Source organism: Mustela nigripes, chromosome 4, assembly GCF_022355385.1.
Source record: "Mustela nigripes isolate SB6536 chromosome 4, MUSNIG.SB6536, whole genome shotgun sequence".
Lineage (NCBI taxonomy): Eukaryota > Metazoa > Chordata > Mammalia > Carnivora > Mustelidae > Mustela > Mustela nigripes.
In genome coordinates this window covers 129,037,820-129,326,177 of record NC_081560.1, presented here as the reverse complement: position 1 = coordinate 129,326,177, position 288,358 = coordinate 129,037,820, and the positions used below count along the sequence as shown (strand labels likewise).

The following is a 288,358-nucleotide window of genomic DNA, read 5'->3' as shown; positions in this document are numbered from 1 at the left end:
ATTCATTTTACCATATCAGTCCTTTATGGCAGACAGAGCCAGTAAGTCAGCTCTGTTTTATAGGTATGTTATTTCTGTTTTATAAGTGAAAAAACAGACTCACAGATCAGATAGAACTTGTCTAGCTAGTAAGTAAAATTATATGGCTCACTGTTTTTCTATTTCCTCACAGACATACTGCTAGACTAGATCTGGAAGACAAAATTAGACTTTTTCCTATCTCCGTACCCACTCTGAATAAGTTTTGAAAGTAAGAAGTATCTCTGAAATGAGGTTGTGAGCCTGAAGCCACAGTTTCTACCTCTAGGCAATGGTATAGATATGTGTTGAATCTTTAGCATTTAAATGTAAGAGGGAAGTTATAGTGGAACCCCACTGTTACTGTAGCCAGGGTATCTGTATTTTCGACAAGAAAGTCTGATGACAAGGGTGTAATTCCAGAAAAGCAGTTAACAGTGTTTACATGGCCCAGCTGAATTGACCTTTTTTCAGTTGACTCATTTTTCCTTGTGGTAATAAAAGCTGATGGCCTGGTGACTGATACAATTTGGTAGTCAATCAGCTCCATTATTAAGATGACTGAAATCACCATACTTAGAAATCCCAGTGGTGGTTTCACAATTGACCATTACAATTTCACAGGAAAATGATTAATCTAGTAATTTGTATAGACTTGACCTTCGACTTGGGGACAACATGGGCTGTATTTGACCCTGAGGACTGATGACATAAATTGTCATTGTGCGTGACTTTTGTCTCAAGTACAAAAGAGGATTTTTAAGATTACACCATGAAATAAGGGTTGGGTTGAGAAGGTTAATAGAATTTAGTCGCTGATCTCAAAGACTGAACTGATACCAAGGTGTTCCATTCTCTAGTGTTGTGATGTTGCTATCTTCATTTTTCTCTGGGCTGATTCCTGCTCTCTCTCTGTAGCAGCACTCCTGTTGGCAGTTCCTACCCCCACTTCGGGTTTCCCTTGAACCCTTCCATTCACCTGAAAACTGTTTTTTTTTTTCTAATTTTTTTATAAACATATAATATATTTTTATCCCCAGGGGTACAGGTCTGTGAATCGCCAGGTTTACACACGTCACAGCACTCACCATAGCAAATACCCTCCCCAATGTCCATAATCCCACCTCCCTTCTCCCAACCCCTCCTCCCCCCAGCAACCCTCAGTTTGTTTTGTGATATTAAGAGTCACTTTTGGTTTGTCTCCCTCCCAATCCCATCTTGTTTCATTTATTCTTCTCCTACCCCCTTAACCCCCCATGTTGCATCACAACTTCCTCATATCAGGGAGATCCTATGACAGTTGTCTTTCTCCGATTGACTTATTTCACTAAGCATGATACCCTCTAGTTCCATCCACATTGTCGCAAATGGCAAGATTTCATTTCTTTTGATGGCTGCATAGTATTCCATTGTGTATATATACCACATCTTCTTTATCTATTCATCTGTTTGGACATCTAGGTTCTTTCCATAGTTTGGCTATTATATAGACATTGCTGCTATAAACATTCGGGTGCACGTGCCCCTTCGGATCACTACGTTTGTGTTCAAAATGTTGAAAATAGAACTACCCTATGACCCAGCAATTGCACTACTGGGTATTTACCTTGAAAACTGTTCTTTAGCGGCAAACACCCTGGTTTCCTTATTTAAATATGACTATTTCTATCAAGAATTCTATTTGTTTCTTCTGTAAGCCTGGATGCTGTGTAGTTATATCTTCTATTAAAGTCATTTTTACTTATTTTTTTTTACTTATTATTTTTTACTTATTTTTTTTCTCAACTTAGCCAATGATTCAGATTTATGGAGAAGTTGAAACAATACTAGAGGGACACTCATGCCACCTGGATTCAGCAGTTTCTCTTGCTGTCCAGTTTGCTTTATCTCTAGGTGTTCTTCTTGGGGGGAATTGAAGCTCTTTGTATTTTGTTTTTTATTTGTTTTATGATGATATAGCTTACATAAAATAAAATTTACCAGTTGTAAGTGTACAATTTGGTAACTTCGACAAATAATATATGGTTGTGTAATCATTACTACACGCTTTGAATTATAGGTTTTTTTAATCATTTCTGTGAGAACATTTAAGTTCTATTCTCTTCACAAATTTCACTTATACAGTAGTCATCAACAATAGTCACTTTCAGACCTTATTTGTCTTATAGCTGTCAGCCTATAAAGCCTCTTACCTACATTTTTTGCTGACCCATTTGAATATGTCTCCAACATTGACACTTCATCCCTGAATATTTCAATATGCAACTATAAAAAATAGGAAACTCTAAAATGAAAGTGTGTGAGTGTGTTTGTGTGTATAAATGAAATTACAGTACCATTATCACAGCTAGCCAAATGAACAGTAATTATCTTACATCATCTAATAACCCAGCCCATATTCACATTTCCCCATTTTCCCTAAGATGTCCTTTTAAAAGCTTTTGCTTTCAATCTAGGAATGTTCAAGGATTATGCATTCTTAAACTGTAAATTAGGTCTAGAGGCTTGATTAGATTCATTCTAAACACTATTTACAAGCATGTTTCATGCATGATGACAAATACTTTATAGGGCATTCTGTTCAGAGGCACATGATGTCAGGTTGTCTCATTATTGCCAGTGTCACATTTAATGACTTGGTTAAGGTGGTGCCCCTAACTCTCTCCAGCATAAAGGTAAGTTTTCCTCTTTACTATTAGCAGGTAGTCAGTGAGGTGATAGTTTGGCACTGTGTGAATATCTTTGTTGTCCAATAGTCTTTCACATAATGGTTTTAGTAACCTGATTGCCCTTGTCTGAATTGCTTATTACACTGGAGATTGCATATGTTATTTTCATAATATCCCTCATTCTACACGTGTTAGCTGGCATTCTTTTGTAAAGAAGGACTTTTTTTCATCAAGTAGGAATGAATCCCAGTCCCTCCTGAAAAGGCAGGATGAAAGCTTACTTTTAATTACCAATTTTCAGAGTAAGGAGTTGGTATTACATACTGGTCTTATACTGATATTGGCAGTAGGTATTAGAGCAGTATTACTCCCTCCAGAAGAAGCAAATGAGTGTTGTGTCTGTTATGTTCTTCCCGTATTAATGATAAACTCATAGATTTTCATTTATTCAATGTTTTAAATTACTTGGTTTTTAAATATAAGGTAGATGTTTTCATTTTTTGGCTTACTTTGGAAATTTCTAAGGATACATGTATTAGTATATTCTCAAATAAACAAGATCTTTGATAAATGCCAACTTGGTATTTTCTGATCTGTAGAGCTGGTAAGCACCAAATAAAACTTAAAGAATAGTGGTTTTGTTTCAGTTTTTAGTATATTTTTGATCTTGGGTCTCTAAGATCTTTTTATGCTTAATAATGTTAAATATTAAAGAACAAATCAGAATTTTTTTTATTTTGGTTGGCTTCTCTCATGATTTAGAAAATAATAATTTTGTTTAATGCCACTTTAAAAATTATGTAAAAATATAAATTTGGCAGTTGCTAAGGTATATAAATAATAGTTTCTTATTTTGATCACAGGATCTGTTTTCTAACTATAATTTTTATTCTTCTAAATAGCATTTCCTATAAAGCTAAGTCAGTTTATTAATTTTCATAGGGAGCCATCTGTGGAAAGAGTCACATTAAGGAAAGAAAAGCCTAAGCTATTTCCCTCCCCTTTCAATCCAAATTTGAAAGGATGGTTTACTTCAAAGTGATTGCTTCAACTTCAAAAAAACTTCCCTATTAATGTTCTTGAGCAAAACATTCCCAATCAGGGGTATTTAACAGAGCCACTATAGAATCTTCTATACATTGCAGAAAACATTTTATTAGCTAAAGTTTTATCCATTGCCAGTGGGGTGGGGAGTGGGATGGAAAAGTAGTGTGGGTTTTTGCGATCAAAAGTCTTTTCTTGCTTTAAATACTATATATCACTTTAATAACTAGTAAAAGTTATGCTAAACAAATCAGTATCACTACTTGGTGTTGTAAACTTTTGTTAAATTGTCTTGAAACTGCTTTTAGCCATTATGTTTGTCATGGACCCTAGCAAGCAAGATTATTATGAAGCACAGGGGATTTTTTTTCTGATTATGTTAGTCCTTTAATGTCCCAGTCCTACCAATGATTTAGATTGTCCTTCATTAAATACAGAAAAAATAATTATTTAAACAAGTCTTTTCCTTTAGGAGTTTACATCTGATTATTAATAGACATAAATTGAAAAGAATTATGTCGCACTAATACTAATCCTTCCTAAAGCTTGGTTTAATTTATGGTTATGGTTTATGTATTTCAAACATTTCTTGCAATATATTGTGAAGGTATACTTTCTTTGTCATTAGAGTATATATAAGGTATAAAGCTAGTTTTTGGCCAGCAAAATTTTGTTTTCATGCCTGATTAACAAAACTTTAGACCAACCACCTTTCAAATAACACATTTATTCTTACAGCATGTTTATGAGGAAACTGTGAGTTAAATAGTGCTATCTCTGCCTTATAGGTAGGAAAGCAGGTGCTTAGTTTTTTGTACTTGTATTTTATTTTCAATTTTTGAGGGGAAAAATTCAAAGATAATCTATATAGAGAAGGGTAGAAATAAACCTCTTTCTGCCCTCACACATTGCCCCCACCATAGAATTATTTTGAAGCAAATCCTGGAGACTATATGATTTTACTTGTAAATTTAACAATTATACTTTAGAAAAATATATAGTCATATATATAGTTTTTCAATATATCATCAAGAATTCAGTGTTTAGATTTCCCAGTCTTGTAATTTTTAGATTAGTTTTTGAATCAGGATTTTGAAATAAGGGTTTATATTGCAGTTAATTGATTTGGTCTCTTAAATCTCTAAATCTGTTAGAGTGCTCTAGCATCCTCATGTTCTCTCTCGCTCTCTCTCTGTCATACACACACACATACACACACACTCTCTCTTTCTCTCTTTTTCACACACAATTTGTTGAAGAAATTGGGTCATTTATCCTACAGAGTTTTCCATAGTCTGGATTTTGTTATCTGCATCTTTGAGTTGTCTTTTTCCTTTTTCCTTTCTGTTTTTGGTTGGTTGGTTGGTGGTTGGTTGGTTAGTAACAATATGTCTTAGGAAATATTGTGTACTTTGTTGGGAGGCATTTAAAGATTTTTTTTTTTTTTTTTGAGAGAGAGAGAGAGGGAGAGAGAGTCTGAAGCAGACTCTGCACTGAGTGTGGAGCCTGACATGGGGCTGATCTCACAACCACAAGATCATAACCTGAGCCCATACCGAGAGTTTGATGCTTAACCAGCAGAACCAGCCAGACACCCCATATTGGGAAACATTTAATATGTCTGAGTCTTCTAGTCAGATTAACATCCACAGATGAGCATTGTTTAGATCCTTTATTTCATTAGGGATTGCAAACTGGTGATATTTTAATATTCTTCATTTATTAGCTGGGAAATTTCAACTGTGTCACCTATTGGGTTGAAGTACAATTCTTATAGGGAACACAGAATAAAGACTTTAAATAGTTACCAAAATAGTGAGGTGGTTCCCTTAGCATCCTTCAAAAGTGACAAGTGAGTTCATTTTAAATATTATTCTGAATTAATAGATTTAAAGACTTCATAGTCTTCAAATTCATGTAGACTTCATGCATCAATCCATTATCATTGTTATTGATGTTCAGATGGTCCCATCTTTGGCTACTGAAAGCCTCTTCAGTTTGACTCTTTAGACCTTTTGATACAACCCTAGTAATCTTTGATTTCTGTTGGGAGAATATGTTCTGGGATTATCTCATACATTTCCTTGCCCAGGCTGAAATCAGCCATCTCTGTAAAGATCTCTGATTCCTTTTAGCAGTAAAGAGTATTTAGAAACCGTAATCTGGGTAATAGTAGACTTTAAAGATCATATAGTCAAAAGGTAAGGTAAGAAATGGTTTATAAATCTAGTTCTGACTTAGTAATTTCCCAGTATCACAGAAATCGACAGGTTGAAGTACAGTTTTAATTAAAAATAATTAACAACCAACCTAAAAGAAACTTTCCTTTGATTTCCGAGTTAGCTGTATTTTGTCATAAAATTGACTTCTTAGATTTATTGACTTCACTTGGCCTTCTCTGAGTACCCACCATCTCATGCAGAGGAAGGCTGCAGTTTCATATATGGTGACTGAAAAAAGAGATCCAGCCAAGGATTAAAATTTCACAGTAAATAGTCTCAAATCTATCCACAAAACAATAAAAGTTGACTGTAAAACCTTCCAAATAAACTAAATGGTTTGGGCAGAAAACTCTGTCTTTGGAGAGAAAACTGATTTCAGAAAATCAGTGTCCTTATCTATAAAGAGTAGGATTAGGATCATCTGTGGGATATGACTCTGTCAACCTGAAATTGTCATTATCTGAGTTGTTTTTCTCCTATCTCATTCATTTATTCTCCAAATATATTTCAAATACAGTGAGTGACAGACAATATTTTAGGCGGTAGAAAGAGTGGGAGCAAAAATACCTAAGCTGCTTGCTTTCATACCCTAAAAGGCACCTTGTGTTTTCTAATCCATTCCTCCCTTGAGAAGTGCAGTTTTAAGCACTCTTATTGGTACTTTGTCCACAACGAAAAACAACTTGCATAGACTTTCTGACATTATCAGAAACTTTATTTGTTTAATGACTTTTTCTTTGACATGCAGTTTTTTGGTTGAAAAAATTCCCATTAGTTAAATTATTTTGGGTGATAAAATATAGTTAGTTAATTCAAATGATCTATTTTGTGTTTCATTTGCACCTTTTAAAAGCTTCTCATGTTTTAAAAATTTAGTGGTATTTATGGTTCTCAGAGCTAATGGAGTGTATAATGTATAGTATTTTTATATTATTGCATTATATTCTCTTAGAAGGATATAAATGATCCAGTTCATCATATTTTCTACATAGCTATTTTCATTTGAAATGATATCTTGGTGTTATTAAAAATATACACATTCATCTATAAAAATCACTTTCCTTATTTAAAAGTTAAATTCATTTTAATCCTGTATACAAAAGGTAGTCAGAAATTTGTATTAAGATAGACTAGGATAGAAGGAAGATTTCAACAACAAGAATACTTCATATTTCATTTTTTTTTTAAATACTAATACCAATAGAGTGTTCTCTTGCCCTCCTCCCCCACTGAGTCAACCTTCAATAAATCTTATTGAGAGCATATTAAAGATTCTTCCTAGAGCTTAAGTCATTCTCTGCTGGTGTAATAAGCTTTCTATTTAAAGAGATGGATTATATGCATTTTCATGCCATTTAGGACACCAGTTTGTTTTTATATTATATAAATAATTACTTAAAAGAGTTCATTCACAAAGTTTATTACCATGGCACAGGATTGTAAAAAGACCCTGTTCTTTCAAATTACAGTGTTGACCATAAGTCCATTATAACCCTCTGAAGACACTCACATTCCCACATTTTAAAATTGACAGGGCAGGCTGTCTCTAAGATGGTTACTAAATCCTCACCTTTTGTGATACTCCAGACTTTCAAAGTTATGTTACCACTTCATGCAGCATACACTTTTTTTCTCTTGTGATTCTTGAATAAGAATTCCTTCCTTCAGGAAAAACTTCTGTAGTACACAGTAGCCCCTTCCTATCTGCAGGGCATATGTTCCAAGACCCCAGTGGATGCTTGATACTGTGGATAGAACTGAACCCTGTCTCTACTGTTTTTTCCTATACATACAGAGCTCTGATAAAGTTTAACTTACCCATTAGGCACAGTAAGAGATTAACAACAGTAACTAAGAGTCGAATAGAATAATGCTAACAATATGCATAATAAAGGTTATGTGAATGTAGTCTTTCAGTCTCTCAGAGTACCTTGTACTGTGCTCACCCTTCTTGTGATGATATGAGATGATTTAATGCCTATGTGCTGAGATGAAGTGAGGGGATTGGCGCAGGCACTGTGATGTGGAGTTAGGCTACTACTGACCTTCGGACCATATGTCAGGAGGAAGATCATCTGCTTCTTCACTGCAGTTGACTGGGGGCAACTGAAACTGCAGAAAGCAGCAAACTGAGGATGGGGGAGCTGGTGTATCAGGGGTTCACCTCCGCCTATTTACCCATTCTTCAGGGAATGTACATTGTTTCTTGTTTAACTCTTTGCTATTCCTGTAATGTCCACATAGACATCATTGTATGTGTATGTTGGTTTTGGGATGTGACTATACATAGAATCTCTCTTCATTCAAGACTGCAAGAAGTGAGGAATTTCTTCTCACTCCTAAACAGCTTTTGAAGCTGCCGGCTAAATATTCTTCTACACGCATTACTGTAGGTTTAAACATATGAGTCTAGAAATGTTCTACCTGGTACAGGAGCCATTAACCACCAGTGCTTTTAACCACCTAAAATGTGCCTGGCCCAAATGTGATGTGCTGTATCAGAGACAGACTAGATTTTGGAGACTTAGTACAAAAAAGAATGTAAAATATCTCAAAAATGTTTTTTGCTCACATGTTAGAATAATATTTTGGATGTGTTGGGTTACATAAAAACACAATTTTAAAATAATGTAATTAATAAATACAAAATGATTTTCACCAGTTTCATTTTACCTTCTTAACATAGTTACTAGAAACTCTTAAAATTACCTATGTGGTTCACATATTTCTAATAGACCGCACTGCTCTAGAACATTATCCGTCATTATCCAAGCAGCCAAATCCTTACTGTTGCATAAATAGATAGTTGTATTTCAGACTTCTTTCCCCAAAACTTGGAGACTGCATGTAGATGCTAGTTGTCATGTGGCGTGGTAGTGCTTGAATGACTTGGGAACAAGACTTTTCTACGTATAGACAGGAGAAGCACCACAGCGTCATACCTAGTACCACACAGAAAAAGTTTAAACTACCAACATGAAGGAAACCATTGCCTTTGTTGCTGATAGTTGCATTCAGCATTTAAAAAAATAATTGGTACCATCAGGAAGGTTATAGTACTTCATGGATCTTTAGCTATGAGCTTTGTAAATGAATGTTACATATGAAATAAATGTTAATGGCGAAAACCTAACTGCTTTGCTGCAGTAAACACTAAGTTATGGTTTTACTGCTTTAAGTGATAACACTGTGTATAATGCCTGAATATTAGAATAACAAACATACTTTACTGATTCTTTTATTTTATTACTGTTGGAAATGTAGTTAACATAATTCACATTACAGTTATGACATGCTGTACTTGTTTTATTGCAAATTTTAAGATGTATATAAAAGACAGCAAACTCCTACTTAAACAGATCAAAACAGGTTACGTTTTAATCTCATGTAATTTAAGTTCTCTATGTAGAATACTTTGAAATGTTACTCAGTATTTTTCATAAAAAGCAATTTTTTATAGGTTTGAGTCTGAATATTGAAAATTCTCAAAATTACATATTTTAAGTGATCAGCAACAAGATTTATAATTGCATCTGTTGTAAGTATAGTAGCGAAGCACTAAAACATTTATTTGAATATTACAAAAATATTCTCTTGTAAAATACCAATTTTGTCCTAATTTTTAGGAAACCAGAATTCGGGCAATGGATAAGGATACCAAGAAAAAAATTCATAATTTCTCTGTCATCAACCCTGTTGCTGGACAGGCTGTAACTCATATCTTTGTAGCAGACAATAGAGAAGATCTTCAGAAATGGATGGAAGCCTTCTGGCAACATTTCTTTGATCTTAGTAAGTTAGTGTTTGGATTTACTAGTAATATATTCATGAAGCGTGAAAGGATGCACCAAGAAATCTAAATATTAAAATTATAATCCTTTGGTTTGGATCAAGATTATTTTTTGAGTGCTCTTGAATAAAATGACAGTATATCATCAGTGCATTGATGCCTTTTTCTCTCGACCTTTTCCCAGGGCTGACTTACTGTAGTTTATTATACCTTTGAACACCTGTTATTTTTAAATTTCTCTGTCCCTAAAACAATTAGGCCACATTTTTTTCAAAATACTGGATTTTAACTGGTTAAGGCAGTGTGTTTGATCAAAGGGATACTACTTTTTGAGTAGTAAAAAACTTCTGTAGGTTAGTGATGATCCTAAAATTTGAAATGTACAGGAGACTCATGTAACCTTCTGTTAACTCCAGATTCATTATATCATCTTGGACATCATCCAAAGATTTATTTTAAAACCATACATATGGTTTTTCAGTTTCAGTAATACAGCCCATGATTATAAAAACAATGTGATAGTAATATAATAGAGTTCTACTATGTAAAATATGTGAGGTTCTAATATTCTCAATTTAAGGAGGAATTTTATCAACAAGAAAATAATGAAGTCATATATTGAAAATGTAGATTATTGATAACAGCTATTTCTAGTCAAACTAAGCCTACTGTTAGATTCAACCAGTATTTTATGTCTTCAGAATGCTTTTTTATAAAGAATTACCAAAGATAGGCATTTTCTAATGATAGAAAGTTGTTTCTGCAACTCCTAGAAGAAATTTTAGGATTTCTTAAGATCTGTTTTGGGAACTTTATAAAAGAGTTAATACCTGCTGTCCTCAGATTAATTTTTATAAGCCTACTGTGGTCTGTGGCCTGGTTAAGTTATTATAGTGATGGTTGGGGTGGGGACAAAGAAGGGAACTAAATGTATTGATTACCTTCCACATACCATATGGCTTCCTTTATTTCTCACAACAGCCCAGCAAGGCAGAAATGATTTCCCTCTCCTCTAAAGTTGAGAAAATTGAGGCCTGAAGAGATTGCTGGTTTACTGCAGGAATCCAGAGGACTCCCTCTATAGCCTTCTGGAATTCTTAGGACTTGTTTTCCTTAAGTACTATCCCTAGGCACTGAATAGATGTTTAAATATTTGTTCCATGCTTATCAGCATGCAGTACATTTTTTTTTTAATTTCAGCTGATCTTAGACATGTAACTTAAAAGACAAAAACTTCCTTTCCTTTGCTGATCACATCTGAAATTTTAACTGCTTTCTCAAATGATCTGCTCTAGAGAGTCTTACAAAGACTATATTATTTTTAGGAGTGATTCTGCTATTTTACACTTTTTATGTGTATAAAAACAGGAATGAGGGGTGAAAGGAGGTAAAAATGCAGACTATTATGGTCTGGATATCAATTCCTAAATGGTCTCGTGTTTTTATTCGCCAGATTAGGTAAAATAATTCATCATGCTAAAATACGGGATTTGGAGGGATACAAATCTTGTGATATTACTGTCAAAATAAGAACGTGATGACAACTAGGTTCTTACATCTGGCTACTTCTTTAGTATTTAGTGATTTGTGGACAAAATTTGCCAATCTATGTGATCTTTAAAGTATAAATTCTATTAGACTTACACTTTAGAATTCATTGCATATGATGATATGAAGCAAAGACGGAAATGTTTATATTCTAAAGACTGACTTATAAGTGGTAAGTGTAGCCTCTTGTAATCTTAGATGAAATCTGACGTGTAGAACAAAGTAGAGCACAGATATTTAGAGCAGAATAAACTAAGAGCAATTTAATATTTAGAGTTAATTTCAATTACTTAACTCTGATTAAGAGTAGAAATCAGGAGAATGAGAAAATTAAAAACCATGAGAAAACATTAATGGCACTAGGTCTGTTCGGCCTGCCGAAGGACAGCCTGAAGAGTGGAGGCTGGAGGCAAGGGGGATGTCATAGCTAATTGTTAATATTTGAGAGCTAACAAACATGTACAAGAGTAATGACACTTGTTTTGGATGATCAGAAAGGTAGAGCTAGCATGGTGGGTCAAAGATAAATTTTTTCAAGTATTTAATAATATAAATATTGAGTTATTGAGCAGCTTAGGATAACAGATCATTTTGACTGGGAACGTTATAGCAAATATTATTGTGGTAAACATCTTTAGGATACAGATTTTATGTGAATACAACATAGCTGTTTAATATTTCATATTGGTTAGCATGTTGAATCAGGTGTAACTGCATACTAATTTAGTCACTGATAAAACAAATGTTCCCATTGTAAAATTCACCAGTGAACATAACACACTTGTACCTCTGACTTCAGTAACGCATGGGATAGTTTGGCTTTATATTCCAGTCTTCAGCATGATTAGTATTCTGCTACCAGTTTAACAATGAAAAGCTTTCATCTATCAATAAAGAGAAAATGCTATACTTTGTAATTTGCCTAAGATTTGATGGAGAAATGTTTTCTAGTTCAAAGTATTTCATTATTTTTCTATTAAGTAAGACCTTATTTTTTTCTGCCCCCAAGAAGGAAAAGCTGGCTTTTATATATTTATCTAAAAAAGGAAGTGGAGGGGAGGAATAAGTTATCAGATCTCAGATCCTACTAGATTTAAATTCTGCAGAGCAACCTTTGAAGCCTCAAACTCAAGATTTCATTCCCTTTATGAGATGCTATGTGGGCTATTTTGAAATTTTTACCATGTTCTATACTTAGCATTGTAATAAAACATACTAAAATGTTTTTTATGTTTCTTAGCTATTTAAGGTGATGGATTTAAAATTTATGCATATTACCATATAAGCATGGCTATATATTAGATTTAAAACAACAAAAATGAATAGATAATTTGACCAAACACGAAATATCTTTTATTTTTAAACTATGGAAAATAACCAAATTGGATATTGAGTATGGAGACTGAGAATATAATAAAAGGAAGAAAAATATACATCATAAATCATTCCCAAAAGGCACATGTGTATTATATTTATTTTTCTACAGATGTAAGACAGAGTATAAGAACAGTGAAGCTCAATAACCTACTTTTATAACATGAATATAGAGACACATAGTCTCTGGCACAGTTGTTATCCAGCATGCAGGCACGCAATAAACATGGAATGGTTGAAGTTTATATCCACTCAGAAGAAATAAGCCTGAGTGTTTTAAGATGAAAATAGTAAAATATAACTAAAAGAAAAATTAATATTGTTCATACTCTTAAATTTTAACTTAAAAATTGAAACAGCTTAAAGAGTATTTTTTATTTGAAATGACTAATGGCTTGATTTAAAGTGTCCTTCCTAAAATAAATTAGATCCAGTTAGAATTTTGACTGATGTGTCTTTATTATAATAGGCTCTTATATACCTTTTACTTGAATGAAGATGCAGCATTTTTCTAGTTATATGAATTTTGAAAGGCATAATCATTAGAAGAAATAATTGTTAAATAAACAATTCTTGTATCTTAATTAGAATTTTCAAAGTTAACGCCATTTTTGAGAAGCACTGTATCCTTCTAGATAACTATTTCAGTTGATTTTTGCCTTTCAACTGTCTTAAGAACTGGGTATTTTTAATATTTAAAAGAAGAGAACTTGTACAAATTTTTGCCATGAATAGAAATTTTAGTTCCTAGACCATTTAGTGAAATAGTGTAGTATTTAATAACCTAAAGATCTTAGCTTTTTATATCTGTGCACAGAACTTTATTTTTCACATAGATTACTCTAGTGCTTAGACTTGGGACTTCAGAATTATGGGTAGTACTAGGTTTTTGTGGTTTCCTTAAGGCAATGCTTTATAGATTCCCTCTTATTTTTCACAGCAAAAAATATGTTGATATCTACTGAAAATGAAGTATATGTCTTCACATTTATGTTTTAAACTAGCCTGCCTTTTTCTGTCTTTCTTAGGCCAATGGAAGCATTGTTGTGAAGAACTTATGAAAATTGAGATTATGTCACCACGGAAACCACCTTTGTTCTTGACAAAAGAGGCGACCTCAGTCTACCACGATATGAGTAAGTGGGGTTTTTCTTTTCTAAGCTGCAGGGTAACAAAAACAACATTGTCCATACTCAAGCAGCTTATTCTATTGACATTAAAATGCTAAAATTTTCAAGGCACAGTCAAAATGAATGAAAAAAGACTATGATTATAGACTAAGGAACTCATGTTTAATAGATGAATTAATACAAAATTAATGAATACACATTTTTCATAGTTTGAATGCTTAAGATCAAACAAAAATGTTAAAGCTTCAAAATGAATAAGGCTGCACTGAAAATAAATATTAGCTGAGTAGTTGATGAAAATTCTGAAAATGTAAACTTGGAGATTCTAAAATATAATCATGTTCTATAATTTTTTCTGTGTTTTATTAAATTTGTTTTAAAGTAATGTTGATAAATGAATATTAATAAATGGAAGCTTTCATCTCAGGTCAAAAAATTGGTTAAGTTTAATACCTTGGAAAATTTTAACTTTATAGACTCATTAATTAATATTCCATTTTCCCACACTTCGAAGGGTATTTATTTCTCTGTGGGATTGCCTGAACGAACAGTGCTGTGAACACACACAGGTCAACAGTAAATTCTACTCTATTTTTGCCACCAATATATACTTTACATACACTTTAAAATGTTAGATTAAAAATGATACAACCAGTGATTCATTTAACAGACGTTTATCTCTGTTCTCTTATTTTTTCCCAAGGAAAAATTCATCCAGCATCCTTATCACCAAACTGGTATCAGGGTTTCACTATGTTTTCTTGGGTTTCTGTTTTTGGAATTTTTCCCTATTAACAGAGACTTTGCTAGTCTAAAGGAAAGGATGTTAATCCAGTTACACTTGTCCAGGTTTACATATCAAGCTTTTATAAAAAGGGGATCTCCTCTTACCTAGAAGTCAGAATAAATTTTAAATCTAAGAAAAGTTATTTAATAAATATTTAACCTATAGAATTGAAAAAGTTATGATGTGTCTACACTCCTTTGAAAACTGGTTTATACTCATTTATTTAGGAATGTATTTATGTGTGTGTGTGTGCGCGCACGCACGCTCTTGTGTGTGCATATGCAGTGCATGGTGAATGATCTTTTTTTTTGGTTCTGTTGGTAGAGTTATTTTTAAACTTAAACCAGTTGCTGATCCATTGTGTTTTTGATGATTATTATAGATACTGATTTAGAAAACAATAACTCAAAGTGTACACAGCTTTTGAATTTTTCCCCCATGTACTTTTTCTCAAAATTATTACAGGCATTGATTCACCTGTAAAACTTGAAAGTTTAACTGATACAATACAAAAAAAACTTGAAGAGACAAATGGACAGTTTCTTATTGGTCAGCATGAAGACTCCTCACCACCTCTTTGGGCCAGCCTCTTTGATGGTAATCATCAAGTGGTTATCCAGAAAAAGGTATTATCTCCTGCAAGTAACCAGCTACATGATGGGAAAGGGAAAAAAAGACGTGCTCCCCTTCCTCCTTCTGATAAAGCTCCATTCAGCTTAAAAACACAGAGTAACCCAGATCAATTGGATAAGGACAACTGGGAAAAAACAAGTGTATCTTGGACCTCGCCTTTGGATACCAAATTATCAACCCTAATGCATCACTTACAGAAACCGATGGCTGCTCCTCGAAAACTCCTTCCTGCCAGGAAAAATAATGTAAATGATGATAGTGAACACATAGACACTAAAACCAATTTTGAAGCCAAGCCAGTGCCAGCTCCAAGGCAGAAATCTATCAAAGACATTTTGGACCCTAGATCATGGTTGCAGGCACAAGTATAGAAAACTATGTATAAAGCATTTAACAAAATCTATACTGTTAGACTTGATTCAGAAGCACTAGAGATATAGTAATATGTAATTATGTTGGTAAATGTGATAGTGACTTACATCAATAATTAATAAGCTATGGGGTCTGAAAAATGCTTTATAATGAAGAATTGGATTTTTCTTTTATTTCTGATCTTTGGAATATAAGTGATTTCCCTGGTAGAGTGCAAGAGGCAGTTTCAGACAATATCCTAATTGTTTGAAGGGTTAATTTATTCCTAAATTAGTGCCAGCAGTGAGCAAGCACTAGGCAGAAGAAGGCATTAAAATTTCTTTGGGGAGAGACTGTCTAGTAATTTAAAATGTGTTAAATATGAGCCATATTCTCATTGTGAGAGTTTTAATACTAATGGAATGTTTCAAAAAGTTTTATTCAAACCACAAATTATAGAATCCACCCAAGAAAATTTCTTCTTAGCATTCTGGAATTCTCATCTAATGGTTCACTGACTCTCATCTATTGTTTAACTCACTAGTTAACTCACTGACCTTTCAAATTCCTGGGATAAATTTTGGAATATTAAATTCTTCATCTTTAAAGGGAATTCATAATGTGTTATTCAAAGTTGTTTCCTTGATGAGCCCTGAAATCCTGTTGACATTAACTCTCATAAGTGAAGCATAACATTTATTAGTTTAGAGAAAAGGTAAATGAAATGTTCTCTATTTCCACTTTTCTGTGCATGGTGCTAATTTCCATTATGACATTGGAATTTGGGGAAGTGAGTAGCTGATTAACACCTTAAAATTCATTTAATACTTATTTAAAAAGCAGATGGCTGATTCAAAAATATCAGAAAAGTTGGCCATGAAAATAATTTTCAGAATTAATCCTTTTAAAACATTTTAATTAAATTTCCTTTTTCTAGTAAGGGTTGATGTCTGCTATTGATGTTATTCATTAAAAGTCATATTCTTACAACAATGACATCGGAATCATTTCCATAGGAGGTAATTTCCATAGCAACTAATCATTGTGACCCAAACAGGATTATGAAATCAAGTGAAGAAATAAATAGCGAGAGGATGAATACCTTAAAGGAACAAAAAAATCCTTTTTTAAAATAATAATGCTTCTTGTAAACAAGAGCTGAACAGTTTTAAAAATCAAATCAGAATTTCCAAATAAAACAGTTTCCATAAGGTGTCAGCAACGGCTCAAAAAATCTGAAATCACACTGAACCCTAAATGTCATTGCAAGAAATAAAAATATAAGAATTAAATTACTGCCCTGTGTATAATCTCTAGAGATCTTTTTAAAGCTCATGAGAACTCTATTTGGATCAGAACTACATTATTACAAAGTAAAATGAACACTTGACAAAAAAGTAACATTAATTTAAATGGAGCCTTTCATTATTTTTAGATAGCAGTCTTTCTTCATTTATATAGAATGATGTAACTGCCAGGTTACTTTTGTGTTTGCCGGGGACTCCTCGGAAGAATTGCAACTCGGGGGAGTAATGATACAAAAGGTCTCTTGTGACCGTCGACACCATGATAGACATAGTATTTGATGAGAAGGAAGCCCCACGTGCCTGCCTTTAGAGGACTGTAGAGACAATCACATGCATGAAAACCTGCAAAGGTACGATTAATTTGTTTTTTTCTAACAAGAAGACTCTCATAAATTCTGTTGTGGTTGCCAGTTCAGTAAATGACAATATTAAAATCTACAGGCTATTATTGTTTGAATTTTTGTTTATTTTTTAAACCTCAACTGCTGTTTTTGACAGCATTTGTGACTGTCATTGCCACTAAATTATTGAGCTAGAAGATGCTGCAGGCAAAATTGTTTCTGAAACTGGCATCTAAGCATTTTTTTTTTTTTTTTTTAGTCGAAGCCTTCCTTCTAACAACCAGTGTTAAAACTTCCAAATTATATTCTTGTCATTTCCTCATGCATATTATATCAAGAAGGATTTAAGGTGTACTGGAAATAGAATTTATTCATAGAGAAACTACCTAGCAGTTGTGCCCTCAGTGGGACACTGGAACAAAGCTGAGGCCCTTCCTCCTAGAAATATTTATGTGAAGCCTGACCAAGGACCACGGTTATTCAGGCTATTTCTGGGGGCCCACCTCCCTGCATGCTACAGAGCCTTTGGGAGCAGGCTGAAGGCTTCAGCTTCACTTCCTTTAACGTGCTGTTCATTAAATGTTAGTTCACTTCCCCCGAAAGGTTTAATACAAAGTCGGAGCTCCCTCCCTTCCTTTTTTCCTTCTTACTCCCTTCCTTCCTTCCTTCCACAGTTAAAAAAAATCTAAAAATACTTACTTAAACACTTTTTCAAGGAGTTCGTCAAAGAAGTATTTGTTTTCTCATTTCCTAAACCGGAAGTTTATGACAGATAAAAATATGTCATGTAATAAAAGACATTTCAGCTTTTTATGAGCTGCCTTCTCACATTCCTGTTTGTCCTTTTAATTTGTTTCCTGATATATGAAGACTATAAACTTGAAAACAAAGAGTTAGCTGTCAGAGCTTGATAAGAATATTATAATTAGAGAAACAGAAAGAATAGTTATTTTATGATATTATGATAATTCTGATGATCTGAAGATAATGTCTTAGAAAATTACATTTACATTTCAAGATCTGGGACATAAATTACTTACAACAGCATTAAGATAGTATTTTTACTTGCTACAAAGTGGTGAGCTTTTTATTTAAACATCTTGCCAAGGACAAAGAAGGCATTTTGTTATTATAAACACACACCTCCTAAGGTAAAGAGTCTTTCAGAATATCAGGCGTGCCAACTCTGGTTGGTGAGTTTGGTTAAATCCTCCTTTAACTGTCTGCAGTGCCCCCTGACTTCTTTAAATGGATGTGCATGTATTTGGAAAACTGATTTCATTTATTCTAAGTGCCTTATCTTTACCCTTTAAGATCTTACTAAGTAAATTTTTCTGGTCCTGTTTATTGAAAATGGAAGCTGCCTTGCATTAGAGAGGATTCATATAAGGTAGGTTAAGCAGTCAAGTATTTCCTTAGGCTTGTGTTCAGCACCTTAGTCACCTACTGAGAAGTTAATTAATTCAGTCCAAAATGAAATTATAGGGCAGTTTGGCGCAATTTATGTTAAATGCCATTTGAATGTAATCACCTGTGTTACCATGAATGAGGAACAACTGAGTCTCTAGAACACTGTACCAGGAACAGAAAGAGCAGTGCTTTGGCAGGGAAATCTCTCTCCCTGTGGTCAGAATTTATCAAAGTCCTTGTCTTCTTAAAGAGTGAATTATTGAATAGTAATTAAACTTTAACTGATGACCATTTATACAGTGTTCTGTTAGTCTTAAACTACAAAGCAGACAGAGTTGACTTTAAGTGCCCTTACATTTCAAAGGCATCACTATTTTCAAATGTTTACATGTGTAATGGAACTGCTTCACTAATAACAGTTCTATGAAAAAATGGTTTATTTTGGGTCATGTGTATTTTTAGTTAGCACTAAAAAGGTGTCATTACCTTTGAATTTTTAAAACACAAGACTTCATTTAAAGATATGCTAGGGGGTGTTATTTTTTTTTAATATGCTTGTATGATTGACATTGTTTCTGATTTTTATTTTTTAATTAAATGTAGGTCAAGCGTCATCTAGATTAAAACATATTCATGGGACGCCTGGGTGGCTCAGGTAGTAAAGTATACAACTCCTGAGTTTGGCTCAGGTCATGATTGCAAAGGTCCTGAGGTAGAGCCCTGTGTCAGGATCCATGCTGGGCAGGGTGTCTGCTTGGGTTTCTCCCTCTCCCTTTGCCCCTCCCCCTGACTCTGCTGGTACTCTCTCTAAAAAAAAAAAAAAAAGTATCCTATTATGGGTATGTATTTTTTTTAAAGTACCAAAGATTGGTAAGGAAGCCAATGTCATGTGATTAAAATTTCTATACATTAAAGGAATTGGTTCATAAAGACATTTGCTGCCTTTTTCTTTAGGTACCCCCTTCTGTGCTAGACTGATAGATGTAAACTGCTGTGAAATCAGCTCAATCAGAAAGACATACCCAAAGCTGGTGTTAGTTATTATAAGACTAATATTTGATAACCTTGCTATAACTAATAATCATTAGAATGTTTACATATAATCTTTCTTACAGTATACTCTTTTAAAAATTCACTGTATAACGTTAGTCTTATGTTATTGATGAAGAATTTGCTCAGAGCTTAAGTCATTCTGATAATAAATTAGAAACCTAGGATACTCAGTTGCTGTTAGTCACAAGGAGACTCCTTATTCTAATGTACCTCCCTCAGTGCTTAATTTATTCCCATGGAGCTCTTCAGGGGAGGGGGAGAGAAATGAACAATCCTGGCTCAATTATATTATTTTAACGTTTTACTTTTGAATCTGAAACATGACCAGAAATATTTAACTTTTTTTTTTAAAAAAAGCTTCCCTTTCTCTGAGATTTATTACATAAATATTTTTGTTTATCTGAATATAGGAAAAATACCATTCCTGACATGTTTGATAATTAGAAAACTAGGCAAAATCATTCCAAATCTTACTGAAAATTGTGTTTTATGTCACAGCAGTTTGCTTTCAGAGATACGGTAATCTCTTTATATATTACTGAAGGAGAAAGAGATTGAAAAGATCTTGTGTATACATAATTATGTCATGTCATAAACATGTTCCAAGATATTGAAATAGAATGTTTCAAACCACAAACAGAATCAGACCTATAAATACAGAAGACAAACTGATGGTTCCCAGTGGGGAGGGGATGGACAAAATGGGGGAAGAGGGGTGGGAGATACAGGCTTCCAGTTATGGAATAAATAAGGCACGGGAATAAAAGGCACAGCACAGGAATTACAGTCAATGGTATTGTCATGGTGTTGTATGAGGACAGATGGTGGCTACCCTTGTGGTGAGCACAGCATAACCTAGAGACGTGTCGAATCACTGTACACCTGAAACTAATTAACATTGTGCGTCAACTATACTCAGAAAAATGTTTTTTTAAATAGATGGTTTTGATGACAATGGATACTTTTCTGAGTGCTATATTTTTGTTTGTCTACTCAAAAAAACATTTTCTTTCTGTCTTTGTGAGTAGATACATTTTTGTTGAATTTAGCCATCTTAGTAAACATCTTTAGTTGTGGCAATTTTCATTTTATATTAAAGAGGACAAAACGTGTTAAGAAGACTTATCTATCCACTTACCTCAACTATTAAAACGTGTTAATATACATAAAATATAAAATTATATAACATATACTCCATCAAGTCTTCAGATTTTCAATTAATCTTAAAAGACTCTAGTAAGTGCTGCCAATGTTGGCAGAACAGAAGTCCAAACCTCTCCACAGCTGACGGAAAGCATCACAGCCCCCTTCCAACCTGCCACGCCCTGCTGGGTGCATTCCTCTTGCTACTCTCAGCGTTTGGACCTTGCCTCAACAAGTTTCTGCTTGCTCATTATTTTCTCATGCTATCCTTTTAGTCTAGAATATCTCTCCTCCCTCTCTTCCCTACCTCCCTCAGCCCACAGCCAGCAAATTTTGTTCATTCTTCAAAATGGTAGCACCTTTAAATTCCTCAAGCTTTCATGCCCTCTTCAACCTCTCCACCAGGGTAATTACACTCCTTTCTTTGTACTTTATTTATATCTCTATAGCCCAAGCCCTTGTTCACAGTTTTGTGTTCCCTTACCTATTAGTTTTGTGAATTTGTCTCCTGCATAATATATTACCATAAACTTACCAAATTTAAACAACGTCCATTCATTATCTCACATTAATTTCGATTGGCATTCTGCGTGGATTCCAGTGGGTTCTCTGCTTTGGATCCCACAAGACCAACATAAAGGTGTCTGCCAGCCTTGGCTCTCTAATCCGGAGCCTCTGGGGAAAATCCACTTCTAGACTTATCTGTTAATTCTGTTGTTGGCAGAATTCAGTTCCTGGTGCTTGTAGATGGACCAGGGATCACTCTCAGCAGCTACAGGTCGTACTCTGGTTTTTACACATGGCTCCCTCTTGAAAGACAGCAACAACTCATTAATCTGGTGGATTAAATCCTCCTCATGGGGGAGTTCACAGATTTATCTGACTTTTCCATCCACCACCAGCTGGGGAAAACTACTTTTTAAGGAGTTATGTAAGTAGATATGGCCCATCGTTAATTCAAGATCCACTGATTAGTAACCTTAATTACATCAGGAAAAAAATCTCTTGCATATAATGTAATCAGGGGCATGATATATTCAAAGGGCAGGACATCTTGGGGTGCCATTTTAGAATTCTGCCTATCACAAATTAGGTTTTTCAGGACAGGGAGCATGTCTTACTAGCTTTTCAATCCTGTCACAGTGAAATGCTGGTGGAGGAAGAGGCTTGGGTAAGTATGTGTAGGGCATTGTGCTAAGCATATGAATTAACTCAGTAGCCCACGAAGTAAACATAGAAGACTTGCCTGGGGTCACATTGCTTTGGTAGTTAGGACTGTGGATTCTGGAATTAGACCTGGATTAACTTCTAACTCTGCGTGACCGGTTGTGTGATTTGGGACTTTTTTTTTTTTAAACATCATCTAAGTTTGGGGTCTTAAGGTTTTTCTATCTTTAAGGTAAAAATAGTATTTACCTCATAGGATAGCCATGATTATTTAATAAGATAAAGCAGGAAACAAACATAAAGCCCAGGGCCTGGTATTTAAATTTTTACCTTATTTCTATAGTGTGATATATAACATTGTAACAAATGTATAAAGAAAGGCATGAGAAGATCTAGCTAACATACACACATGCATATATATATATTCTTAAAAGAATTTTAGGGGTGCCTGGGTGGCTCAGTGGGTTAAGTCTCTGCCTTCGGCTCAGATCATGGTCTCAGGGTCCTGGAATCAAGCCCCGTATTGGGCTCTCTGCTCAACAGGAAGCCTGCTTCCCCCTCTCTCTCTGCCTTCCTCTCTGCCTGCTTGTGATCTCTCTCTCTCTCTCTCTTTCTCTCAAATAAACAAAATTTAAAAAAAAAATTTAACCCAGCTCCACTTTTTTTTTTTTAATGTGAAAATATCAGACTTTAAGAAATATCTAAAATTGTATCCAAATACTTATTGTGTATGAATCCTATGTTAGGCACCATTGCAGTTTGGAAAATTATAAAGAATACTTATTCTTGAAAAGTTCATGTATTTGTAGGATCAACCATATTAGAGAATAGCAAGGTGAATTACTGCTTGAATTTGCATTCTGCATATCTTAAAGTAATGTATTTGTACACAGACATTTAAAGAAATCCCTATCTACCACCAGTGTACCTGAGAAATTAATTGAAAAGATAATACATAAACAAGAGGTGATATAAAAGAGTATTCAGTATATCACAAATATCTAATTTTAAGAGGTATGAGAACTTTTGCAAAACAATTTTTCAACAAGTACAAAATGCCTTGTATATTTTTACTACTCAAGTGAGTTAAGCAACGCAAAATTATATACTATGAGTATCTTGGGACAATGTGAGAACAAGTTGTAATAGGAAGATTTTTCAAATCAAGGAGAAATAAACAAAATAGAAGCCAGTTTATCCAGAAGGTTCCTGGAGGAGTTTAAGGGGGAATGTGGTCATGACAGTTGTGGAAAAGAATGGATTAAGTTAGGCATTGAGCCTATTTTGGGGGTAGGAACCCATAGAACATGGTGAAGATTGGCCTGGCTAAAGTATAGTTGACAGTAGGGGAAAGGTAGGCTATATTGGACCATGTGCAGGACCTTGAATGCCAGTTCAAGAAAATAAGGCAAACTGAAGTAGGAATCGTCTACGTCAGCAATACAGTAGGCAGAGTTTGTAGAAAGAGTATTCAGTTTAAGAGTTGGGGGAATTGGATTCTAGTCGTCGTTTTACCATTAAATAGCCGTGTTGCCTGGGCAAGCTATTTACTCATCTGTTCGACTTTCCTATTAGTAAAACCACTGGAATGGCTGTTGGTATTTGTCTCGAACTAATCTATAGAGGCCTAGGCTCCTGAATTGATAGCTTTTGAGGTCGCAAACAGAGAGAGTGATGCCAAGAGAGTGAGCCTCTGGTTCTCCCTCTCCTAATTCAGCTAGAGTAACTCCAAGTTGATCTCTCTCTCGTTTTATCCCCTCAGGGTAGTATCATAACAATCACCATTTTATGAATGAGCGATTGAAGGCACGGGACAATTAAGTAACTTGCCTAAAGTCTCATGGTGAGTGAGACACTATTTGAACATCATCATTCATGATCCAAAGTGAGTGCTCAACTTCCTCAATGTACTCCCAGACTTTAATAAATGTGAAATAGCAAAAAAAGATTAAGTGTAAGTTTTGCCGGACTAGCTTCCAAACTCTTCTCACAGAACTTTTAATATCTAGAACTGTGGTTCTAAGCCAGGGGTGATTTGTGTTCACTATGGAATATTTGGCAGTATCTGGAGACCATTTGGATCGCCATGCCTCGGGGTTTAGCGTGCTGCTCAGATCTGTTGGGAAAAGACCAGGGATGCTGTTAACTATGAAGTCATGTCGTTTGGGGCCATGCCTATATAGGAAAGGGCATTCTGAGCAGAAAGAACAGAGCAAACGGTAGGGCAGGAGCATTATGGTGGTTTAAAATACATCTACAAATTCTCTGACACTTCTCTTCAAAGGTGGAACCTCATTCCCCTCCCCTTGAATGCAGACTTAGTGATTCACTCCTAGCTAACAGACTGGTGGAGGAGATGCTGTGCGGCAGCTCATGTCGTTCGCTCATTAGAAGGACACTTACCTCCAAGCTTTCTCTCAGATCTTTTACTTTGAGGGAAGCCAGCAGCTACCCTCAAAACAGTCCTAGAAGAGACCCCACTGAAGACGAACTGCACCCTCTTCCCAGCAACAAGCACCACCTTCTGAGTGAGCCACCTCGGGAGCAGATCCCAGGCATGAGCAGCCTGAGAAATTCCAAGCCAGAACCATCCAGTTAAGTGCTTCCGAAATTCTTGACCCACAAAAACTTACAGTAAGATAATAAATGCTTATTGTTTTAACCAGTAACTTTGGGGGGAGGGGTATTTGTTTCCAAAGCAATAGATGGCCTTTAAAAACTTGAAAATATAGGGTATGCCGAGTGCCTAAAATGGTGTAATTGCACATAGCTGGGGGTTAGAGAAATAAAGTGGATGAGAGAGTGAAGACAGATGAACTGCCTTGAAGGTCAGGCTGAAGTGTTTACCTTCCATTTAGTTTCTGAAGAACTCTGCCGTGTGGGCCTAGCGTATCCTGATCACCTGTGACCCACTCTCTGTTAGACCAGCGAGGGCCTGAGTGGCGATGGTTGGTATTGGTATTGCTCCCCCACGCAGAGGAAAAACAAAAGCCTGTATATGTCACCGACTACTTGGGAAGTCCATGGATGGCAGGGGCTAGTTTTGAGTCGGGCTTTATCAATACAAAAGTGCTGGGGGGATCAAGTCTCCCCCGGCTTGATTAAAAAAAAAAAAAAAAAATTAAGGAGAGAAATAACTTCTCCATGTATCCAGGCCACTAATGTGACCACATTGACTAGATTCTTCTTACCTTACTAGACTCTTTGCTAGGATAAGATGACACATTAAATTGCTTCCACCTGCAACATCTGAGCATGACTGAGTTTATCAAATTCTCTTTTCAGTAGGCAAGAGGAAAGGGGAGCTTGAGGGTTGTGAAGAGTGACCCAGAGCCATGAACAGATTGCAGGGTGGAAACAGTCACCGGCCCAGGGCAAACGTCATGCGTCCACACCAAGCCCTTTGAATGGAGTTCATGATTCCTGCTCTCCTCTGGGGGAGATTCAGCTGTACTTTTTTTTTCCCCTTCATAATTTGTGATATCAAAAGTGCATTTTAAATAGTCAGCTCTGAGAGCAACACTGACATCATCCCCAAATGAGTCATTCAAAGTTTCTTCAGGAAATTAGAATAGTGTGCCCAGGATACTTCCACACCTTTGCTATTTCGTGCTGCAAAGCATCCCAAGAAATGAAACTCAATAAAAATGCAGAGATATGATTCCATTTTAGATTGATCTCAACCCAAATCAATTACTAAAATAAAATGCTTAGAGTGGAGAGCCCTGAAAGTGTTGGACTAAATGTACCACAAGCCTGATCAACACCAGCGAAAATACTGTTGTTTTATTTTCTGCAGTGAACTTCATTAGAAGTAGTGGATAATTCGTATTATTAATGTAATTGGGAAAACACGACATGCTTTCAGCCAACACTTTGCTAGTCCCCATCATATGTAGGGCTCTGCCAGCTGCTGGGAAGGGGAAGATGAAGATGAAGGCTAGTCTCTGTTTCTTGGGGATTATAGATTAGTTGGACTGATACATGAGGTTTAGTTCCAGTGCCGGAAAAAAAAAAAAAGTACTTTTCTGATCAGTAACCAGCATTAAAACAATATGTATACAATACTCTGCTTTTGTTTCAGCAGCAGGACCCCATTTCCAAGCAAAATCTTATGTGGGCCTTTTAATAATAAAAGAGGTCACAGTGCAACTACAGTGGAGTGGAAAGGGAGTAGGAGCACGTGGCCTCCCCACGCTGCTTCCTACCTAGGTCCTACCTAGGACCTTGGGGTTTCCCACAGCAATTTGGAAACCATTAGTCTAATGCATTCCCTGAGTCTTAGTGAGGTGCTGCTAGACATTCAATTTATAAACCAATGAGCTTTAGCCTAACTCCTCTTTTCCCGCAATTTGTGGGGGCCTTCTGGAAACTTACATTTGGAATGCTCAGTACTGGATTACTCAGTTTACAAAACAATCTCAATCCAACAGCACACACACACACACACACACACACACACGCATGCAAGTGCACGCGAGGCCAGAGTCTTCAATAAGAAAAAAAGAAACTGTATTAATTCCAGCAGACACATAAGATTTAAACTTAATGGGTTGTATTGTACTCCTGTTTTTTAATTCTATAAGGTGGAGGGAAGGGGGCGCCCAAATCTTCCGTGTTCTCCCAAGGGTTTAAACAAGCCCTGAATGGATTCCTGGAACCAGAAATTAAGGAGAGAACATATCTCATTAAACGACACATGTCCTTTCCTCGTGGGCTGATAGACACATTCCTTGTTGTGCCGACTCGCATTCCAGTAAAGAGACAGAAGGATACCAACAGGATCACTGCTCTGTTCCTCTGTGGCCACAAAGTCCCCACGTCTGTCCCCCTCAGATCAAGAGAATGTTCATCAATCCTGTTTCTAGTAAATCGCTCGCTTACCTCATTATTCTCATTGTTCTAAAGCAAAACTTTACTGAGAATCAGAGAGGAAAACAATTTTTGGAACTTCACAATATCTATATGCGTGAGGTAGAAGCTTCAGCTGAATTATAGATGATTTCCCGAGGTGAGACAAAACAAGGATAAGATACACACGCACATGTCAAGAAGAAGCAAGAATGAGCAACCCTAGAAGGGGAGGCAGGCACGGAAAAGAGAAAGGGAAGGTGTGACGGCCCACCTCCCTCCCGCAGGGAGTTCCACCACACAGTCTCCAGCCAGGCCAACGGCAGTGCTGAAGGCACCCAGTGGAGGGCTGAGGGAGGGGTGCCGCCTTCCCCCACCAGCCTTGGGCCAGTCAGCGTAAATCCACTAAGCCACAGGCTTATCACTACCCTGTAAAAGGGTAATGACAAGACCTTCTTCAGGTCTTTGCAAGGTTTCAGTGAGCAACCACACATAAAGCTATTTGCAAAGTTCCTGGGAAGTAGTCCGTGTCCGATAAATGTTAGCTGCTAAGACTATTCTTATCGTCCCAACGTCCGAAGTTGTTCAAAGCACAAGAAACAGCTGATACACTGCATGGGAGACAACCCACCGTGGGGTGGCTGCAAGGTGGGGAGCCAGCAGTCGTACGCAACAGTGTTAACGTGAATTCTGATGTCCGGCGGACCCACTCATTGCTGTCCCACCAACATTTGAAAGCAAGACAATGGCTTTGCCAGGAGCACTTTTTGAATCAGAGCCAGAGGAACTGTTGCAATCAAACGCTCCTTAGCTTCGGATGAGCACCTAAGTGCCAGTCAACTTGGAGAAGCTGCCAATCAAAAATGTGAGTTTTTATTTTTACTATGGAGGTCTTTTTTAAGAATAATTATAGAAGCGAGGAATGGCAAGCTCAATTATGAGATGAAGCAAGAGTCATCTGAAGTTGGCACTGAAATCAGAAATGTGGGTGGAAAATTAATTAGAACAGGTTGGCAAAAGCAAGGGGAACAATGTTAGCAAGATTTCTGGAGTACTGGGGATGCTGGTGGTGGCGGGGGACCCTGGACTGACCGTTGGCCAGTGAGTGGTTTACCAATTAAATCTGACAGACATGTGGCCCACGAATAGTAGGATTTCTAATGAACTTAAGGCAAAAGAATATCTGGTAAAATCTACACTTTTATTTAACTCTCTTCAGTAATTAGCAACGTCTGTTTTCTCTAGCTCCATCTCTGGTTTGAAATCACTGTTAAATAATTATAAAATATAAATAGAATCTTAGCATCTTGGGTGTATTTGGTTGTTGAGAAATCTTTCTCTAGAGAAAATATCACTCCACAATTGTACTTATTTAGGTTCCTTCAGGCTGCGAAGGAATCTCAAAGGCAATCTACTTCAACTACCTTCCAGAGGCAGGAGCCAGTCCAAGGAGACCATGATATCTGTGAATCTCTGGCCTGTGTTTGACATAAGTTTTGTTTGGGTGTTTTTTTGGTTTTATTTTGTTTTTTTAAATTTTGTTTTGTTTTTTTGTTTTTGTTTTTGTTTTTTTTAAATCTTACGTTGTTTTTAGAACATTCAGCCTGGATTTCTTGTAACTTCTAGTTCTAAGAAAGGTCTTTCATATAAAGAGAGCTCATCTTTCCTGAGACTTGCAACTTTTTCCACTGACGGTACTTTGTGATTCTGCTTGGTGGTGATTTTCTGGGTTTCTCCTTGCCTTTGTGGGACTAAGGGTGCTTTTTTTCAAAATAATAGTCATCAACTACATAATTTGCAGAAACGGATATAGCCGGCACCCTCCGAATTCCTCTTTGCCTAAAATCTCAAATACTTCATTAAAACGGCGATACCAAACTTAAAACACAGTGTGGCATTTCTCTGACAGAATATAAGCTTCATGAGGGAAAAGACATGTGTTTTCTTCTTGTATTCATAGCACCTAATACAGTACCTGACACATGATAATGGCCTTAGAAGAATACTTAAGAGGCACTGAATGAACATTTGTCAGAGCTGTCACTGTTTATTATTTTCCATTCACCGTGTACCAGTAACTTCTTCTAATGATGTCTACTATTTAGACAATCACTTCATTGTTCATTAGTACATGACTTTGGTAAGTACATCTCCTGTGAAGAGAAATAATTTAACAAACTCTTATGGCATTCAACACTGATGTTTCAGTTACTCAACTAATCCACCCACTGATAGAGTGAACTTTGAATTAAATGCTTTGAAGAATAAAGTCAAGTAAATCTTGATAAAAATCAAAGGCTGTGGAAATCTTGTTTGACAGAAGGCATGAACAAAAATGCTAAAATGAATACTGTTTGGGGAGAAACACTCATTCTACGGCAGACAAAATGAAGAGTAATAGTTCAAGAGTATCAAAATGCCTGCGTGATCAAAAGACAGAAACAGCTTCTTTTTATGATGTCTTACTATTCCAGGACTCATGATAACCTGCCTACACGACTCATGATAACCTGCCTACACGAGCACCTGTCTTTGTGGTAACTCAAAGTATTTGAACACCTTATCTCATCCAACCTCAAATTTCCTGTGAGGTAGGTAAATGCTGAGAGCTCTTGGTGCTGTTTTCAAGATGAGGCAAGTGAATGAGAGAGGCTGTTTACACACTCCAAATTTCACAGAGCTCTGAGGAGGAAGTGAAGGTAAGAATTAGCAGTTAATTCCCAGTCATAAAAATCAGTGTCAGAGCTTGAAAGGACATTGTCACGACCCTGGCCCAATGTGGGCTTTTCTGATAAAGATTTATTTGTGAGGACTTGATTCATTTCACCAACCACACAAATTATATGTAATTTTCTAGTTATCAGAGTAATACAGGACACAGTAACACCTACATACATCTGTGTAATACATGGTACAGAAGGGTATTAAATTTAAAAACAGCAGAAACATATATTAGTCTGTCCTTTTATATCCCAGTGCCATTTTTGAAGATTCTCATTACGCAGAAGTAACCACTATTAACTGTTTTTAATGTATGTTTCCAAAAATTTCCTATGTATCTAAAAGTGTGCACATGTATCAATTACATCTTCCACTTCTTATTAAATAACTACACTTGGAGGTTCAATAATCATTCCAAATTTAACATGACCTTCTACTCTTCTCACCCGGTCCCAATCTTCTCAGTTCATCTGGAGAATACCAACTCCATGCCCCTAACTGCAAGGGTCACGAACCTTGAGATCATCCTTGACTTCCCTGGTTCCTCCCTACTCTATGTCCAATTCATCCGTAAATCTTGTCGTCCAGGGATCCAACCACTTATCACCTCTCCATTGTTTCCATCCTCATTCAAGCCACCATCATCTCTTGTCTGAATTATTACAATCGTCTTTTGACTGGTCTGCCTACTTCTATTTAGCTTCCTGTGGTGTGCTCAGTCCAGTAGACAGAGGGATCCCGTGAAAAGACAGTTTCACATACAATGTGTATTTCTTCCCTACTCAGAAACCACCAAGGCTCTCCATTTAATTCAGAGTAAAAGCCAAACTTCTTACAATGACCTACAAGACTCTACATGATCTTTCCTCTCTGATTTTATCACCTCCCACTGTTGGGACCCCTCACTCCTTCTGCTCCAGACAAATCAGCTTTTTTGCTGTCTTGAATATGCAAAGCATATCCTCCTCGGACCTTTGTTCTTGTTTCCTCTGCCTGGAATGTTCTTGCCCCAATTTTCTCTATTTCCTTCAAGTCTTAATGTAAGCCTAACTTTCTCAATGAATCCTGATCGCAACTCCTACGACTTTAGTTCACTTCTACAATTCATTTTCGCTGATTGATCTTTGTTATTGCTCTCAGAGGTAGATTGTTTCCAAAGATGACAACATTAGCTGCCATCCCACATGCTCTTTTCTGAAGTGTCATCGCCACTCCCCCATCAAGAAATGGAGTCTGCTTCCCCTCACCTCTGCACTTCTGCCTTTGATGTCTGGAGTGCTTCCTCTTGGAAGCCAACGGACAAGTAAGAAGATCAACTACCCTCAGACCAGCAAGCCCAAAGGAAGCGCAAGCTAGCCAAATGATGTGAGGTCACACAGGGGTAAGTACCAAGGCTCCAGACATGTAAATGAAGTCTTTTCGACCTTCCTGGCCTATCATAGCCATGAGAAGAATGGAGTCAAGTGAATGACATGGCCGTCACTATATGAAACAGAGCTGCCAGGCTGGGCCCTGAATTCCTCACTCAGCATTCCTGACTCAGGAAATAAAAAGTTGTATTTGAAGATACCATGTTTGGGGACAATTTATTAAACAGCAGTAGATACACAAGGCATTTCCATACTAGAATGTTAAGTTCTGTGACAACAAGGATTTTTATTGGTTTCTGTTGACCGCTGTATCGCCACTGCCTACAACAATGCCTGGAACAAGGTAGCAAGTCTCAGTTTTATCCCTCTGCTAACAGTTCCCTTGGTAGTTGGTCTAGAAAATAATGTGTAGGCACAAGTAAGCCCTTAAGATTCCCCCTATTTTGTTCCTTGCTTTCCCTCTACACAGTATATTAAAGAGGGTTCCCAGAATGTGTCTAAAACATTTAGCTTCCATGTACTGAATATTGTTATAGCTCCGGCCCATTTACTCCTCACAACAATGCAGGGAGGTAGGCAGCATCATTATTCCCATTTTATATGTGAGGAAATTGAGGCTTGAATAGGCGGCATGACTGGTCCAAAGTCAACATTTTGGACATGATAAATTTGAACTCAACTCCCTCCCTCTACTGCCTCTGTTCCACACAGGAAACTCATTATCTTTAAGAGCTACATTCATGTATTTCATTGCAGTGTCAGGCCAGCGATTTTGAAACTATCTTCTATGTATTCTAGGCTTGAGCAAATGATACATATACTGAAGATAATTGGAGTCAGGTTTCTACTGTTGGGTTACAAGTGTGAGAAGGGGAAGAGTAGAATATACCCTTCATCACTGGATCGAAATTGGAAGTATTACGATTAACTCCCTTTTCTTACAAATGTATATCTATATCATTGTTCTATCCTCTGCGAAGGCCTGGATATCATAACATACCAGTATCAGTGAGTATACTTGGTGCCCAGATCTTGCTAAATACCCTTTACACTAAAAGAAACCAAAGTTCCTTGTAGAAATGGCTAACACTATTGCTAGATAGGGACAGCACAAGATGAGTCTGGAACACCTTGTGGCACCAGAAAAAGTGTCCCAACAGCAAAGCTGGAACCACATGAACAACAAAATCAAGTAGTATTAGATTATAATGCAAAGTATAAAATAACTATTCATGAATCTATACCATTATGAACAAATGATTGAATAAATAGCAAGAGAATTCCAATATATCTTCATTTATGTGATATAATATATGTGTGTATATATTTATACAGAAACATATATATGTATATATGTATATGTATACATACAATTTATATATAAAATATATTTACATGTATACATATATGTGTACACACACACACACACACACACACACAATTTATGCAGATACTCCCTTCTCCAGGAGATGGAGCATAACCCTTCACTCCTTAAGTTGAGGCTACAGAGAGTGACTTTCTTCTGGAGAGAAGAGTATGGAGAGGAAGAGAGAGAGTAACTTCACAGTGGTAAGACTTGACAAACTCTACCTCAGCCATGTGAGTGTCTTTTCCTTGGCCCCTGTGTTTCTATGACATACCCCACTGTGTTTTTGTATGAGTGCTTTCTTACTTTCTGGTACCACAGAATTCTCCAGACTATCTGTGTATTTCCTGCTCTAGTCCTAGAATCAGCTGTTTCTTCAAAGAACTTGGGTTTCTTTTACTCATTGTTACTGAGTATTCTTGCTTCTAGATCTCTCTGCTGACAGGGCAAGGAAATGGGAACACGTGAATGTATCCATATCTATAGATATTTCTATCTGTAACCATATATTTATAGCAAGCTCAACATGAGTTTAAACTTGCATATCGAGCTCAGAACAATTACCTCAGAGATCAGTCTAGTCACTTCCCCTTGATTATTTGTAACCTCCCACTCAAATAGGGAGAAACCTGGTTCCCACCTCCACATCGATTTACCTAATTGTTCAATTCCAGTGTATGCATATCGTAGCAGCTGATCTTTTCAATTTTAATCGTTGCAATGAGTAAGTAGTAGTATCTTACTGAGGTTTCAATTTCCATCTTCCTAATGTTAAATATGTTGAGTATCTTTTCATGTGTTCATTTACCATCAATGTTTCTTCTTTGGTGATGTATCTGTTCAAGTGTTTTGCTCCTTTAAAAAACTGAATTGTTTGTTTTCTTCTTATTAGGTTTTGAAAGTTCTTCATATACTCTGGATACAGCCCTTTCCCACCTTTTTGGTTGGCAAGTGTCATCTCCCAGACTGTGTTTTGTTTCTTCATTCTCTGAACAGTGATTTTAATGTTGATGCTGTTGATTTATCAGGTTTCTAAAAAATTTTATGAATCAGATTTTTGGTGTCATATGTACAAAGTCTGCCTAACCCAAGAACATTGAGGTTTTCTCCTACATTTTCTTCTAAACGCTTAATAGTTTTTAGGTTTCACATTTGGTCTCTGATCCATTATAGTTTGTTTTGTATATGGTGTGACATATCAGTCAAAGTTCATTATTTCTATATGCATATCCTGTTTTTCAAGCACCATTTATTGAAACTTTCCACTGAATTGCCTTTGCACATTTGTAGAGAATCAGCCCATGCATTTGTAATTCATTTTTATTTGGATGCTATTTTGTTCCATTGATCTATTCAGTCTTTACACTGATGCCACACTCCAGCTTTGTAATAAGTCTTGAAATCATTGTTAGTCCTACAGCTTTATTCTTTTTCCAAGTTGTTTTGACCTTTTGAGATCCTTTGCAGTTCCAAATGAATTTTAGAATCAGCTTGCTAGTTTCTGCAAAATCCCTGTCAGCATTTTGATTGAGATTCTATTTAATCTATAGATTAATTTGAGACCTCAAACAATGAGTTAGGAAGTATTACATTGTCTTCTCTTTCTGGAGGAAATTGCATTATTTCTTCCTTACATGTTTTATAAAATTCACTAATAAAACCATTTGGGCCTGGATTTCTTTCCTTTGAAAGTTTCTTTGAAAAATTTAATTCTTTTAATAGATTCAAGGCTACTCAGGTTATCTATTTCTTCTTGAGAGAGCTTCTAAAAATTTAATGCATGCAATCTATGTTGTTATAATTTATTAACATAATGTTGTTTGTAATATTCTTTAATTACCTTTTTACAACTGCAGACTCTATTGATGTCACTTCTCTCATTTCTGATATTGATTATTGGTTTCTTCTCTTATTTTTTCCTGATCAGCCTGGCCAGAGCTTTGTTAATTTTATTGATCATGAAAAACCAACTTTTATCTTATTGATTTTTATTTTTAAGACAATTGATTTCCACTTAATTCTCTATTATTTCCCTGCTGCTTACTTAGAGTTTCATTTGCCCTTGATTTTCTGGTTTCTTAGGGTGGGAACTGAGTTCACTAATTTTAGACTGCTTTTATTTTCTTTATAGGCAGTTACTGCATGAATTTCCCTCCAGACCTAGCTTTAGCAGCATCTTACAAATTTTGACATGCATTTTCATTTCATTCAGTTCAAAATACTTTTAAATCTCCTATTTTATGTCTTGATTGATCATAAGTGATTTAGAAAAGTGTGATTTAGTTTCCTAAACATTTGGAGATTTTCTATAACCTTTTGGAATTCGTTTCTAATTAATAACACTGTGTCAAGAAACATACATTGTGTAATTTGAATACTTTTAAATGTATTGAGATTTGCTTTGTGGCCCAGAATGTTGTAGTTCTTGATTAGTGTTTCACATGTGTACATTTGAAAAGAACATCTATTCTTCTGTCATTGAATGGAATGTTCTATACATGTCAGCTAAATCCAGTGGTTGATTGTGTTGTTCAAGTGTTTTATATACCAGTCTTCTACCTTTTATTTACCTTTTTAGTCAATTAGGGAGAGATAGATCTTGAAATCCCTAACTGTAGTTGTGGATTTATTTATTCCTCTTCATATTTTTGTCCATTTTGCTCATATATTTTGAAATTCTGTTAATAGATTCATAAAAGTTTAGTATTTTCATATCCTTCTGATCAACTGATCCCTTTAGCTTTGTGAAATGAACTTCTTTCTCCCTGTCACTATTTTTGCTCTGAAATGTACTTCATTTGATATTAACATAGCCACTCTGACTTTTTTTGTAATTAACGTTAGCATAACACATCTCTTTTTAGTCTTTTACATTCTTGTACATTTAACACCATTTGTTCTTTATACTTAAAATGTGCTTTTTGTAGACATTATATAGTTAAGGTCTTACTTTTTAATCCAGTCTGACAATCTCTGCTTTTTTTTTTTTTTTAAGATTTTATTTATTTGACAGACAGAGATCACAAGTAGGCAGAGAGGCAGGCAGAGAGAGAGAGGAAAGCAGGCTCCCTGCTGAGCAGAGAGCCCAATGTGGGGCTCGATCCCAGGACCCTGGGATCATGACCTGAGCTGAAAGCAGAGGCGTAACACACTGAACCACCCAGGTGCCCCAATCTCTGCTTTTTAATTGGGTTGTTATAGGTAATTTATGTTTAATGTGGTTACACCCATATGATAAAGTTTAAGTCTGTCATCTTGCTATTTGTTTTCTATTAGTTCTATCAGTTCATTGTTCCACTCTTCCTTCTTTTTTGTCCTATTTTAGATTAGTTGAGTATTATAATAACAATTATTATTACATTTTATTATGCTTTTTGATTTATGAGCTGTAACTCTTGTTACTTTTGTAATTCTTGTTTTAGTGATTTTTTTAGAATGAATAGTAAAGACCATCCTTTTAGGTAAGCAATGGGATTTCTCTGCTATATAATGCTTAACATTAAAAAAAATTTTTTTTAATTTACTTATTTGAGAGAAAAAGAGAGATAATGAGAGAGCAGAAACTGGGAGGAGAGGGAGAAGCAGGCACCCTGCCAAGTAGGGAACCTGACAAGGGGCTCAATCCCAGGATCCTGGGATCATGACCTGAGCTGAAGCCAGACACTTAACTGACTGAGCCACACAGGTGCCCCTATAATGCCTATCTCTTGAAACTTTCACAGAAATAACATTTTTGGATATCTCCTATGTACTACATAGTGTCCAACACTTTAAATACATTTATTCATATAATACAACAGAACTGAAAACAGTCCAAAGAATTTCACAGACATTTGCTTACAGTTACACAGCTAGTAAACTAAACCACTGTCCTGAGTCCTGGATCTCTGAATCTTAATAATTCAAATTAGTGATCTTATTTAGTACTATATATGGTAACTGTTTCATTTGAAAATTTAATTTGTTTCATTTTTATTGTTATTATTTCAACTCACAAACCTGTTCTTGGTTGCTTTAGCATCAAAGAGTTCCTTGAATTTTTTTTAATGTTTGTTATAATTATATTTTTATAATGTGTTTTTATTACTTATACAGTTGTTTTTATTTCTATTTTAATTTTATTTTAATTCCAGTATAGTTAATGTACAGTGTTTTATTTGTTTCAGATATATAATATATTGATTCAACAGTTCTGTATATTATTCAATGCTCATCAAGATAAGTGTACCCTTAATCCCCTTTACCTATTTAATCATCCCCCCAGCTTCCCTTTGGTAACTATCTGTTTGTTCTCTATAGTTAAAAGTCTGTTTGTCTCTTTTTTCCCCTTTTTCATTCCTTTTGTTTCTTAAATTCCACATATGAGGGAAATCACATCATATATTTGTCTTTCTCTAACTTATTTTGCTTAGCATTATACTGTCTAGATCTATCCATGTGGTTGCAAATGGCAAGAGTTCATTCTTTTTGATGGCTGAGTAATATTCCATTTTATATATGCCACATCTTCTTTATCCATTCATCTATCAGTGGACACTTGGGCTGCTTCCATAATTTAACTATTGGAAATAATGCTGCAATAAAATCCTTTTGAATTAGTGTTTTTGTATTCTCTGGGTAAATATGCAGTAGTGTAATTGCTGGGCCGTTCAGTAGTCTTATTTTTAATTTTTTTTTAAATTTTACTTATATATTTGACAGACAGAGATCACAAGTAGGCAGAGAGCCAGGCAGAGAGAGAGGAAGGGAAGCAGGCCCCCTGCTGAGCAGAGAGCCCGATGTGGGACTCTATCCCAGGACCCCGAGATCATGACCTGAGCCGAAGGCAGCGGCCTAACCCACTGAGCCACCCAGGCGCCCCTTATTTTTAATTTTTTGAGGAAACTCCATACTCTGCACTCCTTCAAACAGCACATAAGGTTTCATTTTCTCTATATCGTCACCAACACTTGTTTCTTGTGTTTTTTATTTTAGCCATTCTGACAGGTGTGAGGTTATAGCTCATTGTGGTTTTGATTTGCATTTCCCTGCTGATGAGTGATGTTGAGCATCTTTTCCTATGCCTGTTGGCCATCTGGATGTCTACTTTGAATAAATAGCTGTTCATGTCTTCTGGCTATTTTTAAACTGAATTATTTTGTTTTGTTTTGTTTTGTTTGTTTTTTGGGTAGTGAGTTACAGAAGTTCTTTATATATCTTGGGTACTAACCTTTATCTGATATGTCATTTGCAAATATCTTCTCCATTTTGCTGATTTTTTCCTTCTCTGTGCAGAAGCTTTTTATTTTGATAAAATCCTAATAGTTTATTTTTGCTTTTGTTTCCCTTACCTCAGGAAACAGATCTAGAAAAATGTATGTCTGGCTGACATTAGAGAAATTATTGATGTGCTCTGTTGTAGGTGTTACATTTAGATCCTTAATCCATTTTGAGTTTATTTTTGTATATTGTGTAAGAAAGTGGTTCTTTGCATGCAGCTGTCCAGTTTTCCCAACACCATTTGTTGAAGAGACTTTTTCCCATTGGGTATTTTTTCCTGCTTTGTCAAAGATCAAATGACCATATAATCTGGGGTTTATTTCTGTGCTTTTTATTCTGGTCCTTTGACCTATGTATCTATTTTTGTGCCAGTACCATACTGTTATGGTTACTACAGCTTTGTAGTATAACTTGAAATCAGGAATTGTGATACCTTTAGCTTTGTTTTTCTATTTCAATTTTCTTTAGCTGTGTGGGGTCTTCTGTGATTCTACACAAATTTTAGTATTACTCTAGTTCTATGAAAATGTTGTTGGGATTGTGATAGAGATTGCATTAAATCTACAGATTACAAGGCACCTGGGTAGCTGAGTCAGTTAAGTGTCTGACTTTTGGTTTTGGCTCATGTCATAATATCAGGGTCATGGGATCAAGGCCTGCATCAGGCTTCATGTGCACATGGAGTCTGCTAGATTCTCTGCCTCTTTCTGTCTCTCTGCTCCCCCCCCCCACCAACTTGTGCACATGTATTCTCTTTCTAAAATAAATAAATAACAATCTTTTAAAAAAATCTTTAGAATGTTTTGGGTGGTGTGGACATTTTAACAATATTTTTTTTCTTCCAATCCATAAGCGTAGAATATTTTTCCCTTTGTGTCGTCTTCAATTTCTTTCATCAATGTTTTATAGTTTTCAGAGTACAGCTCTTTCATTTCCTTGATTAAATTCATTTCTAGGCATTTTATTGTTTTGGGTGCAATTATAAATGGGAAGGTTTTTGAATTTCTCTTTCTGCTGCTTCATTATTAATGTATGGAAATGTAATGGATTTCTCTATATTGATTTTGTACCATGTGACCTTACTGAATTCATTTATCAGTTCTAGTAGTTTTTTGATGAAATCTTTAGGGTTTTGTATATATAGTATCATGTCATCTGCAAATAGCAAAAGTTTGACTTCTTCCTTACCAATCTGGGTGCCTTTATTCCTTTTTCCTGTCTGATTGTTGTGGCTAGGACTTCCAACACGTCTTTGAATTTTTAATTTTATTTGATTTGAGAAATTGTCATATCACATGTCTCCATGCATGAACTTCTCAGTTCCTGGAAAGTAATCCATCAAACCGAAATCATGGTATGTATTGTTTTGAATATTATTCTGGATGTTATGTTGAACCCACATCATTTCTGTGGTTTTGATCAACCAGTTTTATCAGTCAAATTCTCCCCAAAATTGATTACTAAAATGTTATAATTTATAATTTTTAAATGTGGTGTTGTACATTTTCTTATTGCTGGGAAAATACTATACCAGAAGACTAAGTTTCTCTTGCTCAATGATTTCAGCTGATATGAAAGTATGTTTAGCAGGTTGGTGTATAGCACTGATTATCTCAGTGTAATCCTCAGATCCCTGGCTATGGAGGTAATGGGGGTATCTCTGAGATCCTTTCAGTAAGATGAAAAAGCAAAATGATTTTTACAATAACACCAAAAAGATAATTTGCCTTCTTCACTATATTGACATTTACATTGATGGTAAAAAAAATAAATAAATAATGGATAAAACTGGCATCTTAGCAGGAACACCAGCTAGAAGTCATTAGAATTTTAACTGCCATATGGAGGGAAAAAGAAGACAATTTTGTGTAATGCCCTTGATGGATCAGTTAAAAATTATTCCTTGCATTAAATATTGGCCCTCGGGGTGCCTGGGTGGTTCAGTGGGTTAAAGCCTCTGCCTTCCACTCAGGTCATGGTCTCAGTGTCCTGGGATTGAGCCCCACATCGGGCTGTCTGCTCAGCAGGGAACCTGCTTCCTCCTCTCTCTCTGCCTGCCTCTGCCTACTTGTGATCTCTGTCTGTCAAATAAGTAAATAAAATCTTTTAAAAAAAAATATTGGCCCTTGATTACATGTATTTTTAAATATTCTGTCTGATGAAATAAGAAGTATGTATAGAGCACTGTATATCAAAGTATGATGGTTGTCTTCAGGAGTGTAGTTGCTTGAGTTGTGAGCCCAACTAGCCTCTCTCTCTTTTTTTAATGGAACATTTTTACTTAAAAGAATAACTGACAGACAAATTATGGTTATTTAGACTTGGTTATTTGGCAGACATTTTCTCAAAAATGAATGAAGTCAGCTTGTCACCACAGTCATGCAATTGACAGTACCTTTTGCCAATGCTAAAATTTAAGCTTTCAAGTGAAAATTAGAATTTTAGAAAACTTGTATCTGTCACCATGAATGTGACAGTTTCTCGATACTTAAAATTCTTCAGATGAGATTGTTAGTGATATCTCCCAGCTCACATTGAGCCTGCCTCTCTGATGACTGCCCTTTCCTCTGTCCATGGGGTTTGATCATTTACCAAGGCTGTGATCCCTCCCCTGCTCCCCATCAGTGTACTGGGGGAGAGAAAGGTTGAGAAGTGGAGTACTGAGTAGATACCCATCTTATTCTCTTATGTTCAAGTGGGGCCTAAAAAGTGCTGCTGTCTTTCTAACGCCTGATCCTGTAATACATGTCTGTTACCGCATTGGGCCCAACTTTCCATCTAGAGGAGGGAGGTACTGGTTTGCAGACCAAGAAGAGAATGAAACAGATAAAGAGAATAGAGATGGGAGGCAGAGAGAAAATATACATTCCCAGGGTTTTCCCACAAACCTCCTGCCCTTGGTTCATTTGTGCCTGAGCACAGGCATGGGTTCTATAGAAGAGCCAATGTCAGAGTAAATAAAGAATATCTTTTCCTGTGGCTAGCTTGAGTGGGTGGGTGTTTCTTAACTTGAAATCACATGAATCATTTATAGCTAATAAAGTAGGACATATGTGATCTGTTATCAAACTTTGCAAAGTTTATGATGTGCTCTACATTTTTGAACATGAGTAGACTAGAAATAAAAAGCCAAGGTTTCCCGGAAATGCAACGATACTATTTCTATATTGAAGTTAAGAAGAGGAATTACCATAGGCTACACATGGATTAATTACTATCTTCAAAGAATTAGAACTCTATCAAACATCTTACCACAAAATTATGCTGAACAAAATTTAATCATTCTATGACTGTTCAGAAGAATTTAGAATCTTTTAATGCTCCAGGGATATTACCATTTTATAAATTGCACACAAAAAATTCTCATTATTTCAGCTTTCTGGTAGTTTGGATTCAGAATAAATGGGAATTTACTGTAATACTTTGAATTATTAAGTTCTGGGGAGCTCAAAGTACTTAAAATATACATGAATTATATCACTTATCTTTCTCAATGGTAGAATGAAATTTACAAATGGAAACAGCAATGGTTGGATTCAGGATACAAAGTCATGTCTCTCAATGTTCTAGTGAATAATCCTATATGGCTATTCTGAACTGATACTAGTTTCCTTTTTCATTTAAAAATATATATATTTTTTTTCAGCTAAAGATCAAATAGGACTAAGGCCAGCAGCAAAGAATGTGGACTATAATTTTATTTTATTATTAAGTACATAGTGATTTGATTATAGGTTTCAGCTCATAAATTTTCAGATGGACCTGGGTCCTGTAGTTTCCTTTAACGAAAGAGAAAAACTCAAACATAGTGGGAAAAAAATTAAATACATTTACACATAATCCTGGCATTTGTCAGAACTAAAAATACGCTTTAAAATGTATGGGAAGTAAATTAAATATTTAATTAAAATTTTTTTTACTCTAGTATTTAGACTAGAGCTCCGTATCCTATCATTTGACTTTCTATTTATGGATTTTCTGTGACCAAATATATTTAAAGTCAAAACTACCCTCTTGCCATTAAACTGCCTTCTGAACATGTCTCTCCCTTAAAATGTAATTAGTTTCTTTCTGCTACTAAAAAATTTAATGCTCTCTGAAGCCAAAGCTTATTTCTGTATCACCTGCTGTTTTGGAGTATCTGTACCTTTCCTGCTGCCAGTTAGCATGGATAATCAAAAGTGAACTGTAAGGAGAAATCTTCCATTTAGGAAACATCACTTTGTACTAAGTCTAATCTAAAAGATTAATATAGAGCATGTGGTACATTCAATAGAAAGATGGCACTTAAATATTAATACTAGATAAATACACTCTTGCTGCTATCTTTGATAATTTATAAGTCATACACTTCTGAAAGGAAGTAAATCACTTTTTTCCTTTATGCTGTTGCTCAGTAACATTACACAGCAACATGTCAAACAAGGCGCCATTTTCTTAGTCAGATCTGACAAGGGGAAGTGAAATATTGGGGTCCAATTTCAACCTCATTTCCTTACAGCCTGGATTTGTGTCACATGCTTGATCCTCACTGGTGCTTTCCAAATTAAATGTATATTTCTCAAACCAATATCTTAAGTGGTAATGTTCCAACAGTCCAAATGTCGATTACCAAAACAAACATTTGTTTCTCTAGCAAGTGTTTTCACACAAAAGCATTTGATTCACGTACTACAGCAAACAAACATTTGCTTTAGGCAGTTAAGGCAGCCAAAAGTTCTTGCAGAAATATTTCACAGGCTGGCTGGCAGCCCTCCCTGGAGCAGGGCTCACTGAGGTCCGAGAATTGCTGGTGAAGCCAGTTGCTGACCAAGAGAATCCTTGCAAGACATCGAGGCCATGAGGAGGCGCAAGCATCTTCTAAACATGGCTATTAAGAAAATGTGCTTCTAATTACGATGTTTCTATTAGAAAATGTCTTCATGTCTTCACAAAGCTTCATTTGTTAATAGGAATTCAGCCTTTGATGTAATCACAAAACCAAATTTTTATGAAAGTTCACAAAGGCACTTTTCACATAAAAACATTCATATAGTTCAGGAATCATTATTTATGCAACAGCCCATGAGAGTTCATTGCATAAATAGTCCTATTACTACATTAAAGTCTATTTTCTCTCTGAACTAAGATGTGGATTATATGTGTAAATACATTTTCTTAAGCACATGTCTACTTTGCTGTCAAGATGCAGCTTTCACATAAAAATCCTCTTGTTTTCTCTATTATTTAAATGCTTTTGGAATGAATCAATATTTCTGAGAAAGTCATTTACTTAAATATAAGTTCTTTAAAGCATGGGGAAATTGATTCTTAACTTCTGCTCCAAAGACAGTGTTTCCTAGCAACCAGGTCAAGATTGATTCTTGGCTAGCTCTAAACCAAGAATAATTACTTGCTCGCTTACAAGCGAACTCAGAGGAGTTCTTCTTAGATAATTGAATGAATGAATGAATGAATGAATGCACATACACACATGCACACGCACAAAGTGTCACTTAGAAAGTATTTGATAGAACACACGACAATTTGGACCTCTAACTAAGCAACTTACAAGGAGAGCTTCCTGACTGTTTTCCATAGGTTTGATTCAATTGTGGCCTTGATGGGGTGGGGCAAATATGATGCAGATTATGGTAAGCCACCATAATCATTATAGTAACAATCAATTTAAAATGTATTATTGGCTGGTGCATACAGGTGGAATAATTTGAAACCTGGGCAGAAAATGGCAAATCAAGGTCACACCCAGGTCCGTCTTCTACTAAACCCCTATAAACTATACTGCCTTTACATGGGAAGCCCAAAGTATTTCTGGTCTTCCAGAAAATTCCAACCTCGCTGTAAAGAAAATATACCCCAAAGAGTTAAGGTGTCATCTAAGAGAGTAGATGTCAAAGGATTTATAATATTAAAGTAACAAAAGCTTGCACTTATTGAGCCCTTAGTGGGTGTCAGAGGCTGTGTTAAGGACCTGATTCCATGAAGGAGATGGAGCTCAGGCTTGGCCTTCAAACGGGTGGGGACAGGTGGAAGCCAAAAGGGAGGGGCCTTGGAGATAGAGCCCCATAAGCAAAGACATAGGGGAGGTGGTGTTATTTGGTATCTGTCAGGCTTGGGGGTGGCCGGTTGGTGTGCAGGAGTGGCATTGAGTGTGTAGATGGACCCAGACCTTGGAAGGCCTCGCAAACCAGGCTGAGGTGCAGAAACTTGACCCAGGAGGGAAACGTGGATTCGTTCTATGCACTTGAACATTGGAAACCTGATAATTATCCCCTTTAATTACTAGAACAAAGGGAATATGCAATTCCTATTGAAATAGCTGCTGCCAATATTCTCTCTGAAAAGCTTGCCATTTACCGTATTGCCAGTATGCCAACAGGATCTTAGAGTTTTTCATCTGCCATATTTTCAGACATTTTAATATTTGCTAATATTTTTCTTTAAAAATGATATCCCTTTTTTTAAAATTTGCTTTTGATATGATTGTGCATCTATTTACAGGTTTACTAGCTATTTGCATTTATTTTTTTGTGAATTTGCATTTGAATTTTTTTTCTTTCTCCATCCTTATGTGTAGTTTGGGTTTCTTTCCCTTGTTGGTTTATAGAAGCTCTTTATATATTATGGTTTCTGTCTCTTTGTTTATCATATATTTGCAATATTTTCTCAGAGTATAGTTTTTCTTTCCACTTAGATTATAGTGTGTTGTTTTCCATATAGAAGTTTTTACTGTATATTTAGCTAAAAGTACAAATCTTTTTAAAAATAGATACTGTGCTTCATATGCCTAGAAGGAAATGCCAACATTATAAAAAATTCCAATATTTTCTCCTAGAACTTGCATTTTGTGATATATTTACATTTCTATACATTTGACACATTTGGTCCATCTGAAATACAATTTGATTTAGGTGTGAACTGGAAATTTATTTTTATTTTTGCTACTGATTCAAAATACCTAAGTATCATATGTTAATTTTCTATATATGGGTCTGTTCCTGATCTTTATTCTATTTCCTTTTTCTATGATGAAATGGGACCTTATTGGCTTAATTACTATTGTTTTATTCAAAAAAGTCCTGATATAGCATAGTACAATGATTAAGAGCATAAATGCAGTATAAAAACAAGAGCACAAACTCTAGACCCAGTTGGACACTTTGTTACTAACTAATACTGAGACAAGCTGCTTAATCTCCATTCCTCAGTTTCCTCATTTTATTTATTTATTTTTTTTAAAGATTTTATTTATTTATTTTACAGAGAGAGATCACAAGTAGGCAGAGAGAGAGAGAGGAGGAAGCAGGCTCCTGCTGAGCAGAGAGCCCGATGCGGGACTCGATCCCAGGACCCTGAGATCATGACCTGAGCCGAAGGCAGCGGCTTAACCCACTGAGCCACCCAGGCGCCCTCCTCATTTTAGAAATGAGAATAATAACATGATGATTATGAGGATTCCATGATTTATTTATTATTTTTTTTAATTTTTTTTTTTTTTTTTAGAGAGCATGCACACTTATGCGTGAGGTGGGTGGGGCATGGAGGGACTCAGGAAAGGGACAAGAGAGAATTTTAAGCAGGCTCCATGCTCAGTGCAGAGCCCTGGGTCTCGATCTCACAACTCTGAGATCATGACCTGGGTCAAGATCAAGAGGCACTTAACTGACTGAGCTGTTCAGGTGCCTTGGATTTCATGAATTCCTACATGTAAAATATGTTGAGCAGTATCTTGCATATAATTAGCATTTATATAGTTGTTGGCTACTCTTATTTGTTATAACATTTTCCCCCAAATTTTCTTGCTGTCCTGTGCATCCTCTGGATGGCTTTTGTAATCAGTTCCTAAAAGTGTTGTTGAAGAGATTCTCAAAAGGCAGTTCCCTTCCTGCAGTGAATCCGATGTCAGCTATTAAGGTCATTCATTTTTCCACCTGACACATGGTAACCACCAATAAATGGCAGTCATTATTATAGTTGTGGTTCTTAGCAGTGGTGCCAAGTGAATCCATTTTCCTCAGATGTCTTATTCGCCTCTGCCTGGAATGGAATCTATGTAGAGAAGGGAAAAAAAGGAAACTCAGGGGTGAGGGGTTTGGGCAGAGAGCCTGGAAGGAGAAGCTTGTCTTACATTTCTTTGGGGGACTTTGTAATTCAGCCTCTGTTGCCCATCAGAGATTTCTTCTCAGTAGCCCCCAGCTTTAAAGCGTTTTTGCGAGAATTAGGAAAAGCTACCCTTCCTCTGTATCTCCGCCTCTTCCTTCCTGGCAGATACGTCAGTTCATCAGCAATCTGGACAGGGAGGGGGGGTGATGCTCCCAGAAACTGCCCTTGGGGATTAAGACAGGCTGTGAAACGAGGTGCTCTGCTCTTTAGCGAAGGAAGGAGTCAGAGACCAAACTGCCTTTCAGGCAGAGCAAATCAATGGTTGTCATGAACTTGGCCCCAGTTTTTGGACCCCTTATGTACCCCTTATCAGACTGTTAGGTTAACACCTAAATTTTTTAGTCATATGCTTAATGGATATTTCTTAAAAGATAGTTAGTAGAGTACTGTAAAGGGTAACACTTTAAAATAATTTATATCACTCCAAGAGAGTTTAGATCCCATACCAATTTGATAAACACCAACAACCATTCAAAGAATACACAAACAAGTTCTTTAAAGACAAATTTTACTTCCTTTTCCTCCCTGGACTCTTATTTTAATTACTCTTCCCCCACAAAATTTTATTCAACCATAATGTTTGATTTAAAGTGTTTTGTTCATCATACTTCCATGCTTCTCTGCAACATAAATAAAAATACAAATTAAAAGTTAATTTCCTGTTACCATAAGGCCCTAGGTGTTAAAATACTTTTCTTCTGGGAAAATTGATTAAGATAATCTAAATATACTTGTAAATTTTTATGAATCATTATTAAACATAAAATTAAAAATTTTATTTAAAATGCCTACCTGTATGAGATAGATGGGGTGTTATTTCTTCCAATTAGTTCACGTATGCATGGGTGAATATTACCGAGGAAAAGGTAGGGTTCCGCACCAAACCTGTTCCTGTGTTTGGAGTTGACAGATACAAAAACTGAGAAAACTGGTTTACATAAACGAGAAATGGGACTAGAAACTTTCTTGTTATAGCAACATCAACATCGATATTTCAAACTGTCTGATGGTCGTCCGGAGAGTGGTAACACCTGAGGCAATGCACCGTAGTAAGACCTGAGAAGGGCCAAAGGGGTGCATTTCTTTTGCATCGGAGGTTGAGTTCCCTGGAAGCAGATGCTGAGACAGAACGTGGGGAGAGGGTTGTTTTCTCAGGATCCATACATGTGCAAAGGAGGAGGAGGAAACAAGCCTGGATGAGAGGAGATTGGTGAAGGCTCCCCAGGAGGCAGCTTTGAAGAGAATGCTGCCTGTCAGAGCTGTCTAGGAGACAGGTACCCCACACACCCTGTCGCCAGATGTGGGCCAGCCTGGGAAGGCTGTGGCTGCATTCAGGATGGCCCCCTGCAGCGGAGGTCAGCCCTGAAAGGGCCACAGAGAGGAGTAGATTCCTTTTTCTAGGTCTGCCACCAGCATATACCTCAAACTTGGTGGCTTCAAGTCAAAGAAATGTATTCTCTCATAGTTCTGAAGGCCAGAAGTCCGAAATCAAGCTGTCAGCAGAGGTGGGTCCTTCTGGAAGCTCTGGGGAGAATTGTTCCATGCCTGTCTCGCAGCTCCTGCTGGCTCCCAGCACCCCTTGGTGCCTCTCGGCTTGTAGACCCATCCCTCTGCTCTCTGCCTCTGTCTTGACATGGCCTCCCCCTCTGTATCTATGTGGCTGTTTTCTGCTTTTCAGCTTCTCATGAGGACGTCTGTCATTGGATGGACGATCTACTGTAATCCAGGAAATCATAATCTACAAAGACCTTTATTCCATATAAGGTAACATTCTGAGGTTTTATTCAAAGTATGGACATACGTTTTGGGGGTCATCTTTCAAGTCGCCATGGGCAGCAAGTGCTTTGTGGAAAGTATAGCTGGACAGCATTATTCCCACATCTAGTCAGTTTGTGAGGTGGGAGAAGGGTGGTTGTAAAGGGGACCTGAGAGGGAGAGGACAAATGTGAGGGCTCGGAAGGCAAGCCGGTTGCCAAGCAGATCAGCCTTAGAAATGAGAACATACGGGAAGTTGAGTGTCTGGAAATGTGATATTCCTTGGAAAACTTTTGCGTATCCCCAGGGTGACAAGTAACCCAGTTTGAGGATTTAGTTCAAGCTGATTATTCCCTCGAAGAAATACAGGCCTCAGGTGGCCCGATCTCCAATTATTTAAGAGAAAGAAAAAGTCACACTTAAGTGATATCTCCTTCTGTTTAAATGTTGTCAACCAATTCAAAAGAAATAAATTGCGCAGGCCCAAGAAAAATGTTTGTGGGCTGAATATAATCACTGAGGTAGTCTGTGCTCTGTGTTTCTGTCCCTCCTACCACAGCAAGTAAAAGAAATACTAGCACGTCTTCTTTTGATGGCCCCAAATTTATCTATCACCCAGAGAGCTGTATCAGTCAGGGTTCCCCAGAGAAACGAAACCAATGAGATAAATGTGTACTTACATGTGTGTATACTAAGAGATTTATTTTAAGAGATCAGCTTATACAACTGTGGGGGCTAGCAAGTCTGAAGTCCATAGGGCAGTCTGGAAAGATCAAGACTCAGGCAGGAGTTCAAGTTGCAGTCTTGGGACAGAACTTTTGCTTCTCCAGGAAACCACTGGTTTTGCTCTTAAGAGCTTCCAGTCGGTTGGACAAGGCCTGTCCACAGGACTAAGCATAATCTCCTTCACTTCAAGTCACCTGAGTGTGGATGTCAACCACATCTACCAAACACTCTTCACACTAGGATTTGTGGTTAGTTAAATAACTGGATACTAGAGGCTTTCCAAGTTTGCACATAGAAGTAAGCATAGCTGGAGCCATTGATTACCATGTTAACTGAAGAAACTGAAAAAGGGGAGGAATCATTCAGGCTACGGCCCCACAGCTCCTCATGATATAGAGGAGGAAGATGGGACCCAGGAAGGTGACGTGACTTCTCAAAGAGCACACAGCTGGCTGGGGAGAGGACAGCTCAAAGCAGTGTTCTGGCCTTCCAGGGCAATACCCTTTCCATGATCTTACCCTCACACGATTCAATGTTTCAAGACCAAAACTGTGGGATTGAAGAGCATAGAAAGCCCCTTAGGGGTTATATGGGCCAAACCTTTCATTTTATAATGAGATCCAGAGGTATGAAGCTGTAAGAATTTTGATTCCTAGCGAACGGCATTTCCCCCGATACTACATAGCCTTTCATACAAGGCAAAGTTGACGGCACTCAAAGTAAACTCATCTCATTATTTTTTCTGTTTCAGAACGTCGTTTCTAATAGGAACGATGTTTTGGAACTAGTTTTCCTACCACTGACTTCTCATGAGTGTTTAATGGTCAACAAAACAAAACAATCAAAATGGCACCTGTCCAAATAATTGAAAGTTGAATTTGCTGAATGCCAACCAATATTTTTCCTGAAATTTTTGTGGATATTCGCTAGTTATAATTCTAGAACAGCCACATCGAGAATTCAGCAGCTCACTTATGGACAAACGTTTCTGCTACATTACTCACTCTCCCAGAAAACTATAAGAATGTCTCCCTTAATTAGCTCATAACAAAGTGAATTCCAACTCTGATCAATTTATGTCACATTATAACAATTGCTTTGGCTCAATCAGATATCATAAGTCACACTTCTGAATCACCTTTGAAGGCAATCAGGATATCCCCCCCAGCGTGTGCCCCCCAGTATGCCACTTTGGAATGAGGATTATTTTGAGCTGAAGGCACTCGAGACTTGACAAACTCAAGGGGAGGTCTCTGTATTCCATGGCTCTGCCTAAGAACAGAGCATAAAGTTTCCTTCGTGATGACACAGAGATGGGTCTGCTTAAATAACCCTTGTCTGCCATTAGTGTCTCTCACCAATTTACCTTCCCCCTACTTACCTCCCCTAGAAACTGAAACCCCTCTTTCTTAAAACCACAAAAATCTCTTCTGCCTACCTGCCTCTTCCCCACTCCTAATTTAAAAAAAAAAAAAAAGGAAGAAAGGAAAATGAATATAATTTTATATGGAGCTCACTGTCTCTCTAGGCAGCAAGAGGTAGAATGAAGTCTTGTGGGTCCGCACGTTCTCTGAAACAACAGTGAAGGATAAATAATGTACCAAATTCTATTTATTTTCACAGCCAATTCTCTTCCCACAGAATCGAGGTCTAGAATCCTGATATCAAATTTAACAATACCAAATTCTTTATTTTCCAGGATAAAGAGGTTTGGGAAATGGCCATTGGAATTTTCCAGTTCAGTTAGCCACAGTGAGGAGCGTACTTTGTTACACAATCGTGCTGAAGTTTAGTAATGAGCATCACCATGGAAAATTAATAAATTTTCCCATTTATAGCCCAGCCCACTCAAGTCAATTAAAGCTACAATCAATACCAAGGTAATAGCTCATGAACAAGGATAGTTGGGTACTTACTTCATTAATGTCGCAAATCGATGTCGACCATTTGGGAGTAAGTGCAAAGAAATGAGCTCATACACTGGAGGTAATCATATTTGGAGAATTTGCTGGCTAGAACTGGACTTGGGGATCAGAATCAGCAAATAGGCAAATGTCAAGCAATGGCCCAATCTGATTAGTAAAGTGTTCTGGTTCCTAGATGGTTCTTCGATGCTGAAATCTTGTGAAAGGATCTGAGTCGCATTTCTGATACCTAGAGCGCTGATCGGTTTCCTGTTCACCTTGAGTCCATGACAGATTATCCATGTCCTTCTTCTGTTACTAAAAAATGACTATTAAAATATATCTTCCATATTCCTTTGTAGCACCAGGCAACCCTCCCTGAGCTAGGACTGTTTATTCAACAGGTGGACCGTTAAGAAGCTCATGTCTCTAGCATAATCTCTTTAGGGTCTGCATCTGTTGGCACAGTGTCTTTGCCCTACCCGCACCCTGCAGCTCCTCCTTCCCTCTCACTACAATAGCACTTAAAACAAATACATACATAATAGGAAGTTAGAATGTATTCCTAATCCCAAAACAATTATTAAATTATATGCCCAATGGAAGAAGCCTGATCACATGCAGAGTATCCCAAACTATGTATGGTTGTTGACTTTCCAATCTAAGCGAACACAGTACAAATCTAGCGCAATAATTGTACTGATAAATTCCACCACCTCCTCATTGTCATCCAAAGGATTTATTTTCTTGACCTCATTGCCTGAGAATTTATGGGTGTCTTTCTTGCCTCCTATTCATCACCAGAATGTGCAGCCCGTGGTGTCGATGGTTCAGATGTGAGCATCTCACAAAACCCTCGTAACTCTGTGTGAAGAAGAGAGACACGGTGACAGGGCTGGGGCACAGGGGCAGGAGGGGATTTTCATGCCAACCTTGTAGACTGGAGGCTCGACAACGTTCCACCTTCCACAACCCTTGCTGGCTTCTGAGGCATTTCATGAAGCTCCTGTGTTTCAGCCACTTCCACTTGGGACTCGTGGCAAAGCAGATACATGGACCAAGTGGAAATCGTAGGTTAAGACTATGGGAAGCAGCTGCCCTCGGAGCCCTCAATGTGGGAGCATCTCTTTAGTAGAAAAATGGAGAAGAGGGCAGGAACAGGTTGGGAATGAGTGCTTATTGGGCTCCTATTCCTAGTGTCAGACACAGAGCCTGATCCCCCAGGAACATCATCTCATGGAAACAGCTCACAGCAAGGAAGTAGGAGACAAGATTTAGAACCCATCTCGTGTGGCCTTGGAGAAGTCATTTAACCTTCACCGAGCCTCCATTTTCCCATCTGCAAGCGTTATCAGGATCCAGCAAGGTAAGATACACTCACAAAGAGATAAAGCCTTTTCCCTCCTCGATAGCATCAGAGCACAGCACTGGTTATGTCTGCGCACACAGATCTGGGTAGGAAATCCAATGACTTTAAACTGTGTTTACAATCATTCCAAAATGACACCATTTAAAAAAGAGATGTTAATTTCTGTTTTCATTTCACCATGATTTTTTCTTTTCCAAACCAGGCATTCTCCCCCAGGAAGGAGCGATTGGGAGGCTGCACTTGACACCACAGCCGGGGAGGTGTCTGCCCTCGCTAATTCCAGGGCAGCAGTAGACGGGGCCACAAACACACAGCCAGAGCAAACCATTCCTTAACCCGGCACCTCGTATGTCTGCCGTCAGTCAGGGGCACGTTTTTATGGCCCAGGAAATGGGGGGCCCCCATGGAGTCGCCAGCAGGCCCTGGACGACCCCACCGCAAGCTACACACATTTCTGGGAGAGTGTCTTCCAGGAGATGGTTTCTTCAGAGAGTTGAAATATGAGGTGTTTACTCTTGCACTTGAAGAAGAGTCGCCCCTCATGACCAATCCCTCCTCTCTGGAGGCTTCCCTCCCCCTCGTTTTGGTCTTGGGGGGCAGAACTTGCTGCACAAAGGGTGTAAAGGGACGGTGTCCCCTGCATTCTGAGTGTTTCGTCTCCAGAGGTGTGTAGGATGCAGGCACACGCCTGCCTGCGCCAAACTCTGACACTATGGGGGCCCGGCCAGCTTCACCTTCCATTGCTCCCCAGCCTCCCCCAGCCCCTCTGCTGTCCTACATGGTTGTCGCCACTAACTGGCAGCTCAGAATTCCTCCCTGAGGCTCCTGGATGGGATTTTGTTCAGGTATGCCTCCGTCACGCTCCCTGCAGGTGTTTCAAGAAACAGCTCTTTGAAACTCAGGACTGTGTTGTCTTAGGGGCATTGTTATGTACTATCTCACAGAGAATCTCTTTATGAAGACTCATAGAAAAAATTTCCTTGACTCAGTGCTAGAAAGAGCTGGGCCTTTCCTGAGCCCCTGGCTTCTTGTTATTGTCCTTTAGTTTGTTTCTGTGAATCTGGCAGCTGAACTTTGCGCTCTCTTCACTGGCTGCTGGAAGTAGTTCTATTCAAAACCACTCATGCGGGGTTTTAAGCATTCCCTTTAACCCTAATTTTATCTCGCTTCCCTTACCTTTGCATTTTCTTCTTCTGATTGCCTCATTTTTTTTCACTTTTTGAGAGAAGTTTTATTCATTTGTTTTAGAGAGAGTGAGAGAGAGGGAGAGCACGAGGTGTGGGGAAGGGTCAGAGGGAGAAGCAGACTCCCTGCTGACCAGGGAGCCTGATGTGGGACTTGATCCCAGGACCCTGGAATATTAACCCGAGCTGAAGACAGACGCTTAACAACGGAGGCACCCAGCCGCCCCTTTTTTTCTTGTTTTACTAATACATGTAGTTCTATGCGAATTTCAGAAGCAGTTTTTGAGTTAGATGAAATAGGAATACCTAAAAAGCAGACCATCAATTCTAACATTTGTGGAGCACCTACTAGAGGCCAGGTACTGTGCTGGGTCCTGAGGTACGTAGATAAAAATCCCGGGGAGTCCCAGGCCTGGGTTTGGTGCAGGTCCCCATGTACCCTGGGGCCTGGACACTGCCACCAGGCAAACCTAGGGATATGGGAGCCAGAACTGCACCAAGGAAGGCCCCCTCCTCTGCTTCTGTGTTTATAGGCCTTGTTTACTGACCATAGTTCCTCCAATGTGAGACTGTTGGTTTTCTTTTTTCTTTTTTTAAAAGATTTTATTTATTTATTTATTTGTTTATTTATTTATTTGACGGAAAGAGAGAAAATAAAAGCACGGGCATGGGAGAGGGCAAAGCATGCTTGCCGCCGAGCAGGAAGCCTCATGCGGGGCTTGATCCCAGGACCGTGGGACCGCGACCTGAGCGGAAGGCAGATACTTAAGGACTGAGCCACCCAGGTGCCTGGGAATTGGTTTCCTGCGTCCTGGCTATTTGTATCTGTCTTTTCTCTAGAACACTAAATCTCCAGCGCGGTTGGTACCCAACAATGCCAGGCAAGGGAAGGATTTGAAGTTATATTCATTGACCAGACAAATGGATGCAGGAAGGCAGGTTTCCTGCTTAAACCCGCCAGTTTGTTTTGTTTAAGATTTTTTAATTTATTTATTTGACAGACAGAGATCACAAGTAGGCACAGAGGCAAAGGCAGAGAGAGAGAGAGAGAGAGAGAGAGAGAGGAGGAAGCAGGCTCCCTGATGAGCAGAGAGCCCAAGGTGGGGCTCGATCTCAGGACCCTGGGATCATGACCTAAGCCGAAAGCAGAGGCTTTAACCCACTGAGCCATCCAGGCGCTCCTAAACCCGCCAGTTTTTAAAGTCACCCTAGCATAAGGTCCTACTCACCGGACCTGTAATAAGCCTCCTCATCTGGCATCCTTCTATCCCCCACCTGCTGACCTCCTTGACTCCGCTGTCAACCTTCCTCCTTCGTATTGTTCCCAGTGCTTAGACGGTTTGCGTCCAGGATATGGGAAGGCCAGATCCATCTCTTCCTTCAAGTCTCAGCTCAAATGTTCTCATTTGAGAGGCTCATCTCCCCATGAGAGAACCACTGCTGACGGCCCCTCCTCCACCACTATGGATTGAATGACCCTGCTTTCTTTTCCTTTCTACCACTCATGTTGAGTCCAGGTTCCCACACAGACTACTGCAATAGCCTGCTGATTGCACCAAGCCAAATTTATTGCTTTTGTGCCCTAAGAGATGCTATCACTTTGATGGAATCATAGAAGCTTCTCAGAAGGAAGAGGTCAAGAGTGGAATATTGATAGGATTTGGAGGGTCTAGCGTAAGACGGATCTTTCAATGGGGAGTCCCGATTAGAGCTGTGCAAACGTATGACATAATAGTCAAGGACTAACACAGCGAGCTGTGGGCTTTGGAGGGGACCTTGATGAATATGCAGCCCAGTTGGCTTGTTCAGGGAAGGGGGCCACTACCCTGATCTGCCGTTCTGATAAATGGGTTTTCAGCAAGTTCCCAACACAAACAGAGTAACACGGTTTGCAGCTTTGTCTTTTTGGGGCTGGAATTTTCCAGAACATTGCAGTCATGTGAATGCTGAGTGCCAAATAGTTTAATTGCATTGGCATGAACAGTAAGCTGTGTGGCTACAAGTTTTCATTCTCATTCATCACTATACGAAATTATTATGTTTATCTATTTACTCTTTTGTTGTCTGTCTCCCCACCACCACTGTATACACGAATACAATTTCATATGAATGTAAGTCTCTATCCTGTTCATTTCTGCACCCGCAGAACCTGCAAGTGGCCACCGACCATAAAATTTAAAGAAAAATCAGGACTTTGCCAGGGTTCAGCACCAGAGGCCACAAGGCTGAGCTCTGGCTTGTCTGTTGCTGGCTGAAGTCTAAACCCTCTTCTTCTGTTCCACAGAAGTCTCTACGTGGCACTGTGGGGGTTGCGTTTGGACCAAGGGTGCACCCATGGCCAAAAGGGCTTCATTCATTTATTTATTCGCTTGATCGATAAGCATTTCTGGAATCCCTCCTAGGGGGCTGGCACAGTTCAAGGTGTTGGCACATCAAGCTTTGGACGGCTAGCTACTATCTGCAAAATGGGGGGGGGCAGGTTCTGAGAAGCTCTGTTCCTCTCACCCCCCACAGGCTGGGAATGACAGTGAGCACTTTTCAGCCAATAAAAGATCTGCTAATGGATGATATTTAAAGATGGGGAAATACAGAGTAGTAAGCATATATAGAGAGAGTAATATTTAAAATAAAGTGTTTTATATGCACACACACACATACACATTATACATGTAATGTTATAGGGGAAAAGCATAATAAAAACCGAATATTTGGATGTTTGGTATAATCTGACTTTATAAGGATATGACTGACAATAAATCACACATTCAGCTGTACATGTGGGATAGACCCAAATGTTAACGTGTGAGCATGGGTTAACAAATCTGGGTGGTAAAATTATGACTGGTTTTGATTTTATTTGTCATGTTTCTCTGCATTTTTAACAGTGAATGTATGCTTTTTAAAAATGGTATTTGAAAAGGTCACTTTGCTGTTTGAGGGCGGGAAGGGTGGCAGAGTTGCCAAACACATGATGCCCAGTTAGGTCTGAATTTCAGACAAATGCATTTTTCTAGTAGAAGGACGAACCCAATATGACACGGGACAGAGGAGCGCTAAAAGGCGCTCATTGTGCTCGTCTGAGAGTCCCATTTCGCTGGGCGCCCTGTGTTTTCATTTGTTAAATCTGGCAACCTGGGGGCAGGGGCAGTTCCTCAGTATCATCTTGGGAGCTTGCACAAACTTGGTTCTCTGCTCCTCCCCACGCCCCTATCCCACGCCCCCTGCTCCCACACAGCCAGAATCAGATGTGTCTGCTGACCTGCCTGTCAACATTCAGAATTTGAGGTCTTCTCTTGAGGTTGTCCCAGAGCCGGTGGGAAAAAAGCGGTATGGTGCGGGGCGCTGAAGTCTGACAAAGCCCAGGGGGTGTTTCAGTCACCTCTGTTTGTTCCCTCTGGTAAAATTTACTGTATTCCACATGGTGAGGACACTTTTGGAAGCTGCCGGGCCCTCCCGACCCTGCTCACTGGGCTGTTTTCGTAACTTTCCTGCTCACAAGGGCACTGTTGGGGCGACTCTTCGGGAAAGGGCAAACTGGCTGGTGATGACGTTCTGGGGGTCCTCTGAATCCCTGGATCTCCAACAGGCCCTGGGGTAGGGACAGAAGAAGGTTGCCCCCTCCTGCCTCCAGAGCACAGCTGTCTTGGCAAAGCCACCCATGAAAGGCCAGGAAGCCGACGGTACTGCTCCATCCTCTGGGAGAGTCTCGCCTCCGTGGCCATGGAAAAATGCCTCTCTGCCAGCAGACAAATGTGTCCAGAGAGAAGAGCCCTCTCTTGGGAATGAAGCGTCTATCTGCGTCCCCGGGCTAGTGGCCATGCCCCAGCCTGGCGCTTCTGGAGAGCTGTGAGGAATCCACCGCACTGCCCTTTCGGGAGACCACTGTCAAAGACCTAAAATAACCCCATGTGGCAATACCTCACAAAATAATGCTAGAGATGCAAACAACTAAACATTAGCCGGGATTTGTAAACACAGACTTCAAAGGGGTGATAATTAATGAGGTGCAGGGCGAAGAGCAACAGAGAAGAAACAGCAGCCTTTTAAACGAAGCCCCCAAACCCCGCAGGCCTCAGTTTCATCCCATGCAAAATGGATGGGTTGAATAAGGTGAAAGAAAAGTGCCTTCTAATTTTGATGTTCTGGAACATTAATTTGGAGAATTAATTAGAGGGTTAATTTCTGAACCAGGGAAGCAGAAAAAGGACTCAAATAAACCCAATGTCATTTACCGAAGCTTGCATTACAGAGGGAGTGGAGGGATTGATACTCCTCTGGTGTTTCCTTGGTGTCAGTCGTTGTATGTGAGGACCTCTGTTTTATAACAGCTCGTGGGAGTCAACATTATTTTCTTCACTTAATATCCAGGGAAATGGAGCCACAAGCAGGTTAAGTGACTTTCTTAAGGTCACACAGCTGGCAAGTGCAAAACCAGGATTTGAACCAAGTCTCTTCTCCTGAACTCGCTGCCTGTCTACCACATTGTGTAGACCGTCCCTGGTTGTCAGGGTACCTGGACTGGAGCCAAAGTGACCTGATTCTGAGCTCTTACCAGCACCAGGTGAGGTACAGAGATGGAGGCAGAGGGAGGTCCATCCAGAGGGAGCTACTCCTCTGGTTACTGTGATTAACCAAAAAATTCTGTAAGTAAGGAATTGCCTACAAACAATGGACAGTCACCAGGGACAGACACCAGGAAGTGCTTATAAGGGCCCCATTTTCCAAATTTCTTCTCATACTTACTGTCTGACCCCTGAAATATCTTTAGTAACATCCAAAGCTTTTTATTGCGCATGGAAAGAATATATTTTAAACACTCTGAGTCTTCCCTCCGCATCCCCTTACTAAGAGAAAAGAAGTAGCCTGGGCATTTCAGCCACTAATCATTTCTCATGAATAGGTTTTGACTGGGCAAGTGGGGAGATATGTGGGTGGCCCTTTTGCCTGAATGAAGTCCCTGGGAGAGAAAAAGAGGGAGAGGAAAAGGAGGAGTCAGAAATTCTTGATTTCAGAGTAAATATTCAAGCAAACTTGAATGTGATCAATTAGAGGAATTATTTGGCTACTGTGGGCCCTGATCTTTGAAGACCACTAAGGGCTAGTCACAAGTAAGATATTAAGTAAAAAGATTAGAAACAACCAAAGGCAAAGAATTTTGTTGGGTAAGTATAGAAAACCTCCTCTATTTGTATGAGCAGGGGCCAATTGAATGGTGTCACCCTCTTCACTTGGGGGAGGCAGATCATTTTGAAGTAGATCAAGGGAAGAACCCTTTTGGCTGTGAAAATGTAAGACCAGAAGGTCTTCACCATCTTGAACACTTTGGGTGGTGTCCTAAGTTGAGTTCCCCAGGGACAGACTCTGAGATGAGAGCCATGAGGAAGTGGTTGATTAGGTAAGTGCTTCCAAAGGAACTGGGTGAGGATGGGGCAGAAGCTAGACAAGGAAATGAGGGAAACCAAGAAAGGATATGAAGTAGCTTCACCCTGATCCCTAGGAGGAAACCTGGAATATTAATTTCATTTCACCTCCAACCTGAGGCAAGGGGCCTGGTGAAGGGCATGGCAGGACCTTAGTGAAGGGCAGGTAGGGGAGGATACTAGATATAAATTCCCAGATGCTTTTAGCTGTAAGCAAGTGCAGGCCACATAGTTACACCCTCAAGGCAGTCCTCTGTAGATCCTCAGGTGCCTTAACCAAACCTCTCCCTCTGGACTAGTCTCTGGATTATGAGTGTATGAACCAGGTGGACCTAGACCTAAACACTTCCCTTTTGAAGATCTGATAAACTGAGATGGGGTCTCAGTTTATTGGATCTGAGTGAAGCCTCCTTACAGGAAAGGAAGTTTAAGTGGGAGGAAATTCACCATGAAGACAAGGTAGCATAGGTTTGTAGATGCCACAATTAAATGATCTACCTTGGCACCGTGGGTTCACTTTGGGACATTGGCTGAATGTGTGAGTGGGACAGTTATAACCTCAGGAGTCCAAAAGTAGCATACACATACACATGCATAATACTAAGATCCTAAAATCACCCTCAAACATCTCCTATAGTCTCAGCTACAAGGTAACATTATGGGAGGAGGTGGCAACATTGGGCTGGGAGAGCCACATCTTTTCAAAGATGATAGTCTAAGATCATCATTGCAGTGATACGGGATAAAAAGGCGAATTTGTTAGTGGACTGGCCAGATTTTGCAGTTCATCTCTGTGGAATATCTCAAAGCTCAACTAACTAGACTAAACACTGGTATCTTGGGCAATACAGCCAGGAGGTTCCAACAAAAAGACATACTACTTCCTGCTGCTATGGACATACGGTGCCTCAATATGTTAATTTAGGTTTTAAAAACAGACCTGGTGACATTCTGGTTTTTAGTCCAACAGGTAAAGAGCTTGGATTTGTCCCTTGTGCCTTTGTGACAAGAATAAAAGCTGAACCCACTGAAAATCAACATCTCTTCTTAGATCCAGCAGAGAATTGGGGTCACAGAGGAAAATGCTCCTCCGAAAACTGGACAGACAGATGAGTGAGTGAAAAGAAGCATAGCTTCCATGGACCAGAAACCCTTCACTGCAGCCAGTATTGGTAGAAATATTCTAAACTATAACTAGCAAGTTGCTGAGGATTCGGTGTGGATTAGCCTGGAAGTCTGAAACTCTGAGAGGGTCCAGTTTGAGGGAGGACTCCCTACCTTTGTGAGTTTTGTCTCTGTGAGTTCTCCCAAGTTCTGAAAGTGAAGATGTTCTCCCAAGTTCTGAAAGTGAAGATTGAAGAAAAATCCCCTCATGCTTCTGACAGGGGGAGGGGAAAATAACCATTCTGAAATACACCCAGAGCTCACTCTTCCCCTTAACAAGACCTGCCCTCAAGGGAAACTAACTTACAGTGTCTAATCTACTGTGGTTTTACTGAAGCCTAACCACCCTGGGGAAAGGGAAAATACCCAACTCAGGTTTACTAAAAACCTAAAATCTAATTATAGGATGATAGAAAAATTCCCCTCCCCCCACACTTATTACCACATCAATCCAGCTCTTTTACCATAACAGAGGATTACAGCTACAAGAATTGCAGGCCTCAGACCCTATTTAAAGTGTCTAGGAAAACCCAAAACAACAAGGGAGACAAAAACAAGGACACTAGGAGGCATTTTAGTTTTTAAAACCACAGCTACAGCAAACAATAAACACTACCTAGCTCTTAGTCAGATAAACATATAACTTCACACTGAAGGCCTATCTAATTGAGCTCTTTTCATGCAATACATCATGTCTGGTTTTCAGCAAAAAAAAAATGATAAGGTGAGCTAAAAGAAAAAAAAAAAGCAAAAACAAAAACAAAAACCCATCCCTAATAGTCAGAAGAAATAAAATAAGCATCAGAACCAGACATAGACATGGCAGAGAATTTAGAATTAAAATAACTATGATTAATATGTTAAGGGCTTTAGTGGGAAAGTGGGCAACATAAAAGAACAGATGAGTAATGTAAACAGAGATACTGAAACTCTAAGAAGCAAAAGGAAATGCTGGGAATCAAAAACTCTGTAAAATAGAGGAAGAATGTCTTTGGTGGGCTTATCAGCAGATTGGACACAGCCAGGGAAAGAATCAGGGAATTTTGAGACACATCAATAAAAACTACAAAAACTGAAATGCAAGGTGAAAAAAACCTATGGAACCAAGTGTAAGAACTATGGAGTTTTTGCAAAATGTATAACATGCATATAATGGGAATATTAGGAGAAAGGAGGGAGAAAAGGACAGAGCTGTTTGGATGGTAATAATGGCTGAGAACATTCCAAATTAATGGCAGACACCAAACCACAAATCCAGAAAGCTCAGAGAACACCAAGCAGGCTAAATACCAGGAAAAGCTAAACCAAGCATATCACATTTAAACTACAGAAAATCAAAGATCAAGAGAAAATCTTGAAAGAAGCCAGAAAAGAAAGAGCAACTTACCAACAGAGGAATAAGGATAGGAAGTACATCAGACTTCTCTCCAGAAACCATACAAGTAAGAAAAGATTAGAGTGAAATACTTTAATTGTTGAAAAACAAAAACAAACACAAAACCATCAGCCTAGAAATTATCAGTGAAATTATTCTTCAAAGGTGAAGGACAAATAAAGACTTCCTCAGAGAAAAATTGAGGAAATATGTTGCCTTGCAAGAAATGTTAAAATTCTTCAGACAGAAGGAAAATAATCTATGTGAGAAAAATCAGACCTACCTGAAGAAAGGAGCATGAGAAAAGGAATAAATAACTGTAAAATGAAATATTTCTTCTTCTCTCTTTTTTTAAGATTTTATTTATTTATTTTAGAGAGAGAGAGAGTGCACAAATGGGAGTGGGAGAGGGAGAATCTCAAGCAGACTCCCCACTGAGCGCAGAGTCCGACTTGGGTCTCAATCTCATGACCCTGAGATCAGGACCCTGAAGTCATGACCTGAGCCAAAATCAAGAGCTGGATACTCAACTGACTCTGGCACCCAGCCCATTTTTCCCAATTCTTAATTGATCTAACAGATAATACTTTCTTCAAAATGATAGCAACAGTGTACTGGGCAATTATAGCTTATGGACAACTGGAATAAATGACCATGATATTAAAGGGGACAAGAGAACAGAATTGGGAATATACTGTTTCAAGGTACTTATACTACTATGAAGCAGTATGGTGTTATTTGAAAGTGGACTTGTTTTCCCTGAAAATGTATATTGCTAACTGCAGGGCAACCATTAAGAAAAAATCATTATAAAGAAGTATAATCAATATGTCAAGACAGGAGAGAAAAATGGAATCATATAAAATGCTCAATTAAAACCAGAGAAGACAAAAAAAGAGTAGAAGAGAAATAAAGAAAAGAAGGGCAATGAATAAAAAAGAGTTACAAATATGGTAGTTATTACTCCGACTATATCAATGATCAGTTTAAATGTTAGTGGTCTAGGGTGCCTGGGTGCTCAGTTGGTTAAGCAACTGCCTTCAGCTCAGGTCATGATCCTGGAGTCCCAGGACTGCATTCCACATCCGGCTCCCTGCTCAGTGGGGAGTCTGCTTCTTCCTCTGACTGTCTCCCCTCTCATGCTTTCTTTCTCTCTGTCAAATAAATAAATAAAATCTTTAAAAAAATACATGTTAGTGGTCTGAATACAGCAACTAAAAGACAGAGATTCTCAGAGAAGATTTAATGACACCCACAGAAAACAATACCCAACTAAATGTCGTCAGCAGGTGACCCACAGATACAGATGAAAAGTTAAGCACTAGAGAAATGCAGAGTATGCTAACACGAATCAAAAGATACCTATGGGAGCTGTATTAATTTCAAATAAAGCCAATGTCAGAACAAGGAAACTTACCAAGGATAAGAGGGGAATTGCATAACAGTAAAGGGGCTAATTCTCTGAAAAGATACAGCAAACATTAATGTGCCTGCAGTTGTGATGCTGACCACCCAGAGTCAGTGCCAACCTCATGAACACCTCAGTTCTCCTCAAAGCTCCCCTCACTTTAGACTCCTGCAAGGTACAGGTCCCCAGAGTATGCACTCTTCCAATCAACTAGCAAATTTGAGGGTTCCTGCTCGCCCCCCTACGTTTGATAACTTGACAGAATGACACAGCTTTACTTTTTATGATGGTTTCTTTCTAAAGGACACAAGTCAGGACAAGCCAAATGAAGAGGCGCATTGAGTGAGGTGGGGTCAGGGAGGGTCTCAAACATGAAGTTTCTTTGCCCTTTGGACACATCACCCACCCAATATATCAATGTAAGATTGCCAACTGGGGAAGCTCACTCAAGCGCCATTGTCCAGAGTTTTTATTCGGATTTGATTACGTAGGCATGAAAGATCTAATCATTGGTCACATGACTGAACTCAAATCTTTAATTCCCCTCACTTCCTGGATTATCTGTATGCGTTGCAGTAATTAAGATAATGTGATAGGGGGACAAGTATAGACAAATGAACTGTTAGAACAGAATAGAGAGGCCATAAATAGATCTACTTCATTTGATTTGCATTTGATTTTCACAAATGTCATTTGTGTAAATGTCATTTGATTTACACAAAACATCCTTTTTCAAATCAATGAATAGTCAGCCTTTTCAATAAATGATTTTGAAACCCTCCTCTGTTAAAAAAAAAAAAGAAAGACCCTTAATCATTATTCATACCATGTGTAAAAGTTAATGCAAGGTGGATATAGACTTAAGGCTGAAATTGTCTAAAAGAAAAAATATGAGGAATGTGTGTCCAGGTTAATGATCTTAGGATAAAGATTTTTAAAGTAGGACCAAAAAGCACTAATTAAAAAGTCAGTAAGTTGAAATTGATTAAAATTAAGAACTTCTGTTTATGGAAGGACTTTGTCATAGGTAAGGATTTAAATCCAGAACATATTAAAAGCTCCTGCAAATAATATTTGAAAGACAAAAAAATTCACAATTTAAACTTAGCAAAATACTTCAACAGGCGATTCACAGAAGAGGATATCATAAATGACTAATAAGCATATGAAAAAGTACTGAAAGCATTATTCATCAGGAAAATGAAAACTAAAACCACAGTAAAATAGTAGAATGTACCCATTAGTATGACTAAGATTGTACAAACTGGAAATGCCCAGTATTGTTGAGGATATGGAGTGACTGAAACTTGTATACATTGCTTAGGAGAATATAAATTAATTTAAACATTTTATAAAACAATTTAGTAGTAAGTACTAAATATACACCTGCTCTTTGACTCAGAAATTCCACCCTTAGATATACACCTGAAAGAACTGAGTAAAGATGTCCAGAAACAATCACATACAAGAATATAACTCTTTTACTCTCGTCATCAGAGCCCAAACCTAGGAACCCTGATCTACTGTGCATCCACAGGGGAATGAATACATCCCATGCGTGTGATATATTCATACATGAAATATCTCATCAGTAAGAAAAGAACAACCACAGATATATGCAACAACATGGGTGAACATAACAAAATATGTGAATGAAAGAAGTAAGACACAAATTAGTATATACCCTTTGAGTTCTTGTCTGAAACTTGACAACAGGCAAAACGAATCAATGACAATAAAAGTCAGAACAGCGATCACCTCTGGGAGGGAGGAGATGACTGGCAAAGGACCGCAAGGCAGATTTTAGGTGATAGAAATGTTCAATATCTTGATTTGCATTATGTTTCAAGTGCACAGACATGTAAAAATTCATCAGTCTGTACAATTTATGATTTGCTAAGTGTGCTGTCAATTATACCTCTATTTTAACAAAGATGAAGAAAATTAGACCTGAGTATTATAACTCTAACTAGAGCCTTTCATGACAGTTATAAAGTCAAAGACAGACAACGAATGAAGCATTTAGTAAACTTAGAAACACACCTGGGCTAAAAAACATTATATACTTTTTATATTCAAAGATCTTCAAAGAATTTTTAATGATACGGAGAAGCACTCAGGATATTACATTGAAAGTCAAAAAAGAGGGGTGCCTGGGTGGCATTCCCATTCCCACTGCCCTGTCTAAATTCCAAAGAGTTTGCGAGCATGATAAAATGGCTGTTGATGACATTAATTAGGGGGCAGTTTGTTACTTGGCCACACATAACTGGAATAGAGATGATAGTAATTGTCTTTTTGAACTAATTAATAAACAAAATTTTTTTTTAAAAGATTTTATTTATTTATTTGACAGACAGCAGACAGAGATCACAAGTAGGCAGAGAGAGAGGAAGGGAAGCAGGCTCCCCGCTGAGCAGAGAGCCTGATGCGGGGCTCCATCCCAGGACCCTGGGATCATGACCTGAGCTGAAGGCAGAGGCTTTAACCCACTGAGCCACCCAGGCGCCCCAATAAACAAAAATTTTTAAAAAACTAAAATAAAACAAAAAAAGTACAGAGTCTCAGCTGCTTTCCTCAGTATATCTTTCATTAGATCAAGAAGGATGAAGAAATTGCTTGTCTTACCCCAAATGGTCTTTCATAAAAAAAGTATCTAATACCTCTCACCTGCCTTTATCTGAGAGATACCTAAAGATGAAGATTCTCAGGTAGAAAATGTTTGCTGTGGTGGGGACATGATTCTCTGCTCTTTCTTCCTGGGGCTAGCCAAGGATATGATGAATTTTCCAGTTGGAGGGCTGCTTTAGAAAACCTATTGGTTGGGAGTTAATTTCACAACACACTGATTGCATTCCGCACTGCCCTGTATGGTCATAGCTCCCTCCAACACAACCACAGTTAACCAGAATATCTGAAAAAGTCAGTTACACTTAATGAAAACTTATTAATCCAGAGTTAAGCCAAAACTCCCTTGGTGGAAATCTTTCTGTATATATTATGGGTTTAATTGTTAGGGTAATGGTAGCTGCTACAACAAATAAATCCAAAAATCTATAGTGGTTTGAATTTAATAGAAGTGTCAAGCATTCTTGCTTGTGGAACAGTAACAGAAATGTGTTTAGGTTGTTGGGATATCCAGAGACCCCTGTGAACTGAGGCTGTGCCATCATTAATGCGTGGCTTCCAAAGTCACTTGGGCAATTTTCTCCATTTCTACCAATCAGAGGAGAGCAAGAACACAGAAATGGGGCTTAGGGCAGGCTTTATGGACCAAGACTAACAATGGAACCCATTTCATTCCACTGACGAGTACTCAGTCACATGGCCTCTCCCAAATGCAAGGAGACTTGGAAGGAAGGAAGGAGCCCAGGAAGAAGAGGCAACAAATTTTCACCAACATCTGTCAGTGTCTGCCGTAATAGTCTCTATGTTCAAATGCAGATGAACAAAACTGAGTCTTCGTTAAAGAAAATCCAGCAGGGGCCCTGCCTGGGTTCATTCTGAACATTGACGGTCATTGTTCAGGAGCTGCGTGAATCAAGAGTCACATGACTCCATTCCAACTTTGCAAGCATTATCTATACTCAGTGTATTGTTGTCATCCACATATTTTTAAATAAAAGAAAAATAAAGAGCCTATTTATGTGGCATATAGCAAGAAGCATTCATATACATCATTTTATTTCATCCTCACAGCAATCCTGTGAGATGTTTTTATTGTCTCTCTCCCACATTTTGCAGATAAGGAAATGAGCCTTGGAAAGTAGAGGGGCTCATCGCGAGTGGTAAAGCTGACCCTCTAATTCAGAACCCATGATCCATCAGCATTGGTAGTGAGTTCTGATTAATAGATTCAAACTGTCGGGCTCTATCTGAAACTCCTTGGGTCTTTCCATTTCCATACGAGACTGCCCAGCTTCATTTTGCTTGAGGGCTTTCTCTTGTTGCTGAAGGAGTTTTACCAAGCTTTTCTTTTACCAGACTTACCTTAACCAAACGTGAGTTAGGCTCCTCTGATGTCTCTTTCTGATGAGGTTTCATTCTTGGGCTCTGCCCTTATCCCATTTAGTCCAGGTTTAGCAAAATCCTGCCAGGTCAGTTTAGTAAACTTGCTGTCTGATCAAAAAAATACAAAAACACTAATTCAAAGATATATATGTGCCCCTGTATGTATTGCAGCATTATTTAAGATAGCCAAACTATGGAAGCAGCCCAGGTGTCCATAAATAGATGTACGGGTAAAGAGGTGATACACACACACACACACACACACACACACACACACACACGAATATTAATCAGCCATGAAAAAGAATGAAATCTTGCCATTTGCAACAACATGGATAGACCTAGAGAGTATAATGCTAAGCGAAGTAAGTCAGTCAAGACAAATAGCACATGATCTCACTCATATGTGGAATTTAAAAAACAAAAACAGAGCATCTGGGTGGCTCGGTCAGTTAAGCATCCAGCTCTTGATTTTGGCTCAGGTCACGGTCTCAGGCTGTGGGATTGAGCCCTGTGTGGTGCTCTGTTCTAAGTGAGCAGTCTGCTGGAGATTCTCTCTCTCCCTCTCCTTCTTGCCCCCTGCCTGCTTGTGCATGTGCTCTCTCTCTTTCAAATAATAAGTCTTAAAAAAAGAAACAAAACAAAGCAGCAAAGAGAGAGAGAGAGAGGGAGAGAAAGCAAGACACAGACTCCTAACTATAGAGAACAAACTGGGGATTACTAGAGGGGAGGTGGGTGGGTGATGGGAGAAATAGCGGATGGGGGCTGAAGAGTATATTCATTCACCATGATAAAACCATAATAAAATGCAAAAGCAAGGCAAAATCAAACCAAACCAAAAAAACACAAAATTTTCATCCCCTACTCTGGCCTGCTTTAGCAAAAATCCTACAAAAATTGGTTCAATCAGAATTCTCCTTACCCCCCGTCCCCCCCCTTTTTTAAAAAAAATTGTATTTATTTATTTGACAGAGAGAGAGAGAGAGGGAGAGAGAACAGGCGGAGTAGCAGGCAGAGGGAGAGGGAGAAGCAGGATCCCTGCTGAGTAAGGAGCCTGACACGGGGCTTGATCCCAGGACCCTGGGATCATGACCTGAGCCGAAGGCAGTTGCTTAACCAGCTGAGCCACCCAGGCGCCCCTCTCCCCATGTCCCTTCTTAGTAATTCTCCATCTGGCAACCCCCACTCTACTTGTTGGCTATAAACCTCCTCTTGTCTTTGTTGTATTCAGAGTTGAGCCTGATCTCCGCCCTCCTGCCAGGCCCCATTGTAGTAGCCCCCTTGAATAAAGTCTGCCTTATCATCTTTAACAAGCATCATGAATAATATTTTTCATTAACAGAGATTTAAACCCAGTTCTCCTTGACTTCATAGCTAATGTTACGGTCTCTAAACTTTTGACAGAAGATTTCTAAAAAACTCAAACTCGAATCTCTAGCAAAACTATAAATAAATATGCTTAGAAGCCAATACACAACTTTTGTACACATTTTATGCACAATGTAATGGTTAAGAGAACGGACTCTGGCACCAGACTGCTCGGCTCCAATTCCTGCTCTGCCCCTCCTGAGTGGGGAAAGTCCACTAAACTCACTGTGCCTTTGTTTCTTCATCTGTAAAATGGAGATGATATCAGCATGTACCTCATGGAGTTGTTGTGGAGATTAAATGAGTTAACAGATGTGAGCACCTTGAGCAATGTCTAAATACCTAGCAAGCACTATTAAGTGTTTGCTATTATTATCACAATAATATGCCATATTCATTAGGAAAAATACCCCCCCAATGAAAAAGATGAGAGAAAATATAGATAAAATGAAAGGGTGGAATTTCCTGCCTATCTTCCTAAATTGGCTGACATAGCCATCGGCTTTCCCCTCCTCTCCTCTGAACAGCACTAGGTTTGCCTACACCCACCCTGATGGATGATGAACCATGAAGACCCACAGTCTGGCCCTGTTAGGATGCCCTCAGGTACTGGGGGCAGCCATCTTGGAAACATGTTCACAGTAAGGACGAGTGTGCATTCCCGGTCACAGAGCCAGGGTATGGCCAGCAACTTATGGGGGCTAAGCACAAACTCGAATCTCAGAGGGGCTTTCCTGGACCCACCTCTTCGACCAGCTGCCTCACCCCCAGGATGCTCTAGCCCATTCCTAGTGATATTTTTTTGCAGCTCCTATCCCTTTCTGAAGTTATCTGACTTCTTCATGTTGTCTTCACCATGGTATTTCCAGTGGTTAACCCGTGACCTGTACAGGGGAGTTGCTCAACAGATATTTATGGAATAAGTAAGTGATGAAATGAACCCTCTGATGCCTCAAGGACCACAAGAAACCACAAATAGGAGAATGAACCCAAGAACTTCTCTAAGCAATTCCTCCCCTTCCTTCTCCATGCTGTCCCATGTTCCTGTTCTTTAGTGAAGAAATTGAAGCCCAGAGAGGTTAAGAGAAGATCCAAGAATGCAGAAAGGAGCCCTCCTGAATCTTTGACACACAGTGACGACACCATAGTGCTTTGCCTCATTGGGAGGAAATGGAAGAAGGCAGAAATTTTCTTTGTGGGCTCAACAGGTTGAAAGGTTGAGAAACCAACCTCATCCTCTTCTCATTGTGCACTAGAATAAGTCATGTCTACTACACATGGTTTTGAAATAGTTTTGACCTTGAAGGAGAGACAGGAAGGGAGGAAGCATTCTCCTGGGTCACATCAATTCCATTTGGCCTAAGATTTGAAGGGGAGACTAGATTCTAGGTCCATTTCAAGAGGCAAGATGATATGCCCATTGTACCTTTCAACATGTTTGGGCCACTGAGGCACACAGGGCCCATAAGAAGGTAGAATGGGTGAGAGCCATCTTAGTCCGTCCAACTAAGCTGAGAAGAAGAGAAGGCATGAGTTGAACCTGCGTCTGTTTTTGTCATCTAGTTCAATTTTATCTATAGAGAGGAAATGCTTACACAAATAGGAGTGACATTCTTTTAAAGCCTGATTTCCTTCTACTTATTTTAACTCTTGATGCTGCAGCAAGTTCCCTGACGGTTATGTGTGAAGGGACCATCATTAGAGGAGGCAAGTGGGGAAGTCTGGGGGATGGTAGACGTTCCCCACTTCTGGAAACACCTCCTCGTGCAGCTCCAGCCATGATAGGCCAAGACTTCACCTGCTGTGCTTTTCTTTATCACATCCCCCAACTGCTCAAACTTCGTCTTAAAATCATGGACATCCATGGGGCACCTGGGTGGCTCAGTGGGTTACGCCTCTGCCTTCGGCTCAGGTCATGATCTCAGGGTCCTGGGATCGAGCCCCACATCAGGCTCTCAGCTCAGCAGGGAGTCTGCTTCTCTCTCTCTCTCTGCCTGCCTCTCTGCCTACTTGGGATCTCTCTCTCTCTCTGTCAAAAAAAAAAAAAAAAAAAAAAAAAAAACAAAAAAAAACTTTAAAAAAATCATGGACATCCAAAGAAGAAAAAAAGCCATGATCCCACTCCCTAGATAATCCACGTTCATATTTTAATAAATGTAAGTATTCTATAAACTTAAAACCTACCAATAGTAGAGCAAAATACAAAACAAAAGGTAAAAGCCTCCTCCCTCAAGCCTGTGTCTCTGCCCAGAGATAAGTTATTTTTTATTGTTTTTAAGAAAATTTGTTTATGTCTGTACTGGTGTATAAGTCTGTCAATCTACCTATCGTCATCTGTTTGTATGTATCTTTTCCTGTAAAACTGTGACAGAAAAGGGATGATGCTGGACCCATGGTCCTATACGTGCTTTTTCCCTGTCTCTGTGCACGAATCTATTTTGTTCTTCTTCACAGCTGTGGAAGAACCTGTCACATGGGGACCCTGTACTTTAGCTTTGGGATTTGCTTTTATGAACAATGTCACAATGAATATACCTCTACATGTTGGTTTTTTTTTTTTTTTTTTTTTTGCTTTGTTCTACTTTCATAACCAGTCAATGAGTGTCTCTCCCTGCAAGAGGTATGTAAGTAATATAGGAATATATTTCTTATACATATTGCCTCACCAACTTCTGTAGGTATATTTGTACAGGTAAATTCCAGCAGAGTAGTTGCTGAGTTAAATGATACATACCTATCTTAGTCCACTCAGGCTATTATAAGAGAATACCACGACTGAGATGCTTATAAATCACAGAAATTTGTTTCTGACAGTACTGGAAACTGGGAAGTACAAAAGTTAAGGTGCCAGCAGATTTGTGGTGAGAAACCCTTCCTGGCTCATAGAAGGCTGTCTTTGCTCTGTGCCCTCACGTGGCGGGAGCGCTGAGGGAACTCTCTGGGGTCACTTTTATAAGGCGGTGATCCCACTCATGGGGTTTCTGCCTCTTGACCTGATCACACCAAAGTCCCCAGCTCTTAATACCATCACATTCAGGGGTTAGGATTGAACGAGAATGTGGGGAAGACACAAACATTCGGTCTATAGGAGTAACTTTTAAAAAATCATTTTTGCCACGTTTCCTTCCACCAGTGGACCGGCTGCTCACCCTCCCCAGGGCTCAGAGACTACCTGAGCTCGCCTTTCCAGTCTTCTCAGGATGGGTCTCCTCACTTTATTCTCTCACAATCTGAGTACAAAAAGGTCTCTTGTTGCCGATTCATGTGCATAACTTTTATTTTAGTAATGTTGAGTGTGTTTTCCTATTGACTGACTACTTTTTATTTCACTTTTTGGTAATTGACTGCTGATACCATTGTTTGTCTTTTCTCTATTTTACTTGCACAAGCTTTTTAAAAATGAAAGAAATGAGCCTTTTTCCTATCACATGAGTTAAATATTTTCCCAGCTTGTCATTTGTCTTTTCTCTGGTTTATGGTATATTTTTGCCCCCCAAATTTTAGTGCGTATGGAATCAAACATACCAGTCTCTTCCTGTATGGCTCCTGGATTTTGAGCCCAACTTAGTAAGGCCTTCCAGAATTCTTATAGTTTCTTTTTCACATTTGAATCTCTGACCCATGTAGAATTAATATTAGTGTAATAAATAAGGTAGAGACCCAGCTTTATTTTTCTTTCCAATTAGCCCATTGCCCCAATACCATTTATTGACTAATCACCTTCTCCTCGATATTTTTAAAGTGTTACCATTTCAAAAGTTACATTTCCACACAAATTTGGTTTCATTTATGGACCCTTCATTCTTATTCATTGATCTATCTTTGCCTCCTAATGCACAATTTTTGTTATTGCAGCTTTGAAATGATTTTGGCTGATATCAGCCAGGGCTGGTTCTTGTCTTTGATTTTTAAGAAGTTTTAGGATTAATCTTAAACATCTGTTTCACACAAAAAAATTTAAAATATCAATTTGTTAAGTTAAAAATTGCTATTTTAATTGAGATTTCATTGCACTTTTTAAATTAATGTAGAAAGAACTGGTATCTTCCCATCAGAGACAATACTTTGTTTTTCAATGTCTTAAACCATCTTTGGGTCTGTTGATAGATTATTAAAGTTTTTAATAAAAGCCCTGCAGATTACATGTTAAATTCATGCCTAGGACTCTTGATGGTTGCTATTTTAAATGAGATCTTTTCTTTTACCACAATCTCTAATAAGCATTGGTTTTATATATCTACTTTGCTACTCATATATGAATTCTCTTATTGTTTCATATTGTTTTCCAGTGATTTTCTCAGGTTTTCTGGGCCTGGTATTCTCTTTTAGAATGTAAATCATGCCTGAAGCGGTAATATTTGTCAGATCACTTATTTGACCAATATTTGTTGTTCCCGTTGTATGGCAAGTCTTACTACGGTTGGGACACACTAAGCTAGTGCATTTGTACTTCCTTATTCAAGCACTCACCTCAAAAGTCTTGCTTTCCCACCCCAATCACTGATCCCTCTGCTCTTTCTCAATTTCTAGAACACCCCACACTCTCCTGTTTGTGAGATTTCATGTATCTTATTTCCTGATTCATCACTTCCCAAATCTCTGCTTGAAAGTCATTTCCTCCAAGAAGCCTTCCCTGAACACTCCTTGAAGTTACCATTGCCCTTGCTCTATGACTGTGGTCTTTGACGGTGGTCTCTTGTAATACTCAACATACTTAGAAGTACTGCTTCCATAGCTGTTTTCCTTGCTAGATTTCAAGCTCCAGAAGAAACAGACAAGCGCTGTCTTACCCAGTGCTATAATTGGGAGTTCATCACTATGCCTGGCACAGGGAGCCACCCAATGAGTTTCTGTCGGATTGTAGCCTAAAGCAGCCTGCTGCAAATTGGTATTTTTGATGTCTTTGGTTCTACTCTTAAAACTCAGAAGAATTTTGCCTTTGACTACATAACATATCTGCCTTATTTTCAGTATAAAAATCACGTCGCTTTTTAATGATGGAATAAATGGGGACCCAGGAGATGGCTTTGGTTTTTCCTTGCCTTTGTGAACCGTGAGCGATTTAAACTCTCCATCTTTAACTTTAAAGATTCATAATGGCTTCACTTCCCAGGAAAGTGATTTTATGGGTCTTAGTTCGAGCTGGGTGGAGGAACTTGATCATTTGTGCTTTCTGTGGGTTCCTTCTCCTCGTCCACGTGAGGCTGGACATAGAAAGCCAGGTTTTGGAAGAAGGTTGTGATGTGTGGCTGGACCACGGCCTGCAGAGCAAATGGCTAAGTACAAACATGCCACAGACGGTGTGTGGCAATAGAGCAAGAACATACAGTAAATAAAAGAACCTCCCAAAGATGTACGTCCCAAAGTCTGGGTGGTAGACCCAGAGAAGCTGGAGAACAGCAGTCACCAAGAGGCCAGACAGAGAGAGACCAAGTACCTGGATATAGGCCTCACATTTATCCCCATAGAGAGCCTGGTGATAAAAATGCAAATCTTGAGAGGTGAATCCAGGCTGGGTCAGCTCAGGGCGGAGGCCAGGCCCTCGGACACAAGCCATTCATCCTGTGCTCACAATCAGTGCTCACTCGAGTTGGGTGACTATAGGCCAATTACTTACTTTTTCTGAGCCCCAGTTTCCTCCTCTAGAAGAAGTTTCCATGGAAAAATGGAATAATGCGCATGAAGAACTCAGTGCCTTGTTTGCACTGCAACAAAGGATCGACAGACGTTCGTGTCACAAGGTCACTAAATCAGAGCATGCAAGAAGTCCGTTTTTCCTCCACTGCACTGATATCCCCAGATCTAAGCTGCTTTCTTAAGAAGATGTTAAACCTGGTGAAGACCCTTGACCCTTGGTTCCCTTCTAAACTAAAATAACTTCCCAACATGGTGGAAGCTGGACTTAGTTCCCGAATATGCCTTGGTTTAAACACATGGGTAGAGCGGCCAGTCTTCAGAAATCAGGTATTATATAAGAAGTGAGGGAGCATGCCCAGAACCTCAGGAATGAAGGAAGTCAGTAGGACGTTCTTCTGTTAGACAGCAAAGCATCCTCCCTCTTTGAAGCTTCTGTGAGATAGAAGAGATGATGGGGCGCCTGGGTGGCTCGGTGGGTTAAAGCCTCTGCCTTCGGCTCAGGTCATGGTCTCAGGATCCTGGGATCGAGCCCCGCATCGGGCTCTCTGCTAGGCAGGGAGCCTGTGTCCTCCTCTCTCTCTCTGCCTGCCTCTCTGCCTACTTGTGATCTCTCTCTGTCAAATAAATAAAAATAAAATCTTAAAAAAACAAAAAAAAGAGAAGAGATGATGGTCTAAGATGTGCTCTTAGAGCAGAAGGTCTGGGCTTGTATTACAGCCATGCCATAATTGCTCTAGATGACCTTTGGCAAGTTGTGCAACCTCTGTGAGCTTTAGTTTCCCCTTCTGTAAAGAAGGTGTAATCACAAAACCCCGGAGGATTGTTATGAGATTATAAATGTGGGAGCTCTTCAGCAGAGTACCTAGGTTACACACACACACACACACACACACACACACACACACAGAGGAGGACGAATTGTAAATGAATCCTCTTGGCTCGTGGAAACTAGCCCGTTACTCGGCAGCCTCAGTTTCTCAGGAGAGAGTCTGGACACCTACACCTGCCCTATTCTCATCCTCCTCCTCTGGGCAGGCCTGTTTGCTGTTCCACGGCCCAGCATTGTCCCACCCACACAGGGGTTAGAAGCCTAACTGGAAATCATGCCCATTCTGTTCCTGAAATCTGCAAAGGTTTGCCTCAAAAGAAAAGCAGAAGGGTGTTCTTGTTCAGGCCATGGGCACCAGTCTACTAATCGCCGGCCAGCCCCAGCTAGTCGGACGCGAAGGGCCGTGCCCTTGAGGCCTGGGGCTGAGGAGCCCTGAAGGGCGGAGCTATCTGCGGGAGATCTGAGCCCCCCTGAGGAGACGCTGGGCCCTCATGCTTCTATTCGGCGACCAGGAAAAAAACATCCCACCTTGTCCGGAAGGTAGGCGGGGTGGGGAGGAACAGGAGAGTAGGAAGGAGTCTTGTAGGCGCGCGTTGGGAGGTATCTCTGTGCGAGCGCTGAGGCCCGAGCTGAGAAGCAGCCGCCCCGGGATCGGGAGCTGAGGCACTGGAATGAAATGGGCCTGGATCCGACCTTGTGTCTTCTACTCACTTCCCCAGGAGCCGTGGGGCAGGCACTTAGCCTTTCTAGTCCCTCATCTACTTGTGTCTCTGGGTTGTTAGGAGGGCGCGTGGGCTCGAAGCATCCGAGGCTGTCAGCCAGGGGCTGACGCCCTGGAGGGACTTGGTCCTCTCCACGTGAACGGTGCCCCCTGGAGGGGGCGGACCGGTGCTGCCTCACGCCGGCGGCAGCCATGCCGGCTGCTCTGGACTTCACGGCTCATGGAGGGTTCTGGCATCATGACAGCGACACTGACAGGAGGCCGGGCACCGGTTATTAACCCCCCCTCCCCCCGCCGCCATTTACAGACGGGCTAACTGAGGCTCCGGGGCCGCAAATCTAAGTATCTTTACTTCACATGCAGCGTTAGGTGTCCATTAGATTATTTTATGAAGTAGGAATAATTTCAAATATACAAACTAAATCATAATACGTCACTAATTCCTTTCCACTGGAATTCAATAAATATTAACCTTTTGCCATTTCGCTCCAGATTTCAAAAAGAAGTGAATTTTATAGGCTGCTAAAGGACTCCTCCCCTGACAGATTCTCCTTCCTCCCTCCCATAGATAATGTGGCATGGACACATTGCTGTTTATGACTTCATATAGTCCTTAAATATATTCATGAGCCATATTACCCTATTGGTTTATGTTTTTAATTCTTACCATACTGTGGGAGCTTTTTTGCAACTTTTTCACTCAGAATCAAGTTTTTGAATACTTACATTGCTACATAGATATTCAAAATATTCATGGTAACTACCGTATATTAATCCATATACTTCCTTATCCGTCCTTTATTAATGGATTTTTATGTGGTTTGGGGTCTCCGGGTTCCTCTGTGTGTGATGGGAACCCCTGTTGCAATGGGCACCCCCCTACTAACTTCTTCTAGTCCAAGAGGGAGGGCTCTCCAGATCTACCCAGCAGCGTGCTGGCTGAGTTTACGGTAAACACATCTACAAGTTGACTAGATTTTGCCACATTGCTTTCCAAGTTATTTTGTGAGATTTATTCTTAGGTAACTTTTGGTTTTATTGCTACTCTAAAAGAAATTTTTTTTTTTTAAAGTATCCTTCCCATTGTTGCTGGTAGATCAAAATATTATGAACTCAGGTATTTTAGTCTTAAATCTGGCAAATGTGCTATGCTCCCTCATTCATTATAATAATTTATCTGTAAATATTCTTAGATATTCTGGGTAAGCAATCATATTGTTATGAAATTTTTCAATTCTATTTCTTCCTTTCTAAAGCTTATACCTGTTATTTCCTTTTCCTGTCAGACCACGGTGCAAAGGACCTACAGTACTGTGTTAAATAAAAGTAGTGACATGATGGTAAATACTTTTATGCTCTCAATTTTTTTTTTAAAAGATTTTAAAAATTTATTTATTTGTCAGAGTGAGACACAGAGAGAGAGGGAACACAAGCAGGGGGAGTGGGAGAGCGAGAAGCAAGCTTCCTGCTGAGCAGGGAGCCCAATGTGGGGCTCGATTCCAGGACCCTGGGATCACGACCTGAGCTGAAGACAGACGCTTGACGACTGAGTCACCTAGGTGCTCGGTGTTCTCAATTTTTAAGAGTGCTGAAAATAAGTAAAGCAAATCGGATGATAGAAATCAGGATAGTGGTTGCCTACAGGGTCAGAGTAAGTCATCTGACTGGATAGTGTCATGAGAAAACATTCCGCTAAAATAGAGGTGAACTGTATTTTGTTCCTCGCCTTGCTCATGTGACTGGACACATTTATCAAAGTTCACTAAACAAAGACACATTTATCAAAGTTCACCAAACTGTACACTTAAGACCTGGACATTTTGTTGTCATTTGCCCATGTTCTTCAAGATTTTTATGAGTTGCAGTATTTACTACCAACATAAAATTTGCATTTTGAACTTGCTAATTTTTTGCATGTAGAAATTTAATTTTTACATAGAGAATCATCTTTTATAGTTTCTGAATTTTGAGTCATGGTTAGAATGGCTTTTCCCACTCCTGGATTATAAAATGGTGCTCTCGTGTTTTCTTCTTTGAAATCCATCTGTGTATTGTGTATTGTTTGAGGTATGTGCCTGCCTGAACTTTCTTCCAGTTGGTTTTTGCCTGTTATTACATTAATAGAATTATTAATATTTCACCAACTTCATATTTCTAAGATAAACTCTGCTTGGTAATGCTATAATACTGTTTTTAATACGTTTCAAATATTCATGACATTTTAGTGTATTATGCATGTACATATATATAGAATACATATTTATGTGTGTATGTGTGTATATATATAAATATATAAACATAAACTTCTACAATTTTCTGAAATTTTACTTAGGATTGCTGCATCTGGTTTATAAGTAAGACTGATCTGTTGTTGTTTTTTTTTCCTTTCACTGTCCTTTTTGAGTTTGGGTAACAAGGTCAAAATAAACCCATAAAAAGGATTGAGTAATTTATCTCCTTTTCAAGTCTCTGATGAAGTTCTCAAAGCCATCGGGACTTAGTGCTTTTTTGTGGAGAACTATCTGACTCCTGATGAAATTTTTCATTGTCATTGGGGATCCCACCCCCCCACCTTGGGAAATTTTTATTAATTTCTATTTTGGTAGAAAATAGCTCTTTCTTCTAACTTTTCCAATGTTGAATCTTAAAGTTAACGCTATTCTCTAATAATTTAAAAAGTCTACTTCTTTCCTTTCCTAATACTCTCTTTTGGTGCCTTGTCTCTTTTTCACCTCATTAATTGACAAACAACTTTAGGGTGTTACGCAACATTTCTGGCTGACCACTTGAATTTCTGAGTCAGGGTGGCAGGAAAAAGAAGAAGAAATGATGGATGTAGTAAGAAAAACTCAGAAAGAGTCCTCTGGTAACGCAGGGCCAAACATCATGCAAACATCAAACGCTCAGTTACGGCCTTGTTTCACTCAAGTATAAAGTAGGAATAAATACAGTATCTACATCATGAGATGCTTGAGGATCAATGAATCAATATCGAAACACAAACAAAAAGGCAAGGAGAACAAAACACATAAAGCAGTGTCTGTCACATACATACCGAGTTGTCACTCTGTGTCCTTAGTTGTTGTCACTGTGTGTGAAGGAGAAATAAAGTGACACACCCAGGTTTGAAGTACGACTGGGACACTGAACACGTTGTGTCATGGAGTCCTCCACTCTTGCTCCCAGGGGACACCTCTCCTCACTTGAGACCCTCCGTCATGCTGCTGAAGACTCTCCCTGTCCCCAGAAGTGAAGATCGAGTTCCCATGGAGTGAAGCAGTGTGGCCTCACCAACATGGCAGACTTTCTGGAAGTCACGGTCCAGCCTTACACAATCAGATTGATGAGAAAAAGCAGGACTTGATGACAAAATGTCATAACTGGAGACTTCTTTCTTGATGTGTTCTCAGTGATTTATTTGCTCATTTACTTGGGTGTTTAAATGCCTGTGATGTGTTAATAGTGAAAAATAGTGTTAAATAGTGTTAAATTTATAGCCACCCTCAACTGATGAATGGAGTTTAGCCAAGAGACTCAATGCTGTCTGCTTTAGGGATTTTTCTTTTAGATTATTTATTTATCTGTTTGTTTGAGAGAGAGAGAGACAGAAATAATGACAAAGAGAGTGAGAGGGAGCACAAATGGGGAGGAAAAGAAGAAGCAATATTCCCGCTGAGCAGGGAGCCTGATCTGGGGCTCCATTCCAGGACCCTGGGATCATGACCTGAGCCAAAGGCAGATGCTTCACCGACTGAGCCACCCAGGTGCCCCTGCTTTAGTGTTTGTATTAAAGTTTGCATGCAGATATTGACCTGGCTGTAACAGGGTCTATAACCACACTTGTACACTGACCCATTGCACCTTCTGGGGCAGTGCTGTTCAATATAAGAACTACTAGCCACAGGAGGCTATTTAAATTTAAATAAATAAATAAATAAAATAGAACTAGAGTCAGTTCCTCCAAACCATGAGGCACATTTTCAAGGGCTCAGTAGCCACACTGATCAGTAGCTAGAGCATTGGAAAACTTTGAATTATAAAACATTTCCACCATGCAGGAAGTTCCCCTGGACAGCTCTGTTCTGGAGAGAATTTCAACAATAATTAAAATAGTAGTAGTTGTTGTATGGATGCCTCAGGGAACAGATCACCTTGTCCTTACTCAGTTGGCCAAATGCCTAGGGTTATGGTTAACTTGATTAAAAATAGTTTGTTCTTTTAAGCAGGTTAAACAAATACTTTGGAATGTTTCTTTTTATCCCAGCACTTAGTCTAGAGATTCCAAAATTCAGGAATTCTGAATTAGCAAAGCCCAAAATAATGTGATTTATTCTACTCCCTAGGCCAGTCTTGAAGGCTTTGCTTTCTTTCACATTAGTGCTAGCCAGAGGTCACCCCTCACCCCACTCCCTACCTCCTGCCGCTATATACTTGTTGATGTAAACTATCACCCACTTCCTGGTCACTATCTGCCCTAAAACATTTGTCAACTTTGGCCACTTTCCTAGAATAAATCATTGGACATTTTCATTGCTTTTGCACTACGAGTGACATCTTTAGCAAAAGCACCCTCCTTCCCAACAGTATTTGCCAGCCAGGCCTGGTAAAAATAGATAACTTATCATGATGTTTCCTGTTGTGTATGATTCAAGTATCAGATCTATAAATGCTGAATGTGTCATAGATGGGAGAACATTTGTTTGATGTTCTCATAGCAGTTCACGTGATACAGTGAAATCCACGTGAACCAGAGCCAAGAAAAGGCAAGGCGAGCACAGGGCTGGGGTCCTACCTGGCTCTGGAGTGTTTGGATTTACAAAGGGGTGATAGCTGGCAAGAAGAGGGCAAAGCCCAGGACATGTTGCTGCAATCCTGCTGGTCCTTTCCCTGATAAGAAAAAGCATCTAGTGTCTTCTGTCAGAATAGCTGTTTCCCGCTCCCCGGCCCCAGAGTTGTGGTGACATGCCTGCTAGCAGCTTACTCTCTCCTGTCTATTTCTAGTCCATCCTGACCAGATGGTCTGTGTTGTAAAACAGGACCCCCACCAAAGTCTGTCCAACTTCTCCCCAGGCCTGATCTCTGGGACCCACTAAGAAGGGAGCACACAGAGTACTACTTTGTGAATGCCTCATTTCAACTCATAGTAAGCTGAGCCAAACCAGCGGGGAGACTAAGGCAGAGAATGAAGGGATGGATGGTCAGGACTCTATCTTCATCAGGTGTCAGAACATTCTGCTCTCCCAGCTGCTTGGCGCTGGGAGAAGCACTGGTCATTTCATTTGGGATGGTGGAGTGTAGAATATATTAGACTGCTCTCCATCTGCCTTCCCACAGAAAGCGACACTGAAAGAAATCTGAACAAGTTACCACCCTGCTTCAACCTCTTCTTAGGAAAAAGACCAAAACGTTCAGCTGGTCTGTTAGCTCTACCAATGTGGCCCCTGTAATACTCTCTCACCTTACTTCAACCTCATTCCCTGGACCTTGTAAATCATGCTTCTGTCACACAGGTATTTCTTTCCTTTCCTTTTCATTCTTCTTTCTTTCTTTCTCTCTATTTTATTTTTTTTGATTCCTGATAAGCCAAACTTGTTTCTGCCACAGGACCTTTGCACACATGGTGCCTTGTGTTTGGATTCCTCTTCTCCCAGTTTTCTCTCACCTGGTCAACTCATACTCATCCTTCACATGTCAGTTGAGTCACTACTTCCTCTTCATTTATCACTTTAGTTACCACCCTCTTCTCCCCTGGAACTAGGTCAGGGTGAGGTTTTGTATTTATATGGGTAACTACTAGATTAACTCTTTCTCATAAAATATATAAGCTCCAGAGACAATATTTGTCTTTTCCTCACCATTATATTGCCAGCTCCTAACATTATGCCTGGCAGTTGAGGTATGAACAACTCTTTGTGGGCTAAGTAGACAGTGGACTTTTGTTATCTTCCAGGAGAGGACTATGGTGTTCAAAGGAAGTCATAGACTTAAGAGCTCTGGGTTCAATTCCTGACTTTGCTGGTTTGTTGGTCATGTGATCTGGGGTGAGTTGATTTGCCCCTCTAAGCTGTAGTTTTCTCATCAGTAAAATGGGCATACCTGTATTCACATGGGGTTGTGAACACTAAAGATACTAGATGCCAGCCGGGCACCCAGCAGGCTGTCAACAAACTACAGACACCATCCTCAACATCACTGCCATCATCATCATCACTGCTGTGATCCAATTTGGAGACAAGGGGGTGGAAAGAACCCTTGTGAGGCCTCTGGACGTCTCGGGAAGAAGTAACAGATTGCTCACACCCAAAAGGAAACAGATAGTAACATTTTTTATTAAATATTACAGTGGATCAAAAAGTACAAAATATCTCTTGCCTGCTATGTGATTGGGAAACTATTGGCACGTAATACAGTATCAAAAGCAGTAATAAGTACAATTTGGAAAACATACAAAATTGAGTGTTTATAGTTTGGCTCAGCATTCTTCTGGTAGTGTTTAAACTAATGCAAAGGTTACTCAATAACCTCTCCATTGGGAAACTATGTAATATCACTGGGCCATGTTGCTATATACAAATAATCACCTTACAGAGCATAGAGGTTACGTAGCTGGAATCACCAAAAGTATACAATATTTACAACACAGGAAAGTTTAAAAAAGTATAAACAGCCAAGAGATTATGCTGCTATTTTTCAGACATATTTCAACCATGGGGAGACAAGCAGAATATCAAATACATCAACAGCCAACACTGGAATTAAGTGCTCAAGATAATCATAGCAATGGTGTGGGTCTCACCAGGGCAAACTTGTTCCCATTTCTCTTTAAAACTGGGACAAGAGTGAAACTGGACCAGATGGGACTTGGCTGACCACCACCAAATGTGACTTTATGGGACAACATGTGAAGAGAAAGAAATGGTTCTCTTTGAAGGCACACTACATAAAATATTCTTGTGGGATCACCTTGAAATTTCCATCAGACACACCAACACACTGAAATACAGTACTTGAGAATTCATGCACCAGGTCAGAAAGTTGTAAAGTCAACATTGAGTTTTAATAAACCCTTCTGTATATGCCCTGATAAACAAGTGAACTTAAGAGCTTCTAGCTAGTAAATAAATAAGTCAGTCCTGTGGCAAATATTACAAGTTCCAATCACTTACTAGAAGAATACTAAATTCTGAAACTCAGCTGGGCTGGGGTGTTTTTTTTGTTGTTGTTTTGTTTTGTTTCTTTTTTTGTTTTGTTTTGTTTTTCTGTTTTTTTTTTTTTTTTTTTGAGTTGCCAAAAGTTAAACCAGAAGTTGCACGGAAAGGTTTTTTTTTTTTTTTTTAAATATTATTTAGAATCTCCAAATCTCCAGTAAATCACGGACTTAGTGCTATTTTGAATTGCAACATTTCTTGGAAGCCACGCTCAGTAAATAGATTTATGACTCCATTGCCAATTAGATTCCACAGTTTCCTTTACTAAACTACCAATAACAATGGTTTGATTGCACAAAGAAAGGCTTGTGCAATTCCATTCAATAATAAGGCCCCTTGAACTCAAACAATGCAAACAAAGCCCTATTTAAGACTTTTTAAAATGTAGTTCTCAGCCAATGAAGAATTCAATGGTCTTTTTGAAAGATTTCCAAGATCTCTGTTCGGAGTTTTAAAACAAATAACACACTGCTTCTGTTGGGAATGTATACCCCCATTTCTCTTTATTCGTCCTGATGTTTTGCCGAGGGTATGAGCTTCCTCAGACAGAAACAGTGAGTCTCCTCTCGGAAGAGATGAGAAAAACAAAAGCTGGACTATGTTAACATTGTTTGAAAAATGGTGTGATCGAATTCCAACATGATGAAACCAGACTGAAATCATTGTAGCGGGGAAAACAAATGCCCATATTCCAAATGGATAGGTGAGCTCCACCAGGGACAGGCGGCCCCATTTCTTGGAGAAACAAACTCCTAGAGACTGTGCACGATCTAGCCCATGTCTGTTGCGGAAACCCTGGAGATTCCGTGTTCTTCCATGTCCTCTGATTCTGTGACCATTCAGTCTAGTGCAACTTTCTTCTAGGTGTCCTGGCTAGCGTTCTGCCAGCTGGAATTGAGATCTCTTTCCCCCTCTATCTTGTGCAATAGCAGGATAATCTGCACTCACACATTTATAATCTATATTCTACTAGTCTATCTATTGTTCTATTAAATATATATATATATATATGTAAATATATATATATATGTGAAATTCCACAGGAAGGTAAATAATTAATTGAAGCAAATGGAACTCTTAACACTAGATCTCTACATTCTTTTGTTTCCACCTTTGGATATTAAGTATGTTACATTGAATATTTGGCTTCATATCATGGAGACATTTCAATACAAATGCACGGCATGCATGGCTTTGTTTAAGAGCCGCAGTGTCCTTGTTTACCAGTTGTGATTATTTTGCAGTCGAGTTACCTACTTAGAAGTTGAAAATTGTCATCAATTTTCATAGAATTAAATATCTCAGAGGTAAAAGACTGGTTAACTATGGTTCTACTGTCTACTGGGAGTTTGGGGGGAGGGGAGGGTTGGCTGGGGAGTTCATCAAAGCAGTCTTATCAGCAGGGATGGGACTGGGAAAGAAAATCCACTCTCTATCGATGGACTTTTAACACGCTTAGAAAAACGCATCCACCTTGATGTTACAGCTCAGCAGCGAATGGAACAATGGGGCAAGAATGACAGTACACACTCTGCACATCTGACTGCGTGAACAACTTGACCATTTCTTCCAGTGACAAAAGAAATCGTAAGGTGGACCGTATTGCCAGGTGGTTAAAGACATGACACACGCCACCAAGTGGGCACGCATACACCCGAATCTAACGCCCCATAAACCCCAAGAAGATGACTTGCTTTTGAAATGGGTCATCCAGTATGCCAATTCTCCCCAAAGATGGGGCCTGGGAGGTTCTTCTTGGGAACAACAAGAAACCAATTCGATGAAGGCAACGTGACTACCTACTACTCAAAAGACCACGGCCCAGGGAAGGTAACTGGCGCCCGGGCCTCCAGCCGCTCCTTCTCTTCCGGATCGTCGAGCTCCATCTTCTTCCCAACCCCCTTTCCCACACTGTTTAAAGGGATCAGTGCCAACACCAATGTAAATCATTTTGGCTTCTGTTCTAATTTCTGAAATTCCTAAAATATCTGTGCAGCCCACAAATATGTCCTCTACACTCTTGTAATTCAGCGACTTGCTGCCAGTGAGGTTTTTGTTTTTATGATTCCTCTGGTATGTAGGACAGTTTCACAGCCTAGATAAGGTAAGTACAATGCTCGATATTTTCACATAACCCAATACTTCAAAGCAAAGCATTTGGCCGGTGAGCAGTGTATAAGCTCTTTCAACTATGCCATTTATGAGGAACAAAATCCTTAAGTTGCGGATCTGCAAAGGAACATTCTTTGCACTATTGTGTGCTCAACTGTTTCTTTTTCGTTTGTTCCACTAGAATCAGTTGCTTCAATTTGTAAACAATAACTTTACCACCCAAAGCTGCTCAAAATGATAAGATGTGGAAAAATTACAAACACACATCAACAACTAGGACAGTCAGTCAGCCTCAAAAACAAAACAAAACAAAACAAAACAAAGCAAAACAAAACAAAACAAAACCAAAAGACCTGCAAACAAAAGCGATACTGTTTAATTAAAAAAAGAAAAAGAAAAAAAAGACAAGAAGTAACTGGGAGAAAATGGAACTACCTGTATATAAATTAGGTGAGCAAACAGTGATACGGGTAGTTTTAAGAAGCAAATATATACAGTCATTTTAACAGTGTTTACTTCTCTGGATTGTTTAATAGTGTCAAAAGGAAAGATCTATTGAAGTTCCACTATACATTGCATTGATTGAAACTTGGAGAGTTTTAGGAAAAGAGGGGCATCCCTTGGCAAACTCTTGCCAGTCTTCCTTGCCCCTTCCTGTGAAATGCCTGCCCCCCCAACTTTTTTTTTTTTTTTTTTTTTTTCCCCGATTTTTTCTTACCATCGGAACTCAAGACGGGGTCTTCTAAATTCTTCCCGGGTACACATAACGTCCCTTCACGAGACCCTCGTGCAAAGCGAACCATGTAGGTCCAAGGGCATCTGTGTAGGAAGGGGCTCGAGACTGACCAGCCAAGGCTGGAGTCGTCCCAGAAAAATCAGGTATGTTCACCTCCCCTTGGTGGCTCCTTTGGCTGGGACTGATCTCAACCCCGGATTAGAAGAAATCCTGACTTCTAATTCTACAAACCGGCACCCCCCAGGGTTGGGAGGGAAGCTCCGTGAGCCACGCCGCAGCGCAGGAGGCCGGGCAGAGCTGGGCTTACAGTTTTGTACCAGGGTGTACGGACGACAGCTGAGAGGAAGGGAAGGCGGCTTGAGGATTTATAGCAGCTAAAGGGTAAATGCTGTTGTGCAAAAGGTCCCCATACGAACTTCCTACGGGGGTGGCCGCGGCCAAGTGTCTGTAAAGCTGCTGAGAATTTGTCGGCGATGTAAAAATCCCCCTTTGCATCACAAGCGAGTGGAAAGCCAGGGGCTGCATGAGCGGAGAAAGCACGGTCTGGTTTTTCAAGTACTGCAGAGAATGGGAGTAGCCGGCCGGGAGCCTGGAGTTGAGGCCCGAGCTGCACAGGCTCCCGGAATACAGACCTGGGAAGATGGGGGAGGAGAGCGGGAGCTTGTGGCCTTCGGACGCGGCCCCCGCGTGGCCACCGTGCGCCGCCTTGCCGCCCTCGCTCTCCGGCTCCGAGGCGGCCTTTTCCTTGCTGCAGGCCTCCTTGGCCGGGTCCAGGGGAGACACGGCCCGGGCCTTCTTCCCCGCAATCACCAGGTCCAAATCTTCCAGGCTGCGCTTGATGGGCCGCGCGGCCCCAATGTTCTGGGGGCTGGCCTTCCGCTGCAGGACGGGGTGCACCATGCCGTCGATCTTCCTGAAGTTCTCTAGTCTCACGTGGTGAGGTTTTCCCGAGCGGGAAAGCGACTCCGGGTACCTTTTTGGGGCCGACGCGGTCATGGGCGAAACCCGGCAGGCTTTGGGGTGACAGTCCCGACTCTGGCTGTTCATGACCTGGAACTGGGAGACACCTTTGTTCTCCTGGGGCCCCGGGGCCGTGTGGGCCAGGCCCAGGACCTTGCCCGTGGGTTTGTGCAGATTCTTGGGAAGGCTCAGATCCGTGGGCTGATCATCCGTGGGGGCTTCTGCCGCCGCTGCCTTCTTGTCCGGCAGGTGCAGCGACGTGAGATAATTCACGTGGAGCTTCTCTTGGTGTTTGTGGGAAGGAAAAGAGCTGTTGTCCGATTCCCTGTACATGTCCCTGCAGGGGTACTTGGATGTCTGCTCGTTGTGAAGATGGTGTTCAGTGTGTCGGTAGAGGCTGTGCAGGTGAGGAGAGGAGTAGAAGTCGGCCAGGAAGCTGGGCATGTGGGAGTGGGGGAGCGCCCTTTTCTCCAAGAGCTTCTCCTTGCCCTCCTGAATGTCTTGCTTTAGGACGTAGGAGTCAGCAAGGGGGCTAAGGTGGTGCTTGGAGAAACTGCAGCGGTGAGGATCCGATCGACCGAGCTTGTCGTGCTTAAAAATGTCACTGATGCTCTTTCTCTCCTCCGATGGCTTGCTTCTGAAACTCTGGACGTGCTGAATCACCGAAGGCCGGCTGACCGCCATGTGATCGGGACCCTGGCCATGGTGGGCCTGGGACAGACCCGAACACAGGTCATCCCTGGCCATCAGTTTCTTTTTGCTGATCAGAGGGGGTGGAGAGCCATAGGGGTAGCTGCTGGAAAGGCTGGCCCCACTCACTTGTGACAGAAGCTTCTTCTTGGCCAGCGGGGACATGATGCCGGGGTTGCCTCTTGAGTAGAGCAGAGGCGTGTAATTAAGTCCATGGTTCTCATTCATGGGCCCCGTCAGGTCTTTGTCTTTGAACATGTCAAATGACTGGACCACGAGGACCTTCGGGGTCTGCTTGAGGGCGTTGTGGATGTCATCGCTGCCCAGCTGGTCCACCTTCACGGTGCAGTTGGCAATGTAGTCCGCCATCGCGGGCAGCTTGTCATCCTCCAGCTCGCTCTGGTTGGCCAGGGGGGGCTGCGTCGTGGCGAAGCCAGGGAAGGGGGCTTCTTGGAGTTCACTGTCGGGGTTCTCTGTAAAACAGCAGGTCTGGGGGTCTTGTTTTGAGTCCACAAGAGCACTGGGGGAAGTGAGGGACTGTTTGCCAGCCCCGGAGCCCAGCGCCGGAGCCCTCTCAGGGGCCGTGGGGGCACTGGGGAGTGGAGGAGCGGGCCCCTTCTCTCCCACCTCCTCTGCTGTCTTCTCACTGTTGGCACCTTGATCTGTGTCGCTGTCCTTTTCTGGGTCTGCTCTAGACCCTAGGGGCCTCGCTGCAAAATCCTGGTAGCCTTCCATTTTCTTCTTCACATCCGCTGCCGGGAGAGGCTCAGTGACGGTCTTCTGATTTAACGTCTCTTGTTCCTTCTCTGGCTCTGATGAAACCTGATAAAATATTTCAAAAGGCAGTCAGAAGGAAGCCAAATGCATTGACACTTTTGCTATGAAACAAAATATTACACGCAGCAGTTTTTCTTGAAAACAGGCTTGTCAATCAGCTCAGGGAGTTTCTGTAAAGCTTTATTATCCCCCAACCACAGCTCTAAACAAAGAAATCTAAATTACAGAAACATTAGGGCAGAAATGCATATTTCACTCAAGTCCCTTGTGAGACACCTATCAGGAGAGCGAAGTGTTCTGTATCCTTGGCATACTATCTTATCACTCCTTGATTCTAATATATAGTTTAATTCTGAGGTTGTTTTCTTGTCAAATCAGTCAATTATCCAAATGGGTTTTAAATTACATGTTGTGCTTTATGACACTTTGGAGAAAGATTTTTTTTTTTCTTTTAAGCATCTCTCTTTCAAAAACCAACCAACCCCACGTCAACAACAACCAACAAACTTACTAGAATCCCTTGCCTTTCTCCGAGAGAGCAAATCCCAACCCAGGGCGTTCAGTACGATGCATAAAATTAGCAACGCGTAAGTGTTAATTTCTACTCAGCACCATATGACATGCAAAAAATGTTAAAATACTGGAAAATTATGCAGATGCAACACCAGCCTGTCTACCTGAGGGACAGAAGGACTCCAAGTCCTTCTAGGCTGCAGCAAACTACATTTCTATTAAAGCTAAAAATGAAGTCATCAAAATTCAGGCAGTGAGCACCGCCCCAAATACAGCTTTTCTGCTCACTGGAATACACCGTAGTCAATGAGATGGATGCTCTTTATGTGTCCGTATTGACCGAGGTTATGGGCACAATTTGACCCATTCATTGCATTATGTAGCTGTGCAAAGTTTGACCTTAGAAGGTCATTTTAACTTTCCATCTGTGACCCAGCTGGCTGACGGGCCCTTTCAAAACTGTCACTCTGTCCTGACATGTCTTAGGGAACAGTCACAAAATAGTTGAATTGAGCTGGTCTTCTCTCCCAAGCACCCCCCTGCCTCCAGCTCCACTGCATCTCATCCCTTAATCGTTGTTCTTTGTTAAAGAAAAGAAGTGTTGAACACATTAACATCTTTGGGTAAGATTGAGGATTCTGGTGGAGGGATGCATAGAAATAAACATTTTAAGGAATCATACCCTTTCAGAGATGTTTCGCCTTAAATCCGCTCGAAGATGTCCCTGTCTTTTAGGCATGTGTTAGACCTGAGAGCTTTTGCTTATTGTCTTTCTTTTCTTCCCTCCCTCTCTCCCTCCCTTCCTCTCTCTCTCTTTTGTACTAATATCTGCCTTTTCCATGACAAATATCATTTCTTGTTCCACATTAACAATCATCACTGGTCTCTTGAGCTTATGCATTACATGAAAATACAGAAAAATGAGTACGTCAAGGGAAAAAAGGCAAATTGCATTTAAATGTTAGTTTCTGATGGGGCTGTGGTTTGAAGTGAAGCTACAGGGGATACTCAGTCTCACTGAAGTTTCTGTGACCCAGGCCTTTGGTTACAGAGTTCTGTGGCTGTCACTGGAAAACAGGTTAGGGAATCTCTGAAAGCTAGGCAGAAAAAAGCAAAGGACCCCTTTTAGGCATTTTAGGATCTGCCTTGACAGGTTACACTGTGCCTTCCCACCAGGCAACTTGCAATCCAATGACCTGAAGACAGTGGGTTTGGCTGGAAGGGATTTATAAGCCCTCCTATCTCCATTGTGTTTACTGCTGTGTACTGAAAATATCAAAAATTAAAGACAATAAAAACACCAATGGCAATAACAAAATCCAAACCCCCAACGCACAGTCAACAAGAAGAAATACACCTGGTCAAACACATGGGTCTATGTTGGACGTGGGGAGCAGTTCTTACCATAAGGTCAACTTGGAGAGGGTGTGAGATTCCAAGTCGATCAGATGACCTGATCATGATACCCTTTGACCTGCCAGATACTTAAAATGCCCCGAGGCACTGGGGTCTCTAAGAAACAGGGAGCCTGAGGGTTTTCAGGGTTTCTGTGAGCCAGAGGGAGCGGCCCTCTTCTTGCTGACAGGCATCTCCCACACTGATGGGCTTCAGGGCGATGGGCGGAGGATCCCTCCCGCACCTCACAAAAACAGCAATTTCAAACTCCGTCTCCACAGTGGAGCCACTCAAAGGTCAGCTGGCCTCTGGCCTCAGTTTGTCCTCTGGTGCTTTGGCAATGCTGTACATATGGTATCTAATAGAACTCACTGATCCAAAACCCTGTAATAAATCAGCAGGCCAACAGGATAAAGGAAGAATGGAATGTGAGCCTTAACTTGGAATTTCCTTGCTTTTGGCCATTTATGTTGCAAGCTTGCAGATGTTTAGAAATCTCTCTCCATCATCTTTTTCCCCCATTTTTTTAATCACTAAAGCTTAGAATAATTATGAAACAAAAATGAAGGCAACACAAAAGTCTTTTCTTGGTATTCATAATATCTTCTTACTCAGGAGTCAGTTGGGTAGATTAATTTCTAGTTAGGAGGCTGGTGTGTGTGTGTGTGTGTGTGTGTGTGTTTTGAGCCAGTGTTTAATTAGAGAGTCTCTTATGTGTTCATTATAAACCTGATTTTTAGGGGGTGTTTAATATCAGCACCAAAATTCCCTCTGGGGTTGGATCCTAGAACATGCTGTCTCCAAATGTTGCTGCTAAGTTTTTTTTTTTTTTTTTTTTTTTTTTAATGGGCAGCAGGATTTTTTATTATTCATGTTGAAACAGAGCCCAGATCAGCCTCCATGCCTAGCTATACACTGACGAGTAATGGCTTCTACCAAAGAGCTGTGGGGGCTGTGGGTAATGGGGCTGGTTTAAAAAGGTTCAGAAACTACCTGTTAACATGAGAGATAATAATGGTTTCAGAGGAATAATTTCAAAATTCTCCTATAAATAATATGTACTTAAGATATTTCTAAGTTGGTCCCAACCCAAGGCTGGTGCACAGGGGTCAGTTATAGGAGGCAAAGGAATCTCTGAAGGTTCGAGGACAGTCCTGGAGAGACACGGCCCCTCGTGTCAACATCCCTCCTTGCTAGAACCCACAAAGCATGTTTTCCGAGGCCCACCAGCTCCTCGGATAGACTGACTCTGAAATGGCAAAGAAGCCACATTGTTCACACCAGAGTCCCGTGGCTTCACAGGGCTGAAGCTCTGGTTCCTTCTCTCGCAAAGCTGGCGTTTTCCCTCAGTTTTCCACAGGATGTTCCCCTCTTTCTAGATCCTACTCTTGGCCTATCCCATGTAATATCACGCACTGCCTTCCAGGGCCCCAATGGACCTACAGATCCGCTCTCTGGGTAACTGTGAAGCTGGGGGAGAGGGGGTGCTCTCAGTCTGGGGCTGCAGGGGCACAGGGACCCGGCTGTGGACGCAGGGCTCCGGAAGACCTGGGACAGGACGGGTCTCACAGAGGTATTTCTATGGAGGACAGCGACTCACCTCTGACGATTCCTGGGGCTTTGGGGCATTCTCTTTTTCTTTCTTGCTCTTAGGAATTTCATGTTTGATGCGTTTGGTTGCTGATACTTTTGTTTTATTCTCATGTTCCTGGGAACTGTTCTCCTGTTTCCGGGGTTTGATTGGAGGCAGGGGCTTATCTTCCTCTCCTTTAATAAACCTCTCATATGGTAGGATTAATCTGGAAGGATAGCAGAAGAGATGATCAATCATGGGAGGCAATTCCAGGAGCATCGAAGCTACTGGGTTTTAGCTTCTTTTCTCAATGCAAGCGGATTATTGAATGACTCCATCTCCAGTAACACCAGTGGATTTCTAGAAACTTATTCCACAGCTCTGGGCTCTACTTCCTCAGTCTAAAACCAGTGCCTCACAACTTAAAAACACTCCTTTGCAAGACAGCTTTCTGGTTTTGTAACTCTATATACCAAAGATACCAACGGAAGCATCCAAAGTTAACATCATCACAGCTCATGGAACCTGGCTAAGGGCCAACAACAACAACACAGCAATAATAGCCACACTCGCGATGGCTGCCATTCGTTTGCCGTTCTGCCAGCAGTGATTTATGGAGCACCTACTGAGTGCGCCGCATTCACGGCACTGAGGTGCAGCAGTGAACAAAACACTCAAAGCCCGTGACTTCATGACGATGATATCCAGGGAGGTACTGGTATGCACCAGGTTAATGTCCTCGATACACTATGTGGATTATTCCATGTAATCTTCCCATCTGTGCAGAGAGTTACTGTCATTGTTCTTACTACTACTATGACCACGACTACCATTATCGACTCCCTTTTTAAAAAAAGATTTTATTTATTTATTTGACAGACGGAGATCACAAGTAGGCAGAGAAGCAGACAGAGAGAGAGGAGGAAGCAGGCTCCCCGCTGAGTAGAGAGCCCGATGCGGAGCTCCATCGCAGGACCCTGAGACCATGACCTGAGCAGAAGGCAGAAGCTTAACGCACTGAGCCACCCAGGCACCCGTATCACTCCCTTTTTAACAGATGAGGCAGATGAGGCCCCAGAAAGGCTGAATAATTTGCCCAAGTATCACACCTTTTGTTAGAGATGGAATATGAACCTTGTTCTGCCTGCCTCTGAAGTTTATATTTTCATCCACGTCAAAGTATAGACCAAACACTGAAGATAAAGAGGCTTATGGAAGGCAAGCACAGTGGGGCTGAGAAAGCTAGCTATCTTCTCCCGAGCTCTGAGGCGGGTAAGGGATTCCAGTATGATCTCCTTTTTTGGGGTGCCAAACAAAAGAGGTCCCCGGGGAGGAGGAGGGCGGACAGACCACTCAAGCCACAAAAATCAGAGGGCTGAAAAATTCAAGCACTTCAATTATATAACTTTTAAAACAAAGTACATAAAATTGTTCTAAAAAGAGAAACATCAAACAGCTCTAGTTTTAATCTGTTTTCCCTTTGCGACATAGCTCTTGATCTGAAAGGGAAAAATAGCTGATGTAATTAAAAGGGATGGATTGCATTACAATCTCAGTTTCAACTTCAGTGATTAAAGTTTTTATAATGCATTTGGTATGATTAATGACTCACTGTGGGATTAATACAAGACTCAGCCTTACAAATATGAACTTTAATACAGCAAACATAATTTGTTTTAAATAAGACAAGTTGACTCAATGAAGAAAATGTACTTGGCTTATAAACAACATAAATCTGTTCAAATATTGGGAACCCTAATTATTTTTAAACTAAGACTTCCAGGCAGAAACTTCTTTGGTTTGGCTATCTGTTAGCGAGCCACTGAAAGTGGTTTCTAACCAAGAGATCCGCACCTCAGCTCCTTCAATACACACAACTGTACAGGTTCCCAAGTACAGACGTATCAACTTTATGATAATATTTCACCGTTTAATAAAATACCAAGTAAATGATGGGAAAACAAAATCCCAATTTACAACGTATTAGAAACAAAATTCATTTACTGAGCATGCTCGGACAAGGTATGTGCAAGGAGGCGTGAATAATAGTTTTGAGCCCTCCATCTGGCAGGGGGCCAGCCATGAAGATCAACACAGCCCATGGGGAATAGTTATCTTCAGATCCCATTACAAACTGAGTTTAAACATGTTACAGCTGCTAAAACTGGGAACTGTTCTCTCTGTGTAGACTTACTAAAATAATATATGGCTTCCCACTGTAATATTACAGTTAATGTTTATATAATAAAAAAGCATAACCAAGCAGAAGAAGAGAGAAAAAAAGCAATCTTGTTCATACTTGAATTTATCCCGACTCGTCTGTAAAGTCCCCAACGTTACCCCAATCCCTTTTATCTGCACAGTTCTGCCGGGGACTTGATCCCCTTTCAACATCGGCAGGTTGCGGATTTCTGTCTGGGAGCGAAAGGCATCGAATATTTTACATTGGAAAAAAAAATATTTTAAATAGACTTTAATGAAAACATTTTTTTTTTTTTAATTGTTGGGACAGATAGGTTTGTTTTACTTGTGTTTGGTTGCCATGGGAACCTGAGCAGCACGGAAGTCTGGGTATTCCGACGGTGGCTGTTTGTCGGGACCACCCTTGACACTGACTTCATCCCCTCATTGACACGGCGACACCTTGAGGAGACCTCCTCGCAGGAAGCACAGCCCCGTTACCTCTGAGTGTGGGGAGAGGGTTCGAGGAGGCAGAGAACTGGGTGGGAGACACCCAGCTTGGGCCCAGAGGACCCCTCACCTCCAGCTCTGACGGTTGGGGTTGGAGCTCACAGGCCCTCCAGAGGGGTGGGTGCTAAGGGGATTTGAATTTCCTCATACAGCTTTGCAGATTCAAGAAGCAGGGCAACATTTCCATTTCATCCTCCCCACCCCCCACCGCCGCCACTTTTTTCTTGCCTTTTCTTTTTCCTTTCTTTTTTTTCTTCTTCACTCAACTCAGCAGCTGGCTGGCCGACAGCAGTTAAAAAATACATTTCACTTTGCTGGTCAAAGGCCTAAAGCCAGAAGCAGGAAATGTGGAATTAAATGTTTCTTGTATCTGGAAAGAGGCATGACTAAGGTAAAACTGAATCCAAACACAAGCCTTGCTTGTTCAAGGTTTCCAGAGGGAGAGTCTATGTGAGCAAGTGAGTGAGTGTGAGAGTGTGTATGTGTGTGTGTGTGTGTGTGTGTGTGTAAAGGTCAATTGAGTGGTTCCCCCCTCCCTTCTAAATCACTGAAAGATAATTATAGTGGCTCAGGGAAAAAAGGTTCCCAAAATAAAACAAGAAAGGCAGCAGCTAAAAGGAAACAAGTAGAAATAATGACCAGCTAAGCCCTGAAGAACAGGGCACGGTCTCGCCCAGCACACAAACAATCACTGTTCATATAGTGATTTCCGTTCGGTGAGATTTTCACTGAATGTTTTTTCAGTTATCCTGTCATGGTACAACACAATTACCCCACAGGATATGATCTTATCATTTGATTATTAGAAGTTTTCACAGCGCAAGAGGACGAAAGCTATTATGGGTTTCTGAACATTTAAACGTTTAGCGTACATGTGATACCATTACAAACAGGTTAGCCAATATTAAGGTCAACATTGCCCAATGCAGGAAGCTGAGGCGGTCCGTATTGTATCAAGAATCTAGTATAATGTAACATGCCTGTGCCTTGCGGATGATTATTCCTCAAATATTTGTAGTACAACAAAGATTTAATCAGTTTCCAAACTATACAGATAAAAGCAAAAATGCACCCCTGCCCCCAAGAACTCATTACACAGGAGAAATATTTTCAATGGGCTGCAACTCTAAGAATGTGGGTTGGGTTTTAGGTGGGTGGAAGTAATGGGGAAGAGAAGCAATATATTCATTAGAAAATCCAGAGAGATTTTTACCCCTGATCTACATCTACTCTGGGAATTGAAAGCTAGGCAGATAAATGGGCCTTTATTATTATCCAGATTTCACATTTCAGATTAGCAAAATGCTTATTTACGATGCCATTAATGGCCCTGAAATAGGTAAGCCATCATGTATTAAAAAATAACATCTTTCCATAGGCATAAGATTTGTAGCAGCATGAGATTTTATTTTTCCCTAGGAATAATACAAGAATAACATTTTCCACCCCAAAGCAGAAACAGTAGGGGAGCCTTTTGCTATCACCAAGATTCTTATTAAATTCAGTCACTGTGAAAGCAAGATTTTTTTCCTTCTTCTTCTTTTTTCTTTTTTTCCCCTTTTTTAAAATAGAGACGACTCAAAATCAACCCAAGTTAAAATTAACAAATCAATAGCATTATAACCTTGATTTATTAGCATCTGAGCCACTAAATTATCATCATACAAGAAATTGCTGGTTTGAAAAGATTTCAGCTTTGTTAAATCTCAAGTTAAATAATGGTGTGCCGTCTACTCGGTTTTTAGATCTGCCTCATCTGATATTATGAAAAATTCAATACATTTCTCTACAGCAGAAGTCAGGGGTCAGCAAATCTATTACTGTAATGTAAGTAATCTGGCAACCTGCCAACTCTTTCTCCCTTTTATTATTTTTTTTTAAACACCAAGGCAGATAATTTTATATTTACAAATTCTAAAATCCTCTGGGGTCTTGCCTCTCTTTCTCAACAAAAACCAGCAGCCTCACGCTCCAGAACTGTAGATGGCACATGTCCTCATCATTTGCATTTCATACAAAAGAAGAAAAGACTCTTCATCTTTATTAGGCGGCCTTCTCCCTTCTCTCCCCATAGGCAGAGGGAAAATAATGTCAAATCGCATCTGAACGAGTAACCACTAATAATCTTCTGTATTGATTCATGCTTGCATGGAATGACGGAACTTAGGAGCCCAAACACTGAGCCAACAGCGCTCAGGAGGAGAAACGAGAATCCGTCTATTGATAGAGCTCTGCAAAACGATATTATGATACTGTCTAACACTGATTCAATTTGGGGAATTGGGGAAAGAAAGCAGGAAATTTTTAGGGTAGTAGTTGATCATCAAACTCACCTGAGTTACTCTGTAGACGCTTTAAAGGCATCAGACCTGTGAAAAAGTCTAGGCCCAAAGACCTCCTGGTGCCCTCAGAACAGAATATCTTAGGGGCAGAGGGGAAAAAAGTTGGTATGCGTGTCAGGGCAAAAATGCTACTGCTATTCTTACATGTATTAGGTTTTTTTTCACAGTCGTAGAAAAGAAATGACATATTGGTTCCACTGGGGCTTCAGACCTGATCTGATCCCAAATGAAGTCATTATACCTCCAAGTTGATTCCAGGGTTGATAAATTCTAAGGCTTGGCCAGACATTTTCCTTCTCAGCCAGAAACTGAAAATATAACTTCACTGTGAAGTGTGGGAAGCAATCTTTCACCAAATATGGAGCCAATAGAAGGTATATTTTTCTTTTTTGAAGGTGATGTATGCATACTGGTTAAGGATCCAAGAAGAAGAGAAAGTTTCTACTCCCACATATGGTTTACCTCTCAGGGTTCCAGATCATGACCAAAATGGTGGAAGAGCCTTTGGGTGACAGGGACCAAAACCAAGGTCAAGTACACAAATGTACTATGGCAGTGTACATAGAAGTGGGATGTTTCCTCAGTGGTCACAACACTCACTGAGTACAAAAGAAACTTTGTTCCTGTTCTTTTTAAAAGACAAGCTCCTCCTGAGAAAGATGTGGGTTCTGGGTAATGATCTCCTTGGTTTTATGGTGTGAGTTTCTCTAAAGCAGGAAAAAATAGTGTGCAGAGGGTGAGAAGTAAAATATCAGTAACCAAGAGAGCTGAGAAATAGATGTCCAGTACCCCCCTCGAACAGCTGAAGAGGTGAATTGAAGTCTTTGAGCATCAAACCACAGAGACAGAGTCCATGCTGACATACAGGCCACAGAGAATGAGCCTACGGCGGACTCATGTAAGCCAAGAACGTGGTGGGAGAATGCAGCACGGATTCTGTATAAAAGACTTAGCTTAGCCCATGAGCTCACCATCGTTTGTATTCTGTGTGAGATACCCAAAAGGTATGTGGCCCATTATTATCAACAATATATGGCCACGTGTCTTCAGAAGAGCTCTTTCTTGTGAAAACTACCTGCCTAACACTACTTGAGAGGCAGTAGAAGATGAATGAGAAAGTTTTTTGAAGGCACTAATTCTGAATCTTTGCCCTGGAAGTGGTGGGAGTGTAGCTTGTTGGGCCTAATGACTGACAGCTTCCTTGATGGTCCTGGAGTGCTTATAACCCTAAGCAAAGAAAGGAGGGTGGAAAAAAAAGGGATCTGGAGCTTGGCCCAAGCAAGATGGCGGCTTAACTCCTATAAAGGATAGTCAATGTGAGAAAGGTAGCTTGAGGATGGTAGGCCCCCTGAACTGGAGTTACATTGATCTATGGGATCTTGGTGAAAAGGTGAGGAGGGAGGGTGGGGAGGGAAAATTCTGGTGGTTCTTCTGTATTGATTATAGACATTATGACATTAATAGCAGCTGCCACATATGAAGTGCCCATTAATACCAGGCATTTTGCATGTCTTACATTCAACCATTACAAAAAAAGTATATACAGGTATGTTATTTTGTCCTCATCTCATGGATGAGGAAATTGAGGTTCAGAGTTAAATAGTTAAATAACTAATAAAAGGCATGAAGCTATTAGGTGCCAGCATTTGAGTTCAAACACAGATCTGCCGGCCTCTTGGAGCTGCCTGCCTTCATATCAGCAGGGCAGCAGTGCATTTTCATACGTTGTCTAAATAGCACCACCAACCAGGAGATACTGAACCGATGACCCCTGGCTTCAGGGAACCCTAAGTTCTCAAAGCGCTAAAAAAATCAGGGTGAGCATTCTCCTTTTCTCAGAGGCCATTCCGCAAAGAGTCAATCCAGTACAAGGGAAGCAGCCCTATGGCTCAGGCACTGGGCACAGTGCTCCTCTTACAAAACGCCAGGATCACTAGGCCAAGATTCTCTAAAAGGTGGCAACTGTGATTGGATCAGGTCCAACTTGCTGGTGGACGGTAAGAGAAGCTCAAGCATCTACCCTCCATGAATTCCAGTCTGTAGCACTTAATCTACACACACAGCTGAGGTTCTCATGGCCTCTCCAGCTAGAACAAAACTCCTCAGGTGTTTTGCTTCTATGATGCCTCCATACCACTTCTAAGAGGGTCTACACTGATGTTAGCCCCACTGTCTTTCAACTGAAGACCACAGTGTAGAAAGTTGGGATGGATTTAAGGAAAGCTGACTTTGTGCCCCACGGATTAAAATACATGCACAAAACAGAAAATGCAGACCATCAGCCCACCCAGCCCCCCACGATGCCAGCAGCAACTCTTCTTCTCAATGAGAAAACAATGACTAGCTCCGAATGAAGTTGCATGGATCCATTTCAAGGGCAGGTGAACATTACTATATCAAGAATAATGGACAAATGTAACTACAGTGTTTTCAACATAACGAGCACCCCACAAATGAAGGCGGGCACTGCCGGTTATGTAAAAACAGGCAAATAACTATTGCATTTAACTCCTGTGGAGGTGAGATCCCACAGGTTACAGAGCTTCTGAAATGTTCAACAATTCCCCCAAACATTTATTACTTTGATCAAACTTTGTAATAACTTGTATAAAACCAAAATGTTCCAAGAGGTTTTCACTGGAAGAGTTAAGGATATATTTTAATGGTAAACAATTACATTCTTCTATCATCTGATCCTTTTTTTCTTTCTTTTTTGGAAAGAGGCTCTCTGAATTTTCAATAGTGCCTTTGTGAAGGCATCTGCTACTCACGTAATTGAAAAGATGTTTGTGCAGTGGCATGCTTGCGAGTACAGTTATTTAATCTTAATGATAAAGCCCCGAGGACAGAAAATCATAAGTAGAAACCTCTTGTTATTTATCAAAAAGAAAAGGGGCTAAGACACCTAATCTATTTAAATTCATGCTTGATGAAAACTATCAATAAAACATCGGACCTGCAAAGGTTCTTAAATACTATAGCCAGGTTCAAAGGCGTGAATAGAGGGGAGGTAGGGAGAAAACAAAAATGAGACAATAAAGGAGCCTGACAAAGAAAACCTGTTTGGCAAGCCTTTTTTTTTTTTTTTTTTGGGTCAAACAAAGAACTTGCTGTAGTTTACAGCATGACACACACACTTGATCAGTTTGTGCCCCAGGGTGTTTTTACACTCTAGAGTGTAAACTCTAACTTCTATTAATTACAACTTGCATTCAGAGGCAAATTTAAGAATTTTAAAATAGAGACTTTTTCAAAGGCTGTTGTTTATTTTTTTTTTAAACAGAAACCAGTTTTTCTACTCCAGGGCCTGGCAAGGGCTTTGTTTTCCTTTTTAAAAGTTTCTAGAACTATCCAGGCTTTGGAAAGTATCCGAGCATTTTAAGCATGCTGAGTGAGTGAGAGGGAGGCTTTTGCTTATGAAGTTATTGGACTGTCCTTTTGGGAGAGATTCTGGAGGTCTTTCTCAGCCTGCCTGAGTCTCGGCACCTTGCTCGATTATCCCAGGCTGCTGGCTGTGGATAAGAGCCAGGAGGCCTTCTGTGGGCTTGGGGAAAAGGTTGATGAGAGGGCGTGTGTGACAGTGGTGCTGAAGTGCTACTTGCCGTCCCCATTGGCCAGAGCCCCTCTCACCAAGCCAGTGGTCAGAAAGGAGCTGAGTCCATAGATGGGCAACCCCGCGTGCTCATGGGGAAGGATGGGGCATGGTTTACCCCCTGGACTTTGGGGCAAGGCAGCCAATAAAGCCTGAGAATATAAACTGTAATACCTGCCTTGTGTATCCAGTTTGGAAATTCGGCCTTTGTATTCACCAGACAGCTTCTTCCACCACCTCATTCCCTACCTCTTGACACACATTTCCTAGAGCAAACTGTCCTTTTTGTTTGGATTTAATGTAATTCATTCAACCCCTAATTTCTGAGTCCCCGATATGTTCATGATGCTGTCCTGGGTGCACTGGGGAGACTCCGGGAAAGCAAGAGTCCACGAGCCTTGCCCTCAAAATTAGTATCTTTATGGTCTTGATTTCTACAGCGGAACAATTTAGGCAATGTACAATGACCTCTGAAGTTAAAACCAAACTCTTTAAGATCCAGTTCAAATTCTAGATCCTCCTGAAAGACTTTGCTTATTCTAGCTGAAAAGTCTCTGTTTTTGATACCTGTTGAACTTATCTGTAGCAATTACTTACTTCCCTGAGATTTTTTATAGCCTGAAGTATCTAACCCTCCTTCATGTATTTATGGACTATGAGTCAGATTGTATGGTAAGTTAGGTAAGCCAAGGATCACAGCACCTTCTGATTCTAATGAATAGTAATGGCCCAGGGTGCCATACTAAGAGGAGTTCTGAAGCTGAGTTTGGGCTCATGGAGATCAGTATGGTGTTCCCTTCGCAGTCTCTGCCAGGAACGTAGTAGCATGGGCCCCTCCTCACTGACTGCCAGCCCGATTCCAGACCCTGTGGTTTATAGGTTTTCATCATCTCAGAGGGTACTGTGGACACGGTAGACGTTCAAAAAACACCCAGTGGCTCTTGAGGGCAGCAGCTAAGGAAAAAGGCAGTCACTCGAATGGCAAAACTATCCTACCCCAGAAAAAGAAACCAGCCACTGGGAGAGGGCTTCTTACCAATTTCAAACGTAATCTTGGGCTATGTCGAAAGACTGATACTGCCACATCCCAAGAAGTATGATATGCCACATCTGGAATCGCTTTGGGTATTCTGAGTGACACAAATTGGAGGTATCTACATAACAGCAGGCCAAGCTGGTGAAAATCCATAAATTGTGCTCTGAGGCTTAGCTAGGAGGACTTGAAGTGAGAGAGGAGCCAGGCTCACAGAGGCTCATCACCAAGGAAATGGCATGCGCAGAACCAGTCAACCTCAGAAGGCAAGGTTGGGTCAACGGGAAGCCACAGAAGGTGTCTTGCTCAGCATGTGGCAGAGTGTTTAGATGAAAAGCACGGTCAATGGTGGCTCTTTTTTCTTGCCCCCCCGCAACCACAGGGCATTTGCACGGAGACTGGAATAGTGCCAAAGATAGTTCAGTCCTCACGGAACTTGGCAGCCTATAGGCTACCTCCACCCTGAGGTATGTTTATTTTAACTTGTATAAAATATTTTCAGAAATATTGGATCTAGTATTTGTAAGTCAGGTGACTTCACAAAAAAGTTATCATGAAATCATGGAAGGTCTGACAGTACTGAGACTCCATCTGCCTAAGGCACTGGTGTTGGCTGATCCCACTGGGCCTCTCTGGCCTGGCCGTGTGTGCCAGCTTCCTACCCTCCTACCTGGCCTTCTGCACCCACTTAGCCACCTCCCCCATAAACATCTGAGGTTGTGATCTGTGGTGGGGAGCCTTCTTCAGCGATCTGCCGGGAAGGACTACCTTTCTAAATTTCCTGTCTGTTGTCAACTGACACTTTCATAAAATTCCTAATTCATGAAAATGAATTAATAGAAAAAAGAAATTTAAAGCAAGGTACATAAAATATAAGCCCCAATGTTTAATTAGTTTCAATGGACATAAAATTATTCTGGCAAATCGCTATGTAAGTGTAACAACGCCCATCTGTAACTGTTCTGTTCACAAGAGCCCAGACAGGTCAGAAAGCCTCACTTGAGGAGCTCTGGTCTAGAGACTGACTGACTGACTTCTTAGATCTCAAATGCTGAGAACTTGCCCATGTCTTTCTCAACTGGGTATTGATTAACTTCAAGGGTAACAAAATGAGCAAGAAGACATCGCGTCATGTCCTAGACATAAAGAGCTGTAACTCACCGTACTTGCCCTCTTGACTTTTTCCTCACAACATGATTAGCTGAGTTCCTCAGAACTTGGTATGTTTTTGGCATTTACCTTAATGCACATATTTAATTTACTCAAAATGTGACCCTCCCACGCTCTGCTTTCTACCTTCAGAGAAGAAAGGCAAGGGGTTCAGCTGACCATCATTTGGGTTCTGCCCAGCTGTAGCCGGTCTGGGTCTGGCTCACCCCAGGTCACAGCAAAAGAAGGCCCCCCAACCCTGTGGCAGGTCAGTCTTGCCTGGGGAATGCTCATGGGAAAAGCAAAAGTGAGAATTTGAAACTGGGCATTACGTATGTAAGAAGATGAAGCGTCATTGGTCATTTCCCGTATAAACAAATAGTTTGTTTATGACCTTGATTTTCTCAATACTCAGTAAAGCACATCATGAAGGCCTTTTGCCTTCATGCTCCCTTTTCTGTCCTTAATAAAACTTCATGTGCTCCTCAGATGTACACCATGTAATTTGCTCAGGAAAATTCAAACCAGTAATCTGGTATTCTGTGTGAAGATTTTTTTTTTTTTGCCTCTTGCACATGCTTGAAAAATATTTTTCTAAAAAAGAAAACAAATCTGCACAAGGCTTTAAAGTGAATCTCTATTCCAGAAAATCAAGCCAAGAGAATTCCATAAAGATAACCCCTTTCCTCTTTTTATTCCTTTCCTCAGAAAGGTGACTTGGGACACCTTAAATGGAGAGTCAGACAAGAAAGAAAATGTCCTATTTAGAAGGGTCCTGCCCAGCTGGCGGTGGGCATTTTTCTTTGCATTATGACCTACAGTAACTTTACTATCAGTCCTGAGAAAGAAGTTTCCAGAATAACCACACTTCATGAGCCCTGCTGAATTTGAGGTATCCACGCAGCAACAGTCTCGCGATGGGGAAACATTAATGCTTTTTATATTGGTGATCAGCTGTAACATGAGCAATTAAGTACAATACTAATGGACTATGGCCAGGAGCCTGGTACTAATATTAAAAACTGACAGAGATGAATAGGTTTGGAAGCAAAACCAGGCTGACAAAGACATTTTTATGAAGTGCTTGGGCCTATTTGATTTAAACCAATCAGAGGCAAGTTTGGACGAGTCAGGCCTTCAGCGACAATGATGCATTCACAGGCATTGTACCGTTTCTGCTATGCCTTAAATAAAAACACCCATTGATTCTTTTCAACAACCCACACTTTCATTATTACACTCATTAATAAACCAAAAGCGCCCAACTAATATACAAGTAATATTTACTGAGGAACCGGCGACTTTTTTCTTGTTGGAAAATGAAAACATTTACTGGAAACATGAACCGCACCACATGAAAAATAAATCAGTGGATAATGTACAGTAGATCACTCATTTCTTCTTCATCTTCTAGGGAAGCGAAGCTGGTAGTAGGGAAAAAAGAAAAGGATCACGTCTGCATATCGGGGTGAAAAGGAGACGAGAAGACTGCTTGCACAGGAGGATCGCAGTCATTCTGATCTGATGGGAAAGGTTTGAAACATGTCTATGGGCATCTCCAGACTAGATGTTTGCCCAAAACATCCTGATCTTTTGCAGCTTCTTGAACCTTCTTGAAAACGGTGGCCCTTCACCAGTCTAGTCCTGTCTGTTTTGTGTTAGTGTAGCCTATACCTAGCGAGAAGGAAAGAAATCTGCCAAGTCCCTTGGCACAGTTTTAGCCCAGCCTCTTCTTTGACCAAAGCAGAACTGTTTCTCGTCCCTGGGATGGATCTGAGTGTCCTCTGCCCTTCTCGGGTAGAACCATTAAAGAGAAGTAAGAAGTAAGACAGCTAGAGCAGCTGCCCCCAGACTCTTCTCCAGAGCACAGCACACAGGAACATGGCTGATTCCTTTCAGATCATGATCAGCTCAAAATGAGTGAGACTGGTATAATTGTAGTGGTTCTCATTTTTTAAAAAGATTTTACTTATTTACTTGGAGAGAGAGAGAGTGAGCGAGAGTGCACATGAGCTGGGGAGGGGGAAGGTGAGGGAGACTGGGGGCTCCATCCCAGGGTCCTGGGATCATGACCTGAGCCGAAAGCAGAAGCTTCACTAACTGAGCCACACAGGCGCCCCCTGGAATCTCATTTTTTTAAAAAGTCGATTATCTGCAAATTTTAGTACTTCACTATTATTAACTACTCACCACTCAAGACATCCCTTGCATCTGATCACAGCAATGTGAACGAGTGAAAGTATATCCAAGGAAGGGTGAAGGCCCTTGCTGATCGCCCCGGGACAGCTGTGTTCTAACCTGGGTTTCTGGCTCTGTGCGGGGATTTCCATATTGGGGGTCCCACTTGGCGGTTGACTGTTGTCTCAGCCCCAGATTACTCTTCTGTGCCCTGCTTGGTGTGGCTGGGACCGAGATTCTGCAGATTACATGCCTCTTTCTTCAGCTGTCTTCCTTTTGGGGTCCCGCAAATGGGGCTCAAGCAGGCCAGGGGAAGGGAGGAAAGGCTCCTTCTTTCTGTTTTGCCTGCTGTGAATTTCAGGGCCAACCCAACAGTAACTTAGCAGCAGCAGTTGGTTCCAGCCTGTAGCTTCTGTCACAGTCCCAGAAGAGTTTTATGGCATTTGCCCTGAGGTCCAGCATTAGCCAGGGAGCACTGCCTCCTCAGGTCTGAGCCTAGCTTCACAGTGCTCCACCTCCGAGCTTAATAACGACTAGCGCTGGATGGGATCCTCTCCCCAGGAGGGATCTGAACCCCAGCTCTGTGACGCATACTCTCTAAACTTCCGGGTGGCAACACCATAACCCCCTTTCTCCTATTCTCTTAACCCTAGGGAGCCTGTGGTTATTTCCTCCATATTAACATTGTGCTTTACCATGTTTGTTTCAGTAATTCCCTACAGTAGATTCATTTTGTTGAATACCTGGTGTCGTTTTTATTTTCCCTACTGGAGCCTGACTGATACACACTGACCCAACAAATTCTAGATTTAGCAAGAGTGGGTGACAAAGCTTTTCAAAAAAATTTAATCCAGTGGGAGACCAAACCTTTTTGAAATACTCCTTTACTCCCAAGAGCGAGGAGAGAAGAGACGTTTTTAAAGAATCTTAAATAATGTTTTCTAGTAGCTAAATTTGAGGGATCTCGACTAGAATTTTTCAATTGGACGGAATGAAGGCATTTAGGATTCTACTACTCCAGATGAGGTAAATCATGAAACAAAGTACACAGTCTTCAAAAGAATATATCCTGGTATTTCATTTAAGATTGAGGCTATGTTTATCCACATAACTGCTTGAGTTAATTACACATACATTCACTCTACTATTGGATCCTATCCTTTTTCCATCCCAAACCTAATCTGTTTTTTTGACCATGCGACGCTCTGTAACATGTTTGATTAATTTTTATTCTTTATTCTTTAACTGGGTGAGTGAGTTAGCAGTTGACATACACTCTCTTTTTTTTGCAAATTTTAACTCTCTGGTCCTTGAAGTTTGATGGTTCAGATGTTGGGAACATTTGCAGATGGAGGTATGGTGGGGGCGGGGGGGTGTTCACTATCAGAATAGAAGTCCTTTGAAAATACAGACCGGGGGTGCCTGGGTGGCTTAGTAGGTTAAAGCCTCTGCGTTCAGCTTGGGTCATGATCCCAGGGTCCTGGGATCGAGCCCTGCATCGGGCTCTCTGCTCCGCGGAGTGCCTGCTTCCTCCTCTCTCTCTGCCTGCCTCTCTGTCTACTTGTAATCTCGGTCTGTCAAATAAATAAATAAAATCTTAAAAAAAAAATACAGACAGAGTTTATAATGAAAATGCTCCGATTAAAGCTTTGACTCGTAAGTCCACACCAAACTGAATGTGTTCCCTTAAGTGCTGTTTACTTAACACTCACCTGAGATACCAATGCTATTTTGTACTAGGATTTCAGTGGTGCCCCTGTTATGTCCATAGGTTTTTGTATTAAATACTGAGAGAAATAATGCTCACATTTGAAAAACTGATGTAGTATACTGACAGGAAGGCTAAGCCCTGTCACCAATGTTTAAAAATCCTTGTGGGTTGTTACTCAACAAGTAAGGCAATCTCTTGCTACTACTTTGTGGGGATTTTTCATGGGGTACTAAACCCAACCTAATTTCCTATGACTATACCTACAAAAACTTTCTAAGTTTCACTGAATGGCTATGCGAACAGAAGCTCTATGCTAAATGCAACACAGATAAAAATACAACTGAGCTCAACAAAATATGACTAAGAGGAGATCCACTAGGTAACATTATCTGGAGGATCCAAAGGTGGGTGATCTGGGTCGAAGCTGGCATGCTAATGGACTTGTAAAACAGCCATCACACTTAGCAGTTCTGTTCTACTTTTCAAACTGGCAAGCTAACTGGCCTGTTTGTTCAGCTGTGTCTTGACTTCATTCCATCCATGACCGTTATTAAAACATACACAGACAGACAGACAGACAGACACACACACCCTCTGCTTGGATCTTGCAAGCTCTGAATTTGAAACCAGGTTGCTGAGTCAGTCAACATGTCAGCGGGGAAACGAAATGCCAGGGATAAAGAAGTTGGCGCAACCCTAACAAATTAAGAATGGACTGGAAGCAGAGAGCAAGGATAATGCGTGAATTTGTTAACAGACCTGCACTGCTGTGGGCAACAACGGTCCTAATGCAAAGAGGGAACATTCCTGTGGAGACAACCTTTATAGCGCATTACCTCGTATTTGCATGATCATCACCTTCTGAGAGAAGCTGCAAGTGTTAGAAAACTGAACCATGCAAAGCTTGGCAAGAGAGGATTTTCTTGGTCAAAAGCATAGTCGTAGAAGAAAGAAATACCAAGATGGGGAGAAAAACCAATGGATCTTATCTGGAGCCAATTTTCTTATTAAAGCAGGGCTTACTTTTCAATATTAGTACATTCAACATTAAACCATTTCAATGTCAATACGGTTTAATGGCAATCCCATGGTAACAGTGCATAATTAGGATTTCCAGAAGCGGAAGGTTCTCACAGCAAATGAACCTACGGAGAATGTATTGAGTAATCTAGGCTTGTGGGGACAAAAAAATAAAAAGGTATTGTCAAATAGGTGGCCACAGGATAAAAATCAAACCAAAAGAACATCTAATTTTAGCCCCAGTAACCCGAGAAAGCCATGTCCCCTAAAAAATCACAAGGCGGTATGCGAGCTAAAATGCCAGAGGATATTTTCTATTTCCAGAAAGGTCCTTCAGACTTCCCCTTATCTTATCCTTCACCAGAAGCTTCTTCCATTGAGCGCACTTTTAATTAGGCAAGGACTTTCCAGGAGGGGGGTTCTTACCTTTCATAATGCCTGCGGGTGCACGTGGCAGCGCTGGTGCTCCCAGGATTACCGCCTAATTCATCATAAATATGTTTCCATTGTCGGCGGGCTGTTATCTGAAAAGATGGCAATGGGAAATTCAATCTTGCATCAGAAGAGATTCACAGTGCCAGGATTCAGTGCATATGCAACAGGCAGAAGAGGACAGTCTGTTCTGGAAGCCCAGACACAGAGAAGTCCAAATGAGCATGTGGGGAGATTCGGGGTTCCACAGGGGGGTCTCACTCGTGGTACTCTTCTTTTCAATAAACATGGAATTCTGCTTTGGGTTCTATATTGTGTCACCCTTAGAGCATTTTCTCTAAGGCATCTCCCTGTATAGTTTATGTAGTTATCTTCCCCCCCCCCCCCCCCCCCCGCCCCCGGGAACAAACTCTTACTCTGATCCTTTAGGTCATGTTGATAAAGCATCCAAATAAAATAAGATTTTAGCTAAAGTATCAGTTTAAATGAGTCAGAATGAACACTGGTTGCTTAAGGGGAATGGGCGGCCAAGGGTATATGAAAAGAGAGAGGCTTTTCGCCTGCTTTTGTATCTTCTGATTTTTGAGCTGGGTGCTGTGTTGACCACTTCAAACACTAAATAAAATTACTACATAGACTAATTCAATTGATCCAATTGCTTATGGAATTTGCAGTCATCTCCGGCTTTATTTTTATGCCAGCCAGCTCCTCTAACCACCAAAACAAAACCCAAATCTGAAACTGTATATGTTGCAACCTGTTTATTTTTATTCCCTTAGGTCAGGAAAACGGGTGATCCATCCAGTACCAGGAAAACGAACAAATTCCAAAGTGAAAATGCAAGCTATGTCTACTGGGGGGCTGGGTGCCTAGAACCCGGGCAGCTTACAGTCTACAGAACAGCATACTACAGCCCTGTTTAATCACTTTCTTTAATTTTATTTTTATACATAAATTAAGATTTTACAAAATAACAGATGCATGATCTGGCAAATGATTAATCTGGGAAACCACGTCATTTACTATATCCGAGCAAGTCTAGTATTTCCTTGCAAGGAGGAGACAGAGCCCATTCTGAGGTCCTTGTGAATACTTCTAAACAGAGTTACAGGAAAACTCTGTTATTGGAATGTACAGGGCGGGGTGGGGGGGAGAGGGGGGGACAGGGTGTGGCAGAAGTGCCCATGGCAGTGGCAGTGGCTACAATCACCCTGGGGCTTCTTTTGAAATATACCGACAGAGCTGCAAGCCCAATTCACTTAGGGGCTAAAGGCAGCAAGCCCCGGGGAGGTGGGGAGCGATCTCAACCCGCAAACAGGGGCTCTGTCCCTGTAATCTAAGGAGGAGGGGAGGGGTGGTTAAACACTACAGGGTAAATGGCACCTTTTCCATTTTATATAAAAACCCCTTTATTTCTATAAACCCTTCTCGACCCTGAGACAATGGGAGGTTTGCATTGTTCAATTTCCCAGGAAGCATTCTTGAACCAATGAGTTTCAATAGTTCTCTCTCGACAGAACCACCTCTTGCATCTCCTGGCAGGTATGACTAAAAATAGATATTCTCCTTCATTTATAGCTTGGTTTAGATGATAATAAATGGTTTCAAGCCCTTTTCAAAACACTCAAAATACACATTTCAGTAATTATTTTATATTTAATTACGATGTCCCTCTAATCATTGAAATAGTACACTTTCAGGCTGATCTAGTCAAGATCTATGGAAAGGAAGGAGCGAAACTCTACCCCCTCCCACGTGTTTCTGTTATTCCTCAAAGCCCTTAGCACACCAGGGCCTCTTGAAACACACCTCCATAGTTGTCTCCCTCAGATGAGGTGTGTGGGCCCTGGGGAGTCCAGCAGGGCCAGAAAACAGGTCTGTCCCTGCACGCACTTCAGAGGAAACCATCCCTTTTGTCATCCTTGTATCTCTTCTGTGCACTGTTTCATATCTTATGAAGGACTATCACAAGCGTGATACCATTTCATTCTCCCTTCAGTCTGTGAGGTAGATTACAGGAATCTCATCACAGATGAAGAAGAAAGACACAGAGAGTTTGCCCAACTGGCCCAAGGACACACAGCAGTGGAATGGTCACATCAGGGCTCATACAAATGTCTTATGATCCCAAGAGCAGGCTTCCCCACTACATCGAAACAGCCTCCCCATCAGAATGAGCTGGTGAACAGCCCACATGTATAGCAGGGTGTTAATGCAGAATCTAAGGACCTTATGCTTCCCGTGAGTAGAGGGCTGTGGAAACCACAGCTTCTGCTACAAGGTCTCGACTTTGAGCTGTGGGTCTCTCACTGCTGAAGAAATAGCACAGCCACAGGTCAGCAAAAATCCAAGGGGATGGGTTAGGCATAGTGCTCTGAGATTTTACTTCCACCCAGTAAAATTATGCTCCTTTTACCCTGACCTTGTGTGTATCTAGTTAGAACAGAAATTCGCTATTATGTTCACCAATGAATCATAGATAAGTCTCAATTATACTGGAATCCATCCATTCACTCAGTCATTCAGTCATCAAATATTTCCTGAACATCTCCCACTTGTTGGGTGCTGTGCTAGCATCTGGGATGCAACAATGAAAACCAGATCCAACACCCAACATGACCACATCCTAGTGTGTGTGTGTGTGTGTGTGTGTGTGTGTGTTGGGGGGGATTACCAAACATAAACAAGGGACTACACAGATAAACAAAATAATACAGGTTGTGAAAAGTGTAATGAACGAAAGACCACCAATGACGGGCTATTTAATGTATGGAAACTGACCATGCCCCCCCTCCTACACCCATCTGCTAGACTTGGGGGTAGTACCCTGTTCAACACTTGCCTATCACAGAAATGACAAACTTCTTTAAGAATAAATAATGAATTATCAAAAGGAGGAAAACAATCTTCCTCATGCTAGGACTGAAACTGTGGCAGCAGGGGCCAGCCTCCAGTGTCACTTGGCATTAGTTAAGGCATGCACAGCTGGTTAGTGGTCTGTGTTAGCCCCTGCTAGCAAGTTCTGGGTTTAAATACAGTTTTTACCAGTAAGAGTTGATCTGGAGCAAAGACAAGGGCTGGGCCTTCCAGGAAGTCGTCCCTGTTTACCGAGCTTCCACTGGCCGGCCTGGATGAATCAGGCCATTTTGAGATATTTTCTTTCCACAGGAAAGTCATAAAATGTGCTCTTTCCAACTGCTAAATGCTTTTATGTTTTTAAGTACACAGTTCTCCTGGGTATGCATCTCCATTTTTTTGTATGCAGATGTGCTCTTAATTCAAATGCTGTCCACGGGCTTTAAAGTGAGAAATGTCTAACTCCCCCCCCCGCCCGGTTGTCCAAACCCACTGTGGGTCCCAGAGCCCTATAAGGAGAAAGGAAAGAACACGAGAACTCGCAAGAACTCCTCCTGACCAAGCTCCCGGGCATTGTGCTCCCACCTGTATAAATGTGCCTCCTGCACTAATATGCTTTCCTCATGCCGAAGTATGCATTTGCTTTGGGTTTTATTCTGTTGCCCCGAATGTGTGTTATCTCTAAAACCCACGGGGGCAAAACTAGTGTCTGCCTCATCGTGTCTAGCCTCCGGTTCCACTCAGCTGGAAATAGTCTGATCCAGCCATGGGGTGAGTCTGACTAGCTCTTGGGTTAAGCCGGAGCCTCCCAGTCATGGTCACATTTCTACCTGACCTTCTGTTATTTTAGGTTTTTAAGGATACAGAGAGTTTCTGGCTCTTTGTTTCCTGAAGAAAATGGCCAAATTCATACAATGATTTTTCTTGAATTGTGCTTCCCTTGTCATCTCCTGCAAGACCCTCAACTAAATGACAGGGATTCCTGACCTCAATCCATCTTCTATTGGCTACCATTGAGGGCACTGGGCCAGGAACAGAGGTGTGGAGGGGAAAGGTGGAAAGGATGGAGGGTTGTGGGTGGGGAGATATCATGAAAAGAAAGAGAAGTTACTACCTTCAAGGGTTCGTAGCTTAGCAAGAAGCATAACCTCATATGATTAACCGTAAAGCAAGATGAAAATCTGAGCAGATGGCACCCAAGGGAAGCAAACCAGCCTAGGTGTGTGGAGACTTCATCTCACTCCCTTCCCTGGTGTGGGCAAGACCCAAGAAACTGTGAAGAGCATTGCACATCTATTATGTTCAGGTATTTCATTTCTTCCTAATGCAGTGGTTTTCAAACTGCTTTTTAGGATGCAAGGTGGACTGAAACTAACCCTCCACACCTCTGCCAAGAAAATGGGTCCAGGGGGTGATAAAGGAATCTGTCCCATCTATTGCTTATTTGATGAAAATATCCTGCTCTTAAAAAAAAAAAAAAAATTGGGTAACAATTTTAACCTAAGACATGGCCTTGGAGCCTTGGTTTCTTTACCTTCGAGATTGCAGGGATGAAATAATGTTGGAATTTTTGTGGCCTGGTTAGGAAACAGCAATCAGAAATCTTGCAGGACAGTGTGTCCATGGCTTAAGAATGTAGCAGATGTGAAGTCAAAAGGAACATTTGCCTGCATGCAACGTTGCCCAGGCTGCTCAGAGAAACAGCCGCTTTCTCCGGACACCTTGAGGGCGGACTGAATTCAAGGAAGATGACTTTTTTTTCCTGGTAGTACTCCAGGAACTGGAGCTTTTCAAAACTACATGACATCATCTTTGGCCTCAAGAGTTCTGAATTAAGCAAGAGGCTTTGTCCGTCCAGAGTACTAGGGTTAGATTCAGAGGATGTCTTGAAATGATGTCAAAGCCAGAATCTGGTATCAAAGCCTAATCCTTCCAGCAAAAAGACATGTGACTTCTTCCTCCAGATGAGTAATAATGGTCTTGTCTCAGCCATGGGGACAGACAGAGCTGCTAAACTGGCATTCTTGGAAGGTACCGCTTGCACGGTCCTCTGTCTCTAGAATATGATTTTCTCAAGACCCATTTCCCTACTCTACCTTCTCTCCAAATACTGCCTCTGGCTCACCATCACATGGTTAGCCAAATGGAAATCACTTTAGCGAACCACACTCCACACACTGCATCCTGGTAATACCCCAAGCTACTCTTCACGCTGTAATTGCTTCACCAGACACTGAAGTGAAGACCTCTTTCGCTCATCAGCGCAACCGTATCCAGCTCTGCTTCCTCAACTGTAGGTGACCCCGCTCTAAAATGTTTGGGAGGAGAAGCTGGATATATGATTGTAAAGGAAGGAGCCTCACTGCCAACCAGTCAAAAGGCGGGGATATTGTTTTTTAAGGAATCAAATCCACTCAATACATTTACGATCTCAAAACCCAAGGATGCAGAGACACAAAATTCATTTCCAGCAAAGGCAGAGGAGGCCAAGAGAACTGAATATAGCCATTAGTCAAATGCTTCTAAAGGCTTAAAATAAAACTTCTGCTCCTCTTTTTTTTTTTTTTAATTCAATTTAAGGGTTGTGAAGGACTGCAATGAAATAATCCATAATCCGCAATTCAAACCAGAAGGTTTGGAATAGTTTATAACCACAAACAAAAACAAGCCAATTAAGATGACCTCTTTTTAAAACCAGAAGGAATTCCAGAGAGATGTCTTTATCCAGTCACAAGTTAACGGCAGAAGAGATATATCTACAAATTTTAAACTTGCAATTTTTTATTATTACTGAATGTTTACATCACACAGACCTCTTGAACCATCTCCTAACTCCATGCGTTTTTCTCAAGAATCAGATAAAAATCTCAGCTAGTAGTTCATGGAGATTTGTACCTCAGGCCAGGTACAAAGACCCGACTGAAAGATGCTACTAATGACGGTAGGCTATTAGAGGCTTTTCCCAATATATCACCCAAACTAGGGAGAAAGCACTGTAGGCACAAAGAATGGTCATTTATGCACCCCTTTCCTTCCAGTGATGTGATGGAGGCTGTGACAGCTGCACGGAAAGTTCTCAGCAAGTCAGAATCTGAAGAAGTTGGCCATGCCCCCTTGCAACTCATTTCGCCTCACTGTGCCTCAGTTTCCTCACTTGTAAAATGAGGGTCTGGATCGGAGTAGGACAAGTATCTTTCTCTGCACCAAGACCAATTTGCAAAACATAAAAAAGGTTCGGAACCTATACTTTCCCTCATTCAAAATGAAAATGGCTTATCATGGATGGAAAAACCTTCACTGGAAACTTTGATCTGCTTTGGGGCCAAAGGAATGGTAATATTCTGGCAGGCTTCTTTAATAATAGCGTGGAGACAACTTTCTAACCTTAGATGCTTGACTTAGAAGGGGCCACACTGTGCAGCAAGGAGCCATAAGAGCCAGTAGGTGAGGTGGGAACAGTCACCGTTACCATTAGCTTTGAATTAGCATCACCCGGAGTGCTTATAAAAAAGGATTCTCAGGTTCTTAGGCCCAGGGCCCACTGCAGTTAATGTCTCAGTGTGGAGGTCTAGACATATCCATATACTTGAAAGGTCCCCCTTTGAAAATCTGAGCCCTAGTTTTCGAGTGGCCTCTGGGAACCACAGGTCTAGAAGATTCCAAGATCTCTTTTGAGCTCTAATGACAAGTCTACATGTGCTTCTGCCATCAGATAATCTTACAGATAAATGTCTTTCAATAACACAGCGATGACAACTTAAGTCCTCAGACGGGATCTTACGCATACATCTGCTGGAGCAGCTTCAAAACTGAATCCTCGCTGAACATCTCATTTCATTTATTGGTCAACGTATACCAATCGAAAAATGTATTCTGTACTTGGGGGATTCAAAAGCTGTGACATAGCGTGGGAGTAGCCAACTGCAGTGCCTATAGGGACAGCAAGGTAGTATGAAGCATTAAAAAAAATAGAAAGGAAAGGAAGGGGAGAAGAAAGAGAGGGAGGAAGAAGGAAGGAAAAATCCCACCAACCGGCTTCATCTAGTTTACGACTCCAGATGTAGATGTTATAGCTAACAAGGCTAAGTAGATTCACTGTCTCAGAGTAGATGAAAAAATTGGGGGTGAAGAATGGCAGGGACCCAATGAACAACGAGGGAGTTGATGGGTAAATAGAGAAGGAGGGAAGGAGCAATTCCAGAGGTTGCCAGTCCTCTTTGTGGCTTGGCTGAGGAGGCTGGCTACTCGTACATAACCAGATGGGAAGCAGATGCCAATCTGGTGTCCCAATGCCCCCCCCATCCCAGCCTCTCTCTCCTTGACTCCACCTATACTACAGTGACGGCAGAATGAGGGGCAAAACATAACACTTCGCTTGTTATCGATCTTCTCTGTGTCACTGACCCCACCCCCACTCTGCCCCCAGCCAGCCTACAGAATTCCAGGGGCTACCATCTGAAAGCCTTTCTCACAGGGCTCCATCCTCTCTGGACTGGCCTTTGAGGTCATGCATCCCAGCCAACTGGCCACCCGACTTTATGTTACTCCAACTCTCTACGTCCAACATCATTCTACCTCCACATTTTTATTTTTCCGTCTGGCTTTCTCTTCCTGGAAGGCTGTGATCATTCACGTCTAAATTCCGAATATTCTCTAAAATCCTGCTCAGAAGGCAGGAGAGCCCACAAGTCTTCTTCCCTTGTTTCTAAATGAAATCATCCTTAACCTGAACGGCAAATGGATCTTTTTCCACCTTGTCTCTTCATTATAATCACCATCTCTCCTGGACAGCAAGCAACTAGAACCACTGTCCTAGATATCTGTGCATTCTCCAGAGTGTCCCACACCATGCTGTGAACACATAAGACTTATTAAATACGTGTTCCGGTGATTTGCTGATTGCGCGGTCATTTGTTACTTTGCTCATTCAGCAAGAGAAAGAATACTATGTGTTCAGAATACTGCCAGTGCCCTGAAATTTATCAGAAGTTTCTTTTGTGTATTCCACACCCACTTGCTGCTGCATGGAGAAAAACAGATCTTTGGGAGGATACAGAAGATACAAAAGCAGGAAAAACGGATCCTGTGGAATTTGTTGGCACTCTCCCTATCAGTAAACAACAATACATTTCTGGGTTTAAAAAGAGATTTAATAATATTGTGCAGTATCACGTAACTTATCTGCAGTTCATATAAATGTGTATTCCTGTTCTTAAATCAAGCATTAGACTTAAAAACCTAGGCTATGGGTTGGGCTCCTAAATCCACGAGACTAACTCTGAATAAGTTATCTTTTTCACATGGACAAAAGCTATAATTAGCTTAAGATTTTGTGAAACTACGAGCCACCTTGGCAAGAAGTCAATCTCTTTGTCCTATCCACAGATCCAACCAAGTGAAAAATCGTATTATTTATTTTACAGAGGGTGCTTGGTCAAATAAATATTTAAGTAAATTTGTGTCTATGAAACACACATTTTATAATACTTCATATGAGCATTGTATTGCTTTGTAAATGGATATGTAGATCCCAGGTCTTAAATAAACATTTTAGACACACATTTACTCCCATCTTAGAGTTCGGAGTCAGAATTCATAGCAGGTATCTCTACACTAAATACCAGATTATCCGAATCACATCATGCTGGCCATCTTTCCCCATTCCAAATCCCTGACATCAAACCATTATATTAGTTGGTGAAACAATATGCTATACCTGGCAAGAAACACTGGTGATTGTGGTGGGACTAAAAATGAATTTCATTTTCTTGACTCTGTGTCTCTTACTGTCGTTTTACTATGATACAGAAATATTCCAGGTTACTTCATAAAGAAAGAAAAAAATAATTTCTTATTCAATTGCAGAAGACACTGCACAACTTAATCTGATCATTGTGTGGAGGAGAAAATATTTCCAATGACGACATCTTCCTGTCAATTGATTTTATTACAGATTTCATCTCTGCGTGCTATATTAATACAGCTCTTTCTTCCTCTTTCAAGATTTTAATCTTAGTTTGTTGCTCTAACGTTTTATTGGTTCAAAATACATGTTGTAAAATCCGTGGCCATCAAATTTTCCTGTGGGCTAAAAATAACCCGTTCCTGTCAGTTAGAATTAGCTGATAAAGAGTGTCAGAGCCTGTTCTGAATAAGTTTGATAACTTCCTGTTTATGCGGCACTGACCCTTGTCTAATAAAGCTTCTTTGCCCTAGAATAAGAGAAGATTCTGCTGCATTCTATTCCTTAATGGCCAATACTGATTACTTTTGAAAGCCTTTAATACATTTCCCATATTAGACATGAACAGATGTCAGGTATGTTGCCAAGGGAAATTTCTTTTATGCAATCTTGGCTTGTTGTACAATAATAGCCCTTTCTCAACATGGGAAAAAATTACAGACCCAACTAATTTCCCTGACAGGGGAGAGTTACATATGTTTTCCACTTGTAGTTTTTACGACAAGTTTACAATTTTGCCAAACCTGGAACTAATTGGGATCATTTCCAAAAGCGGCCCAATAAACCCCCAAAAGTGTGGAGCCATTTGAGGAGGTGGTCAGGGACGGTTAGCTTTTTATTCTCTCCGTTTTGGTCAGAGAAGGGGTGGGGGAGTTAGATTGCAAAATTATTTCATTTAAGTTGCTTAAACACTTACTGTTTCATATCCTCCCAGTTTTTGAGCAGCTTGAAACATAGTCCAAAGGTTAACTGTTAGAGGGACAATAAGTATTTAGATAAGCATTGCATTAACATACTTCCAAGAAATGTCAATCAAAACATTTTGTTTTGTTTTGTTTTCAATGAGAAAGAGAAAAAAAAAACAACAACACACAAAAAACCAAACCCAAAACACTGGTACCCCAGAGAGCTAAGTTCTTAGGAAACAATTTGCCAAAGGGCATTCAACAACAGGATATATTATTACCACTTAAAATATTTCTTAAGAAACAGTCACAAATACGGAAATGGTTCTACTCTGGGGATAAAGGACAACACAGTTTTAATCCTATTGCCATCAGCACATCCAGGGAAGCTAAGTTAACAGCATCCTTGGGGACAAGTGTGAGATTTCAAAATTAGGGTTGGTCTTGTTCAACCCTTAGAAAGAAGCTATTGATTAAAGGGTACTATATCCCGCTTCCTTCAGATAAGAACTTATCATAATCAAGAAATACCAGCCACTTTTATACACGATTACCTTTTTAACAGAATGTCTGAAGGTAGCACCATATTAAGAACCCATACCGTATTTCACTAACACGTGGTGCTTTGTAATGAGTAAGAAGACACACCATTTTACCCTTGAAGTTGCAGCGACATAACAGATCAAAGGGAAGGAAGAACTCATTCACAGAAGACTCGAGTCCTGAGTCCACTTAGTCCCCTAACTTGCCTGTATGACGTTCTGAATATATACTCTTGTAGGACACATCTCCCTTTGCAGGGTTTGCGTACGTTGATGCTGTTAAACAATTATTCCAAATTGCTGGCAACCTTCTTCATTTGTCCCAAACATCAGGGAATGGGACTGCTATGGATTTGACTCTTTTACAAGAGGGGAAAATTGAATTTCAAGTAATGCCTTGGTAAGGGAAATGACGAATAAAATTAAAAAAGAAAAAAAAAAAAAAAGCTCTTTGACACAACATGTTGGAAAAGCCTCGTTGAACCTTGCACTATTTCAAAGCTATCAGGAGCCCGGCCTCGGCCTTGATTTAATCTGAACCAATGCATAATGCAACAAAGCTGTTCACAGTACATTAATTTTACTTCTATTTCAAGCAACCAGTTTTCAGACAAACATTGTAATCATTCGTAGTTATATAAGTTTATAATGGCTGCGAGTGTTCTCTTGCAATCAGTGCCAATTGCTATTAGGTATGTAAATTGTTATGTAAAACATACAGGTTTGACATTCTTCATCAAAATGACACATGGTTTTAATCTAGGAAGATACATTTGGAGAAAATACTATTTCAAGCCAGGGGCTCATTGCTTTGTGTGCTACAAAATCCAGACAGAGGCAAAATATATATTCGGTTGTGAAATCAGGACCGGATCTGGGTTTCTTCTCTCTTTTTTTTTTTCTATGGAATTCTGCTCAGCTGCAAGTTTCCTTTTCTACTTAAAAATGTATTATGATGCTTAAATGTAATCCAAAATTGGGCTTTCGGTTCAAATCTGGGTATTTTGTGTTTCCTCTGAAGTGAGGCTTTTGTTCTCTCTTAACAAATTTGGGGCTTAGGAAATACGTTTTCTCTTTCTGGTTGTTTTATCCACCTTTCAATGTTCTCCTCTTTAAAGCTGCCTTTTTGCAGGCAACATCTGGGCCTGATAAAGTGACGTCATATTATTATCTCAGAAGAAAGGCGTTACAGACTCTCAAGATTGACAAAACAGAAAATGAGAAACTTTCAACATGTCTATTTCCAGTCATAATCAGTGGATTCAAGCCTATAAATATCTCACTGCAACTGCCCCAGAAGGGAACAGTGTAGCGGAAAGGGGCAGGGAGAAAAATCCCTGGGCTGGATGATTTGTAGATTTAGTATAAACAGAGAGAAAGCATCATCCCCAGATTAGGATTGCGACATAGCCCTGAGTCAAAATTTTTTTCCCAATTTAAAGAACAGGAGCAGTTTTGATCTTTCGGAAATGAAAACAAGCATACTTACTCTGTTTAAAACCTAAATAGGGGATCCGTTCTATCGGGGTCTTCCTTTCTTTCATGTATTTATAAAGTGCCACCAAGAAAGCCTGCTCATCTGCTCTGCACTCTTCGCCGATGGCAACCTTTGGTTTCTCTTCATTGGAGACTTTTTTACAGTTATTATGGTTATTCTTCGGCTTGGACAAGGCTGACCTGGCCTCACATTTCACCTGGAAAAGGGGGAAAAATATGCCACGTCAAGTCAAGTACCACCTTGGAGCACTCACAAAGACACAGCCAGTGACAGCTTTCACTGTGTGGGAGCAGGGAGCCAGTAAATTAACTTTGCCCTGAAGGAGCTTTATAGAGGCAACATTGAGTATGAATCGTCTCAGATCACCAGGTGGAAACTTTCTGTAAAGGGCCGGGTAGTAAATATTGCAGGCTGTGGGGCCAGATCGTCTCTGTTGCAACTACTCAACTAGCGCAGAAGCAGTCACAGACGTAGAAGTGAATGGGTATGACTGTGTTCCAATAAAACTTTATTTATAGAAACAGGTGGTGAGGGGCCATAGTTTGCCAAAATACGCCAGCCTTCTAGTCCTTGCAAGTGTGTTGATAGGAAACCAGAAACAGTGTCCCCATCTGGTGGAACCATTCTTTTGCCTCTTTACACACTTTTATTTTCCCAAGGGGCCCCATCTGTTAATGTCATTGAACAAAATCGTGTCTTTTTAATAAATAGTCCCATATCACGCACTTTGCATCAACATGGAAGAAAGTTTATTTCTTCACAGTAAACGTTTCTTGTTGCTACTGTTTCCTGCCACCTGAAAAAAACATGTCAATGCCAGCAGATGTTGGCATCAGGAACACCAGTAAGGTGGGTTCTGTCACTTGAGGGGGATGCCCAGATATATCCTCAGTAGGAAACAAAAGATTCCCACTCTTTAATGGCTTTTTGGTCAGCTCTGAGAATGTAATAGGAAATATTAACTTGCCACAAAGGAAAGAGTAGAGGTCAGCTAAAAACCTAAGACGAGTAATGGAAAGCGCCATAATTAAAAAATTAATGGCAGCCAACGTGTCAGATGTTGTTCCTTCCACACTCTAGGTGAATACGGAACTCGGCAAACTGAGTGGCTAACCTAATGTTCCCTGTTCACTGCCATGTTCTACAAGAGGCCTTTGATGGTTGTTAAATATAACGCTAAGTTGCTGAGCTATTTTAATTGTAAAAGGGGGAAGTACAAAGGGTCAGACTTTGAGTTCAAGTGCGCCCATGGGGAATGTGTACATTCTGATATTCTTTACATCTCCGTATCTAACATCGGAGAGAATAAGGCAAGTGCTGGGGAAATGTTATGAATAAAAATGTCCCACATACTCAACATTGTTTTCCATTTCAGTTTTTTGACCCCTCTTTCTCTTTCCCTTCAGCCTCTCCTTTCTAGGCTTTAAGAATATAAAAGGCTGTGCTTATTTATACAAGGGAACTGTATCCTCCTGCAAGGGTTTTCTTTAACTTATTCTCTCAAGCGAACGTGCGAGGTTAGTATCTTTAGACTGGTTCTGGAAAAAAAATAAAACTTCCTGTACAACTCATTCAACTGGGCTTTGAGATAAGATTTTAATTTTTAAGGGGCTGTGCAAATGGGACTAAAACACTCCTCCATGTAGAATTTTTACTTACAATATTTTCAAACTTGAGTACTTTGTCACATCACATTAAGGTGAACATCCTGTGAAACTTTATGTTGTCATCATTTCTCACTGCCAAATTTTAGACTGAGTCTCAAGTTCTAATGAAATCTCTAATTTAATGGCTTTTGAAATCAGAAAATCATTCCAGTTTTAATCTGCATTGCCCTGGCCTTTTATGAGTGTTTACGATGTAGCCGGGCTCTGTTCTAAGCATTTTTAAAGGTATTATCTCATTTTATGTCTGCAACCCTAGCAAGGCACGTGATTATTCTTGCGTGAGAGATGAGGAAACTGAGGCACAGAGGGGATGAATGAGAGCCACAGGATCATGTCCAAGTTAGTATGCAGTGAGCTTGGGATCTGAAGCCAGGTAGTCTCATTCTTGTGGTAATCAACACCATAATTTACTGACACTCATAAAAAAATGAAATCCAGAGTCAAAATACACTTCCAATTAAAAGCATATCTTATCACTAGGCATTACAAAACCTTAGAAACGTGATCTATCAAATGAGGAATACAAGATAGAACTAGGTGGTTTCCAAAGCATAGAAGGGCTCCATTCCTTCTATTGTATATTGAGCAAAGGGAAGGAAACCAGTATCAACTGAGGCCCAGCAGTGAGCTGGATACAGTGCTGTGGACTTCCTATAGTCCACCAAATGTTCACAAAAATCATCAGAGGGAGGCCTCTAGCTCCATTTTATAGTTGAAGAAAATGAAGCTTGGCGAGGTTATGTATTTTGTAGTTGGCTCATGGGGTCAGAACTCTGGCTTTGGACTCAGGTGGGCCTCACTCCAAATCCTGGTTTTGCACAAACAGGAGCAGATACAAGATTTGCATATAAAACAGCCTGAGTCTTAAACTTGCAGCGATCATGGGCCATTATTTATATTATGAGGTCAGAAGCACCACTGTTAAGGAAGTATGAGCCTTCCCTTAAGGTCTAGAAGGCTGCCTAACCTTCTGCCTCAAACTGTGCAAAAGCATCCAGAAATAGAAGGAAAGCACGGACAAGGTGCACAAACCAAGTCCAAAGTCATTCAGACTCCCTCCTTTGTAAAGAAGGCTCCTGGGCAAGCCAGGCTACCACCTACTGAACTCCATCTTGAACCTTGGTGGGTGAGCCAGCAGGTTTCTCCTCTTTAGGGCTCGGGGGTGGGGACAAGCAGATGCCTTGTAAGAAGTGAGCAGTGGTTTCCTTTCTCCCGCTAGCTCCATATATTTCTTGAGTTAACAAAAAGGAGCCCTTTAGGCTATTACTCTATTTCTGGGTAGGACCTGGCCAACTTCCTTTCTACATATTTTCACATTTACCCCAAATATTCTCTTTTTCAGTTAACATCTTAATCTCCTGCAATTTTAAAAACAGGAGGTGGTCTTCATGTTGATCTTGAGAATGCCCAACCTTTGGATGGTGACAGTTAATTCCTAGATCTGTTTTTCCCAACCTGAACACCTTCTACTTGTTTAATTCACTAAGAGCTTTGGGGTTTCTAAAGTGATTGAGGAAGTGCTAATTAAAGAATCCCCATTTAATGTTTTCAGTGAACCACCACCTATTTGATATTAACCACATCCCTTCACTGGTCTGAGTTATAACTAATCCAGCCTCAACGGGGGCAGCAAGATGTGATGAACCAGCAAGAAAGAAGAAGCGACAGTCTAATTTTGATGTGGTCATTAACTTGCTAGGAGACCCTCATCTTCCCTCCAGTGAAGCAGGAAGGATAATTCCTGGGAGTGGTTCTGAGGAACTAGAGGAAACATAGTGAAAATAATGCAAGTATCACATTTGTGAAATATCAAAGGGATATTTGTGATTTAAGGGAAAGAAAATATGGCACACCATGGTTTCCCTCTTTTTGTTCCTTTTTGAGTATAAAGCACCTGTAATATATTTCTGGCCTTTCAAAAGTGCCTACAGAATGTGAAAAGTCATTTGCCCTCTATCTGTGGGGGCTTCCCATTAGAGGACTGGACTGAGAAGATTTTTCTTGTACAGATCACCATATGAATGGGCTTGGGCCCACATCAGCTGCCATAAGATGGTCCCAGGGAAACCGCAGGATTTGGTTGGACACTTTCAAGACATCTTCAGAGAACTGGTAGCCTCTTTCCCGTGTGACTTTTGCTGTCTTTGGAAAGCCATGGGATCCTCCATCCCTTGAAAAAGGGGAGTCTGGCAAAGCTGGCTTTTACATTTTCATTGAAAGAGTACAACCTTTTGACGGCAACAGGCAAATTACTCGAACTGCTCTTCCAGCCATGCAGACCACAAACCCAGGAGGTTCTCAGTCTAGAGAGCTTTGCTCTGTGGAGCTGGTATGTATCCATGGTTAGAAATAGTCTGTTTGAGACACTTTTGCAAAACACAGTCACACAGGTGTTGGTCATAAAGCCCAACTGTCACTTGAAATATTGCTTCCAGTTCAGCAAGTGATCCAATGGTCTCAGGCTTGTAATCTCTATGACAGTGTTTTAAGAGAAAAGACCTCTTTAAGACATAAATGCCTTTCTAGTGGTTGTCTTGGTCCCAGAGGTGGCCTGCTCATTTTGTAGAGACTTCCCCTCTGTGTGCTGGGGTCAACACACAAGCCCACCATACTCCATGCCTACTAGTCTCTTTCTTTTAGTTGAAGTGGTCTTGCCAGACCCGTTGGAAGCGACCAAGGCAGAACTGTAATCCAAGACTTTGAGAAGAGCTGGGTGTTTAGACCAATGCCCAGGGGCTGATGGCCGGAGCCTCATCCGCTCACCACTGAAACCAACGATGGAAGGATGATGAACCTCCTTGTGAAGATTCTGAACGGCAGCGTTGATGGGGGTAGGGAGAGAGGGTCTCCTAGAAAACCCAGGTTTGACTACGATCCTGCCTAAGAATCCAGTGAACATGAAATACAGAACAGGCTCCTGTTCTCTTCAGTTTTGTGGGTTCTACTGTGAGTGTTGGGCAGCCTTCCATGGTGAGAAATATTGGAGGTGCTGGTCTTTCAGATGAATTTGTATGAGTTTTGTAAAATTCCCAGAGGCATCCCAGATGACATGGGAAGGAGCTTCATTCATCCTGTTGGGCTCAGGTACAAACATACTAGGGTAAACACATGATGTCACCTTGGAGGTATGGGGTAGGGGGCCAACCTAAAATATCAGCAGGGCAAGCTCGGTTGAAGGCTAAGATCCTAAAACTTTCTCACTCCATCCTACAGTATCTTGCAAACCACATCACAGGGAATAAACTGTTCCTGCTGACATCCTTCGAGGTCATGCAAGCTGATAGGTAGTTCTAGGGTTGAGATGTCCAAATTACTAGAAAATGTCATTCTTGGTACCCTTGTGCACTCATTTGCAGAAGGTCAAAAGAGCAGGACAAAAATAACTTTAGGGAAAGACAGATCGGTGTGTAGCCAGAAAATACACATTTCTACTGGCTGATCTCTTCTTAACCCTTTGCATTCTTGGAAGCACGAAGCAATCCTAACCAAAAAGTCCTCAGCACTTCCTGATAAAAGAATCATCTGCTAAAAATAAGATTTATAAACTGTGGCTGTCTAGGGTTGGCTTCATTACACTGGGAAGAGGAGTGATATACAGGGCAGAGTAACAGCAGACTACCAACACAGAACCAAATTCTTATTTTCCTACATCAGAATCTTCCAAATTCACCACTAGTGAAAATGTTCCCATTTTCGTTAAGTTTGGTCCTTGGATCTGGAAACATAGGATCAGTTGAAATCTGGTCTTTAATTTGGGTCCTAAAGGAGTTATTGCTACCTTTGGCACAGAATCAACACCTAAGCGCAAACACCTGGTAAACAGAACCATGCACATCTGACTAACCCCACAAAAGTAAAAAAGGTAAGTCTAAAAACATGAAGTGACCCTTCACCCTTCATGGCGCTAAATACCTTGGGCGTGCACTTTCAGGACTCCGAGGAATGCTTGGGCAAAATGGGCCTGGGCCCTGAGAAATAGTTTAGAATTTGGATTTTCATTCTGTGTTAATAGAGATTTTTCAGGAGATACAATTGCATATACGGGTACCTGTATCCATGTAACTGTTTTTTCCATACAGGTAAACATCTTCAGTTTTAGTCTACGATAAATTAGAGGTGACTTTGGAAAAACAGAACTAAAAAACGCAATTCTAGCCATTTCTAATTTCATCCTCTGTTAATCTCTGCAACATATTTAGATGAGCACGTTCAGAAAGAGGATGGTTCAGCTTGGTCTATTTTTGATACAAGCAGAGTAAACTATGTCATTGTGTCACCTTCTATGAAATCTCAGCTTCAGTGACGTGGGCGCTTAATCATCTGTCCTTTACCCAACAGGCCAGACTGGGAGGTGGGAAGTCTTTCTGTTGACTAATCAAAAATGCCTACGCTCCCCCCTCCCCCAGCCACCCAGGGGAGGGGAGGTGGCGGGAACAGACCCAGAGAGCTGTGAATACCAAAGCCAGATTCTGAATTGAAAACTGCCACCAAGACACCAGAGCAGAGAGATAAAGAGAAAAAGGGAAAAAAGAAAAAAAAAAGATATAGCCAAACAGAGAGCAGGAAGTGAACGATCATACCTTGGCCACAGCCTTGCCATCAGAGTTGTTGTTGGAATCTTTAACACCACTGAAAGAATCTCTTCTCTGTGGGCATGGCTTCTTTTTGCGTGGTCTGCCTTTAAGATTTGGCGCTGAAAACAAACGAAGAACAACTCATGTACATTTTCACTGGCATGGGTTTCCTTATGAAGAGAGATCAAGCATGTTGAATAGAGATGTGCCCTCTAACCTGTTCGTAGGGCACGCAGGTGTGCAAGCCTACCCTCACATTACGCTCCCTTCTCTGAAGGCTTGCATCTTAGTAGACTCTACGGTTCTGTACACGCTTCCCAAAGCTAATCTAGCACACTCTAACCTGTCTGATTAGTGTACATGAAACGAAGCTATCAGCTCCCAAGGACAATAATAAGGAACTTCCCTATTGTTAGAAAAGAAACATGTTGAGCTGAAGGACAACCCTAAGCCAGGCTCCCAGATGATTCTTTTTTGTTTTGTATCTCGTTTTCAGAAACCTAGGTGACTTGCCAGCCCATTACGGTCTCCTAGTAATGCAGCGTTCGAAAACCTCTGTCCTCAAAAGTGGAGACACGAGCGTTTTCTGAAACTGTGGTCCATACAAGTGGATAGGATACAAATAAGTAGGGAGAGAGCACAGAAAGTGCATTCATGATAACAATCAGAAAGCTAGTCTTACACGTATTTACAATAATATTGTGACCAGCATGTCTCAGATCTTAGCAAATCTGGCACCAACATTCAAATCAGCATGCTCTTTTCCCTTCCAGTGGAGTTTTTATGACGATCTCGAGGGTTATTTAAAATAACTTGCAAAGATCACACTGGGGTTGGCCTGATTCCGTGAAGGGTATACTTTTTTAAAGTTGCAAAATCAAAGTTCTAGTTCATCCTTGATGCTGAGCTCGAATCCTTTTATGATCCACACAGAAAGCAGCAAAAAGAGAGTGGCTGTTTATCTAGTGCTCCGAGTGTCCGGCATCAGCTTTCACACCGAGCTCCATCAGTCACCCAAGTTGAGCAAAATTAAAACAACGCACTAACCTAGAAGCCCTTGAACAGTTCCAAACAAATGAATTACACCCCAAGCCGTGTTCTTCCAGCCTTTTCGAGACACCCACACTTTTTCATTGCTTTAAGGTAGGATGACAACAGTGCCAATTCCAAACAACTCGGGACGCTTTTAATTGCTGTCCATCTTCCTGACATCACACAGTGAACCAGGCGTTTTGGAACATCTGATACTGCACTCCTCTCCCTCACAGAACAAGTCCCGCTCCTTCGATTTTTCTACTGTGGATAACAGCTCTGCTGCTGGGGAAACCTCGGGAAAGCGGAGCTGCCTTTCCAGTTGGACAAAAGTTTAAAAAGTGGCTTGTGGGGCTCAGGCTCCCCCTCCCAAACCCCCTGTCCTCTCCTCCCCACCCCCCACCCCCCGGTGGACGAGTGTCCAGAAGTCCGTCCCCCAAAGCCAGCCTGGAATTATCACGAGGAAACCAACTCCCAGACAAAAATCAAAGCAAAGAGAAAGTCGCGATTACCCATTCCAGTCGACAAACATCTGTCTGAGGATGTCTGCGCTCCTGAAAGCTACAGCATGTGACCGCTTCCCGGCCACGTCCCTGGAAGTCTCGATTTGACTTGGTGTGGCTGTCAGCTTCCCTCCCAAGGCGAATGTGATTGCGAATGCGAGCTGCCAGGCTCCGCGCTCTGCTTACAACTCCCCTCCCCCCGCAGCTCCATTACTCATGTAAACACACAGCAGTGACTAGCACGGAGTGTGTGGGATGAGCTCTGAGGACTTTGCCGGAGTTGCCAGACGGGCAGGGAGGGCTCTGCTCTCTCCCCCGCCCTGCACGGGGCTGGTGATTTCATCGGGCCTGTTTTGTGGATCCTGACCTCCTGCTCCCCTGTCCCAGCCTCCTGCCACCACCTTCCATGAACCGGCCCCAGCCTCAGCCCCGAGCCAGGGCGTGGACTATTTTGGTTTGAGACTCTGTGTGGCACAGAAGTGTTTCCACAACGGACCCAAGTGCTAAGACTTTAATGAGCGTGAGGGGAGGATGTCCTTTCATGTCCCTTATCAAAATAATAGCCCAGCAGAAAGAGCTGACAGAAAGGGAGCAGAACGCGGGGTAGGTCTGAGACATTTCACGAAAAGAAACAAAACAGGATCGCCTCTGTTCTCAGACTTGTTAACTACGATCTCTCCTTCCTCACATTTTGGCAAAAAACCCACTTAAACCTAAAAGCATCTCTTTCCAGAAAGCTTTCAAATCCCAAAGGCCTTTTAGATAGAACTTGTACTGAACAGGCTGTTTTAAATACAGGCAGAGGTTCCGGGAACTGACAATAGGTCATCCTCAAATTGGGTCTATTTTCTCCATTCTTTGAGCTGTTTTCAGAACCCAGAGAAGCACATGCCCTTCCCCAGCAAATTCTGAGAATCATAAATTTAGAACAGGCTAGCACCTAATATTCTGCTCACACAAACTTAACTCTAAATGGGATCTGATCAAGAGAAAAAGGCCTTTTGTTCCTAAAGAGGCAAGTCGCTGACACTGCAGGTAGGCTAGGCAAATCCCACCGATCGCTCAAGCCTCAAACTCACAGACCTCGCTTCTCCTTTCCCTTCTCCCCTCCTTGTCTGGCTTTCTCTTCTGGAAGGTACCACGGTATTCATGTATTAGCTGTGGTTTAGGGGTTAGTTTAGCCTCGGTTGGAGAGTCCTGAAGGGCAGGACCATGTGCACTCTTCTGTCACCAGCACACACCCAGGAGACGGCATTACTAGTATCAACTTGGTGAATGAAAAAGTGACGGATGGAACTAAAGATGCCCACAGATACCTCCTTCAAGTTTTCATGAGCCAAACCCACCACCCTGGCCATGTGCGTACCTGTCGTACTAGGCACCTGTAAAACTGCATTCCCTTCACACTATTTACACTTGAACTCTGGGAATGTAACCCAGAGACTTGCAAGTTTGCTCCGTGAATTGAGACAGAAAACCCAAGGTCCTTGGTTCCTGATGTCTATATCTGGCATCTTGGAAGGGCTGTGATCTTGTCCCCAAGGCCCCAGTGCCCCAAAGACCAGATGTTCAAAGTCCCAGGGAGGATGGAGCATGCAGGACTGGGGGAGGGGGACCCATAACATATTCTGAAACCTCTGGGATCTATAAGACCCCAGGGGAAGCTTTGGAATAGAGGGGCTGGCTATTTGGGGGGAGTAAAAGTTCTGGTTACTCCAGGCTACTTTTTTTTTTCCTCATAGAGTCAAGAGAACAAATCATTTGCTAGGCAGGTGAGTGAAAACAAATGCTTTATGGTGTGGTGGTGGTCAGGAGTGTGGGGAGCCAGCAGTAAAGTTGTTGAGAGCACAACTGGTTCTAGTCAGTCCCACTACAAAATAAAAAAGTAAGTAAGTAAGTAAGTAACTAACTAACTAAATAAATAAATAGTGAGAAGCCATAAATGCATGGTGACTTTCACATGTGTATATAATCCACAGCCCAGCTCTGGCCGGGCTTACTCACGGCGTTCAGTCAATGCTCTTCACATGAATGTTTTCAATACTACACACAAACAGTAAGAATAGCTGCTCTTTACTGAGCACTTTCTCTGTGCCAGTCAGCCCTTTGCCTATAATAACTCATTTAAAACTCGCAGCAAACCAGCAGGAAGGGGAGATTACTATCCCCATTTTCCAGACCAGGAAACTGAGACACAGAAGAAATTACTTGTCTTAGGTCTTGCAACTGGTAACAGGTAGCAGAAGGAGTCCAACCCAGGCCACTGGATTTTATCTGGAGTCCCTGTTTTAAGGAACTTCTAACAGACAGAGGCATTCATTCTGTCCAATAATGAGATAGCTATATGGTTAACGTGGGCTGGCAGTCACCAGGGAGCTTTCCCCAAACAAAAACACCCAAATACCACATAGCACATGGGTGCTAGGGCCCATCTCAGGCAGCCAACGGCATCCTACAGGCTTGGCATGGAGCAAGGTCCCCGCCGACCTGCGGTAGGAGGAAAGACTTCCACTAATGCCGTACAGGTCTATAACACTGAGAAAGCCATCCACATTCCCCCTTTGCAGGAGGCCACCGACTCTTCTGCCTGAGCAGTGAAAGATCTCTGTGGTTTTTAAAAAATCTTTCCTCTCTGACTGCCCATCTGTTCCTCTTACTCAGCGTCATGAAATTAACAAGTATGCGCCTTTGTGAAGTCACTACTATTCCCATTGGTGTTGATCCCAGGAGCACTGGCGACCGCTGGTGCTCCGGGCGCCTTTGACATCTGACCCGCGTGTTTTGTTTTTTCCTCTTCTTAACTCCGTCAAATATTAATAAAATAGAACCTTTTTTTTTAAGACAACATAGCAAAACAAGATTTTGGGGTTTGTTTGTTTTCTTAACACGTCTAGAAGCTCAGAATTTCCAGGCATTCTTTTATATGTTCACTTCACTATGGGTTCTGACAAGTTACGTGTCAGGGCAGCGCCAGGTGTGGGAAACTTTCAGCTCAACCCCAACTCTTGAAATAATAATAATAAAACAAAGGAAATGTAACCAGTTACTGGCAAAGTAAATTGCTTTTGGCTTAAACGTTCCTGTTTTTTTCTACTGTGTTCTTCCTGTCATGACCGTCTCTCTTTTTTTATAACATTTATGCTCTTGGAAATACCACGAAGATAAACTGCTATAAAAGCGGGATTGACTCATCAGTTAACAACTCTTTCTTCTCATTTTGCAGAGAGCATTTTGTTGCCAAAGCAGCTCCATATTCTCTCGAGAAATTCTTTGCGAGCTCCCTCTTAGAGATAGGACTTGCTTGTTGGTGGGGACTGCAGTTAGGGGGATGGAAAACCAGGCATCATTTTCCTAAGAGTTTGACCCCCAGGGTGAATATCTAGAGGAAGTTGGCAGAGTGTTAGCTCACTTGATTTGCAAGTTTTGTGTGTGTGTGCGTGCGCGCACGCGCGCGTGTGTGTGTGTGTGTGTGTGTGTTTTAAACACTAAACCCAAGCCAGAAAACTAAACTCCTCTGACTGATGTATTAGGGACTGACAAACATCGTTCCATGTATAGTATGCATCACTGATAATACTTTGCATTTCTGTAATGCCTTTCCTCTGAGCATCTCAATTCTTTGGTATATTTGCTTTATAGACAATAATCTTAAAATACTCTGGCAAGTTTCAGCATGGAGCATTGCTCTTGCTGGAAAAAAAATACCCTAATTTAGTTATCATTTACTGTGTTCTATTTTCAATGTTTCCCTTTTGACTATTTAGAAACTTCCTCTTTCACTACAACAAAAATAGGATGAGTGTTTTTAAAGTTATTAATGTATGAGTAAAAGATTTAGAAACCATGCATGGCAGAAGGCTTGATCAAAGCCACTCCTGAAATTTATGGGTGTAATAAAAGAAAGGCATTTCACAGATAATCTCTTACAGAATTTCAGTTTTCAAATACTTGGGAAAAAAGAAAAGAAAAACAGAAGCTCTCAGCCCTCATTTTGGCTTTAACTTAAAGCCAACGTTTTTAGTTTAAAAATTCATAAATGATTCCCTGAAACGTTCACTTCAAATCTGCAGCTAGATTCCCTATACTCACTGCTCCACACCTAAGAGAATGATGCCAGGAAGCGGCGGCAGCTGCTGGTGCTCTTCAAAGTCTGTTAACTGGTTGAATCTTTCTCTGAATGTGCAGAGCATTCATGACACACAGATTTAACAATTTTCAAATTTACTTGTATTCTGTTTTCCCATAAACAACCTTCTACACCCAACAGGAATGTCTGGGAAGCAACCATGTTGTCTGAGACACAAGCCCTTGGGGCTATTGACGTGCCTGACTCCATCTTGTGGGACGGTCCCACCTTAAGGATGTCTTGACTGCAAGAGGCGAGAGGTAAGACAAACAGCAAATAAAACCCACTGCAAGACTGTTACCATTTTCCACAACTGTTCTGACAGTTCCCTTTTCCAGGGTATTTTTTTTTTCTTAAACCAAGGCATGAAAGAGAATAGTTCAGAGGTGTGAACTGAGGCAGGAGCCGCCCTCAAAATGCCCTGAGCGATGACCGCTGCGTGTGCCCCAGAGGGCCCATCACACTACCACCCTGGATGTCGTGGCTGCTGCAAGTGTCCACGTCTGCATTGGCTCCAGCCATCCCCTGGCGCTGTTTGGACCACTGGGCCCATAACCACGATTTAGCATTTCCACTGAACGACCCTCTCTCAGAACCCAGGGCCCCTTCCACCTCCTGTCAGGGGTGAGCAGTTGTGTTTGTTAGAAGGAGGGCAGGGGGCAAAAAAGAAAGGAAGCAGGCTTCCCACGAGGTCCTGCCACTTTGGCTGTTCCTCAGCTTCGCTGAGATCCCCACAAGTCACTAATGAGAGTGGAATGTCTTAGTACGTTTGTCATACCTGGACTGCCTGGGCAGCTGAAGTCCAAAACAGCCTCGGACTTCATTGACTGCTCAACAAACCACGTAAATCAACACACTTGTAATCCCTTCCAAAACATGCCCAGTCTTACTCACTCTTTGTTTCATACTTGTGAATGCTGGAGCAATCGTTAATGCCCCTGATCAAAGTTTTAGTAATTTCATAGGCATGTGATTTGCATAGCTATTTCCTGATCCGCCTTCTCTCTGCCCCGGAGGTCTTCATTTCTCAGAAACACTTAAAAACACAGATTATTTGACTTCTCCCCTTCCCCCACCCTATAAATGGAACTCGATTTGCTAGCTCATCTGTATTGCTAATTGGTTTGAAAGCATGTGACTCCACGCGTTCTTGCCATTAAAACACAAGCAAACCTCTTTTTCAGTCAGGTTTTACCAGCAGTGACAGGCAGATTTCTATCTTGATTTCCCCTCTGTGTCTCGAGGAGGGAGAGAAATTTAAATGACCAAATGTTATCTATATATTATCCTGAAACAATGTAGTGAATTCCAAAGGAATGCAGAAATGTTCTAGAAGTGTATAACAGGCTTGTCTACAAGGGCTCTGGCAAAGACGAAGGGGATTAGAGACACTTTCCACTACCACTTACGGAATAAGGGGAAAATCTGGGAGCTAAATCTGGGTGTAGAATGAGGAGAGAAGGCTTCTAGGTTTTCAGGAGACTGACTCTGGAAATAGGGAAGGAGATTGAAATCCATGCCCGACCTGTCAAACCCTCAGCTCCCCTTTGGTTTGCTCTGGCCCCTCACAATATCTGCCAGGGGCCCCATTCTCAGGGAAGGGTCCCCTTAAGGACCCGTGAAAGGCACCGAGGTGGCGGCCCGCAGCTTTCACAAGTGCTCATTTGTCTTTGAGGTGATGAGGTGTCTGCATGCACCACAGCATCAGAAGCTGATGGAAGTCCAAATTTTACAATTCTGTAAAGAAACATCAGGGCCGAGTGGACACCTGAGGACACAGCTTGGTGCACAGAGTACATTCTGGTGGCAGTTTGGTCCCGGTGTTACCGCTCTACACAAAGGGTCAGATTTCCCTCGCCAGCGGCAAGGTCTTGTCATGAAGCTGCAAACCCGGCAAAACCAAAAATGGTCTCTAAAAATGCCACTGGGTGGCTCAGTGGGTTAAAGCCTCTGCCTTCAGCTCAGGTCCTGATCCCAGGGTCCTGGGATCGAGCCCCCGCATCGGGCTCTCTGCTCAGCAGGGAACCTGTTTCTCCCTCTGTCTCTGCCTGCTTCTCTTCGCACTTGTGATCTCTATCAAATAAATAAATAAAATCTTTTAAAAAATTAAAAACAAAATGCCGAAGGCGCTCAACCTTCTCCCCGGCAGCTCATCTCTCCTGCTATTCTTCTCCCTGGATGCCCCGCACCCAGGATCCATTTCCAGGCCCTGGTGCTCGGGCTCTACTCTTGATCGTACTGGACATAGAGGGTAAAAAAAAAAAAACCAAACAAACTGCATGAAAGCTATTAACAATTAGAGTAAGTGCATGGTTTGCATGTTTACTGGGTATTTCTTAAGATTCTGAAATAACTTATGTTTCCATTTTTTGAAAACTATTCAATAAACACAGATTTAGTCTCTCTTAGTATGAATGACTGTCTGGAATAAGAATAGAATATTAATTTAAGATACTTGTTTTTGTGTGTTTTTTAAAAATTTAGGTTATTTTAAGGATCCAGTCTGAAAATGTTTTTTAAAGATATTTTGATGTCTCTAATTTATGAAGTTTATAAAGATAGGACCTCTTAAACAGAAAGGGTTTTGTCTCTCTTTTCCTTTTTGTTACAATCAAAAATTCTGCTCATTCTAGTCCATGATTGATATGTTCTGTGGTGTTACAATTGAACATGACAGCACAGAAGTGAAAGTTACATTTTTGGGGGCTGACTAGCCTTGCAAGGAGCAGCAAATATCAGAACAGTTTTTAGACTCATATAAACAGAACATTCTTGTTCAGTCATTTCTCCAGGTTTGGAAATGAGATATTCCATTTTCAACATGAGGATAATTGATTTGCTACATCTCTAAAGAAAACATTCCCTACTTGGAAATAAGTAAAAGAGACATTTGTGTGTGTGTGTGTCCGTGAGTGTGTGTGTGTATTAACGTGGAGGTATTTAACTTCTCCCAGACTTGGACTAATATGTTACGAGAGACATTTCAGTTTTCAAACACATACACATAAGAAAAAGTAAAAGGTCATCCAATAAGTAATAAGGAATAAGCTTCCAATCTCTTTTTTAAGAGATCCCAGGAGGAATTTGTACTTAAAAGGATTTTTTCACACTCGATGCTTTTCTACCTTTCAGAAAGAGTAACTGAAGAAGTTGGATAAGTCCAACTTATCCCAGACCTTTTTCTCTGCTCAGGTAAAGCCCTCCCAGCCCTTTTTCCTTCCGTGAGCCACCAGCATGAGCTCTGAACTTCATTTGTTTGTGGCTACCTATGAGCCACAATACTCGAAAATGTGTCGAAGCGGAATAGAGCGAGGGTCCAGAATGAGAAGGGCAAGGGTCTGGGGTTGTGAGGAAGAGGCAGGGCGAGCCAGAGTGCTCGGGTAGGGCGAAGGAGTGTGTGCACATTGTGGAGAAATGTGGACAGATTACCATCAGATGAACAAAAAGAATACACAGAAGAGGTTAGAACTTCCTCCCATTTTTTTTTCGGTGTAAGATAAAACGTTTCTATGACTGTTTAGAGCTGCTCTGTCTCACGTGGTCACCACTAGCCACGTGGGGCTAATGAGCACTTGAAATATGTTGGGTCCAAAACGGAGATGTATCCTATGCATAAAACACATACAGGATTTCCAGGACAAGATATAAAATGTAAAATATCTCATTAATAACATTTTATATTGATTCCATATTGAAATAATATTTTGAATATACTGGATTAATTAAAATGAATTCTGCCTTTTCTTTTTACCTTTTAAAATGAGGTTGCTAGAAAATGGGAGGTTACATGTGGCTTGCATTATCTTTCTCTTGGGGGATGCTGGTTTAGTCAGCAATCCAATGTTATGATTACAGATAGGTCCTTGAAAATGTGTAGACAGAACAAGATTAACATCTGAAGCTAGAATCATCAGCAAAAGTGATGATTCAAAGTTTCACTGAAATTTAGGATTTTATTTACTGTTATATGGAAGGGTAATTATGCATCGATGTTAGCATCTGAGAATTTTGACGAAGCTGAGGTGTTTCCTTTGCAAAATTCAGATCTGGTAATCATTGACTCCAGGTTACTCAATGGCCCCAATGAAGATATTATTTTATTAACTTCCTTAACTAAGATGTCAAAGTAAATGTTAAGCCTTGACCGGGCACTTGGGGGGGAAGAGTAGAAGAGAGAGAGACAAAGAGGCTAATTATTAATTTTACTAACTATTCTCTCCAGTTAGCAGTGTGGGTTGGGTATAATGTTAGCCATTTGCAAACTGAGTAAGAGAAAATAGACCTTGGGTGATTTGGGCTGGTCGGAAGATAGAAGCTTCTTAACTGTAAATTGTGGCATAAATTCGTGGTCTGGCTGTGTTTTCCTTTTTCGAGATTTCATTTGCAAGTAAGCAGAGAGATCAGATAGAGTCAGTCCTAAAGGCACCAAGGGCATGGCCTTCTTGCCTTTATCAAGGTGCTTCAAGTCCCCCAGTTCTATAAAACGAAAAGTGAGATTATTCTTTGAAGACAAAGCACTCCGATGAGCCCCGAAAAGTCGATAGAACAAAAAGGGTTGAACTCTAGGGGGCAGAGGAGGAGACACATTCTTTCCCTATTCATTCTTAGCACCGAAAGCCATTGGGTAGTTACTCTGAGAAGACAGCAGCTGCTTGGTGGCCACCTGGCCCAATGTCCCAGCCACCCAAATAACTGGTCACAGTAGCCAAAATCAAAGCCTATTGCCTCCACCCCCTCACCTTTGGATTCCTGCGGCAGCAACAGGGAAACAGAACTAGACGTTAACAGGTCTCCAAATACAACAGGCCAATCAAACGGCCACACATCCACCTGGATTCTTTTATGGAAACCCTCCCCCACCCCTCCGGTTAGGGCTCCCATTGTAAAAATAAAAGAACAGCAATGGTAGCAATGGAAATAAGCTTAGGAAATATTTTCTTTTCTTAGAAGGCAGGAGTTGCTATAGCACTGAAGGCAGGAACACGTGGAGAGATTAAGAGCAAATCCCTACAACACCAACAAATTGTGCAGTGAATATTACACATTCTACTGTGTAGTACTTATAACATTTTTAAAATGAAATTACTTGGCAGGTTCCACCTACAACCAGGGACACAGTCTGCACACCTCTCTTATGCTTCTGATATCTCCTTTACCAGTATTTGTCTTTGTCCTCCAAACTTTTTTATAGCAACATGGTATGCATATTTCAGCATCCAACATTATTAACTCATGACCAACTGTCAGTTGATGGTTATCTAACACATGGGGTCTCCAAAAAGGGATCCTTATTTGGGCAAAAGCTCTTGTCTGCACCAGTCTGTCTAGATTTCCCCTCAGAAGAACTTTATTTGGATTATTATTCGCTGTTCGTTGGAACTCGGAGGCTGCATGTGTGGCAATCAGAAGGCGGGGAAATAAATCCTTAGCAAGTGAAAACACTTAGCTTATATTCAAACCCTTTCTAGCTTTGTTAGCTTGAAAGTCAACTCTTGGTTGCCCTCTCGTGGTGAATCTATGTGATGTGGTGGGAAGACCATAAAAACCCAGAAACTAACAAGAGTTTAATCAAATACAGGTAAGCACATTCATCCTTGACAGACACAGTCACAAATCACAACCTTATGTTGTTGTGTGTGTTTCAGAATATACATTTAGTGGCCCTCCCATGCGGAGTGGGATTGGAGGGGGAGGAAATGGCAGGGGCAGGGGTGGGGGGAGGAGGGCTGTAATATGGAAATTTGAACTTTGTCTTTCTGGACTATGATAACTTCACTATGTTTACTTCCATAACTGTGATATATGTAGCAAACTGATTTTTATGAGATTTAGAAACTTCAAAAAAATCATGCCCACATTTTAAAAGTTCCTTCATAACCAAAAATAGACTGATGTTCCAACTGGTTTGGAATTATAGGAACCAAGGAAAGAAATCTCTGAATAATTCCCTAATATGGAAGAAAATCACTTAAAAAAAATAAGGAACAGCTTATTTGTTTTTGACAATAGGCAACATATGGAAACTTGGAGTTTATAGAGCTAAGCGTAGGTACACAATTCATTCATAGCCTCTAAAAATACAATTTTATAAAAATCTGAACTCCAAATTTAATAATTGGTTACTCCACTTGGTATTTAATTTTAATTTTAAAACACCATTTAAAATTTCTGCTGTACGCCTTTCTACAATTTCCTGCCTGACAGGCCCATCCCCAAAAAGCAAACAAACCTGGTATTAAAACAGACTGAGCAGCTTAAGAAAAAGCTGGGGGCAAAGTACATGAGAACGTTAACTATTTTTCATCATATTACCAGCAAATGCACCATTTCCTTCTTTATGTGCCTTCTCTTTAGATAAAAGCCGCTCCTCTAACCTACATTCACAAACACGCCCTGTATTTTTAATTTGAGTTTAATACGAGTTCAGGGGCAGATTCATCTTAACTTGGTTTTTCCACTCACACTTGGAAGTTCAGTTTTACAATAGTTGTTTGGTTTTTGTCTCTGAATTAGCAAAGTTCTTAAAGTAATTTTACTATAAAATTAAACAGCTGTGAGTTCTTTAGCAAACATGATGATTCTTGTTCTTCTTTGTACTATTGTGCAAGCTGAAATACCCTTTCTTTCATGTCTTTTTATTCCAAAATGAATTCCCTAGTTAGCCTTGTTTAGCTTTAAAAAAAAAAAAAATAATAAAGAAGGGGGTGGGGATTTGCTGACCTCTGAGATTCATCAGAATTTAAGCATGGGGTGTTTACACAAGGTGCACACTCAAAAGGGCTTTTGTTTCGTTCCTATTATGGAATGGAAAATTATATTCTGCCCTGATATAAAGCTAATCCAGGGGTACAACGGAGTTGTTTGCAAACACTTCCGTGGACCAAGGCATCTTATGCCTATTTTGCAGATGAGGAAACTGAAACATCGATAAATGGTAAGGAGGCGAGAACCGAAGACGTTCATAGAGGCTGGAATTAAATTTAGAATTTGACTCCTAGCCCAGGCCTCTAGCCACGTGAGGGCTCTGACTTTGGAATCAACAGAAGAGCAATTTTAAAACATTCTTTTGACATTATTAACCACAGCCTCAGGCCTCGAGGGAAGTGGGGGTGGGGGGCGGGGCCTGGAAACAATACTGAGCTGCTAGGTGACAGCGTCTTGCAGCAGGACTCATAAAACGGGTTACGGGATCCATACTGCCATATATTCTAGGAATGTTCAGGAGGCTTAATGATTCCCTTCGTATCTTAAAAAATGAAAATCGAGACTGGAGGGCTCTTGAAGACGACCCCCTCCTCAAATACAGAGCCAGAGAATGGCTCCAACGCATGCAGCGGGAAAAGCTGTTCTTGGTTTTTCAAAGGCATTTGGAACCAAAGATCACGGCTAGGTGCCGGTGAATCCCCCGATTATGACCGTAGGATTCTCCATCTGAGTAACTTGGAAAAGGCTGAAATGCCAGGGTTGAAGAAGAACCTTAGATCCCACTAGTCCAAACTCTTACTTGACGCATCAGAGAAGGGGGGCCCAGAGAGTTTGCAATTCTGCCTGCGGTCACACAGCTCCGCGGTGGAGCTGCCAGAGACACAGGGGTGTGTGTTGACTGCAATTGGCGGCAGATGGCTTTTCAATGGGCCCTGAATACCTCCTCTTGGGTCTCTGCAGGGCGGGCTCTGTCATCCTAAGACCACATTACTAAAACACACTTTCCAAGGAACTGCAATTAATAAAGTCAAATGGGAGCTGACAAGGACATTCCCACTGTGTTCAAATGCCAAAACATACAACTGCGAAAGCTCACTTGGAGCGCACAGCCTGTGGGTCCTCTTGGCGAAACTTCTGTGTACCACGGAGCAGCTGCGCAGGCCCGAATGGGCGGGACCAGGAGGCGAGCACGTGGGCCGCCGTGGGGCGACCTTCCAGCACTGGCATCAGCGCCTGCCACCTGCTTGACGTCGTAGGGCCGTGCTGAAAAACGAAGGGGCCCTCCTTGGATGAGGGGAGGCCTTGGGAATTCAGGACCTCTGGGGGCCAGGAGAACAGACCACAGCGGACCTTGCTGTGGAGTGGCCTCGCCATCCTCCAACAATAATGGACGCCTTAGAGGTCGCAAGCACCAGTCGCGGCTTCACCCCTGCGTCCCCATGCGCACAGACTTCCCTCTGACAATATCCCTCCTTTTTCACCTTTGTCCCTCCTGCTCAGCTCTTACGTTTTTATCCTGGACTGGCGCTGGGCATCACACCCCCTCCAAAAGCTTCCTTATTCCCCTGATCTTCACCTGGAGGAGGAACACTTTGACCGTAGCTTCTCCATCACACATGTCTCTATCCTAGCTCCTATCATCCCATACTCAAATTGTAGGTCTCTCTTCTTCACCAGACTCTGTCTTGGTTAGAGTGAGTGCTCAATAAACATTTACTGAACAAGTGACTCTCTCCATACTATATTTTGAAAGCACTGCCTGGCCATTAGTGAGATTCTAATAAATGTTTATTAAACTGCGGAAACTTCTGATCCCACCGGAGTATGTAAATTCCTCCGCAGAGGGCAAGGGGGCTGGGCTGTCCTTGGCAGCTCACCTTCCTGTCTGTAGTACCTCCCATTGGCCAATCAATAAAGAGAAAGAGTATATCCTCATTTTAGCTCCCACTCTGTAACTCTGAGGCCCAGCTCCTGTCATCTACTTAAATGCTTTACAGAAATCTGCCCCCTCTGTGAATCTATAGGTCTGACCTTGTTTGCCAAGACCTTCCCACCCACAGAGATGCTGTCTCTCCTGGAGAACACTCAACAGGGATAAAGTCAGTGACACCGAAGAGAAACTAAGTTCCCTGGGGGAGATAAGACGGCAGACTGCCTGAGAATTACTTTCTAAGGAACCCCATCCCTGCAAAGCTGCCTAAAAAAATGTGCCTGTAGACAAAAGTCTGGGCAGGTCTATAATGTAGAGATTAAATTTAAATTCCAATAAAGATTTTTAACAAAGGGATCAATAAAATAGGAGATTGATCTTCAGTTAAAAGTTCCCAGTAATGGGATAGTCTACAAATTTCATAAATAATGCTTTTATCTTGATTGCAAAATAATCCCCTGCCACAAAAACAAGGCGAATCAAGGTAGGAAATTGTTCAGTGCGAATTAAAATGTCACACTTTACACAGAATAAAGCATTGCAATCACCAGGAAAACACACATTGCAAATGTGTTAACACAAAATTACATACATCACTTAATTATATAAGCGCACAGCTCCGAGTAACCCATTAGCTAAACATGTCGGGCTGTGGTTGAATATATACATGCAATATTTTTAGCACAGAGGGGATGTAACTATGTCAGGCCTGGCACCATAAAGCCTGAGATGGCAAGTGCTATTAAACTGAGATGCAATCATGTTGAAAAGGAAACATGAACAAACAGCAGACAATTGAGAAGAAAATACAGTGAGCTTGTGTTCTACTACATGTGCTTCCAAAACCTTATATAACTACTCATTGTCTATTTCATCTGGCTTGCATCCCGGGTTTGTTCTATGCTATACTAATTTTATAATAATAAACTGCTACACCAGTTTTATGAAATCACGCATGCGGAGAGGTTGCAGATGACATTACATCTGATTATCTTCGCCAGCAAAGGACACTGTTCTGAAATTAAACACAGTCTCATGCAAAATCCGTCCACTGTGTTTAAAATGTCCCCTAGAGCTGGCTTCTGAAAAAGCCATCCAAACATCTTTGCTTTCGTCTCCAAAACACTGGTGAAGGTGGTAAAATTGTTCTGGATCCCCAAGTTTCACAAGGACGTAAAGAGGGTGTAGATTTTGAAAAACAGGTAGCTGTTCATTGACTTCATAGACCGCACGACCAATACAACTCCAGGCAAGTCATCATCTCTCTCTGGGGTTGAGTTTGCCCATTTATCAAAATGGGATTGTATCTCTCTCTTGAAAGACTATAAATGGTGGAGAAAGACTACGAATGAGATAAAATGAGACAATATGCCTGGCACATTATTTGGTACCCAGAAGACACTGATAAATGGTGGATGCCATTATTATTACTATTATAGGCACAGACACAAGGGAAGAGTATATCACTTTAAGCATTTCAAGAGGCCAGTGGTCCTCTGGTGGGAGAATTATGGTCACCCAGGAAAACCCTGAACGTTCAGCACAGAGATAAGTACCTATAGCACCCAGCAAGAAAGAATAAGTACAATGAAAGCTAGAGGATCGTTTGACAAAAATACCTGGTATACTTCCTTGGAGGCTGACTGTTGTCTATTCTGGCAGTGCCTTTCAACAGTAAGTATGTTGTTAAAAGGGGAGAACAGGGCGCCTCCTCTCAGGTGGCTCAGTGGTTTAAGCCTCTGCCTTCAGCTCAGGTCATGATCTCAGGGTCCTGGGATTTCAGGTCATGATCTCAGGGTCCTGGGATTGAGTCCTATATCCGGCTCTTTGCTCTACAGGAAGACTGCTCCCCCCCTCCCCCCGCGGCTGTCTCTCTACTTGTGATCTCTCTCTGTCAAATAAATAAATAAAATCTTAAAAAAAAATAAAAGGGGAGAACATGTCTTAGTAATAATTGATTCTATGTTTTAGACCACTTTAAATCTCAACACAAAAAGTGAAGAAGAAAAGTTGCCACACAGTCAAGTGTTGCCAAAACAGGATCAAAAAACATTAAAATGAAAATAAAAAAGAGGCTATGCTAAGTGTCTTCATTCTCTAAATGAATTGTTGAACATTTCTGAGGTCCCCAGGCTCATTGGAGTCCCCTCTACCTTGAAGTCACCATACAGAGGACTTTGCACACAGTAGGAGCTCAATAAATAGACAATCAATGTAATGGAATTGCATATAGCAGGCCAAGAAGAAAAGCAACCTTATGTTCATTGCTGACCCAGTACAGACAGATCTATGGGAAGACTGAAACCCAGACAGGGCACATAAGGCTTTCCCTCTGGGTTTTTATAAGAACATTTCTACGAATAAAATCTCTCTATAAACAAGGCCATGATGTGGCAAAAGAGAAGAGCAAATTCTATCCATATGAAAGTCAGGGAAGGTTGCTTAGGATGCAAAAAGAGTCACTAAAGAAGCATTTAAGGTCCTGATTTCTTACTGGCCAAACGAAGTCCTGGTTTTGTTTCTCACAACTACTATTTGTTTACTCAATAAATATTTGTTGCATTTGCCATCACAAGCCTGACCCTGTGCTAGTGCAGCTGGGGATAAAACAGAAAAGGTAATGCAGATCCTGACTTTAATGAGTTCACATGTTCACGGAATTGAATATTAGCAGGCCTGTTTCCTCATCTATAACATTAGGGGTTTTTTAGACAAGACTAGTACATGGACCAAATCTGCCTGGCGCCAGAGTTTATTTAGCTTGTACAGTATTTGTCAATCATTGTCATCAATCTAAAATCATGAGATTGTCACATAAAAATCAATATGTCTGGCTTTTCTTAACGAGTTGAGAGATCTGACAGGACTGGGCTCATACTCCCACAGCAGAGAGCTGAATAGCAGCCGCTCCTTTACACAGAGCCTGGGTACCCACTGGTTCCCGATTTCTTACAGGCTTCACCAGCCCCTCTCACCTGAGCTCCCTGCTGACACCACAGAGTACCTGAGTTTGTGACCTCTCATCTGGAAGCTCATTTAGATTTTCATTTCAAATAAGGTCTGATCGGGAGACCCAGCCAATGGTATAAGTCAGTAACCTGCCAGGAACAGGTAGTTCCCTGATTAATCCATGTCCTTTACCCAGGGGTCTCAGTCCAAAGGTTACGAGATCCTAAAGTGGGTTACCAGAAGAGGTGCTGTTGTCCTTTTTCTTAAGGCTTCCCACAACTTCATTATCTCCACATGCATTTGGGGTTGGGTAGAAAACAGTCCTGCCTGAAGGCAGAAAAGCGTATCAAGCCTCACTTAGAAGTCTCTCTTGTTTTTTACATATTCCCCCTTTCCATGTGTCCAAGATGAATAGGACATTTCAGTGGGCCTCCAAGGATGCCAGACCAGATCTCATTACTCTTAAAGATGCATGGCCTGATTCCTGGGGGATCTACTTTGAAATACAGTCATCTCAGCTGCAACTCGAACTGTATTCGCTCTTCATTCATTTTTAGACCCTTTGCGCTCCAAAAATGCTTCTTGATGGTTGCTAGGCAACTATTGTTGAATACATGCAAGAGGCATTAATTGTGTGAACACTTTCAAAAACGGGGGAAATTGTTTAAAACCGAGGACACTGCCATACCTAAAATAAAACATTTCCTTCTCAGGCAGCTGTCCTGGCTTCTGTATGTCAGGGGGTAAGATGATTCGCCATAAATTACTCCCTTACTCTCTGTCTCTCCCATCATCCCTCTTCAGTCCCCCACTCAAAGATGTAAATCGCCTCCTCTTCAAGTCTCATTCCCAGGATAACCGGGACTTGTCTTATTAAATATTCTCTGCTTTCCTGTTGTGTGGTTCCTCACTGACCACATTTTTCCTGACATGTGTATTTCATCCTTGCATATCCTCGAGGCAGGACAACTTGTGGCTTGTCACTTATTACATCTAGCTTTGGAACCCACTAAACTTATCATATAGTGATCGTCTCTTTCTCTGACCCAAATGGAAACAGCAAGATCTCTTCTATTTTCCACATCAAAGACTATGCTTTCCGCTGATGCCAAATGCTCTGTGCTTCTTACCAGTAAATGCAGACTTCATTTTATAGTGTGTTTTCCTGCACTTTTTTTTTTGACATTCCAAAGTCATGATCAAGCTACAAAGACACAGACTTCCATAAATTGAGTCAAACGTCTAAACTAAACAAAGGTAGAGTTCATGGCAATGGGAATCTCCTTCTTTTGTTGGATATTAAGGGAAGAAAAATAATTTTCCATCAGAATCCTAAGGGCAAACTCGGCTAATTACATACTCTTTCCACTCTATGGTTCACATGGGTAGCTTAGTTTCATCATCTGTAAAATGGAGAAAATGATTCAGGGTTTAGAATGATGCCTGGCACATGGTGAATGGCATATAAGTAGCATCAACAGCAGTATTACTACTACTACTACTATTACTACTACTATTATTATTATTTCTGGGTCTTAGATTCATCTTCCCACCATTTTTTTGCCCATACATTCTCATCTTGGTTAATATCCAATCAAGGATTATGTGTTTCCTATGAAATCAATTTTTTAAAAAGATTTATTTATTTTGGGGGGGCAGAGAGAGAGAGAGAGAGCGAGCATGAGCACAAGAACTTGAGCCAGTGGGGCAGGGAGAAAAGGGGAGGGAGAGGGATGAGCAGACTCCAAGCTGAGTGTGGAGCCTGAGGAGGGGCTTGATCAGGACCCTGAGAGCATGACCTGAGCTGAAAGCAAATACTGGGACACTTAGCTGATTGAGCCACCCAGGTTCCCCCTGCTATGAAGCCAATTTTGAAAAAAATATTAGGGATAAATAGGCTTAAACACAGAAAAAAAAGGAGACTCTGATCAGTGATAAAATCACATGAAATAAAAAAATATGGGGGCGCCTGGGTGGCTCAGTGGGTTGAGCCGCTGCCTTCGGCTCAGGTCATGATCTCGGGGTCCTGGGATCGAGTCCCGCATCGGGCTCTCTCTGCTCAGCGGGGAGCCTGCTTCCTCCTCTCTCTCTCTGCCTCTCTGCCCACTTGTGATTTCTCTCTGTCAAATAAATAAATAAAATCTTAAAAAAAAAATATGATACAAAACATCTGAGTTAACTTCTGGGGTCCACCGAGAGAAGAGAGGGCATGGCGCGTCTGGAATGAGCACAGCTGCACCGTGAGTGTCAGCGTTAGGGGGCCGGAAGTGGAGGAAGAGAACGAAAGCAGACGCAAGAACGTCACAGTTCTGGAATACTCTGGACAGATCAGTCCTAGGCGTCTGTGTCCCTACTGCCACCTCAAACCGTCCCACAAGCATATCTGGAGAGCCGGTAGAGCTAGCAGATCTCCGTGGACTCAGGTGAGTTGTGGTACATACTGTGGATCTCCAACAAGCGTCCAGGTTCTGCACTGTGCTAAGAGCCTGACGTGCACTACTTCATGGAATCCTCACGTGGACTTCCCCTTGAGGTGGGTAATATCACTAACGCCAGTTTATTTTAAAGATTTTATTTACTTGAGTGAGTGAGCGAGAGAGAGAGAAAGAGAGAGAGAGAGATGGAAGGAGCGGGGGAGGGGCAGAGGGAGACAGAGAAACATGTTCCCTGCTGAGCAAGGGAGCCGGACCCAGGGCTCGATCCCAGAACTCTGGGATCATGACCTGAGGTGAAGGCAGACGCTTACCCCACTGAGCCAGCCAGGCTCCCCTCACTAATGCCCATTTAAGGGTGGGAAAACTAAAGGTTAGAGAGGGAAAGGAATTGCCCTGGAGCACAAGGCTGGTACGTAGGAGTGAGAGCGGACTGAGACCCGGACCCCTGGGCGGTCAGAGCTCCCGTCACTGGTGCCCCGCTCCTGGCCAAGCCCCCAAGCCCCGACTGGAGGGCAGGCGGTTCCCTCAGACACGGGAGCTCCGGGGGTGAAGCAGCTCGGCAACCGCACCGACAACCAGCGTGCTCTTGACACGCGCTCGCTCGCTCGCTCGCTCCCTCCTGTAAGCCGGCGTGTCCGCGCTTACGTAACTCCTTCAAACCGAGAAGGAAGCAAGCCCGAGCTCGTTCCTCTCTCTCCCGGCCCCGCAGGCTCCGAAAGGAAACTCCTCTCCTTCCCAGCCGAGGCCCGTACACCACCACCACGAAGAACCGTCCGAGGTGAAGACTTCTGGAGCACCCGTTAGCCTCACGAGGCTCACCGGCCAAACACGAGACCTGCTCCTTGCTTTCTAGGGAAGCAGAACGGAGCTTGTTTGTTGGGAGTTCTGGCATATTCCTTCAACGGCCACTGGTCACCTAGGATTATGTGGGCGACGTACCCGGGGACACAGGGGTCTCCAAGACTTCCCTGGGCCTTACTCTCACAAAGACGAAGTTCCAGAAAAGTGGAGGGGTGGGCGCTGCCAACAAGCAAGAGGAGCAGTGCTGGGAGCATCGCAGGGGGCTCACCTTCTGGAAGCCCGCGAAGACCTCTCTGAGGAAATGATGGGAAAGGTGAGGTCGGCAGGACCCAAGACGTTCCCTAGTTTGAGGTGACAGATTTCTCTTCCAGAAAAGACACATACCAAGACAGAGACATAGTCCGAGCAGAGGAGAGCAGAGGAAACCAAGTTCGAAGAACTGAGAAAGTCTCATGCTGCCGCCTGCCCAGAGCACCCGGCGTGAGGGAGGGGTATGTGGGGGGGGGGGTGGCTTGATGTCCTCTGACCAGACCCCATGGGACCCATGCATCCCTGTGCTGAAGACTCTTTATGCCACAGGCTTTTGAGAGACACGCAAAGGGATTTGAGGAGGTGGGCACAGGGCTCCTCGCAGGTGGGCCTGACCCCTGGGCAGGATCAGGAGAGGTGGAGGGAGGAGGAGAGGAAGCACACACTCCATTTTGTGCCCTGCCCCTTCCTTCTGTATCAGGAACACAGAGGGAGGCTAACCTTGCGGCCTGCCCTTCCCAGAGCCTTCTGCTTCCACACCCCCATCTCCGTGACAGGGCGCTACATTTCTACGAGTCACGCTTGGTGATAAAGGACTCACAATTACTCCTTTCACCCCACACCAGCCTGCGTTAGGCTCCTTCTGTGGGCTGAGGAGGGCTGTTTTAATATCTGATTCTTAATTTATTCATTTTCAGCTAGCAAACAATTTTTAATTAGCCTGCTCTTCATTAAGGACATGGAGCAGGTTATTAACTAGGTGCATCTTTGGGTCTTTAAAAAAGTGAAAAAGGCGTAATCAATCTGTGTGTGATGTTCAGGGGTTTAATTGGTATTAGTCAACATCTTTAGAGCAAATCTCATCAAGTTCCATTTTTAAGCCCTGACTCAACTGACAATCCCACAATGCAGCAGGGAAGAGTGGGATTAATATATTAGTCACTTGTAAAACTTGCCAGTCCCTCAATTACATTAGTTCCAGTAAAATATTCTAGGGAATAATCAAAATTTAAAAAAAAAAATCTTCCTCTCTGCCTACTGAATCTGAGAAGGATTCACTTCACTCTTTCACAGCACTTAAATGCTATTTAAATCCTTAAAGACAGTACTTAGATACTAAGTGTCTGTTTAATTCAAGGGTGCCCCCACCAGCAGGCAAATATGAATGCCTCAGAGGTTGGCTCTGTGTTGGGTTCTTGATTGTACTAGGCCTGTGTCCTCACCCAGGGCAGCACAAAGTTACATAGCTGATTATCAGAGCAAGTTGGTTGGACACACACATAAATTAACAAACTGCTCACAGACCAAGTATCTACTAACAAGTAATGAGGGAAAGTGGGGATCCAAACAACCACGTGCGCTCCCAGGCGGGTGGAGGAGAAAGCCTCTAGGTCACCCCATTGGGCTGTCCTGCTCTGGCCAGTTGTTCTGTATGGTTCTATTTCCTGCAGCAAGGATTGGGTGTAATTACTCAGCATGAGAGACTGACTTTGCTTATGGAAAAGCCATTCCGAGTCTGAAAGTGGTGAGGAGGAGGGAAAGGAGTGGCATCACCACCTTATTAGAAAGCCAGACCTTGAGCAGTTTCTCAGTTATGTCCTCGTCGCCTGTTCTGAGGCACATGTCAGATTTTGCACGACTAGGATCTCTGATGTACCCTCAGGGGACACAGACACCTCTCGAGCATCCACTTAACGAACGCCATTATAGACTACATCCAAATTTTTTAGAAGTCCTTCCCAGTTGCCAAAGTTAAAAATGCAAATAAGCTTTTCCTCAGCTCCTGTCCCACTGGCCCTGGGTCAGTCTGCTTGGAATGATCTGCTTGATTATACATAGAAAACTTGAGGGACTTCTGCTAATACAGACAGCACAACGTGGTCACAAGTTACACTTAGCTTCTCGACGCGCAGTGACTTGATCAGGAAGATTTGTATTCAGTGTCTTGTTCTAATTACACCTCTGTGGTCATATCTAGCAGCTATTGCAGACATACACAAACAAACATAGGTCATCTAGTTAATTTCAAGGCCACAGACAGACTGTGGATACGGCGGCAAGACAGCAAGTGCAAATGCCCACACTTGCTATAGGGAAATGTGTATATAACAAGTAAAGGCAGACAGACAAATTCAGGTCAGCCTTCCCAAAAGCCATTAGCGATGACCCCAAATCATGCCCCCCACCAAATTCTTTGTAAAGATACCTATGTACATCTGCTCAAAATTATGTCACTACATTCTACAGCCAAGATAAAGACGTTCCTTCCCTGTGAGCTTCGTGGCAGCAAGAAAGAAGGCACAAATGAATCACAAAGATGTATGATAAGAACTGTGTGGAAAACACTGTGATAGATGACACATCTCATTAAATATAATTTTATGTGATCGGTTACTGTATTGCCCTGTTTAATTGATTTATATACACTTTAGGAAGCTTTTTACTGTTCAGAATGTAATTATATACTTTATAATTGAGTACATAGTTGATTAATTACAATGTTTATGGTCATTTCAATTAAAAGCTGGTTATCAGGCCCATGGTCAGAAATCTACCCTCCCCACCTTTAAAATGTTGCTTCTGCAAATAATGTTCTATGTAAGTGAATTATATTTAACCTATAAGACTTTTGCTTACAGCTCTGTTTCTAGTAGGGCATTTATATATATCCATCAAGGGGATATCTTTTCTTGGGATAATTGTCTACTCCTAAATATCTGTGGTATAGGGTCATTCTAGGTATGTTGAAAGTTCTTTCCAAACCATTTCAGAACAAGAAAAGAACATTGGTACAGATGATCATTTGTATTCAATGGGAACTCAGTCAGTATCTATCCATGAAAAACTTTTCTAGATTTTCTTCAATTCAGTGGTTTGGTAGCTTTTGTACTTTTTTAGAGGAACAATGAGAAGTTAATCTCTCAAAGAAAAAAAAATCAGAAAACATAATTTTGTCAAATCTCCTTCAAAGGAATTTCTTTTCTAGCTTCTTATCTGTTCAAAGCTGCTTAAGATATGGTAGTCAATATCAATCAGGAAACATTTGACCTAAAGAGATAAAGTCTGGAGGTATGATCGTTTGATGAATGGTCTACCCTTATCGGCCCATAATTGCTATTATAAACTCAACAGAAAGGTTCCCTTCCACTCTTTTTTCTGAAATAAGCCTCAAAGAAAAAGCAGTGGTGGTGTCACCATTAAACCTCACATGCTGAGCATGTGCAGTAGCCACTGGCTGCTATAAAGACAGCAGGTGTTATGTTAGTCAAAATTAAGAGTCTCTGAATCACAGGCTATATTTTATAGCCTGTGATGCATTTTCACACACAGTATTTCATTTAACCCAGACAGCAATCTTTTGGGGTTTGTTGCTTATCATGGCCTGTAATTCTCTCTCTGTGTGATTATATATAAAATATAATATATATTATATATAAAATATAATATATATATTATATATAAAATATAATATATAATACATATTACCTTTATATATTATACATATGTAATAATGGGTATAGTAATATATATTATATATGTAATATGTATATGTAATAATAGGTATATATAATAAATGTATTATATGTATAGTATATGTAATAATATGTACAATAATATATATATATTCCTTGCTTTCTACTCACATCCCTAGACTCTAGCCTTAATGAGGACCAGGGACTTACATCTGTTTAATTCACTAAGGTTGACTCAGGGTCTAATGCAATTTTAATAAGTTATCCCTAAACTTATTTATTGAATTGATGAATGGTGGCCTCAACAGAAAGAAAAAGAGATGGAAGAATGAATCAGGAACCCTGTGTTGTGGGGATCATCTTGTTTATTTTATTTTTAAAAATTTACTTATTTATTTAAGAGAGAGAGAGAGAAAAAGAAAGAGAGAGAATGTATGAGCCAGGAGGAGGGGCAGAGGGAGAGAGAGAAGCAGGCTCTCCACTGAGCAGGGAGCCCGATGGGGGCTCGATCCCATGAACCTGAGATCAAGACCTCAGCCGAAAGTCTTAACTGACAGGCATCCCTGTCTTGCTCATTTTAAAGCTAAGAAAACTGAGGGTTGAATGGGAAGCTGTTTATGCAGAGGGGACAGGCACATAAATCAACATCTGCCATTTCTTTGGGTGTATATTGCTAAGGAGCTGACTCTTATCTTTATCTGGGATACAAAATGGGTGAAGCAGCAGAGGGCACACCAACAGCTCAGTCTCTGTGTGACCTTGATCATGACTACTATTGTTATTATTTTAAGACTACTACAGCAGGAGCACAGTGCAAAACAGTTCCCATATATTGTCTTGGCCAATCCTCATGAGAACCATGGGAAACAGATATTGTCATTCTTGTATTCGAGATGAGAAAGTTCAGTCAAGTTAACTAAATAAACAGCAACATCAGAACAAACAAGAAAGCAGACCAAGCATTACGCATGGCAGTAAATTTCCTCAATACCTATTATCTATTACACAGAAGTGAGCAGATAGCAGTGATGGTGGAATGGTGGCTTCGTTTCTCAGGCCACAGGTAGCTTCTAGCTCAACATCCCATCACTAAAACAGATAGCAGTGACAGGAGGTGAACCAAGTTTATTCCAGACTCTTCCACTAACATGTTTATGCTCTGAGTCCCAATAACACTGTTTCCACATCTGTAATAATGGGCTTGTGTTATTTCCCTCCAGCCACTCAAAGGACTCTTGGAGGAACAAGAAGTATCACACTTACCAGCAAAATGCTACTGTGCAATTGGGGAAGGATGTGGGCACTGGTGTGAAAGATTACCCATAAAATCTTCATAATCTCCAACCAAAGGCTGCATCTCCATGGACTAGTGGCTTTGTGTTCTGTAGGCTATTTCGCCAGCAAATCCATCAAATCCAGTAGGCTGTAAAATGAGCTGCTCTGAATGTCAGCCTTCAACGTCTCATCGAGTTCAAACAACACCAGTGTGGCAAATAGTGTGGACATACTTAAGCCTTCTCTATCCTCCTCCAAGTTAAAGACCATCCAGGAAGCTTGTCCTGAGCACCCTGGACATAATTATTAACTTTTTTCAGCAGCATATCATCTTCATAACACAGCTAGCTCCATATTCTTCCAGTCACAATTTGTTTTATGAATTGGTTCATGTATATTTACTAACTCTCCCAAAGAGGCTGGGTTCCTCAGTGTGCCTAGGGCATAGTTCAAGGCAGAACAGCTATCACTTAAAATAAATATTTGTGGCTTGACTGGCAGATCAGAAATAGCCCTCTTGACTTCATCCAAAAGTGCCATTCTTCTTAATTTTGTAAGAGAGGTTTCCCTTCCCTTGAGTACTGTGACATCTCACTGTCTCTATTTTTAGAGTCACAGCTATCTTATCCTTATTTCTCTGCCCCCTTTTCCTGAACAAGAGTTCACTATTTCTGATGTGATGCTCTAGCCTCTCCCCACCTCCTAAGCAACTGACCAATCCCATCGGCACTTCAGTATTTCATTCTTCTGGTATAAGAACATGCCTTGAAATGTGGCAATGGCCTGCCCACATGGGTATAAATTGCTCAAGCTGGGTGTTAGTAGACTGAAGAGGACTCCATGTTATGTATATATGGAACCCTAAAGGCAGCATCCTTATGCCAGGGCTGTCAATTGTATACTGTGAATTATATACTGTGATGGCTGAAGGAGGCCCTATGGGAGAAGGTCACTGAAATTTAAGGAGCAAACGTGTGGACAGTCTGAACTGGTGAATAGTCTAGTAAGTATCTCGTTATTTGCAAACATTCGACAATCTAGTAGCAAAGCATGTCCAAAGGGCGTGTTACTTTAATGAACAGATAAGTGTTACCCATAGCAACGGGCTGAAATCCTCAAAACAAGTCTTCTCTGACTCATCCACCACCATGTTTCTGCTACAGCTACTAGGTATTGGGGAAGGGGTGGGAGACTGTCCCAATGTATTTGAAGTCCAGGCAGAAGAAAGAGATAAACATGGAGGCATGTCTCTGGCTTATTCCTAGTATTTCCTTGATCTAGAGACCTCATCTAAACTCTTAAGAGATAGTCTTCAATGCTGGCTCAATGGGTTCTGCTGCTCTGGTCAATGAACAAATTTAACCTCGTACTCCAGTGACAGGAGAGTTCTGTGGATTGTTCACATTGAGGGGTTTTTGCCTGTTTGTTTTTAGTTTAAATTTTAAGTCAACTTCCTTGCCAGAAAGTATGCTCCCTATTCCTTTCCATCATTTTAGTTCTTTATAAGACCCAGGGAATTGTTGTCCTGGGAAAATACATTGATTTTAATATTCCTTTGATGAGGGCTCTCAAATCATAGCAAGTCTAGAGCCAAAACCACAGATGAGGGATCATGGTGGCTGAGGGGGCACAGGGAAAGCAGGAAGGTTTTTGAAGAACCTCGGGCCCTAGCGGGTTAAAATAAAGCTGGAGTGCCCCTTAGCTGGAGAGTCATATGCTGTCTAGAGCATCTCATCCACAGAATGGGTTTGAGAAACCCCAGAAATCGGTGTTCAGAGGAGGCTGGAGCTCATCTAGTGCAGTCCGCTGGACTATACCAACCAACTTCATTATATAAGCTCTGCTCATATCACAAAGAACAAATTCCATTTCAGGGGGAAAAAAAAAGGATTAAAGAGCCTGGGGCAGAGGGAATTTAGCCTGGGGCTTCAGAGCTACCAGAATTGTTAGAGAATGTGAAATTTACAAGAACTGAAAAGAGCTATGTGATATTGGATTTTATTTCTACTTTTCCCAAAAGGAGAAAATTACAAATCATTAATAACTTCCCTTCCTGACTCCTCTCTCTATGTTGTGTCATCTTCCCAATTACTGTGATTGTGCTGATGGCGCCAGTTCCTTGAAGGCCCAGCTATAAAATATATGGACTAATTGTCGAACAAAACCCGGGAGCTATTAACACCCCAGCGGTGCAGCCCTTCTGGTCGGACTCTATTATATCTACACCACTGGGTTTGTACAGCTCCATCGCGGGCCTTGAAATACTGAAATAAATTAACTCCTTTATTTAGACATAAACATCACATCACACCCCAGAAGGAGCCAGAATGGACATTTCTGGTTCGCACATTCAGTCCAGGGCAAAGAGAGACACTTCCCTGTAAATATCGCTAACCACAATCTGAATTTTCTAATTTCAGAAACCCCTTCCTCCAACAGAGTAATATTTATAGAAAATGAAATTTGGGTTTTCAGTTATGCCAACTTTCTCTTTCATATTCAAATGCTACATATATTCCAGAACATGTTTACAGAATTTTCCCATATTTCTAAATAAATACACAAAAGAAGTTCTGAAATATACACATTTTAAAGATGACTTTGCACACAGCAGCTTACTCCCAGATGTTTTACATTCTGAATTTCTCAATAAATGAATAACATGCTAGGAAAGCAAACACAGGCTGACAGTATTTAGTCTAAGTTTTTTAAACGGTGTAACATATGTAGCTAAAAACAATTGTCAATAACTATATTTCACTCTGAGCAGTTATTAAAGAATTCGAAATGAGCATTTGCTCGGTTCAGCACTGAGTTCTTACAAATGCAGTTTTTAGGCTGATTTTCATTGTTTTGAGTTTCTCGCAGCCACACGGCAGCAACAGTTCTTGTCTTCTATCTTCTGAGTTATATATATGTGTGTATCTATATTCATGTGACAAGCCCATGATCCCAGTTCACTGCCACAAGTGCTCATTAACAAGCCTCACAGCCCACAGTCAGTGCTGCGAGCTTTGAACCAGTTCCAGAACGAGGGCTACAGCAAATGGCAGCCTGGCCTTTTCACTTCTTCCCGTTTTTATATATATATATATATACACATATATATGTACACATACATATAAAAAATGCAGAAAACTCCCAATAACTGCTCCTTTCACACCTTTTATCTCCTTTATAAATTCGTAATATTCACTCATTAAATCTCAAACTTTGCTACATTCTTATGTAATGCTTAATTCTCTTCTTCTCTGGGGTTGGCTTGTGAAATGTCTTTAATTAAAAAAGCTAAAAGCACTCTAAATCTGGATGGCAGACTCATTTCCAGGGCATTCAGGCATGTTGTCTAATTTTAAAACTCTGACAGGATACATGTAAATTTATGCAAGTTTCATAAAAGTCACAATTTCCTCCTTGAATTCAAGCTAAAGAAAATGCCCCCAAGCTCTTTGCAAAGCTGTTTGTTTTACTGGAAAGCTCATTTTGCCCATTGTGTTGGAGGTGATTATTGTAAAGAATATCCAGTGTCAGAATCCCATCAATCCACCAAGAATTAAGGAGTTAAGTTTCCCTCTTATTGATCAAACAGGCTCTTTGATCACTATTTTACGGCTCTTTAAACCCAGATGGGGGTGGGGAGGGGGAAAATATTATCATGCAAATTATTTTGGTTGACAGTAATTAAGAAATTATATGTTAAGAAAATCAGTAATTGTTCACATGAGTCACTAATGTGTTTTCATTCTTTGTCAAACTTTCTGGCACGCCCTTCCTTTCTTGCTTTAAATAAGCAAGGACTGGAAAATATGCACAGTATTTGGAACCCAGGGGAGTGACATATTAATTCAAAGTTTGCTTGGAAGTGGAGCTTTGTGGAAACTCAGACGAGTTCCCATCCTTCTTGTTTCTACCATCCTTCACCCAAGACTTATCTCCAGAATGTTGGGGTAGCCCCCGTGACTGTGTGAGGCGGGGTCTCCTACGGGCTAGGATTCTCCTCCCTTCTTCAGAAGGCCATAACTGGAAGACCCAGGGGTTATGAAATCTATAAGAATAACCACAAAATGGGGGAATGAAAACCAGCTCAGCCATGGGCAATTAACTAGTCCTTGCTAATTCTGTGGCTCCCCAGAAGCAAATCTTCACTCTGAATTAAACCTTTGCCAAAGTTTGTTTTGGAAAGGCCTTAAATCCACGGAAAAGGGACTAACCCGGCGTGATGGAAGGCTGAGACGGGCTCCCTCCCGAACAGGGCTGGGACACCTTCACATGAACTCAGGTTAGCTTACAAATCACCGATCCCTAAAAGAGCACACACTAAAATTACATTTGTTTTTATTGAAAGACAGCCTCAAGTGCTGACATGTAGTGTATGACATGTGATACATAGTAATACTCTTAAACCAGTTCTGACATAATATCTCCGGCGGCCTAATAACCACAAATGATTGCTTTAGTTAAGAACTAGCCAGAAGCAAAATAGATCCGTGTAAAAGTAGCTTGAACCATAAATACCTCAACAATATTTTATGTCACTTTGTAAAAGTTAAAGGAGTCCTATAATAATTAACAACAAAAACGCCATGTTCTTTACTATTGTGTGTTGGTTGTGAAAGGTTATTTCACAGTCCGGAGGCTGCCAGTGCCGTAAATTATGCAGGCACCAAGAAGCATTAAGGAGAAATAATAGCAATTTAAACGAAGGCTGACGTAATTCATGATAAACAGTCATTGGAAAATATTACAATGTTGTCTTTTTTGAGTGGGTTTAATCAGAAGAATGTGACCATATTCTAACATAAACCACTTCTCTTTTCCATTGTGCTAGCACTTGGAATGTTGGCACTCACCCTGGCTGCAAGGTTCTTATTCACAATAATTGCTGAATCCAGCGCTCTAACACCTCCAGGGAACCTAACAATGTAAATTTGGTATTCTGATTGATGGAAGGAGCTTCCAAGACAAAGCTCAAAAGCTCTGGGCTGCATGGTGGTCCAAAAGGGGGACTGAAATTGGAGATGCATGTAGCCAGGATAACTTAAAGAATATATATCAAAAAGATGGCTAAGTAATGCAAACACTGAAGAATCTCTTTATGATCACGTCCAATAGAACCTGGAGAGGTGGTCTAAAGCCGGCAGCTATTATAATAAAAGCAAACCTTTGTCACAAATTGTTCTGGCTGAACTGTAAATACAGCAACACATTAAGAAGCAAATATGATGAGAAAGACCAAACCTGCCAACTTTCATTAATGCAAAGTATCGCCAGGTCAATATCGCAGACGTGATCACGGGGTATGGCGGCCAAGCAGATGTTTAGATCTGAACACACAACTAATTGTTAAATTTAATATGGGGTGGGGGAGGGGAATTCTGTGCAATAAAAAAAACTGACTGGGAGGAGGTTATTTGTTTATTATTTTAACAAACAACAACAACAAAAAAGGCAGCAAGCTCAGAAACACGCCAATGTGGAGACTGGGCAATATTTACCTCTCTGGAATTCACCCAGCCTTTGGGAGCGTAAAGGGAATAATATTGCTATTACAACTGCAAAGTCTTCCAACGTACAGTTCATTTAAAAGTCTTTAAGCCAACTATTGATTATTCGTGTCAACGGAGGAAGGTAAGGATAAAAGAAAACACTGAAAATCCAATAGCTTATTTTTCCCACTAGTTTCTATTTCATTCATGATCCATTCTTTCCAAAGGCCATTACGAGCAGCAGAAGTGATTTCATTTTTTCTTCCTCCCCTTTCCTCTGCCAACCTTCGGGTGGAAGTGCTAATGAACGGGAATAGACTCAAATGAAGGCAGAGGAGGTCTGCCCAGGAAGTCAGGGACTTGGACGATCGGCATGGTGGGGCCCCCTGTCCCTGATAATCAGAAATTAATTGCCACCTTCCAAAGATCATTTATAATATCCATTCTATAGCAAAACAGACTATTTTTGACTCTGGATCGCTTTTTCCAACTGAATCTATTTAAATAGTCCCCGAGGTCAAATATCTAGCCACTCCTTTAAAAATGTTCTTTCAAAATATGATAAATGGCTTTCTTTGGCATTTATACTAATCAAAACGTATTTTATCTCCTTACCACACAAACCTTACTTTCTCTAAATAGCCCATTGCGAACATTATCAGTGAATTTTGCTCAGTGTACAAATATTTTATGTATTACAATGAGTAGCAGAATGCAAAACTTGCAAATATTTATTTTTAGACATATGGGAAAAAAAGCAATTAGAGCTAAAAATGTGAAGAATGAAGAACTCACTTAGAAGCAATTACATTGGACATTCAAACTGTTCTGCCATCAAACTTTTATTCAGATGCCATACAGCATATTAAGAAATATCACTTGCACACACACACACACACACACACACACAAAAGAAAATATTACTTCACAAATGAAAATATCCAATCACTATAAACAACATCTGGGGGTCATTAATAACTTACTCTGCAGCTGAATTAGCCAAATAATAAGTGGCCTGACTCAGAATTCCTAAATTTCTATTTTTGAAGGAAAAACAAAACATCATACCATGACTTATATTTGCTCCCTGGATCTACACGTGTGTCCGCATGGCGATCAATTTGCGTACCCACGTAGGGCACACGTTGTTGATGCCATTTAATTGCTATCTCGCCCGAAGTGGTGTCCTGTTTTTGTTTGGAGGAAATTTAAAATCGTAATATTGAGTTCACTCTTTGCTCAGAGCCTTGTGTATAATTAGCATATTTTTCAGACTGGTAAGAATCTGACCATAAGCAGCATTGGAGAAGCTTCCCATTCCAAACTACTACAAAGCCTTTCATACGCAGCCTCATAACCCATTTGAGGAGCAAGCGTACTGTTCAAATATTCCAGCCCTAAGATAAAAGAACTAACAATTTTATTGCCACACAAGCCGCTGTACTGAGACACCCTAAATATTTATACTAATGGGAGTTGAAAATAGTATCAGAGAACAAAGCCAAAATATTTCTTCTACTCATTAATAGCAACAGTCTTTGGCAAGACAGATGCCAAAAAGCCAGCACTTTTCTGATTCACTGGGTCCCATCACATGGTCTGTTATTATAGGTTTCATGGGGAGTCAACAGCTTGGTCGATTTATGGGCAAGGGAAAATAGTCTTCCTGACAATTCCAATTTAAAAATTTACATTTTTAAAAAATGTCTCTAAAACATCTCTCTGGAAAGGATCAAATTTCCATCATAATGTATGCAATCCTTATCATGTTTCCATGTCTCCAGAATTGGTGGTCTCCCCACTGATGGGATATGACAATGATAATGTTTTTTATTTTTTAATGGTACATATGAAAACAATGTGTGTTTTGCATGGTGGTGTCTTAGATTTGGTGAAATCTAGTACCTTGTCATTTGGTCTGCGTGAGGGTCAGCTAACGTTCTGTGAAGGGTCAGAGTGGAAATACTTTCAGCTTTGCAGAGCATACTCAACTTTGCACAACAGTGGTCGTGGATGACACGGAAGAGTGTGAGTGTGGCCTGGCCGTGTTCCAATAAAAATTCTAGAAGACGGTGCCGGTAATGGGTCAGATGTGAATACTAGGCCCTATTCAACATACAGTGAGAAAGGACCCAATGCACAGCTGAGGGGACACTGGGCTTGATGAGGTGCCCCCGGCAGGTACCAACCTGTCTCACTCTCGGTCTTCCTCATGGTCACACCTCACCTATAGCAGGGGCTCAGTCTACCTCAGGGAAGGCTGAGGTGACTGACTATGTTTAAACTCACAGGAACTGGGGCCCCTGGGTGGCTCAGTAGGTCAGTAGGTTAAGAGTCTGCCTTTGGCTCAGGTCATGATCCTGGAGTTCCAGGATCGAGCCCCACATCGGGTTCCCTACTTAGTGAAGAGCCTGTTTGCCTTCTGCCCCTCACCCCACTTGCTCTCTCTTCCTTGCTTTCTCTTTCTCTCAAATAAATAATATAAAATCTTTACAAAACAAAACAAAACAAAACAAAACACCCTCACAGGAATCATCATATGGTGACTGCCCAAGGGTGGGAAAACACAGACCATGCAGGTAAGCGTGAAAAATGTAATCAGCTACTACTTCTGTGGGATCTTTTCTTTTTTTTTTTTTTTTTTTTTTTTGGTCCCTTGTGTCAAAAATTTTGAGCACAAGCTGGATTCTTGTAATCATTATGTAAGTGAATCAGAGGAGTTAACAGTTTACCAAAAAGAGAAGCACAGCACACCCTATCAGAGAACTAGCTGTAAAGTACAGAGCTGGGTTTGAATCCCAGCTCTGCCCTTGACTACTGTTGGATGACTTCCTCTTCAAGAGCTCTGAACCTCATTTTTTTCATCCACAAAACAGGGACACCACCTACCTTAAAGTACTATGAGAATTTAAGGAGTTGATGTAAAGTGCTTGATACATGTGAAAGTTGGCCCCACTAAACTTTCCACAGAAGTGATTAATCATCTAAAATATACACGATTCATTACATAGATAGCATTTAGGGACACAGATGATATTTAGGCACCTAACACAATGCCTGACACACAGTACGCTTTCAATAAAATGTGTAAGTTACGGTTATTTTTTAATTAACCAGAATTCTCAGGAAATGAGCTGTCCTGCTTAGTGAATCAAGGAATTGTTACAAATTGCTATTTGTTTCCCAGACAGAACACCAAGTATGTGAGAACAGAAAGGATCTGAAAGATCACCTGGTCTAGGGGTTCATAACCTAAGGTTGCAAAAAGTGGACAAATCCCGAAAAATATATGCAGATTTCCTATATTTGTTTGATATGTTAATTTTTGCTAACATTGTTCAAAGTCATGATGATAATGATGATAGTGATGATGTAGTCGTGCACATTTGTGTTAGAAGAAGATTCATGGCTTTCTTCACATTCTCAAATGGGGCCGAGATTCCAAAAAGCTTAAAAATATCTAGTCCAACCTTCCATTTCACATGTAAGACTGGAAGCCTGGAATTAACTGAGCCGCTAAAGCTTCCTATTTGGTGAGAGGATCAGATCCTGCACCCTGTTCTCTAGACTGCCAGTCAAGTGTCCTTTCAAGTACATTGTGCTTTTTCTTAATTCCGAGGTAATTAATAGCACTGGAGTGTATGCCTCCAAAATCACAGCTTTGCACCTTCTTTTTTTTTTCTTAGTAGGTTCTGCACCCAGTGGGGACCCCAATGTGGGGCTTGAACTCACAACCCTGAGCTGAGATCAAGAGTTGGACGCTTAACTGACTGAGCCACCCAGGCACCCAATGGCTCTGCACTTTTATCTAAGGGAAGACTTTTCACCTGAGCCTGTGACTGCCCAGGGAACATACCCCACCTTCTGCTGCGACTTGTCACCACCCTCTAGCACATCAGCACAATCCTCGCTCAGCCACCCCGCCATCACACCGGATAGAAGCAATTAAGGAAGGAGGCGCTAGCTGCCAGTAATCATTACACTATTGACTTCCATATCTCGTTACTCCTGCCACCGACTACAGCTACAAGCATTCCTAGAGTACCGAGTCCCAAACTTCAGTGTGCATCAAGTACACTTAAAATATTGGTGACAGGATGTTAGGGTCCATCTAAATTCAGGAGGTTGGAGACTAAAAATCAAAATTTTAGTAAGTTTTGCAGGAGACTGAAAATCTTTGCTGAGCTCACTTTCGTGCCCAAGCCCCCCAGTATTCACTGAAGAATATTTTTCCTGTTTGCTTTAGAGCCACGCAGAAACTCTGGATCTTCATTCTGGACCCTGGGTTCTCAGCATCCTCAGCCTTAGCTCTAGAAGTTCCAGCTGGAAGGGCTGATTGCAAATAAGTGTAGAGGTGGCTCTGATTAGCCCACAGCTCTGCTATTGCTTAGAAGGAAAATAATTTTGGCAATAAGAGATTCTTGGAATTTATCTAAAAGAAACCATCAAAATGCGGATGTTTTTTATATATGAAGGTATTCATTACAAAAAAAAGATGTTCATTACAGTGTTAATTATACATTTTACATTTAAGCAACATAACTAAAAACCCTGGAAGAAATGAAAACAAACTTCTACTAGAGAGGGATTATGTAAACTCTGATAAAGTCATTTGATGCAGTATTATGCAACTGTTAAAATGTTGCTTGTAAAACTGTTCGTAATAATATAGGGAAATGTTCATTTTACAATGACTAAAATTTTACAATGTAGCAATTGCATATATAAAATATTCTCACGTAAATAAAGATGCTTTGGAAAAAGTCTGGAAGGAATTGATAAACCCTGATGGGATTACGGGTGGTATTTAGGCAGGCAATATCAAAGAGTGGATATGCATACCAGCTTTGAAGGTAGACAGACCTGATCTGGAATCAAGCCTGACCACTTACTGGCTGTGTGACTTTGGGCTGATGTGACCTTTCTTAGCTTCTGCTTCCTGCCCTGCGAAGCAACGATTAATATGAGATTCCATACAGGGGCGCTCTAAGGAGTAAGTGAGATCACGTATGGACAGGACTTAGCATAAGGTCTGACATATGGTACACGTTCACAGAAGAGTGGCAATTATTATTATTATTATTATTATTATACTTGTCCTTTCCATAATGGAAATAATTGCATAATGAGAAAAATATTTTGAAAAACATATGGGCTGTTTTTTACTATTTTTTTCCCCTCCTTGAAACATGGTAAAGGGGGATGAGGGACTGGGAGCATCTGGTTGGCTGAAGATCACTGTTGACTAGGGTTTGTTGCACAGGATCTCATGGCTGTGAGGCCATGCCCTTCAGGACTGGGCCCCATTTGGGGGGATGGCCTCAAGAGCATATATCTGGAAGCTGATGTCCACGTCCCATCGTGGCCTTACCATGCCTGCACTCATGTTTAGCTGCTGACTTTCCCCATCAATTCTTCAACTTCCCAAGGTGGTCATGGACACCAGTCCTTGAGGCTGTACAAGGTTGTTTAGGAGAAAGACACTGAAGATGGGCTGATGGCCATTTGAAAAGTAGGAGATATTCCTCTCATGAGTTGTAAATAGCCTGGCTGAGGGCGGGGCTGAGCGGTTGCTGGGTTGGAACCAGTGAGGCCACACTCTCTCTGCTCTCTGAAGCTACCTCCTGATCTCAGCTCCAGCAGATGACACTGGTACCAATGGTCAGGAGGAAATTTAATGGGGGCTCCCAATAGCCCTTTTGTTCTGGTCCTGACAGACTTCAACTTCCTTTAGTTCAACAACTATGGGATAGAATGCATTCTCAGTAGAATGGGACCTGTGATCTGGTCTGTGATAAAGACAGACCTCAAAAGAAGCCACTTCCACCAACATCCTTTCTCTTTTGGAAAGTGTCTGTGCTGGGAGATGGGACAGTATATTTTCTGGCACTCTGTGTGATATCTTTGTTAAAATATCTCCTATTTCAAAGACCTAATGTTCATGTCTGAAACTGTGAGGAAGAAAGTGTGACGTGTTCAACCCTGCCTGTTGTGAACTGGCTTCATCCAAAGATGGAGCTCTCCTCCATGGAGCTCTCCTGAGAGCCAGAAGGCCTCATCCTCATTGACAAATACTACAGAGAAGGCCAGTGATCCACAAATCATCCTCTGGGTGTAAGTGCCACCCACCCAGTAATCTTCCTAATGATGAACATGAAACTGGCTAAGCCTTTTCTTTCCCAACATTTTCTGGTATGATTTCAACCTGAACCATGATCTAAATTATGTTCCCAGTCCATATAGCCCACATTTCAGTGGAACTTGTAAATGTCCTATATGCTAATGACTCTGCCACTGTTCCTTGGTTTTCACATTGAATTCTGAGATCTGTAGGTTAGAGATTGGAAAGATCAGTGTGGTGACTTCTGGATACCACTTGCCTTAACTTATGGATACTGCTTGTCTTCCTCAGGGAACACCCTTCTAGGTTGTGTAGACCCCAAGCTCTATTAAACATCATAACAAATGAACAATCTTCAACCAAAGACCTTGGCCAGTTGATGAGTCACATTCCTCTGGTTCGAAGAAGTGAGTAAATGTTGAGGAAAAAACCATGTCCTTTGAGCTAGATACTTTTCCTTGAGAATTAAATCAACTGGCAATGAGCTAAACCTTAAAGATTGAGGTCAAGAAACACTTGACTCTAAGAAAGGAGAGAAAACAATGATTTGAAACCTTCTGGATTTTAGCAGGATTTTTATATTAGGGTTTTTATATCATTTCCACAAACATACGTTGATACAGAGATGAGTAAGTCATGATTCTTACCCCCTCTAGGAGCTTAGAGTCTAGGGAAGAGAAATGCAATAGAATCCATTAACTTTAATACCAAGGAGAAGAAGAAAGCAACTTTGGAAAAGTACTGAGAAACTCCGGATGACACAGAGTGAAGATGATTCTTTAGAAGCTACAATTTCAACCTAGAAGCAGCCCCTTAAACACCCAGGAAACCAACGAGGCACCTCACTTCTTTACCCCCTGCTGCAAAGTCGATGCATCCTTCCTTTTCCTTCTTATAGGCCCAAGGGGAAATTTCCAATTTAATAAGAGACAAGTTGATTTTTTTCCCCCAAGAGGCTTCCCCTGGGTCCTAACCACAATGGGGCCTCTGGGAGAAGGACTCAGGAGCACCTGGTCCCTCAGGGGAAGGTGACATCTTCTAGGAAGAAAAAAATTTTGCTTGCAGAGGCTGTTTTGTTTTGGTGTGTGTGTGTGTGTGTGTGTGTGTGTGTGTGTGTGTGTGTGTGTGTTAAGTGTCTATGCTGATAGCTGAAAAAGGCAAAGGAAACAACTTCTTTCCTTGAGCTTCAAAGTCTAGAGTATCTCCCACCTCCTCACCTGAAATAACTTCCTTCTTTTTGAATCCCTCAAAGTCCGGTTGAAGATCTACTTCCTCCCAGAGGCCTCCCCTGACATCCCAGCTCTCTTATACATATTTTAACTCCAGGGGCACCTACAGTTGGACCTCTTCTAGTCATCCCTTAGCGGACTGCCTTGCAGGGGCCAGTATGTGGCAAAGCTCTCCCACTTAGGAAGCCTGGCAGATATCATCTCTTTGGAACATCAAAATATCAGAGTAAGTTCGGAACCTTAGCCCCATGCTCCTCTCACTTTGGGGTAGAAAAGTATGTCCCTGGGGTCAGGGGTCTGGGGTGGGGGGTTCTAACTCTTACTTTGGCAACATACTGGACCTGTGACCCTGTGGAAACTATGTTATCAGGTCACTCATGGCAAGATCCAGAATTGTTAAGAAGATCACAATAATATTTGTAGTGGCCCATTACTCTACGTCTTATCTCGGCCAACTTGATTTTTGAGTGTCTTGACAGCAGAGACCGATACTGCAACAATGCCTGAGTTCTGCCTTCAATTGAGTCAGTTCTCAGTGAATGAATGGAAGCACCCACCAGCATTAGAACATATCAGTCTTTTTCTGCCCAAATCCCATCTGTTCTCCAGTCCTTCATGATGGCAACTGGAGAGCCAAAAAGGCCGTTCAGAAAAGAAATTCTAAGGGAGAGAATTTCTAGGCAACTTCCAAAGGGAGCATAAAGCCCAGATGATGGAATCAAGGCCTACGCCAGCCAGCGATGAGAAGATTTCCTGAGCAGGCAGCACAGTCCACTCCTGTGCCAAGAGCCTAGCTGCTTTGCCTCCTTCGAAAACCCATTACCAAACCATGGCAAGAGAAATTTAATTTTAAAAAGGGAAATGATTAATGTGCTACAGGCATAAAGAAGTGACAGAAGCAGAAAAGCTTGCATACATTTCATTTTTTGAAATTAGACCTATAATTTTTTCATTAAGGGAGGATGCCAAGTTGGGAAAGCCAATGCGTTCTAAGCAGAAAATTAGAGAGAGGTGTACAGAGTCCTGTGAGCGTCACAACCCCACACCTTAGGAAGAGCCCATACGAATGTGGGGCAGCTTACCATCTGCCCCTTTCAACTTGTGGCTCGTACAGGGCTCTAGATTGATACCTGCTTCTGTGATAAGATGGGAAGCATCACTCTGGGTTTGTGTGGAAGAGACCACAGGGCAGCAAAGTCTCCGTCAGGGAGGCTGGTATAATCAGACAAGTGAGGACCATGGCTCGCATGAAAGTCTCCTGATCCCATCCAGTGGTTTTCAGATTTTGAATCTTCTCCACCATTCCTTTCCTTACCACTCCCACACACACCGATCTCTCTAAATCCTACAGAACACCTTGTACCTTCTATATCTAGAGAGCTGGTGATCAGTTATCTGTTCCCAGGACACTGGATCTCAGGAAGCTGGAAAGATCTTCCTGAGCCAGGTCCAAGCTAAAAGGCAATCTAGTGTAACTGTTAAGAGCATGGACACTGAGCCAGACCGTTTAGGTTCAAAAACTGGTTTTGCGAGGTAACTTGGCTGGGCTAAATTGTCCTTATCTGGAAAATGGGGGAGGGAAAGGCTACTGACATACAGCATGCAAGAATCCATTCCCTCGTGTAACCAGTATTTATTACAAACCTTCTCTGTGGCCAGTCTTGTTCTGGTCCCTGGGTACACGGTTGTGGAGATGCTCTGAAAGAGCTTGCATTGCAGCCCAGGTGGGGATGGGGGAGACAGACCATAAACGTGTAAAGAAACAAATACGAGAGTTAATTTCAGATAGTGATAAGTTACGGGAAGATAATTATAGGTTGGGTGATGTGGTGGGACAAGACATGTGCAAAGGGGAAAGTCAGAGAAGACTTCTCTGGGGAGCAGACATTTGAGCTGAGGCTGGAATGATGAGAGGGAGCCAGACCCAAGATATCTGGGGAAACACATTCCATGCAGAAGGACAAACAAACAAGTATTTCTGGAATGAGCGGATGTTGAATGATTTTTTAGTAGCAAATGATACCTCATGTCCCTAGGAGTCTGTGAAGGTATGGAATAATTCTGTAAATGTGTTTTGAGGAGCCACTATGGACTTGGTGCGTGGTTAAGGTTGTGTTGGGAGGTATAAGAGGTACAAGAAGATTTAGTTAAGGAGTACTTAAGTAGTACTTGCCATCTGCCGTCTACGTGTTTGATCCCTACAGCTCTGTGAGGTATGGTCTATACCCATGACATATGGTCCATGGCCATCCCATATTTTCTCCCCACACACGATATTGTAAGATCATTGAGTGTAAATTTTTCTGTCTTGTTCACAACTGTGTGCACAGGGACCAGAACAGCACTTGGCACACAGTAGGTATGGGATAGATGTTGGTGGACCCCAGATAGCCTCTCGTACAGTCCAGGGAACTTTAATCAATTCAATTCCCTTGACAGGATAGAATGAAGGGGCTTAGAGGCTATCTTTGGTAACAAGAGGATTTTAAAAATCAAGTGAATACAGACAGACTTGTTCTGAACTTCATTCTACCATTCCTATCCCTAACTAGCACTTTTGCCTGTGATTTTTCAATGACCCGGTTCTTTCCTGTACTGTGTGTGTGTGTGTGTGTGTGTGTGTGTGTGTATGTGTACGTGTGAATTGATAAAAATATCTGTTTCACCCTAGAGAGGAATATGTTGATCTTGCTAATGTAATGGGATCTAACTTTCTTGTTTTTCTAAATGAAATGCTAGGTGAGATATTAGCCAATATAGACACAAATCCTTTCTTCTGGAGTGAACAAGGGTTTATTGTACCCATGAGTCCAAACAGTTTTTAATAACCCATTGAGTCCCCTCAGCTACAGAAAGAATCCAGAGTTATAGAAAAGAAAAGAAATGGAAGTAGAAATGAAATTATTTTGGAATTATTTGGAAAAGAAATTTCCAAAAATAGAAAAGAAATTCATGAATGCTAGCCATTCCATAATTCTGACTCTGAAAATTAGTTTAGAGTAACAACATAAAAATTCTGTTCATTAACACTCAAGAGAGATGGTACCCTAGCTTCCAACACCTCTGTCCAAGGAGGTCTGCTCCCCAGCCCTCTTTGGGTCTCCATGTCCTGGAAGCCAAGGCCATATGTTAATCATCATAGGTCCTATCAAGCACATCCCCTATACCACTACCAGCAGATTTTGGGGGGTTCAGTTGACTGCACTGCGTGATGAACTTAAGCATTCCTCTGCCCCTCCTTGGGCAGCACATGCAACAAAGAGAAGGTACAAAGCATGGTTTTGGTCAGACCATTCTCTAGCGATAAACATAATCTCTAGAAAATGTCTAAGATAAAGCAGTCCTCTAAGAGAGACCTCTGAAGGTTAAGGACTTCTGCATAAACAGCAATATACAGGAAGCCCGACTCCTTTCCCACTCAGCTTCAATTAAAGAGAAACATCTGCCTTGTTATCATTTGGGAGATCGGTGGGCACCGCAGGCAGACAGGCAGAGAAAGCCTGAATGTGGACAGGGGCCAGGAACTGGCTATTTGATCATCGAAATCCACTGTGACCATGAAACCTACTTCGGCAAGGAAAAAAAAAGTGTTTACTCACTTACAAATTCCCATGATCCTTAACAAAACAACTGCCTTTCCTTTCATTTCCAGCAAAACATGTGATATTTAGAGGGGAAGAGGCAGAGTCCAGCTTGTCCTCTAGGCTTCAAAATAATTTTACACATCCTGAATCTTCCTTCATAAATAGTCAAGGTTTTGTCTCCTCTTCGGTTTCCTTCTCTCCCTTGGCTTTTTTCTTCTTTTGTCTCTAACGTCATTATTTCACTCAACAGGAAAACAGAAAGGGAAAGTTCAGTGCAGAGTCAGAAACGCTTCTTCAAAACATAACGTATAAAGTAGAAAACTTTTCTTTTCCATTAAGGTTCTAGGAAGAGTTCCAGAGCCTTAGAGAAATGGTTCCTTCATTAGATCAGATCAAACCGATCAGAGTGAGATCGGTTTGGATGACTATAAGCTGTCCAAGGCCTAAGATTCTAATAGATACAAGAAGAGAATCTTCATTGATCATGAGGACTGTTTTTTTCATCAAGCGAATACAAACTTAGTCTAAGCTTGGTGATGAGCCATTTCTACCCAGTTTGAAAGACTCGATAAGTGAGGGGCCTTATGTCACTTGCCCGGAAGAACAGCAAATCAGACACGTGAGCCTTGATTCATACCAGGTGATTTGTAAGCCCAACAGTTGCCCCCGCCCTCCCGCCCCCCGGCTGTGCTATCCTCCCTGGGCTTCAGCAAGAGACATGTTTCAATACTGATGTAGCCACCATCTCCCTAAGGGTCACCAGAGCTCATGGTTTCTTGCACGTGGACTAAATGCCAAGACGGCAGCCCATCTCATCTCCGCTCTTTTCAGGTGAATTACCATATCCTTCCTTGAACCCCATACCATTCCTTTGTCAAGGAACATCCCCCCCACCACACACACACACACACACACACACACACACACCCTTATTCCAAAGAACTCAGAAGCATGACTTTTGTCTCTTTGCAACTCAAAACTCAGACTAAAATAAGCCATATCTTTTATTACTTCTTCAACCAACCGTGTCTTCATTCACTTAGTTCAACTCACATTTAAGGACTGATTTTGTCTCATTTATATGTATTGGGTCGATCTTGTATCTCTCTGGTAAAAGCTAGTACCTTAAAGTTGTCCATTCATCTACGGGACTGCACACGCCTTTGTTTGGATTCAGTTGTCAATGCTTCGCACATGTGAAATCAGCCCGTGTGATATTAAGGTAAACATAGTGCATTACAAACTGGTGGACATTTTATTGTTCTAACTGGGATAACAGACAAAATGTTTGCACGTGTGTCTGTTTTCTCTGCAGAGCACAGACAATAATACAATATACATGACAGTATCTGTTTTATAAAAGAGGAATCAAATTATAAGAAGCGGTAAAAGCGAGATGGGGGAGCGGAGGAAGAATGCTGTGTGTTTGGAGATTCTAACAGGACAGTGGGGGCAGGAATTACGTGTAGGGTAAAGATTCTTACGAGAAAAACTGTCATTCTTGAGGTCACTTTCCCCTCATTATTATTATAATCTCATTTCCTAATTGCATGTGCTACACAGCCAGTCTTCCCAATGCTTTCACGGGGGAGTCTGTTGCTTTAGTTTTAAGAACAGTCGATTCTCTTGCGCTGAGAAAAGAGCACACGGCCTTTAAGAGCATTGTAACTGACAAGAAGGAAGGATTCGGGCTTCGAGGCTGAGGCTTTTCAATCACCTGTCATTAATATGATTCAATTTATGCTTATGTCATAGGTTTAGACATTGCACAGCGCTGTAAAGCGGGGAAGGGACTTGAATAAAATACAGGGAAGAAAGCAGATGGTACGCTATCAAAACCCTTCAAGCCTAAAATAACCTTTCCCAAGTAAGGAGGATAGTTAATTAAAACCAGGATATATTTACTCAATTCTGAATATCTCAATGTAAATAAAAATCAAAATGACACCACTGTAATGTGGGACTAAATGATGAAATTTCATCTATTCTATTTTTCTTTAATAGTTTCTAATCAAACTTTTCATTAAACAGCTTCATAAAATTCCACAGAGAATTTATTTATAGGGATTCACTGTAGATTTAAAAGCCTTACTTTTATTATTCAATTAAACTTGTTATTCAGTGGACAACACTGAAACAATGGGGGGGAGCGGGGAGGGGGGAGGTGTCTGAGCAGTTGGGAAAGGTAGTCACACAGAGAAAATGTGGCTCATCCTTGCCCAGGAAAGCCCAGTTCCAGGTCCAGAGGAACTGCCTGGGATTGTCCCAGCCTTGGTCCACAGACTCAAATTCATGTTCCCCTGGTAGAGAGGGCACCAGACCATTTATTAAGGGTAAACAAACCTAGGGGAGGCCAACAGCTGACCCACGGTGAAGGCAGCCATTCCCAACATGGAGAGTCAGGACATGAATTATAAGTGACCCAAAACTTTTCTATTAGCCTTTCTCCCTGATTTTTTAAAACCAGACCCAGTCCTGCCTTTTTCATGAAGCTTTCCCTGACCCCTCCTCCCATGATCACCCCCACGCGCCCCCACCCCCACCAGCCCTACTGCTAAATTCCTCCCGCGCTTGCTTTCTACAACACTCACCGAATACTTAATCATTGACTTTCTTGCAACATTAGTTAACCTTTCAGGTGCGTTAATCCTGTCTTCCCCAATTAGATTTTTAAATCCTCCAAACAAGAAAGAACTGTGTTTTATTTATCTTTTGAACGCCCTCTCCCGCCCCCCCTTCCATAATCCCATTTAATAGAAGAAAGCAAAAAATATATTAGTTAATAAAATAAACATTATTTAATCTTAGGAAAGCAGACACTGTCCTTTTGCAAAGGGCCTTGCAGGTACTTTATGGCAATTTATGAATTTCATGTGTCAAAAGTGTAGCTGCTAAATGCTATAAACTCTTTGCCATCAGGTCCACCATTCATCCACCTGGTGATATGGCTAATAAAATTTGATTTTTACAGCCTAGGCATACTGTTACCTAAATTACATTTGACCAATTACTGAGTAGCCAAGAGAGTGGTACAGAATATATACTGTGTAGAAAATTCATCTGTGGGCCCCCTGGTACCCGCGGTAATCTGACAGAAGTGTTTTGGTCATCTGGCAGTGTTTCATATTAGGAACATTTGTTTAATGCTAGTCACTAATTAAATTTATGTTCTTCTACCAACTGTTAGTTGGTTGGAGAAACCCAACCCCACGTTTTAACAAACCCCTTCACCCATGTTGATTTCAAATACAACCAGTTGGAGGTTTAAAAGGGTGTTCTCTGGAAATTTAGTTGGAGGACCAAGAGTGGAAGGTGGGGGAGGGATGTTGGCAAAGGTGTTCAAATCAGGTCAAAAATAAGCTTTTTTGGGGGGGAGGGGGTCACTTGCTAAAACGAAATACTACATGAAGTGCAAACTATTTGAAGTACAAACTCCACAAAAAGAAAAACCTAATATTCTAATTATTAAACTAACCATCTAGAAGCTCTTTAAAGGTACCTTTATTCCAAAAGAAAGTTTCCACTTTAAGAGGCTGGAGAAGAAAAACAGCATTAAAATTAGCTTTACCAGAAGAAAAGTTCAGGAAAACATTCAAAAGTCAGATGCCTGTGTTTGTGGAGAACATTTAAAACTAATTTAGTAACTCTTAACAACCATTGTGATCACTGTTAAATTGGAACTTCTTTCTATTACTAATTCCAGACGCAACAGCTTTGAAGCTCAATGACTAATGTCTTAAATTAGCCAAAAAGGTTAAAACATTTTTCATTATGTTACATTATGATACCCTAACTCTGACTACTCTTAAATGAGGGAAAGCATTCTTTCAGTTTTATTTTGTGTCAGGAATTTACAGACCTCTTGAGTGGCAAGCAGGACAGAGGGTTTGGGAGTAGGGGATATGCGAGAAAAAAATAAAACAAAACACAAAAACACTCTGAAAACAGAAATTAAACACCCTGAAATTAAAAAGGGATGATTTGTAAATGCAGATCTGGAAAGAGAGGGCATTTTTTGAAAAGATACATTGGGTTCATTCACCTACATGACGACAACAGTTGAGTATTAAAAATATGACACCGAATTCTTCTTGGAAGTAGGAATAAATAACTTGTATAAAGACTACTGTTCTCTTCTAGACTGACAGTCATCTGGTAAGGCAGAGTTGGGAAAGGCATCTGAAAAAAAGTTTATAAGGAAAAAGATGCCATGTGTGATGAACCGAGGTCCCCTCCCTCTTCCCCCCTTCCTTCTTGGATCATCTCTTCATGACACTCTTACTTACAAGCCCTCTGCAGCAGGTAGGGGGCTGCTGGGTCACAAATAATCAGAGTACGGAGGCCACAGTGGATTTCCCAAACCATGCTGAGGCCTGTGACAATTAAGCAGAAAAATCTGAACCTGAATAATCCACGAACTGGGGAGGCCTGGGAAAACCTTAACTCACAGAATCAAGGACTGTTCTGATATTCTGACTCAAAGTGACCCTGTCAATGCTCTCTCTGGGCCATGGGTCTCAGCCTCTTGTCATCCCACATCCCCAAGAGGAGATTTCAGCATGGGTCAGCCATTAGACCATCATTGGTCAGGGTGGCCAATCCCAAAGCAGGGGGTAGGGTGAGGTTGGGGGATGGGTCTCATGCCTCTGTAAGTACAGGAATTTCCAAGGAATATGTCTAACTGGATAAAGCACCCCCAGGGTATTCTGACATCCCTGCCCAGTCTGCTGAGAACCACTGATATGATCCAATCTCTTCAAAAAACAGATGAGAAACTGAAGATGTGAGAGATGTGAGCCTGGCTTGCCTCCAGCCATTCACTGCGTCATGCAAAGTCTCCCAAAACTATGATATATCTTTGCCTGTGCGTCTATCTATAGAGACACATGACCGATCAGCTAGGAGAGATGCAGACAAAATTATGTGTGCATATATCCATCTTTGGGAGGCTTAGTGTATAAAGATATATATAGATAGATAGATAGATAGATATCTGAATATAGATAGATATATAAATATCTATACATATTTTCATACACTGTGCCCACCAAAGATGGATATATATGTGTATCCATACATGTACATGAAAAAATTAAGGGGCGGAGGGATCTATCATCAATCTTTTTGTTCACCTTATAGTACTGAAGTGGTTACAATGGGTGCCTTTTTATAGTTCCTTATCACACTGAAAAGAGAGAGATCAGTTAAAACAAAACAAAACAAGCCAGTATCTGAATAGTCGAAGCCTTTTAAGAAAGAACGAACATGAAAGCTTCCTGTCCTAAAGTCCAATTTCAAGGTCGACCAAGCAACTTCAGACCCTATACTGAACAACAAATTCTAAATAATCACCCTTGACCCTAGCAAACAGAGGCCGCCCAGGAGGCAATGGTGCTTTATGCCATGACAATTTGGGGGAGGGGAGGGGCTGGTGAAAATAAGCCTTGCTCCCCATCGCAGCTCTGCACAAGAACCCAAAACAAGGAAACGCACACACATGCACAAGATTCATGTAGGAAAGCAAACAAAAGACTCACCAAACTCATCGCATATACTCTCATTTTCAATGAGAGTTGGGTGGTCGAAGGTGTCCCGACAGTACAGGATCTGAGGGTTCTTGCTGACCACGGCGATGCCCCCCAGGGCTAGCGCGAACTGGTCCGTTAGAATGGAAGATGGTTTATCCTGGATGCGCTTTAGCATCGATCGGTACCGACAGTACTGAGGGTAGCTGAGCACGATCACGTTCGTTTCCTCCTCGTCCTCCCCTAGACAAAAGAGAAAACACTTCTGTTACCCTCTTGCCTCCCACAGAGAACCGTCATGGCCGTGGCCTAATTACGGTGGTCACTCTGTTTTGTCATGAAAACGTGTCTTCCGTGAGACCCTGACACGGGTTCTTTCTCTCAGTCTGGGAGCGCCAGCATTCTCCCAGCCCCATCTCACCACCCTGGTGGTTCCACTAAAGGGACCTCTGGTTACCAGCAGGGAAGAGGAAGGGTGGAGGGAAGAAAGAGTCGGGGTGACCCCCAGAGACAGATGAAGCAAGGTTTGGGTCATCAGCAAACAGCAGAACCAAAAAATTGTTTTTCCAAGGGTCTGATATATATGTATTTCAAGCATTAAAGTCATCATCACAGGAAAAATTGGAATTTTGTTGAGCTGCTTTCTACATATTTCCAGTCGGCTCTTTCTTTAGACTGTATAATCTTTCAGTGCTAGAAGGCCCTGGAAGGGTCATCTGGCCCCAGAGAGACGACCATAAGTTCAGATAGCGGCATCAACTAATCTGGTGGTGGTTAGGGCTGTCGACAAATATTTCTGGTTCATTACGTTCTCGTGGAAAGACCATGCATGCCTCCTGTCCCATGGTAGTCAAGTGGCCCTGTAACTTGTTGGGGCCAATAAAATAGGATAGAAGTGAGTGGCGACTTTAGGGGCCCGTGTCTGACTGACAACACTCTCCCTTTCTCTTTGTCCTGCACACCTATAATGATTCAAAGAGTGGCTGAGCTGCCACTCAGGGTCTTAGAGCAAGAATCACACGGAGCAGAGCCCCTTGTTGGTCGGAAATGGAAAAAGAACACAAGCACAAAAGAAACCTTCCTTGTTTTAAGTGAGGGTGTGATCTGGGGGTTATTCGTTTTTGTAGCATGATCTAACCCGGACTGATTGATCCGTCTACTCCCCCTCCCCTCCCCCATTCCCATGCTCCCTATCTTCTAATGTGCCTCAAACCCATCTGGTAACTTGGCACAACTCCGAGAACCATGCTGAGAGGACTCCCCGAGCGTCCTGTGACAGCTCCATCAGAACCAACTTAGCTCAGAACGTTTCAGCAAGTTTCATGAAGCTCCCTTTTACAACGATCTTACCGCTTATCTACACCTCTCGATATTAAGCGCTTATTTATAAAAACCAGATTCGGCCTGGAGGACCCCTTCCTTCATCTTGAGCTTGAGGAATGGCAAAAGCTCCCCTCTGATAGCCTGCCACCTGGATCACGTCAAGCCGAGTCTCGGCTCCATGACCTAGTCTGCCATCACTCCCTATAACCACACCATCGGGGCGTTTGTGAGCAATTCCCAGATATGTCACTGGCTTATCCAAAGAGAAAACGCTCAATATTTTGAGTCCTTACCATGCTGCAGGGAATTGCACAAGACAGTTGTTAAGGATACCAACATTATCGTGGCCATCTGGTAACCAGTGGGAGACAAATGAGTAAGGACAGAACAAATGATGGAATATAACCAGTACCAGCGGAAGGTGTGCATGTGACCTTCTCAGATAGGAGGCCAATACCCAGATGTATCTCTAATTATGTTCACTTAGTTCCTCCGGCTGGAGGCTTCTCCGAGAATGGAGATGTTTCGCTGCTTTCAAGAGGACATCTTTTAACAGTTTACGTTTCTTAGACGCCTGTCTGGGCTGCGGGCAGCCACTTTGTCAGCTGGCATATTTAATTACAAGGAAATATATTTATATTGAACGCAAGTCCCCAGATGAAGTTCAGTTTTTAAATGCTGATATACGTCCCAAGACATTTCGGGTTGAGATTTTTACTGCAGACCAAGACACGAGTTGACACTTCGGGTTCAAATCTGTGCTTTCTGGAGAGTTAAAGCACAAAAGGTTTGACTGGAAATATTCACCAAACGTCATTATTAGAGTATCTCAGTCCTATTCAAAGAAGCAGCCCCTGAATGTGTCAATGGTATTATTATCCTCTATTTGTCCAAGACATCGTGGATGAGGGGGAGGGGCATAACCACGAACCCCCAGGACCTGTATTGGCGGCTCAGCACCTAAGACCATCTCCTGCAAAAAGTAAATACTGTGCACATCTGCACACAGCTCCCAGAAGTCTATCTTGCTTGTGCTATTGGCTTTCTGTACTGGGGGGAGCGCTGCGCTAGTACCTCCAAGTTCTTGAAATGAGATGGGGAAGTCCTGCTTTTCAGGTTGAATGATAGCAAAAGAATGGAGGCGTTAGAGTTTGTTTTCTAACAGGTGTCCCCTGGATTCTTGGGAGCTTTTCACTTTCTTCTCATCCCCTCATTCTCTTCCCGTTTTTCTCCGACCATTTTTCATGATAATACCATTTCTAACTTCTTAGTTCTCTGTTCTAGATGCAGTCAGCTCCCTGGCCTCTTTGGTGCTTAGAAATGATGTGGGTTTTTTGTTTGTTGTTCGGTGGGTTTTTGCTTTTGTTTTCTCTTCACCTCCCCCTAGCTTGAAACGCTTATCCTTCTCTCTTCATGCCGTTCCCAAAACACAGGCCAAGCCAGGAATCCACTTTTAGTTGGAAGAAAAACCAGCAAGTTCGCTCAAGTCCGTGTCCTGGAAATGTGTCCTATGATGGAGACAGTATCGCTCAGAGCAATCCCGGGCCTGCACGCCCTGGGATCACAGAGGGCAACTGGGAAAAAGCAGACTCGAGGGGCTCATCTACAACCACTAACTCAGAATCTCTAAAGTTGGGGCCCAGGAATTTACATTTTTAATAAGCTTCTAGGTAACTCATGTACATTAACCTTAGAAACTACTACCTCTGAGTCAGAGTTTAGCTTCTTGCACAGACTTATAGTAATTTATTGAGTTTGGGTTTTGCTATCTCTCTCTCTCTCTGTATGTATGTGTGTGTGTGTGTGTGCTCGCGTACACACACACACACAAAGATCTTCCTCCACTTTTGATGGTCTTATGTCCCGACCACCTCCTTGACAGTTGAAAATACCCTCAGTTGCAAATGCATTGAATACATCTAACCTACCAAACACTGTAGCTTAGCCTAGCCCACCTAAGATGTACTCAGAACACTTCTGTTGGGCAAAACCATCAAACACAAAGCCTATTTTATAATAAAGTATTGAATATCTCGTGTGATTTATTGACTTCTGTCCTGAAAGTGAAAAGTAGGATGGTCGCATGGGCTCAGGACGGTTGTGTGTTGCACGTTCATCCCCGTGAGTGCATGGCCACCTGGGAGCTGCGGCTGGTTGCGGATGGCCAGCACCACAATGTGATCGAGCCACACAAATCGGCAGGCTGGGAAAAGATCCAAATTCACAACTCAACGTACACTTCCTACTGAACACATATCACTTTTACACCATTGTAAAGTTGAAAATTGTTACATTGAAACATCACAAGTTGGGGTTCCTGAGTATATATATACTTATAACCTGTTTTCAGGTTTATGCTTCTAGCCAAAGCACCCCCCCCCACCCCGTACGCAGAACAGAATCTAGGACCAAATTCTCTTCTCCTTGTCACTCTCCCAGGATTGCTGCAGGTAGCACAGAAGACAGCAAATTAAAAAAGACTCCATAACCAAAAATAAGAGGGACAGATGCACTGTTGGTTTAGAAATACTACCATAATTTCCGGTACTGATAGGAAAACAAAAAATTTACACACGTCTTTCACAAAACACAGCTCTTTTGCTCTTCACAACAACCCTATTTGTAGGATTACTGCTCGTGAATATCCCCCAGTTCGGAGGTGAGATAACAGGTTCATACACCCAGAAAGCAGAAAGTGACGGATGTGAGACTGTCATCCAGTCTTTTAAATGCAAGTTTGATGAGCTTTTCCTTATGACAAAAGAGTCATAAATAGGAATAACAACATTATTATGATCATTAAGGTAATATTTGATTTCTCTTCCTACATGGGTGTGGTTGAAAGAAAATCTTTGTTTATTTGACATTATTATTAGAGACTTAATTAAGGTACAGTACTGGGGATGAGGGTGACGGCCTTTGGTCACGGAAAATACGAAACTTCTGTGTCATCACAAACTGCACAATTCAGCCAGTTATAGGTCAGAATTCCACTCCAGTTAAGTTAGCTTGTTGTGATTTTGGAAAACTGCAATTCACACGGCCATGATTTAACAGTAGGGACACATCTTTTATGCACAGTGGTCCCCTCCTTACCAGAGGTTTTGCTTTCTGCCGTCTGTGGTCAACAGCAGCCTGGAAGCAGACAACTCTCCTCCCGACACATCATCAGAAGGTCAGTAGTAGCCTAACGTTATATCACAGCGCCTATGTCAGTCGTCCCACTTCCTCTCACCACTCAGGCATTTTATCGTCTCACATCACAGGAAGAAGGGTGAGTACAGTACAATAAGGTATTTTGAGAGAGACTACTTTAGTGTCCAGTTTTACTGTTAGTTATTGTTATTAATCTCTTACTGTGTCTAACTGATAAACATTTTCTTAGGTTGTATGATTAGGAAAAAAACAGGATAGATAGGGTTTGATGTGATCTGTAGTATCAGGCAACCGCTGGGAGTGTCAGCATGTACCCCCCATGGATGGGGGGTATTACGTATATCTCCTTCCTACTGTCTACCCACATAATAGGAAATGAAGCCAACTTTAGGTTGTGCAAGCCCAGAACCCCTGTGCCTCCTGAACCTCTCCCATACTAAGAGGCTAGAAGTGCAGTTGAGACCTGGTTTAATGTGGCAATGTTTAATAATACCAAAACAAAAATTATGATAATTTTGTTTCTTATGAAAGGAACCCTCCATTTGGACCAGAATTTTGGCATTGTTTAGACAGAGGCAAATTTCCAACCTTACAATTAGACATGCCCAGAGGAATTGCCTTTAATATTTACAGGAGGGGAAAAAAAAAGGAAAAAAAAAAAAAAAAAGAAAGAAACTCCCCAAAAAGCAGACAAAGCCCATGAGACTCTCAGGACTGCTAAGAAAATTAACAAACCATTCTAGGTGAGAGTAAAGAGAAGATCCAGAGTAAAGGTGAGATCTGGAAGAACCAACAATTCATCTAGGGTAAAGTTTCTCTGAGGTGTCTTCAGAGAAACTTTACCCTAGATGCAGTTAACTAGTGCTTAGTTAACTGGAGAAATATTTTTTTCCTCAAGACAAAGCATGGTCACCTTCACATGAAAAGTATGTATAACAGAGAATAAAATTATGAGTTTGGAAGAGCTTTCCAGATCTAAAATTCTATGATCCTATAACTTTCCCCTAAGCCTTTGCATTAAATTAACTTCTTCCTCATACAGCTACAAAACTATTAAATTGTTCAACAGCTGTCATATTTTATTTTGCCCTAGTACACTAAGAAACAAATAAAGCCAAACAACCCTTTCAAGAATTCTTATTTAAATTCCTTAGCTACTTCTTTCCTCCTTATGCATTTCATGTACGTATAAACAAACATGCGTATGCAGCTACCCATGAAAGAGAAGCTGCCAATAAATGCTGCATAGGACATTTTCCCCTTTCCAGTTCATAATAGGTCTAGCAGATAAATCTAAGAATGAATAAAGAATGAATAAATTGCACATTTGTTTAGCAAAAGACAAACAAAGTGTTCCTGGAACAAAGATTTTCTTTCAACCACACCCACATAGGAAAAGAAATCAAAGAATTACCCCAAGGAATCTTACTCTAACACACTTGAGTCAGTGGTAGTTGGTTGGGTTATGTAGGCATACCCAACTTGATTTCTGTCCACAGAAAATGATCAGCAATAAATTGTTGGTCCCAAAGACTGAAATTTTCAACCATATTATGATATTCTATTAAAATGTCATCCTATTCCTCAATTCTCCCCTCCACCAATAAAAAAAAAAAAATGCCTATTTTTAAATGAAATATTCAAAGGGAATAAGAGACCCAAAATTACTAAACCTCATTTCAACTTCAATGAGAAGAATTTTGCCTATTAAAAGTTAATACCTAAAGTACACTGCTTGTAATGCTCAACCAAAATTACTCTAATCCTGTGCTTATATCATAATTACACGTTTTGTTAACCTCTCTCAATGTCAATTTTTCACTTATTTATATATTTTCAAAGTCCAAAACAGAATTCCACAGAGAAACTGTAATTATAACATGAGACTCCACCCAAGCTTTTCAAACAGTAACTGTATACCATTGCTTTAATCCTCAGAGTTGGGCTGGGAATGGGGAAGGGGTGCGGGGGGGGGGGAGGGAAAGAGCAGGCTTTCATTCTGAATAGCACGTTGCTCAAGTTGTCTTTATATACAAAGAGAGATGCATGAAATAGCAAACACAATGAATTAATGGAGCATTGACTTTCAAATATCCATAATGCTATTTTTTTTTTTAAACAGATAATGGTGGCCAAACGCACAGGAGACGGAAAACATAAATTCTGGAGGAGGAATCTGCTTTTATCTTTTACACAACATTTAGAAATGTAACTTTCTTTTTCATTCTTGGGGGGAGGTGGGGAGAAGGGAAGGCTGGTTTCGGAAACATCACACTATTATGCTTACTGAAAACCACTATAATCTACTTCTAAAATCAGTAAGCTTTAAAAAAAAAAAATCTTAAAAAAAAATCTTTGCACCAGGATTTTATAGAGCCTGGTGGAAAAAGTATGCATGTTCCTTCCTGCACCTAATTACCTCAACTGAAAAATCTGCCAAGTATTTTGCCCTTTAGTTCTCTTAATCGTATTAGGGCAAATGCATTTGGATGCCAGTAGAAACAAACATTTAAAGATTTTCACTTAAAAGATTCCAAATATGTATGAAGGCTACACTTGAGACACAAAGTCCCCAGTCCTTCAAAGACAACATAGCGTGTTCTTTTTTTTCCGCAAGCAAATATGAATTTGCTCAAGTTATAAAACTTGATGTCTAGTTTTGAGACAATTTAAGTAAAATAATGTCAATTCGAGAGGCTCTTACAATGATTTATGCTTCTTTCTGTTACTTTATTACATTAGGCATTCCTTTCTCAAAGCTTTATACTTTTCAACTTGCTCCTAGCAACCAACCAACGGTGAAGCATCAACTTTATGTACCTGGCACCAGTCCAATTCTTACTGCTATTGACAATTATACTGAAGTTTCCATTTAATTGCTGCTCTGTTGTGACACTGAATATTTGTCATAATTAGGCATTTCCTATTTTCTGTCCATTCATTTTTGATTATTACCAAAAAGGAACATTTTTTTTAAAATTTCAGAAAACCTAGGCATGAAAATTCTACAGATAAGAGCAGCTACAGCTGTTACTATCATTACCAACATTGTAACATGCAGCAAAAACAAAAAACAAAAAAAAAAAAGAAAGAAAGAAAAAAAATAGAGAGAGAGAGAGAGAGAATATAATTTCTCGGAAGGTAATTTTCCTTTCAGTCTAAGTGCTCTTATTCATCTTACAGTTACTCAATGATTTCCTGTTCTAATTACAGAACATTATACAGAAAGACATTTGTAAAAGCAAAATGCAGCAGTGCGTATGACTACATAGCTTGGATTGGTTGAAAGTGTTTAAAATTCCAAAGTTGTACATCAACTTTATCAATTCCTGAATGCAAGTCCGAGTCCGTGTGTAACACGTCCCGCCATATTTCTACATCTCTCCTAAGGCAGTAAGCTTAGTACCCGAAGTAAGTACACATCAAAGGGGAAAATACATTTGCAGTTAAACTGATGTTGAAGAGTTGGGGTAGGGGAAGATGGGTTGTTGGTGGTTGTTTTTTTTCTCTCCCCCTCATCAAAGCTGTTCAACTGGAAGCATGCCAAGACAAGGAGTGGAAAGTATTAATAATAAAAATAAATTAAATGCCTGATTAAAAGGGAGAGAGCACAAGATTCCATCCGGAATAGAAATGAAAATGCCACAAACTATTTCATAAAAACAGACTGTGACGTAAATTACACATCAGGATTGCACTGTTGTGGTTATTTTGAGAAATGGTTTGTACTGTCAGTCAGCTGCTGCTGCCCTACCCTTGCTGATTTTGTAATTCTCTACCCAGTAAGCAAGTGGGGCAGCCCTGAGATTGCTAAGACAGAAAACAGACCTAGCCATAGAGAGCTGGCAATAAAAAGATAATGTACTTTTAACATAACAGAACAAGAAGATTGGCTTTATTAACTAAAAAAAACGACTTTAAATGGTCCCCAGCTTGCCATTTGTTCTGATAAATGGAAAGACAGCTCTTCCCAGGAAAGGCCACAGAAACATCACTGGAGAACTTATAAAAAAGAAAATGTGGGAAAATATCTCCGTGCATGGTTGTAAACAAAAAATATTTCAAATGCAAAACCTAGGGCTTTTAACTCGCTGTTTCCCAAAGCCGGCCACTTTAAATACATGGACGCACACACACAAAAATACATGTTAGAACGTTCATATTGGCTTTTACCCTGACTGTTGCTTCCTCACTCCGAAAAGAAAACAATGCCAGGCTGAACTAAAACCAAACACTGCCATCGCTCTGAGTTACAAACGAACCCACTGGAAGCCAGCCAGCTCCACCTCCAAGGTTCTCCCAAGTGGTCACTGAATTCTAAGCCACATTCAGGAGCCATTCTGGATTTCCTTCTGAGAATTCTGCATCTTATTTCCATACGGCTCACGTCAGCTGGAGGCGAGTGTCACATGTGAGGGTGGTTATGCAGTAAGTGTCTCTCCTCTTGAGACCACGTGGCCAGATTCTCAAGTGGGGAAAGTGGTGACCACATTTGGAGTGGGATTCTAAGGGGTCCGACCCACCTAACTCGCCTCCCCTTCACACACTGTTAGGCTACAGTTAGTCATTCTCTTTCAGCATAAATGAATTTCAGTATCTAAAGAAGAATATATAAAGGACCCATGAGAACCCCAGGAAACCAGGGCTTAGACAAAATTTTCCCTACTCTAAAAATTGTGCCAAACGTTTTCTCAGAGATGAACATACATATTTATTTATTTACTAGTGGTCCAGTAAGACTGTTATATTGGATTTGAACTTCATTAAACTCAACCTTTTCTAGGCTGATGAGGAACTACAACTGAGATTTAGTCAGCCCTGTGGTGACCATGACAAAGTTGCTGGAAGAGAAGGAAACCTGACCTCATTAGTCCAACTGGTTTTAAAAAGTGTAATAACTTCTGCCATCTTTCCCCTCATAAATCTATACGAATTTTCATTTTCAAGTTGTATCTTACACTTGCCATCACTGCAAGAACCGTAATCCCACTATGCAGCAGCTGTATAAACCCTTTACATTTAAGAGACCCTCCTGAGCTCCCACAACTCATGAATAAACCTCATTAAGGTGTGATACGGGATAGATCAATAGCAAAATAATTAACTTCCACACATCAGTCTCTCAGCGTGTAAGATCCAAATGTGTGCCTTAGCAAAATGACCAATCGCCATTTGCTATGACTTTCATGGACAAGTAGTCAACACAGATCGGGCTAAACCTTGTAAATTCCAACAGGGTTTATAGGGAAACAACAACAACAAAAATACACAAGTGTGTGGAGAACTAAACATCAAATAGTGTAGGACAGACTAATATTGATTACTTAATGCCTAGCATTTTGAAGATATTTTATACATATATCAAATGTATTTTATACACATTTTATACATACACATATGTGTGTGTGTGTGTGTGTGTGTATAAAATGGATGGTACGTCTACTTTCATTAAAACTCTGTAGCCCTTAAAAATAGCAAAATCAAATAAATGTTAGGGCATGCAAAGATTGTTACATTGAGTGAGAAAAAATTAAGGTATGAAATAATATATTCAAACCTATATCTTTTGTTTAATAGCGTTACTGAGCTATAAGTCACACATCAGACAATTTATTTGTTTGAGGTGTACGAGCTTTTAGTATATTCATGGACTTGTACATCCATCACCACAATCAAATTTAGAATACTTTCATTCTCCCAAAAAGAAAATTCTGAACCCTCTTACTCCCACATCTCCCTGCCCCTCAGCAGTCCTAGGAACTGCTTAGCCTACTTTATGTCTCTATCTATTTGCTTATTCTGAACATTAAATATAAACAGTATCATACAGTATGTGGTTCTTTGTCACTGGCTTCTTTTGCTTGGCATGCTGTTTTCAAGGTTCATATATATCGTCAAGTGTATCAGTATTTCATTTATTTTTATTGTTGAATAATATTCCATTGTACCGATATGCCACATTTTATTTACCAGTTCCATCAGGTGATGAGATATTATTGTTGTTCATACTTTTTGGCTATGAAAAATACTGCTATGAACATTTATTTAAAGGTTTTCATATGGACATAGGTTTTTATTTCTCTTGTGTATATACTCAGAAAGGGAATTGCTGGGTCATATAATAATTCTGTATTTACCTGTTGAGGAATTTCTTGGTTTTCCAAGAGGCTGAGCCATTTTACTTTCTCTCCAGCAGTGTATGAGGGTTCTGGCATCTCTACATCCTCTCCATCATTTGCTATTATTTGTCTTTTGATAGCCATGCTAGAGGATGTGAAGTGGCATCTCATGTTGTTTTGTTTAATGTTTCAAAAGCATTCTTAGTAGATGAATGCCTCTAGGTTTGAGATTATATGTGATTATTTTCTCCTTTGTTTGCCTGCATTTTAACTGTGTGATTTTTAAAAGATGGGGAACATCTGGCAAAGGTATATGAAATTTCAAGGGATCTCAAATAGTCAAAACAATACTGGAAAAGAACAAAGCTGGAGGACTCACACGTCCCAATTTAAAAACATATTACAAAGCTATAGTAACCAAAACAGTGTGGCACCAGCATAAGGATAAAATGTGATTGAACAGCAAAAAGAATCCAGAAGTAAACTTTCAAACGTATGGTCAACTTATTTTTGATAAGGGAGCCAAGACCATTCAACGGGGAGGGGACAGTCTTTCCAACAAATGATGTGAGGGAAAACTAGATATTCACAGGAAAAGAATGAATTGGCCTTTAGAGCCCACTACATACAAACATGAACTCAAAATGGATCAAAGACTCAGATTTGAGAGCCAAAGCTATAAACATAGCAGGAAACTGTTATGACTTTGGATTTCACAAAAACACAGGCAAGAAGAATTAAAAAATAGATAAACTGGATATCATCAAAATAAAAAAAATATTTTGTGCATCAAAGGACGCTGTCAAAAAAGTAAAGAGACAACCCAAAGAATGGGAGAAAGTGTTTCTAAATTTCATGTCCAGAATATATAAAGAGCCCCTACACAACAGCAAAAAGACAAACAATCCAGTTAAAAAATGGGCAAAGGTCTTGAACAGATATTTCTCCAAGGAAGTTACACAAAGGATACATGAAAAAGTGCTCGACCTTATTAATCATCAGGGAAATGCAAATCAAAACTACAATGCGATAACCACTTCACACACACCAGGGTGGCTACTATTTAAAAAACAAATAAAGGCAAAAAACTCCAAGTGTTGGTGAGGATGTGGAGAAGTTAAAACCCTCATTCTTTGCTAATGAGAATGTAAAATGGTACAGTTGTGGGGCAAAGCAGTCTGGAAGTTCCTTAAATGTTACATAGAGAATTACTATATGACCCAATAATTTCACTTTTAGGTATATACCCAAAAGAATTGAAAACAAGGACTCAAACTGATACTTGCACATCAATGTTGATAGCAGTATTATTCATAAGAGTCAGAAAGGGGAAACAACCCAACCGTCCACCAATAGATGAACAGCTTGGCAAAAGGTGGAATATACAAACGAAGGACTCTCGTTCAGCCATAAAAAGGCACGAAGTTCTGACACATGCTACATAATGAAAACATTATGAGAGGTGAAATAAGCCAGACACCAAGGGACCAATATTGTATGATTCTACTCCTATGCGGCTTCTAGAATAGGCCAGTTCTTGCAGACGGAGTCGACTAGAGGTTGCTAGGGGCTGCTTGTGGGAGGAGGGGACAGGGAATGGGGAGTTGTTGCTTAATGGGTACAGAGCTTCTGTTTGGGGTGATGGGAAAGTTCAGGAAACAGTGGTGACGTTTACGCAATATCACAGGAATATTTAACACTACCATACATTAAAAAATAATTAAATGTTCAATGCGATGCATATTTTATACAATATAAAAGGAAATGACTCACAGGGGTTGTTGTCTGTTTGAAGGCGCTCTTAGTTGTTCTTGGGAGGAGGACAGGCGTCTGTCCAACCAACAACTAGAATACAGACTCCTGGAGGGCACAGAAGTGGTGCCCTCATTTCTTGTGGCGGGCCCAGACCCCCGCACGTGCGCTCGCAAGTGTAGCTGCCTGCAGTCAAGCACCTGACCTTCCATCCAGGAGCGACAGCAGCTGTGTCCTGGGTTCCCCCAAGGCTCTGGACCAGGAGTACTTCCTAAAGGCTGAAGGAAACTGGAGAAAGTTGTCCAGCAAAGAGCACTGCTGTCAGGGACTGCTAGGCCTTTTCAGATGAAGGGTCATGAATGAAGGCAGACGTTTCATTTTGGGAACTTTTTTTTTTTTTTTTGAATGATCTCATCACTTGAGGAGTGTGTGTGGACCACCCTCAAAGTGCTGGACCCACCTCCACATGACCGCACTGACTTCTGGGAGCTCACCTCCTGAGGTGAAGAAAGTGGTAGGTAGAGATTGCATTGTTTTCTGTCTTACTATCACAGGGCTTTGGATGCAGCTTAATGAGGAAAAGAGGGCAACGGCCTTTTTGGTAACAGTGGCTCATCTTAAATCAGTGGTCTTCAAAGTGGTAAACCCCACCCAGAGGGTAGACGAGAACTTTCCTAGGCAAGTAGGAGCCTGGGTAGGTAGTAGCCTACCTACACAGAAATGGGACAGATCCTCAACATCTCGATCATTCCCTCTTCTGTCCATGTGCCCAGGGATGAGACCGTATTCACTATGGCCAGTCTCCTTCTTTAACGTCTCCCCACTGGTCTTAGGCCCACTAAAGAGACAGTCAAAATACTGGTTCTGAAGAAGCCTTCTCTATTGCTGTATCTAGACACTTTAAACCAGACGCTTCTATTCTTTCCCTTCGTCCACATATTTCTGCTAATGAAGCTTGGCAGTAGAAATGCAGTACTTTGGCCTGTGTTAGGGCGCTCTGAATTCAGAAAAGCCAGAGCAATAAAGGTTAATGATGCTGATCCCTTTAAATCTAGGTGGAATGCTCTGAAGGTCTACCAGATTTTTTTGAAGTAAATTAGATAAAACCTAAGGATAAACATTTCATATGATTTATTAAGAACTGTTATACTTTAATAAATACAGATTTTAAAACTTAAGGTTTTTATCAAATCATATATGTTCATTTTAATTACAGCCAATAACCATTGATATCATGTTTAACATTTTCTACCTCCGATTAACAAAAAACTCAAACTGATGATGAGAAAATTCAGATGTCCACTGAAAACCAGGTAAAGGTCTACATACAGTGTTTGGGAAATCTAAAGCCAAATATGTAGATAAAATCTAAAAAGTAAGAAGAAAATGTGAAATAACTTTAATAACCTATCTTTTTTGGCTTTAATTTTTTACTATTAAAAGCAAATTCAATGACTATTTTGCCCCTCTCAGTTTTATTGAACTATTACTGACATTTACCATTGTATTAATTTAAGGGACGCAACACAATGATGTATGTGTTTACCAAGAAAAGATTTTGTCTTATTTCATAGGACAAGTGTATGTGTTTCTCTAGGGTATATATATACATATATATATATATATATATATATATATATTTTTTTTTTTTTTTAAGATTTTACTTGTTTATTTGACAGAGATCACAAGTCGCCCCTCTAGGGTATATTCTTAAAAAAAAACAAACAAGCAAACAAACAAAAAAAAACCCCGATTTTATCTAACCCAGTATACTCACAATATTATTTCAATACATAGGCAATATAAAGAATTACTAGAGTGATAGTTCACATTATTTTTTTTCCATATTGAGTTTCTGAACTTTGGTATACATTTAACATGTATGGTCTCTCTTTATTTGGACAGGCTATGCTTCGAAGGCTTCAAAGCCACTTGTGGCTGGTGGTTATCATACTGGATGGCACAATGGTAGAGAATCCACCAGAAAAGAAACTGGAAGAACCCTGTGATAGATAGTCCGGGCCTGAAGAGGCAGCCAGCACAGTTGGGGCTATTCTAAGTATTTGCCACAGTCCCCATGATGACTTTCGGTCCTGAACTCTCAGACCCATGATCCTAAGAGGTTCAGAAACACAACTGAAAGAAGAAAACAACCCTGGAGAGAAGGCCTCCGGCGGCTGTTACTTCATCGTTCTAATAACCAAACTCCCAAGCAAGGCCAAATGGTAGCAAGCGGCCCTGTGTCATTATCTCAGCAGAGATACTTGCTTGCCACTTCCGGTTTTCTGGTGAATGATTAAAAATAAATAAATAAATAAGGTAAAATTAAAAAACAGAAAGCTTCAACTATAAAACCTGGTAAGAGCCCTCTCTCTGAGTTATACCTATTTTGCTGCTCTAACTACAAGTTCACCTGGTGCCATTTCCACAAACCATCTGCTCTATTTTTTTTATCACAATGCCAGGAGAACATCAGTTGTTCAGAATGGGTCTTTTTTTCTTTTCCTTTTTTCTAGTGTGTGCAATATGAAAATTAGTTTAACATCTGAGGGAAAGAGATACTTATAAAATGTACTGGAAACTGAAACCACTATTCAATCTCACGCCACTGCAGTCATATAAAAACTCTGGCACCTTCTAATGTGCTCTCACAGTGCACAGTGGAAAACTGTCATTGAAAGCTGATGATATGGATAGGCTCTGTCTTAACTTCCTTTTGTACAGTCTTAGTAGTGAGTAAGCTGATGTAAGACAGGAGGAGGAGGAATCTGGTTTATGCACATTTCCCATAATATATATCATCCGCTGAAAATCATTTCCACTGTAAAATTCCGGCTTTCCTCAATCTCTAAGATCCACACCTACTTCCCTTTTCTCATAAAAGACGCAGTAAACAAATCGTAGGTGACTAATGCATTAATTCCAGTTATAATTCCGTGGTTTCATATCACGAGTTAACCAGTGCTACAGATCCCCATTTTAGATTTTTTTTTTCAAAAAGAGATTTTATTTATTTATTTATTTATTTATTTATTTATTTATTTATTTGAGAGAGAGAGAGAGGACAAGCAAGGGGAGTGAGAGGGACACGCAGACTCTGTGCTAAGCCCAGGGCCCGACAGAGGGAGGGCTTACTCTCACGACCCTGAGTTTAGGACCTAAGTTGAAATCAAGTCCGACATTTAACCGACTGAGCCACCCAGGTGCCCCTATTCTAGATATCTCTGTGAGATGGTTTATGTTAAGCAAGGGTTGGGCAAGTATGGGCCAGATCTGGCCAGAAGCCTGTTTTTATAAAGTTTTATTGCAACACAGCCATGCTCCTGCATGGACAATGTGTGTGGCTGCTTTCCCGAGACAGCAGCTGAGTTGCAAAGTTAGGGAGCTGTGTTGTGACAGAGACTTCATGGACAGTAAATCTGATCTATTTAGTGCCTATCTCTGCTGATTCCTATTCTGGAGAACAGATTATTGCTTCCAGAAATCTGTTATTTTGGATCATTAAAATCAGTTTAAGTCCAACGTGCAGTTACTCTGTCATACTTTACTGGGTGTATTTGTTCATGCTAGGTCCCCCTTTCTCTAAAGGGCAGGAGCAGGGTCTCTAGCACATTGGAATCCCTAACAAGTGAAGCACATGGAGCACATGGTCAGTTTTCAACAGATGTTAATTTCAATTAATGTTCAATTAATATTTCAAATTAATGTTTTCTGATTATTCACTATTTGGTGTCCTCTACTCCTTGTCTAGCCTCTCTATCTTGCTGTATGACCCCTAAGGGTTGCATTCCTGGGGTTCCTTACACTCTGGCTTTTTCTTAATTCAGCACATGGAAGACACCCACAGGAAAGCAGATGGTGGAAAGAGAGAAGTTGGGGTATTTCTTCCTTGCTTTCTGCCTGTAGCCTTCACCAGGTAGCAGTATTTCCACCCTTGCTTCTTGCTGTTACCTGACCCCGGGTGCCTCAACCCCCCTTCTTGTTTCTTTATCCTAACCACACCTCTGCAAGGCTTCCCTTTGTTCCTATTTCTCCAGTTGAGCCCTTGGAGTGGAAATCTGGTTCTGCCTCAACCTTGACCGATACTCCTCCAGGCTTCTCGTTTGGCAAGTGGTAACTCAGTAGGATGTCCCCATATTCTGAGTTTCAATGAAAACCAAGAGAGGACAATTCTTCTGTGGGCCAGCCATATCAGAACGGCTGAGGGGCTTGTTTAAATAAAGATCCCTGGGCCACCCTGCCAACATGCAAAAGGAAAGTATCTGGGCTCGGGTCTCTGGATGGGTGCTTTGTAACAAGTATCCCAGGTGTTCAAGCACCTATTGAAACAGATGGTGAGATGCGGGTTTGGGGACAGGATGAAAATAAGAACCAGAAACCCAGTCTGAAACACTATAGAGTGTTTGAAAAATCCTCAAGTCAGATGTACAGATAAGGGGAGTACGGGAGGGGTGGATTAAGCAGAAAAGGGTCAGCGCTGGGGCACCTGGTGCCTCAGTGGGTTAAAGCCTCTGCCTTCAGTTCAAGTCATGATCCCAGGGTCCTGGAATCGAGCCCCACATCGGGCTCTCTGCTCGGCAGGGAGCCTGCTTCCTCCTCTCTCTCTGCCTGCCTCTCTTCCTACTTGTGATCTCTGTCAAATAAATAAATAAAATCTTTAAAAAAAAAGAAAAAAAAGAGTCAGCGCTTTCTACCAGAGGACCAGAGGGGGCACTGTGGCTGAAAACGGGAATTACTCTTCTCTCTTGGTAACACAAGTTAGCTCTTTAAAGTAGGCTACACATTTAAAAATCACATAGTCCGTAATATTGGCGTCCGTAGTCTATCCACTGTCAGTACCAGTACAGTGGCGAACATGAAGATCAATTGCTTTGAGAGTCTGGGAAGCAGGAGCCCTGTAGTTCAATCATCTGTAGGACTCAACAAGGTAGCATGTATGAAAGAGCAGCAGGGCGTGAGGTTTGCCAGCTCCTAACCGTGGGATCTGGGGAGTGACAACTTCACAGCATCAGGATCCTAATCTCTAAAATGGACATAAAACACAGTGCCTTCCTGAGAGCACACATGAGTTCAACGATGAAAATACTGAGGCTAGTGTAGGGCATAGTAAACGCTCAATAGATGTTCACGATTAAGACGGCTTTGTAAGTGGTTTCCCAAAGTACTTCACACAACACGAGTTCCTGGGAGAGAAGGGAGCACACGGCCAAGTGTTATGTGGGAAAGGGTACCATAGTATGGAAAACACTTGAGTTTAACAAAAGTGGCACAGACAGGCTTCTTGAAGCCTTTGACGCGCAAAGGGGCATTTCAGTCTGCAAGAGGCAATATGCTGCCATTCCTGAATTTATTTTACCACAGAATCCTCTCTCACTTCTCTCCCTTCTTTCCTCCATCTTTTTTTTTTTTTTTTGGTCATCCATGGCTCACCTGAAGAGGTTAGTGTTTTCTGATTGCATTTTGGGGACTACTCCCCCAAATGTTGATTACAGGAATCCCCAGCTCCCTGAAACCCCCCTTCTTGCATACACCCCCTGCTTAACACTGTAAACTTACAAGTAGATCATCATGCATAGTCTAATCACTCATCTGGGTAACATTTCAGAATTTATAAAGCGCCCTCACGCATTTGGATTCACTCGATGTTCCCAGAACCCCCTTTGAAATCTATTAGGAATATCCCTATTTTATACAAGAGGATGTAGAAAGCTCAACAAAGTAAATGACCAACTCAGGGTTACCCAGCTAATGATAGGGACAGGTCCTCTGGCACGAAATATCGTGCTGTCCCCACTATACCCCAGCTACCTTTGGTGTGGCCCCAAACCTCTGAGAGGGGCTCTGGCAGATTTATGAGAATCTGAGAGACTCCCTGGGCCTCTCCAGTGGGCCGGTGGCCTTGAAAATCTTCGTGATTTTATGAACTAAAGAGAAGCAAACTTCTCGTTTCAGGTTGTGCTATTAAAGTATCCCTTCCAGTCTCATGTTCAAAACAATCCCTAAAGTGAAACTTGATTTTGCCTTATTTGGAAGATAATCTCAGAAAGAGACTGCCATTGTATAAAACATCCTTCATCAGCATACTTCTCCACTGTTAACCCCTCAGGAAGCAAATTTTAGGCTCAGTGAAGCCAGTAGTTTTATTTCTCTGTAGTTCCTCCCTCCTTGGGGTCCCAGGACAAAGACTCACAAACCAGCCCAGCTTTATCACACGTACAGCTCACAGATCTATGCCCTCTGCATCATGAGAAAGGTGACATTTGATGTCAGAATTACCACCCATCTATTGACTGGTCAAACACCGAGTCCTGTGGATTAGGAAGTGGCAGGAGGACCAAAATCAAAGAGCTAGAGCCCCTCCTCTCAGGATGGGAAGCCTGGGAGGGGTGGTGGGCATGGGAACAAATAAATAAGTGATTGCACAAGAATCACAGCACAGGTGAGTTCCCAGCAGCCGCTCAGTGTCAAGAAAGTCTTCAGGAAGGCAATGCTGGAGCTGAGTTTTGAAGGGTACACAGACACCCCCAAGGCAGATAAAAACACCATCCCTCCCTCTTCCCCTTCTGTGTGTCGATCATGAACACATCTCTTTCCTTCTCTATGGGAAGTTATTACCATTATTCCCATTTTCCAGATGAGGAGACTGACACATAAGAAAGATAAGCTGACTTGCCACAGTCACACTGCTAAGGAGGTTTGTGGAATGGAGCTGAGCCCAGAGCCCAGGGCTGTCTGCTGTGGGCATCTCAAAAGGAAAGAGGCACATCTTAAGTCCCTGGGGCTCTAACAGCTATGGACCGATGGAGATGACAAGATTAAAGGACCATGACTGGAGTGCAGGCTCGGCCCTCTAACAGGTGGCAGAGAACCTAGGGAGCCCCGTTACAGGGTCCAGGTTAAACCCCGATGGCACCGGGAGTACCATTCCAGCATCACACTTCATTCATTCGAGCAAGAGAGGAAGATATGTTCGAGGAGAGCCAGATCTGAACCCTGGCTTTCATTTTCCACCTTTCATCATAGGTGACTGAGTGAAACCCTCCATCTGCCCCCGCAGCCTAAGCAAGGTCCACTGTCCCCGGCTCACGGGAGACAGTATTCCACATCCCCATCAAGTCTCTTTAAGGGAGAAAGAGGCCACAGTGGCCAGCATTCAAAGCCAAGATCCCAGGAAGGGTATCATATGTGTGACCAAGCAGATATTCAAGAATAATGCCTTCTGCTTTAGCTGTTAATTCAGAAAGTCGTTATTTAGTTTCTGTTCAGAAGTTTCTGAGCCAGAAGACACTGCTCATCAATGCATTTTCACTGGTGACCGTGACAGGCATCACGCCCCAGTTGCTCCCAGTCTTATGCTCCGGTGCAGAAGCCAGGAGATAAGACCCCAGGTGAAGCAGGGATGGTGGCTCCAAACAGAACTACAGTGCCCAAGGGACAAAGAATTAAAATGCAAAGAACCCCACAAACTCCACACTTTGGAGGTGTTTATGCCCCAGTCGTGGAAGTGATGGTTTTTATTTCATCATGTTCAAGCCTGAAATTTCTAAAGCACTGGTTGGTGAAATAATTTGAACAGAAAGGGGTTTAAAAAAATACAATTTGGATTATGACCAGGTTCATGCACAAGAAAAGCAAATACATCACCTATGTCGCCTACAATTTAAAGGCTCCCTTTTCGTACCCGTCTTACAAATAACCCACCCCTTCAATGGGGCAAGCTCCGTGCATGGAAGCGGTCAAGATTTCTTTTAATAATGAAAGGTATTATTAATATAGTTTGTCTCAACTGAAATTCAAACGCAATTTGATTTTTTCCTCAGGTGGGATGTGGATGGAGAACATCTAGATAATAGGTGTTATCATTTACAAGGCCAAGACAGAACCAATACTTTGCAGCTAAATGTAATTCAAGAAGCACAATTTAATAGCTCCTTTTAGTGACTCTTTACAAGCAAGATGATTTCAAGTCTCTGAACACCAGCCAAGATGCCACCAAAGTCTACTTAAATACTAGCAAATATTACATGTTATAAAAATTCCATGTTTGTCTCCTTCTCTGACTCGAGAAAATCACCTCTCTCTGTCATCCTACCTTAAGACAAAGCCTTTGTGGCCCCTCAATTCTTAATGGAAGGAGGGAGGGAAGGACTTGCATGAGGAAATAGTCTGCTCTTGCCTAAAATTAGCACTCATCTTCCACCAATGCTCTTTTTATTGGCTGTTAATCTTTCAGGTCCTTCAAGTCAAGTGGGACATCCTAAAGACCCTTTCTTTGCTCCAGTAACAAATCTCAAAGCTTAGAGGACTTCTAACAGCAGTTATTCTAAGGATTTAGTCCGAGGCACACATGAATGGCATCTTAAAGAAACTCCATCCGTGGTCTCATGCAGCCAAGAAAGATGCCCTGGGATCCATCAGCTCCCTCCACCTTCCCCTCGCCTTCACATCAAGCAGATGATTGAAAGTCATCTCTGTTCTTTCTGTTTAGGGTGCCTATTTCTAGATTAAAAAGCCACATAATTTACCAGCTGGGGGGGTGCTTATTATTATAAGTTTGCTCATGCTTTGAAATCTGGAACTAGACTCTCATCCTCACCTACACAATAAGGAGAACCAAAACAGGGGGCTTCCAAGGCCGCCATTTTCTTGCTGGCTGAATCTCCTCTCAGCTCTCTCTAACAGAGCTGGGCTTCAGAGCTAGGACAATGTTCTTGTGCCCAGGATAGTGGGAGAGATTCTTCCAATAAAATTTCCAGCCATGGTATCTTGGGTTAAAATGCTCTTCGTAAGTGTCAGTGAGTTGCTCCTTCACAGGTAACCATGAGGAGACCAGATTTCTTCAGCCAGAAGAAATGAGAGAATTCTTTTATCTTTGCTCTTGCATTCTTAAAAAAATTTTTTTTTTTAATTTCAGAACTAATACATAAATATAGTCTTGTGGCAAAAGACAAAGTGCAGACTCCCTTGACCTCACAATCCCTGGAACTTAAACGAAAACTTACACCTCCACTTCAATAGAACCTTCTTGAAAACCAGAGAACTGCTCTTCTCAGGACACGAAGGGGGCCTGGAAGAAAAAGGGAGAGGCCTGGCCCAGCAATTCTGCTTAGGTCTGAAGTTTCCCACTCTTTCAAAAATCATAGTGAAATAATAGCCCTCTTAATTCTTCCAGAGTATAATTCACTTAGCACAGACACACAAAAAATCCTGCTTATAGGACACACTGTGATGAGTCGGAGCACACAGCAAGAACGCTAGCCTGTGTGAACACAACCAGCTCAGCCCAACTCTGTAGCTGTGATACTGCTTCTTCCAAGCCTGGAGAAGTGAGAAGGATTACATTTTGTTCAAAGTATCTCATTACATTGATTTAAATAAGATTTCTAGACCTGTAAAAATTAAAAAAAAAATTTAAAATAAAAATGCATTTGTGTCAAAGAAGACTCTATAAAGACAGTTAGTGAAACCCTTCTGACACTCAGGTTGGGGGGACTGAAATCGTCTCTTCTGCCATGTGCATTTGACAGAAAGTAATAGAGTTCAGTTACACCCAAGTCAGGTGTTTCTTTCCTGCCAAACCCATCTTCCCATGGCCAACATAAGGCAACGGACAGGTGTTGAAAGATCTGCATTGAGGAATGTACATCACAGGCTTCGAAGAAACCTTAAACCTGACGAACCAGCTGCATCTCCAACAAAACTCAAGCACGACTAACTTGGAACCATTTTCTGAGAATATCTCACACACCTGGATAGGTAAGATACAGCCCAGTTTGCAAAATGCCAGGCACAGTCTCTGATGTTTATTCATATCACAGTCATCACAGACCTTTATGCCAAACAAAAGAAAAAGACAAATACGGATCTTCAGGCTACCTGTCAGAGTGTTCAGTTATCCTCCACTGTCCTGCTCGAGTCTATCTGCCTTTTATTGAACACCCACTATTGACGGGCAAGCGCTAAGCCCTTAATGTGTGTTTAATCACTGCAGCCATCCTGAGGGATATGTTTACTGCTTCCATTTTATAGAAGAGGAAATTGAGGCTTAGAGAGATTAAGCAGCTTGGTCAAGGTCACTGTGGCACCCAGGTCTGCTTGATTCCACAGCCCTGGGTCAGAACCACTGCTTGGGGCTTCTGAGAGACACCTATGCCCTGATAAACCTATGATATTGTGGGAGCGGCCACCAGGGCAGCTCCTTGAACAGAGCTGTGAGCTGTGTGCAGGGCCAGAGAGATGCCCAGAGGAGGGGACTATCAGCCAGGAATGACATTTGAGATCCAGGTATCGTATAATACATAGGACAGGAGACAGTCCTGGGAGAAAGCTGTGATCCTCCCCTTTCCTGTGCGGGGCTGGCACAGAACCTTACCCGACACTTTGGAGAAGACAAGAGGGAACCATTCTGGTTTTGCAGTTATAATCCCCTCCCTGCCTACTACGTGGTCGCAAGTATTTACTGAGTGTGCGACACTTTATTATTTTAAGAGAGGCCTTTGGAACCAGGAAGCTCGATGAATTTATGAGATCAGTGGCTATTTTTCTAAAAAGGTTATAATACAATCCATTTCATATGCAACTGCTTTAAGGTGAAACGTTGTTTAAGGGAGACAAATAAACAACAATTCACATTTGCTGGGCTTCTCTCCTCCCCCACCCTCCCAGTTGTTCCACCGGAAATTTTTTTTATTGATTAAAGTACAATTACATACGGCTTAGAAAAGCCAGCCCCAGAAGAAATCGTTTCAAGAAGACATCTCCTTGATGTCCCATGAAGAAGGAGCTTCAGACGGGAGAGATGTACCAGGCACCGGCTTTGTAATCTTGGGCAAACTCCCGCCCTTCTCTGGGCTTCAGGTGCCTTCTCAGGAAGGGGACAGTGAAAGCAGCCCTGCATTAGGACTTCCAAAGCCCCCAGGAAATATTTTCCTCCCTGGCACCTTCCTCCCTAGGAAAATATTAATATTACACGGGTAGGACTGCATTGGTATAAAGACGAATATATAAATATTATATATTAAAACATTTTCTTCGACCCAAAAGTTGTATTCCCACTGGAAACATTTTGGAGGGCAACGAGAAAGGTCTTGTGAGCCCCGGGCGCTGTGCTGCGGGGACTCTGGGACGAAGGTCAAGCCCCTGGTGGCTGAGGACCTGGTGCTGGGAAAGCAAGTTTGGAGCAGCCCGGCCTGAGCAGAGTCGCTCGGCAAAACAGGCTCGTGCGCAGAAGAAGGATGGAGAGGAGACCTCCTCCTGAGGGTCCCCCGCTGGGGCAGGGCCAGCGCAGAAGCGGCAGGTGGGAAATGACGTCAGAGCAGCGTCGGGGGGCGGGGCGTAAGGCCAGCGCTCCGCCGCTCCGCCCTGTCCTCTGCCAGATCCTTGCTGAGGTCTCCATGGCTCAGCCGGGAGCGGTGGATTCCAAAAGTAAAAACAAAGTAAGGAGATCGGATTTCATGATGTCTAAAGTCTCTCTGTTCCCATTCTAATATTAGACTTTTCACCACAAGTATTTAAATACGGCTCCACCATGCCAAAAGCGGCTTCCTCTCCCAGAGGAAACTCACTCATGTAAGAACTAAGCAAGGACCTTGAGGAACCCAGGTTACTTGCAAAGATGCATCGCTGCCCCACGCTGCCCACGGATGCAGCACCTCCGCCCCACACCACTGAGCAGCCCCTGCACGCTCTGGCCGCCCCGGGATGCTCCCCCAATGATTTGTGCTGTTCCGTCTTGGGTGGCTGCATCTCACACCCAATAACTTGGGATGTTTCTGTCCCGTGGATATGAAGGAATTTTGATAACTCAAAATGAAAATGTGAGGTTGCCACATTTTCCCTGTGGGGCAAGGAGTTCTTTACTCTGTAGTTCAATGTTCATAAATCTGACACTTAGAGAACTGCTGGACACCGATGCCCCCAAATAGCCTTCGCTCATCAGGGCAGCCAAACACCCCTAGCTGGCTCGGCTGGGGTTTCCTCCCGGCCAGCATCCTGTGTCAGCACCAACACCGTTTGCGGGCTCAGGGTTTAGGCCCTGTTGGAGTATTTTGTGCATTTTCCCTATGGATACACACCAATTCCATGTTTTGACAACACACACACTGAAAAGCAATTCATCCATTTTGTCCAATGGTATTATCCAAATGCCAATGTTTTGAGCTTTGGCATTGTGTCTCATTAAGGAGAAAAGAAACATGGGTAATTTAGTCTCCATGTGCTTCCAAAATATTTAGGTTTACTTCCCAACCTGGCAATTAAACTAGCAAATCTTTATTCTGGAACAGGGCTGTCCAATACAATAGCTGCCAGCCACAGGTGGCTAAAGTTGAATGAATTAAAATAAAATAAAATTTTAAATGCTTCAGGTCATTTTTTCGGTCATACTGATCATATTTCAGGCCGTCACCAGCCCCACGTGACTGAGGGTCCCTTATTGGAAGGCACTGATACAGAACAGGTCCATCACCACAGAAAGTTCTATTTGGAAAGTGCTGCCGGAGGCTTGACCGGTTGCAAAGGCAAAGAGAACCCTCCTTTCACCTCCGTGTCCCTGATGTCTACTGCAGGCTCTTCCTGACATGGAGTAAAAGCTCTAACAATTGCTTTAGGAACCGAGATTCTTCCTCTCTAAACACAGGAAAGAAATGTGGTCCCTAAGAAATGTTAAGTTCAATGAAAAAGTAAAAAATACAAGGAAAGGGCTATACTGGGAAAATTGTTTCCATAAACATAAACTAAAATTCTAGCATTAGAGGCGCCTGGGTGGCTCAGTCGGTTAAGCATCTGCCTTCGGCTCAGGTCATGATCCCAGATTCCTGGGATAGAGCCCAGTATTGGGCTCCCTGCTCGGTAGGGGGGTCTGCCTCTCCCTTTCCCACTACCCCTGCTTGTGTTCCCTCCCTCACTGTCTCTCTCTCTCTGACAAATAAATAAATAAAAATCTTAAAAAAAAAAATTCTAGCGTTAGCACAAAACAACTATTCCTAGACCTTTCCCTCATGGAAGCAAAGAGTGAATGACACTGTTGCTCAACACTTGTATCTGTGAGCCCCTCATGATATTAACAGACAGGCAAAATTAACAAAGCTGGTGTAATAATAACATGACAGCAGTAAAAATAACAATGATCTTGGTGAGGATGATAAGAAATACAAGGCAGTCTACTTTTATAAAATCCTTCTCCAGCTTATCTCATGTGAATCTTACAACGATTTTGTGAAGTTGAAATTCTTAGACCCATTTTATTGGTGGGGGGAAAAAAGAGGAATGGAGCCTCACGTCCCGCCTCATGACTTGGTTGGTAAATCAGAGTGAGAGATACCTGGGCTCAGGTGTTCTGACTCCAGGGTTTTCTGTCTACATAGCTTCTCTATTTTGCCCAGAAACTACCCACTGGGTTATTCCTGCTTTCTATCTGTGCTGTTCAATGAACTGAGATCCCTTCACAAAAGCAGACCTATACTACCAGTGCCCTAGAAGACCAACAAATTGACTGCCCTCCTTAATAATAATTTTTGGCTTCTGCAGTATCGAAGGACTAATCTTCGGTAACCATAGGCTCCAGAAAACATTATTAATTTATCACCCAAGAAACCATTTGTTCTGTGAATTATCAATCTCAAACAGTGGTTCTGAAGCACAGGCATGATATACTGTGCTCTGGGTCGCACAGCTGCTTTGCATTTTGAATTCTTTATTTATAGAACAAGTCAAATTAATAACTCAAAAATGTTGTTTCAGGCAAAGTAATGGACACACAATAAAACTATTCATTTCCTAAAAGGTCACTCCAGGAGATGCATACATTGTTTAAAAGCCGACCAACAATGCCATTATTCCTTAGAAAACTGAAAATGTATAATAAGCAGTTAGAGCACATATCTGCCCCGAAGACCCTAGGCTAATTTAAAGTACAATCACAAGGCAATCAATCATACTCCAAAATTACTTCATTTTCCAAACTGTTTACACTTTTTAAGTTACAAATCCACTTTCTGCTATTTCAACTCACGATTTACAACTACAGATTTAGACCGTTTGGCAAGCAGCCAAGCGCTAGTCATGAGGGAACTAATGATATGAACAGATCAGTGTTTTATAAAGGAGAAAAGCGCATGTAAATTTCCAGTGTGTCTGCAAGTAATCAAGGCACTGCTGACTATAAATGAGACCGTCTCAAATTTATTTTAGGAGAAATATCTTAAAGCTGCACTTTTTATCCAGGCCAAAAAAAGCCTTTAGGAGGAACTCTGAGATTACTCAAATTATTGTAAATAAATGGTTCTACGAACAATATGGAAAGACTAGTGCAATAAGCGACTTCTTTCAACATTCCTGTTCCCTATGCCCTTATCATGATTTCTGGAACGGTAGAGTTAAAGGAGAGAGAGGGGAAAAGATGTGCTTCTCTCCCTTCTCTCTCTCTCTCCCTCGCCCAGTCACTCTCTCTCTCTCCCTCCCTCTCTCCTCTAAAATTGCTGTTGTTAACCATAGCAGCAAATCATGTTTGTTTTAGTAGCCAAAAATGCTCTGAATAAAAAAGAAGACCCCAGGGGATACTGTTTTAAATTAAATATGATCTTTATTGTTTCATTACAACGGCACAGCCAAATAATCACTTTGTGTTATTTGTACGAATAACGTAGGATGCTCATTTTCTTGCGGAAATAATTACTCTAGTCTATCATATTCTGCTCGTCGTCAAAACCTCCCCCTTTGCTGTCACCAAGCATGTGCATTAGACTTGGGAGGCTAAATGTAGCCAAAGTTTCATGTGTTCTTACATGTTAAAGAGTAAAGCCAAGTAAGCATATTCAGATGTGAGGGCGCCTTGAAGAGAGAAGCTTAAAATAGCCTCGCAGTATATACATTGGAAAAGTCCATGCACTGTGATTGGTATTTTAGTTAGAGAATCATTACATGACTAAACTCAATTTTATAATTGGATAAAGCCAGATATAATAAACTGGCACCACATTGTTAAAGCGTCCTACATCTTAAAACTATCTGTAATCATAAATCAACCTAATTATTTGAAATACTGTCATGAAGTGGAAAAGAAAAGAAATTAAAAGAAACTAGCTGCCTGAATATCTCCTTTCATTTTCTAAGGACCAAAGCTTTTTATTGGCCTGAAAGCCCGACCCCACAATAGCTAGTAAACTATACTCTTTAGATAAAACTGTACACACAGAAAATCAATAACAAAGATTAAAAGCTTCTCCCTCCCCCTTTTCACAGTGGCATCTTGTGTGTGTGTGTGTGTGTGTGTGTGTGTGTGTGTGTGTATTAATTTAACTGTACTCAGAATCTCAGAATAATGATCTTCATGAACCTGGAACACACATAGCACTAGTTTATTCAAACTTTAATTTATCCTGGTTTTGTCACACTCAAAAAAGCTAAGAGTGGAATGAATGTTTCCAGTTCTGAGTAATTTCATAATCAATTCCCTGGGGCCCCTGATATCACCATTGTGACATCATCATCAGGATAAACGCTCATTGGCTGCAACAGTCTTTCAGCTTAACCCTTTCAAAGATGTCCCAGCCTGTCACTGGCTACTTCTCAAATGTGAATCCCCTATAGTCACCTCTGTGATTAGGAGAGCACCTGGTGAGTGGAGATGAAGGCTTCCTCCCCATACACACAAACAGATCACACACACCCCACACATACACATACCACATACACACCACGCACGTGCACACACACACGCACACACACAAACAGGACATGGAGCTAGAACATTCTAAAAGGCAGGGAGGTGTGTCTCTTTCACTAGAAAGCTCAGTGCAAATATAAGCCCTCAAAGGGACATTGTGGAACATTCTGGCAGGTGGAGAAGGGAATGGTTAGGGACACTCTTAGGGTTGGGATATCTTTCCCAATCACAATGCAAAAACTAGAGATAGAATTCTGGCTATAGAAACATGTTCTACACACAAAGTACAGATCTGCCCAAGATGGGCTATATCTAAATTTGCCCAACTTCTCTTAAAACTTGGTAACACGTTTTTCACTTTACATTGGCTTCATTGAGGGATTTTCAGTGTACATGATATCCTGATGGGATTTTCAGTGTACATGATATCCTGATTCTACTGAAGATGTTCTTTACAATTGAACCAACACCTAGTAAAAGCCTCTGAATTCTGCTTTGACCTTTGACCTCACAAGATCCACTTCTAGGAATTTATCCTGAGGAAATAATCAAGGATACAAAGAATGATATAATGTCAAGGATGTTCACGAAAGCGCTGTTTATAATAGTCAAAAGCTAGGGGAAAAACAAAAAAACAACCGAAGTCCAACAATAGAAGAGACAGACGAATTATGGTACTTCCGTATAATGGAATACAGTGGAATCCATTACTAAAAACGATACTGTTGATGAATATCTTTTGTGTATGAAAGACCACATTAAATAAGAGATATGAAACTGAAGATACAGTATAAATTTTAAAAAAATGAAAGCTCACATATAGGGAGAGAAAAAAAGACTAGAATGAGCAACAGTAAATACCACCAGTAGTTATTTCAGAAGGTGGTATTATGGGTGATTAATTTTTATTCTATTTCTTTATATCACCTTAACATGATAAGCATCTATTACTTTCTCTTTCTTTCTTTCTTTCTTTCTTTCTTTTTTTTTTTTAAGCAAGGCCCATGCCCTGCATGGAGCTTAACATAGCGTTTGAACTCATGACCCTGAGATGAAGACCAGAGCGGAGATCAAGAGTCAGACACTTAACTGACTGAACCATCCAGGCACCCCAAGCACGCAATACTTTTATTATAAGAAAAAAAGCACAATTAAAAGAGATGAAGAAAATAAATATGGACACCCAGAGAGAAAATGACCCCATACACGTTTTCCAATGTTGGATAGAACTAACCTTTTTGAAATAATATATCTGACTTGTGTTTTTGTAACATTAATAATATCCGCTCAACATATTTACTAAGAGAATTATAATTCAACAAATAAATTTGGTTAATAATAGTGATAAAACATAATACTAAAATAAGGGGGGAAAACTGGATTTTGGTTTGCATACTACTTATATACCCTTTTTCTCTTTTTTGCTGCTAGTATTTTCCTGCCAAATATATTTTTAAAACATTTTGCATTACTGTGGTACATTTGTTAAAACTGATGAACCAATATATTGATACATTATTATTAATCACATCCATAGTTTACATTAGGGTTTGTTCTGTGTATTGTATGAGAGTTTTGCTAAATGCATAATGTCATGAATCCACCATGACAGTATTATACAGAATATGTTCCCTGATTATCTTTTTTTTTAACTGAGATTGAAAATTTCCTTCTAATAACACAGACTGACTTCATATTATTAGAATAGACACGACATGTCAACAACCCCCAGCACAGCCCAAGCTACAAAGACAGTTACACAGTCTCAGTGAAATTAATCATTTTTGGTGCCAGTTCTAAGGGTGGCTGTGAAAAGAGATAAAACTTTGGGATCCGCTAGTCCTTTTCTCTGAAATGTAAGGAGGAAGAGGGGGAGAAAGGGGGGAGGCGAGGAGGGGGGGTGGATACAGGAGGAGGAGGAGGAGAAGGGGGGAGGGGGGAGGAGGGCCCACTTGAATTTTCTTCTTCTCCAGCTCTAAATTCAGAATTACTCTTCAATTACAAGACAGAATGTCAAGATATAATAAACTGAACTGAAAAAGGGAAAAGAAAACATGCTCTTTTTTTTTCTACAAATGAGGTTCAGAGCTTTTGCCCATTAAAGTAAACCAAATATGTTTCTCTCAAAAATTCCAGCCAAAAGGCAGGATGCCAAACACACTTAACAGATAAATCACTGTTCCAGGGTCTCTCTTTTACTCTTTCCCCCCTTTCTTCTTTTGTTTTGTTTTTCTTCTCTTTCTTTTGTTACACACACACACACACACACACACACATTTAAAAGCAAACTGAAGACCCCTCCCCCCTTCTCAGCTCAATCTATTTACAGAAAAATAAACCAAAGGAAACAATTACTTTTGTTGAAGAATGTATTGTTTAGGGGAAAGTCATATTAAAATAAGTTCTACCTTCTTCATCAGAGATTAGCATTTCATATCTTGGGATCAAGCCATTGTCCTGCACACTATGTATAACTTATTGTAGTTAATTTATCACTTAGGTCATTGTAAACCAGGAGGGGAGTTTGTAAACAAAAATGAATCACAGGTTTCATTCTTGTATCCTTTTCAAACTGGAAGACCTAACAGTTTCCTGTTCCAACACACAAAATAGTATTGCTTCTATCAACCTCCTGAGCAACTCTTGCCAGCGGTTTCCATTTAATTAAACTGACAGCAAAACAGGGCCTTTCGCTAATGGGATCCAGACCATTTTTCCTTCAATGTAAATTCTCAGGCATGAAATTACATCTGAAACAGACACAATAATCCTTCTATATCTTCGACATACATTTAATCTATAATAACAATTCCTTTGTCCATATTACAGTGTGTTTTAGATTCCAGTTAACTTGTTTTAACTGGAATTCTCAACCGTTATCCAATTTGAATTCACCTTCTCATGCCTCCGATGCCCTGGCTATATCTAGCCATAGATTATGGTTAAAGACCAGATGCCAAAGGCTAATGTCCGCAATAGAAAGGAACAATTATAAAATGAATGAATTATGTTTCTGTTTGTATCCTTGTTCTCCAAGCCAATTTATTTAAGTAAGAGCTTTTTCATCAACTGTTGACTCTAAGTAAATAAAAGCTATCACCATTTATAAATATGACTGAATTTCATATTATAAGTCAGGGTTTCAAGTATTTCAATATGGCTAATCAAGGCAGAAGATATTGATTAAGTACAGCTTGTAGACCTGATTATATATATTAAGGTAATTAGTGGGCTGGCTAACTATTTTTCTCTGCTTGGATGTTAGTCATTTTTCTGGTAATGGCATTACAGTATATGCTTTAAACTTGACTTTTTCCAGTTCTTTAAGTGTAATTATGAAAAACTCTCCTTATTAACTTTATCAGTTAGGTAATTTAGCATGGAAATCAAGAACTTTAGGGCAAAAAAAAAATCCAAAAGAATAGTTTTATGGGCTATTTCTAAACAAAATTAAAGCACTTAGTAAATTGAAAATGTCAATTTATTCTGATTGTGAGACAACAGAACATGATGATTCTGGAGAGAAAATTGGTTGGGTCAAGTGCCATTAAAGAACTGAGCCTCCAAAACCCCCCCCTAACAAACAAAAAAAACCCACTGAGCCTCTTTCACGCTCAGGGCAGGTCTAGAGGTCAGCAAGGGCATATGAGAATATAAATAATTTGAAAATGCTAAACCCTAAGGTCAGGAAGGCTGATTGATAAGCTCATCTCAGTTCTCTTCAACACCCTGATAAAATGGCAGTCCCTCGATACGGTTTGTCTAGTTATCAAGAAAAGGCCTGTCTATTTCAACAAAGGAAGGGAGTTTTGTTGTGGATACTTATTGTTCGTGCCACCAACCCCCATACTTAAAAAAAAAGAGATAGTGGTCTGCACACATATGATATTTTAGGTTCAATTCTTGCTCCATGTCCAAAGGGCTATGGTCCCATTTGATGACCCCACAAAACTGGCAACACTTGGTAATTAGTGAATCCCCCCCTCCCGAAAAAAAGAATCTTAGGAGCAATGTCATGGAACAACAACAAAAAACTGGTAGAAAATGAGCATTTTAGGACCCGCTAAAAATCGTATCTTCCAATATATGAAATAATGCCATTGTTCTCTTAAAAAATCCAAAGCAAAGCGCTTTATTTGGTGGTGGTGGGGGGGTGCTGTTGCAGAGTAGGGAAGCAACTGTCTTCAGAATATCCTGACAGTCTCTTTGAAAATGAAACATTTCATTTATACAGCAGAAGACAGTTGTGGCAAGATTAGAAATCATTTCAAATCTCCCAGGCAATCAAAATACAGTTTTTTCATAAGGATGGAAGGTCTCTTGTTTTACAGAAAATGCTAAATAAACAATTCTATGGGCAGAAATGTGAAAGCAATTTATTATTGTTCTATTCACTTTGGTTAAAACTTTAGAAACCACATGAAGCCTATAAATAGAAGCTTTTCTTTGTCTTTGGGATGTTGAAAGCAGTTTCTCTTAGGTCCAAGGCGAAGAAGCAGGAAATTATTGCTTTTTCTCCACCAAGGAGTCACACACCGATTCAGACAATGCCTAAAAGATGGATTCTCTAAACATACTTTATATGGAAGAACAGCAAACTGACCCACATGTTTTGAAAAATCAAGGGCACTTTGTCACAGAAGACAGTGATGTAGGGTTTTCTTTTTACTTTATACTTGGGCAGCTTAATTACTTACCACAATATTGCATATTAGATTATCAGTAAGAACAGAGAACTATACTGTTAATGGTGCCTTAGAAGTAGAATACCTTGGAAGAGTCCCTTTCTAGACTTTGGAAAAGAAACACAAGTTCTGCAGGGACTGTTAAAGGGACGGGAGAACCTAGGTAACAGCTGACCAAATTCAGATCCATAAGCAGTTCAGTTTGGAAATAGTTCTTAACCAGAAAGAAGACATTGTGCAAAATGATTACTTCTGGGTCATTGTCATTTAAATGGAGGCTTGTAGCCTATTAGTGAATTACAAAACCTAGTAGGTGAGTTGCAACAATCATTTAAAAAAAATGAAATAGAATGTAACAGAAAAGAAAATGCTAGAGCACATCATTCATCATAGTGTTAAGTAAGGTATGGTGAAACTATAGGTTCCAATACATATATATCTTTATATATATACACACATACATTTATATAATATAAATATTTGTGTGTGTGTACTGACTTACTGTGTTAAATTTATAATGGTGATTAATATTATTGAACATTATTAGACTATGTATATTTATATACTCACAAATGCTAACCTAAATTAAATATCTTTTATGAAATACAATTAAAAAATTAATATTTTCAAGAATCTTCCCGGAAAGCTAAAGTCTAATAGAGCCTGAGCACAAAAGACCCTTAAGTGTTTAATGACTAAACCAATGAATGAGTAAGTCAGTATAAGAATGTACAAACAGATGGTTATCTGCATGAATAAAACAAACATATCCCAACCAGAGGGTTACAGGAAATGCTTCATGGGTCTGGGCTGCTCCTTTTATTACAGTGAGCTATCCTTCCAATACTTCGTCAAACTAAAATACCAGCATCATTCTTCTGTTGTAAATGACACATATATTAACAAAGATATTAACATTCACCAGCCAGAAAGGTATCTGTGGAAGCTGTGTCTACATTCTAGCAAAAATAAAATGTGGTGGGACATACTATTTTGTCCAATATAAAAACAAAGCACTTTCTAAAATTCAGAGCACATTTAAAAAAAAAAAATCCATGGTTGTATAAGGTAAATAAAGTCAGCATCACTGGAAGACCGAGAGTTAAATGTTTGGGCAGTTTGTTTATACAATAAATCATCCAGCTAAAAGAAGAGCCTTGATCCACTGACCAGCTCTGTTTGTCATTCTATAAGAAAACATATGGATGAAAAAAAAGGGACTCTTTCATGTTCGGACACATGACACCGTGTGAACTACGTCTACCAAGGTCCATTGTGTGGTTTTATATCATTTAATTTTCCCTTTGTTTATGGACAAAGAACTGTGGTGTTGGCTGAAGGTAAGGTGAGGCAGATGTATAACTCACTAATGGCCAAGAAATCTATCAAAAGTTGACTCTGAACTAGGAGCTCTGGAAGATCCAAATATTGACTAGTAAGACAAGCTTTTTCCTGTAAGATACTTGGAGTCGAAGTAGGAAGATATACCTCAGACAGAAGTTCAAGTAGGAATGTGGTCATATCCGAACAATAAGAATGGCTTGTGTTTATTTGCTGGTTGCTTGTTTTAGTCAATGACTTGAGTAACAATACAGAAGAATTCTCAAACTTGCAGATACAATTCTCAAACTTGCAGTGGGAAGGTGTGATCCAAATATATGAGATCGTAAGATATGATCCAAATATATATTCGGCTCTCAAAGGGCTAAAAATTGGCTGACCTCAAATAATGCTAAGTGTAATAAGGGAGAATGCAGTCTTACACCTAGTTTCAAGAAAGGAAAAATATATCGTGTAATGGTGATGGCCCTTCTTAACATTTCAGATGAAAAAGACCCACTTTTCTTAGCTAAACATCATTTCCGTAAGAGTCAAAAGAAAATAGCGCTAGTTAGAAACAATAAAACATCGGTTAGAATTCATGGAAATATAGGTCCGGAATAAATAACCTAATGGTCTTGTTTTACACCACATTGGTTGGACACCATAGTTAGTCTGCAGACGCTATTTTTAAACAAGCACTGATTAACCGAACCACATCAACAGGAGTGTAAGGAATTACTCTAGGTCGAAAGCACCAGGGATGTTTAACCTAGAAATCGGAAGATGTCAGAGGAACCAGTAAACTTTAGGAGCTCTTGAAAGCAATATGACAATAGCCCTTAAAATATATAAAGGACTTTTCGATGGGAAAAGAATATATACCCTCTCTTGTGGGGTTTCTTAAGGAAACCAGTCCCAATGGAAAAATGTGTGTGGGGGGCATACTATTTTGTCCAATATAAAAACAAAACACTTTCTAAAATTCAGAGCACATAAAAAAAAAAATCGATGATTGTATAAGATAAGTAAAGTCAGCACCGCTGGATGAGCAATGGAAGGATTACTTTGAGATGAGATGGAATTGTTGAGGTTCTTTACAATTCTTAAGGTTTCAGACTAGGGCAGGATTCACTGTGAGCTGGGAACCTAAGGGTGATACAGCTTCTTGGGAAAAGGAGGGTCACAGCTGGGCCACAGCTGGGCACTCCTTGGTCCCCTTCACAACTTACTAATTTTCTCAAATCAGTACATATCTAAAAACTGGAATAAAATGGTTTCTTGTTCCCCAAAAGCTGTTGTGAAATCAGTTTGATTTCATCTTTACAACCAGTGGCATTTGGGGTTTAAGAAATAAAGTAAATTGGAGTTCCACTCTTACCAGTGGTAGTACCCTCTGGTCCTGGGACTCTGAATGATTTTTATTTTTTCTTTTTGCATATCTTTACTTTTTGCAGTAAAAAACATATTACATTTGTAAAAGGAAAAAAAAATTAAGGATAATTTAGAATTAGATTGGATTTTTATCTAGAAAAATTCCACTGGTGAGAATTGAAAGTGGTACCTAAATTATGACATTTCAGTGTTTCTCAGAGAAAAGAATATACCTAGTTTTCATTCAGCCAGAGCATTTACTTTCCTAGACTGTGAAGAACAACCCATGGCCTCAAATCTAATTTCAACAGCAGTGACTGAGAAGTTGCTTTTATGTTCCTACTCTCCAAATACCCACATGTTAACATTTTAGTGGGCAATATTCTACCGACATTCTTTTATTTACTAAAGTAGTTAATCTAAGTTGTAAAACTAGAACCCCCAGGGACTCAAAAACAGCCATTTTTGTTTTCAATAAGGAAAAAAAAAATGCAACCTGTTAACATTTTTATTTCTTTGAACAGGCCTACAGATACAAAAGCTCTTCACTTAGGACAGGGCTCTATATTGAGACACTGTAGCAATCGTGTACAAATCCGTCTACCTACCAGAGCAATCCTACTGCGCTTACTTAATTTTCAGAACGGGGAAAGACTTATTATTATATCCCACTCTGTGGCTTCGCGAACTGAATTTTTTAAAATAACTGCCTGCTCCTTTTCCTTCATATAATGTTAAGACCAGTATTCATTTAAAATCCTCCTCCCCCCACAACAACATACAAATGAAGGTGGAGAGTATGTGCTATGATCTTTAAGAAGTTCAAAAGAGGTAGAAGTCTGAAATATGTAACTCTGAATATACAATGTTCTTTCAATAAAGGCTGGGCAAGGGTCATAAAACTATAAAAAAAAAATACCCTGCCCCTTTGGACTATAACAGCTAATCATTAGCCATCCATTCGTAATGTTTACTTTTAGTGTGTTATTTTCACATTTTTCTTCATGGGGACTAACCATTAGTATCCCCCTAAGACTAACAAAAGTACATTCATTGCCTGCTGGCAAATGATTTCCGGCCCCAGAGCATTTGCTGGTAGAAAAAGTTAAAGTATATCTAAGCTTATATTTCTATTATTGTTGGGCATTAGCAGCAGCATAAATTTTTCTTCCCAAGACCTTCATACTAGCTGGCTTCACATATGACAGTAAAACAGGCACCACAAGTTCACATAGTATTTACATGTTTGCCAACCTAATTTAGGAAAAGACAAAAATTTTAACACAGTAGATGTCTCAGACATTTTTTACTAAATGGACATATTTTTAAATTCATTCTTCAGTCAGCCCCTCTCCCCCCCTCAAACGATTACCCCAAAGCACCATCACTCCCAAATTAATATTCTTGTGCATTTTAAAAAGGGAGCTTGTTTGCATTTAAACAGGGCTATGTAAACAAGGTGTTTGACTGGGATAGATTTTCTTCTCAGAGTATTCAAGAGCTGGAGTGGAGCTATTTAAAGAATGGAGTCTTCAATTCCTTAGGCCAGATGCTAGTATAAATACGAAACTATGTTCACACTGCAGATGAAACTATTTTTAGTTGGTGCATTTTGAAGAGCACTATTCAGTTAAGCATTGTAGGGTGGGCTTTCAGTAAGCTAGAAACAGAATCCAGGCAGGTTCTTGCCCCCATGTTAACACACTGAACCAGTGCCCTAAGGAGGGCTGCCCAGACTGGCTGGTAGGCACCATGATGGCCTCGCCAGTTTACAAGGCCAGAGGACTCCCTTGCTGGTTAGTAGAGAGCCAATGCCTCCTGCCCCTCTCTTCCATGCTCCCTGCCTCCTCCCCTGCATCCCTGGGTCCTCTCTTGGGATACCCCCTCCGTCCAGGCACTGCGGGTTAATCCTGGCCACCCTGGAGGGGAGGGCCCCCATTGCTGACAGGGGGCCCGCCATGTGCCTCATAGCTCTTCACATGCTGATTTTTCGCCCCTGACTCTGACTCTCCAGTAAGCGGGACTCTGGGTTTGATTCCAGGCTTCAAAATCAAGAAAAGCACAAATCTGTAAGGGATCGGAGGACCATAGACATGTGCAAAAATAAAATTACTCTGTGGCTGATCCCGGCACTATGTTTCACACCAGGCACATCTGTTCCTGTGTGTGAGCTCCGTTAGGCAACTGTCGCCAATGACATCAGAATAGGTGTGTTGGCCACACAGGACTTTTCTTCCCCAGTGCCTTGCAGGTGCTAGATACAGTTGTAGGGAGTGCACACAGCAACGCCTAGTCCAGGATGCCCGAAATCTCCTGAAATGGGCTACAGAAACGAAGAGTATAGCCGTCATGGATCAAGCAACTCTTCACACCCCTCAACACCACTTGGCCTGCATTTCCATGGAACTTTCTGTGGGATTAACAGGCTTCACAAAGAACGCTCTTGCTCCTTGCTCAAATACATGATGCTCTGCGGGGCTGGTCCTGTGGGGCAGTGACACTGGCCTGTCCCCCTGCTATTGGCATGAATCTTTCACTGAGAAGCCACACTGATGTCACCAGACTGCATCTCTGGACATGACCTAGCTCTGGCCCTCCCATCGACGGGCCGCCTCCCTGCACTGTGAGTGAAGCCAGGACGCAGGTGTGGGTCAGCAGGGCTGTCATGTCTCCAGACCGACCGGCAGGGAAAAAGAGAGGGAAACAAAGTCCAGAGCTGGAATGATGAATGCTTTACTCCTACAGTCTGAAGCAGGGGATAAACCAGCCAAACTGGGGACTAGGAGTTGAGAGGCCCAGGAACTTTCCATTGTTGACTTTTTTATTTATACAAAACTCATTCAAAGGAAAGGGATCTGAAGTGAAGGGGAGAGGAACGGGGGGAATAATTATATTTTTCTTTAAGTATATATTGTTCATTAAAAGATTCAGGTGGTGTATAAGGACCTAACTTCCTCTCGACAGTCTATATTCCCACTGCCTCTGGCAGAAAAGAGTTGCACATTTTTTGATAAAACCCCGCCTCCCAATTAAAAAAAAAAAAAAACACTAACTGTAGTGCTGAGAACATGAATCTAAATATTTCTCAAGGTTCTACTAACATTAGAAACCACTCTAGCTTCTCTCGTGGTTTATTACGATATCACCAAATCCCTGCTATATATTTATAGCTTGTAAGTCCTAATTACCAGTCATTTACTCTAAGACTATAAATGGTTTTTGGCGACTTAAATGGACAACTAATATTTTGGTTGACAAATTAAGGTACTGCTCACGGATGGTAAAATTTATTCTAGCCCAAACTTCAGGAGTTCATTTGTCAGACATTTTATGCTACTCTTCCCTTAATGATTCATTTACTGTTGGTAAAATTTGTATTCAGAACTGTGGTGTTTCTAACCAATGGTGCAACGCTCGGCTGAATTACCTTTTTCTTTCACAGCCTAACAGGGTAGAGTGCAGTCAAATTGAGGATGGTCTTGGACCTTGAGACCCGGTTGGAATCAAACTGTCTGGCAAGCACATCCAGACCCATCTCTCAAACCACATGCGATGTTCTGACTTCCGACGTGCCTGCACAGTCATGAACAAGGCTCCTGAGATGTGCTGCCCATGTCGGAAGGACGAGGAAGGTAGTAAGGACGAGGAGCCGCTCCCCAATGGCACTTCCTCAGCCTTTATCAATTATGCAGCACAACACAGATGTGAGCCCTCACCTTTGTTCTCCGTTCTCCTGTTCCGAAACTGCCCAGAGTTGAGATTCTTTTTTTTTTTTTTTTAAAGATTTTATTTATTTATTTGACAGAGAGAGATCACAAGTAGGCAGAGAGGCAGGCAGAGAGAGAGAGGAGGAAGCAGGCTCCCTGCCGAGCAGAGAGCCCCATTTGGGACTCGATCCCATGACCCTGAGATCATGACCTGAGCTGAAGGCAGCGGCTTAACCCACTGAGCCACCCAGGCGCCCCAGAGTTGAGATTCTTAAGTCTGCTAGCCCAATCCTGGGCTGAGTGTTCAACCATGCACAAGAGTCTGGGCATCTCAAAAGTCTGGGCATCTCACCTTTTTTTTTTTTTTTTTAAGATTTTATTTATTTGACAGAGAGAGATCACAAGTAGGCAGAGAGGCAGGCAGAGAGAAGGAAGCAGGCTCCCTGCTGAATAGATGCTGGGGCTTGATCCCATGACCTGAGCTGAAGGCAGAAGCTTAACCCACTGAGCCACCCAGGCATCCCTGGACATCTTATCTTAATCCTATTCCTACAGCATCTCATCTATTGGTGCTCAATTAACACTTTAACAGACACACAGCAAGGGCAGGTGCGTGGTGGGTTATTTTCAGACCTCACATCTGTGTGGCAGTTACACTTCTGAGCCTATAGATTAATTCAGTGTAACTGGTTCCAAGCCTTGCTAGCCTGCTGTTGACATGAGGCTTGCCACAGCCCGAGCAGGTCTCTTTGCTATCAATAAACTAGGCTGGGCTGTTGCCCAAGAGAAAAGCCTCAAAGGAAATGACTTAAGTGTGGTATACACTAGTGGTACCCAAGTCAATCTTAGGTGGTACATGGATAAACAGGTTTTTTTTTTTTTTTAACTTTAAGAATTGTGTATTTATCTCCACTGTTACTTCTAGCAAGTGATACAGGCTTTCCAATTATAGTAGTAAAATAAAATTTCCTATTAAATTGAGTTAGGTTCAAAAAAAAGGCAGTTAATTTAAAGAAAAATATTAAGTAAATCATAAAATAGGGAGTTAATTGATCTGACAAAAATTGTGATGTTGGTTTATAAATAACCGAAGTCCAGGACATCTTAATTTAAGGGCTGAGACTTTAATAATGCTACCATTTATCAAATACTTTTTGTGCCAGGCCTTGTCTTAAGACCCTGAAATACTGAATTTCAGTAATTCAGTAATTTCAGTATTTCAGGGTCTTAAGACAATGTAATTCAGTAATAATACAAATGTAATATACGAATAATGTAAATTCAGTAATAATACTGAAAGTAATAAAAAGTAATAAAGTAAATGATGTAAATTCAGTAACAATACTGAATTTATCAAATCCTACAATATCCTTGAGAGGTAGGGATAATTAAAAGTTTTTTACTTGGGGATCCAGGGTTCAAGTTCAGGTCTGCAAGACTTCTACCGTTATATCATGCTGCCTCCAGATATAAGAATTAAAGCCTAGTCATCCATCCATTTATCCAGTGTAGGTTTTGAGCACCTACTGCATGCCACATAGTCTCTTAGACTAAAAGTTGCGATGGGGGAGAGACGCTCTTCCTCCCTTGGAAGTACTGTAGTCTAGTAAATGGCAGGTAGGGTCTTGATCAGAATAAAAAAGAAAAGGTTTCTCATTTTGGGCTTCAACTCATACTCCCAGGAAAGAGACCAACTTTAGAGCCATAAACAAACAGGCAGAGCTCCCTAAGTAAAAGACAAAAAGTCATTATTTTATAAATATTAAGAATATTGAGCATGAGATTGATTCACATAATAAACAAATTGCTGTTAGAAGTGGCCACTGGGTCGATTTGACAAAAAGGCTTTCAAAGGAATCCTTAGGCCTAATTTTATGAAAATCTGATATCTAAAAATTAAGCCATAGGAAATACATAGGAAATGTATTTACATTACAAAAGGGCGCTCTATTTCATCAAAAGGAGTTCACAAAGGGTTTCCCACCACTGCAAGCCTTTTTACGGCACCCTATAGAGGAAGTAACTAATAAAGATATAATGTCTACACAGCCGATTCAAATTACCCAGACAGTAGAAAACAAGAATGGCCTCTGGCCTAACCCAGCTGTCAAAATTTGTAATTTGAAAATATAGAAGAAAAATATATGAGATGAGAGAGCCACACATGTTTGAGAACCAGAAATCCCCGTATCGGAAAGTGGAATCCCACCAATGTTGTGGCTGGACACACGTCACACTCATTGTTCTTCCTAGTAGGACGATTTGGTGCTCTTTAAAGGGACTCAACCATAAGTGCTGGCCCAAGAGTTCAAAAAGAAATTGCAGGACAGCATCCATGAATGTCCTCCGATGTCTTTCCAATTTGGTGGATGTAAATGTTTTCTGGTCAGGGAACCCACAGTGTTCTTTAGATTCTCAAAGTCATCTTTGGCAAAGGTTAAGCACCATCAGGCCAATAGAACTCGACTACCTTTCCTCCCGGTCACATGTATGGGCTAACAGGAAAGCGTAGTACATCAAATTTGGCAGAAGTACCTGAGGGGTGTTTTTGGGGAGAGAGGTAAATGATAATCAGGTATTAAAAAAGTACTCCATACCCTTTTTATCATCACAGGCTCCTTTCAGAATCAGATTAATGCTCTGAATCGTCCCCCAAGAAAATGTGTATTTACCCGTACAGAATTCTGCATGAAGATCTGGCGGTGGTTGTGAGGGTGGGTAGGCATCCTCACCAACACGGACCCATTGGTCCTGAATGAAGAATCTGTGACTCATAATCCCTCAGCCAAACATTCAGGCACTTGACTTACAGCCTAAGTTATAGGATCTTGGGGGGTGGGAGAAAGCAGAGGAGTATCAGTCCACTGTCTGCCAATCCTTGAACCCGCTATCTGTAGTCTGAATTTATACCATCCATATCTTCACTTCCAGAACAGATTCAACAGAAGTTTTATTCAGCCAGAAAGCTCTGCCCAGGGTAAATTCTCTGATTCTGTGAGATCTACCACTCCCCTTGCCTTCAGGAGAAATTGTTTCATATGAATTGATTTGATTAACCACACTAGCCCCATTTGCAGCTATGAATGATGTAACCAGGCAGAAAGTTGACATTTTCACTGAAAAGTTCTATCATTTGCAATTTAAAATTGCCAACTTTTTTCTTCGCTTGTGGGTAACATAAGCAAGGAATATCACACTAAAATATTGCCTTGATGAATCAAGGACACCCAGTAAGAGGATAAAGCCTTAATATTTTGAGTTTCAACTGATATCCTTTTATCACCAGAGAATGCATTGGTAAGCATAAAAAGTCTTCCTAGTTTTGAAATGAATGGAACTCTATAAATCCAAATAAATCAAGAAAGAGCCTTCAGCTTAATTATCTTCCCTTCAACATCTCAGAACACTTTCTGAGTAGAAGTGCTAAAGCTTTGACAAAATATTAGGAATTTCAACGAGGAATATATAATACACATATTTCTTCTGTTAACAAGACAAGCTTGATAGGAACCCAATGTTTTTATCGGAGACAATGAAAGGTCAGCATTTAACATCAAACACAGGAATTCTAACTGGAAAGCCAAATTTGAACAAAATCCAAGTTCCTAGTGAGATGAGTAGGCCATTCAGAAAGAAGATCTAAGCCAGAGATGACCACGAGATTCTTTATTTCTAGTAAGATCCTGGTAGAACAGAGAAATCACAAGGGATGGGAATCGCCTCACTTATTCAACAGTCATAATCCCTGCCCTCTAAGCATTTGCAAGTTTGCTCACATTATAAGACAAGTACCCATGGAAACTTCTAGAACTTCCAGGGCACATCACTTATACCTTCATCCGTGCGCTGACTAACTCCATGTCACAACCCAGCTATGTCTGTCCGCCTGACCCCACTGTGAGGTCCTGAGCCTGGGTTTCTTCCACCTTTATCTTCCTTCCACAGCAAATGCAATGCCCTAGACTTCTGAAGCACTCAGTGCATACAACAGCGATCGTACTTCAAAATAAAAAGTTTGGCTAACTATCACAGCTATTCAAATCTCTCTAGATCAGCACTGTCCAATATAAACAGAATGTGAGCCACATAATTTAAAATTTTCTAGTAGTCATAAAAAAAAGTAAAGGAAAAGGTAAAATCAATTGCAATAACATTTTATTTCACCCACCATATCAAAAACATTATTTCAGCATGTAGCCAATATAAAAATTATTAATGAGATATATATTCTTTTTTTATGGTGAGTTTTGGAAATCTGGTGTGTATTTTACACTTACAGTACATGTAATTTGCATGCTAGACATTCAGCAAGATGATATGCAGCCCTACCAAAGCAATAAAGCTATGTTTCACAAAAAAATCTTAATTGCGGGAACCTGAGTGGCTTTGTGGGTTAAGCCTCTGCCTTCGGCTCAGGTCATGATCTCAGGGTCCTGGGATCGAGCCCCACATCGGACTCTCTGCTCAGCGGGGAGCCTGCTTCCCTCTCTCTCTCTGCCTGACTCTCTGCCTACTTGTGATCTCTGTCTCTCTGTCAAATAAATAAAATCTTTTTAAAAAAAATTTTTAATTGCTTCAGTTTTTTATTTTAAACTGGAATTAATTAAAATTTAAAACTCCGTTTCTCTTTCGCGATAGCCGTAGTTCAAGTGTGCCATAGCTTTTGGTGGTCAGTGGTTACCATATTCTACAACATAGTTCTAGCTACTTAAGTAGCCGATAAAAGCAAGTTGCAAAATAGGGTACCCAGGAAGACTTATTTTTAAAGCAAAACAACTTACACACACGCACACACACATAGATAACTGGAGGAATAATCACTGTTAGTAATGTGTAAATTCTAAGAGAAGGACTAAAACTGGAAAGAGGCGAAGAAGGACTTTTACTTGAATGGTTTAAATTTTTACATTATAAAAAAATTAAGGGGTGGTAGTACCATCTTTTCTTTAAGTAGAGACAAATATAGTTACACCCTGAGAGTGGCAGGGACAGCTGAGATTCCACTAGATGAGGACTACCAGCAAGCGGGAGGAACGAGAAGCCATGCTACATACGGAATGTGGGACTGAGGCCGTTGGTGTTTGAGCTGGAGAATGAAAAAGTGGGGGTGGGGACAGCTCTTTTCAAATATATGAAACACTGTTAAGAAAAGGGAAATTTTGATTTGCTCTCTGTTGTTCTAAGAACAGAATTAGTAACAGTAGTACACCATGAATACAGTAGTTTGTACTACAAACTGTACACATTTCAAACTGAGTCATCCACGGTAATCATTTCTAACACAGAGATGGATCAAAGATGGACCAGAGCTGCCTCATAAGGTAATGAGTTCCCAATCACTGAAAATAGTAAAAGGTCAGGTTGTCTGGGGGGCTCAGTTATTAAGCGTCTGCCTTCGGCTTAGGTCATGGTCCCAGGGTCCTAGGTTTGAGCCCCGCATTGGGATCCTTGATTGGCAGGAAGCCTGCTTCTCCCTCCTTCTCCCACTCCCCCTACTTGTGTTCCTTCCCTCGCTGTCTCTCTGCAAATAAATAAAATCTTTAAAAAAAAAAAAAGAAAGAAAGAAAATAGTAAAAGGTCAACTAATCAAGATTTCAGCAGAAGACATTTAAGAAGCAGTAAGTACAGGAAAGATGTCATAACTAAAATCTTGTAACTAAATTATCAACTCTGAGATTTTATTATTCTATGAAATTGATCAATATCCCACGGGCATGTGTGAGCTATTACAAATGTGTACCCAACATCCAATTTCCTTTTCCTTCAGAGAATGCTGTAGGATTATATACCCTAACCTCCTTGAAGTCAGTCATGACCATGGAATTAATCTGAATGAGTAGTGAAGTGTGAGTAGAAGTGATGTGTGTTCCTTCATGTTACTATCAAGTGTAAACATTTAAACTCTAGTACTCAGCTCTCCAGGTCTGTTCCCCTTCCTCTAAGCAGCAAGCATCAATGTGGACCCAGCACAGAGGGAAAATTTGTTTTGGAGGGGTCCTGTATACCACAACAAACTGTGCAAAGATCAAAAAAAAAAAAAAAAAGAGCCTTTGTTGTGCTGTGCCACTGAGATTCTGGAGATATTTGTTCCTGTAGTGTAATGCAGGCTGTCCTGATGTACATTGAAAATTCTTGCCCATGACCTCCTAGAGAAAACACAGAAATCCATGCCCTCATACTATGGTTTGGTTTCTTGCAGAATAATTAGGCACCTCCAGGACAAACAGATTTCCAGGTTGGACCATTCCACAAACACACAAGCACCAGACACCTCCCTATGCACACTAAATATACCACAAGAACGGCGAGGTCACAGCCAGAGAAGCATCAGATGAGGCCAGTAATTCCCATGTTTCATGTGTGGTAGCTTAACATACATTTGAATTTCTGGCATCAAATTTTCTAACCGATTAAGGATCGGCTGTTAATTATGATCTAAGGAAGTCAAGCAGTTGGTTTACAGGACAATACACAGGCACATTCTGACAAAAAGAATTACATTTTAAAATATCACACTGAAAGCACTTCAAAATAACCCTCAAGGTTTTCTGGACCCCTAGAAAACTGAGGTCATGAGTTATTTAACCTTGAATCAACTTCTATGCCTTATAATAGATAACTCAAATGTTTATGAATGAACCTCAGTGAAGTAGGTACTACTCTATCTGTATCTTGGTATTCTTTTATGTGGCAATTGTCTACTTTATTTTCTGGGGGAGAAAAATAGTACTTTGTAGCATTTACTTTTCTAAAGGAAGGAAGAAAGGAAAAACAAACAAACAAACGATTCTTGCCTAAATTCTCCCACCGTGGGCTCGGTGATTCCTCATACCTGCTTGAATCTAATCTTCCCCAGTCCCGTGAGACAGGTATTGTGGTATTGGTAACTCTGCTTCACAGATAAGCAGTCAAAGCAGAATTATGATTTTTAAGGTCATACAGCTGATGGAGCAAAAATTTGAGTCCAGGCCTGTCTTATTTTAAAGTCCACGCTACAAAGGTTTAGTACAATGGTCAAAAAGAAAGCACCCTAAAATGGTAGCTTCTGTTTGGTCATTCTAAATCTTTGGTTGAAAACATTAAGAAAAGACAATGTCATCTAAATAAGTGTCCTCAATTAAGAAAAAAAGAGAGAGAGAGAGAGAGAGAGAGAAAAGAAAAAAGAAACCTGTACAGAAGCCTATATTTACACACAAGCATCACGTGATGGGTAATTAGCCAGGTAACTATAGGTTTTTCTCGGCTAGAAAAGTATACGTTTCATCATGCTTTGAAATCTGCCTTATTATCAGCACTGCCGTGAAAACAATGTTTTATTTCTTATTGAGTGAATAGGCCAGGCATGAAGCATTGTTTTTGTAAGGCCTAATAAAATACTTTCTTTGTGAACCGAAGAAGCAGAATGGGTAGTTAGAAGGTGGAGAATACCCTCCATCATGATTAGTAAGTAACCATTTTAAGGGAGGTGAGGATTAAAACAGTGCAATTGCCTAGAATACGAAATACTAGATGACATGCTAAAACCATCTCTTTAATAACCTGTCACCTAAAAAATAGACAGATTACAAACAAGCTGATAATAAAAAAGATAAGGCAGAGCAAGTCCAGTCTGGATTTGTTTATTTCCCCACACATTTCTGTGACTGCTATAATCCTGAAACATGTAAAAGATTCTCTTGAGGAAGAGATGAATTAATAAGTGCCAGTATTAATACGTAAAGTGTCTACACACAACCAACCCCTACGACAACACCAAAAATCCTCAGGCTAACGGGCTGGCTTCGAGTACGTTCAAAATCTCTCCTAATGAGTTTTCCAAAAAAGTCTATAGATGACTGGCTACGGATTAAGCCAAATAGTTAAAAAGGACATACTCCACCCCCACCGCCATCTTCCCAAGAATGTTCTCCTATCAGGTACCGATGAGACAGCCCCTCCGCTAGAGGGTGTCATCCTAGGAAAAGCTAGGAAAGAAGTCAAGTCAACCACTGAAGGCATGAGGGGTCCCAGTTCAACTCAGAGCAGAGAACTCCAGAGATTTCCGAGGCTGATCATAAAAGTGGAGCGTTTACTCAACGTAGCAGGTACGGCTTTGAAGTCAGAGCGCCTACATGATAGACCGAAGACCGTTAAGGGGAAGATAAGACAAACACATAAGAAAAAGATACTGCATTATATTGCTCCTCACAGAGTGAGGCGCTCGGTGGGTGTAGAGACACTAAGGACGATAAGAGCTCTGTAAGCAGGGAAAATCCTACGGGCTGCCAAGAGCTCCAGGGCTTAACCTGCGTCTTAAAGAACAGAGAGCATTTTCTGCAGGTAGAGAGTCCTGGAAGGGGCAACTCCAGAATGAATGAAGGCAGGAGCCACGCAAAAGGCACTGCAGAATCGAGGGGCAGGAGGGGAGGTCGGCGTTGTTCAAGAGAGAGGAGACCAAGCAGTCAGACTAGTTAGACTGAAGCAGGTTTACATAAAGGATAGGAGATAAGGCAGAGAGAGAGGCGGTCTTAACATTCTGGGTGCACTTCGAGCCTGCGGCTCTACCTTTACAGATAATAAAGAAATAGTCACAGTTCTGTGCCGAACACCAAGAATTTCAGCGAGTTTTTGGGACACAGAAGCCACTGAAACATCCAACAATAGAAACACCTCTGTCATGAAACATGACGCGGGCAGAAAGAAAACCACGTAGAGAGCATTTGAGGACACTGTCACAAAACATGTGTCCAGAGGTACACCGGGGAGGTAAACATGAGATTTTGCTAGGGAGAAAGGACACGCATAGGCATTCAGGTCTCTTCGCACATTATATATACATCAGTGTGTACATCCATCAAAGCGCGAACAGCAGTTACTTCTGGATGGGAGGAAAAGAAGCCACATACCTTTTCCTGCTTTTTGCCGGCAAGGCCCACATTCTGTAATATGACCGAGGAGCGCCTTGGTAATAAAAACAACACCGGTGAAAGCTATTTCATAAAAAAGGAAAAGCCCTGGAGCCTGGGGTCATCGCTGGATGCTGGCCTACAACATTTGTACTTTATCCGATAGGCATGGAGTTACGGAAGGCATGAGGAGGGGACGGGGCTATAGGCTGAAAGCCAGTATTTTAAAAGGGTCCAAAGTATAAAAATGTTAGAAATTATTAAAAATTTAGAAAGCAGGTAGAGCGGTCCTAAGAGAGAAAGGCAGAGGTAAGGCTCGGTTCTGGGATTTCAGGGGAGAACGAAGAGACCCCAATTTACCCCAGCACGCTCACCACTAATGGCCAACACACAAGGGGCGGGGCAATCAGGAAACCCCAAAATGGCAGGACTATTTGCTCAGCCCCTACCGTGCACGAAGCACTTCAGAAAAGCTTTGAAAACCCGCCATTATTCCCGTCTTTCCTAAATAAGTATGTTTATTAAAATGGGGTAAAAGTCCAAACCTCAGCTTTTCTCTGCGGTGACCTGCGCAAACTATAGACTTAAACCCATAATGCTGGAAGAGAGAAGGGGAGTGAATCTTTGACATTTAGGAAAATTAATGTTTTGCAATAAAACCTCACATCTGAAGTACTCTAAAAGATAAACGAGCTGTTTGGGAGAATCAGCGTCAACACTAAAGAGAATTAAGCCTAAATGCCCAAATCAAATATCTGCTCACAAAACCCTCTGGAAAAGTCACATCAATTCACATGTAGGATGTATGTGCTTTGTGTTCCAAGGTGATGCCATCGTGATAACAGCTATAATAATGGCCTACAGTCAGTAACATGCAGCGGCTTAAGAGAGGAGAGGCGGAGCACAAACAAACATTTCAGAGTTGCAATCATAGGAGAAAAGCATTATGCATGTCCAGCCGGGAGGGGAGCTGTTGAATCAAACCACATTTTTCAAGCACATCTGAGGCATGGAGTCAGTGCTGCATTCCTTCCACCACAGGTGAATAGAATTATTGCTCCAAGTTCGTCCGTCTATCTATGATACCAGAAAGTCATGAGCGTGCGAGAAGCTAAGGCTGCCCAAAGAGGTTTTCCAGTGGAGCCCAGGTATGTCACCAGCAACAAAAGGTGGCATACACATATATAGCAAAGGACTCAGAGCGCAGCTGAATTTCTTCCATTTTTTGTTACTTTCCCATCAGCTGGTGACACCACAGGTAGTTCATCGTGAAATTAACATTTCTCTTTAATGAAGCTGAAACAAAATTACGGGTTGATTGCTTTCTCCATCGTGGCCTTTTTTTTTTTTTTTTTTTTTAACCATAGAAATGACCACAGAGTACCTGACTAAAGACAAAATACCAGAAAGACAGAAAATGAAAACAAACAAAAAAGCCAGAACAGCTAGAGTCCAGGAGGAGGACGATGCATTCAACCAACACACGTGATAACTTAGGGAATACTTGTTGGTCTTTATCTTATTTGATCGGAGCAGGTTAAACAAGCTGGACACCACGCTGGTATTCAACTGTGGACCTTTAATGAGGCAAAAACCAGCTGAGGCAAGTACTCCCTTAAATGCTGTAATACACAACTACAGGAATCACAGAGGCTGGAAAAGCACAGCACTGGTATTGAGGCCCAGAGACTGCCGTCATATCCGCCGACAAAGATTTTCATTAGATAATAGTCTACATTTAATGCTACCGTTTAAGAACCAAACCAAACCAAACCCCCAGGTAACCGAAATTAGGGAGTAGTGGCTAAATAACATATTTCCCCCTTTTCGCTCTGAGAATCAGAAGTTCAGGTCATGTAGCTGGAGAGAAGAAGGGACTCACACTTTAGTCAGCGTCATGATCTACCTGGAGGCTGCCAGGCCGGATGGATGGATATCGCAGTCCCTCTTCCACTGGAAGCCGTTCCTCATTTGGGTCTAGGTTTCTCAGCACAGATGAGCTCATGAAATATAAATGGGTAAGCAGGTGTAAAAAGAACACCCAAAATGGATCCTAAGATGAGTAACTAGGATGGTGAGGGATTTTTAAAACCACATCCTGGGGAAGAATCGAAAAAACTGGGATTGTTTAGGCAAATAAAGAGAGGTTTAAGGACTATTTCAAGCATCAGCTCTACCAACGTCCAGACTGACAACTCTCTGAAGACCTTGAAAAAGGCACGAGTTTCTTACCTTGCTCATGCATTGTAGTCAAGAGGTGAATACTGGTAACCTGAATACTAAAAATAACACTAAAAATTCCAATTTCACGTTCTCCCCCTTACTTCTGCCCTGACATCTCCAATTCTAAAAGAATAAACTCTTAAATTCTACAAAATTCTCTTCTGTTGACTATCCATCTTCAGTCCGCTCTCAAGAGAAAACAGCATACGGAATTCTAAAAAGCATTCATTACTCTAGAAAACACTAGAAGATCCACAAGTCAACAGAAATTCCAAATGAGAGGGTCTTAACTGGGAAAGAGCCATCATGAGTGATGGCAAGACGAGTATCCAGACAGCAATATCCATGAGCAGCTGCCGACTGGCTCACACATGCGTGGATTTTGCAGACTGACTTTCCAGCAGGAACAGCCGAGATGGCTGAGTGCAGACAAAATACAGGATTGTCATTTTTTTCAAGACACTTCTTACACATGCATTCTACCATTATTTCAGGACAATGCTCAACTGTTTGATTACATGGGCAAGCTGAATTTTAACTTTAAAATGAAAATAAATAACCTCCTGATCTGTTCCCAGATCTTTATAAAAGTTGTCCTAAAGCTTTGAATGTCTTGGATACAGACTCCTGGAAATGTGAACATACCAAGTCCTTTGGACTGTCAGTTTACGATGGCATGAAGCAAGCTCGTGAAGAAACAGCCATGTTGGCCCTCCGACAGCATACTTCTCCAGTGTTAACTGAGTCACAGTGAGCTTCTTTAAAGAATACATGGTTCACACAAAAATACTGTCAGAGGGCCTTTAAGAAAATTCTTTCCAAAATACATTTACAAATTTTTGATAAGCTCCATAGGTAATTGATTTCTATTTTGAACTCAAGGATTCTATAAAGGCCAGATCCGTTTCAGCGAAGAGACCCTTTTGTAGGGATTCCTCATGGTATTCACGAATAGAATAATTCAACAACATATCATCTAAGAAACTTCAGGACTTTCTACCTTGAGGGAAGTAGTATAGCTAACAGGGCAATGGAAGTTTAAATATAAACACTAAATAAGCTCAGAAGACTGTTTGCTATACATACAAAGTTTACACCTAGGAAGGAAGGAAGAGAAAGGTAGGAAGGAAAGAAGAAAGGGAGGGAGGAAAGGATTGTCTTAATAAGCATGTCTTCAAGCTTCATGAGTTCATGAGATGTATCAGGTGAAAAATCTTCATTATGATAAACTGTCAGCACCTTAGCAGGCTTCTCACTGAAAACATTTAAACTGTTTTCTTCAACGCAGAGTGAGAGTCCTACCCACATCCACACCCCAGGAAACAGTCTGACATATCAAATGCAAAAGTGATCTGAAATAACCAGTTGAAATACAAGGCCTCCAGAATTTCCAACCAAAGACTGTATAGTCAATTTCTAACCAAAAGTACTTGAGAAGTCACTGACATGACTGGCCACTCATGGCCCAGCATGTTTTGACAAAGGAAACAAGAGGAAAAAAGTTATACAACATAAAAATATACATATCTATATGTAAAGAAACATATAAAACATGTATATTTTATATTTAATATGTAATATACATAGAAAATATCATTTTATAGTATGTATATATGTGTGTCTATACACACACACACACACATATATGTATGTATGAAAAGTTCAGAAGGATTTTAATAATAGTCTTCTACTCAGGCAGATAATAATGAGAGTAAACCCTGCCCTCAACACTACACCATGTGATTAGGGAAGTTCAAAAGGGACAAATAAACTAAAATATTGCATAGCTCCCTATCCTATAAAATCTCCCTCTGATAATAACACGCTCATCATACTAGGACTTCAGTATCATAAATGCTTCCATTGACACTAATTATTCCTCGGTTGATCTTCTCAAACACCAAGTGAGATAAAGCAGGGTACACGCTATTACACCTCGTTTACACCCAAGAAACCTAAGGACGTAAACAGACAGTGACTATTCCAGGAAGTGACAGATCGGCAGGACAGGTGGAGCCAAGATTCTCCTGACCTCCCACCCACTGTGCTTTCAACACCATCGGGCTGCCTTATTCCCCAAAGCACAATAAAATCCGAGCAGCAGAAGGGACAGGGGGAAGCCACACTTTCTCAATTTGATGGGCCTTTAGAAACAGAAATTGAACCAAGGGAACCCCCATCATTAAATTCAGCTGTACCCACACCCACATCCTCTGGTCTCTTTTCTCAATTTCAGCTCAGACACTTCTATCTTTTCTTTCTTTTTCTAGAGACACATTTGGAGATGAAACCATTCATAACTGCCCATCCACAGACAGTTTGTGGCAGCATAATTGACAATGAGTCTGCTGCAAAAAAATGAAAATGCTGTTTTAATAACCTTGGCCTAAAATACATTCTATTGTATGCCTCAAAGGGTTTCAATAAAAAGTCAACCTGTAGAGACATATTTTCTTGGCTTAAACAACAATCCAAAGCATATAAATGTAGTCCAACTATAATGACATATTTATAGGCCAATAAAGCTTACACTGCAGCTTTCATACTTCACTTAAAGGAACTCTGTAAGAAGCAGTGTTATATAAAATAATTTGATTTTTTTTCCAAACTATAGCCCAAGGAATAAAAAATGCAAGTTTGCTATGTTTAACTGATAGTGTTTATATTCCTTAGTTGCTAAAAATTTTGAAAAATGAAATAATTCTTCATTTGACGACTTCCTACTGCCATACCAAATATGGGTATCAAGTCCACTTTATTACAAAAGCTAAGTAATTCTAAAGACAAAAATAAATAACTAGAAGCTTGTGTAGTGAATGATTTAATCAACCCGATTCTTCTGGAAAAACAGGTTCCTGTGTTCGTTATGCTTATGAATAATACATTCCTTAACCCTCCTATTTTAACATAGCTCTTTTTTTTTCCCCCTCTCTCTCTCTCTTTTTTTCTTTTTCTATAAACTTCAGTATGAAACTGTCTGAGAGAAGGTAAAACATCTCACCGAGTAAAGTCACAATTTGAATTGGTTTCATATTGAACTTTCTTTCTTTGAAAAGGACAAAGAGGAGGGAAGGGGACAGAGTCCCTCTAACACATCTCAGGAGTGTTTTTGAAGATTATTGGTTTTCCCACTATCTAGATGTGTCATTTTAGTCACCAGTCATTTTGCATCTTAAACGAAAACTGCAGAGATTTGTAAAAAGCAAACATGATATCCATAAATATTGTCCTCGAAGGGGAAGGAGATTAAAAAAAAAAAAATAGGAGCTGTGTTTCAAATCAGAGCAGTTATTGGAAGCTGCCATTTGGGGCAGAGTTTCTCTTTGCAGAGTATTAATTTGTTGGCAGACACACATTTGTGAGAACATTCTTGTTTTTTTACTCTTCAGAGAGAGACAGGAAGTGACACAAACTGGGATTAAAGGGAACTTATTCTACCTAAACACTGAGCAAGAAGAGTTCTTTAATTAGCTTTTAGATGGCCAAATCCCTTCTTTAAGAGTCAACCTAATTATTTTGTCGTTACTGATGTTTTAATGTGATGAAATACTTCGGTTAAAAACATAACGTACTGGAGTTTTATTTTAGCCACAAGAAAGGTGAGATCTTTCCATTCTTTGCTTACTTCCACCAGAAAAAAATGAGGGGGGTCTTAAATAATCTCAGAGTTCATCTTCTTTCTTCGGTAAGAACAATGAGGAGTTGGAAGTGTTCTACAGAAGGAAAAACCTAATAAGTGTGTGAACTTCCATTCACAATGTGGTATTGGAAGTGGTTTCAGTGTGGCCAAGAGAAAGAGAGATAAGAAAACCACTGTGTAGAAAGAAAAGTACAGACAACAAATATTTTGATGTTGCAGACACAGAAAGGAAGAGGTTGAAGAGAAAGTTGCTGGGACAGGAATGTGTACAGCAAATGACACCCCCTATCTCCCCAATATAAACCCTAACAATGTAGACTTGTAAACCTTAGATCAGGCAGATAATGGAAACTCATTACATTAAGGAAAGTTTTTGTTTCTCTTTCCACATTATTACAACACAGTGTGCATTCCAATTACAAAAGCTATTTGTCTCAAATTCCCCACAGTTCATACCAACTGAGTAGAATTTCAAGGCCCCAAATACTATCCTTAAAGGGGTATTTTACATTAAAAAAAGAAAGAAAGAAAAAGCACATGGTATTTCTTGTTCACCAGAGGAGAGCCTCCCCATCAAATCTGTTAATTATTTTCCCTTCCTCAGCACTAATTGTAGTGCTTTTTCCCTTATGAGACCCCCCAGCACACCCCCCCCCCCCCAATTAGAATCACCTAGAAAGTCTTTTATCAGTCCACATTCCTTGGCCTTGCCTCTATTCCACTGAATGAAGAATCTGGGGAAGCTGGACGTAGCAATCAGTATTATTTTTAAAATTCCCCTAGTGAGTCTAAAACACAACTAGATTTAAAAACCACTAAGAACTTTGAATATTCACTATAAATCAATTTCTTCTGATATCAATTATTAAAAAGTAGATCATGGACATTTTTTTTAGAATTCAGTAAGATCAAACCCTTTAAATCTTTTGACAGAATTAAGAGATTGAGTTTCCCTTCAGATTCATTAATAAACTATCAATTTTAAACAGAAAACAACTCTGCTATAAATACTCTTGTTTATATGTGTGACATCAAGCTTAACCATCTACACATCCTTTTGTTCCCCCAGGGGTTTCCTGTTTAGTTTTTTATTACTAACAGTATATTCCATAACTAAAAAAAAAAAAAAATCAAACAAACAAAAGAAACGTTTTCATGTTAGGGAAAACACAAGACAATAGCAATACAACCTAGGGTATACATTAAGAAAGTAATACAACAGATGTATTATTCACCATTATCACACATCAGAAGACTAGTCACTGTTGTTGATGAAATTAGGAAGTGTAACAGCGTATATAGGAAATTAAGTAAAAAAAACAATTTGGGGGCTTTAAAATAAAACCACCCGATTAATAATTTTCCCTAAGTGTACACATGACCGTCAGGCTGCCATGCCTAGAATATTGCCGCCTGACAACTACCAAAAGGTGACAGGAAACTGTTAGACGTTGACTCAAATTGCAAGAAAATATTAATATGATTCCAAACACACAGTACAGCTCATCACAAATCAGAATCACACGGAAGACAGTTACTGCTGTTATGCAGTTTCTTTATGCCAATTAAGTAAATAGTCTAGGTTTGTTGTAATAGTTAAATCCTAGGCTAAAAAAAAAAAAACAGGAAGTTGTCACATTAAGGCATAAAATAGGGCTATGAACATCAGCATTGTGCTAGAATGAAAGAAAAAGATGCCTTAATATGTTAAATGTGAAGTTCCTCTTTGCCTAAAGAGGAAATAGCTGGTCTAACTCAGAGGTCAACAGCTTTGGTCTTGAGCAATGCTAGGAGAATAAGTCAGTGAACACCACAAGGAGATAGGAACAGAAGGGGGAGAGGGGAAAAAAAAAAAAAAGGTCACAAAAAGTCTCTGGAGATGAAAGTGTTAAGTTAAAGCAACAGAGTTAATTCGGGAGCCCCTCCTAGGCACCAATCACCCCTGTGCTAAATAAACCCTTTTTATCTTCAATATCAGTGACTCGGTAAAGTGCCCATCTTTTTCAGGTGAGGAACCTGAGGCCAAGAGGTTAAACAATTTCACATCGCTCTCCTACTCCCCATTAAGTAACTCCTCTCTCTTCCTCACTGTTTTCCACTCAACATAAACAAACACATGAAATTCTGACATGGTGTTAATAGATACCATACTAACTTCTTTGAACAAATATTTAAACTCTTCATTAATTCAATCTCAGGCGCCCTAATGAAGTCTTGTGCCTTCACACCAACAGGAAGCAGCCTAAGGCCACGTGTTGTATCACGAAGTTCCAGGCTTGGGGCTCCACACAGAGGAAGGCCCTGCGATCCGCAGCTAGCATCCACCCCTTCACACACCCAGGCAAACTGTCCATACATATTCCCAGGACCCTTTGAGGTCAAAGAAATTTTATGTATATATAAAATTATCTATATGACAGGGTTTCCAGAAAAGTCTCTGCCCCAAAAAAAAAAAAAAAAAAAAAAAAAAATTAGGTTACTGTATACACCCACACATGCGATCTAGAAGTACAAATTATATTTACCAAGGTCAGCCTTTTCCTTGAGAACGTCTTTGAAGTTGAGTCCACTGTTGAGGGTTGACTGCCTGTACTTCAGCAAAGCTTCCTTCTGTCCATTCCTCCCCAGGGCTGTGGTCTTCACGGCGCCAGCACGGAGGCCGCATCTCCACTTGGAGCAATCAGAGTGTACCCACTTGACCAGGTCTTCAAGTTTCACGATTACCTTTTCGGAAACAGCGATGACTTCATCCTACAAGAGGTGGGTCAGGGAAGAACGTTATTAGTGGCTGGGAGGCCAATGGTGAGTTTTCAACAAAAGCCCCCTCTGAAATACGCTTTGAGTGGCTTAACTTTAGGCAAGCAGACAATGTGCTTTCTGGCGACAGAGAATCTTCAATAACTGACTTCTGGGGCTTTTCACTGCTAGCTGTCTAGTTGAAAAATAATGTGGAAGATCTATTTGTTATACGGTAAGAGAGTGTCCAAAAATCGGGCAGTCATTCTGTGAGCCATTTTTTATGCTAGTTGCCAAAGTCCACTCTGCCCATCTGACCAATCGCTTGGGTGAAAGCTAATTTTTAGGTGCAGTTAATTGCAAAAGTAAAAAGTGAGAACTAGGTGACTAATGGTTAGCCTGTCTCTATATAAATGGGCAAAGTAAATCTGGGATTCTTGGAACTCTGACTCACCCCCAAATTCCTATGTTTATGGTACATTTTCCCTTGGCTTATACACAAATATTGAATTTAACTTTTGTCCTAAAAATTAAATAAAACTGTGATGTAATCCCAAAAGAAATACTTCATAAATGTTATGTGCTTCCCACTGAAAGAAACTTACACATTCTCATGTTTCTTAAAAACTTTGTAAGTTGAGAAATGAACTGATTTTTTCTTTTAATACATATGGGGTAAGAGGAGAGAAGGTGAACGAGGAGAAAGCCTTTGAATCTAAGAAAAGTATTTGAAACTTAAGTTTCTCGTATGGATCATAAATTTGAATTTTAAGCATCTCTAATTGCTTCCAGGAAACAACCAACTTTAAATATCCAGCAAGATATTTAATAGATATCCATCCATGGAGTGAGAGAGCCTCTTTTACCCGAAGATTCTTTGGAAAAGGCTTAAGAAGATCATCTCACTGGGTTTTAAGTTAAATTATTTGAAGCATTTGACATTTCAACTTGAACCGACTTCTTTCATTTCTTTTACTTCACATTTCTGAAGAAAGCTTAGCTGTGAAAACCCCTAAGCTTACAAAATCTTAGAAATATTTTTGACAAACAACAACAGGAAGATGTCTCTAAGCTATTAAACAAAAGGAATTCACAAGTGATTTTGGCTAATTTTGCTGTTAAACATGACTCTTTCCTCCTCCTCCCCCACCTACACACACACACACACACACACACACACACACACCACTGCACACGCTACTCCAAAGCAAACAAAAACGGGTTTATTAAGATAAGCTTCACACAATGAGAAATCCTGGATTTAGTTTTTAAAAATGTTTTAAGGTAGGATCTAAAATTTCACTTTTCCTTATCCAGTTCCAAGCTGCTTCTGAGAACCAAGTTTGTTAGGCAGCAGCAAAATAAATGCTCTCTCAAAAATGAAAAGTAAAACTTTTGTAATGGAGTCCTTTCTCTTATCAGGATTGAATATGAACTTCCACTGAATGGGACCCAAAGTGGAAACTGTTTTTATCCTCTGCTCAAGGAAAAAAAAAATTCAGTACTTAATAAACAATGGAGCATATTACAAAGTACCATTTCAACGGATGATTTCACTCAGATTCACTACACCATCCTCTTGAAATAAAAGATCTGTCGTTGTCATGCATTTTATAGCTATTACATGGTGATTATTAAATGTCAGAATGAAAATTCAGACTGGGTATTGTTTCAAAGCATATGGGAACAGCTTCTGGACAGGGCACACGAGAAATCAAGTTTAGAATATTCCAGAAAATAATTAAGTCTCATGGTATATAAGTCTCAACATTAGCAAAGATGGAATTTGGCAAAATGTTACCAAATACGGTTCCTTAGACTAGACCAGTTTGGAGATGAGTGTTATTTTCAAATAGCTCTATGATCAAATGATTATCATTTCAATTACCAGTTGCTTCAGATCTTTTCCAAGAAATGGCATGACTAGCTCTGGCTGGCTTACAGCGCCCGCCAAACAAATAGTTTATTAACCAAGAGAAAATACAATCCTTATGATGTCATTGATGAATAAACCCATCTTTCAAGATTCAATCTATAGATTTTGTCCTCTCCTTTTTTCTCTCTCAGAAGCAGACTTTATGAATATACCCACATACATAAAAACAAATGCAGGAATTCACATAAACACGCATAAGCTATAAACCCAAGTTTGGATGAATTGTGCAACCACCAGTATGTTTTACTGTGGATTCACAGAGAAACTGGCCTTGCAACATTGTCAAATGCCAGGATTTAGAAGGAAATCTGATAAGCAGAGGGGAGGGGGGGAGCAACAAACCAACCCAAAAAACAAAACAGCGAACATATATATAGAAAATGTCTCAGGAAACATTGCTTTGTACACACAATGGCATAAATCACATGTTCGTATTTACTATTCTGAGCGAGCACTGACTACAGTTCCTAATACTCGCCGTTCTTGGGCAAGCCTCTGTCCAAGAAAGAATTTCAATAAGCTCATCTCATGATTACAGTAGCTCTCTGCAAACTGAGCATTAGCACTGGATAAATATTGCTGATTTACTCTAATACAACACAAAAGGAGCACAAAGAAATACATTTTGTTAGTCTCATAAAGTACCTTGGCTTTTCAATTAACCCAGCTCCCAATCAATATTTATGGAGGTTGTGTTGAGACACTACCGAAATCCGGATTCCCCTGTCACCACTGTTTTAAATGGCTTGTTTCTGTCATTTGGCTTTTGTGTCCACCACTGTATAAAAGCAGCTCAGACCATCCTGGAATCCTCTCTGTCAGAGGAAAGTATCTAGTCATGAAGTCACAAATTAGCCTCTGTATTGCTGCTCTCTGTACGCATTCTAAAAATGGGAAAACTTCACACAAGGTCTCCAGACTTCCATCTTTTCATAAAACAAAATAGTAAAATAAAATAAATAAGATAAAATAAAATAAAATGAGAGATATCTGCCAGAAAAAGAAAAAAGTTGAAAGTGATTGTTTTCTTTAGATAAGATGTGAGATCTCTGATTTCCAAGTACTGTCTTATAGTCGGTCGACATTTCCCTCATCTGCCTGGCCCTAGGGCAGCCGGCCAGCAGTTAAACTTGCACACCCTGATTTAGTCCACCTCCTTCATGTTATTGACGACGACAGTGAGGTTCAATGACATAGCCTCGTACCAACTTCCAACAGAACTTTGACAAGCCTCCAGGTTTCCTATCTGCCAACATGGCATTCTTCCTGGACGCTGGAGCCTTTCCCTGGGTTCGAATCCCAGGCCTGCAATTTACCCACTGTAGAACACCGGAAAACTTCTTTAACGTCTCTGTGCTTCCATTTTTCTTTAATGTATTAAAAAAAAAAAAAAAAGACAATAAAACAATCCACCTCTTGTGGTAATTGTGAGGATTAAATGGGCTAACATAAATGAAGTGGGATGACAGAGTTAGTTACATGTTCATTGCCATGAGTCCTCTGCTCTGTTTTCCAAATGGTGCCATGCAGAGAGGAGTTTAGATGGTACATGGGTAAACTTTTATTTTTTTTTAATAAGTTACTCATTGCTTATTTATTTTTGTGGTTACCTTCCATTTATGGGAAAGTGGTACTGGTTTTCCATTTATGGGAGATTTAAAAAGTTTCCTCTTTAAATAAATTTAAGTTAAAAAAAATAGGTCAATTTGAATAAAACCATTAAGCAAACACAGGACATGTGGGTATGGCCAAAAAAATTGCTAAAAAACAAAAAAAGACAAGATGCTATGAAAATGATTGAAATTTGGGACAGTGTATTATATTAGTGGTTCTCAAAGTGTAGTCCGGGAACCTTGGGGAATCCCCAAGACTAGTTCAGGTGGTCCACAGAAGCAAAACAAAGATCATAATAATACTAAGACATTATTTGCTTTTTTCAGTCTTATTTTCTTTCAAGTGTAGAGTGGGGTTTTCCAGACACTATATGACATATGGTACGGCAGGAGAGTAAATGCAGAAGCAGATATGAGAATACAGCTGTCTCTATTAAGCTAAGACAGTAAAGAGCTTATAAAAATGGAAAACAATGCTACTGTTTTTACTGTTTTTTTTTTCCAAAATATGGTTAATTTTCACAAAATGTGGCACTTATATAATGGGTTTATATTACTATTTTTATTTTTTTAAATGAACTTCCAGTAAAATTTCCTGTTTTGATGTATAGTTCTATGAGTTTTAACACATGGCAACCACTGATCTGTTCTTGCTATCGAGTTCTCTTTTCCAAATGTCATATAAATTGAATCATACCATCTGAAATCTTTTGAGACTGTTTCTTTCACTCAGCATAACGCCTCTGAGAGCCATCCATCCATGTTGCTGCATGTACAACTGCTTGTTCCTTTTCACTGCTGAGTAGCATCTCCCATGACACGGATGTGTCACAAGATGGCTTCTCCATTCACCCACTGAGGGCCACGGGCTTCTTTTCAATTTTGGGGACTACAAATAGAGCTGCTGTGAACGTTCACATCGAGATTTTTCTGTGAACAGACATTTTCAATTCTCTATAACAAATACTCAGAACTGCTGGGTGAGAGTCTATCTGATTTTGTAGAGACCGTTTTCCAGAGCGGCTGTACCATTTTGCACTCCTACCAGCAATGGAGGACAGAGTTCCAGTCATTTCCCATCCTTGCCTGTACTTGATATGGTCTTTGTTAATTAACTCATCATTGCCACTCTAATATGTATGGAGTGGTTTCTCATCATGTTTTACATTTTCATTTCCCTAATGACTAATGATGTTGAACATCTTTTCAGGTGTTACTTTTTCGTCCGTATATCCTTTCTGGTGAAGCGCATGTTGAAGTCTACGGCTCATTTCTCAAATTGGGCTGTTTATTTTCTTACAATTCAGTTTTGAGAGTTCTTGTATCTACTGAATACAGGTCTTTTGTCAGATATGGGATTTGGAAATACGTTGTCAGATACGGGATTTGGAAATATTTCCTCCCATCCCGTGGCTGTCTTTTCATTTTCCCAAAGCTGAATAGCTTTACATTTAGAGGCATGGTCCATTTTGACCTAATCTCGTATAAGGTTTGAGATTCAGCTTGACAATCATTTTTTCTACATACGGATGTCACATTGTTTTTATTTTTAAATGAATCAACAAGTACTTTAGAGGTTATTTTTCAGTTTTAATTTATAATGCAGTAAAATATCAGTAGCTATAGCCCACATAAACAAAAGCTCTTCAGCATCCTCAATAATTTGAGTGTAAGGGGTCCTGAGTCCAAATATTTCAAAAACCATTGTATCCTATCACGAAAGCAAGACCTTCTATTATTCTTTTTCTTTGCCCTCTTAGTGGCTTTTGATAATGAACAAGCCTACCTTTGACAAAATTCTCCCCTCATTAAGAACTGTGAAGCGTCTGAGATATTACTCTACTTCCAAACTTACAAGTTGGCCTGCCACAGTTCCTCGGACACTGGCAGAGCACACAAGACCCCAGGTCAGAGACAAAGAACGGTTTCTTACTTCTAGCCACAGTGGAAGTCTCATGTTTGTGTGGTTTCCTCAATACCCAATTCCCCAAATGAGATCCAAAGAGAGTGAGATGACATGTGCACGTGGAGTGGGGTGCATTATAGGAGTAGGACCCTGAGGGCAGGGAACCCAAATCTTTAATACTGACCAGTAACCACACCTGTTTTTGTTCTGGAGAAAGACAGTTGCTCTGTCTCCCAAAGCAATTCACTATATAAGCATCCTTGAAAAGACTGTAGAGCAGGTGGTCAGTGGCTCTGCCCACGAGATGTGTTAATACTCAACGGATCCATGAAGAACACCCACCCAACACCTACCACCTCTATCTTCCTTTGTTTTGTTCAATATCTCTTCATTGTTCTATCTCCCTACCAGGAAAATGTAGGAAACATAGATCCTTAGATGTAGTCTGGGTCTAGATCTTCTCTGCATGTTACTCTTTGAAGAAATCATTCTCCATGGGAATTCCAATATTCACCCTCTAATCCTATGACTACATTCTATACTTTGGTTCCAAAAATTCATCTAGATTCCAGTCCCATGTTGTGAATTTAAAATCTCAGAATCAACTCGGACCCACTGGAACTGCACGGCCCACTTAGTTTATTGTAAGAAAATATCTTAGCCAACACAAGAGAAATTTAACATCCCCTCAACTATGGCGAGCTTTCCCCCAATATCTATTCTTCCCTTCTTTAGTAATAAACGGCTAATTTGATGCACACAGAATAAAAACACCATTTCCCCTGCTTCCCTTATAACCAGGTGCAGCTATGTGACCAAGTTCTTACTAATATATATATATATACTTATATATATATATATTAGTGATTTGTGCCATTACCAGGTCATGATCTTAAAAGGAAAGGATACGCCTTTGGACCATACACATGACGACAAATCTCTCAGGAGAAAAAGACAGAAGAGCTGGGTCTCTAGGCAACCTCAGAGAGGAGAGCCACCTTCCCAGCCCTGAACCATCTACCTGTAGGCTGTGATCCAAGAGAGATTTTGAACTCCCGACTTATCTAAGCGATTTTAATTCTGGGTCTCTATGACACAGAGATAAACCTCTATCTTTATAAATATATCATTCTTCAGGAGAGACAAGATGAACACAGCCTTCCTTATAACACACCATGTGGTAAGGAATAAATGATCATTGCTTAAGATAGCTATATGCAAGGGCACCTGTGTGGCTCAGGCAGTTAAGCATCCCATTCTTGATTTCGGCTCAAGTCATGACCTCAGGGTCGTGGGATCGAGCCTGCCTCTGTTTGTCTCTCTTCCTCTGCTCCTCTCCTTTCTTGTTCTCCCTCCCTCTCAAATAAATTAAAAAAATCTTAAAAAGAAAAAGGATAACAATATTCAGCTATGTTAATAAAGCCCAAATGATTGTGAACACATAAATGTAATATCAAAAGGGTTGGCAGGGAGAGAATGGAATGAGAACAGGAAAACATGGCATATTCATCTCAATCCTCCCCAAACATCTTAGATTTTTAAAATATTCTCTGTAGCAACTGAAATGTGATAAATGTTGGGAACACAGACACAGCAACAGGTAATGTTAGCTAAATAAACAGTGAAACCGGGACGCCTGGGTGGCTCAGTTGGTTAAGCAGCTGCCTTCGCTCAGGTCATGATCCCAGTGTCCTGGGATCGAGTCCCACATCGGGCTCCTTGCTCAGCAGGGAGCCTGCTTCTCCCTCTGCCTGCCATTCTGTCTGCCTGTGCTCACTCTCTCCCCCTCTCTCTCTCTGATAAATAAATAAAATCTAAAACAAAACAAAACAAAACAAAACAAAAAAACAGTGAAACCAAAATAATAGTCCAATTGGTTTCACAAGAGTGGGATATTTTCATCTCGATAAAAACTAAAAATGAAAAGAAAAAGACCCTGTTCAATGCTAATTTAGAAAGACCAGCACAAGCACATCCGCTCATGCCCTCACCACTAGGGTAGGCAGGCGTGCCCATGGTGCACAAGGAGAAGACGGTGCCACCGCTGGGCCTGGCTGGGTTGGTCCCTCTCCCACTCTCAAGCCCCCCTCAGATAACTGCAATTCTAGGCACCTACTCATGTGGCCGATCACTCTTCCGGTTAGATGCTGGTGCTCTAATAGTTAGATGCTGCTCCACTAACAGGACACCTACAGAGCGGGTAAAAAGGTTCCATTCTACAGGCACTTGGTTGCCAGCCAGAGCATCAACAACGTTAGGGCACAACAATGTCATGGGCCAGCCATGAAATGAGAAAAATGAAGAGAGTGCAGAGAGCATTTCCTGCCGCTCTGTTTGCTAGGTCTCAAGGATGATCCCTGTACCAGGGTAGGGTCTCAGCAGGAACTAGAATACTTGTGTCATGATGATCCAAGGACGATTTTACCACGGCACTGATGACAAAGGTGTTGGTGGCATGTAGAGGAGCCACAAGAGATTGAGAGAGTACAGGAACTTGGGCTAAGAGCAGGTCAGTTATCATGACTTGAAAGCCAAATTGTCCAAGCACGGAGCCAGTGGTTGTCCTATAGGATAGAGTAGATCCTCTACCAGTGGCGGTGCCTCTTCCTTAGAAGGATTCCAACACCCTGGAGGAAGCTCACAGGGAATAACTCTCTGCCTTCACCCCCCTTCTTATCCCCATCCTGGCAGGCCACCTCTATGGCCGAACCCCATGAGAAACCACAGGGCCAGCAGCTCTGCTAAGGGACTCCAACCAGTGCACCTGAGGGCAGAGAGCAGAGAGTAGGGAGCAGGGCTGACCTAGTGGGACCCCTACACACTCTTCCCATTTAAGACTTTATCCCTCCTCCTCCATCTGGTGTAATAATATCCATTTATCCTCAGAAATAAGGAGGGCAATAGAAGGTAGCAGTTGTTTTTTAATGTCCTGAGAAGACAAAATAAAATGATATCAACACGAAGTTGGTCTCTGGACTGGGAATTACTGTTCTTATTATCTGTGACATAATGGTAAATCTTTATTAGGCACCACGATTTCATGCTGAATTGCATAACTCCACATTCTACAGTAAACACCTGCACTGCGGAAACTTCTTAGCGGCAGGTAGCCTTACTTAATCTCTCTACTTCTCTTGTACTTCACGAGGAGCCAAGGACTGTGCTGTGCCTAACGCATACAAAAACTGCCTATTTTCATGGTATGCCATCTCTGGATGTTCCATGCTGGCAGAAATGAAGGGATACTTAGCACTGGCTTTGGAGTCCGCCTGCCCCAGGTTCACTAGGTTCAAATGCAGCTCTGCTAGGTCTAATGTCCATAGTCATCTTGGGACATGATTTCATTTTGCCAAGGTCTCATCTAAAAAATGGGTTGGGGGGTGGGGTGCCTGGCTGGCTCAGTCAGGGGAGTGTGTGACTTTTGATTTCAGGGTTGTGAGTTCAAGTCCCACGTTGGGTGTAGAGATTACTTAAAAAAAAAAAAAAACTAAACTAAAAAAAATGGGGGAAAATAAGATTAAACAAAAAAACAAACGTGCCTCCTAGGGCAATAAGGATGTTGAAGCTATCAGAGTATAATGGTCAACACAGAGTAGGTGCCCAAGAAATAACGGTGATTACTATTACTATGTCACATGGCTTTAACTGAAAATGAGGGAGTGCGGACGAGGGGTATCCATATACCACTTGCGAGTAGCTGTGTATATTCCTAACTTCTCCTAATTCTTTATCAGGGAACAATGATACCCCTGTAGCTACTGCTGGGTACCACCAAGGGGAAGCTGGCCCAGAAAGCAATTAACGCCTGGCCTTCTGAGTCATTCTCCTCAGTCCTTGAGGACAGAGCAGTGGAAAACTTTGAGCTGTTTTACTTTACCTCCACACTAATCCATGAATTTAATAGACCTTCTCTTATCTGATCTCTACAAGGACTCTCTGAGGCAGGTGTTCTCAGGCCCATTTGAGAGATGAGAAAACTGAGATGGAACCGGAAACCAGATTTGGCAGCACCTTCGTCCAGCTGGCAAATTGGTCTCTACGGTCCTTTCTCCAGCAATGCTCCTTGCTACTCCCACCCTGGGACAAGGGAACTTTCCCCTAATAATGTCCTGGGAGCTGGGGAGAGAGGGGATTGGGATTTAAGGTCATTTTACAACAAAAGGTATTTTAATTTTTGATTGGTATTGTTTTTGTCCCTGAAGTAAGATTACAGGAATTGCCAGTCATGAGCTTTTTAAAAATGTGAAGAATTTTCTGTTGTCTGAGTGATGAAGATATCCTCTCAAATATGCGCTAAGGTTTAATTTGACTCCCTGAACATGATGAAATGGATTTGCCATGGAGGCTCATTAGTGTATTGGGTTCCAATTTCCCAAGCCAGCCCCTTCTCTTTCAACCTCCTCCCTCCCTCCCTGCAGACATTTAGGTGAAGCTTGTGGCTCAATGAACTTTGGAAATCCACCCTGGCACAATTAGAGGGAGTAAGCAAACAGAAGACGGCTCTGAGGTGTGATTTGTCAGATGTAATGCGACCATCCTTCATGGTATAGCCGAAGGCATTTGCGTATCAAACAAGTAATTCAAAAATCCTAAATATTTTATGTTCCTAAATACATTTTTAATACAAGCTAATTTAAAACCTGTTAGGCTGCAGCCTGCTCCCCTGACTAGAAGCCCATCTCTAAAGAAAGCCCCAGAAACATCCTCTTAGCAATTCCCAGTTTCATATCTTTCCTTTTGGATTGGCCATGTATGAGCCTTTTTTCCCCTCCCTAAGATTAAAAACAATTCACACAGAGAACAAGAAGATGAATCCCAGTGTCCTAGATATTTCCTCTCTAAATAGTCAAGTATCTGGTATATACTGAAAAATGTGTTAGTGGTTGAGGCCCACCTTCCCTTTGGCCAAATTAATATGGTCTAAATGCCATAGTCTTTTTTTTTTTTTTTTTTTTTTTTTTAACTATTTTCAGGTTGCTATAATGAAAACTAGCTTGGCACCCATATTCTTAGCTCTGGCCATTAAAACATTAGCAAAAGAAGATAAATGAGCCCAACTTTGGTGTTAAAGTTCAGCAGAGAGCATTCTATAAAAGCACAATCAATAACAATAAAACCCAAACTCAACCACCACCCAACACAGAGTGGTCTAATGGTCTAATATGCCGAATGACTCCAAACCATTCCTTTAACATCTCCTGATCTTTTTTTCAGCTACTTTTACATGCATGTTACCTCTTAGACACAGTTCAGGAGGGCCTATATTCCACCTAAAGGAAGAAGAAAACTCTTTGCCCCTGTTGGTAGAGGAAAGCCATGGATGGAGGACACTGTCTGAATTATTCAGGGCTACTGGTGATCTGGCGTGGAGTCTTGATAGACCGCTATCATTAACGAAAAGAGCAGTCTTCACAGAGTATCACCAAAAGCCTCATGCCTATTTAGAATGCTTTAATGTAGACACCAAGTAAACCTTCCTGTTTTGTGTAGCCTCTGTTTAAATATGAACATATGATTTAGACATGCTCCCTCTTGTTAAACAATTTTTTTTTTGCTCTGTTCACTTTGCAGAGTTCACATTATTATCCTTACATGTACAATGGCGGCAGAATAATTTGAAACCCACAGCTTTAATTAATAATGTAATTATCCTATATTGGATTACTTAAAGGGGCTTTGTATTTTTCAGTTCTGGTTTTCCCTACACTGGTGATATGCTCTGCCGTGGTAAATGATTCAGGCTTCCATCAAAAGCTCTAAACTCAGTCTGGAAAAATATTGAGTGTTTTTGAATAAGCCAGGATTAATGCAAGAGCCAATTTGCAACCACAGTTGGTGACCTTTCTACTCCTGTTCAAAGACTGCGGTGGGCAGGCCGGCACAGAGGACAGACCCAAGCAACTCCAACGGCCTAATTCCAACTCTGCTGTCGCTCCAGGGAGGTTGTACAAACCCCAGAGAATAAAGGCCAAGTTTTCTTCAAGGTAAGCTTTTGAAAGGGGGGCAGAAACTTGCATAGCTTTCCGTGCCTTCCAATATCCTGTACACTCCCAAGTGGAGCTTAAAGAATGACTGAATGAACGAATGGATGGACAAATGGATGGCTAGACGGATGGACGGGTGGATAGGTGCATGCATGTCTGGGGGGGGGGGGTGGGCAGATGGTAAACAGTAGCCCTCAGCTAAATATGATTTATATAATGAGAAATTGTCATAAGTGATTTCACTCATTCAACAAATATTTAATGAGCACCAACTGTAAGTCAGTCAGAAATAAAACAGACAAAAATCTCTACCTTCCTGGAGTCTGCCGTCATTAGGAGTGGTAGGTAGTGTATGGTGTGTGGTCTGTGTATTAGGAGAGAGAGGAGTGGGGAAGAAGAGCCAGATAATATGCAAAACTGGAAGCACAAGGACTAGAAGAGGCAATAATGGAAGACTAAGGGTGAAACTGGGGATGATTTCAAATCCAGTGGCAGGGCAGGTCTCTCCACTAAGACCCTAAGAAACAGGAGCTCTCAAGGCCAGGAGGGGAGGGGAGAAGCAGGGAGAACTCAGGACATTGCATGCAGAGAAAACAGAGGATACACAGGCACTCGGAGGAACATGGTGCAACACACACACCATGGTGCATGTCTTATAGCTGATGCATGCTTCTACATTTGAATCCAGACTCCTTTTCTCTTAAGTTTCAGGTAGGTTTAGCATGGAAGCTACCCTATATATCAACTTCCATTGTTAAAAATTGACTAAAATTTGCTACTGTCATCTTTTTCTCAAACCTTCAATGCCTACATACCTATGTTTTGAACACTTGGCTGAAAACCAAGTTGCATCTACCCAGAAAGAGAAATAGATAAATTCTCCCATGAAATAGCTGATTTCCTCAGAATTTAAAAGGAGGAAGGGCAGCTGCTCTCTGACACATGCACAAGGTTGGCGGGTAGCTAGGACATGCTCATCACCTGTAGGCACCCTCATCAGAAACAGAAACTGGAACAACAATCCCTTTCATTTGGATGTTTACGTCTTTACATGGACACATGCCAGCATGACTTAATGTCCCTCCTCAACCACTGTGTATGAAACATACCTATTTTCTTATACATTAAGGAGTCTGTTTAATTACACCAGCTACAGGGGCCTCCTTCCCCTTCCCTCTGCAGACTTATCACACCAGACACGATGCCGGTTCCAGCAAAACTCTCCAAATTCACTGATCAAGACGTTAGGTTTAAGAAAGACCCAATACGGCTTGTTGACACGCTCTAAGACTAACAAATCTTTAAAAGATTAAAGCAATCTGCTGTCTACCATGTATGTCTTCTGTAATTACAAGCCCAGAAGAGCAAGGAGAGTGTTTGGAAGGAACCACCCAGGGAGAATACATAACAAAAAAAGGAGGGAGAGGGGGAAAAAAAAAAAGAGAGAGCTGGTTAGGGTAAGAAGAATATCATTCAACCCTCATCAGACTAGCCTTAGGCTACAGTGACTGGTTCCCTGCTGACAGCTAATTTGGCTCCCTACAATGCCCACCTCTCTGCAGTCATGACCTTGGGTAATCCCTCCCCTTGAGTGTGGGTAACACAGTAGCCAACAAACAGAATTAGGCAAATGGATGTCTTTTCTGAGATTAGGTTACAAAAGGGCTGTGGCTTCTGTCTCACTTGCGCTGTGAGGGAAGTCAGGTGCCATGTTGGGAACTGGCCCATGGAGAAGACCACCGGCCATGGCAAGGGATTGAGAGAGGCCCTGGTCACCTACCAGCAAGGGATGAGACCCTCATCCCAACAGCCCTCAAGGACCCGTGTCCTGCCAACAAGCAAGTGAGTCGCTTAGAAGCAGACCCCAGTGAGCTCTGAGATGATCGTAACTCAGGTGGGCACTGTGATTACAAATTTGAGAATCCCTGAACCAGAGGCACCCCACTAAGCCTTACCTGGACTCTTGTCCCACAGAAACACTGAATAATAAGTGTTGTCCAAAGACACAAAAATTTGGGTAACTTGTTATACAACAATAGATTACTAATACACTCACCTTTACTATGGGATACATGCACGCATTTTTGTGTGATAACGAAATAAAGTCTATGAAAGAAAGTGCTAAACACCAGTTTTGAATCTGCTTGAAAATTAGACTAATATCTGCTGGGAAGTAGAAAAATGCTTCCTGCCACTGCCTCAATCTTGGAGCAACTACCTGTATAAGAGGCCTCTTCTTTTTGGGGGGACCCACAGAAATTTCCAAGAACGCTATTTAACAATACGAGCATATCTTCCTAGATGGAAGAGGAAGAGTAAAAGATAATCTTGCCAAGTAAGGCTAACTTTATGTTTTCTTTCCTCCAAGCAACTAAAGGGTAAGGGGCCGATACTACTCATCTGTTCGCCACCTCCCACAGTACCCTGGATATACTAATAAATATTGTTTGAATTGAACTGAATAAAAATCTGCAGCCCAAAGGCCTCTGCTTAAAAATAGAAATGTTTTTCAAGAGCAGTATTGTATTATGTCCTCTGGGCTACCAGAGAAGAAGCCCAAGCCTTGTCTCTCTTTTTCTCCCCCCACCTTCTCCAGATTCATCTTTGGAAGGCCCTTGGCACAGCTGCCCAGTCAGAACTGTGTTGCCTATAAGCACAGCACAGTCTGCAGGCCCCGCAGGCACACAATCCTCCAGCCCTCACGGCCAAGATCAAGATGTGGCTTCTCTTTGCTTAAAAAGAGAAACAAACAAAAATCAAACAAAAAGGGCAGAAAATTGCCTTTAAAAATTCAGGTAAAATAAATAAATAAATAAATAAAGGCAACTGAAGTATCTCAATATTCCCAGAATGTTTTCACTCCACTGCTTCGAGGGGTCATTTAAGGAATTCAGGGGGTCAGGAGTGATGTGAACACCTGCTTGGCTGTCTATTGAATTACTGATCTATAACATCAAAAATGTGGAGTGAAAAACAGGACCTGTAAGCGGAAAGGAAAAAAAAATACAACAACAACAGAGCCTGCTGATAATTTTAAAAAAGACACTACCAGTTAGGTGATTCATATAATTTGCATTAAGAAAAACATCTTCAGCCTTTTTACTAGATCCTTCTTTTTGCCTGCCCCGATAGTTGGGGATGCATATTTTACAACCCAATGCATTGTTGCTGAACACACATTCAGCTCCCAGGAGCACAAAACACAATTAGACTATTATGGAGAATATTCACAAGAAACAGAATGGAACAGATTATTTCACTTAAGACACACAGAATTCAATTATTTTCTGTATTTATAACCCATGTACACCCGATTTTGGAATAATTTGGTGAGGAGACAGAGCACTACAGCAGTGTTTTTATCTGAATTCAGGAATCTGATATACACTGTGGGATTAACCCAAAGCGAAAGGATTTAATGGCCCAGCAGGCAGTCTCTATTTAGAAGATCCTCCGTCTGAGATCCCCCAGCCATGTTGGCTGGGACCCCTTCCCTTCCCTTTGCATCCCTTTACTGGTGCTTTTTAAATTTTGCTTTTTTTTTTTTTTTAAGATTTATTTATTTGACAGAGAGAAATCACAAGTAGACAGAGAGGCAGCCAAAGAGAGAGAGGGAAGCAGGCTCCCTGCTGAGCAGAGAGCCCGATGCGGGACTCGATCCCAGGACCCTGAGATCATGACCTGAGCCGAAGGCAGCGGCTTAATCCACTGAGCCACCCAGGCGCCCCTTTAATTTTGCTTTTTAAAAGAACCTGCCCTTGCACATCTAAAGGTGTGTGTGGAAGACACTGCCGACCACCACCACCACCACTGCTACGAGAGGAGGACAGAGAGGAGGTGTCAGGCGGGGGGGCATGTTTCAAATTGGGGGGGGTAAGAATAGGAAATAGGAGAGGATTTTTTTTAATGGAGGGAAAGTGAGAGTATCTGAAACAAATTCACGGTCGTGCACATTCATCAGACCAGTTTCCTAGAGGCTGCCTCACAAGGGGGGCAGAACCTGAGAAGCAGCAGGCTTGGACTTTCTTGGGCATACCAAGATGGAATACCTGGAAGGCAGAGTTGGTTTCTTGACACCATCATCCCCCCCCCCACCCCCGTCTCATCCCATTTGGTTGTGGCTGATGGGAGAGACGCCCTCCACCCTTAAGGTCCTTAAAGACCTAAATGGTACAGAACAGAACAGGGACCTGACTGGAAGCCCCAAACATGGGCCAAAAACTCTGCGCCTTAACAGAAAAGTCTAGGACAGAAGGGAAGTCAGGAAGTTTCACTCTATTCGAATGGATAGTTTTTTAGTTACCATTTTTCAAACAATAGTTAGTAGTCCAACGGCTCAAGCAATACATTACTTATTAATGAGCTATTAACAGTCTAGCACCATGACAGACTTCCTTGAGACAATAAAGTTACGATTTGGCCCCTGACCAGGGCAGGATCAATAGCAAGCATCTGCTAAAGGCCTAGGAGAAGCCAGGCCATGGTTTGGTGCTCTGTGCCCATATAGATTTCATTTGATATTCACAGCCCTGCAAGAGGAACCCATTTTACAGATAAAGCAACTGAGATCCCAAAGAGATTAAGTAAGTAGACCAAGAAGACATCCAGCTACGAACTGGCAAAGTAAGGATGCATATTTGGTTTTCTCAAGCTTCTAGACTAAGAGTTTCTATTCCGACCAGAAAGACAAAATGCACACGTGAAAGTATTAATCAGCCCTGGCCTTCAGATTCAAGTCAAGCCTGATCTGCGAAACCCCCTGAAGTCTGGCCTCGGTCTACCTTATTTTCCACTAAATCCTGGCCCTTTTGCCCAGTGCAGACCATATCCAATATTGCTACGCCCTTCCTTCCTATCTGTGTCCTTCCTATGGCTTCTTCGGTCATGGGTTTGCCCCTCTGCCCAAGTGATTCCTCAAAAAAGCTCCATCCAAGAGAGCCCTAGTTATTTCCAAGGGTCTGCTCCCAAGCTTCGCGTTTCCAGAATACCTTCAGCGTGACTACAGGCCATGCTCCCACTCACACAAGCTTCTTTCTGCAGCTCGAGTCCTGCACCCGCAGGCCTGACTGTGCGGGACAGCACCCTGCTGTCCTAGTACAGACGCCCCTTCCGTCCCTGCAGACCTCTGGAACTCTGGCCAGAGAGAAGGGTGAGGGCTTTGTCTACCTGACTTTCCCCTTCTCATTTCTTTGCTTCTCCTTCAGGCCAATAGGTTCCTTTTGCTTTCACAGAAAATGGGCCAAATGCAAGAATGGTTTCAAAACTGAATCGTCCAAAGCTTTGCTCTAGAGAGTGCAAGGTGACAGCCGGGTTTGGGGGAGAGGCTGGGGGGAAACATCCAGACTGAAGATATGTTTTGTTTGGCCCACAGCGTCTTTTGAAACTTGGACCAAAGTGCCAACTACACTCACACAAAAATCTAGATTTCTAACACGTCTCGAAAAATGGAAAGACCTGGCACTATGAAATGACATTTCTGCCCAGCAATGATCAGCAGGATGTGAGTAGCAACATTCGAGTGAGTCACACGCCCCCAGGTCCCTCAAGCATCATATTTTCTTCCAGACCTGGCTCATTCTACTTGGTCTCACCTGCCGGGCCCTGTGGGCATTTACACATGTGTGTCTGCTCTGGGTCCCTTTCTCCCCTACACAGTGGAAGACATCATAGAGGAGGTGGCGTTTGAGTAAGGCCTTGAAAGAGGGATCCAGCTGTTGCGAGGTTTTACTTCACAAAGAAATGCCTCGGTGAGTTCTAGAACCTTTAGCTCATACTGCCTGGGTTGCCTTCTCTTATCAGCAGGATGGTGCAATGTTTTTGCCATCAGTGTTTTGGAATCAAGACAGCTCAAGTTCCCATTCAGTCTCTGTCATTTACCTGGTGAAGGAACTTAGAAACCTCGACAAGTTGCCTAACTTCTCAGATTGCCCTCCTGCAAAATGGGGACGACACTAGAACCTACCTCATAGTATTACTGTTGTAAGGAGTAAATAAAGGGTCACGCGAATGAACCCTAAGCATCTAGTTTTACTACTGCCTTTATTAATATCATTTTAGTCCAGGGCCAGATAGTAAGTACGTTTGGCTCTGTGTGTCACACAGTCTCTGTCACACTACTCAACTCTGCTGCTACAGTGTGAAAGCTGCCAGAGACCATTTGTCAACAACTGGGTGTGGCTATGTGCCAATAAAACTTTATTTACAAAACAGGCAGCTGGCCAGAGTTGACCAGTGGGCTTTAGTTTACCAACCTCATGTTTTCAATATTCCCACAGCCAGCCAATGTAAATCAGCTCTGAGGATGCTGTCTAGGTGTCTCAGTGACATCGAGAACAATAGGTACCCCCAGTGGGCAGAAGTGGGCACCTCTAACCTGTTTACTGGACTCACTGAGATGAGGCTTAGCCCAGAAATCATTTTATAGGGATAGTGCTCCTACCTCCACATCTTGGAAAGAAATCTCTTCCCAACCCTCATCAGAATCTCGCTGGACCTGAGTTCAAATGTTGTTTCTTTCAAACAAGATCAGGCACTCCTGTCAGAGGTCCTGAATTTTTACTCCATCACACTGAGCGCACCACACAACAACCCATGACTTGTGACAGGTGGATGAAGTATGCACTCCCCACCTGACAGGCAGTTCCATGAAGACAGGATCTGCCTGATTTCCCCACCTCTGTCTCTCCAGGCTGGCCTGCACACAGAAGGTGCTCGAGGGGGGCTGAGAATGAGTCCCCTCTTCTGTGAATGAGAGGCATCACGTGCCTGCCTTGGGGGAGTGCGGGATTTAAGGAGCCCTTTTAAACATTTTATTCCTCAAGTGCACAGTATTTTGACTGAGTCAACTGCCAATGGGACTGCACATTCCTAGAGAGCATTCAAGCACCACATGCTGACCAAATAAATAAAGGACGGAAGAAATAATATTCATGAAGACTCAATTACAGGATAAGTCAGTCTATACTCAAAGTTCCACTATTAGTCCCTCAATATAAAGTGATAGGGAGACATGAAGGTCACCAATCCTGGCAGAATGGAGGAAAACCTGCATTTTAATCCTGGCTCTGAGTCTTAACTATATGTGACCTTGGGCAAGCTACTTAACCTCCTTTGGTCTCAGCTGCCCCATCTCTGAAGTATGAAAATGTCACAATACAACCAACCTAAGAGAATTTCTTTGAGAATTAAATGAGCATTTAATTTATGTATTAATATATTTGCAATGCCTGACACATAATGGCTACTCTATAAACAGAAAATGTTGTAACTTCATAGGAAACACTGCGGGTAAAACTCTGGCCAATGGTTTGGGCAGAGAGAAAGCCAGAGGCATTTTCTCTGGGTTGTGCATACATAGAGAAGAGAAAACTTTAGAAAAACGAAGTGTGAAAGTGGTTCTAAGACCAAAATGTATGGGGATGGTTTTCTACCATTTTGGATCAATCAACCAAGTTGCTTTTTCCTTCTTACTGTGAAAGAATGGGTGAGCTCTATGGGGACAGAAATTTTTATCTGTGCGTTAGTCATTGTGTTTGCTCTTAATATCCCCCCTGGAGAGAAATGACACATAGTAGGCATGCAATAAACATTTCAGAATGAAAGAAACCATCTGTGAATATCAGGGAGTGGAAGAAACGCCAATTTCGTTTGTCACCAAGAATGGCATCTCAACAAAGCTTTTCTTAAGCCATTATAAATAATACCATCAAAGGGCCTTCCTAGCTTCAGCAAAGAATATGGAAATGAAGGTAAGGTCCACAGGGGACTGTGAACACCAAACCTGGTTTCTTTGTGACCACGGACCCCTGGGTGAGTATCTTGGCACTAACGTCCACACTCTAAATAGTGATTCCATACCAGTCATGTCCCACAGAGGCACCATCTACTGCTCTAAGACAAGGCGCTGGGATGATCTACCCTGAACACACCCATGGAAAACATTTGCCCACTTTTCTCAGAGTAGAACCTTGAGAGTAGCCCTTCTTCCTCAAAGCAGCAGACCATCGTGCTTGAGAGCACTGGCTGCTAGGCCCAAGATTTTTCTGGCCTTTCTCTGTCCACTAAATAAAAGGGGCTGGACTTGTTCTCTCAAATGTCCTATAAGTCTATTCCAATGCCCATAGCAAATTAGACATGAGCCTTTTTCTTCGCTAACCATGGGCAGTCTTCCTGATCCTCTTGATCAACAAAGCCAAGGGATGTCCAGCCAGTCACGGCTGAAGCCCAACATGTCCGTGCTGTTGGCTCCACCAACATCCAGCCAGGAGGAGGTCTCTGAGAGTCTGAGAATGTTCTGGGCGACCTTCTCTGCCTCTGAACCCTTCGCCCCATGTCAAGAGGCCCTCATTCCACAACGCAAATTTCCAACCAGAATGTTGCCAAAGTTGGGTAGTCACAGAAGAAAAACAACTAAACCTGAGCCTGTCGTGGAGGAAAGTCAGAGAACAAGGCAATGAGTAAGAACATTTTTATTCTCTGGTATAATATCTGGGTAGTTTGGTTTTTTCCACTGGTACCCTGAGCTGAGCTCAACCCAGAGGATGGCAAGCAAAGCTTGGACTAAAGGGAAAACAAGTATACTCTCACAGTGCTTTCCAATCCCATGGTCCACAGGGGGCTTGGGGCAGGCCCAGCGACAGGTTAACTGGTGATAACTTGGCCAGTTATCTCTGTAGTATGCAAGGCTTCCCTTGTAGGCATCAGAACAAATAAAAAGCCCCACATGCATATACATATAGACACACACATTCTAATATGTATGTATTTATACGTATTTTAAAAACATATTCCTCCCTTCAGAAAAATACACAAAATTAGCAAGTTTAAATTATTTGCACTTAGTTCTTTGTCTCCAGTTATACTGTGTTCTTTTGTGCTGGTAAAACAACATGGGCTTTAATTAGCAAATATCTGTAAATAATTTACTTGCTTTTCAAATAAGACAGAACAATGGGGTCAATTTTCACATACATTTACCCAGCATGCATCCTGGGTCTTAAGCCAGACTCTCCCATTGTTCAATAACTATATCAAGCTGTCCAACTCTTGCTGCCTTCTCGGTGGAGGTAGGGGAGGTTAGGGGGCCAGAAGCCCAGGTTCTGGTAGCAACATCCCATTTTGCAAGACCCCAGAAGGCAAGCATATAGCATTGTCCATCCCCGGTTAAAAAAAAGTCTTAACGATTTCTGACTCTGGAACCCTTCTGCCAGGAATGTGTACGTGTGCCAAAGGCAAAGGGCATTTAACGCTCTGCCACCCCACTGCCCCCGACCCCCGACAGTGTAAGCCCCAAAACACAAGGCACTATGTCTGAGGTCTATGAATCACTGAGCCCTGTCTAGGCTCTCCAGGGTTAAGCCGGGCCCTTCACAAAAGTGCAAAGAAAGATGTTAAATCAAATGAGAATGACTGCTCTAGGACTGGAGGCACTATTATTTTGAATAAGATTGAAAAGGCCAGAAAAAGCAATTCAAAAACATTTCAATTATGTATTTCCCAGAACTACATCTTTGAGCAACTAATGCAAATGTTACCACCACAATAAAACTTCTTCCCACATAAAAGCATATAAAACAGGTTGAACAGCATATACTTTATATATCATATGCATATTTTTGACTATTAATAAAAAATTCAAAATCTATGTATGCCTTACTCTCCTAAGCAATACAGTAATTATGATTAAGGGACAGGCAGCAGGAAAAGAGCCAATTTATCTTACTCGTGCTCAGGAATACTATTGTGTAACTAAGCAACTAAAGACAAAATATGGTCTAATTAATTCACTCCTATGCTTATTTAAAAGACACAATTAGAACATTTTTATTTTCCAGCCTGCACAGTAGCTCAACATGCTTGAGGGTGTGGAAAGCAAAGCCTATTATTCTCAAAGACAAGAGTTTAATGTTTAGTGCCACTGATCAGGCTTGGAAGTCAGCTCTGGGGAGGAGGGGGTATGTTCGGAGTCACGAGAAAGGAAAGGTATGGTAAGCGGGGAAGAGGGTTCTGGGGCCACTGGACTGCCTAGTAACATGTGGCCTCTCCCCGCTCTTTTCCTCGCTGTGGCACAGGGGTGGAGAAAGGGCCATGAACTTGATGGTCATGCGTGCAAGGACACGCGCCCCTGTGCGTCTATTTATACAGCCACAGAGATGCTTCAGAAAATTCACGTAATTAAAGCACACATTCTCGTCTGTGTGATAAATGTCAAATACCCATCTTTGACGCTGCTAACAGTGCATTTGATTTTAAAAGCGGAATTAATTTACGCAAGTGTGTGCTGGAGATTGATGCTATTAGCATGATTCGAAAGCACCCTTTCTGTAATAATCATCATCTGCATGTTTAAAATGTGTTGCCGATCCGGACGTTCACTGTCCAGGACGTGAGTCGTGTTTTCGGAAGGCTAAGGCCCGGGTTCTAATCTCCAGCAAGCTGGCGCAGACCACAGCATGGCTGGAAAAAGCCATCTGTGCCTCTGTGAGGCCACAGGAGTGGAGTTTTCAAGAAATGCAGGAAATCCGTGACCGCATTTCTGAGAGGCGAATGAATCTTTAAGCCAACAGCCGATAAGTTTGTTTTAAATTTCTTTAAAAGCCAAACCAACGGGTAATCACTAGCTACAATATTATTCTGAGTGGAAGATGGCAAATATCCAGCTACCCTGGCTATAAAAAATGACAAGCAAATGCATTTGATCCGAGCAATTATATTCTGGATATTGGTTAAAACGAGACTTTGATAAATGGGCTTGAGTCGTGTATCACTAGCATCCACCACGAACAATGGCATGCTTTATTAATAATTAATAACGAAGTATTTACATGTATGGACTCATGTACTTCGTAAAAATAACATTTCCTTAGTATGTGCCTGACACTCTAAATGTCACGGGAGGATTTAATTGCTTATAATTTTGACTCACTATCAAACACTGGCCTAGTTAAGACCACCAGTCTGGAAAGCACGCCAGCTCACGGGAGCTGCCAACCGTACTCAGGTGAGGAGTGACCGGTCCCTTGGCATCCAGTGTGTGGTCAGATTGCCACCGCATAGCCCCAACTTTTTAATGGGCTGAGGGCTGAAGATGGGAAAAGTACTCACACATGAAGGTGCTGGCTCTAGCCTCACCATCAGTCCCAAATAGGGACCGTTCTCTTTGGTGAGTACTCCGAAAGAAAATCTACACTTTTAGACATCTTTTGTGCAAAAACGATGGTGGATTTTAGACGAGAAAGAACACATGTGACGGGGGTGTGCTGCAGCTGGCCCACAAGGGAATGACCCATCATGGGTCCCCTGACAGGAAGAAACCAGGCTGACCTTTAAGAAAGCAGGCTGTGGGAAAGAACGTTTTAGATGGCTGAGGTCATGTAGTCATTCAATAAATACTTAGTGACTGGCACTGAATACTGTAGGGGGGACCCAGAGGTGAAGAAGTCACAACCTGTAGTTCCTGAGAACACCGCTAGGGTGGGAAACGGCGGATGTGGACAGGGGGAGTGAGAGAAAAAGGAACAGGATGCAGATAACCCTCATAGACCGTGCATGTGCAAAGTACAAGAGAGGATAAGCCAAGCACAGCCCAGTAAGAGCCCTGAAGGCAGGGATTCCCGCCTACCTTGTCCAGTGCTGTATCCCCAGGGCCTAGAACAGGCTCTGTCACAAAGTAGGTGCTCTACAAATATGCTCTGAGTGATTAAGACTTCGAAGATAAAGATAATAATTTCTAGTTTCCAGAAAGATCAGGAAAGGCTATAAATAGTGGCTTTAATTAATCTACACTTCAACTAAGGAGCACAGATTAAGTGACAGCTTTTCTGTGACCACTGTCTGTCCATGGGAGTAAACAGCAAACTCTTTGAGGATTGAGGCCATTCTCCTTCATATCTGTATCCTGTTGTCCAGCACACAGTAGGTCTTCAATCAATGTCTCTGAGCTGAATAAATTCTTTTTACAAAATCATGCAGATCACGAGTCTTCCTTTGAACACACATTGCATTTATTGTCAGCACAATCCACTAACGTGTTATATAACGTCTTATGTTGTTTTTACATTTTTAAAAACGTGTTGATCTCATCTCTCAATGAAGATTGATAAGCTTCTTGAGAAACAGGGTCACACCATGAACTGTTTTTCATCTATCTCTGTACCTAGCCGAGCTCCAAGTACATGGTTAGCACTCAACAAGTAGTTTTTGATGAACTCAAGAGAGATGACACCAACATTTGCTAGAGTTAGGATCTGAACCTACAAAATCTAATTCAGTACACACTCTACTGATTCTTAAATTTTAATATCATTAGAATCAACGCTGAAACAGAGATTTCTTTGCACAGATATTTTTGACATATGACTGTTAAATTATTTCTTGATTTTACTGGGTCTTGCTCCAACCCAAGTAAGAAAGAGAAAAAAGCATATAATCCTGCTCCCTATTTCAAATCAACTCCATAGGCCAGGGGTCAGCAAACATTTTTGTAAAGGACCAAACAGTAAATTATTTCCCAATTTCCACTGTGCGGGGTCATATGGTAGCCGTCAAGGCTACTCAACTCGGCTACTGTAACTTGAAAGCAGTTATAAACAATATGTAAACAAACAAGTCTGACTATGTTCCAATAAAACTTTACAAAAACAGACAGTGGTCCAAATTCAGCCCTCGGGCCATAGTTCACTGATGCTTATCACAGTCCTCTGAATTCTCACCAGACAGTTCTTTAGTTCTCACCCTAATTGGGAAGGGCCAGCCAGTCAGAGAAAAGTTACTCTTTTTCCTAGTTGAAGGTCATGACTAAAACTACTAAGAACTGCAGATACTGCATCCCTTGTTTGCTGAGCTCTCCTGTATAAAGTGCTTATGCCAGCTGGCAGGCCCTTTCCATTACTGTTTCTAATTCTCTTGACAAAGTAGAGATCATTAGATCCATTTTACAAATGGAGAAACTGAGACTCAGAAAAGCTAAAGAAATGGTCCAAGGCCAGTGAGGTCACTTGAAGAGGTCTTGGAAATTTTTAAAAAGTCAGCTCATGGATACAGACCAGAGACAGAGCAGCTATCCACAGCTAGAACAGGGTCAGTCCAGCACCTCCTAGATTTCAAGACATGTCTGACTAATTTGAGATGTGATACAAGCAGGCAATCTTTTAAACAAATCCTACCGATTCAGAGGACAGCACAGTTTCATACTGAAATATGAATCCTTAAGGAACTTATTTTGATGACATGGCAAAACATATCCTATGGATGAAAGCCAACCTGATTTGGGGAGACCTGTATTGGGTATTTGTCTTAGCAAACTAACCTAGATGCTATCCTCTCACAGAGAAAATCTTTCTTTAGGAAAAGGGGTGGTGCGGGCACCACTGGGTGGCTCAGTGGGTTAAGCCTCTGCCTTCGATCCTAGGGTCCTGGGATAGAGACCCACGTGGGGCTTGCTGCTCAGTGGAGAGTCTGCTTCTCCCTCTCCCTCTGCCCCTCCTCCTGGCTGTGCTCTGTCTTGCAAATAAGTAAGTAAAATCTTAATTAAAAAAAAAAAAAAAGAAAGAAAGTAGTGGTAGTGGTCTCAAACTTCAACGAGAACAGCAGTACAAATATTAATGATAATAACAATGAGTCAGCCACTACTGGAGAATATACTATGTGCCAATCTCAGTTGTAAGCACTTTACATGTATTGACTCATTTAATCCTTAAGGCAATCCTAGGGAGTAGGTACTGTATCTCCATTTCATAGATGAGAAAAGTGAGGCAATGTTTAAAATGTAGGCTCCTGGACCCAATTCCAGAGATTCCAATCAAGTTAGTTTCAACGGGGGTTCTGGAATATGAATTTCTGACCATTTTTAACCAGATAGTAACCACTTACAGAAATCCTGACTGCTAGCTAGAATCTGCTTGACCTTGACTTCCTGACATCCTTAGCTTACTCATCCACACTCACAGTTGCAGGGGACCAGGAAAGCTTCCTGTAGAATCCAGCCCACAGTCAGGCTGCAATCCAAGCTTGCACATCTACCTCTTTTAAAAGGGTATATTGCCAATAGATGAAGCGCTTGGCAGTTTGAAAATGAATGTAATCAGAAGTTACCCAGTAACAGAACCAATTACCCTCCTACTTTGCCATTTTCCTTCTCTGAAGAGGTAGTGGCTGAATGTGGCAATTGTGGGTAATTACTAAAGACACTTAACTCCTGTATATGGCTCTACTATTCACTTTCATGGTAATTTAAGACAGTGTCATGATTAGGCCTGAGAACCTCCACACAGGCATATTAGTCTCTCTGCTTATTGTTCATAAATTATAATATCTATAATAAAAGCCGCTGCAGTCATCACTCTTTTCTATTTATTTAAGGACTGTACCATTTTTAAAGTACTTTTGCCCATATAATGCCTCTTGATATTCACAACAATCCACAGTCTGCCTCATTATTGTCCCCATTTTGCTGCTGAAGAAACTGAGGCTCAGAGGGTTTATGCTGGTTCAAGGTCGAATAAATACTAAGTTGCGGAATCAAGATGTGACTCTGGACTGCTTTTTCTCCACACCAGTTGCCAGCACAGGAAGGACGTGAAGGCAGTAGTAAGTCATTATCAGAGTTATTATAAATAATAATAAATTATTAATGATTATTAATAATGGTATTAAAACACAACTGCTCTCGTTAGATACCATGAGCTCAAATCAGCTGAACTTTATAGAATAAGAATGGTTCTGCTACCTAAAATCCAGTGACCTTTGGCAAAATGGATTGACTAGTCATGACTCTAAAATGAACAAGGACTTGCCCATATTAGCGCAAACTTCTAGAATATAATATGTTGCATTAAAACTCTGGTGTCAAGGGTAGGATTCAGTGGTGGTGGTGGTGCGGGGGGAACAAACAATCCTAAAGCTTAGGAAGGCCTACGTTCTAGCTTGGTGACCTTTGACAAACCGCATAACTTCTCTAAGCCTATATCCATTGTAAAATGCCATACAAAGTCCTGCCTTATCCAGCCTCATACAATTATTGCAAGGATCAATAAAATATTCCCCAAAAAGGCCCTCTGCAGATGATAGCAAACCACACAGGGACGCTATTTCTAATCTCGCACAATGATAATTTTCCTGCTTTTAGAACTGACGTCTTTACATTTCAAGAAATCATAAATAGACAGAATGGTTCTCTTAAACCAAAAAAGCATACTGAGTCCTGGCTGTCCTTTCGAAATGGATGCTGATGTCAGCTCAATCAAGAAATTATTAACCTCCATTTGGTTACTTAAAATAAACTGTACTGGCTGATTAAATGTGCTGAACATTTTCTCCAAGTAACAGTGCACATCACCAAGAAACCTTTCTCTTTCAGTTACACTTTGCAAATGGCAAATGCATCATTCAAAACTATTTAAAATCAATAACAAAAATCATTTCACTGTATATAAACAAGTTAATGGAGTTAAGTGAAAACAAAGCAAATTTCTTAATGAGAGGACCCTGTTGCCCCCTCTAGGTGCCTGCAGTAAATGCTGGTTTCCCTAGGCTCTCCTCCGGAGGAGACTGCTGCTGCCATTCAGCTAATGAATGACTAACTTAGGCCAGGGGGGAAATGACATCACCAGGGTGGAAAACCGATCTGGATTGGGAAACTTTCTACCTGCTTTACATTTGTCATAATTATTTTGCACAATGCAGCCTGCATTTGCATAATTTTGAGGCGTGTCATTATCTCAATTGAAAATTGTTTTAATATGGCTGAATAATTCACAATGACATCAGCCAAAGTCCTAATGAAATATACAAGTATAATCATACAGCTAATTACCAGCCGTGTTAGCATTAAGAAACAAATCATGCATAATATTAGACGATGTATATGCAGCTGAGGATTATAAATAGAGCCATCTCCCTCCGCAAACCCCCTAGAGTTTACTTTTAAATGGCAAGATTAATTTCCTTAGGTATGGCTCATATAGCAATGACGAAATGTACAGATCATTACAACGGCTCGCTTTCATTTTCCCTTAATGAACAATTTTTAAAAATCGTTTATTTAAAAATACTGTGTATCTATGCATTATCAGCAGTTCTAACAGATGTAACCTTGGGCTAAAATGGTTTTCACTCTTAAATCAGAATTCACTATTTAATTACACCGACAGAAATTAAAACTGGACCAAGTGGGGTCAACTCGGGGTCTTTAAAAATATTTCAATTTCAATTAAAAAAAAAAAAAGAAAGAAGGAGAGTGACCACAAAATATCTCATAAAACACTGAATAATTTCCTTCTGGGTTTAGGCAGAAGTCTATTAGGCACCAGCTCTTTTCTGGATATTTAATCCTTCCCTTTTCCAGATCACAGGCCATGTTGAAGTAATAAATTTGAAAAGCAAATAATAAGAAATCAGGAGGGGGAGGGGAGGAAGACAGCTGCGCAGGAAAGTTGGGTCGGGGGAGGGGACAGAGCTAGACCTTGGGAGGGGGAAAGAGCTCAACCTGTTGGTAGGGTGCAGGATTTTTCACAGTATTTCCAAACAACACCTTTGTAAAATTGCAGGCAGACGTCGGGAAGTATGAACGTTTAAAACCCAAAGCGGGCGGGAGAGGGCGGGGGAGGGGGGGGAACGTTCGGGGAGGAGGGCGGGGCTTATTTCCGAAGAGGCAGATCTGAGGGCGAAGGTTTTGACGAACTCCAGTAATTAACCGGCATAGACCACTGATGGGTAATTCGATCCTGGGAGAGGGAGTGAACTGGCGATGCCAAAAGTACAATCAACTCCATCAGACCAAGGAATTCTGGAAGGACTGGCAGGCAGCTCCACGTTCCGGGATGAGTTAAACGGAGGAACCATTCATTTAACAAAAAGATCCTTACATCTACCTCGAAAGCTCGAGGGCCTGGCACAGAGCTACCTGCCCTCAAAAGTCTCAGTCTGATCACCCAGCTCTCGCTCGGGCAACACAAAGCCTTGCCAGGCGGCTGCGCGCCCTCCCTCCCCACCGCACCGAGGGCACAGCCTCCCCAAAATAGTTCCCCCGGTGGGTATCACGGCGCTGAGGTCGGTCAGCTGACAAGGGGAGCCCGCAGAACTGCGGTCACACATGAAATGACAGAGCTGAAGGGAGGCGGCCGCCCCGGCGCCCGGTGACAGCAGCTCACCTCGGGCGTCCTCCCGGGAGCGCGGCTAGCGCCCCCTCGGCCGTCCAGAAACGTGCCGGCGAAGCTCGGTCCCTCCCCACCCTCCCCGGGAGCGCCGTCTAGGCACGGAGGCCGCCGGACCCGCGAGGCCAGTGGGCGAGCACACACCCCTCTGCCTTCCCCGCAGCCCCGGTCCCGGTCCCACACATTCCCAAAGATTGCGCTGGAAGACGTCCACTTTGCGTGGAGTAATTGAAAACTAGAACATCAAATGGCTTGTCCGAGGGGGAGGGGGTGGGGGCGAGAGATAGTTGTTAATGCTTAACGTGTTTGTGCCGGTTACACGACCGCTTTGAAATCCGCCCGGGCAGATCTGCAAGTTATTTGAATGTATTATTCCAGTACCTGTCATTTATCACTTTATTCAACACGTCTTTGCCAACTCAATAGCTTTTGATCTCACTCTGCCTCCATTTCGTAATTTCCGCCCTCTTAAACATATCAAATACTTACTTAAAAAAAAAAAAAGTGAACAATATCGAAACCCACCGAAAGAAATCCACCCAGCCCCGACTGAGCCAGACGCGAAGGTAAAATTTTCAAAAGGCAAAAAATATAAAAAGCATGTGATGTTCAAGCGGCAGTAGCAAGAGAGCGAACGATCTCTCTCTCTCTCTCTCTCACACACACACATCCTTGAACAAAACCCTTCTCGAACAAGTTATTTGATCTTGACTAAAATCAGCAGTTGGATCCTCTTTGTAAAGCTGACAGCCAAACTCTGACAATGGCAAAATACTCGAGCCCCAGCTAGTGGCGCTACCCCTTTAAAAAAGGAGTCGATCCTGCTCGCCTGCAGAAGTGAATACAGTATTTTCAAGCTTGCCCTGTAATAAGCATTACTGGGGGGTGGGGGGGGTAATAAAGAAAGAAGAGAGGGAGATATAAGTTTACCACCTCGCCATGGTCGCTATTTCTGCCCTGGGGAGTGTCTTCTGGGAGGAAATAAAGTTTAGAGCTGGATAAAAGTTGCCGGCTGGTCCTCTCTTCCCACAACAGCTGGAGCTCCGCTATGCAAATCGGATCCTTTGGCGTACATCTTACAAAGAAAAAGTCGCCAAGGGACAAAATTCTTGGTTTGCCTTCAAGGTGGAATTGAAAAGCCTTGTAGAAAATGTAAGGTCCGTGCAAGCCACACGGTGAGCCGACCCACTGCAGGGGGAAAAAAAGCACCAAATAAATAACGTAGCCATCAGAGCACAAACATCTATTCCCAGACACATTTACACACAGACATCCACACTCTTAATACAGAGGAGCCAACAGATATAAGCTGGGTGGAAAAATAATAGAGCCCACAAATTTTCTGCCTCCCCTAAAAAAAACAAAAACAAAAACAAAAACAAAACAACAACAACAACAAAAAACTCCGGGCACCCCCACCGCCACCTCTCCCTACTTCTCCATCCGAGGCGGTAAAATTACATTATGTATGTATGATCAGTGCAGGGATTTTTTTAAACAATAAAAATGATTTGGGGGGATGCAGAGGGTAAAAGTTTGGTGAAAAGTTTGTGGGGGGTGTGGGTAGGTGCAGAGGTGTGGGTGAGTTGGGGGGCTGGGGGGTGCCGGGGGGTGCCGGGATCGGAGGAGCGGAGGAGAGCGAAATACCTGGAGTGAGTTGGGCTCCATCTCGACGTTCTGAATTGATTGAACTCAACATTCTCTCCAAACTTGTTGGCTTGAATGGATTGCATCAGGTCCTGGCAGGGAAAAACATTCTCTGCCTTCAGCTGGCGTAATGTCTCAATATAAAACTGAGCTCTTGCCTCCCCTTCGGCACCAAAATGATTGAAAATATGTCCTAATATTTCTCTGACGACTCAATTTTCAGCTCCTGTCAAAACTGTGTAGGTTTCCTTCCAAATGTGGGATGATCAAATTCATAATCGGAAGAAAGGTTCCGTCCGATCTCGGCGGGAAGCGAATGGATCAAGACAAAAAACATATAGAAAGGTTTGTAAAAATAAAATCCACCCTAAAACTGTGTGAAGATGAGACCTCCCTCCTCCCAATCTCCCTTGTCTGGGGGTGTCGTCTAATGAGATTTTTGGAGGAGACGAGAGCTAGCAAGCTCCGCTGTGCATCTGACAGGACCTGCTTGTATATGTCTAATATAAAGAACATTTCCTGCAGAGATTCCGGGGCGCTGCTCCTCTTTCTAATGCTCCTTAGCAGATTTGCTGTTATTAGACATGTAGATTTGTTTGATAGTTAAATTACGCTTCCTCACTGCCATGTTTTCGAGAACTAATCTGTTAAATTATCTTTTGATGCCTATTTACATGGAAGGGAAAAGTGGGTTATCGATTATATAAACATATAAATATTAATGCATTTGTTCGCTTCGCAAAAAAATACTCAGCCAAAAAAAAAAAAAAAAAAAACCAGAAAGACAAGTGAGCAGTGCACACACATCTCAGGATTTTGCAAACAATATTGAACGGACAGCGGCTGCATTTAGGGACTGGAACAATAAACGATGCATGATAAATCAATAAATGCGAGCAGCGAGTCTGCTCGGAATATGAATTCAGGCTCCCGGTTCTGCGTGTGCATTCTTTAATTTTGAAGTATATACACTAGTACGTGTTTACAATGCTGATGGACGCCAAGGGCGCTCTCAAATGATAATGTGTTTATATAACCCAGCGCTACACGAATAATATACCGACTCCTACCCCACCCCCATCCTCTCCCCCGCCAAAAAGGGGAGGGGAGCTTCCTCAATAATAGTTTGAAACTGAAAAAATCCATTTGCAAACTAGTTAAATACAACCAGAAATTAAGCTGTTGAAAACCGGGGGCATGAACCATAAGACAATAAAGGTTTTAAATGTGTATATTTATTGTTCTGGAGCCCTGGAGCATTGCGAGGTTTGCATGCACGGCTATTATGCAAACACAGAGAAACTTAAGAGCGACAGAACAAGGAACAGGCAGAGACTGCAAAGCCCTCGCTCGCTCCGACCCAGCTGCCCGTCCTCCGCCAGGCTAGATTGCATTTTCGCAGTGTTGATGTAAAATGGTGTACTCGCTTCCCCCACGCTCCCCACCCCCTTCCCCCTTCTCCCCCCCCCCCTTCCAGCCCCCCCCCCCCCCCCCCCCCCGATTTTATTATATTGGCACCAATCTTTCTAAAGTGGGTCTGGCATGCTAAAAAAGTAAACATGTACTATATGGGGAATAAGGTCTGTATAGTATGACAGTTGAAACTTGATCTGTGATAAAATTACAGGATGTTGAAATTACTAGTAAGCTATTTTTAACGCTTTCGCAACGTTTCACCTCTAGTCACAGCATCTAGTTGAAACAGGATTACTTTAATGAAAATTATATTCACATGGCTGAAGTTAATACACCCGGCAGAGCACAAATGCCTCATATTCAGTGACTTGAGGTGGAAAGACCCTCTGTGTGTATTTTTATGCCTTCTCATAACGTCTGCGTCCGCTGCAGTGAGAATTAGGACACTTAACATTATCTAAACCACATTTTTGATTCAGAACATGGGGAAGTAATAAAAGGCAAGATCTATCTTCTTTCTATACACACAGAGATAAACGAAAGAAAATGGCAGATCCTCCAATTACAATAAGTAATAAAAGCCCATGCCAAAGAGCCAGTATTCTTAAAGATGAAAACTATTTTAATAATTTAAAGTAATATCACAACTCTGCACAATGAAGGAGGACAATGTAACAATTCACAGTCTCCCATCTTTGCATTAGCCAAATTATGACTTGCACATCACTCTTTAATTATCTTCCTTGAAATTTCATCTGATCTTTCTATTTTATAAACATGGGTTACAAAGAGAAATTACAGCTCTCTCATGCTTTCTCTCTCTCTTTTTAACTTTATGATGCATACTGCAGACGTTTGATTAGAATAACCCATTTTGTTCATTTTTTTACATATGAATGGACTTGACTGAAGGGCATTTTACTTTTTTTTTTTTTTTTTTTTAATACAGGAGAGATGCCTAAGGCTTCAGTTAGTCTCTGTCCTGTTAGCGTAAATACATACATCCAGTTCAAGACATCCTATATTTAAAAACTTGAGTTGCAGTATTTTGACAAGATCATATTTGAGATCGACTCTGAGTCAGTTTCCTGTATGACCAATGCAGCAGCACTTATGCAGAAAACCTCAACAGAATGCCTGAGGGTATCCCTGGATTGTATATTAAATCTCTCTCTTAAAAAATACACAGCTCTTTAGAGCATCTAAGCAACTTCTGTTGGTTTTGGTGCTGTAAGTCTTTAAGTGCCTGTGAGGGACTTCATCTAATTAGAAACCCTGTTTCTATGTCTCTTCAAGGTAGGCGCTGAACTGGACTGCTTGCTGCATAATCTCTCTTCTCGTAAACTCCCGATAAGGTTTTTCAGATGTTAACAATTGCAGGGATCTGGGTCTGAACATTTTTGAATATCTGCAGTCTTGTAATCAGATGAATGCTAAATTTCAAAACTGGATCAGAGGGGTATCTTCCCTCTTTTTACAGCATCAGCACAACCACCCCCCATGAACATAATAAAATCTAATAAATCAAACCTCTGGTCCAATCCTGTAAATGGCTTTTTAAACTACAGATCACAATGGTGTGTGTTTACAAAACAAAAACTAAACAAAAAAAATATTCTCTATTTTACCTCTTTAATATGATGCTTGATAGGCACCTGTAAATTATCTGTGTAGCAAATATCCATACAAAGAAAGTTTCAATTAAGATAAGGAGATTGTATTGAAACAGTTCTTTGAAGTAATGTAGTTAATAGCCTGTTTGATTTCTGCTTGTGAGAGAGTAATAACGTGGATTCAAGGCTCCATCAATCACAGAGGAGATGTAAGACTTGAGACACTGACACCCAGGGGAATAGAGGCCAACTCCCGCAGTGCAGGGTCCTTGGGCTAATGTAAAGTAAATACTCATAAACAGATTGAATGTTGTAAGAAGACAATCCATTCAGGACAGTTATAATCATGAAAGCAACTGCTTTATTTATGTATAAAAAAAGCTTGTAGCTGGAACTCACTGTGTATAAAAGAGGACTGGGAAAGAAAGCAGTATATGTTTATATGACCCACTCTTTTCTGGGCTCTTTCTTACACTGAAACACAGGACCCTATACCCACACATCTATATTCCTGCTGCTTTGCTAGCCCAAAATCCACCTCTCTGTTTTATTTGGTTTATTTAAAAGGTAAAAAATAAAAAACCGTTCTCACCCCCTCAAGGGGTGGGGGAAGCAGCAAACACATTTTTTCAGAGCCTGTGAATCGTTTCATAAAGGATCAGGAGGATTAAGTTAGTGGCAAAAAAACAGCAGTGACATAATTAGGCAGCTTGGGCTATAATAAACAGGATCATTAAAAAAAAAAAAAAGTACAGTTTGAAGAAAGAAGGCAACCATTTCGAAAATTCAAACCTCTCTGCGCACCTCTGGGCCTCCCCCCTCCCCCAAATTGCAAAAGACAACTGAAGCATTTTTGACCTTGGCTACAATAATACTTCATGTTTTAGCACTTTAGTCAGCATTTTATCTACTAATTGCTACACACTACCGCATGTGGCTCGAATCTGCCACTGCAGCTTTCTTTCACTGGTGAGCGAATTGCTTGATAAAGACTGGGAATTCAACCTGGCTGTTTCCTTTCTTGCTCCCCCGCGTCTCCCCCCTCCCTTTTCCTTTCCTCTTCCAGCGAGAAGCCGCTAATTTTTGCAGAAAATACCGCATGGATCAGAAAAGGACGGTGAATGGTTCCCTAATCTCCTTCCACCGGCTAAACTCGGGCCACTTTGGCAATCCTGAGGGAGAGGAGATGGGGGGGCGGGCGGGGGTAGGGAGGAACGAGTGGGGGCGAAGCCTGGGGAGGGTGAATCCTGGCCTGTTGGTGGACCTGATACTAGGTGATTCTGCACATTGGTCCGTTTGCTAGTTCATCGCTGGAGGGAAGTCCGTGGGACTCCGTGCTGCCCACCTGGGGACCTTGAGTTAGGGGCTCTCCTGTATTGCTTGGTTAGGAAGAGGGGTTCGAGGGGGTAGCCCCGGAGTCTGCAGACTGATTCGTGGATCGAAAAACCAGCACTCTCTGAGGGTCAGCCACCGCCTAGTCCCCTCCCCCTTCCTAGCCTGGCGCTGTCGTCAGCGGTGGGGGTGGGTGGCGTTATTAATAATGCGGCCTCCAGCAGAGCAGGCTCGCCAGGTCTTAGTGCAACAAGTCTATTGGTTTGAAGGAAGATAAACCGGGTTATACGGGTCATTGCTTTCCAGGAGACCTCTAGTGGTCAAAGGTTGAGCTACATCTTAAATATGGGGCTCATATTTGTTGCCTGTCTCCTGGGCTATAGTGGGCATGGGTCTCCAGCTCAGGTCAAGCAGTAAGGTCTGTAGCTGGGTACACTTTTCTCATGGACTTGAGGCCAAAGCCAGGAGGGAAGGGAGGCACTCTGAGATCTTCCAGGGAGGGATCATGGGATGCCCTTTGTGGACACGGAGGCCCCAAGTTCCTCTGCCCTCAGTACAGATGGAGACTTCCTATCTTAATCTTGATTTTCCTCCGGGGCCTGAGATTAATTAGGTATTCTCAGGGAAGCTGGATTAAATTTATCCAAACCATTTCCAGTTATAGTAGCAATGCTGAATCTATTTTTCTAAATTTGTTTGTGAATGATAGCCAAGTCTCTCTCCCTCACCCTGATCACAGATACACCCAAACCCCTTTAATTTTTAATAATTCATTGCCTTCAAATGCCTTGGTATTTATGGGTTATTTGGTTTAGAAATAAATAAGCTTCATTTCTTCTTTTTTTAAATTGCACGTACTGCAGTGGTGTACATATGACATTTGACTAGATCATGACCTTGTTCCTCTACTGGGATGACACACCATTTCATCTCATGTGGTGGATGGGTGGTGGTAAGTTCCAGGCTCCTTATTCTTCCCCTTCGTTTGTAATCCACATTTGTGATCCACAATTCTTTATGAATTTGATCAAATTGCCCCTCAGCCTCGTATTGCTGGGGACAGCTATCTTAGGTCATTCTAAAACCAGAGATCCCAGCCATCTGAGGTATGTTAAAACATCTGACCATACCTGATTTTCAAAAAGGAAGACAAGAAAATGTACAGACAACGGAGTCTTGGCTCTACTGGGGGACTCATATACTGCCTACTAAAGATTTCTCCGTGCGGTTTCAAATGGTCGTTAATGATGCCTTGTATTTGGTGATTTATAACTTAAAATTACTTGACAGGCATTAAGCAACTCATTATTTAGAAGCAGAGTGGGTATGGTAGGTAAATCACTGGACTGAAAGTCAAGGGGACCATTCTTCACTGATTTCCTACGTCTCCCTGTCCACAGCTATAATTATCTGCCAGACTCAAGCCCTAATTCTGGCTTTGTCAGGATTTCTCAGATAATTGTGGCAGAATTATCCAGACTGGTCATCTGTGGAGTGGCAGCCCCCTGTGCTAGGCCATCCACCAAACCCACGGAAGCGCCAGCAAGTCCCTTGGCTGCCTCCACCTACATTTTGCCATGCCACAGACTGATAATTTCATGACTTGTTATTACAGGTTGAAATATGTAAATGTAGTAATTCACTCAGGGTGTAAAGAGATCTGAGTACTTAAGAGGAAAAATAATACCAAGAAGAATAGTGAGATTGTTTCTGTTCTTGTCTTCAGTAAGCTTTGGCCCAATGAAATTGGTCAGCCTTTTCACGAAGAAGGTAACGGACCAGACAAACCTTACTCAGGGCTTGAATAATTCCATTCTCGAGGTGTGCTGGAACCAACTATTACTTACTCAGCAGAGCTGATTGTTACATTTTCAAGAATTTTGCAAGTTGGCTATTAAAAATCTCTATAATTAAACATTAAATTATAAGAATTCACAATTAAGTATTGTATTAAAAACAAAGGTAATACATACTCAAAACTCATCACTTTCTAATTATTTTACTACATTTTACTATTATCTATATACTTGAAGTTATTTTTAGCTTTTTTTTTTTATAGTTGCAATACTATATACTACTGAGTGTTCTCTTCCCAATCTGTGTCCGTTGGCTTGTTGATGGCTTGCAATTGGCTCTGATGGGAGTATGTAGACCATGGAACTCAGCAAACATAACAAATCAGGGCTTGATTTTTTTTTTTTTTTTTTTTTTTAGGATTGTTTAGACTCAGGAAAATGATGGAGAAAAATGTTAACATTGCCAATTGTGATGGTTATATTTATATATCAATCTAGGTCATGGGGAGCCCAGATATTTGGTCAAATTTTATTCTAGATGTGTCTGTGAGGATTTTGTAGATGATATTAATACTTGAATCAGGGGACTGGGTAGAGCAGATTGTCCCCCTTCCCCCACCCCCCATATGATATGAGTGGGCCTCATCCAATCAATTGAAGGCCTGAATAAAACAAAAAGTCTGAGTAAGAGGGAACTCTTGCCTGAGTACTTGAGATGGGACATAGGTCTTTTCCAGTCTTTGAACTCAGACTAAAGGATTGACCCTTCATGAATCTGAGCCTGCTGACTTTTGGACTGGAATTTACACCATTGGTTCTCCTGATTCTTCATCCTTGGACTCAGACTGGACTGCCCATCAGCTCTCCTGGGGCTCTAGCTTACCAGCTGCATATTTTGAGACTTATAAGCCTCCTTAAACCATATAAGCCAATATATATACACATATCCTATTGGTTCTGTTTCTTTAGATAACCCTGACTAATATATAAATTAACTTGAAAGTGTGTTAAGTCTGTACCAATTATACTGCGAATAGTACAATAGTACAAAAAAGTGGAGGAAATACTTGAAAGTTATAACCTGATTCAGCAAAGGAGTTGCTCAGGTCATTTATGAAAGATTAAAGTCCTGAGATACATTGTTGTTTTTTCACTTTCATCCTTCTCCTTAGTATAAATGAAAAGATCAACTGACATTCACGCTGAAACTATACTCACTTGGTTTTTGTTTGTTTTGTTTTTGTGGAACTATACTCATTTGTTAATGCAATCATAGGTTAGCTAGGAACACAGGAGTTCAGCAAATAGTTAACAAAAACAGTATATGAGAATAGATTGGCTATATGGAATTTACAGTGAAAAGTATTATATATTTTGTATTGCTTGTACATTTATTCTACATTTCCTGTATATTAGCAAAATGTATAATGAACTTAGACACCCACATATTTGTATATATCCAAATCTAGATATGTACATATGTACATATCTAGATCTAGATATAAACAGACACACACACATATTTTTTTTTTTAAAGAAGAGAAGCTTGTTAAATATTTAGAAGCACATCTCTGTCTAAAGGTAGCCTTGAGCTCGACATGCAACCCAAACATCTAGAGCAAGGACTGGCAAATTATAGCCTACCACCTGTTTTGGACACAAGCAAAGAATGTGTTTTACATATTTAATTGGTTGAAAAAAATCACTAGGAGAATAATATTTTGTGACATATAAAAATTATATGAAATTCAAATTTCAAATACATTTTACTGGAACTCAACCATGCTTATTCATTTCTGTATTGTCTACGGCTTCTATCACGCTCCAACAGCAGAGGTGGGGAGTTGTGACAAGAACCGTATGGCTCTCAAAATCGAAAATATTTACTATTGTACCCTTCTATAGCAGAATTTCGTGCAAGTGACCTGTTCCAGAATATGTAGGTATGTTCATTAGCTGGAAGTAATAGATACCACCAAATGACCTCTTGAAGTCTTTCCTTGCCATTGGACCTAGAAATACTTCCTCCGGTAAACAGAGAAAATGGAGTACCCGGAATGGTGAGGGATTCAAATCACTGACCCAAGGGCAGAGCCAATGCCGTGGCAAAAGTAAAACTGAAGCATGAGATTTTGCACCCCTTGGCTTGTGTTCCAACCACAGGATGACAGTACCTTTCTTCCCTACTGCCGGTCCTAAAGCACTGTATAATTTTGTTGGGTGCTGTTAAATATTTATTGAGTTTCCTCGTCCAATGTGGTTCGGTTACAGTGTGTCTATGTGTGTGATGGGACCCTTCAGGATTAAAGGTGCTATATAAATAGAGGATTATTTTATGACTTGTTATTGCAGGTTGAAATATGTAAATGTGGTAATTCACTAATGCTATATCAGTGCATGTATCTGGGAAACAAGAATGCATTATCCTTCCATTTGAGTCTAACATCATTTACATCCTTTAAAAAAAATGCCCAATCAATTTTTTTTTAAACAAGGGAACGCAGTGGAGGAAAAAAAAATTCCTTTAATGCAATACTTCAGCTGAAAGTTTAATGACACAAAAGGCAGGCAATTCAAAGTTACAGTTCCCACAGCAACTGTAACTCTGCTATATAGCACATTTAGGCATAGATTTCACAGCATGTACTGCAATACAAAATACTCCACACTGGGCATGCAAGGGGGCAGAGTTATGGTTGCTATGGGTACCATGACTTTGAATTTCCAGATTTTTTGAGAGTTTAAATTCTCAACCAGAACATCACATTAATAGTTCATTTTTTTTTGCATTGAAAATAATAAAGGTTGTATCACTGTTTCCACTGCCAAACCTATCTCCAGCTCAGTCCACCACTTAGTATAAATACCTACCCAAACATATTCACCCTGTTTGCTAAAATTAAACACATGACCTCAGCCCAGGGAGTATTTTAGTTTGCAAATTTATATGTGATGACTTTCATTGGATTAACTCAATCTGCTCCCCCCTCCTTTCCCAAAATTACCAATAAATACGGGTTAACTCTTTCAACATTCTGGTGTATTTTATCTGTTATTCATGGGCTGAGAGGATATGATAATCAGATTCATTGTGTATGAATGCGTGATGTATATATTTATAATTTATGCTCTGTCTACTTCCAAAAAGAACTGGAGGCAGCTAGCTAACTGCATGTATTCATTTATTCATTTATTCCTTGGACAGACCATGCAATTTTATGCCTTTATGCTAGTGGTCTCAGGACCCTTTTCACCTTTAAAAATTGTTGAGGACCTCAAAAACCTTTTGTTTATGGTGATTTTGTGTCTAGATAGATAGGTAGGTAGAAATAGATAGATATAGACACACATTGATATTTAACATACTAAAAATTATAACTGAAATATTAGAAAAATTTTTAAAATATTCATTAACTCATTTTAAAATAATAATAAACTCATTACATGTCGGCATAACATGTTTTTTATATAAATAATAACTGTGTTTTCCAAAACAAAGAAATTTAGTGAAAAGAGAAGCATTGTTTTACATTTTACAAATCTCTTTAATGGAAGACAGCTGGATTCTCATAGCTGCTTCTACATTCAATCGTTTGAATAACTCAAGTCATGTAGCTTCTGGAAAATGCCACTATACTTTTGAGAGAAAATATGAGTGGAAAAAAGCAAATAATTATTTATAATCATTATTTTAACCCTGTGGACCACATAAAGTAATGTCAGGAATTCCCATAGGTCCCCTGACTACACTTATAAGAACCAGTACTCTCTGCATTTGCTTTTGCTATTCTTCCAAGCATATGCCTCTTTCTTGTCTGTAGGAAAACTCCTATTCATGCTTCAAGGCCCTAGGAAAAATTGTTCCCTTAGCTATATTCTTTTTTAAAAAAAATTAACATATAATGTATTATTTGCTTCAGGGGTACAGGCCTGTGAATCATCAGTCTTACACAATTCACAACACTAACCATAGTACATACCCTCCCCAATATCCATAACCCAGCCATCCTATCCCTCCACCTCCCCGCCCCCAGCAACCCTCAGTTTGTTTCCTGAGATTAAGAGTCTCTTATGGTTTGTCTCCCTCCCTGGTCCCATCTTGGGTGGGGGATCGTGGGGGATAGGGAGGGAAAAAGTGGAACAAGATGGGATCTTAGCTATATTCTCATAGCATTTTATACATGTGCCTATCTGAGTATCGATTATGTGTCTTTATGTATGTTTAAATGTCTAGGGTGCTGTTGTTGTTAGACTATGAGTTCTTTAAAAGGAACTATGTCTTGTGCATTTTCTCCTAATTTTCTAGAATGGGCCTGGTATCCCATATATATGAGGTAAGAGTTCAACTCAACAAACAAGTAATAAAATCATTCCCATTCACTGAGCCTATGATATATATTAGAATCTGTGTCTCAAATTTAACCCTCATAAAAATGCTCTGAAGTTGGTACTATTGTTACCAATATTTTTTTAGTGAGGGAGCTAAGTGAGGCTTACCCAAAGTTGAACAGCCATGGGTCTCCATGCCAAGAAATAGGGAAAACAGTAAAAAGCAAGAAACAGAGTCTCTGCCTTAAAGCCATTTACAATCTACTTTGGGAGACAAGACATAATGCACAAATGAAAGGCAGATAACACTACTCAAGTTAGCTAAAAACAGACCTCAGAGACTATAATTAAAGAAAGGCCCACTTACTAGAAATGGCTACTTACTTACCCAATGAGTTATTGAGATTCAAACTTTCCAGGGACACACTTCTATCAGAAAACCCTTGTTTTGGAATGCATACCAGAAAAAATGTGTATTTGTTTATAAATTATACATTTGCCATTACACTAATCCGTTACAAATGTAATAATAGGTACTAATAGAGTCAAAGATATCAATTATAGAGAGTTGAAATATGTATAAGAGACATCCTAAACTTTTGTTCAGCATGCCGATGGAGTAGGCACCTCGCTTTGAGGCCAGTTCTTCTAGACAACCAGCAGTCAACTTTGGCTGCATGCCAGGATCATCTGGAGAGTTTTTAAGATATGATGCTGGTGTCATGCCCCCAGGTCAATTAAATCAGAATCTCTGAGGGTAGGTACACAAGTCATAAGAATTTTTTACACCTCTCCAGCAAGCAGGGAATTCTAATGTGCAATAATAATAGGTGAGGCTCCCAGACTGTGATACCAGGGAGGAAAATCAGGGACTGTATCTTGGGGAAAACATCACGGAAAAGAAGGTATTAAAAGCAGCTTTAAAATTTTTACTTGGAAGTATTGAAAAGTCCTGTTTGTGAAGTCAGGTAAGATTACCTTGAAAATGCCTCTTGCCTAAGTTAGTACCTGTGTTTTTATTTTTTATTTTTTTTAAAAGATTTTATTTATTTATTTGGCAGACAGAGATCACAAGTAGGCAGAGAGGTAGACAGAGAGAGGAGAAAGCAGGCTCCCTGCTGAGCAGAGAGCCCAACGCAGGGCTCGATCCCTGGACCCTGGAATCATGACCTGAGCCAAAGGCAGAGGCTTTATTTAACCCAGGCACCCCTGTGTTTTTCTTTTTGGAAACAGTGCCCATTTGAAGTGTACCTGGCTTCTCATGGTCTGGAATTGAGGAGCCCTGAATTGTATCTTCTGCCTGGCTGATAATTTCTGCTGACCCCTTGGGCTATTTTTCAAAAATAGTAATTTTAGGGGTGATAATTTTCTGTTGTCGTAAAGAACCTTGTCTCGGGAAGTCTGTTCTTTGAGTCAATATATATGCCTAAATGGAATAAGGGGAATCATGATCCCATAAGTGAAATCCTGAAATGTTTGTTCTAGAAGGCATTTTAGAACTGTACCCTGTGAGGGAAACTGAGACCAGAGATTCAAAGTGGTGTTGGATGACTTCTGCAAGACAAAGCTCTGGGAAGAGAGGTTTGGCATATTAGACAAGTGGTTCTCAAATATATTTCACCTTCGTAAAATGCCTCAAGCCATTCTGGGACAGGATGTATGGGCAAATGGGGTAAAGTAATAGTGGCTCCTCATATTTAGCTGATCTGTCAACATTGGGGCTGGGTTTACATATTTTTAAACAAATTACTTAGACTATTCCTCAACTCACAGGTTAGAAACCTCCCTGAGTGATCGGCACTCCCATTCTTGGGTCTGTTGTGACCAGGGTGGTCTAGAACCTTCAGTGTGACTAAAAAGGTTGAATCGGATGAAATCTGTGGTTTCTTTCGATTCTCCATGAATTTTCTGGGACTGCTTTCTAGGTAGTGTCACCCACACATGAGGACAACATTAGAACACAAAAGTGGGTTCTAAACATCCCCGTTTTTGCTGCATAATAAGGAGAAGAAAGGTATTCTGGTATAATTTACATTTTGAGATTCAGACGTGAATTCCAAAGAATTCTGAAGAATTCTGAAGCAAGTGTAGGCGAACTTCATCACACCTGCTCAACAAGGGTCATTACAGGTAAAAGACTTCAGAGCTGCTAGACCCAGGGTACAGCCATGCATGGACCAAGAAAATTTCATGTTGTAGACTTGTCAAGGCTTTTTTTTTTTTTTTTTTTTTGGTTTAAATTAGACTTCATGAAGTGAAAAACAGTGCATGAAACCATGTTTGTTTTTCATTCTTTAAGTCTTAGGAAAATATTGGAAAGGTTCGAATGTAGGAGCGGGCACGACACTTCATGTTCCTTTATGTCTTTGTTTATGCCATTACTTGTCTTAGATCTCCTCCTACTTGTCTTCTTCATCAGATCCATCTGAAGAAGTCCAATGCACTCACTGAAAAACACGCAAAAAATGTCCTAAATGCATGCACATCTTAGTAAGCGCTAGTATTATCCACATTTTAGACAAAGGCACTGGGTCTGTTGTGCACCACCACAGAGAGGAGGAGAAACTTGCCTCCGATCACACAGCTAGAGTGAGATAACGTCTGGATTCAAACTCAGGTCACCGGTGCAGTGTTTGTACCCTTCACGCATATTTTATCATCTCTTTGATGACACTGTCAGGGATGTCTCAGAAGAAAAAAGTCAAATATTATGAATGTGTTAAGCTTTTTTCTTCATTACTTTTGATTAAAAAAAAATTAAATTAGAAAAAAAATGAAATCAGATTTACAACATATCAACCTGGCAAAGATTTTAAAGAGTAGCCAGTGTTGGGTTGGAAGTATGAGAATGGAATTTGCTCCAAGGAGGGGAGGGGCAATTTGTATAGTCCTTCTGAAAGACAACTTGGCAGAAAATAATACATCCTTTAAATACAGCATACCCTCAAACTCAGAAAATCTCTCTTTGAATTGATGTTAAAGAAAATTTTGGACAAGGTCACAAAAAGGAATATATAATTTACACCAGAACATTGTTTAAAATAACACAAATCTGGAAGAAATATGAGTAATGGAAATAGAGGATTGGCTATAAAAATCATGTCACAACCCCAGTAAGGAAAAATATGCACACATTAAGAATGTAATAGAAACACGTTTATTGACTTGGGAAGATATTAAAATACTGTTGTAAAAAGGAAATGCTTTGGGGGTGCCTGGGTTGCTCAGTGGGTTAAACTTCTGTCTTCAGCTCAGGTCATGGTCTCAGTGTCCTGGGATGGAGCCCCAAATCAGGCTCTCTGCTCAGCAGGGAGCCTGCTTACCACCAACCCGCCTGCCTGCCTCTCTGCCTACTTGTGCTCTATCTCTCTCTGTCAAATAAATAAATATAATCTTAAAAAAAAAAAAAGGAAATGCTTTTAACTTAAAACTTAACAAGTTTATGTCAATAATAGAAACCGTTCAGCCTTCCTTGCTTTAGCCACTGGCAAACTTGTGCAAATGTGCAGAACAGGCAGTGACTATAACCAGAGACGGTTCAAAGTAAAATTAATAGCTAATATTTATTGAGCACTCATTATGCGCTAGGAGCTCCACTAAATACTTTGAATGAATCATTTCTTTTAATCTTTACAACTCTTATGATAGAAGCACTCTCAGCAGTCCTTTTTAGCAGTTGAAGCATAGAGGGCTTAAATAATTTGCTCAAAGTCACTAAGGAAGAAGCTTCGAAGGGGATGTGAATAATCTGTAGGATTCAGAAACAAACAATAAAGTTGACCCTTGGGTGTTAAGGCACCGTTTCCTGGGGAATGGGAATTTGCTAGTTAACCCCCAAAAGAGGGTGAGTTTACCTGGTTAAAAATTAAGCCATCCATTATTAGAAATTGAGATCTAAGGGGATATAGCATAGGTAAATAACTATATTGTGTGATTTTTGATGGCCAGTTAACTTTTCTATCAAATAGAAAGTGCTTTTCTAGTGGACTTTCCCCCCTTAAATTGGGTATGATACAAAGGGTATCTGATATGAGGAGAGGCCTAGAGTAGATCAATTCAATTCATTTTGGTAATTTGGGAATTTTGATTGGTTGGCTAGACACCCATCCCTCCCTGTCCCAGTTCCTCTCTATGAACATTTAGTGTTCTCTCCTATAGCCCAAAGAGTCTCCTCCTTTGATATCTGGCTGTTTCTCCCAACTACTAGATGGGAAATACAGAAGTACTAAATGCTGAAGGAACTTTAGAACTTCTAAACCGAAGGGCCCTAAGGGTGGGAGTATGGTTGAAAGGAGAACACTCCCAAGCTGTGTTTGCATAGCACTTAGCATGAGAATGAGAAAGCATTAATTGTGTCCATCAGAGAATGGGCCACGGATAAGTGACTTAGTCCTAAGGACAAGTAATGACTCAGTGACCAGTTGCAAAAAAAATGTGCCTGGCATCCCTGGGCCTCTGTCTAATCTCAGGGTGCCTTCAGACACAGAGGAATTGCTTTCACTCTTGCCATTGATGATCCTTAATATTCTATCTCAAATAGTGAGAACCAGAATCTTGAAAAGACAGGAAAACCTTCATGACTGGCCTGAAGTTTTGTTCAAGGCGGTTATGATCCTTGGAATGTCTCTACTCATCTTTCCCTTCCTCATCATTCATTGAAACCCAACTCAAGGGCCCCTCTTCTATGAAGAATTCTCTAATGCTATCAACTGAGAATTATTTCAGTGTTCCTGGAACTCCATAGGCAGCCTGTATTTCTTTTCTTGGGGTGACTCTTCAAATAAGTTACGTAGCTAGCTACACTGTTCTTTTCTCCAAGGACAAGAACTCTACTAAATAACAATAGTGGGAAAACAACAGCAATGTCTCCGGTGGTGCAAACCTACTTATTTCAGTAGAGAGAAGCCTAGTGATTTAAAGTTAGACCTAATCTACCAGACTAAGCTTTCAATGCATAAAGCTTCAAGTGTTTGAAAAGTCCAGTGTGAAAAGTGTCGAACTTATTCTGTGCAAGGGTTGAATTGGCTTCTAGGTCAAGCATGAGCTGTAGGAGATATGGGCTATAGACTTGGTTAGGTCATCACTAAGAGATGTTCTCAGTTACTTCCTGGATACTCAGTTCTGTCTGTCATCTGCCAATGGGACAAATGACACAAAATGGCTCATACCTAACTGAACTATTGTGAGAGCAAAGTAAGGTAAGAGAAGTGAAAGGCCTTTATCCAAGGCATTATTGGGCATTATTTTAAACCATAAGCCAAATCCTATGTCATAGAGGAGATTGCTATTATAAGGGTGTGGCTAATACCTAAAATTCATGTATGATCAATGAGGCCAAAGACCTGGAAATGACACTGACTAAGGAAAAGCCTGAGTGGCCGAAGTGGGTGTAGGGAGAGGAGGATAGCTCATATCCATTCAAGGGGGAATATTAATATGCTGAAAACAGTACTCTGGCAAGTTTTCTTAAAGTAACTGCCTGAGGTTTGATCTTTGAAACCAGCTTTTCAGGAAGAAAAATGGGTCAAATAAGTTTGAGTGAGGATTTTTACTCACTGCCTTTAGAATGCAAGTATGACTCATTAAGAGGGACATGGGCAGGAAGCTTCAATTTTTTTCAATAACCCGACCAAAGCTGAAACTCAGCCCATTGCATTAAGATCTGACAGAAGAAAGAATATGTTCATGAACTGCTTGGGATTTCTGAAATAAGAACCAAAAGTGGAAAATTTGAATATTTATCCAGCGTTATAAAAGGGGAGGCTTTGATTTTGGCAGCCATGGGAATATCAGTCCTTGGAAAGCTGGATTTTATTATAAAGAAAGAGGTTAATCAGGACACTTTTCTGGCCATCCTTCCTCAATGCCATTCTAACAGGAAACAGTTCCACGATTGATTAGTAATGTCTGTCATGGTGTAGCTTGGGATGGGGGAGTTATGACACATTTGTCATACATTTTCAATCCTGAAATAATTATGCAATGAATGATATTTGGTTAGTATAAAATTTAGATGCAATTGTGTGTACTAAATTATAAAAGGATTTCACTCCAGATCAGTACCCCTAGAGATTTTGTGTCTCTATTCTTTGTGTGTTCTGAATCTCTGTTGTATAGCAGGGTGGAGAGATAGTCTGCTCCCAGTAATTTGTAACAGTCTAGGTCCTGATGCTTCTTAGTGCTATTCCCAGCACAGAGATGATATTTTTATTGCAATGGTTCATAATTCAGAATTTACATATCCAAATCTCCAAATTCTGCACTGGGGTAACAGAGGCAGAAAAAGGAAAAAAAAAAAAAAAAAAAGGCCAGTGCTTGCCAAGTGGCCGAGGATAAAATTGGTAGTGGAAAATTTGGATTTGCAAGCTATTAAGAATTTTTTACAAACAATGGAGCATTTAAATAAAATGAAGCTGAAGTCTTGCTAAACACTTGGCATTTTCTACTTTGTGTTCTTGTTAATGTTCTTTCTTACAGAAGGAATTTTTATTTACCTATTTTATTATTTTTATGCAGATAATTTCCATTTGCTCTACTAAGGAGACAAGAAAATTTTTAATTTTTACTAGAGTTGAGTGACTTCAGTGTTCAAGAGAGGAGTCAGATTTATCAGTGACCAATTAAGTGGGATTCAAGATGCATGCACGTGATCTTCATAGAAAAATAATAGACCCTGGGTTGGGTGGATTTAAAAGACAGGACAGAGGTATCTGGAGGAGGAAATGAGAAACACTACAAAGACAAAAAGAGATCTCTTCTTTGAGTAATATCTCTCCTGGTTGACCCTTCATTATTTCTGGTCTTTTCCCACAGCCAGCCAATAAGATGGCAACTCCCTGGGGAGGGATTTTCATTAACTTGTAACTAGAGTAAGTCTTTCCCAAGAGCTCTGGTCACACACCTCCTCCTTCAGATTAGTCTTTCTCCAACTTCAGACATTGGCATTTCTTTCTGATCTTTGGTGTCTCATTTTGCCACCTGTATTTTCCCCCTGGTTACTATTTATTTATAGTGACTCATTTTTAAAACTTTTTATGACTTAAAGAAAAATCAGTGTCATTTGCAATGAGTAGAATGTAGGGGGAAAAAAATAAATACAGAGGAAACAAAAATGTTGAAAAAGTTAAAAAAAAAAAACCCTCAACAATGGAAAGTAATTACTGATAAAATTATTGAGAGATTTACAAGTTTTTATTAATTTCTTTTTAAATTCCTTATTGAGAAGAATGTATCTATTTAGTAGTATTAGTAATGGAGGGATAGTCAACTCACTGGTGCTTCTTTCCATCTAAAATCATGTAATTGTCTATAGCTTTGAGGGGGCCATGACAGTGTGGTCTTTAATCAGACTACACTGAGCTCCAGCTCTTATTGACCTCTCAGTAAAAGTAAGATGATAATACCTACTTTATAGGGTTCCTATGAGGCCAGAAGGTAATTGTATTGGAAAACATATAGAGTATATTTAGGCAATTTCAGTGTTATTTCTTTCTACCAAGATGATATTTGTAGAATATCTCCAGTTTTGGACTATTTTGTTCTGGGTGGAGAAAGACATTGAAACAAACAAACAAACAAAAAACCAAAACACATAATCACAGAATTTGAGAAATAGAAGGGACTATTCAGGGAAAAAAAAAATGAAACAAAATTTATGGGCTGTTTTTATTTTCTACTCAAAATAAAAATAGCTTTATTGAGTTCCATGGGAAAAATGTACTGGCTTACAACATATACTATCTACTTCATCGACTAGAAGAAAGTCAATGAGCAAATTCTTTGGTTGATAGTCATTCAAAGTTAATACCTGGGCATATTTGAGAAGCAGCAATGAGGTAGCATTCTAATCCTTTAGCTTTACATTCAAAGTGAGGTCAGTAGGTTGGATATCTCGGTCTCAGAGTTTCTAGTTTAGCAGCTCTTCCCCTCATTAATGATGAGGAAACAGACTCAGAGCATCAAGTGTCCCCAGGATCTTAAAAAGTAAATAAGTCATATATAGTGACAACACAGAATTTTACCCGCTGCAGACTCTCATCAAATGCTTATTAGAGAACTAATACCATCTGGCAGTATTGCATAGAATTCCGTAATAATAGAATGTTCAGTATGGAAGGAATTTCAGAGATCCTCCAATTCAGGGGGTCATCATTAAGGGGTGATATGGGTCATAGGGCACAGGTAAAACCAGAGAGATCAAACTAGAAAGCAAACAGTGTGAGACTTTAGACCCAGTGAAGCCAGATCTTAATTCCAAAGAGAAGATGGGGCATTTGGATTTTTGGATTGTTAGGTGAAGATGTCTTTATTTCTTGGCAACTAAGCAACTAAGCTTCTCTACCTCTTCTCCCAGCCCCCACCCCACCTCTGCCACACACACATACATACACACCACACACACACACACACACACACGAAACAAAAACTTCCATGTAGGTCAGATAGAAGGGTCCATGGTTTCCATCCACTGTGAGTGTTGCCATTTTAGAACCTCTGATTTGGTCCAAGTGTTTCTCTCCAAATGAGGAGTTGGAAGTGACTTAGTCAAGGGCAGATCAGAAGTCTCTCTTCTAAAACTTCCCATAATAAGCTGATAGATCATTCATTTTAAGAAAGTATGATGGAATAAAACTGTAATCTGATAATTCAGAAAGCAATGATTCTGAGCCCAACTCTGTTTAATTGTCTCTAACCTATATTATCCAACCTGCCAAGCATATGAAGTTAAGAAAGTAGGCCACTACTACAGAGTTGGTAGGGGTGGGTATGAAAATTAAGTGGAAGTGTTCATTGGTGCAAGACAGTCCCAGAGGGGGGCTCCTATTCCAAAACCGTGGAACAGCAGTTAAAGTAATATGGAAATATGTTTACCCATGTCTCAGGGAAAAAGTTGAGCGAGATAATGAGTATCATTTGCAATTCCATGGAAAGGAAACCCATACCTATTTTGCCTTAGTCTTCAAGGATGGATAAATGGATGGATGATTTATTTATTAATGTGGCAAATAATGACTGACCTCTTGCTCAGAACTAGTCATGGTTCAGGCACTGGGGATACTGCATGAACAGGAAAAAAAAAAAAGAATCTCTGCCTTAATGTGACTTATATCCTAATGGGTTGAATGAGCTGCTTAGGCAATTCTCGACTGGCTAAATAATGGATCATCTCTTCCATCCTTTTTAGTCATGCCGACAAGAACAAGAAAGTTGATGATGGCATTGGGAACAAAAAGTTGGCTGTCTTGCTCTTAGGCCAGTATTCTACTGCCAAGGCAATGATATGCTCGCTGATCTGGATTATGGCATAGACTTTTATATTTTGAATCAAAGCTCTAAAAATACCAGGAGGCAAAAGACGCTATTAACGGGACAAGGCAGGGGGACTGATATCAATTTACTTCTTTGTTGCCCATGCCTCACTTAAAAAAATATCTGAAACCCAGTACAAACAGGGCGTGCACCTAAATTAAGCCCGTGGTCAGCTTTGCTGGGGAGAGACGACACATTTCTGTAAGTGATTTGTCTTCAGTCCCGTTGGCTCTGGCAGATTTATAGGGGTTATATTTTTACACACAAATTGTCCTTGAACAACTTCTCCACTACCTGGAACACTGCTCCCTCCTCCCTGCCTCTTGTCAGATGTGTCCATCTGCTGTCTCCCTCCCAGATTTTTTCTTTAATAACAAAGTAATTGTTGACACTGTAAGGAAAATCCAATTCTTGGTTGAAGTTTACGTTCCACAGGGTCTCTCTTTGGGGAGAAAATCAGCGGCGGATAGAGTTGCACATTCCTTATGTTGGGGCCAGCTCCCTCTCAAGCCTGCATTACCGTGAAACAACTGCTCTGCCCTTTCCAGCTGGGTCTCTTTTCTTTCTTGGGAAGGATCGAGAAAGACTGTTTCTTGTCCTTCCCTCTAAGTGCCAGGGCTGTTGTAGGGAGCAGTGTTGCCAGAGGGTCAAGGGGAAGATGGTAGATGAGCCTGATAGGCCCTGAGTTAATCTGCTCTGCCCACTGCTCAGTGGCTAGGTGATTTTGTGACCTTACACAGGTCCTTTCTTAAACTTATCAGTATCTTGACAATGAAGGGAACTTGGAAGTCATGATCATGAGTATCAGACTTCCTGTGGCATCCACGGATAATGGCACCCAACCGGGCCGAATGGAGTTAATGAAGATCTGATCCAGTGCGGCTTCTTCTTTCTAGAAACACGCCAGCTGACAACGTGAAGGTTGACCCTTTGAGCATATTTCATTGCAGCAAAGTGCCTACTAAGTTGGTCTCACTAGGTGAGAGGCCTTCTGAACTAAGAAACAAATTAGAAAAATGGTTAGGAAAAAGGAATGGTTAAGAATTATATAATCTTTGGTTTGTATCCCTGCTTTATCATTTTTTAGCTTTAGGACACTGAATGAGTTACTTAAACTCCCCAAACCAGACTTTCCTGCTGACACCAAAAAAAAAAAAAAAAAGAATAGCTTCTACAATATATCTGGGAGTTGTCATGTTGTCCTAAGGGTTAAATGAGATGATGTGTGCCCCAATGGGCCCTCAATAAAAGGTAATTTTTATTCTTGCTATGAAGTATAAATTATAGAATATTTTCAGCAAATGTATTTTTAATTAAGAAATCTCAGTGAACAGAATCTTCATGAGTAGGCCCTTGTGGGACTTGCCATAACAAAGCAGTAAAAAAATTTCTGAATTGCTGTATTACTTATTTATAGGAAGACGTCACTTTGAAAATATTTCTTAAAGTTCTGAGCAAAATGCTTTGAAGATTAACTCAAGAGTAGGGTCAATACTCCCCTTGAATCCTTGTTTACACACTCAGTCCTTATTTTGTAACTGGTGCAAAGGCACGTTTAGTTTAGCTCCCTCCATGGAGCGAGAGATTCTGAATTTGCAGTGTCTTAATTCCTGAGACTTTACTCTTATTCAAGACCTTAATTCCAGAGAGATCCTGCATCTTTCAAACATGAAGTGATGTAGGCTTACATCCAAGATGGCTGACCTAGAAGATGTCCTGTCAATGACATGATTTTGAGGCATAGGTCTTTGGTGCTGATCTTCAACAAGATAGTGATAAAGATACTGATTGATAATATGCCCACATCTGTGGAAATGATTTCATTTGTGCCTTATAACAATCCTGTGTAGCAGAAAAAAATATATATAATATATCCCACAGTTTACAGTTGAGGACACTGAAGATTAGAGAGTAAGTCACTTACCTCGTGACACTTGCTTCAGTGCCTTACAAATTTCTGTAGCTATTTAGCTGCAGAACTGTTTCAGAATTTGAAATATTTTCTGGAAGGGGGAAAAAAAAAGGAATCAGAAAATAGCCTACCAACCTCTCTCTCCTGTCTTGTCCTGACATTCAGTGATCCCAAATCTGAGGCAACCTTCTTGGACGATGCCCATGGTGGCACAGGCCAGTGGTCATGAAAGAGTAAAGCTCCTTGGTTCCATATTTCTACATGGCCCTGAAATGTAGCAAGAACTGGAAATGACATGTGCCCATCTGATGCGAACAGAGCTGCCATAGCGAGTGAACCCCTGACCCCAAGGGTGAGTTAGCATGGCGCCTCAGACTGATGGGCTCTGTTCCCTGCTCACCTCTGGCTGAAATTCTGTCTCTCGACTATCAGATGTACCTGGGGGTACGTAGAGTCTATAAAAGAGCAAGAGAGCGGATGTTGGTGATAATGCTGGTTCACACGGAGGAAGCAGGGAATGAAACCTGTGTTTCTAATGTGAGGAATGAATGAAGTGGCCCGTGGGACATGGGAGCCAGTTTTACAAAGTCCTTTTCTGCAGTCTCCCAAGACAGATTATAATCCTTTGGATATAATGATATTGAACATTCTTCTCTGTCTTACTGGTTTTGAGCACAGACATACACTAGCAGGAACCTAATTAGAGAGATATAGGAACACAGTCATTGACAATTGTTGAGTGCTGGGGCACCTGGGTGGCTCCATCATTAAGGGTCTGCCTTCAGCTCATGTCGATCCCAGGGTCCTGGATTCGAGTCCTGATCAGCAGGAGGCCTGCTTCTCCCTCTCCCACTCTCCCTGATTGTGTTCTCTCTCTCTCTGTGTCTCTCTCTGTCAAATAAAATCTTTAAAAAAAAATTGTTGAGTGCTTTCTGCTGACAGAACACCTTCCCACATGCATACATGCTCCCTTTATGTGGTAAGGCAACCTCTCTGTTCTTTTATCAATCTTGGATGAATAAACAAAATTGTCCACATAGTAGGTATTTTTATCCCTATTTTACAAATGAGGGAACAGAATGATTAGGGGACATGCCTGAGGTCATGCAACTGGAATAAGGTGATTTCACTGAGTCTGGTGACCCTTCCATCACACCAGTGTGTGTGCTCACTAACACCTTATCAGTGCACCACTACATGCTCTTGGTGACACCCTTGTCACTGCAGAAACAGAAATTTATGCTACAAAGAGATTTAGGCCATGTCAATTCCACAGTCTTCTTTGTCTATAAAGAAAAAGGGGGAGGAGTTTAGAGTCAAACACCTACACATACATATGATCTTTTCCTCCAAAGACACTTGAATTTCATCTTCTTGTTATCTGCTTTCCTGAGATTGTACAATTTATGATAGATAAAGGTTTAGAGATGTACACAAAGTGCCCAGGAAAACACAAAGGTATTCAAGGAATGGAAAGGCGAGGTGGTTGTCATAGAGAAAGATCTCTGTATTGGTTAGGGGTGTAACAGCTGCTGAAACAAATTCTAAAATATTAGAAGTTTAATACCATAAACATTTCTTGGTGATTTAATGGACTCATCCAGATAGTGCCCATTATTAATGGTAGGTGGTTGTGCCATGCAGCCATTTGGATATACAGATAAATGGAGGCTCTGCCATTCTGAACACATGGATTCTCAGCACAGGTCATGTTGGGCTTCAAAAGAAGCAGGCAAAAGAGAGAGGAGAATGGAGGAATGGCATGGGAGAACTTTCATGGGCCAAGCCTGGAATACAGTATTTCTTTCCACCTACAATTGTTTGAACTCAGTTGCATGACCATATCTGCTGCAAAGTGTACTGGGAAATGTAGTTGTGTTTGCAAGAGGAAACACTGGTGACCAGCCAACCATCTCTGCCAGAAGATCCAAAGGCAGGATGGTCATTATAGGGAAGTGACAACCTATTTAGGTTGAAAAATTCCCATGTGGCTGTCCTTTAGATGGAGTTCTTAGAGGATCACAATTCTTGGGGTGCCTGGGTGGCTCAGTTGTTGAGTGTCTGCTTTCGGCTCAGGTCATGATCTTGGGGTCCTGGGACTGAGCCCCATGTCCAGCTCCTTGCTCCGTGGGGAGCCTTCTCCTCCCTCTCTCTCTGCTTCCCCTGCTTGTGTTCTTTCACTCCCTCTGTCAAAAAAAATAAATAAAATCTCCAAAAAAAAATCACAATTCTGAACAATAGCTTTGACAAGGAAGAGTGGGGGAAGACAAGGAAGGAAGGAAAGAATGTCCAAATGGTGTCCATCCTTTAGTACCTATACATGAAGTTTCTCCTGGTCAGCTCAGCCAAAAGGCTTTGTTTCCTCTTCTGGATTCCCACACCTCCATCTCCTCACCTTCCATGCACTCAACAGCTTTTGACAATCAAGCTCACTCCCTTTTTCTTCACTCCATAACCTCTGAAGTAGAGAGTGATTTCTGGAGTTATACACTTCAATTCCACATCACTCCTCCTTCATTTACTCTGTGACCATGGATGGGCAGGCCAGCCAGCTTTATCTTAGTCTCTTTATGTACACAGTAGAGCCTGCTTTCTATGGGGTATTGTGGATATTAATTGAGGTAATATGTGTGAAGGGCTTATAACAGTGACTGGTACCTAGTAAGCACTCAGTAGTTATCAATTACTAATATTTCTTTTTCTTTCTTTCTTTCTTTCTTTTTTTTTTTTTTAAGATTCTATTTATTTATTTGACAGAGATCACAAGTAGTCAGAGAGGCAGGAGGGGAGCAGACTCCCTGCTGAGCAGAGAGCCCAATGTGGGGTTTGATCCCAGGATCCCAGGACCCTGGGATCATGACCTGAGCTGAAGGCAGAGGCTTTAACCCACTGAGCCATCCAGGAGCCCTCAATTACTAGTATTTTGATGCTGTTTCCAAGTTCCTGAAATCTCTCTTCCATTGATTTCCATGGGCCTCTCTTGGATCTTTTCATTCTTCTTCTCAGTCTCTTTTGTAGGCTCTCATTCCACTGCTGACAACTGAATTGGGAGTTCCAAGAATGTGCTTTCCTCAGTCTTCACCTCTTTCTTTCTTTACACTCCCTGGAGACCTCATTCACTCCTATGCCTCCATCCACAGTCTGCATGCAGATGACGCTAGAACTGTATCTTGGCACAGTTACCATCTTTCTAATCCAAGTTAGTATAGTGTAAGTAGGGGTCAAACCAACATTTCTATTCAGGAACGGCACAGCCAGCAATATCTCAAATGTTTGAAAATGTCACCCATAACCCTTCTCTTCACTGTTTGCTCTTCCATCTCTACTTCTGAACTGGAGGAATGGCGTCATCCTCTGCTCTACTCCTCAGACTAGAAACATGGGAGTCCCTCTAGACTCCAGTCTTTCTCTCATTCTCAATATTCAAACTGTCACTGTCGAGGACAGTATTATTACTTTTTCTCTCCTCAGAGAGTTACCACCCCCTTAACTGCTCTTATCTTTATGGGATTTCTTCCTCTACAGGACCCCGCTTTCCATGGCAAGAATGCTTTCCAACTATTGGCATTGGGCTTTGCCATGTGAGTTGCTTTGGCCAATGAAACGTGAGGAGAAGTGTCTTATCCTCTGAGTGGAAGATTTAGGGACCATTGCTTTTTTGCCCTCTGCCATGAGAACGCAATGTCCCCAAAAGGTGAGGATCCCTGAGCTTGTGTCTGAGAATAAAGAAGACTCACGGGACGGAGCTGCAGTTGTCCTGCAGTGGGCATGCGGCATGAATGGGAAATAAAACTTTATCATCCTAAGCTGCTGATCGGATGTCATCTGCAATTACCAGGAAGTATGGGAGTTTGGGAAATAGAATATTGCTAGTATACTTTGGTTCTGTTGGCTGCATGTGGCATGGAAGAGACAAACTTGAAAATGAACTGGCTGGTCAACAGGTAAAGTTAAAAGGGCATATATAAGCTCCAAAATCTCAGGACTTTTGGAAAATGGAAGCATGTGTCATCTACTCCAATAAAACTCAGACTGAGAAAGACTTTGAGTGCCACAGCTGGGTTAAAACTTGGTCTCTTATGACATAGATGGAACTAGAGGGTATTATGCTTAGCAAAATAAATCAATCAGAGAAAGACGATTATCATATGATCTCTCTGGTATGAGGAAGTTGAGAGGCAACGTGGGGGGTTTAAGGGGTAGGAAAAGAATAAATGAAACAAGATGGGATCAGGAGGGAGACAAACCATAAGAGACTCTTAATCTCACAAAACAAACTGAGGGTTGCTGGGGGGGGAGGGGTAGGGAGAGGGTGGTTGGGTTATGGACATTGGGGAAGGTATGTGCTATGGTGAGTGCTGTGAAGTGTGTAAATCTGGCGATTCACAGACCTGTACCCCTGGGGCTATAATACATTATATGTTAATTTAAAAAATTTAAAAAACCTTGGTCTCTTATAATAATACAAATGTTTCTAGAGCCATTAAATGATTATGCTTATAATGATTCTTATGGGGCAATTGTTTTTGACCAACCATATTCCTTCACTTTCAGTCCTTTAGCAAAGATTATTTGAAAATCGTACTCTGCTTTTAGAGATTTTTGATAATCAGATTTAGTCGCAAATGATAGGGACCCTACCATGACTTATTAATTTATTCAACAAGTATTTATTAAGCACCTACTGTGAGTAGGTAATCAAGATGTGTCAATGAACAAAACACGGAAAAATTTCTGTCATAATAAAGTTAGCAATCTAGTGTAGGTGACAGACAATAAAGTTTAGTAAAAGGAAAGTAGACTCTGGGAATTGTAGGCAGGGAGGACGGGTGGTCACACCAGAGCTGACGTAAGAGGAGATGGCACTCCAGGATATTCTTCAAGAGACTTAAAAAGTGGGAGTAGGAAGGCAGGTAATAATATGATGAAGATGTTCAGGTATTGGGTCATTGAGGATTTTTGTTTATTTTATCGATTTAAAAAATGGGAGATAATAAAACCTATTAGAACTCTAAGAACAATCCACAGAGAAATAGAAATGGGAGAAGCAAGAGGAGGGGGAACCGGAGGAGCTTGTCACGTGCTTTACTCTGCGTCCCTGGGCCAGCTGTTTCAATTCCTGGTCATGGTCTCCCTGTTTCTAGAATACGGATGCTGAGCCAGATCAGTGGTTTTCAAACCGTATTCAAGAGTTTTGTAGACTTTTAATTTGAATTTTGTTTTGAAATTGATTTGTATTCAATTTTAAGAATTATAGTAACAAAAACCATAGTCTCCTAAATTCTGCATGCTACAGCCTATCAATCTTATGTGGCCATGTTTCCTTGTTTTTGTGAAGGCCTTAGAATACAGTGTTCTCTGACATTTGAGATTTATTTATTTATTTATTTATTTTTTAATGTAGGCTCCATGCCCAGCATGGAGCCCAACATGGGGCTTGAACTCATGACCTTGAGATTAAGACCTGAGCCATCCAGGCACCCCAACATTTGACATTTTTATTTATTTATTTATTTATTTGACAAAGAGAGAGATCACAAGTAAGCAGAGCAGCAGGCAGAGAGAGAGGGAGAAGGAGGCTCCCCACTGAGCAGAGAGCCCAGAACCCTGATCATGACCTGAGCTGAAGGCAGAGGCTTTAACCCACTGAGCCATCCAGGCACCCCCATTTGACATTTTTTAAATCAAGTTTTTTGTTTATACTTTTAAAATGTGAAACTGCCACTTTTTTACACTGCTTATTTGTGCGAGAGATGATGCTTTCAAAAGCAACACACTAGATGCTGAGGCAGATGTAAGACTGTTAATTGTCATTCGTAAATCCACATACCAATATTTTATACTTACCAAATCAGTCTTATCATTATGATTTGCCGATTATGCTAAAGGTGAAATGTTAAAATCAGGACTTTTCCTTGCCTGCTTTTAAAATACATTTATGGTGAATGCTGTTAACATCTAATTTATCCGTTGGGGGTTCTACATATGATTTCATTGACAAAATATTTAAAGTCTGAAAGCTGCAGGATGGGATAATCTCTAAAATTCCTTTAAGCTCCATCAAATCTACAATTCTGTTGACCAAACAACATAACCTGGATTTATAGGATAATTGCTAGCTTCCCACTTCACTTTGTTGTTGGAGCAAGCTTTTGAGCAAGAAGAAGGGAGAAATGGCTGAGTGTGGAGGAGGGAAAATTCAGCTGAACTTCTTCCGGAGGATATGCTAAAGAACCAAGGGGCGGGCTTTCTATCACTGTTTCCCATGGTGGAATAGGACATGGATTCCCCTTGGTGGGCCATAGTTCTCTCTTGTAAATGACTCTAATTCTGTGGGTCACATGGAAATAAAACACCATCCAGGAGCTGTTGTGAACTGTACCAAACTGAATTCTGTTATCTAACTCAACCCCTAATTTTCAGTCTGTCAGTATGTAAGTATATGCTTTTTGCTTCCTCTGGATTTGCATAAACTCCAGTAATCTTTTTTTTTTTTCCCTTGGTTGATAATAGTGTTTGTGTTAAAATCACACCTTCTTTTGATTTCTTGCATGCATATAGGCTTTTCTCCTGTTTGTGGACATAAGTGCTTTTATCTCACTCTGCAATCAGTCACAACCCAGGGTGGAGGCAGGGAATGTTTGGTACAATATTTCCTATATAAACAGTTTCACTGTAAAAGGAACAATATGGCTCTAATTTTGATGTATGATCAGTTTAGAAATATGCAAACACATTTGAATATACATCCTGTACATGACAACAGCAATGTGAAATTGGATACACAAAAGGGTTTTTTGGTTTTTTTTTTTTTTTTGCTATAGTGATTTCCCCAGCCCTCCCCCGACCAGATAATATCAGCTTTATTTCCAAGCTTTTAAGTGAAAATGCCTGCTTTGATAGCTTTCCCAAATTGATAAAAAATATATGTAGTCAAATGGAATTTTTTTTAATGGTCAAGTTATCCCCCGGCACCCACAAGCTATCTTAGTATGAATACAAATAAAAGCAGCTTAAATTGAAGAGGGTTTAAATTTTTCCAATGGAGCTGCGAAGTAAAATTGGAAGTGGCAGGGGTAGACATACAGCTCAGGGTATTTCAGATGCATTTGTTCCGTGTGACAAAAAAGCACTTGGATGATTATGTCCTATTCAACTGTGCAAGGTGGGAAGGGAACATTTGTCCCTCTGGTTTGGTCACAAGCTACCCAGGTGTGGCTTAGCATTGATCGGGCAGCCTGGTGGTGGCCCTGCCTTTGCTCTTCTAGCTCTTTCCCACAGTACAGCTTTAGGGTAGAACAAAAGAAACACAGTGACTGTAGTTGTAATTTGGCTACCTTCATTTTCGATAGTGAATAAAGATCCTTTCCTAAAAGGTAAAAGTATCACCCATCATGCTAAGAAATTAATATCACTGCTCTTTCTTGCAAATTTACTCAACACCAGAATTTACTAGACCAGCTAAGCCCACTTGTGAGGGGAATACTATTATTAATATTCCTGTTTTTCTGAAGCAGAACCCGAGGTTTAGAGAGACTATGTAACTTAGCTAAACTAAATTCGGGAGGGGGCCTACCTGGGATTAAAGTCAGTGTAGTGGACTCAGGATTTTACTTCTATGCCAGACTGTCTCTTCAGCTCTAAGGCACAAAAAGCTTAATTTTACTATGGTTTTATTTGTCTTTGTCCATAAATATGCAGTTTTTCTCATATGAAATTAGAGTGAATGTACGTAAACGCATACACTGGAATATATTAAAATGGGAATATTGGAATATTTGGAATATATTTTAATCATCTTATGAGTTTCTGATAATTGCTTTACAGTCTTCTTTACTATAATTTTATTGTTTCTAGTGGGTAGGTAATCCATCTTAAAAAATATATATTCTGTGTGATTTCAAATTATGTGTTAAGCATTAT

The 288,358-nt window shown here is 40.8% G+C and overlaps 2 protein-coding genes and 1 long non-coding RNA gene across 6 annotated transcripts in view; 2 read left to right on the top strand and 1 right to left on the bottom strand.

The window, feature by feature from the left end:
• Window positions 1-20,636, top strand: part of RTKN2 (rhotekin 2) — a 76,577-nt gene extending 55,941 nt beyond the window's left edge. For both annotated transcript variants that reach the window (XM_059397489.1, XM_059397488.1), the window contains 3 exons: window positions 9,580-9,745; window positions 13,694-13,801; window positions 15,048-20,636. In XM_059397489.1, coding sequence (XP_059253472.1) covers window positions 9,580-9,745; window positions 13,694-13,801; window positions 15,048-15,586 — 813 coding nt within the window. In that variant the 3' untranslated portion in view covers window positions 15,587-20,636. The remainder of the gene's footprint in view (window positions 1-9,579; window positions 9,746-13,693; window positions 13,802-15,047) is intronic.
• A 63,626-nt stretch (window positions 20,637-84,262) lies between these two features.
• Window positions 84,263-258,868, bottom strand: ARID5B (AT-rich interaction domain 5B). 2 transcript variants are annotated; one of them, XM_059397486.1, is made up of 10 exons: window positions 258,729-258,868; window positions 258,015-258,269; window positions 228,282-228,507; window positions 171,921-172,151; window positions 124,492-124,604; window positions 118,236-118,440; window positions 116,216-116,268; window positions 106,695-106,792; window positions 90,580-90,778; window positions 84,263-87,116 (listed from the first exon to the last, which is right to left on the bottom strand). In XM_059397486.1, the coding sequence occupies exons 1-10, from the start codon at window positions 258,747-258,749 to the stop codon at window positions 84,948-84,950; spliced, it is 3,570 nt and encodes a 1,189-aa protein (XP_059253469.1). In that variant the 5' UTR covers window positions 258,750-258,868; the 3' UTR covers window positions 84,263-84,947. The 2 variants fall into 2 exon arrangements, with proteins under 2 accessions (XP_059253469.1, XP_059253470.1); XM_059397487.1 differs by lacking the exons at window positions 171,921-172,151; window positions 228,282-228,507; window positions 258,015-258,269; window positions 258,729-258,868 and adding an exon at window positions 126,030-126,647.
• LOC132015206 (uncharacterized) lies at window positions 239,749-242,718 on the top strand. Of its 2 annotated transcripts, none has more exons than XR_009403586.1 (3): window positions 239,749-239,931; window positions 241,585-241,773; window positions 242,528-242,718. It is a non-coding gene; the product is annotated as an uncharacterized LOC132015206 (long non-coding RNA). The 2 variants fall into 2 exon arrangements; XR_009403587.1 differs by having other exon boundaries at window positions 241,585-241,825.
• Window positions 258,869-288,358: the final 29,490 nt, after the last annotated feature.

Bases quoted from the DNA above. Each gene is read 5' to 3' on its own strand.
- ARID5B (XM_059397486.1), bottom strand. From the start codon at position 258,749: ATGGAGCCCAACTCACTCCAG. The intron at 228,508-258,014 runs GTGGTAAACTTA...CACCTCTTGTAG, and splicing joins GAAATAGCGACCATGGCGAG to GATGAAGTCATCGCTGTTTC. The intron at 87,117-90,579 runs GTGAGTCGCTGT...ATATTTTATCAG, and splicing joins AGCCCCAGGAATCGTCAGAG to GTTTCATCAGAGCCAGAGAA.